The 288,358-nt window shown below is 41.7% G+C and overlaps 2 protein-coding genes and 1 pseudogene across 3 annotated transcripts; 2 read left to right on the top strand and 1 right to left on the bottom strand.

Moving 5' to 3' along the window:
- Nucleotides 1-187: 187 nt before the first annotated feature.
- Nucleotides 188-12,592, top strand: Akap4 (A-kinase anchoring protein 4). Its single transcript, XM_052744476.1, has 6 exons — nucleotides 188-214; nucleotides 3,219-3,314; nucleotides 8,360-8,410; nucleotides 8,910-9,011; nucleotides 9,798-11,903; nucleotides 12,437-12,592. Exons 1-6 carry the CDS (start codon nucleotides 188-190, stop codon nucleotides 12,590-12,592), a joined length of 2,538 nt encoding a protein of 845 aa, XP_052600436.1.
- Nucleotides 12,593-97,150: 84,558 nt separating this feature from the next.
- Clcn5 (chloride voltage-gated channel 5) lies at nucleotides 97,151-263,444 on the bottom strand. Of its 2 annotated transcripts, XM_052750304.1 has the most exons (14): nucleotides 263,252-263,444; nucleotides 260,889-261,048; nucleotides 156,778-156,924; nucleotides 130,014-130,165; nucleotides 126,997-127,096; nucleotides 122,553-122,740; nucleotides 115,203-115,325; nucleotides 114,331-114,537; nucleotides 110,350-110,430; nucleotides 109,577-110,119; nucleotides 106,991-107,177; nucleotides 105,162-105,560; nucleotides 104,802-105,018; nucleotides 97,151-103,108 (listed from the first exon to the last, which is right to left on the bottom strand). In XM_052750304.1, exons 2-14 carry the CDS (start codon nucleotides 260,902-260,904, stop codon nucleotides 103,018-103,020), a joined length of 2,451 nt encoding a protein of 816 aa, XP_052606264.1. In that variant the 5' UTR covers nucleotides 260,905-261,048; nucleotides 263,252-263,444; the 3' UTR covers nucleotides 97,151-103,017. The 2 variants fall into 2 exon arrangements, with proteins under 2 accessions (XP_052606264.1, XP_052606351.1); XM_052750391.1 differs by lacking the exons at nucleotides 156,778-156,924; nucleotides 260,889-261,048; nucleotides 263,252-263,444 and adding an exon at nucleotides 132,409-132,547.
- A 5,884-nt stretch (nucleotides 263,445-269,328) lies between these two features.
- LOC128114452 (protein unc-50 homolog) lies at nucleotides 269,329-270,199 on the top strand (annotated as a pseudogene).
- The last annotated feature ends 18,159 nt before the right edge of the window (nucleotides 270,200-288,358 follow it).

Raw genomic sequence — 288,358 nt, 5'->3', positions numbered from 1 at the left:
CCAGTTTGTGCTGTCACTGTTCTCTATGGAAACAGTGATGTCATGAGTTTTAAGTTCTAGTGCCAGCTGTCAGGTAAGGCTTTAGGAGAGTATGGAGGGTTGAGAAAAGACATACCATCTTGAGGCAGACTGGAAGAGTCATCGCAGCATCCCAATTCTCCAGAAAAGAACCATCCAACGGTCCCAAATGATTGCCTACTGTGGTACTGCAAAGGTAAAAGTATCTTCTACTTCTTTTGGCTAGTATGGGAGGTATCTTGGTATCTTGTTAGTGGCTAAGGCAGCCCCCGGTCTTTACTTTTCATTTCATTTGGGATAACTAAGAATGACTTGGGTCAAAATTTCTCTCTTTCAACATAAATCTAAAGATCTTTTGCTACATAACTCTGGTTCTGTAGTGGGAAATTCAAAGAGAGGCAAACTAAACTGGGAAAACAATTTCAGTTTACAGAGACTGGAAGTAATTCTGTAGGTGAAGGCTACGTACGATCCTCCAGCAAACTGGTAATGAGAGGGATTAGCTTATTCTCAAAGTCTAGTAGGAAAAAGGAACGGGATGCTTGATACTGAGAGGTTGTGAACTGTGTAAAACGTTGTGAAATACATGTGACCCACAAGACATAATGAAAAGTTGTCCTTCAGCAGGTAGCTTAGCATACTCTGGATATGAAAAGGTTACTGAGTTTTCCAGGAGCGCCATGCCCTTGCTCAGGTTGCCATAGCACTGGGTATTGTGACCCAACAAAGCCCCTCATCACACCCCAGGGCAAGAGCCAGCAGGGAACAGCTTGGGCCCATCAGTCTGGTCCAACAGCTGACCGGGGTAGCAGCAGCTGCAAGTGCCTAAGAACTTGGCACTGCCCACTTCCATCTAAAGGGGCACATCTCCCTTCTGGGTGGCACACATTCAGTCCAAGGTCCAAAAGAACTCCATCATCAAGGTAATGAGTTTACACATTTTATTTTTTTACCACGTTTTTAAGATCCAAATCTCACAAGGGATCTCTTAGGCTTTGACTTTTTTGAAGCTAATAGTTGTTCACTAGATCTTCAGAAAAGAAACCCTCTCATCTGAGGGTGTAGGAAGCCCTTTTCTACAAGCCTTTCAAAGTTTTTTTGTAGCGTTTCCTAATTGGAAACATCCCCAAATATCTAGCAAAGTGATCAAGGTAAGTACTGTGTACGAAGATAGTCACTAGATAACATTTTTTAAAAAGTGAGGCCAAGAGAACACAGGGAGAAAGAGGGAGGAAGGAAAGATGGGGAAAGAAGAGAAGGAAGAGGGAAGAAGGGATGGAAAGAGAGGGAGGGAGAGAGAAGAGGCATGGAAGTGAGAGAGTTGTAGGCCAAAAGAGGTAGATAGGGGAGAGCAGGGGAAAGAGGTTAGAGAGAGGACGGCAGACAGCGGAGGGAGGGGTTAGAGGACGGAGCTAGATGGAGAAGGGAGGGGTAGAGAACAGAAGAGGGGGAAGGGACGGAAGAGGGATGAAGAGAGGGAGAGGGAGGGAAGGAAGGGAGGAAAGTTGAAGAGGGAAGGAGAGGATGGAGAACAAACAGAGGGAGGTGGGGGGAGGAAGATGGAAGGAGGAGTAAAGAGGGGGAGGAGGGGGATGGAGGGGAAGAGGGAGGGGAGGGAGGGGAGGGAGGGGAGGTGGGAGGGGACAGGGGAGGGATGAAGAGAGGGAGGAGGGGGGGAGGAGGGAGAATAAAGGGAAGGAGGAGGGAGGGGAGGGGAGGGAGGGAGGATGGAGATTAAAGGGAGGGAGGAGGAGGGGAGGAGGGATGAAGAGAGGGAGGATGGAGGATAAAGGGAGGAAGGAGGAGGGGAGGAGGGAGGGGAGGGAGGAGGGATGAAGAGAGGGAGGAGGGAGGGAGGAAGGAGGGATGGAGGGAAGGAGGAGGGAGAATAAAGGGAGAGAGGAAGAGAGGAGTAGGGGAAGGGAGGGAGGAGGGATGAAGAGAAGGAGGAGGGAGGGAGGAGGGAGAGTAAAGGGAGGAAGGAGGGAGAGTAAATGGAGGGAGGAGGGAGAGTAAAGGGAGGGAGGAGGGAGAGAGTAAAGGGAGGGAGGAGAGAGAGTAAAGGGAGGGAGGAGGGAGAGGAGTAAAGGGAGGGAGGAGGGAGAGTGTAAAGGGAGGGAGGAGGGAGAGGAGTAAAGGGAGGGAGGAGGGAGAGGAGTAAAGGGAGGGAGGAGGGAGAGGAGTAAAGGGAGGGAGGAGGGAGAGGAGTAAAGGGAGGGAGGAGGGAGAGGAGTAAAGGGAGGGAGGAGGGAGAGGAGTAAAGGGAGGGAGGAGGGAGAGGAGTAAAGGGAGGGAGGAGGGAGAGGAGTAAAGGGAGGGAGGAGGGAGAGGAGTAAAGGGAGGGAGGAGGGAGAGGAGTAAAGGGAGGGAGGAGGGAGAGGAGTAAATGGAGGGAGGAGGGAGAGTAAATGGAGGGAGGAGGGAGAGTAAATGGAGGGAGGAGGGAGAGTAAATGGAGGGAGGAGGGAGAGTAAATGGAGGGAGGAGGGAGAGTAAATGGAGGGAGGAGGGAGAGTACAAAGGGGAGGGAGGATGGAGAATAAAGGGAGGGTGAAGGGAACACAGGAAGAAGGGGAGGGAGGAAGGATAGAAAGGGAGGAGGGAGAATGGAAGGAAGGAGGATGAAGAGGGAAGGGAGGAAGGGGAGAAAGTACAGAGACTATTCAGAGGAGGAAGAATGGAGGGAGGGGAGAATGAGAAGGAGGAGGGAGGGAGAGAGATAGCAGGTGGAGAAGGGAAAGGAGGAGGGAGAAGAGAGGGAGGGAAGAGGGAAGATCTAATAATCTGGTGAAAGTAAAGAAGAAAAAATATACTTTTATATGTGTGTAAAAATGAATCCCACAGCCATCTAATACTTAAGAGAAGAAATTTATGTCACTAAATTCTGGAGAAAATACAATTCAAGCCCCAGACACCAAAACACAAGTCTATTGAGTTGTTGACTGGTCTTACACAGCAAAACGCTATCATTAACTTCTTCAGTTGTCTTTGGACATTTGGCTTGAGGCTGGCTTGGGAAAGGACAACTGCAGGAGCTGACAGCCACTTGCTTCTTTCTAAAACAAGTTGCTTCTTTCAGAACCTGCTGTCCCCTCTCTCAGACATTTAGTTGGGTAGACACAAATCACTACATAGAATTCCTAGTCTCTAGACTTGAATTTGCTTCCTCATGCACTCCTTTTTTTTGCTTCTTCCTGAAGATGTCTGACGATATTGACTGGTTACACAGCCGCAGGGGTGTGTGCAAGGTAGATCTTTACAGCCCAAAAGGACAACAAGATCAGGACCGAAAAGTGGTAAGATACAACCTGACTCAAAGGAGTCGAAACATTTTCCATATGGGTACAGACATGCTGGAAGCCAACATAAACTCATGGAAGCTGATATGTGGCTTCTCCAAGCATCCAAGCAGAGTAAGGGTTTTCAGATGCCAGAACACATGGACATCACACGGGTGAATCAGAGGAGGGGCAGAGTGAGGAGTGATGTAAGTCAACTGGACAGGGGAACAGGAGCCTGTAGGGAGGGAAGAGCCTAAGAGGAGGGAGGGGCCTAAGAGGGAGGGGCCTGAGAGGGGAGGAGCCTAAGGGGAGGAGCCTAAAGGGGAGGGACCTAAGGGGAGGAGTCTAAGGGAGGGAGGGGCCTGAGAGGGGAGGAGCCTAAGAGGGAGGGGCTATGAGGGGAGTGGCTAGTGAGGGGTGCCTAGTGGAGGGAGGGGCCTAAGAGGGAGGGGCCTAAGAGGGAAGGGCATAAAGGGGAGGGGCCTAAGGGAGGAGGAACCTAAGGGGGAGGAGCCTAAGGGGAGGGGCCTGTGAGGGGAGGGGCCTACAAGGAGGAGGCCTAAGAGGGGAGGGGCCTAAGGGAAGGGAGGGGCCTGAGAGAAGTAGCCTAAGAGCGAGGGGCCTATGAGGGGAGGGGCTAGTGAGAGGTGGTGCCTAGTGGAGGGAGAGGCCTAAGAGGGAGGGATCTGAGAGGGGAGAAGCCTCAGAGGGAGGGCCAACAAGGGGAGAGGACTGAGGGGAGAAGCCTGGGGAGGGAGGGGCCTGAAATAGGTAGGACCTAAGAGGGGAGAAGCCCAAGGGATGGGAGGGGCCTGAGAGAAGAGAGACCTAAGGGGGAGGAGTCTAAGGGGAGGGGCCTATGATAGGAGGGGCCAATGAGAGGAGGAGCCTAGGAGAGGGAGGGGCCTAAGAGGCAAGGGGCCTAAGGGAAATGAGGGGCCTGAGAGCTGAGAGGGGGGAGGATAAGAGGGAGGGGCCTAAAAGAGGAGGGACCTAAGGGGGAGAACCCTAATGGGAGGGTCCTAAGAGGAGAGGGGTCTATGAGGGGAGGGGCCAATGAGAGGAGGAGCCTAGGGGAGGGAGGGGCCTAAGAGGAGAGGGGTCTGAGAGGGGAGAAGTCTGAGAGGGAGGGTCTACAAGAGGAGGGGCCTATGAGGGGAGAAGCCTGGGGAGGGAGGAACCTGAAATGGTGTGGGACCTAAGAGGAAAGAGGCCTAAGGGAAGGAGGGGCCTGAGAGGGGGAGGAGACTAAGAGGGAGGGGCCAATGAGAGAAACCTAGGGGAAGGAGGGGCCTAAGAAGGGAGGGGAAAATGAGAGAAGCCTAGGGGAGGGGTCTGAGATGGGAGGAGCCTAAGAGGGAGGGGCCTGTGGGGGGGAGGGTCCAGTGAGAGGAGGAGCCTAGGGAAGGGAGGGGCCTAAGAGTGAGGGGAAGGGGAGGGGAGGAGCCTAAGAGGGAGGAGCCTATGAGGGGAGGGGTCAATGAGAGGAGGAGACTAGGGAAAGGAGGGGCCTTAGATTGAGAGTACTGAGAGGGGAGGAGACTAAGAGGGAGAAGCCTATGAGGGGAGGGGCCAATGAGAGATACCTAGGGGAAGGAGGGGCCTAAGAAGGGAGGGGACAATGAGAGAAGAAGCCTAGGGGAGGGGTCTGAAAGGGGAGGAGCCTAAGAGGGAGGGGCCAATGAGAGACACCTAGGGAAAGGAGGGGCCTAAGAAGGGAGGGGACAATGAGAGGAGAAGCCTAGGGGAGGGGCCTGAAAGGGGAGGAGCCTAAGAGGGAGGGGCCTATGAGGGGAGGGGCCAATGAGAGGAGGAGCCTAGGGGATGAAGGGGCCTAAGATCCTAAGAGGGGAGGGGCCAATGAGAGGAGCCAGGGGAGGGAGGGGCCTAAGAGTGAGGTGTCTGAGATGGGCAGAGCCTAAGAGGGCAGGCCCTATGAGGGGAGGGGACTATGAGGGAAGAAGCCTGGGAAGAGAGGGGCCTGAAATGGGGAGAGGCCTAAGAGGGAAGAGACCTAAGGGAAGGGAGGGATCTGAGAGGGGAGGAGCCTAAGAGGGAGGGGCCTATGAGGGGATAAGCCTGCGGAGGGAGGGGCTTGAAATGGGGAGGGGGCCTAAGAGGGAGGGGCCTAAGGGAAGGAAGGGCCTGAGAGGGGGAGGAGCCTAAGAGGGAGGGGTCATTTGAGGGGAAGGGCCAATGAGAGGAGGAGGCTAGTGGAGGGAGGGGTATAAGAGTGAGGGGTCTGAGAGGGGAGGAACCTCAGAAGGAGGGTCTTACAGGGGGAGGAGCCTATGAAGGGAGAAGCTGGGGAAGGAGGGGCCTGAAATGGGGAGGGGCTTTAGAAGGGAGGGGCCTGAGAGAGGAGTAATCTCCGAGGAGCCTAAGGGGAGGAGCCTATAAGGGGAGGGGCCAATAAGAGGAGGAGCCCAGGGGAGGGAGGGGCCTAAGAGGGGAGGAGCCTAAGGGGGAGAGCCTACAAGGGGAGGGGCCTATGAGGGGATAAGCCTGTGGAGGGAGGGGCCTGAAATGGTGAAGGGCTTAAGAGGGAAAGGGCCTAAGGGAAGGAAGGGCCTGAGAGTGGGGAGGAGCCGAAAAGGGAGGGGCCTATGAGGAGAGGGTCCAATGAGAGGAGGACCCTAGGAGAGGGAGGGGCCTAAGAGGAAGGGACCTGAGAAGAGAGGGCCTACAAGGGGAGGGGCCAATGAGGGGAGAAGCCTGGGAGAGGTCTAAGAGGGGAAGAACCTAAGAGGGAGAGGCCTAAGAGAGGAGGAGCCTAAGAGGGGAGGGTCCTAAGAGGAGAGGGGCCTAACGGAAGGGAGGGGTCTGAAAGGGGAGGAGCCTAAGAGGGAGGGTTCTATGAGGGGAGGAGATAATGAAAGGAGGAGCCTAAGGGAGGGAGGGGCCTAAGAGTGAGGGGTCTGGGAGGGGAGGAGCCTAAGAGGGAGAGTCTTACAAGGGGAGGGGCCTACGAGGGGAGGGGCCTTAGAAGGGAGGGGTCTGAGAGAGGAGGAATCTCAGGGGGAGGAGTCTAAGGGGAGGGGCCTCTGAGGGGAGGGGCCTTAGAAGGGAGGGGTCTGAGAGAGAAGGAATCTCAGGGGGAGGAGTCTAAGGGGAGGGGGCCTATGAGGAGAGGGGCCAATAAGAGGAGGCCCCCAGGGAAGGAGAGGGGGTCTACAAGGGAGGGACCTAAAAGAGGAGGGACCTAAGGGGGAGGAGCCTAAGGGAAGGGGCCTATGAGGAGAGGAGCCTACAAAGGAGAGGCCTAAGAGGGGAGGGGCATAGGAGGAGAGGGCCTAAGGGAAGGGAGGGACCTGAGAGGGGGAGGAGCCTAAAATGAGGGGGACTATGAGGGGAGGGGCCAATGAGAGGAGGAGCTGAGGGGAAGGAGGGGCCTAAGAGTGAGGGAAGGCCTACAAGGGGAGGGACCTAAGGGAAGGGAGGGACCTGAGAGGGGGTAGGAGCCTAAGAGGGAGGGGCCTATAATAGGAGGGGCCAATGAGAGGAGGAGCCTAGGGAAGGGAGGGGCCTAGGAGGAAGGGGCCTGAGAAGGGAGGGCCTATGAGGGGAAGGATCTATGAGGGGAGAAGCCTAGGAGAGGACTAAGAGGGGAAGAACCTAAGGGGGAGAGGCACCTAAGGGGGAGGAGCCTAAGGGGAGGGGCCTACAAAGGGAGAGCCTAGGAGGGAGAGGCCTAAGAGGGGAGGGGCCTATGAAGAGAGGGGCCTAAGGGAAGGGAGGGGCCTGAGAGGGGGAAGAGCCTAAGAGGGAGGGTCCTAAGAGAGAGGGCTCTGAGAGGGGAGGAGCCTGAGAGGGAGTGGCCTATGAGGGAAGGGGTCTAAGAGGGGTGGAGCCTAAGGGGAGGGGTCTATGAGGGGAGGGGTATATCGAGAGTCTGCAAGGGAGGGGCCTAAGAGAGAGGGCTCTGAGAGGGGAGGAGCCTAAGGGGAGGGACCTAAGAGGGGAGGGGCCTAGGGGGAGGGAGGGGCCTGAGAGGATGAGGAACTTAAGAGGGAGGAATCTATGAGGGGAGGGACCAATGAAAAAGAAGCCTAGGAGGGGAGGGAGGGGCCTGAGAGGGGGAGGAGCCTATGAGAGGGGGCCTACAAGGGGAGGGGCCAATGAAGGAGGAGCCTAAGAGGGGAGGGGCCTACAAGAGGGAGTGGCCTGAGAAGGGGAGGAGCCTGAGGGAAGGGGGCCGCAAATGGGGAGAAGCCTAAGAGGGGGGGCCTAAAAAGGGAGGGGCCTACAAGAGGAGGGAGGGGCCTAAGGGGGAGGAACATAGTAGGAGGAGGGGCTGGAAGGGGAGGAGCCTAAGAGGGAGGGGCCTAAGAGAGGAGGAGCCTAAGAGGGGAGGGTCCTAAGAGGAGAGGGGCCTAATAGGAAGGGAGGAGTTATGGTTGCCTAGTAACCAGCTTCTATTACCTAATACTACTTAAGTCATAATGTTGAGCTACCAATAAGCTGCACTGGGTCCACCTCAGGAGGGCAAATTACTTCAACTATTTCATACTTTTTCCCAAATTTTGAACTATTTAGATAGTACTTGTTTTCATCTTGATCAAGTACCATTCATTTTATTAATTGTACTTGATGTACAATTTTGTAGCATTAAAAAATGATTTATAGTTAAACATGACTATCACCCTAAGCAATATTATTTGTAACACCACAAGCTGCATATTCTACTATAATGTACATTTTAAACACAGAAATGTTTACCCGTGTACTACTAAAAGTTTTGATATTATCGACAGTAAAATAGCACATCTTGAGAAAAACTGATGTAATAGAAAATGCCCTAAATTTGAAGTTAGGGGAATCCAAATTCTGGCACAAAAATCAGCCATGACATCTCAGGTTTTTTCCAATCAATGTTTATGGATATTTTCTTTTGGGCTACACTGTTTTCTTTTGTGCCACATTCTGCTTAGAAATTTAGATACACTATCAATTAATTTGCCCAAGAATTGCATGAGGTAAGTGTGATTATCATTTCCAAGAGAGAAATTGTAACCTTTTCTCCAGAGCTTATCTAAATTTGCCCTCCTAATTTTGTACAGATATGCTTCGTGGATGTGTCCACCTTGAATGTGGAAGATAAAGATTCCAAGGTGGGTATTACCTGCTCAAAGTTGAAGAGGGTGAAAACAAATGAGTGGGAAGGGTTTTCTGTGAAGTATGGGGAAAGGGAAAGGGTGAGGCAGAGGGAGGAAAGGTGGAAGGGACTCAGGGGGAAGGCCCAGGGTATTTGGTTCTGAATTTATTGTCACTCTTGATAACAAATTTCATTTTCAAAGTCACTTACATCAGTGGTTGGGCCAAATAAAAGCATGGATACACACAATCTTTCCAAAATGGTGTGAAGTAACAGAATAGCTCTTGAGACTGAGAGTCTTGAGTGTCATCAGAGGGCAAATTAGCAATTTGGGGAAATAATCTTGTCTCATTCTTCAAAATTTGTAGCATTGAAACCCTACCTCTTCTGGAGAAATAAAAAATGATGGGAGACATGACCTTCATGCTGTGAAGTTATACCCTAAGAGGTGGAGCAGGTTGCAAAAATCTCAAAAGTCAACTTTTCAATAAAAATCTCACCCTTTAATTCCACAGGGTGCTGCTGGTTCCAGGTCTGAAGGCGAATTAAATCTGGAGAATCTGGAAGAAAAAGAGATTATTGTGATCAAGGACACTGAAAAGCAAGACCAGTCTAAGGTGACTTAGCCTCTAAGGTTCTATCACTCCTAATTTCTAGGGCTCAATATTAAGTCTGAAGACCCTGGGTAAGAGACAGTAAGGAAATGGTTGTCCAATAGGTTCACTAACCTGGAACACATGACATTCTAGAAAACAGAGGACTAAGTTTAGGGTCATGGTAAGTTCCACATGAGGTATTTTTAAATGGTGTTCATTAATCACAAAGGTTCAGAATACCCCCTTTGACTTGGAAGTATCTACTCCAAACAGAACCTTGCTATCCTTGTTCTAAGAAAGATGTACACTTAGTATCAACCTTGCTTGCTTATACTGTGCTCATGTGTTTCATATTGCCCACCACTCAGTACAGAATAAAGATATGGAACAGAGAAAACACATAACAATCAAGAATTTGAGTACCTAAGAGATTACATACACAAGCTGTTGAAAAAGGTTCTCTATCCATATATCCATATGCATATATATATATGCATTTAAAGTAATTTATATAAGCAAAGACACACACATGACTAGCTACATGTCACACTTATAAACATGTACATGCATTGATAAATATACTGACTGACCTTTACATATAGAGTTAACACATACAAAGACATGCAGTTGTACTAATGTACCCACATGTGGAAAACAAATTGACAGTGACTTCTTTACATATTCAGACATACTGACACATACAAGTGTATTTTTCCATTCACTAGTATGTACAAATGCAAATAAGAAAATAAAAGGGCCTACCCAAACTCTTCAAACACTTATGGAGAGGTATTCTTCTTTTTCTAGACGGAGGGATCTGTATGTCTTTTCAAACAAGCTCCCTCCGATCCCATAAGTGTCCTCAATTGGCTACTCAACGATCTCCAGAAGTATGCCTTGGGTTTCCAACATGCCTTAAGCCCCTCAGCCTCTAGTTGTAAACATAAAGTGGGAGACCTAGAGGGTGACTATCACAAAATACCTTCCGAAAACTGCTACAGTGTGTACGCTGATCAACTAAACATGGATTATTTGAACAAAGGACCTCAAAGCCTACGCCTAGAAATGGCAGCATCCAAAAACACCAACAATAACCAAAGTCCCTCAAATGCTGCAGCCAAATCTCCCAGCAATCAGAGGTCAGTTGCCACCCCGGATGGAGAATGCTCTATGGATGATCTTTCCTTCTATGTCAACCGATTGTCTTCTCTGGTAATTCAAATGGCCCGAAAAGAAATCAAGGACAAATTGGAAGGTGGAAGCAAATGCCTCCATCATTCAATGTATACATCCACAGGAGAAAAGGGGAAAACCAGCCCCCGAAGCGCTGTCAGCAAGATTGCTTCTGAGATGGCCCATGAAGCTGTAGAACTGACCTCAGCAGAAATGCGCGGCAATGGAGAAGAATGCAGGGATGGCAGGAAAACCTTTCTGTATAGTGAATTATCTAACAAGAACAAGTGTGGAGAGAAGCAGATGTGCCCAAAAGATAGCAAAGAATTTGCAGATTCCATCAGCAAGGGGCTAATGGTTTATGCAAATCAGGTGGCATCTGACATGATGGTCTCGGTTATGAAAACTTTGAAAGTGCACAGCTGTGGCAAGCCAATTCCAGCTTGTGTGGTCCTGAAGAGAGTACTATTAAAGCACACCAAAGAAATTGTGTCTGATCTGATTGATTCCTGCATGAAGAACTTGCATAACATAACAGGAGTCCTGATGACAGACTCAGACTTCGTTTCTGCTGTCAAGAGGAATCTTTTCAATCACGGAAAACAAAATGCAGCGGACATCATGGAAGCCATGTTAAAACGTCTGGTCAGTGCTCTTCTTGGTGAGAAGAAAGAGACTAAGTCTCAGAGTCTAGCATATGCAACTTTGAAAGCCGGAACTCATGATCCGAAGTGCAAGAATCAGAGCCTTGAATTCTCAGCTATGAAAGCTGAGATGAAAGGAAAAGATAAATGCAAAGGGAAAACAGATCCAAGTGGCAAGTCACTGACAAGTGCTGAGAAAGTCAGCGAACATATCCTCAAAGAGAGCCTCACTATGTGGAACCAGAAGCAAGGAAACCAAGGCAGGGTGCCTAACAAAGTATGTACCAGTAAAGATGAGAAGAGAGAAAAGATCAGTCCTTCCACAGATTCACTGGCCAAAGATCTGATTGTCTCTGCCCTTATGCTGATTCAATACCATCTGACCCAACAAGCGAAGGGCAAAGATGTATGTGAAGAGGAGTGCCCTGGTTCCTCCATGGGATATATGTCCCAAAGTACACAATACGAGAAGTGTGGAGGTGGCCAAAGTACTAAGTCACTCTCAATGAAGCATTTTGAAAGCTGTGGAGCTCCTGGACCATCCACATGTTCGAAGGAAAGTCAACTGGATTCCCAGAAGCTGGATATGTCAAACATGGTTCTGTCACTGATTCAGAAACTTCTTAGCGAGAGCTCTTTCAGCTGTGATGAGCTATCTGAAGGTGAGAATAAGCGTTGTGATCCTAGATCAAACAAAGCAGTTTCCATGCCCAAGAGACTTGAAGAGCAATGCCCAGACAATCCAGAGATGGACTTCATCAGTGGGATGAAGCAAATGAACCGCCAGTTTATAGACCAACTGGTAGAATCCGTGATGAAACTGTGCCTGATCATGGCTAAGTACAGCAACAACGGAGCAGCCCTGGCCGAGCTGGAAGAACAAGCAGCCCTGGCAGCTGGTGGCCCTAGATGTGGCCGTGAAGGTGCAATGTCACAGTATCACGATGCTCCTGGCCCTGAAGTTATCGTCAATAATCAGTGCTCTACAAGCAACTTGCAGAAGCAGCTGCAGGCTGTTCTGCAATGGATTGCAGCCTCTCAGTTTAACGTGCCCATGCTCTACTTCATGGGAGACGATGACGGACAACTAGAGAAGGTAAGAAATGTCATATGGGTGGATGTGAGCAGGAGAGCATTCGTATATAGTCACGTTCTCTATCTCCACACACAAGCACACACACACACACACACACACACACACACACACACACACACACACACACACACACAATTGCAGTCCCCACATTAGAGTCAAGCGAAATCACACAGTTAAATCATTTTCAGTATAGGAGCTGAAACGAAACCATGCAATTTTCCTTAAACCCATGTCATAGGTGTTTTTTTTTTTTTAAGGGATGGAGAGTAGTAGGAACTCCAGACTTTGACCTAGAATTCTGCACAGATTAACTTGAGGGTCTGTGACCTGGTGAGAAGTACTTAATAAACACAACTGATTTTCAGAAGGCTTAAGGAAAAAAGGATAGGCATGTCAGCAGCCTCCAGTTCTGGATCTGTGACATGACTTGAACCCAGCAGACGGGCACATGGAGATGTTAGTTCACTTTGCCCAGTGGGTCCTCTTTCTAAAAAGTATCAGACTAACTCAAGCTAGCTCTGCTCTCTCCACAGCTCCCTGAAGTTTCAGCCAAGGCAGCAGAGAAAGGGTACAGTGTCGGAGATCTTCTTCAGGAAGTCATGAAGTTCGCCAAGGAGCGCCAACTGGATGAAGCCGTGGGCAACATGGCTAGAAAGCAACTGCTAGACTGGCTTCTCGTTAACCTGTAAGCTGAGAACTCCTTAGACTCCCCTCCATCGTCCTCTCCCCGGCAGCAATTCCACCCCAGCTGGAGCCACCCTCGCCGTCAGGCTGCTGAACTGCACAACTGTGATCGCATTTACCAATACATCTGAGCAGTTGCACTGTGAAAATACTGGGTGCCCTCCCTGGGCAACATGAATAAAAAAAAAATTCAAAAACGTGTCATTTTCTTGATTGGAGGGAAGAGAAGGGAAATGGGTTCCTTTTCCGTGGCTGCTGATAGTGTTGGATTTGTGTCCAGATATCACTCTGGGCTATTTTCTGAGTACCCAAGACACAATGTCCCTAAGTGGTCTGTTTCGCCAAAACCTCCATTTACAGTTTATTTAGAGTTCTGTCATCTATGACCTTGTTTCTGTTAAAATAGCAAGCGCAACTATATAATCCCTTTTCTAATCCCAGACATACATCTTAGAGTGTAAAGATACACTTGTTTAAGATGAATGCACATACATATGCACACATGCACATACACACACAGACACAAAGACATACATAGACACAGATACATATAGACATACACAGACAGACACACACAGAGACACATAAAGACACACACAGACACAAACACACACACAGAGACACACCCCCACACACACACAGACACACACACACACACACACACACACACACACACACACACACACACACACACAGGTTTACTACACATGGCTCAATACTGAAATCTGATTCTCCACTCTTGGAGTTGATCAGACTTTCTCATCATTCACTACTCTGAAAGGAAAATATTCCAAAAATATGAAGTTAAAAGATGGTAAATTGCCCTTCTATCACAATATGATGGTGTTTCAAAGTCTTCTTAGGGCCTAGGCACTAAGATCCTACAAATTCTACACTTCCCAGGAATCAATCAGATTATGGAACTGATTACAGACCAGATCAAGACAGCGGTCTCAACTCTGTGGCCTCTGTCAACCTCATTACTATATACTTGTGGCATGATTTGTCACTCTGAAGGTGTTATGTGTGGCATAGGATGTGGTCTTGGAGCCTTCATCTGTAAAATGTAGCTGAAAACCACACTCACTCTTTAGAGGCTAATCTGGAGGAATGGATGTGGTAGTGTTTCACACCTGGTAGATTTGTTACAAATGTAAAGACATGAAGAAATCCACACTTCCCAAAGCCTACCCCAACCAAGTTGGGAGTGTTCTCTTACTTTCAGAACTGAACGCAAGAACCATCAACATGGGAGTCAGGTAAGAGGCAGGTAAGAAGCAAGAGACGTGGGTCAAGACTGCCTTTCCTCCACACTATCTGGGGCCAGTCAGAAGGAAAGACAGGCCTCCTTAAATTGGGTCCTTTCAAACCCCAAGACCTGCCAGGATGAAACTGAACCAAACATTTTCCAGCCTTACCCAACCCGGTGTAAAGCTCTGGAGTTGAGTCAGCACAGATCTCTTTTTGTCCTTGAAGAAATTCCTTGATAAACAACTCCTGAGGCCAAGGCTGCCTTTAAAATGACTCGGTCCTTCGCAAGCACAGCTGGGTCCCATGATAGCTTACTTTCTTGATTAACTTGGCTCTTACCTTGCTCCTGATTTGTGTTATAAAGCAGCCTTGGGGATTCCTTGAAATGTGGAAATAGAGCAAAGGAAGTTACATGTTCTGTTAAATGAGGCGGGTTGGGGCAAGATGCTCTCTAAGGGACCTTCAGTTATGACATTTCAGGATTATGAGACCAAGTCTTCTCTCCAAACTTTCTCCAGGAACCATATGTGGGTAATAGGTAAATTTGGGGTGAGGAAATTTGATCTTTTCCAGAACCAACTGACAGATCCCAGCAGAGAAAGGAATGCTTTGGGCTATGAGAGCCCTGACAGGGGTCTGGAGGATCTCAATAGTCCTCAGGGTTTATTCTTGGAGAGCGAGGCCCTGACCTTTGACCTCTGTAAATGAGAAGTGGTCCTAGGCATCCCAATAGCAATGTAGCCATACTCAGTAGAAGCAGCTGGAAAAGCTCAGGGCTTATGCTGAATGAGAGCCCTGCATTAGTGGGAAAGGAAGCAAGGCAGGGAAACGCGATCCTCTCCTGGCAGGAAGTACAATCTTCTTGATAGCTCCTAACAATTTCAGCCTCTTTAAAATAAGGCCTCCATTTCCAAAGAAAGTCAGGAGTGAAATTTGTCTAGGAGGTTATCACAGGACCAAAGCAGCACTGCGCTAAGACAAAAGAGGTGCTTGTCTGTGTCCCCCCCCCCCCAAAAAAAACAAAACAAAACTGAGCTATCAAATTCCATACATGTACATAACATATCTTGGTCATATTCATCCCCATCCCTCCATCCACCACCCCCAGGCACTCCCTACAACACATCTCCTGCTCAGCTTTATGTTCACTTTTTATAACCCACTGAGTCCAATTCAGACTGCCCACATGAACGTATGAGGTCATCCACTGGGGCATGAGCAACCTAACAATGATCACTCCCCCAAGAAAAGTGACTCTCCCTTCCTCAGCAGCTGTCAACTGCCAATCCTCAGGAGTAGGGCATGCAGGTCTTATGCAGGTAACCACAGCTGTTCTGAGTTCATGTGTGCAGCAGCCGTGAGAACAGTATCCACAGCACTCCTCCCCATCCTCCAGTTCTTTCTACCTCCCCTTTCATCCTTCCATGCTTGTCCCTGAGTCTTCGGTGAGAGGGTTGATATAGATATTCCACTTACAACTGAGCCCTCCTAGTTGCTTATTCTCAGTACTGTTATGAGTCTCTGTATTAACCACTACCCACAGCAATAAGTTTCACTGACCAAGGTTGACAGTAGCTCAAATCTACAAATATACACATAAGTATTTAGAAAGCAGTTTGACAACATGGGCATTTAGAAAAACAATGCCAATATGTTCTTTTCTAGGGTCTATGTCTTCCTTAGCCTTGATTTTTTTTTTACCATGTTTACAGGAGCAGGCCTCAAATCCAACCAAAATAGTGGCTAATACTCCCAATAAGCAATCTTGCCACTATTGCCTTGCAAGGCAGTACTGGAGTATGCAAACTCCAGTATTGGGTAAGATCACTGATGTCTCTCTGCCCCCAGCATCCCTGTGTAGCAACTTGCAGAGCCAAGAAAGCTAGACAGCAAGGAGAGATCTTCCCGGTCATTTCAAGATAGTTATCCTCAGTTGCAGGACAAAGATAAATAAAACTTAATGACATTTTAAAATAATGCCAAAACCCACAACATGAACAAAATGCCAAAAGTGTAATACAAAAGATCAGCCACACCATAACAAACAGGAAACACTGGCAAAAATTCATTTGTGAGAATAACACTTTATAGGAGTTGACCAAGACATTTTATTAGGAACTGTGTTGCCCTAAAAACCTGTATCAGGCCGGGCAGTGGTGGCGCACGCCTTTAATCCCAGCACTCGGGAGGCAGAGCTAGGCGGATCTCTGTGAGTTTGAGGCCAGCCTGGGCTACCAAGTGAGTTCCAGGAAAGGCGCAAAGCTACACAGAGAAACCCTGTCTCGAAAAACCAAAAAAAAAAAAAAAACAACCTGTATCAGTACAAATAGACGCTAAAGCATCTGCCTAAATAACTTAGAAAGGAAACAAAAATCCACACCAGACAAGTTTAATAAGGAGAAATAAAATATGAAGCAAGGCAGAAAACTTGTGAAACAAAAAAAAGGTGAAACTTATTTCACTTAAACCTTAAAAAGCCAAGGAGTGGTGAGGCGGCACTTGTTCTCTGGCTTGACAGGAGCACAGACTTTCCTAACCAAAGCTCAAACCAGAAATCTGGGCCAGTGAGGTGGTTCAGCAGGTAAAATTGTTTGTTACCAATCCCAGAACCCACATGGTGGAAAGGGAGACTTGACCTCTCTAAGTTGTTCACATACAGCACACACACACACACACACACACACACACACACACACACACACACACACTATCTCTCTCTCTCTCTCTCTCTCTCTCTCTCTCTCTCTCTCTCACACACACACACACACACACACACACAGAGAGAGAGAGAGAGAGAGAGAGAGAGAGAGAGAGAGAGAGAGAGAGAGAGAGAGAGAGAGAAATCCATTGCTCTTGTTGCAATTCTCCCTTAACATAGTTCCAGTAATGACAGAAGAAAAAACAAGTAAAAGAAAAGGTTCAGTTACACTGCTACTATTGCAAATGACATTTTGGTGTATCCATGAAAGAAAACCCCCAAAAGGTTTGCAAATGGACAGGATAGAAGACATTGGCAAACTGCAAGAATTTACCACCCACTGAAACAATCCCAGCCACTTTCTCCACAGTTACTAAAACATGTAAAAATACGAAGCAGTTCCGCTGCAGTACGCTGAGGTGTCAGAGCACCAAATAAATCTAAAATAATCTAGTCACTCAGCTAGAGAAAAAAAATCAAAGTCATCTATAATAGTAAGAAAGAGACACTTGGTTTTCAAAGAGGAGTTCCAGGCACCAGGTGCTTCACTGCATTTTTATGGATGAGAATTCATAGTTGTGGATTCAGTTGTCTTTCTCAAGGTCTGCCAGTAAGTGGAAGTGAGAAGTCTATGCTTATTAAAGAACAAAAACCTGTAGGGCTGTGGTTCTCAACCTTCCCATTGCTGCGACCCTTTAATACAGGTCCTCTTGTTGTGGTGACCCCCAACCACAAAATTATTTTGTTGCTATTCATAACTGTAATTTTGCTACTGATATGAATCATAGTGTCAATATTTTTGGAGATAGAGTTTGGCCAAGGGGGTCGAAACCCACAGGTTGAGAACCACTGCTATAAAACATGAATGAGAAAAATCAAAAGTAAAGTAAAAACTAATGAGTAAAAATAAACCATGCTCCTGATTGGTTAAGAAGCACTCTCTAATAGACCTTATATGCTGTCAATTTGACACACTCTAATTCAACACAGACTTTGTATAACACAAGCTTAATACTCTCTAATTCAAACATACAGATTTTATGTGATGCCAATTTAAATTTATAGGATAATCTTATGTAGCCCAAGGTATTTACTAATAGTAACTTTACACTGGAGAAACTCGTTAGTCCCTTGTTTGTTTGTTGAGACAGGGTCTCATTATGTAGCCCGTGCTGGTCTTGAAATCACAACCCTCCTGGTTCCAGACTCTGGGTGATAGAATTATAGGTATGTGCCACCACACCAGGCTTCAGTGGAGATAAGCTGCTATCACATGTGTCTCCTGATATGTTCTTCTGGCCAAAACACCATACTTGCAATCTAAGTATGAAATACCATCAGACAGATACAAATTGAGTCATATTCTGTACTACATTTGACCAGAACTGACTTCAAAAACCACAAAGGAATATTTTGGGGTGATAGAAATATTCTAGTTACCTTTATAGGGGAAATGCCCAACAGAGGTATAGATAGATAGATAGATAGATAGATAGATAGATAGATAGATAGATAGATAGATATAGCTATACTTCTTAGGACTCAGCAAACCTGTACCCTTAAATTTGCTGAATTTTAGTCTAACATCCCAAAAGGTTGGTTTAAAGTGTGTATAGGGCTAGGAGCTTAGTTTGGTGGCAGAGCATATGTTTAGGATGCACAAGGTTTAGCTTCAATTCAAGCACATGCACAAACATATTGAAACTTATAGGGAAAGCAATTGCCATCCCTGTTCCCTGAAAGAGAGACACTTTTTCAGAAAGTCTTGACTTTCACATCTCTCTGATTGGGCTCTGAGCCAACTTTAATGTGGAGACCTCTGCCTTATTTTTTTCTTTTTGTCTCTGGTGGACCAGACTAGGATCTTGAATGCTCCTCTTTATCAAAACTTCCCTCCCATAGCTTATCTATAAACCTAAGGTAAGGAGGTATCCAGATCAACTCCTTCTTGTCGTGAAAGTTCTCACCTCTGGAAAGTCTTCCTTTACTGCCGTGATGTCATCTTCCCTACAGCACCCTGCTTTATTTGTAATCCCACAAAATGATATATTCTGTTCGTCATTATTTAGTTGTTTATTGACTGTCTCTTCACACTAGTATGCTGACTTGGGGAGCAAAAGAACTTGTATTTCTTGCCCACTACTGCACTCTGAGTAGCCAGTACAGTGTCTAGCATATAGTAGCAATTCAATACATGTTTATTGAGTAGTGAATGATCTACGTATTTCAACATTCTCTGGTGGGGAAAAACAGCTCTGGGTTGTGAATCAGAAAAAATGATATTAGCCTTAGCTACCTCACTTATATAGCTGGGTGTTAACTTCTCTACTTCAGAAAGTGAGATGCTAATCAATATATTTCATATATACCTCTCTGGAAATGTTAGCAAGATCAACAGAGACAATCACAGTGAAAAGGGTTGAAAATACTGCCTATATGGCCCATTAAATCTTCAATACAAAATGGTAATAATAATAATAATATTTATAGATTTTACTATGGGCCAGACATGAAGTCTGGTATGACATCATTTCATCTCTCCAGCAACCCTGTGAAGTAGGAACTGTCATTATCTCATCTTAGAGGTGGAACGATTGAGTTCCAGAGAGGCTGAGTAATCTGCAGAATGAGATGAGTAGTTTGGCTGAAAGAACCCAGCCTAGTGGATAGGCATGAATTTTTGAAAGGCTTTTGCAGGCAAGAAAGCTGAAAGCTGCCACGAGGCACTGGGACACAGCCTCTAATGTTCACCGCATAGGTGATCTCTGCCCCCCTCCCCAAGTACAAGTGGAGGTTACGTTAAAAATGCAGCACAGGAAAGATTTGCTCACAAGCTTCTTGACTTCTTACTGTGTGGTAAAGAGCAACTAGAGCTAGGTTAACACATGAAGAACACACTGATGACAGACAAGGACAGTGTGCTCAAGAGTCAGAATGTTGGACACAGGTATTTCAACACTTTAACAGCCAGTAGTGTGGTGTGTATGCATACAAATTGAGTGGCAGCCCTAGGTTGGAAACTCTTTACTGCCTCCTTTCTTCTTCAGTTCTAGGGAATTCAGGATTACACCTGAACTAAGTCTGACTGAGGACCAGGTAGAAGGCAGACAACTCACAAGTTGCCTTCTGTCTTACTCAGCTCTATACTTGCGTAATTTTGCTAATATTAAAGTCCTGGTTTTGTGTCTGTCTTTCCAGTAGACTATAAATAGATGGTATTAAGTGGATGTAAAGGGCCTTCCACCTACTAGGCAGCCAGGTAATGAATGTTTGTTGAGCCAAGCATGACCTATATGCTGATTTGAGGTATAATCCTGTGTTAGAATGTTTTCACAAATTCTCTCATTATATCTCCACCCTGGCTTTGTTGGAGCCATGTTTTGCGACTGAAGAAATGAAAAAGGAGATTAGATGGCTCACTTTTATCTAGAATTATTCTGAAGTATGTACCTTTAATTCCCATGCTAGACTTGAGTAGTTGGTGGGGGACATACATGTGCAAAAAGTCAGCGGTAAATCAAGTATGGCTTGTTTAGGAACATAGATGTAGGAGTTGCTGGAATAGTGGCGAAAGAAAAATTAGGGATGACAAAGTTAGGTCAGGTGGTAGCAGGCTGCATATCATGTTCTAAAATGTAGTCTGTCTCCTAAGATCAAGAAGACTCTTGAAGGATTTGAACCTTGACATTTCAGATGAGGTTTATACTGTGATGTGCTGACTTGCTTTGCTGTGAAAAGGATACATTATTTTTTTCTTCTTTTTCCCTTAAAAAATTGAGTACAGGTGATTGATGAAGCCAGAGGCATCAGTCCCACCCAGAGCTGCAGTTTCAAATGGTTGTGAACCACCCAGCATGGGTACTGGGTACTGAACTCAGGACCTCTACAAGAGTTACACACACCCTTAACCTCTGAGCAATCTTTCCACCCCTTTATTTTTTTCTTCTTAAAAATCAATGCTGATCTTGATGAACTTTACTGATGGTGGAGAGCGTTTCTCAAAACCTGGGGCAATACTGCTTATGAGGCAGGTAAGGAAGGGGAAGGAAATGGGCCCCTCATGTCTTCTGGGAAACTGCAAGATGTGACAGACACATTAGTCAACAGGATATCAGGGTTTTCTTTTCCTTCCCTGATGCTGTACTTTGCCTCCTAGACTACATTTGCTATTCTCACTCGTACTAGATGCCAGGAGCAATAGTCTACAGATTCCATACTCTTCCCAAGTCCAGACAACAAGTGGATGTATTTTCTCCGACCCTAGGGTGGTTTCACACAGCACTTCCTTGAATATATAAATCCTGCCCCTGAAACCAACAAGAATAAAACAAAAGCAAACACCTTGACATACTGGAGGGTTGAGAGCACCCAGAGCTACCTTGCTTTTGGAAAAGGAAACTCGCCTGTCAGAGGTTGCATGCGTCTTTGTCATCCAGTCCTGTGGTGTAAACCATCCGACAGAGGGAAGGTGTCCAGGAAAAAAAAAAGTCTAGAGCAGCAGTTCTCAACCTGTGGGTCACAACCCCTTTAGGGGTCACATTTCAGATATCTTGCATATCAGATAATTACATTGTGATTCATAACTGGTAAAATTGCAGTTATGAAGTAGCAACAAAAAATAATTGTAATGTTGGGGGTCGCCACCCCATGAGGAACTGTATTAAAGGGTCGAAGCACTAAGAAGGTTGAGAAGCACTGCTCTAGAGAGAAATGGTCCATGTCTAAACTAACAGAGCAGCATGGTTCTAGTCCTCCCTCAGCATCCTCCAATCAGGTAGCCCTGGGAAGATTTATTGTGTCGTCTTTCCATCCTCCTCTAAGCATGCTCTTGAGGATTCATTCCTACTCCTCTGGCTTTTCCTTTCTTCTCAGTCTCTTTTGTACAACTGTCTTTCTCTGTCCATCTGGTCTACTCCATGATCTGGTCTCATCAATGCTCTTCTTGACGCCCCCCCTACTCCATAGCTGAGTGGACCCAACTGCGACATTGCCAGAGAGAACCAGTGACAGAGTTTGGGTCCTAAAAGATAGCAAGATTTGGAGGAAACGAAGGAGAGTGTAAGACAAAGTTCTCCCAGCTGGGTTCTTCCCTGTGGTCCTGGAACAATTAAATGCATCCTCACAGCCATCCCACTCCAAGAAAACTCTATTCAGGCTGCAACAGGGATGGGGGGATTTTGAAAGTTCTTTTGCAAGTAATATTTCATTACTCCTTTTTATTTTGAAGAAATTAAATCCTACAGAAAGTTTAAGACTATTACAATGAGTACCCATACCATCCATGCCCTTCATCCAGCTTCAACTGCTAATATTTTGCATCCTGTTTTATCTAGCACACAAATGGCATACTGTATATCAATAAAAATTATTACATAGAAAATTAATTTTGCTGACCTCTTTTAAGATTTGAGCAGACATCATGATGATCACCAATGTGATGTGTATTTTCTAGGAATAAGGACATACAATTTATATGTAATCCTCTTAAATATCTCAATAATAGCTTCCATAGCTGTTATCCTCCATGCTATCCAAAATCACTGTATTGCATTTATCATGTCCCTTTAGTCTCCCTTAAACTAGAATATTCTCTTTTTTTTTTTTTTATAAATGATACTGGCATACACACACCTTTTTTTTTTTTTTTTTTTTTTTTTTGGCTTGTCAACACAGGGTTTCTCTGTATCGCCCTGGCTATCCTGGAACTCACTTTGTAGATCAGGCTGGTCTCACACTCATATAGAGGTCCTCCTGCCTCTGCCTCCCTAGTGCTCAGATTAGAGTCATGCCCCACTGCCCATGCACGATACGGGGACATTTAAAACAAGTTTCGTAGATGGAGAGATTATGAGCTACAGCCAAGATTGATTAAAAAAAAAAACTTCACCAGTGTTTTGGAGAGTCCATGAATATCAAATGAATGAGCAGGAAGTCAGAATGGAGACCTAGAAACTGTGAAGGTGAGGCGTGAAGTGAGGAAGGATGGGAGCTGGAGATATCGTGTGTCTTGAACCTGTAAGATCAGCACATTTAACCGTCTTTCTTCCATTTTCAGATAAACAGTTCATTGCTAACTATTTGTACCCTAGTGTCCTTTAGCTAGAAGTACAGTGCTCTGAGTCTTAGGTCTGTGTAAATGGGTTTAACTAGGTTATCAATCTTGACTTCACTAGTACTCTTTAGCCTGGATCATAGTCTTTTTTATGTCATTTGAGACAGTAGATTACGCGCTGGGAATGTAGCCTAGGGGCAGAGTTCTGGGTTCCGGGGTAGAAGACCTTAGGTTCGATTCCCAGTGTTTGACTTCTTCTACTTTTTCATAAGTTGTTTTTGAGCTTTTTTTTTTGTTTCCGAATCCAATGAATCTTATGTATCATTAGCCAATGAACCAAAATACGTCCCTCATCCCATATATATGCAAATATGTCAACCAAAAATAAGATTAATAAAGGATGCATAAGATTACAGCAGCTCGGGCTGGAGAGATGACTCAGTGGTTAAGAGCACCGACAGCTCTTCCCAGAGGACCTCAATTCTCAGAACCCACAGGACAACTCACAGCTGTCTGTAACTCCAGTTCCAGGGAATCCGACACCCTCACACAGACATGCATGCAGGCAAAAATACTAATGCACATAAAATAAAAATAAATAAATCACTTTTAAAGTACTACAGCAGCTATTCTTCCTATGGCTACAAATACCCAAAACTCCAGTAGTGATTGACCCGGTGATTTCTTCAATCTTCTCACCTATCTCCCACACAGGACCTTACACAGAACATCTACAGAATGCAGACATTTATTGAGGAGGTGATATGTGTCAGGTACTGGACCTAAGCATTACACAGCTTTGCAGAGATGATTGACGTTCCTCACGTGATCAACACCACCAACGGTCAGTTGGGTCACAAGGAGGATTTTTTAGTGGAGTTCTCAAAGTGTTGGGTCCCTTAAAGGGCAGTTTACTGTGGTTTTGAGAACTGTGGGTTCACGCAAGGAGGGCGGTTTAAACCGGTTGCGAGAGTCTTGGGTCTGTGGAAGTGGATCTAGCTACCTTGTAAGTCCTGACTTCCGGAGTCGTTAACATACGTCACAGCAGCTTCATAAGCCCGTTTAGGCAGACTCTCTAACGCCTAAGTGTGGTCTGAAGGCAAAGTACTGGGATACAGTGCCTACAACCTCCGGTTCAATTCCCCCTTCCCCTTTCCCTTTTTCCATGATTCCCGCTCTCTCCTGATCTTTTGTTTCCCTCACACATTTCACTCCTCTGGCCTCCTGTATTTGGTCTCTGAGCCACGTGAGAGGGATGGGAGGAAACTCAGGACAAAAAGCCATACTTTTAGTCCTTACAAGTTTTATCTCATGTCACCCTTTTTGTGTTTTTGTTTGGTTTTTCTGAGTTTTCAAGACAAGGTTTCTCTGTATATCTTAGCCATCCTGGAATTTGCTTTGTAGATCAGGCTGGTCTCAAACTCATAGAGATTCTCCTGCCTCTGCCTCGCTAGTGCTCAGATTAGAATCATGCCCCACCACTGCCCCTGCACGATATTGGCACTTTTAAAACAAGTTTCGTAGATGGAGAGATTGTGAACTACAGCCAAGATTGATTTAAAAAAAACTTCACCAGTGGTTGGGAGAGTCCATGAATATCCAATAAATGAGCGGGAAGTCCGAATGGAGACCTAGAAACTGTGAAGGTGAGGCGTGAAGTGAGGAAGGATGGGGGCTGGAGATACTGTGTGTCTTGAATCTGTAAGATCAGCACATTTAAGTCTCTTTCTTCCATTTTAGATAAACTGTTCATTGCTAACTATTTGTACCCTAGTGTCCTTTAGCTAGAAGTACAGGGTTCTGAGTCTTAGGTCTGTGGAAATGGGTTTAACTAGGTTATCAGCCTGGACTTCACTAGTACTCTTTAGCCTGGGTCATAGTCTTTTTTATGCCTTTTGAGAGGCTGCAAAGCCCCCTGGGAATGTAGCCTAGGGGCAGAGTTCTGGGTTCTGGAGTAGAAGACCTTAGGTTCGATTCCCCGTGTTCGAATCCCTTTACCTCCTGATTTCCCTGCTTTTCTTAAGTTGTTTTTGAGGTTTTTTGTTCTCAAACCCAATGAATGTTATCTATCATTAGGTAAGGAACCAAACAACATCCCTCATCCCATATAAATGCAAATATGTCAACCAAAAATTAAATGAATAAAGGATGCGTAAGATTACAGCAGCTCGGGCTGGAGAGATGACTCAGTGGTAAAGAGCACAGGCTGCTCTTCCCAGAGGACCTCAATTCTCAGCACCCACAAGACAACTCACAGTTGTCTGTAACTCCAGTTCCGGAGGATCTTACATGCTCACACAGACATGCATGCAGCCAAAAATACCACTGCACATAAAATAAAAATAAATAAATCATTTTTAAAAAATTACAGCAGCTATTGTTCCTATGGCTACAAATACCCAAAAATCCAGTAGTGATGGACCCGGTGATTTCTTCAATCTTCTCACCTATCTCCCACACAGGACCTTACACAGAACACAGGCATTTATTGGGTGTGATTTGTGCCAGGTACTGGGCCTAAGCATTACATGGCTTTGCAGAAATGACTGATATTCGTCATGTGATTAACACAAGCAACGGCCAGTTGGGTCACAAGAAGGATTTTTTAGGGGAGTTCTCAAAGTGTTGGGTCCCTTAAAGGGCAGTTTACTGTGGTTTTAAGAACTGTCGGTTCAGGCAAGGAGGGCGGTTTAAACCAGTTGCGAGAGTCTTGGGTCTGCGGAAGAGGATCTAACTATATTGTTAATCCTGACTTTAGTAGTTAACATACGTCACAGCAGCTTCATAAGCTCGTTTAGGCAGATCCTGTCAACACCTGAGAGTAGTCTTAAGGCACAGTATTGGACTACTGTGCTTGAGTCCTCGGGTTCGATTCCCTCTTCCCCTTTCCCTTTTTCATGAGCCCGGCTTTCTCTGAGCCGCGTGAGAGGGATGGGAGGAAACTCAGGAGAAAAAGCCATGCTTTTAGTCCTTACACGTTTTATCTCATGTCACCTTGTTTTGTTTTGTTTTGTTTTTTTTCAGTTTTTGGTTTTTCAAGACAGGGTTTCTCTGTGTAGCCCTGGCTGTCCTGGAACTCACTTTGTAGATCAGGCTGGCCTTGAATTCACAGAGATACCCCTGCCTCTGTCTCCTGAGTGCTGGAATTAAAGGCATGTGTCACCGCCACCCGGCCTCCTGTCACTTTTATAAATAAAATTTTATATTAGGTCTTTTCTAATGATTTTTTTGTGTGTCATGTGTCTGTGTGTATAGGCATGGGCATGTGGGTCCTGGTGCAAGTCAGCGGAGAGATTCGGAGCCTTCCTCCAGAGCTGGAATTACTGGTGGTTGTCAGCCACCAGAGAGGGGTGTTGGGAACCAAACTCTGTTTCTCTCAAGAGCAGCAAGCATTCTTACCTCAGTTTCAAACCCTGTATCATTGTGCCTCTCCAAATATGTGTCTTTTTGGCACTATGCACTCATTCTGTGTTATGTAAGTCAGGATTCTCCAGGGAAAGGCTGAATTTTCAATCATCTTACAGGATTGGAGGCTGTAGTCCAACAACTGCTGGAGATCGATCCAAACCATTAGTTGCTCAGTCTAAGTAAGTGACCCCCTCGGAATCCGAGACGCCAGTAATGCAGGGTCAGCCTGATGGCCTAGAGAAGCAGTCGTGTGAGTTTCCATCGGAAGGAACGACAGTAGGAATAGATGCCCGTTCAGGAGAAAGGAGTTTGCATGAGCTGGCCAACTTCTTGTTCCATTTTTCCGGCCCCAGTCCTGCAATGATGGCACCTACATTCAAAGTGGTCTTTCTCCCTCAGTTCCTCAGACATATATCAGTCCTTCTCTGGAATCATTTTCCCAGACACACTGGAGGTGGTGCATTGTTACTAAGGATCTCCCATTCAAGTTGGCGATTGAGATTCAATTTGGCAATCGAGATTGTCCACCGTGTGTCTCTAGGATTCACTACCTATTCACCTAGTCTTACCTCTTCCCATGTCACATCTCTTAATCAGTCCCCATCATTTACCATGCTGTCCAATTTGGAAGCACAGTACTAAATTACTCTTTGTAATGGCTACACCTTAGTCAGTGAGTGAGTCCTTGTCCTTCCTTCTACCAGCTAAAACTAGTCAGCCCCTTATTCTTTCTCACCTGTGTTATTGCTTTATTTTCTTTCTTCTGATTTTTGTTGGCTGTTTTCAGAAATGAGCAACATTACAGATTTTAGTATCACAAACTGAACCCACCCCTTGCCAAGAAACAGAACATTCCCAGTCTCCAAAGATCCTTGTGTACTTCCTCTCAAACATTACCTCTTCCATTCTCCTTATAGGTGACCATAGCTGGAATTTACCATTAAAAACCTTCAGAGAGAGAGAGACTCATGCTAAGTGATTTTACGTGTCTGCTTTCCTTAGCTCAACATCATCCTTGTGAAATTCAATCACTGTTGCGTACTGTGTTATTCTCAATGCTCTATAACATTTCAATGTATTTCCTATCATCCATTTTAGACATTTGAGTTGTTTCAAGATTGGACTCCTATACATGTCTTTTAGTGCTCATAAATATTCATGTGTACTGAATGTCTAGCTGAAAACATTTCTAATATATACATGTTCAGCATTAATCAACATTGCCAGACTCTATCGAAGTGTTGGCACTAGTAGTAAGTGATGACACATCTATGTCCTTTTTCTGTCTGTGTGTTTCTCCTTCCCTTCTGGCCCTCTTGACTCCCACAGTATTTCTAGCACATCAGAGAGCTGACATTTCCAACAACACATAATGAGTTTTACTAACAGCCATCTTGAGCCCCAGAGAAATAAAAGTGAAGTTGGCAAGTAAAGGAAGGAAATTCTTAGAAGAAACATGCAGGGCAAAGAATTTTCTCATCTTCAAGAAGGTATTTCCTCAGCAACAGGGGAGAAAAACAATCCCAGAGAGGCAGGTCCTAGCTATCCTGGTTCTGGCAAGTTTGCAGTCAGCAAAAACTCAGGATGCTGAGGAAGAGAAATGTAAGGAGTTGTTAAAAACAAAAACCAAACAAACAAACAAACAGAAAAAAAACTGTGTTGCCGGCCCTGCAGCCCTGCACAGGGCCCTATGAAGTTCCCAGGAGCTGTCAGTGTGAGCAGATGACTTGATTAGAGTAATGGGCAGATTTTCACAGGACAATAATCCGGCGCATATACAGCCTCAGAACTTTGGCACATAACTCTGAGTGAGGGGTCCCAAGAATAACTGAAGGGAATTTTCCCTCAGGACTGAAGGAATTCAGAGTTAGAAGTGGAATTTGTTCAAAATTTCTAAAGAGATGTGCCATTTCTCAGACCCTGGTCTGTTATTCCTGGGGAGTACTACTAGAACCCAATCTAGTGAAAAAGATCAAACTGTAGGCTAGCCTCTGTTCCCCCTGTGCTGGAAGGAAGTATTGTGTCACGGTGGAATTGTGAGCTGAATTACAGCCCCTGTGCCACACATAACCCAAACACCTACACATAGCAATCCTCAGTGGTGGGCTTTGGTCTCAATGCACCCTTCCTGTCCTAAACAGACAGAGCCTACTAGTTCTGCCGTGACACAAATGCACCCTCAGCCACGGGTGCTTCTGAATCATTGTGAATGTGGCTATTTCAAATTCAAGTATGTTGTCACTGTAAATACATAATGACCTAATATCCAGAAAAACATTTGAGTGTCACTGATAATTGCTGATACTTATTACTTGTTAAAATTAGAATATTTTAGCTATGACTTTCTTCTTTTATGGATTGATTTGGTGCTGGGAATGGAACTCAGGACCTCTCTCGCACCAAACATGTGCTCCACTCCTGAGCCGGCCTCCTCCTTTTTCTTTTATTAGTGTAACTTCCATGAAATTTGAAATTCCATGCATGGCTCATATTATTGTCTTCATGGACAATGATAGCCTCGGTAAACTCCAAACTCCTGACTTTAGCACTAAAGCACATTATATCCTGGTATTTGCCTCTTCTGTAGCCTTGCTGCTCCTCTTATCTGCCTCCTTCCTCCCCACACTTCCAAACTGCATGTGCACACCCCTCACATGACATTGCCGATGCTCTAGTCCCTTCACGCATTGCCTCTCACGCTGCTGATTTTATAAAAAGCTTTTTCTTTTCCTCCAAATGTACTCGTCTCCCTCGGGTCTTAATTTCTTCATGCATCAAATTAAGGACGGCCAGCAGATTGCTAACGGTTCTTCCAGCTGAGTCATTCTATAATTCCACCTCAAAGAAGTACACAGTGGCCTGCACAATCCAAAATCCATTTGTATTTTCAGTCAGTGGAAGAAAATAAGGATAGAGAATGTGCACTGTTGGCCCTAGTGTATGCCAAACTTGGTTCCTATTGCTTTCCACATTTCATAATCTCATCAGTAATCCTATGAGGCAGATACAATCACTGTTCTTTGTATTCCAGGTGGGAAAACCCAGGCTCAAAGAGCCAAGGTGATTCGGTAAGGTTATCAAAACCTCACAACTTATCCCTTACCATTATACCATGTCCAAAAGTCTCAGAACTGATAGCACTTTCTATTGAAGGAAGCCAAGCACACAGTCAAAGGACAATTAAGGAGAAAGTGTCAAACTACCCAGACTGTTCTGTCCGGTTTTTCAATATCCACTGGTAGACAGGTTTCTCTCCCACTATCCCTGCCTGATGTTCCAAGGTTCCTTTCTCAGAAAAGATAAGTCCCAGAGGCTTGGCCCACATTGCCTGTAAGACACCTTTGGATGCTTACCTCCTCACCTTGCTCAGCAGTCTCCAGTGTCCAAAGGGTTTGGCCACAGGGGATTCTCAGTATCATTCAAGCTAGATATTTACCTGTGTTTGGAATTTGGTTACATAATTACCAGAAAATGCATTGGTCTTGGGGCTGGAGGGATGGCTCAACAGTTCATACTGCTCTTTCAGAAGACCTAAGTTCAGTTCCTAGCACCCACATCTAGAAGCATACAGTTGCCTGTAACCCCAGCTTCAAAGTAATCCAATGTCTCTGGCCTCCGTGGGCACCAGCACTCATATGCTCAAACATACATGTACACATACACACACTGCATCACATAATTTAAAATAATAAAAATAAATATTAAAAATACATATATGAGCCAGGAGGTGGCGGCAGCGCACGCCTTTAATCCCAGCACTTGGGAGGCAGAGCCAGGCGGATCTCTGTGAGTTCGAGGCCAGCCTGGACTACAGAGTGAGATCCAGGACAGGCACCAAAACTACACAGAGAAACCCTGTCTCGAAAAACCAAAAAGCCAATATATATATATATATATGCATATAACAACACTTAAAAAGGAGACTATGAATTTTACAAACAGCAAGCAGGGGTATATGGGAGGGTTTGGAGGGAAGAAAGGGAAAGGAGAAATGATATAATTATAATCTCAAAATGAAAATGAAAATTCTAAGAAGAAGTATGTTGATCTAGTAACTCTACCAACTCAGTCGTATATATGGGGGAATATGCACAGGAAAACAGATGCAATTGAAGATTGTCATATTAAGCAAATTAAGGTAGAGTCCGCGTCTTAGTTACTTTTCTATTGCTGAAATAAAATACAGTGACAGAAAGCAACTTGGGGAGGAAAGGGTTTTGTGTCATTCTACAACTTGTAGTCCATCATCCAGGGAAGTCAGAGCACCAACTCTAGACAGAAACCTGGAGTTATGAACTGATGCAGAGGCCATGGACGTGTGCTTTTTACTGGCTTGCTCTTCATGGCTTGCTCATCCTGCTTTCTTATACCATTCAGGACCACCAGCCCAGGGGTGCCACTCCCCACTGTGGTCTGGGCCCTCCCACATCAATCATCAATCAAGAACCACAAGGCAATTTGGTGAGGGTATTTTCTCAGTTAAGTTTCCCTCTTCCCAAAAGACTCTAGTTTGTGTAAAGTTGACAGAAAACTAGCCAGTATATGTAGAATGACAAATATTTTATGTTTTCTCTCATTTGTAAGACCTAAGTTCAGTTTTTATAGATTTTATATAGATATGTGTGTGTATGTGTGTGTGTGTGTGTGTGTGTGTGTGTGTGTGTGTGTGTGTGTGTGTACAATAATGTTGGAGTGATTGCCATTCCAGACTTCAAGATTTATTACAGAGCTATAGTAATAAAAACAGCATTGCACTGTACAAATGTAGACATGTAGGTAAATGGAACAAAATAGGAAACATGAAATTGCAGTCATCTGATATTTGACCAAGTTACCAGAAATACACACTGGAGAAAAGTCTACATCTTCAACAAATGGTGCTGGGAAAACTGGATGCCCCCATGTAGAAAAATGAAATTATATGCATGGACATGGAAATAGAAGTGAAACTGTCTAGGAGAATTGAGGGGAATAATGGGAAGAGAAAAGTAGGGAGGGTAGAGAGGTATGTAATTGAGCATGATTGTGTGTGTGTGTGTGTGTGTGTGTGTGTGTGTGTGTGTGTGTGTGTGTGTGAAAATGCACTCATGAGACTCAGTGTACAAAAGTTATATGCCAAACTATGTACAAAAGTTATATGACGATAAAATTATTCTGCAAACAACAGAATAGTATCAAAGATTTGTGTAGAAAATCATTTTAGGTGATTGTGAACAGAAAATGTCCCCCACAGGTTCATGCATGAAAGGCTTGGTCTCCAGCAGGTGGCACTATTTTGAGAACGTGGTGAAAAGATTAGTGGGTAGGGCCCAACTAGAGGAAGTAGGTCACTGTGGGTGTGGTTCTGAAGTGTGTCTTACTCTGCTGTGCCCTCTCTACCATTATGCTATGCCTCACCAGAGGCTGAGAGTGATGGGGACAAGGGACCACAGACTGAAACCTCTAAAACCATGAACCAAAAGAGACCTTTCTGTTGAAATGTTTTCTCGGGTACTTGTCAGAGCAATGAAAGGTCTGGTTAAAGATGTGATTTGGTAGAAGGAAGAACCTGTCAGATGGTTCCATTCCTGGTTTTGCTCCTTCTAACTATGTGATCTGAAGGAAGATATAGCTCTAAGCCATGTTCCAAGGAACCCAATAAAGAGCGCTCCATCCCTTCAGTTCCCACCATGTCTCCAGACACTTAGATCCCCTGTTGGGAGGGAGGGAAGAGGGAGAGGGGAAGAGGGAGGGGGGAGGGAGGGCGGAAGGGAGGGAGAGGAGGAGAGAAGGAGAGGAGAGAGGGAGAGAGGAAGAGAGAGGGGGGAGGGAGAGGGAGAAATCTTGTTAAAGGCCACCTAGAAACCCCACAAGCCTTCCGTTCAAATTTGTGCCTCTGGATAAAAGCATAGAGCTCATTCTCCCCTCTTTTGTCACCAAGCATGTATGTAGTCTAAAGCAGGACATTTAACCTGCAATTCGATGGTCATAATGTCGCCTCCCTCCTGTTTCCTCCCATCACTTGGAACACTGTCTCCAGTTCCCACCACAAGTCCTTGCACTTTCAACCCAGTCTTTCCGTATCAATTTCAATCTCCCCTTCTCAGAGTAGCCACACCCATGAGCCAAGTCCAAGTATGAAGTAAAGCTTTAACCTCTAAAATGCTTTCTGTTTTCTCCCTAGCAGTTATCAAATCTGAGATGATGTATTTAGCCATAGTCTCACCAATTATTAGCAACTCACTCACCACTAGGTCCCTTTATGTAGATGACAGTCAGTCACGTCAAGCCTTGGTGAAAAAACACAAATAACTCAATAACAATTCATCTTTCATTCACACAAAAAATAATAATTGTAGGTACAGGACCAAAGAAATGGCTCACTGGGTAAAAAGCATTTCTCGTGCAAGTCTGGTGACCTGAGTCCAATCCCTGAAGCCATATAAAGGTGAAAGGAGAGAATAAACTCCACAGTTGTCCTTTGGCCCCTCCACACTACTTCCACACTGTTTTATGCATTATCCTTCTCATCACACACACACACACACACACACACACACACACACACACACACACACACACTAATATAAAACGGAGGTGGAGAGTATAATCTACTGATATGGTAGGACGTGAAAAAAGATAAATCCCTCCCCTTTGTTCCTTACTATTTCTCCCCCCAGACCTATATTCTAATGTTCCCAAATCTCTCCTTCCCCATGCCCATCTCTCCTTTCTTTTTTCTTCTCTCTCCTCCTTTTCCTTTCTCCCTTCCCTTCTCTCTTCTTCCTCTCTCAACTCCCTCCTTGTCCATCAGAATAACCCCAACCCTCACCTTTGCCTCCACATTGTGTCCTCTGAGGAGTTTTTCTTTTTATCCAGATGATTAAATTATATGTAAAAGAACATTATTGCTAAAGTCAAACAGAGTTTCATTTGTTCCATTCTCCTGTCTTATTTTTCTCATTTCTCACCAACAACCATCAATGAATAGTTAAATCATGGCCCCTTAAACCCTTTTAAATGAATCTTGAGTGAGTGTATTCCTTTTTTGAATAAACTTCTTATTTTGAAGTAATTTTATATTAATATGGAGGTTACAAAGATATTGCTGAGAGTTCTCTGTTTCACCTTATGTTAACCTGCTACATAACAATGATCTTTTGATCAAAACTAGGGATTCTAGTTAAAACTCCTAGCAATAACGGAGAGGGTGCATGAACTTACCCTCCCCTACAATCAGATTAGTGACTACCCTCATTGTCATCATAGAACCTACATCCAGTAACTGATGGAAGCAGATGCAGTGATCCACAACCAAGCACTGGTCTGAGCTCCTAGACTACAGTTGAAGAGAGGGAGGAGGGATCACAGAAGCAAGTGAGGACAAGATCATGATGGGGAAACCCACAGAGACAGCTGACCCAAGCTGGTGGGAACTCATGGACTCTGGCCTGTCAGCTGGGGAACCTGCATGGGACCGAACTAGGCCCTCTAAATGTGGGTGGCAGCAATGTGGCTAGATCTGTTTGGGGAGCCCCTGGCAGTGGGACCAGGACTTATCCAGGTGCATGAAATGGCTTTTTGGAACCCATTCCCTAGGGTGGGATACCTTGCTCAACCTTGACACGGGGGGGAGGGGCCTGGTCCTGCCTCAACTTAGTGTGCCGGACTTTGTTGACTCCCCAAGGGAGGCCTTCCCCTCTCTGAGGATGGATGGGGGTGGGATGGGGATGAGGAGAAAGGGGAGGGAGGGGGAACTAGGATTGGTTTGCAACATGAAAACCAACTCTGTTTTAAACTAGGGATTCTCCATTGGGGCATTACTACTGAAGTACAGAGCATTCCTCTTTCATCTGTTTTGTTTGTTTGTTTGTTACTATTGTTCTTTTCTGTTCTGGGACTCGGTTGAGGACACTACACTGCCATTCCTGTCACCATTCCTCCTTAGCTTCCTCTGCTCTATTGGTTCCTCAGGTTTTCTTTCATTCTTAGGACCTTCACAGTTCAAAAATACTAGCCAGTTACTTTTCAGAACTCGGAAGTTTGGGTTGATCTGATATTTTCCTTAATGGTTTTGGTTTGGGAGAGAACACCACAGAGGTGAAACGCACATCTCATTGAACGGCTTCAAGGGATGCGAGGCACACACATGACTAAAGACTCTGGGCGATGCCATATTCCCATTGTTTTCTCCAGTCTCTTTCATTATAACCATCCTAGCGGGTGTCACTAATGATAATAGCTTCCATCGTTGAAGCAAGGTACTGTTTGTTTGTTTCTCTGCCATAAAATTACTGTTAATACTTCCACACCCCTTTCTATTCTATACATATATTGGTCTGAAGCAATCAACAGGAAGTGATATAGCCCTACCTCCTGGAGGAAGGGAATGTGTACACATATTTTTGAATGATTTTGTAAGGAAGATTTGTAAATCTCACTCATTTATTAATTTGTTTAATCATTTATACAGCATGGACTGTACAGGACTGTGTTGTTAATTACCTTTGAAAGGTTGTTGCCAGGAAATGTAGACTTCCTTAGAATGGGTTTCTTTAAAATGTGAGCTGCCCAGGCCAGGCAGGTGACTCGCAGCACAATCCTGACGACTTGAGTTTGAATCTCCTCTGACCTCTACCCACATGCTCGCCTTCACACCCCTAAATGTGCATACATGTCTACAAAAGTAAATACATGCATTAAAAATGTGTGTCTTAAAATATAGGCTATCTGAATTAAGTTCTGAGCACCTAAGGAGGGACTGACACCCCAAAGAGTTAATTTTCTCATTCTTGGAGCTGATTAACCTCAGTCACAATTCATTCCCTCTGTACTTTTCTCCACATGGACCTTGGTTTCTGAATTCCTTCCTGTTGAGAGGTGATGGGCCTCCAACTTAACTGCCTGGGAGATGGGCAGAAGAGGTGGGATTAATCTTATTTTGTAAGCCCAGAAAGAACCAATAGAGTGGGGCCTTCAAGCAGTCCATGTATTCCCTCTCCTGAGGTAGGCTATGACACACTGTCGCTCCTAGGAATTAACTCTGCACATATAAGGAATACCTAGTAGTGCATTGAGCTCGGAGAACAAACTCTACAACCAGACTAGTGGAGTGTGAACAGCTATCCACCATTTCCTAGTTATGTGGCCCCAGGAGGTTTACTTCTGTCTGTGTCTCAGGTTCCACATTAGAGGTCCCTCCCTGGAACTGGGATAGTACTCAGTAACTCATAAAACTGTTGAGAGGACTAAAATCTGTTCATATGTGTAAAGGGGTGAGTGCTAACTGCCGTGCTTATGAGTACAAAGAAGGACAAAGATTTTAGAGTTAGGGTAGGACCTAGTAGCTGATGATTCCCATATAGGCACCGGGCATCTGCCCTAGTTGCACTATGCATGTGCTCACAGCTAATCCCCTGGACAATCCAGACAGGGCAAAGGGGAGGGTGGAGAGTGAATGGGAAGTGGGTGAAAGACAAGCTCAGGCTCCCGGCTTTCTTTCTACCAGTGCCCTCTGGATTTCAGTCTGCCACAGAGAGCTGAAGAAACCCTCAGGATCAGGTCCTCGAGAAAGAATCCCTTGCTAAGGAGTGCAAATGTGCAGCTTGGAGGGACGAGCTGCTGGCTGGGAGGGACTTTCTGGTTGACCCCAAGGCCATTGCTGGCTTCTTGTTGTAAAGCATTGTAGGCTTTCTCTGAAGTTGAAATGTACTTTTCCTCCTTTACTCAGAACCCAGGAAACGAAGCTATGTTCTCATTTTAGCCACCTGAGTCCTCTTGGCAGGGAAGAACTAGACCTTGGTTAATTACTGACCGACTAGAGTCACCCTGTTCCTCCCACTCTCGCAGGCAACACTACACAGCCACAAACAATGGGGACTTTGATTTCTCAGGAGTAAAACTCTCTTATCCTGTGCCAGAGTTGTCAAATCACAAGTCTCTTTATCCCAAAGCAGATTTGTATATGGGACCTTTCCAAGACTTGCTTCTTGGGATTATCAGATGGACAAATTTCAATGTATTCTTCACCGTCCACTCTCACATCCTGGATCAAAAGGAATCAAAACCATGTATGTATTAAGGTTATATTGCAGAGGGCTAGCTGGTGAGATAGCATCGGGAATAAAGGAGTAAAAGCCTGACAATCCGAGTTCCAGTCACAGGCTCCACAAGGTGGGAGAGAACTGACTCCCACAAGTTGTTCTCCGACCGCCATACACGTGCTGGGTCACACATGCATCCACACATACACACAAGTAAGTGAAAAAAATAAGATTATATTGCAAAGGTAGTGGTAGCAGTTGCTTGGATGACCAATGATTTACAGAGTTAACCTGAACACAGTCACACCAAACAAATAAAAAAAAAAACCTCCATTATGATATAGCATGCAATAAATGATCATACATGTGGTATTTATTATCTTAACAAAAAAGAGATGTTCATTATTAGAGAGAGTCAGTTTTGTTTAAGGTGTGGCCCCTGGTAGATCAACCATGCTCCAGGGGATAGCCCCACATCTGGGAGGATACAGACAGCACAAATTGAACTTAATGAGTTATTTTTAAAAAGACACAAAAATTAGAAGATTAGAGAGTTGGGGTGGATTTTAGAAGAGTTGGGCAGAGGAGTATGGGGTAAATGTGAACAAAATACATTGTGTGAATTTCCCAAAGAATTAATAAAATATTACAAAATAAAAATACAAATTCTTTTCATTTGTCTATATAGTATTATTTAAATGAAGCCATGGTTTCCATTATTCCAGTCTTGTTTTTGTAGTCATTCCTGGCATTTCAGGATTTTCCAATCTTTCCACCTCTGCTTCCTTGATGTTCAGTGAGCCATAGATGCAGGAGCTGTGATGAGGGTGTATTCACTGGGGATGGGCTCCCCATAATCTGTTGATCTCTGCATTGTGTCTGGTTGTGGTTTGCTGTGATGGTCTCCATTTGCTGTAAGACAGGTTTCTTTGGTGAGAGATGGTAGCCACACTTATCTGTGGGTCTAAGGATAAGATTTAGAATGTAGTAAGCATCTTTCTGTCCTTTTGATGAAGCTACCCATTTTAATATCCTTGCTGTATATTTAAATTTTGTAACCTATATTAGTCTGTGATTTTTTAATCCATTAGTTTGGTGTTTTTATTTTTTTAAATAATTATTCTTTGAGAATTTTGTAGGGTATGTAATAAGTATATGATATAGTTTGACCGTATCCACCCCCTTCCCCCGTCCAACTTCTTCGAGATCTCCCCCATCTTCACGTCCTCTTTCAAACGTATTTCTTTTTTCTGTAACTCACTGTGTCTAATTCATGGTGCTCATACGTACATGGGTGTGAGCTATCCACTAAAGCATGACCAACCTACAAGGATCCACAACCTTAAAGAAAAATAACCCTGCCACCTCTAGTAGCCATCAACCTTCAGTAGCTCCTCAGCTAAGGGCCAGGGCTTGTGCATTCCCTCTGGATCCATACTGAATGCTGTCTGGCTTGATCTTGTACAGGAAGCTACAGTTGCTATGAGTTCAAGTTCAATAGTCCTGTCATGTCCAGAAAACACCTTTTCACCCTGATCCTCCCCATCTTCTGACTCTTACGATCTTGCTGCCTTCCTTTTGCAATGCTCCCTGAGCTTTGGGGCAGGAGGTGTGATACAGGTATCTCACTTAGATGCTTATTCTCTGCACTTCAGCCAGTTGTGAGTGTCTGTAGTAACTGTCATTTGCTGCATAGAAAGGCTTCTCTGATGAGGTGAAAATTGCACTAGTCTGTGGGTATAAGGATAAGTACCTAGAAGACAGTTTGATACTCTGTCTCTTTAGCATACTAATAGTAGTAAGTTTTCCCTTCAGTTATCTGATGCTCCTGCTCCCAGGTTTGGGTCAGATTTGTAGTACCAGGCATGAGTACTTAGTACCACTCCTGTGAAGTGAGCCTTAAATCCAATCAGAAAGCAATTGGTTAGGCCCATAACATTTATGACACTATGTACCCATGATATTTCTTGCCAGGCCAGTTACTATTGTAGCTAACAAAGTTCACTGCTGGGTAAAACTGTTGATGTCTTTCTCCCTCAACACACTGCATAGCACCTTCCACTACTATGAAAGATAGCCAGGAGAGAAGAAGTTTCCAAGTTAATATTAGCTCAACTTCTCCATGCCCTATGAACAAAGTGTGTGGTGTCTTCAGCAAGCTCTTAATATCCCGTTCTGGTGGGCAACTAAAAGCAATGACAATGACTTGTATTGTTTGGGGGCCTCTGTGACTTACCCATCAACAATCTGAGGGGAGATACCATGCATCTGACACTGGGGTTTTACTCTGTGTCCTTTTGCTTGCCTTCTTTTTCTTTCTTTCTTTCTTTCTTTCTTTCTTTCTTTCTTTCTTTCTTTCTTTCTTTCTTTCTTTCTTTCTTTCTTTCTTTCCTTCTGTCTGTCTGTCTGTCTGTCTGTCTTTCTTTCTTTTGACAGTGTCTTACTAAGTACCCCTGGCAAGCCTCAGACTCACAATTATCCTCCTGCCTCAGCCTCCAGAGTGCTGAATTTACACGAATGCACTACCACACCTGGCACTTCTTTCCAATAATGCTTTGACCTGCATGTAGTTTTTTCCACAATGGCAAATTTTCATGCAATAAAATGGCCTAGGAGTTCATATCTGCAATCCCGACATTTAGGACACCGAAAGAGCATGACAGTAAGTTTGAGAGCACTCTGGCCTGATTAGAACATTACAGTTCACCTTGAGTTTCATAATGGGCCCCAAAATGTATACAGTAAAATTCATTTTGTCCTATAGATCTGCTCTCAATAAGCCCACATTTTACTGACTCAGGCTGCTAGTCTAGGACACCAAGCTGACTGACATGTCAACAACAAAAATGTTGAATTCTAAGGACTCTACTTACTAGCAACAGCAGATTTTTAGCTTTCTAAGGATGTCCAGGCACTTTGTGTTTACTGAATTGTTTTAATAGACCAGATGTTTTCAATCAGGCCTAGTACATCTATAAATTTTTCATATATATTATCAATGTTGTTAGATGATTTTTAAATACTACAAAGAAAATTGGGTATTACCACAAGTTAAATCCCTTTTAGAAAAAAATGATTCAAAAAAACAGAGATTTGGACATATAAATCTGACATTGGATTCCAAACACATTAGTCTCTTTGTAAAAACTTGGAAAGTCCTGTCTGATGTTGCTGAATTTTACTGGTTGACCTTTAGTTCTAAAGCAGTCTTATTTTCCAAATAGTGAGTCATGTTTTGCCAAATGATGTTTTTTGTTGTGACTTGCGTACAATATGGAACAGTACAGAAATAGTCAGGCCCCCTCTTTCCAGCTGTACATGGCCTCTTTGAAGGTCTTCCATTTTAGGAACATCTGATAAATTTCTGTTTTACTATAATCCTTTATACCCCTTTCATTCTCAATGTCTTTCCAAGTTAGAGAAAGGCATACTTCTCATTCAACACATTAAAATTATGCTTTAATCACTAGATAATATATTCCCATTTTTCTTTACTGGTGACATTTTAAAACCTTATGGGCTTCTGCGTGTTTTCAAAAACTGAAAAAAAAAAATGATCCCAAACTTTCATTTTGAAAGCTTTGATTTTAAAGGTAAAGCAAACACATTTGTTTTATCAGAGTTGTACACCAAGTGTGTGTGTGTGTGTGTGTGTGTGTGTGTGTGTGTGTGTGTGTGTGTATGTGTGTAAGCACATTCGCTCACACACACATGCATGTGTAGCATTTAACAGATTCTACTTCGTCGTCTCAAAATGAATAAACAGTGCATTCCCAACAATAAAGAAGCTTATAGACTGAATAGGACTATCCAGAATTTATATTTGTGCTGTCTGTTGAGTACACAGATAAGAAGAGCCTACTTTGTATTATTTCATGTTTTCTGTGGTTTTATTAATACCATTGTGGAAATTTTTTGAAAGTTAATGTCAAACTCTGTTTCCTAAAGATCAAAGTATCTAATAGCTAGAAGTAACATTTTTCTTGCTGTAATGTACTACATTCATTGATGAAATGTGGAAGTATGATTGCTGGTAAGATCTGACAGAATCCTCTGTACAGTGTAAGGGACCAACATAAACGTTGTCAAGATTTCCCCCTACAGGACATCTCAGTGATAACCTCTAACTCAGGAAATACAGCTTTAGGCTTTAATCCATTTCATAGAGCCATCAAGGGGACAACCCAGTGATACTGGTTTAGGTGGTATGCTCAAGCCAATTCAGCAGTCACCAGTTTCAGTTAAGCGTTGTCATCTTGGGGAAGGGAAGCTTTAGGTTGATGCTGAATGTCTGCACATCTCACCCTGGACTTGTGAGGTTCAGAGTCGACATATGCCTTCACATAGCCTTCTCTACCATGCCTAATACCCAGTGTTTTTCCCAAATTGGGTAGTATGTTCTGTTTGGTTATTTGTCTCTCTAATGCACTTGCAAATGTACTCTGTCATCAAGATATCACCATTGTTTATCATTTTTTCAGTAATTTTTGATTATTTTTACAGTCTTCATTTCTATTGCCTGAATGTTTACAGAACACGGTGCTATGGTCTACATTGTGTCCCCTCAATGTTTATATGTTGAAACTTGAACTGTATTTCAGAAGTATTGAAGATAGTATAAAGAAGTATTTAGGATGAAGTTGTTGAGATGTTCCCTAACCCACTTGGTTTAATTGTTCTTATAAAAAAAGAAATTTGGGCATGTAAAGGGGTATCACAGGTGCAGGGAAAATTATGTGAGGATATAGCAAGAAGAAAACTATCTACAAGGCAAGAAAACAGGCCTCAGGAGAAATCAAACCTGAGAAATTCCTTGATCTTGGACTTCCAGCCTCCAGAACTGTGAGGAAAGAAATTTCTGGGCTTTGGGGTTTTTTGTTTGCTTGTCACACAGTCTGTGGCATTGTTATGACAGCCCTTGCAAACTAATGTACATGTTCACAATATTCATGACGTTCGAAGTGAAGTTAGCATTAATCCAAACCAAATCACAGTTGATCCATATGTGTGGTTGTTTGAATGAGTAATGCCCCACATGGGAGCACTCAATTCCCAGCTGATGGCACTGTTTGAGACGATTTGTGTGGTGCAGCCTTGCTGGGGGAAGTACATCACTGGAGGCGGACTTTGAGATTAAAAGCCTCAAGCCACTTACAGTTCTCTCTGCTTTGTGCTTATGGTTGAAATGTGAGCTCTCAGTTTCCTGCTCCTGCTTCCATTCCTGTTACTTGCTGACACGCCTTCCTATCATGGTGGACTCTAACCTTCAGGAACTGTAAGCCCAAATAAACTGGTCCTTCTATAAGCTGCTTTGGTCACGATGTTTTAATACAGCAACAGGAATGTAACTAATATAACAGGCAGAGTCAAAACTGGACTGCTAATGCTCACAATTTGTAAACCAGAAACCATGGTTGTCAAGATCATCAGTCAGGAAGGGAAAGAGAGCAGTCAAAGAAATAAAGAAGGTGTATAATCCACATGATGTCTGTTTCACACGAAGAGCTGTGTAATTGTCAATCTCTGTTTAGGGCTACCATGTGGGGTTTGGTTTCCCCTTCCTCAATCTTTTGTGCCCATCACAGAAAATTGAGACAGATTTCCTAGGGGTTAAGACCTTTTATGCTTATAACAGACCAAGGCAAACCAAGACATTTGGCCATCCAAGAGGTTGTTCTTGGGATGCTGGACAAAAAGGGGTAGTTGCATGATGTTAACTTTGTAATGACTGTTAGTTGTTCATATGTTCTCTGTATTCTTATCTAAGTATATTAGTTTTCAAAATGCATGTATTTTGGGAAAAAATGTGTCCTCTAATTTATACCCCCTACATAATTCAAGATAAAATGATTCTAAGCTACAAAATAAATGGTAAAAAAGAATCTAACCAATCTCAGATTTTCTGATGTTTTATGTATAAAATTGATTTCCCTTTAGAATAATGGGGAGGTTAGAGGAGGGAGTCGTGGGGAGGGCTAACTAACATTAAGGGTGTTTGGTAAGGTCATATGGAAACCTAATATTATTATAAGCGTCCTAAAAAAAATTTAAAGTGTTTATATGGCTGCCTGTGCAAAAGTTGCATAAAACTAAGATAGTCAATATTCCAGCAGAGACGAGGCTGGGCTCATGAGGCCCCACCCCTTAGTTGAAGAGCTACTGGCAGTTGACAGCTGCGAGGGGATAGAAAGTCACTTTTATTCAGGGGTCTGGCCCCTGTTGGATGCCTATGCTTCAGTGGATGACTCTACATCCATAAGCATATGGGCAGCACTAATTGGACTCAGTTGATTAAAAACATAGAGTTGGGAAAGGGCATTGTAGGGGGGTGTCTAGAAAGAGTTCAAGGGGGACTGAGGGTTGGATGTGATAAAATACATTGTATATATTTATGAAATTCTCAAAGAATAAATGAATAATTTTAAATTATTTTGGTTTTCATGGTGCCCCCATCTTTCTAATGCCTTAGACATTTATGCAGGCAATCCAATATTGCCTAGGTGAATGACATTCCATTACCAGGCTTTACATTGCCTGTTTTTTTAAATCTGAACTCCATATGTCCTATTGCTTTATATGATTCTTGTAGGTAGAATTATTAGTTTTGTTAAAGGAAGTTTAATGTACTTGTAAGATAGAGTAAGGTAGATTTTATTCAGGACCATCCCTATAGGTATAAGGATAACCAACTGAGATTTTGCACTAAGAGAAATTCAACTGTGTTCAATGTGAATAGAGCACAGACAAGTAGGACTATATCGCTCAGGGATAATGTAGGGTCAGAGCACAGAAAATTTACAAAGACAGGGGGTGGTGAGGTTGCTCAGTGGGTAAAGGTGGCTACCGCCAAGCCTCATGACCTGAATTTGATCCCCAGGACCCACATGGCAGAAGAGAACTGACTCCCATAGGTTGTCCTCTGGACTCCATAGAGGCAGGTGTGGACACACACACACACACACACACACACACACACACACAGAGAGAGAGAGAGAGAGAGAGAGAGAGAGAGAGAGAGAGAGAGAGAGAGAGAGAGAGAGAGAAGTGAAAACAGATCACTAACAGACATTAGAGGTAAGAAGAGGTTCTGGGTAATTGTTGAGAACAGGCCATCTGAGGATGGTGGAGGATGACAGACCTCAGCAGATATTGAAGGGAATCAGAGAGTGAGAATGGGGACTTTCTGCTAAGTTGAGTTAGCAGGATTCTTTCCCAAAACTGACTTTTATAAGGTAATATTATAAGTGAGCCTACCAGAAGATTCAGAGCCTAAATAAAGTTTGGCTAGTCAATTAATTATTTTGAGGTGTGGGGATAGTTGAAACAGCATCTCACTTTGTAGCTCTGGCTGGCCTGAAACTCTCTTTGCAGCCCAGGATGGCCTCACACTTGCAGACCATTTCCCTGTTCCAGCCTCCTGAGTGCTAGGATTGCAGGCTTGAACCATTATGCCTGGCTTAAGCAATGAACCTGTCATTTCCTTCCCACTGCATTTTGTAATTCCAATTGCTGATTACAATAAATTAGAATTCAATGTGTACTACGTGCATGCCAACGCTGAACTAAACTTGTAAGAAGAATTACGCCTTGTTCATTTCTGCATCATCAGCACTTTGTAGCTGTCATTTGGTAAATGTTTGCTAAATGAATAATGAGCTTTTATTGGGACTATCTATCAAAATTCCCCATTTCTCATAGCCTCTTTCTTGCAATTGCATTTAAAGCCTGGATATGTTGGCTGATCCTGGGCTTGGCTCTGTCTAGCTCATACATTTGTTTTCTGAGCGTAACCGTCATCCTGCAATACACGGCTGGTAGGAAATTCATTTCTTTAGGCTATATTTATTGACTGTCCACTGCATGTCCTGACCTGTGCCTGCAGTACCAAGAAGCAAAAGCTAAATTGAAAGTATAATCAAATGTTGGATCTCTGGCAGGGAAAAATTGGTCTGTGTGACTCATTTACTGAGGTTTCTGCATTGATGGTTTCTGGAAATTACTGTTTGGTATCATCTTTCTAGTCAAACAGAGCTGAAATTTGTGATTCTGATCAATGCTTGGAAATGTTCAAATTTCTGAGGCATCATACTGACTCCTCTGACCTCCATAATTCTCTTTGCTGGTAACAATAATGGATGTGCCTCAATCAAGAAGCCTATTATTGGGGATGGAGTTGAAGGGAAATGTCAGCAAGAGAATAATGACATTAAACTGTACAAAAACTATTCATAGGCTACCAGACTAGATTAGGACTTGTCTAGACAGCTCAGAAAAAAAGCAGTCTTCTTTTTAGGTGGTGGGGGTTAGAAATAATTATGAACACCTAGAAATAAACACACTTTTAAGCTTCTGCTTTATTTCTGCCACATAATCTGATGCTCGTGAGCCTGAGCACAGTGTGAAAGGCTTGGAGACTCATCTATGATCAGAGTTTACTTCAAGAACAGAATTATCTGTAGCTAATTTCAGCATAAAAGGATTTGTGGTATTGAAATGGATTATAGAGTCATCAGTAGGGATAGAGAGAGGGGGTCTAGATATTGCTTCTACGAATACTCCCACATTCACACCATGGAAAGAGGCCACCAAACAGCTACTACCCCTGCCAAACACGGCAGCTGCCACCCTAGCAGCCTATTCACAGACTGCACCATCCCCCCCCATGACCTGCACTACAAAATGGACTTGAGACCTGCTTCTATCCCAGTTACTTCACATCCAAAGTCAAGTCCCAAGGTAGCACTGGTTCCAAGTTCAGACACACTTAGGACTCAAGCTGCTGAGAAAGTGGAAAGTAGAGGTTTGAACCCTTTCCCCTCTAAAATATAAGAAAGAAGGCACATAATAGAGGTTAAAATTCATAGTGAATGAGTCAATCCAGAGGATCTGTCACAACCCCTGATCACCAATATTAGTAAAAGGTTGTTTTCAAGATGCTTACAATTAGCCAGGTGTAGTAAGTAGCACCTACCCACAATGCCAACACTCAGGAAGCTGAGGCAGGAGGATCACAAATTTGAGGACAGTGTGGGCAACATAAGGCTATATCTGGGGGAACACAAACTGTTTCCAGCTGGAAAGAACAGGAAACTGGTTGAAACAAAAACGGAACTTTAGTGGCTCATGTAACTAACAAGAATAGAAGCAAGGCTGGCCTGAGCCAGGGCATCCACCATGGCTCCCTTGATACGGGTTTCATTCACAGGCAGCCTGTCTCCTAGTGGTTCTAGAATAGTAATCAGCAGCTTCCAAGTATGCTTCCTTCCTCGTGGGAAGAAGAGATAACTGTGTCCCACTTGGTGTTCTCAGCAAATGTTTTGAGATCACATCACTTGACCCACAGAGTCCTGAATCAACCACTGTGGCCAAAGAGCAGTTAGGCCCTCACTAACTTAGGCCTAGAATAAGATAATGTTACTGAGCCTGTCGTTGTCCTCACGGGACATGGTTGAAGGAAGAAAGAACAAACTCCTTATTTTAAAAGTTTATTCCACATGTGATGTATAATATTCTCACAAATTATAGTACTTCTGCTAAGTGCTTCTGCCTTCAGAATGTCTCCAGTTTATATACCACCAGCAATGCACAACAATATCTACTTCCTTTTACCCTTAGTAATCCTTTACATTAGCAGACTGATTGAAATTTTAATGGGGAACATTATTATTTTGTTTGCTTTTGTTGATAAGTTTTGAGATTGATTTTTTTCATATTCTTTTTGATCATTTGTTATTTTCTGCTTGTTAAATTTCCTATTCCTATCCCTCGTTCATTTTCCATTGGATGTTATAGATTTGTATGAGTTTTGGGTTTTGTTTCTGTAGCACTGGAGATCATTGCGTTTAGGGACTGTACGCGCTAAGCAAGCCTTATGCCATTGAACTATGTCACTAGCCCCCTTTTCACTGTTTTGTTTGCATTTTTTTTATTTTGCAATACAGTTCAGTTCTACATATCAGTCATGGATTCCCTTGTTCTCCCCCCTCCCGCCCCCCTCACCTTCCCCCCCAGCCCACGCCCCATTCCCACCTCCTCCAGGGCAAAGCCTTCCCCGAGGACTGAGATCAACCTGGTAGACTCAGTCCAGGCAGGTCCAGTCCCCTCCTCCCAGGCCGATGCATTTTTTTATCTTTTTTTTACAAAAAGCCTCATCTTTCCCAGGCTGGCTTCAAACTGGCTTTGTAACTGGTAATTATAAGCCCCTCAAGGCACTCATGAAGTATTTCAACAAACTCTAAACCTCGGAAGTTCTGAAACTGAATGCACACCCAGTTCTGTTTGAAGCCATATGCGCACATGTATGCAGACATTCAATACATTTACATTTTGATTTCCTGAAAGACTCCCATACAGCTACACTCCCAATTCCTGTGCTAAGTTGAATTCATGTGAGTCATTTTAATTAAATTTGAACATAAATTTTTTAAAAGTACAAATAAAAGCCCAGGTTGTCACAATTGGCACTATGTATGCCTCCTTCGAAAAGGTGCTTTATATTTCATGTCAAATCTACCAGTTTCAAAAATGTATTGACATTCATTGTTTGCACTGCATTCTCTCTACAGAGTCTTCCTTCCTACTGGCCCCTGAGCTTGCTTTTCCCCTCATGTCTCACAGTAGAAAAGAAAACAATGAAACATGCTGCTGCTTTTGCCTTATACCCCTCAAAAACCCAAAGAATATTTTCACCAATGAAAGCATTCACTAATAAGAAACTCAGTGAAATAATGGGGTTTTCGGTCTCTACCAAACTGATTCTATAAGCCCTTTTCTTGTTGTTTTCATTCTTTTTAGTGACATCATCCTCTGAGTCCTTTCTCCTCTGAGGGAACTGGGGGTTGACACAGATTGCTTTCCTCTACCTCGGATTTCAAACATCACTCACCACTGCAAAACCCAGAAGAATTACGATAGCAAAGGAAATCTCAGAAAAAGCTTTTCAAAGCACTTTCTCCTTTTTGCTCTATTTGAAAGTTTAACTCGTTTTTCTCCTCTCGTGACAAAACACTAACAACTTCGGCTTGGGGTAGGTATTTGCTCCCAAATTAGTCAACATCCTGTCTTCTTCCCTCCCTCTTCCTCCCCACTGCCGTGTGTGTTGTCTGAACCTGGGTCTTCTGCAAGAGCAACTCTTAACCACTGGGCCATCTCTCCAGCCCCCCAGCCCCACCCCAAGGTATTTGGATATTTAAAATATCTGTGCTGGTCCTATGACATCAAAAGCTTGCATCTTTCTTCTCTTCATGAGATCTTAGCAGATGTATTCTTATATTATTATGAGGTTTACAAGTTACATACTAATAAGATATTTTCAAATATGTCTGCACAGACTTCTGGAGGAACACAAGACATTCCAAGAGGTTTCATGATAGTATTGTTTTCGTGTGTGTGTGTGTGTGTGTGTGTGTGTGTGTGTGTGTGTGTGTGTGCAGGCCAGAGATCAACCCCCAGTGTCATTTCTCAGAAGCCTTGATTTTATAAATAGGGCCTTTTATTGGCCTCAGTCCCACCAATTAGGCTAAGATGGCTGCCCAGGGAGCCCTAGGGATCTGTCTTGTCTCTGCTTCCCCAGGGCTGTAATTACAAGTACACACAACTATATCCTGCTTCTTATGTGGGTACTGGGTATCTAACGCAGGTCCTCTTCTTTGCACCTCTCCAGACCTCACAATGGTATGTTGGGCCAAAAAGTTGAAAAATAGTGAATTAACAAAATGAAGTCATTCTGAAGCCCTAGTATTAGGCAGGAAACTGACCCAGGCGGTCGGTGTTTTATTTAAATTGATCAGTGTGCATGCTCTAAAGTCCTTTACCTACCTTCCCTATTGTAAAAATATTTTTTACAAAAGTACATATCCCATCCACCCCAAACCTGGCTCAGATTTGGTCCCATGGTAGAATCCACAGCTGCTGTGAGTTCATGACTGCAGCAGCCCTTCTGTGTCCAGAAGACATTTCACAGAGTCCTCTCAGATCTCTGGCTCTTAAAATGCTTCTGGCTTCCTTTCCATAGTAGTCCCCAAGCCTTTAGTGGAAGGGGTTCCATTTGGGGATGAGCATTCGACAGTCAGTTCTTTTCTCTATTTTGATGAGTTGTCTCTGTGTTAACCACCACTAGTCTGATGAGGGTGAGAGCTATACCAATCCATGCATATAAAAACAAGTTTTTAAAAAGCAGTTTGATGCTTTGTTCAATTAGCAAAACTAATAACAGTAGGTTCTCCCCCGGGGTGCATGACCTTCCCAGCCATGGCTCCTTGTTCAAGTTTGCAGAATGAATTCCTTCCTGTGGAGTGGGCCTTAAATCCAAGCATAAAGTGATGTGTTACCTCTATAATATTTGTGCCACTATCGCACTAGTGGGCATATCTTGCCATGTTAGTTGTTATTGTAGCTCACAGGGGTCACAGGTAAGACTGCTGATGACTTTTCTCCCCCAGAAGCCTGCGTTGTACCTTCTGGCTGAATGGGAAGTTTGCTGATGTTTAAATGTTAGCAGTTAGTAACAATGCCTTGGACTATTTCCTGAGCTAAACAAAATTGGACCATAATTCTTTGTAGCACATGAACAATTAATAAACTTCACTGTTAAGTATAGTAAGAAGGATCTGGGGGTAGATGGGGAGGGGGAAACCATGATCAGAATATATTGAACTCAAACAAAATATTTTTTAATTTATTTAATTCAAAAAAGTTTTTTTTTCATTTTACATACCAATCCTACTTCCCCCTCCCTCCCCTTCTCCCTCCCTCCCCTTCTCCCACCTCCCACAATCCCAACCCCCATCTATTCCTCAACTGGGAAAAAAGAATTAAGATTTGACATAAGAAAGTCCTAAGTTCTAGGCTGTATTAGTTTTCTGTTACTGCATAACATATTACCACAAAGTTAGCAATTCATAAAAAAAACCCACTTATGATTTCAGTTTCTACAGTAAAAACTCTACTTAATTGGGTATGTCATTCTGGTCAGGCTTCTGCAATAGATTATCACAGAGTGGAGGTAAGATACACAGTAGAAAGATATTGCTCACAGTTCTGGAGACTGAAATTAGGCATATTCTGGTTCTGTTCATGAACCTCTTCCAGGGTGTTGATATATAATTTCTTACTATGTCTTCACATGGCAGAAAAATGTTAAGAGACTTCTGTCAGGTCCCTATCATACACTTGAGCTTGGCCAAAAGACCAAGAAGAGATAGGGTGATTGTAGTTAGTTTTTATTTTTACTCTTTGCTTTTGGGGGCCTGCCATCCAGCTGCCAAATAAATACAGAGACTTGTTCTTACTTAGCTTGGCTTACTTCTAGCTTCTAGACAGTTTTCCTTTTTTTTTCCAAGACAGAGTTTCTCTGTGTAGCTTTGCGCCTTTCCTGGAACTCACTCTGTAGCCCAGGTTGGCCTCTAACTCACAGAGATCCACCTGCCTCTGCCTCCTGAATACTGGGATTGAAGGTGTGCACCACCACCGCCCAGCTAGACAGTTTTTCTTAAATTATCCCAACTACCTTTTGTCTTTGGGCTTTTACCTTTCTCTATTCTATATACCTCTTTCCTTCTTACTCTATGGCTGGCTGTGTGGCTGGGTAGCTGGCACCTAGTGACCTCCTCTCCTTCTCCTTCCCCCCCTTTTTTTTGGTTTTTCAAGACAAGGTTTCTCTGAGTAGCTTTGCACTTTTCCTGGAACTCACTCTGTAGCCCAGGCTGGCCTCAAACTCAACAGAGATCCGCCTGTCTCTGCCTCCCAAGTGCTGGGATTAAAGGTGTGTGCCACCACTTCCCGGCTTCCTTCTCCTTTTCTTGCTCCTCCCTCTCTTCTACATTTTATTCTCTCTGCCTGCCAGCCCTGCCTATCCTTTCTCCTGCCTGGCTATTGGCCAATTAGCTCTTCATTAGACCAATCAGGTGTTTTAGGCAGGCACAGTAACACAGCTTCACAGAGTTAAACAAAGGGCAATATAAAAGAATGTAATACATCTTTGCATCGTTAAACAAATATTCTACAGCATAAACAAATGTAACACATCTTAAACTAATATTCCACAACAGATGATCCCTATCACAAGAGTGCCAGTCTTAGGGTCTAATCACCTCCCAAATGACCCACATTCTTTTTTTTTTTTTTTTTTTTTTTTTTTTTTTTTGGTTTTTTTTTTTTTCGAGACAGGGTTTCTCTGTGTAGCTTTGCGCCTTTCCTGGGACTCACTTGGTAGCCCGGGCTGGCCTCGAACTCACAGAGATCCGCCTGCCTCTGCCTCCCGAGTGCTGGGATTAAAGGCGTGCGCCACCACCGCCCGGCTATGACCCACATTCTAATGTCATCACATCAGGATTAAGGTTTGCAACACAAAAATCTGGTGGGAGGTTACACACATTCAGTCTATTGACCTGAGTCACTGCTCAGGGTCTCATTTGGCTAAAATCAAAGCATTGGCTAGGGTTGTTGTCTCATCTGAGGCTCAAGGTTTCTTCTGACCTCACTAGACATAAATTAAGCTTGCCATATTTCAGTTCAAGATCTGATGTCATGATTACTTCCCATCTCCAAGGACCACATTCAGCTCTTAAGAGTCCATCCTATACTAGACATGAAACAAGGATGACTTGTCTGCTACTCACATCACAGGGAGGCTACCTGGAAAACAGGACCCCAAGAAAGACACAGGGATCACCCAATGACAGAGAAATGGAATGAGATCTACATGAACAGCCTGGACATGAGTGGGGGTAATGAAAGGCGAGGGTTGAGGGAAAGAGAGCTTGGGGGAGCGGGAGATCCCAGCTGGATCAACAACAGAGAGGGAGAACAAGGAATAGGAGACCATGGTAAATGAAGACCACATGAGAATAGGAAGAAGCAAAGTGCTAGAGAGGCCCACAGAAATCCACAAAGATACCCACACAACAGATTGCTGGCAATGGTCGAGAGACAGCCCGAACTGACCTACTCTGGTGATGGGATGGCCAAACACCCTAATTGTTGTGCTAGAAACCTCATCCAACGACTGAGGGATCTGGATGCAGAGATCCATGACTAGGCCCTGGGTGGATCTCTGGGAGTCCAATTAGCGAGAATGAGGAGGGTTTATATGAGCGAGAATTGTTGAGACCAAGGTTGGATAAAGCACAGGGACAAATAGCCAAATGAATGGAAACACATGAACTATGAACCAATGGCTGAGGGGTCCCCACTGGATCAGGCCCTCTGAATGGGTGAGACAGTTGATTGGCTTGATCTGTTTGGGAGGCATCCAGGCAGTGGGACCAGATCTTGTGCTCATTGCATGAGTTGGCTGTTTGAAACCTGGGGCCTATGCAGGATTGTTTGGCTCGGCCTGGGAGGAGGGGACTAGACCTACCTGGACTGAGTCTACCAGGTTGACCTCAGTCTGTGGGGAAGGCTTTGCCCTGGAGGAGATGGGAATGGGGGGGGGGGGTTGGGGGGAAGGTGAGGGGGACGGGAGGGGGGAGAACAAGGGAATCCGTGGCTGATATGTAGAACTGAATTGTATTGCAAAATAAATAAAAAAAAAAAAAGGAAAAAAAAAAAAAGAGTCCATCCTAAACAAGCCTTTATACCATGTGGCTCCCTCCATGTTCTGGCTCTCACAATATGATATCCTATTTCTTACAAGGCCAATGGACTTTAAAAGACTGCCCTAGTTAGGTCGGGCTCACCAAGGGTAATTCCCTTTTAATTAACTCAGTCATCTATGATTAGTCCCTTTATAGTGATAAATTTCTTTCATTTTTGCCACATAGAGTAACCTAATTATGACAGTGAAAGCCCCTTGTGTTCATAGGTTTTCCTTGCACACAGAGGAGGGATGCATACTAGGGATGGGAATATTGAAGCTATCTTAAGATTTCTGGAGCACTACAAAGGCTTGTATCTGCCATTGATTTCAACTTCATACAATTGTTGAAGTGTATACTTACATCTGCCATGAGGCTGTTTGTTTTTAATATCTAGTGTCTTCTTCATTCTTCTGCTCTTCCATTACTATCTTCTTTCTTGCAAAACCTGTATTTCACAGTTTTCCATTTTGTTATTTTTATGTGTGTGTGTTGAGGGGGGAGTAACCCATGGCCTCAAACATCCTAACCAAGTGCACTATCACTGAGATATACTTCTAAACCTGTTGTTTGGGAAGGTTTTCCACTGTAGTTATTGCTCAGTGTGGGGGGTGGGTTGTAATAGGCATTTTAAGTCAGATTAATACCAACTTATTTCAAGTGAAACACAGAGATTTTGCATCAACATAGTACCATTACCTCACTATTGAAGATTTGAGTTACATGTGTGTATCTTTGCAGTTCAACTTGAAGGCAGATCTGCTAGAGAGTAGTTTTGTGTTGTTGTTGTTTTTAATCTTTGTTTATCTGGTGATGTCTTTATTTCTCCTTCATTTTTGAAGGACATTTTTCTGCATATAGAATTCCAAATTGACAGGTTTAGATTTGCTTTTGATGCTTTAAATATGTCATCCCACTGTCATTGTTTGTGATTTCTGGTGTCTATGAGTCATTTCTCACTTGCTACTTTCTAGATTCATTCTGTGACATTATCTCTTGACAATTTTATTGTGATGTATTCATATATAGATATGTTTTGTATTTATTTGGAGTTCATTAAGCATCTTAGATGTATGGTGTTTTCTCATCAAATTTGGCAATTTTGGGGGTTTTGAAATTTTTTATGCTATCATTACTTTCTTTATGAAACTCGTATTATGTATGTATTATATTTAATGATGTCCCATGTTTTCCTAAGACTTTACTCATGTTTTTTTCAATTATTTTACTCTCCTATTTTCAGGTTGCATGTTCTCTATGGGTCTCTACTGAAGTTCATGGACTATTCCTCCTGCCAACTCATATCTACTGTTGAACCCCTTTAGTGAACTCTTCATTTCAAGTATCTTACTTTTCAAGCCCCACTGTTCCTTTTTAAAAATAATTTATTTACTCATGTATTAATTTTTATAAGACAGGGTCTCAATGTAGTCAAAGATGGCCTCTAAATCACTATATAGCCAAAGTCCAAACCCCAAATAAGGAAATCACAAACATGTGCTACTATACCCCAGCTTTGTTGATATTTTCTATTTGGTAAGACTATTTGTCTTTGATATTGCTATTTGATGACACATTCTTATCATACATTCTGCTTATTCTTTTTTCACTTTATTTTTTAATACTGTATCATGATGGATATTCTTGGTCATCAACTTGACACACTTGAGAAGTAGGAACTTGAACTAAGAAATTGCCTCCTTAAAGTTTTCCTAGGAGCATGTCTGTGGGATATTTTCTTGGCTGCAGATTGATGTAGGAGAACCCATTTCACTGTGGGTGGTGCCCAATCTGGACAGGTAGTTCTTGATTGCATAAGAAAGATGGCTGAGCCGGGCGGTGGTGGCGCACGCCTTTAATCCCAGCACTCGGGAGGCAGAGGCAGGCGGATCTCTGTGAGTTCGAGGCCAGCCTGTTCTACAGCGCGAGATCCAGGAAAGGCGCAAAGCTACACAGAGAAACCCTGTCTCGAAAAAACAAAAAAAAAAAAAAGAAAGAAAGAAAGATGGCTGAACACTAACGTGGGAGCAAGCCATTAAGCTGCACTCCTACATGGCCTCTGCTTGAGTTCCTGCCCCCATGTTCCTGCTTGAGTTCCTGCCCTTACTTCCCTGGATGATGGACCGTGATGTGGAAGTGTAAATGAAATAAATCCTCTCCTCCCACAAGTTACTTTTGGTCATGGTGTCTATCACTCCAACAGAAAGCAAACTAAAATGATGTATATTCATTATACAAAATGTGGGGTTTCATTATAGCACCTTCATATATGTACACCACATACTTTGGTCGTACTTACCCCTCTATGATCCTTTTATCATTTTCCCCTAGTCCCCTCCTGTTGGACACCCTTCTTTTCCCAAGCAGTCCCCCTTATACTTTTGTGGTTTTGATGATGCTGTTGTTGTTCTGAGACAGGTTCTAGCTATGCCCCTCCCAGACTGGCCTGATGTTCATCACATAGCCCAGACTGCTCTTGAGCTTTCAGTCATCTTTTCAAGTGCTAAGATTAGACACATGCACCAAGGTTGTTCTTGTTGCTGTTGCCATTGTTAATCTAGCTTGTGTATATGAGAGAAAATATACAATATTTGTTTTCTGGATCTGAATTATTTTATTTAATATATGTAATGTGAACTGTAGTTTCATCCATTTTCCTGAAAATTACAGAATATCATTCTTATTTACTGCCAAATAAAATCCAAGTGTATATGCATACCATATTCCCTTTTTCCACTTATCTGATGAATAGGTACTTTAACAGACTTTATAACTTACCTATTGTGAACAGTGCCACAATAAATGTGCCTGTGCATGTATCTATGCTACAAACTGATTCCTTTGGATATATACCTGGGAATGATATTTTGAACTAATTTTGATTTTTTCAGGTAAATATACATAAGTAGTATAGCCAATTCTTAAATAGTTACACTTTATTTTTTACTTTAACTGGTTTTTTTGGTTTGTTTGTTTTTTGTTTTTTGTTTTTTTGAGACAGAGTTTCTCTGTGTAGCTTTGGAGCCTGTCCTGGAACTCACTCTGTAGCCCAGGCTGGCTTTGAACTCACAGAGATCTGCCTGTCTCTGCCTCCCGAGTGCTGGGATTAAAGGCGTGTGCCACCACTGCCCAGCAAGGTTTATTTGTTTATTTTATGTGTATGAGTGCTTTATCTGCATGTATACCTTTATCTCAGAAGAGGGCATCAGACCCAACTATAGATGGTTGTGAGCCACCATGTGGTTGCTGGGAATTGAACTCAGGACCTCTGGAAGAACAGCCAGAGAGCTCTTACCTACTGAACCATCTCTCTGGGCCCCTGGTTTTTTTTATACCTTTTAGGAACCTCCATACTGATTTCCATAGTGGCTACACTAATTCACATTCATACCTACAGTATACCATGGGTCCTTTAAACATGATTTCTACCAACTCTTTGAACATATTAAAAATAGATATTTTCCCCGGTACCAGATGTGGGACACTGCCCTTTGAGTTGTTGGTCAGGGGATCCCATAGATTCTCAAAACAAAACAGACTATTACCATTACAGCTGATTGCCTACCTGAAGTAGGTGATAAAACTCTATTGCTGAAGACACCAAACACTTGGGTCACAGGACATAGCAAATTCAAACTATGACTGACCTGGATGTTTCCTCCACACTTGTTAGCTTTCAGAGTGCCAGAAGTTGCTACGTAGAGTGCTGAGGGAGAAAAGTCATCAACAGTTTTACCCAGTTGTGAACAATGCAAGCTGCAATAACAACCAGCCTGGCAAGATATGCCCATTGGTGCAACATTGGCATGAATATTATGGGGGTGTATTAGTCAGGGTTCTCTAGAATAACAGAACTTACAAAATGAATCTCTCTAATATATAGAAAGGGGATTTATTAGAATGACTTACAGGCTGCGGTTCAGCTAATCCAACAATGGTTGGTTGTGAAGAGAAAGTCCAAGAATCCAGTAGTTACTCAGTCCACAAGGCTGGATGTCTCATTTGGTCTTCAGTATATGCTGGAATCCAGAAGAAGTAGGCTCTGATCCCAGTGAAGGAATGGACTTGATGGCAAGACAAGGGCAAACAGGTAAAGAGCAAAGGCTTCCTTCTTGTATGTCCTTATATAGAAGTGGTTCTCAACCTGTGGGTCAAGACTCCTTTGGGGCATCAGACAACCCTTCCACAGGGATCACATATCAGATATACTTCATACCAGATATTTACATTACAATTCATAACTGTAGCATGAATCTTAAAAGGTCTCGCCAATTCCTCAGCTGATCTTGTTTCCTCAGACTGAAAGCCTCTGAGTCCTCATCCAAATGGATCTCGGCTGAACTGCTGCTCAAAAGCCTAAAAGCTTAGCCAGGATCTAGTTCCTGGTCCTCACACCTTATATACCTTTCTGCTTCCTGCCATCACTTCCTGGGATTAAAGGCTTGTGTCACCATGCCTGGCTGTTTCTAGTGTGGCTTTGAACTCACAGAGATCCGGATGGATCTCTGCCTCCAAAATGCTAGGATGTGTGCCACCATTTTCTGGCCCCTATATCTAGTGGCTGTTCTGTTTTCTGACCCCAGATAAGTTTATTAGGGTACAATATATTGGGGAACACAATATCGCCACACATAAACAGTAGCAAAATTATAGTTACAAAATAGCAACAAAAATAATTTTATGGTTGGGAGTCACTACAACATGAAGAACTGTATTAAAGGGTCGCAGCATTAGGAAGGTTGAGAACCACTGCCATTGAATTATATTTTTATATTATTTATTTTTGGTAAGGGGCTTTCTTTCCAGTGAAGCAGGAAATTTGAAGGACTGTCCTGCCTTGTATTGGCAAAGTTAGTCAGTCACTTTCCTCTATGCCCTGCAGAATATATGGCAGACTCTTCTGTGAAGCAGAAATTTGGAAGAACAGTCCTGCCCTGTTTTGGGAAAGTTCAACAGTCTTTCTCCTGTGTGTCCTACATGTCTAGTCTGCAGAGTACATTGTCAGCAGTCAAAGGCGAGAGCACATTTTTTGCCCAGTGGCTAACCTTGCCACAGTGAAAGCAAACTTCAATGCCCATCATCTCTGAAGTAAAATGGCACTGCCAGGAGCAGATGTCTCATTGTCATGAAAAACCTTAGGTTAACAAAACATTTTAAATGCCATATTCTGTACGTCTTTGAAAAGTTTAAAGACCATCTATCTATCTGAAATATATCTCTATATGATCTGAAAAGCATACCTAACATATCTACAAATTTGGTTGTTATAAATGACTAACTACTAACCTATGTTTCTTGATTATCCTATATAGTTTATAATAATAGCTTTCAAAAACTAGAACTTTACCTTACATTTTTAAATGAACTGCATAAGTATAATAACTTAAACAAGAGTAGAAACATATATACAATATGCTGTAACAAAAATAACATTAAATTTGTATCAATATACAAAATCCTTTAAACAAGGGTAGAAACATATATATATATATAATATATTATAACAAAAATAACTTTAAATTTGTATCAATATACTGTATTCCTCTAAATGTTAACAAACATCCATAACTCAACAAATAACCAAAGACCACCCACACCCTTCAACTCTTGGGAATGTGAGCATCATTTTCTCTAGACTGTTTCCTGTTGTCTGTGGATGAAGCATCTTTAAGGTCCCTGAGAATATTTGAGATAACAGCCAAGTTCTGGGAAGACTAGCTATAACCTTTGTTGACAGATATCACCTGTCAAGGTTCAGGAGTTCTCTGTTGATCCAATCTGATCCATCTCATTCCTGAAAGAATCCATAGCTTCTCATCTCCTGTGGAAACAAAGCAAAAACTCTTCTCCAAAGCATTTTTGATTTCCATTTGACAAATGTATTTTTTACTTTAATTTTAAAGTTAAGATAGCCCTAAAGTATCTAGGTTGGCTCAATCCTGCAGTCCTGCTCACAATCTAATGTCTCCCAGCAGTTATCTCTTGCCTATCAGCCATCAAAAAATTCAAAATCAACACAATAACATACAGGATGCGGACTCCCTGTGTATTTCCCATCTTACATAGCTTTTTTCTTTTATATTACTTTTACTCTTTTTAAAGACTTTATTTCTAAACTATTTCTTTCTTTCTATGACTGTCTATACACATTTTTTCTTTCCTAAGCCCATGCCATTGTTAAACACACTAGAACCTGTTTAGAGTTTTTTCCCATCTGAACCTCTTTTCCTACATATCTGTAGTCTTTTTTTTTACCACATGAGCAAACTTTAGACTGCTAAATTACACCTGGATCCTCCAGGCAACTTTCTTGACTGGCGCTGCCTGCTTCTCAGGTTGTGAAAGCAAAGCCTAAAGCTTGGGCTGGTCAGAGATGCATGACCAGGAACTGCATTCAACCTTCCTAGAGTTCTAGAATACTGATGCTTGTGCTGTGACAGGGATTTTTACTTAATTCTTTGTTCCTAATTAACATATTGATTGCTCAAGGGTTTGCCAGCAGGCAGAAACTCTTAAAGGCGCCTTATTCTCTTTTTTTCCAGCTTTCTCAGGCCCTACATGGAAATTCTGGGAGCCTCATGTTGGTATGCCAAACTGTTGTTGTTTGGTTTTGCTCTTTTGGGGGGCCTGCCACAAAGCTCCCAAATAAATCACACACAGAGGTTTATTCTTAATTATAAATGCCTGGCCTTAGCTTGGCTTGTTTCTTGCCAGCTTTTCTTAACTTTAAATTATCACATCTACTTTTTGCTTCTGGGCTTATACCTTCCTCTTACTTATTTCTCCATGTCTTGCTGTGTGACTGGGTGACTGGCCTCTGAAGTCCTCCTCCTTCCTCTCTTGTTCCTTCTTCTCTTTTTCTGTCCCTGATTTCTCCTTCTATTTATTCTCTCTGCCTGCCAGCCCTGCCTATCCTTTCTCCTGCTTCACTATTGGCCATTCAGTTCTTTATTAGATCATCAGGTGTTTTACACAGGCAAAGTAACACATCTTCACAGAGTTAAACAAATGCAACATAAAAGAATTCAACACATCTTTGCATCATTAAAAAAATGTTCCACAGCATAAACAAACATAGCACATCTTAAAATAATATTTTACAACAAACAACAAACCAAATAATCCAATTAAAAATGGGGTACAGATCTAAACAGAGAATTCTCAACAGAGGAATCTCAAATGGCTAAGGAAACTTAAAGAAATGTTCAACATCCCTAGCCATCAGGGAAATGCAAATCAAAATGACCCTGAGATTCCACCTTACACCTGTCAAAATAGTTATGATCAAAAACACAAATGACAGCTAATGCTGGAGAAGATGTAGAGCAAAAGGAACACTCCTCCATTGCTGATGGGAGTGCAAACTTGTGCAGCTACTTTGGAAATCAATATGGCCATTCCTCAGAAAATTGGAAATTGATCTACCTCAAGACCCAGCTATACCATTCTTGAGCATATACCCAAAGGATGCATCATCTTACCATAAGGACACTTGATCAACTATGTTCATAGCTGCTTTATTTGTAATAGCCAGAACCTGGAAACCACCTAGATGTCCCTCAACCAAAGAATGGATAAAGAAAATGTGGTACATTTACACAATGGAGTATTACTCAGCTGTTAAAAACAATGACATCAGGAAATTTGCAGGCAAATAGATGGATCTAGGAAAAATCATCCTGAGTAAGGTAACCCAGACCCAGAAAGACAAACATGGTATGTACTCACTTATAAGTCAACATAAACTGTTAAGTAAATGATAATCATGATACAATCCACAGTCCCAGAGAGGCTAGGTAACAAGGAGGGCTCCAGGGGGAATATATAGATCTCCCCAGGAAGGGGAAATATAATATATTTTGGAGGTGAGTGAGGATAGAGACAAGAGGGTTTGTGGTGGGTTGGAGGGAGAGAGTACTGGAAGAGATGACTAACTGGAATTAGGGGGTGATGTAGAAACCAAGTGCAGTGGAAACTCCCTGGAATCTATGAGAGTGACCCTAGCAAAGTCTCATAGTAATGGGGGATACAGAGTCTGAACCAGCCATCTTCAATAATCAGACAAGGCTTTCCAGCAGTAGGACTGGGACATCAAACCAACCACAAAACCTTCAACCCACAGTCTGTCCTGCGTGCAAGATGTGCTGGTGTAATTGTGGTGCAGAACTTGTACGAGTGGCCAACCAATGACTGGTCCAACTTGAAGCCCATGCCATGAGACCAAGCCCATGCCTGACACTGCCTTGATAATCAGACACCAGAGGCTTGTCATCCCAGAGACCCAGGATAGAACCAAATACAACTGGCAAAAAAAGTCAATGAAATGATTCCTAATGATATTCTGCTATACTCACAGATCTGTGCCTAGCCCAGTTGTCATCGGAGAGGCATTGTCTAGCAGCCAATAGGAGCAGATGCAGAGACCCATAGGTGAAGCCAGGGAAACCCCAAAGAAGAATGGGAGGAGGACTGTAGGAGCCAGAGAGGCTAAGGATATCTCAAGAACATGGCCCACAGAATCAACTAACCCTGGCTCATAGGGGCTCACAGAGACTGAAGTGACAATCACAGACCCTGTATGGGTCTGAGCTAGGTCCTCTGCATATATGCTATGGTTGTGTATAGCCTGGTATTCTTATAGGACTCCTAACAGCAGGAGTGGGTATCTTTGACTCATTTTGCTCCTGCTTAGTTGCCTCATTCAGCCTTTATATGAGGGTCGTTCCTAGTCTTTATTATAATTTGTTATGCCATGTTGGTTGATAACCCTGGGAGGCCTGCTCTTTTGTTTTTGAAGGAAAATGGAGGAGGAGTGGATCTAGGGGAGAGAGGAGTGGTGGGGGTAGGGGAGCTGGGAGGAGTGGAGGTAGGGGAAACTGCCATCAGGATGTAATGTATGTAAAAAATAGCCGGGCAGTGGTGGCACATGCCTTTAATCCCAGCACTTGGGAGGCAGAGCCAGGCGGATCTTTGTGAGTTCTAGGGCAGCCTGGTCTACAGAGTAAGATCCAGGAAAGGCGCAAAGCTACACAGAGAAACCCTGTCTCGAAAAACCAATAATAATAATAATAATAATAATAATAATAATAATAATAATAATAATAATTAAAGTTAAAAAAGCATGATGCCATGTATGTGATACCTCCCCTCTAGTTATTGGTCAGAGGTGTTGAAGAGGCCCACAAAATAATACAGTCTACTGCCATTGCTCTTAGCTACCTGCCAGAATTTGATGGTAAGACCTTATTGCTTAAGACACCACAAGCTTTGGTCACAAGGCATAGAGAAATAAATTTGGTGCTGAGCAGGAAACTTCCTCCCTGCTGTCTTGCTTACATGTGCTAGAAGATGCTATAAAGGCTGCTGGTGGAAAATATCTTGTTCCATCCTTTCACCCTAAAGTAATAGCTGTCTTTTTTGTAAGTTGCTTTTCTCAGAAATAAAAAAAAAATGGTTCTTGCTTTTTGATCCAATATAATAATCTTTGTCCTCTGATTGGAGAATTGAGACTAATACTACTCAATGTCTTCTTCTTCCTCTCCTCCTCCTCCTCCTCCTCCTCCTCCTCCTCTTCCTCCTCCTCCTCCTCTTTCCTGCCTTGCTTAACTACTGCGGTTAATTCTTTCTTATGGCCTCATAGGTGGATTTCTTCCTTCAGTCTAAAGGATTCCTAATAGTATGTTCTGTAAAACTGGTGTAGTGCTCATATATTCCTTCAGTCTATTTTTATCATGGAAAGTTTTTAAGTTTCCTTCAGTTATGACAAATAGTTTTGCTGGGTGTAGTAGTCTGGGTTATCTTTCAGAACTTGAAATTCATCATTCCAAGCATTTCTGGCTTTTAAACTATAACAGGGCCCCAAACTTTAGTAGGCCCCCATACCTTAGCACAAACTGACTCCATGATGGAAGTACTATTCAGGCTGTAAAACTCAGTATGTTGACAGAACTATCCACCAAAACTGAAAACAAAGACCTAATCCATCAAAGTCCATGGTTCTGGGGAAGTCTCTAAATGTACTAACCTTGCTTTTGGCTTCTGTAGTTCTGCCTCTGGCTAATTGTTCTTGCTAACTGAAGTATGTCATCCCAGAACATGGTTTTTGTGCTTAAAAGCTCACCCTGAGAAAGGCCCAGGGCTACACTGAGATCCCAAACACCTAGTGTAGTTGCCGGCTGGCTAATGAAGACTTTCTATTGGTTTAAACCTATGTCCAAGCAGTCTTCTCTGATGGATACCCCACAACAAAATGATCTGTTATTCTGATGAGCCTGCCTTTATATGTGACTTGCTGTTTCTCTCTTACTGTCTTCAATATAGTTTCTTTGTTTTAATTATAATATGATTAAGGGATGTTCTTTTCTGATTCTTCTTCTATGCCTATAACCTGTAGATTTCATCTTTTTAGAGTGGCGCATGTACTGTGGTATTGTATTCCCCCAAATATTGTGCATACTAATAAACTTATCTGGGGTCAGAGACAGAACAGTCACAATGTTAAACATAAAGGATAGGCAGTGGTAGCACACGCCTTTAATCCTAGCATTCCAGAGGCAGAAATCCATGTGTTCAAGGATACAGACAGGCATGGTGACTCATCACGCCTTTAATCCCAGAAAGTGAGCCTTTAATCCCAGGGAGTGGTGGTAGAAAGCAAAAAGGTATATAAGGCATGAGGACCAGAAACTAGAAGCATTTGGCTGGTTAAGCATTCAGGCTTTTGAGCAGCAATTCACTGACCCATTCAGAGGCCTCCAGTCTGAGGAGACAAGACCAGCTGAGGATCTGGCGAGGTGAGATAGCTGTGACTTGTTCTGTCTCTCTGATCTACCAGCATTGACCCCAATAACTGGCCTCGGGTTTGATTTTATTAATAAGAACTCTTTAAGATTCATGCTACAATGTACCTTGGAATCCTTTGTCTTTATTGAATCATTCCAGTTCCTCTTCCTTATCTCAAGCTCAAATATCCTGTTCTCTCCTTCATGCAGTCTATTGCTAAAACTTCATGCAGACTTTTTTACTTGGCTTACTGTTTCTTTTCCAGAATTTCAGATTGTTTTTTGTTCAGTAGTTCTAGCCCCTTGTTGAATTCCTCTTTCCTATCATCTGCCGTCTTCCTTATTTTGCTCAGTTATTTGTGTCTTTGAACATACTTCTTTTGAGTTGTCGGTCTGGAATTTCATCTAACTCACTCTGACTAAATGCTGTTACTGTAGGGTTAATAATTTTTGGATTAACTTTCATGTTTCTTATGTTACTGCATTGGGATTTATGCATCTGTTTTGATTTTGTTGCTTGGTTTGTTGCTATCAACTGTATTCTTTCAGCTGAAGTATTTGCAATGTTCAATTGGGACTTGGATTCAGTAGAATACAGGGTGTAGTTTGGAAAATAATTCCTCAGCCCAGGATCTCAGTGTCCCTGGTGTACGCTCTATATCATTCCCTGAGTCGAATATTAACTTCGAGAGCAACTACAGCTGTTCTCTATTATCACTATGCAATTGTCATGCCAGTCAATTAATAACAGTGACCTATTTAAAAGCAGAGGACCTGAGTTCAGTTCCAAGAACTCATGTCTGGCAGCTAACAATTGACTGTAACTCCAGCTCCAGAGAATTCAATGCCTCTGGCCTCCGAGGACACCTGCCCTCATGTGAACATACCCACATGAATACACATAATTTAAAATAAAATAAGTATTTAAAAAGGGATTAGGAGTGGAAGGGAAGAAGGGTGGGTAAAGATAAGAATTAAGTATTAGATGCACTTTCAAAAGAAAAAAGTGTGTAAAGTAGCTAGAAAAGGAAGGCTTGGATACTCTTATAGTCTATAGGTTTAGAGACTGTTAAAACTATGGAGGATTATAATCAAGTAAACAAAAGAGGGGATAAGAATAGAAGAAAAAAGAAAATATGTAAGAATAAGAGAGATATCCACTAATTAAAAGAAACACATTTTGACCTCAATTAGCCTTGGGGTTGACTTTTAATTGGGGCACATTACTTGAATGGTCTGCTATTAAGCATTCTTCTGATCCTTCTATGTGTCTTCTTCTTTATTTTTCTGGCATTATTTGGACACTCATATATTATACTATTTATGTCCATCAGGACAAAACAATCTCCACTCTGATTTGTCTGAAGTTTGTGGCACTGCTGTTCAGAGAGAACACCAAGCAGTATCTCAGTGGCTTTGTGGTCACCATGCTGGGCGTGCTGAACCTGGTGGTAGCCAACAGTGGTCACATAACCCCCTACTACAGTTCTGTGGCTGTGATTGGGAACTAGCTGGTTCACCAGACTTATATTCTAGACATCCACAGACCAGAGGACTGTTGGGATAAATTCACCTCCAACCATGTAATTCATGGTTTTTAGGGATTGTCTTTGGGAATTAGTGGAAAGAAAAGAAGATGGAAGAAACAAGCAAACCAACCTGGAAGATGGTAGAGTAGACAATTAGCAGATAACTGAGCTTGACATTGTACTCAGAAAGCAGAGGCAGGAGAATTGTGAGTTCAAGCCTAGACTGAAAGACATAGTAGGACCCTGTCTCAAAAAGGCAAAATGGCTAGGGTTGTAGCTCAGAAGTAGAGCGGATATCAGCCACTTAGTGAGTTGTAGGCCAGCCTGGAATACATAGCAAGACTCTGTATTGAAAAAATATAGGGCTCAAGATGACCATTGCGCTTTTGCTAAAGCCACTTAGCATTTTAGAGACTACTTCATACTTTTATTTCTTTTGCTTCCATGACCCTTAAACTCCTAATGTTCCTAACAGGCTGTCTACTGCTGTAAGACATGTTTCCATATGAGGACACCAGGGCCCGAAGAGAGATGGGACATCTTGCAGAAGGACTCCACAGCAGATTAATGGCTGAGCTGGGGCTAGAACAAGGATCTTTCCATTGCAGTACTATTACTCCTATAAGCAAACGACTCCTGGCTAGAACATGTCACAGGTGCATAGGCCTTTTCTTTCTCTTCAGGATTATTTGATGCAAGTCCAGGGGCTGATAGCACTCTTCCAATCCAGGCTTGCTTTTCTACCACCTGGAAGGTTATGTCACGGTGCTTTGAACTTTTTACGTGTGGAAATGTATAGATGTAGATATGGATATGAAGATAGATGATACATACATACTGCTATTGTTTTGCTTTGTTTTAGTTAAAGAGCCAAGCACTTAAAAGTCCTGAAAAGTTTAAATGTTAATAGCTACTCAGAACTCTGCCTGAAGAGTCCCAACGCCTGACCAGATGTTCCTCAAGATTTCTGGCAGTACTGAGAGCTATGCATCTTCTGGGAATGAGTGACCTGAGGATATTGGCAAGCTGTCTGGTAAAAACAGTCTCCTCTTCTTTCCATCCCATGTCCTCTGACTGGTGGGGGTGGACATGGGAGTGTGCTAGCTAGAAGAAAGTAGTCTCTGAGTTGTCTTGCTTTCCTTAAAGGAACGAGTAAATTCTCCACTGGGGAATTCAGAAAAATGAGTTGCTTCTCCGGGCACCTGGGCCAGGGTTCTGAGAAAGATGGATTATTTCCTGAGTGCTCCAATTACCGACATCTGTATTGTTTAAATCTACATAAGAACTGAGCAGTTTAAAACAGAATCTTGCCACTCCTTTCATGGAAGCAGGCTGACTGCAGATCCTCACCTCTCTTCCAGATCCAATTCCCCAGTCTCACCCCCAGCTCTGTAGCAGAACACCTGCTATGGACTCAATTTCCTCTCTGACCCATCCCCAAGGGATCGCAAAGACCTTCTCTAACCTTCCTCCCCCCAACTCATTCACAAAGATCTCCCCCAGCATTCCTTTTCCCAATTCATCCCATTATCCCAGCCTCCAACACCAGCAGGCATTCCCTGGGAACACACCAGCTGAGCAGGCCACGGAAACAGCTAAGCTAACTGAAGACCCTCTCCATTCCCTCCTCTCGTCCAAATCCAATCCCCCAGTCACATCCCTAGCTCTGCAACAGAGCATCTACTGCAGCCCTCCTTCCCTCATCACATCTGTGAATCCCACAGCCCTTTCTCTCCTAACCTCCCTTCCCCAATTTGTTGCTTTATCCCAGCTCCCAATTCCAGCAGGCACCTCTTGCTGATCCATAGGCCACTCCTGCCAGGGAAGCAGGTAGGCTAACCATAGATCTTCCCCTCTCCTTCTGCTTCTCCAGATCCAATCCCCCAGTCTCATCTCCAGTGCTATAGCAGACCCTCTGGGATGACCTCTCTTTACTGTCTACCCTCATTTCAATGAGACCAAAAATCAGCAGGTCCTGGTTGAACACTCTGCTCTCCTCCCTCCTGTGGGGCCCTCCAGACCCCTAGCCCTTCTCCATTCCTAAGTGTCAGCTCCCAATATTCAGAAATACATTTTACCTGGAACCCCCAGTGGCCACACCTACCAGGTCCACAGAAAATTTCCTAATAAGCATCACAAAGCCATCATTACAGCCATCACAAAGACGCTGTGTTAAGTATGTAGTCAAATTTGGAGAAAGTTCCATGAGGTGCTGAGAAGAAGGTATATTCTTTTGTGTCTGGGTGAAATGTTCTGTAAATGTGTTAGGTTCATTTGGTTTAAAGCATCTGTTAGCTCCAGCATTTCTCTGTTTAGTTTTTGTTTGGATGACCTGTATATAGGTGAGAGTGGGGTGTTGAAGTCTCCCACTCTCACTGTGTGAAGGTCAGTGTGTGCTCTAGGCTGTAGTAGTGTTTCTTTTACAAACTTGGGTGTCCTCGTGTTTGGGGCATAAATGCTAAGAATTGAAATTACATCTTGGTGCATTTTTCTTTGATGAGTATGAGGTGTCCTTCCCTATCTCTTCTGATTAACTTTGGTTTGAAGTCTCTTTTGTCAGATATTAAAATGGCTCCACCAGCTTGCATTTATTCATTCAAGAATTATTTATTAACTGTGGACTATGTATATTTTTCTAGTCATAGAACATGATAGTGAGAGATAAAGCAAGCAAGTGTTCCTGCACTTGTGAATCTTGTGCCTTCAGGGGAAAATAGCAAGCACAATGAAGAAGTAAAGATATAGTTCACTTATTTGTTTATCATTTACTTATCGCTATGGTAAACACAAACGTTACCATTAAAAAGAATGTTAGAGTTAAAATGGAGATGTCAAGAACATTTGGGAATTTGAGTAAGGACTTACAGCTGGGTATTGATACAGGATAGGCAAGGAGGTGGGTAGGTATGGAAGAACAGAGCAAGCATGCAGCTGTATCTTGCTAGCTGTGTCTGAGGGTCAGAATGACCAATTGTAGTTAAATATCCTTGAAGCTGCAGTTAGATGGTCCCTACCATATCAGCCATGCATATAAAATCAAAAGGGACCTGCAACCTCAAAATATCTGACATCACTATATCACTTGCATTGTTGTTTTGAAGGCCCTCCCTGTTTGTGGGGACCATGGGAGGAAATATTCTAAAAGGAAGATCTGGTCCACCATATTTAGAATAAAAAAAAGGGCACCTTGCCCCCTGTATATGCCGCCACCGCATAAATATTCAAATATTACTGTCATAAATATTAATAAACAACTTTAAAATCCATAATTTAGAGCCAATCTTAGGCTGCTCCCTGCCTTGGGTCAGCCCACTCTAATCTCTCTTTGGAGTGATTGTTTGCTTAGCTTTGCTAAATAAACTTCTGCTGAAATTGCCTATGTCTCTTGACTTGATTGTTTTTTTCGAGGAGACAAGAACTGAGAGACACACACACAAACACCATAACATTGCTAGATTATTTCAAATTTTTAGGAGTGAAATAAATAGGGGTGTAGCAAAAGATGTTGGAATGGAGATGTAAAATATTAGATACTGTGGCTAAAGAAAGTTTCAGTGAGAAAATAAATTGTGGTTAAAGATATGAGGAAATGAAGAGAATAGTCATTTATACATCCAAGGGTCATTTGCATACATTTATACAAAAAGTCGTTTATGCATCATCTTCCGGAAAGAAGAAACAGAAAATGTTTAGGGCTCTTCTAATGAGCAAAATAGGATGCCTTTGGAGATTTGGGGTAGATATTATATGACATATTTATTTGTTGTGGTTCTGAGGACTGAATCCAGAGCCTACTGTATACCAGATAAGTGCTCTACTATGGAGCTCTGTCTCCAGTTCTGTGGTGTTTTATTTTTACTCTTTTAACTTTATATTTATTGGGGGCATGGCATGGCATCTATGTGAAGTCAGAAGACAACCTACAGTCGTCAAAAGCCGCACAGCTTTACCGGTGACCTGACTAGGGTGACAGGAAATAAACAACAGAGACACATACAGAAAAGATGGGATTGGGTGCTCTGATGGGCATGAACTAGCAGCTCGGAAGCTCAATGCGTTTATTACACACGGCTGAACAAGAGGGCAGGTTAGCTGATGCTGGTAGGGGGACTCTGGAGAGGAGCAGTCTTAGGCTGAAGTCTTCCTGGAGAAGGAAGCTGAAGGTTGAAGCTTTCTGCACCCACCATCAACATCTATGCTCAGACTTTGCCATTAACTTGAACATGACTTAGGGAAGGCCTTGCCATTCCCATGGGTCTGAGTCAGTGGTGTCCTTGACATGGCTGTGCTCATGTTATGAATGATCATTCATACAGGCTTGCATTGTTCCCCACACAGGGGAGTCATTTCTTTCTTTCTACCTTGTAGACTCTGGGGATGAAATGCAAACCATCAGGCTTGACAACAAGTGCTTTGATCTGCTGAGCCATCTTGACAGCCCTGTGATGGCTATTTCCAAAGGAACAGTTTGGCTGTTCCATGGAGAAAAAGAAAGACTAAAGAAAACCAAGGGCAGGTGCTGGAGAGATGGATCAACAGTTAAGAGAATCTGATGCTCTTCTATAGAAGAGGACCAGAGTTCACTTCCCAGATGTTGTGTGACAGACTTTTCCTGAGGAAACATTGCGCGCGCGCGCGCGCGCACACACACACACACACACACACACACACACACACACACTCACCTACTCACTCCAGAGAGATTCAGAGAAGACTAACAACTGGAGCAAACTCCAACTTTGTGAACTGGTGAGTTTTTACAGGGATTACTAACAGCAGTGTGGGTAAGTGGTTACTTGTAGGAGAGAAGGTGACTCAGAAGCAACAGCCTCACTGAAAAGCCCACCCCAACACTGGCAAGAACTCTTAAAAGTTCTCTGCACAACTTTCAGGCAGCTCCATAGGTCCATAGGTCTGAAAAAAAAATCCCTCTTTTCCACAACTCAGCTAGTCAGTCTCCTCTACCAGCAGTGGTTTACTCCTTTTATAAAGCTGGGAGGAACCAAGAATCTTGCAAGTTTCCACTTTCTGGGATATTTGGTGTATTGTTCATTTCAGGGGTTTCATGAGCCTCCCCTCCTTCTTAGAGGGAAAGTTTCAGTTAGGAGGAAACTGCCGTAGAATACTAGCACCTAAACCTAAATCTGCATTCACAAAACAGGCTGCAACTCCAGCTCTAGGGGATCCCATGCTCTCTTCTGGCCTCTATGGGCACACAGGGATGGATGGACACACACACACAAGTGCACATACACACACATGCACACATACCACAGACACATAAGTAAAAATAAAAATAAAGAAAATGAAGAATCCAGTTGGCAGGTTCTTGCAAAATTATTCAGTCAAAAGTGAATTGTAGTGGCTTGTAGCAAAGTAATATCCATTGATTAGCATCGGGAAAATGGTCGAATTCTGGATAAACTCTTCAAAGGCAGAACTGTCAGGACTTGCCAACAAACCAAAAGTATAGGCTCAGAATCACCTAGGAGACAAGTCTCTGGCTGATGAGGGAAAAATCTATATTATGTTAGCCTATGTGAATGTTTGTACAGAATTATCTAAATTAGGTTGATTGAAATGGAAAGACCTACCCTGAATGTTGGCAGCACCATTCTTTTGGCTTGAGTTCCAGACTACGAGAGAGAGAGAGAGAGAGAGAGAGAGAGAGAGAGAGAGAGAGAGAGAGAGAGAGAGAGAGCGAGCTTGCTGAGCATGAGCATCCATCACTCTCTGTTTCCTAGCTGGTGAACACCATGTGACCCCATCCTCCTGTTCCTACCACTATATTCCCTGTTCCATGATGAACTGTATCTCCTGGAACTGTTAGTTCAAATAAACCTTGTCTCCTCTAAGTTACTTTGGTTAGAATACTTTATCACAGCACAAGGGAAAGTAGTTAATACAGGTACCCTGATAACATTTTGTGTGTGATGTATTTTAGTGGAAAGATTCAAGCAAAAATTCTGTAGCAAGCCTCTGAATAGCCTATAAAAAGCATCCCACAAGATAATTAGCTACTGGACTGGCTAGATTCTTGAGCCCATGCAGGTAAACATTGAAATGCCTGTATAATAATTTTATCCAGTTCACAGGTTTTGAACATCATCATTTGAACATCATTTCACCAAAGGTGAAAAAGCACTTCTGGTTCTCATTATGCTATTTCACAATCTCTCTGATATATATATATATATATATATATATATATATATATATATATATATATATATATATAAACTTAAGTGGAGTATGAGATTCTTCAAATAACTCACTCACAGAACGTAAATCCCTAATTAAAACACCAGATGTTAACCAACGTTCTTAGGATTTGGAATGTTGATTAACACTAACCAGATACATTTATATGCTATATACATAAAACAGTCTCCATGTATGCATATCCTGCTGCATTCTCTTTGCTAAAATATTTAAATACAAAATTGACTTGGGCTGATGTTCTAGTTAGCTTTCTCTTGCTATGATAAACACCATGACCAAAAGCAAGTTGGGGGAGAAAAGTTTTATTTGACTTACACATCCCAATGGCCATCATTGAGGGAAGTCAAGACAGGAACATGAGGCACTTAACTGGAATAGAAGCCATGGAAGGACATTGCTCATTGGTTTGCTCCCGTGGCTCACTTAGTTTGCTTTCTCATACAATGCAGGATCACCTGCCCAGGGATGGCACCGCCCACAGTGGTATGAGCTCTGGTCCATCAATCATTAATCAAGAAAAAGACCCCAAAGACCTGCTCACAGGCCAACGTGATAGAAGCACTTTCTCAATTGAGGTTCCCTCTTCCCAGATGCCCCTAGTTTGTATCAAATTGATAAAAACAACGACAAAAAAAGTGGGCTTCAGCTCTGGAGACATAAGCTGTGAACTTTTAGAGATTTCCTAAGGGCTTAGATTCTCATTGGAAGAGCATGATCTCATTAGCTGGACAGGCCTAAATTCTCTTCTTTGTAAGTCAATCTAAGGTCACAGAGATCTTGGGGTGGATGTTCAAATGCTCTTTTTCTTTTCTTTGTTTTTCTTATTGGTCTTTTTGAGACAGAGTCTCACTGTGTAGCATAGACTGGCCTAGAACTTGTAATTCTCCTGCCTCAGCCTCCTGAGTGCTGGGATTACAGGCATGAGCTATCATGCCTGGCCCAAATGCCCTTCCTTGCACCACTGTTTCACCTCGACCCTGTGCCCATCAGCATCAGGGATTGGTTTACTGTTTTGTTCACAAGATCTAGCACGACCACCACCAGATTGAGTTGTGTTTCCATACCAGGGATGAGGATTTCCCTAGGAAGCAGCTGCCATGTAGTGAATGAATAGCTGCCCTAATTACTGTCATTCTATTCTGCTACTCAAAGAGTGGCCTATCAGATGTTAGTTAAGTAACGACAGCCTATGTTTTCTGTTGTAGTTGGATGTCTTTGAGCTCAGGACTGAGGAGTAGTTCTTTATGTTTGTCTTATATCCCTCCTCCTCCCCATTTACTTCTCCCTTCCCCTCTCTTTCTCCATTTCCTACATCGACAGGACACTCAAACTAGTTGGAGGCTTTTCCATTTGGCTATTTGAGCAAGTTCTGCCAAGTATGGAGGCAGAGACCAGCTAGTCAGGATCAAACACATTTCAGCCATTGGGAACTTGAGCATGATGACTCAAAGCTATCTAGTGTCTTTCAGAGAGGCAGTTTAGGAGGACCTCGAGGGTCTGATATCCCCTCTGCCTACATAGAGCCTGAGGACCAGAGGGAACAACCCAAGGAATGAGGCAAAGATGAAGAGAGTAATTGTCACCATCTTACCAATCACAAGGCAAGAGAGCATAGTTCATGAGCAAGAACTGCGCTCTCTGTGAGTGGCTAGGCCCAGTTTTATGCCTATCAGTCCACTTAATATTCAAGCAGTTTTCGGAGAGTAGGGGCCCTCCAGCCTGAGTTGGGACCTAATCCTCTGACAGGTTTTCACTGAATTCTTCTGCTGTGGAAAAGATCTTGCTCCTATTTTCCCAGTTCTCTTCTATAAATGGACCAACAATTCAAGCCTCCCAAGCCTATCACTTTCTCCAAACTTGCTCTGCAGAGTAGGCCATCATGTCATCAAGATCTCCTGTCTGAGAACTTGCTGCCCTATTCCTGCATATTCAAAAGCTTAGTCACTAAGAGCACAGTTCCCTCTTGCCTGACTAAATTGAAGGCTTCTCTCATTATCAGGAATCTCTCCATCCATCCATGCTTTCAGTTTCGCAAACTATGTTCCCATTCATCATGTCATTACTTTGGCCCAGAACTTCTATGAAATGTCAACCCAGGCTTGCTCCTACAGAAGTGGAGTCTAAGGAGTAGAGTGAGCTGTCCATTCTGTAGTCGTACTGACAAAAAGGATCCAACATGTCCCCATTGAATACTCTTCTTCAGTTTCATGATGATACTGAAGAGGAATATGCATTTCAGTTAAGAAAATGTCTGGTGTTAGGGGTGGGCAAGATGGTTCAACAGGTTGCCATCAGACCTGACAACCTGAGTTTAATCCCCAGGACCCACATGGTGCAGAGAGAGAGAGCCAACTCTGGCAAGTGGTCCTCTGACCTCCACACATCCACTGTTGTAGACCCCTGTCCCACATAAATAAATACTAAATTTTTAAAAACTAAAAATGTATAGTGTTATATTCTGATTCCCAGAGCAACGCTTTTTTAAATCTTTCTTCATTTTCACTAGTTCTTTGAAAATTTTATGAAATGTGTTTTGATCATAGTGACTCCCATCTCCTTTTAGATCCACCTCTCTTTCCCTCCCCACCTATCTTTTTTAATCAATCAAGTTCAATTTGTGCCGCCCATAAACTCTTGGATGTGTGGCCTTTCACTGGACTGTGCTCAATCTACCAGGGGCCAGATCCTTAAAGAAAGTTCTCGTGTTCTCTCTCTCTCTCTCTCTCTCTCTCTCTCTCTCTCTCTCTCTCTCTCTCTCTCTCTCAGCATCTATGTTGAGACTTTGTCCGGCTTGAGCTAACACAGGTTTTTCCGTGCACTATCACAACTGCTGTGAGTGCATATGTACAAATGCCCTGCTGTGTCTGAAAAACACTCTTTCCCTCTGTAGTCATCCACTGCCTCTGGCTCTTACATTCACTCTGCTTCTGCAAAGATTTCTGATCCTTAGAAGGAGGGGGTGTGACAAAGTTGTCCCATTTAGGGCTGCTAATCCCAGTCTCTCATTCTCTGCAACCTTGACCTGTTTCAGGTCTCTGTGTTAATTGCTATCTACTGCAGAAAGCAACTTCTCAGATGAGTGTTGAGAGATGGACTAACCAAAGGATATAATGATAAGCCATCAGGAATCTGTTTAATATTATGCCAATTTAGATGAATAATAGCAGTAGCATGCTTAAGGTAGGATATTTGAAATGTATAGACTGTCTCTTAGTGATGGGAAGGCCTCAAAGATCTGCCTTGTCCAAGGACAGCAGATCACATTGACGTCTTCAGCCATTCCCCCAAGCCTCTGAATAACCTGGTTTGATTCCAAAAATAAGAAAAAAGAAAATGCAGGACAACACAAGGAAGAAAACAATTTAATTCTCTGAAATCTATTATTTAGCATAACCATCATTTCCTTCCTTTTCTAATAGTATACATAACAGCTACAGTAATAACTGATAATATTTAATGATACTTACTGTGAAGCACTGCACTGAGGAGTTTGTATTTATTATCTAATTTCAGTATTAGCCAAACCCCTAGGTGGCACATAGCAGCATTATTCTCCTTATTAAAACTGATGAACTGAGGTAGAGAGCAGTGAAGTTGTTTAACAAAATTTAGCACAGCTGACATTAGAATCTGATCACAGGAAACCTATCTCTTGAGCCCTTCTCCTGCCATGTGCTATGGAAACGTTTACTTCCTATTTCTACTGCAATAAGGTAAGCAGATGATGTCAAAATTTGTCTTGAAAATACTCACTTATCCTTCTTTGCCACACACATTCCTGCTCAACATAGCTACAGAACCTTAGACATGTTTCTCCTTTAGGGAGTAGGGTAGAATCTGCAAATCAGCCTCATATTATACAAAAGGGAACAGGTCAACAGGTCAAGGAAGGAAATTAGGGAGCAGATGAGAATGTATGCAAGTTGAAGAAAGCTAGCTGAGTAAACCACAGGAGGCCTGCATCTTCCTCAACCTGTTGACAGTTTGGACAGGGATTCTTCCAGCTCACGTGACTAGAACTCCAACATTGATCAAGTGAGCAGATTAACTAGCACTGAAAGACTATGATTAGCTTACAGCAAGGACAATGGTGCTCTTCTCCTTCTCCAATGACCAGCCCCAGTTCTGTCTAGGGAAGTATAAATGAAAGTCATCTAGAGGACTTTTGGGAAAGATTTACATCCCCACCTGGTGACCCAGATGGCTGTATGTCTCATTGGGGATATGATATTCAGCATCAACAGAGAATAGGAAACCCTTGTGGCTGGGTGGAACAGGTTAAAATCACTACTAACACCATATTTAAGCCTAAAAATATGGGAAGAGTTAGATGGACAAATTAAAGATAGAGAGAAGGATTCCATAAAGATGCAGAAGTAAATGAACTTGGCTAGGGTATGAAATACCGTGATCACTCTAACAAAGATCATGTGCTCATCAATAACAAGTTTGGAACAGAATCTATTACTGCCAGAAAAAGAGAGAAAGGACACTAGGTGGGTAGAAAAAGTAGGTATCTATTTTTAGGATCATACACTATTCATAGTTTTCATTCCCTCCCCATACACTGTTTGTTTTGAGGGATGTATCAAATACCCACACTCACTTCCTCCAAGAACAACATCACTTCTAGCCATAGAGGAAGGATCCTGACAGTCATGTTGTACAGCATCCATGCTGTAACCCTCACCTTGGACCAAACTGTCTAAATCCTATTAAATCCCTAGTTCAAGCCAGGAACAGCAGATTCCATCCTGACAACTTGCAATCAGAAAATCGAGAGCCTAATCAGTCTCGATTACTTTCGGAAATCTAATAGCAGTGGGAAAGCTATATTTTTTTTTCAAATTAATGGGAAAGGAAAGAAATCAGGACTGCAAAGAGAAGATGAGTGGCTGTGGAGATATAAACGACCACATGGAGCAAGGTGACTATAAGCAACAGACCTGCCTTGGTTCCTGACGACTTTCTAGTTTGGGGCTTTCATCCCTCCCAAAGCATGGTTTTTCTTACTGACCTTGCATTTCATGAAGCTCCCTGAACCTTAAAACTTTTTGTTGTTGTTTGTTTTTTTGTTTTTTGAGACAGGGTTTCTCTGTGTAGTTTTGGTGCCTGTCCTGGATCTTGCTCTGTAGACCAGGCTGGCCTCGAACTCACAGAGATCTGCCTGCCTCTGCCTCCCGAGTGCTGGGATTAAAGGCTGTACCACCACCACCTGGCTCATAACCTTTTAACTAAATTAGCTCAAATAGGTCTCTGCTAACAACCACAGGAAGCACCAATTCTACACTGTTTAGTCATCAGAGCAAATGAAGTCACTGTGCTTGTTTGACAGGGGAGGCCTCTGGAGGGGTTTTCTGGTCAAGTGTGCCTAATGCGTTCTGCTATCTTGGGAACTCACAGATCTTTATTGGACCCAAGTCTGAAAAAATATCTTGGTGTAATCTCTGTATTTCTTGGAATCATTGAATTAAAAACCCATTTAAAACCCCAGGAATGGGCACTTTGTTTTTCTTCCTAATAGAAAGCATTCCATGACAATAGGTAGGTTCAGTGGGGTCCTTCTCTGTACTCACACAGCTCACCTGGGACTCTGTACTCTTCTAACATGACAGCATTTCTATTAGGTTGAAGTTTCCATATGCTTTCACACATTGTGGGAAGTGACCTGCCCACATCAAGTGTGTAATAAATACACACTGAATGAAAGCAGGAGTGGTGATACAGACTTGCAATCACAGCACTTGGAAGACTGAGACAGGAGGATCACCACAAGTTCAAATCCAACCTTGCTATGTATCAAGATGGAAGGAAGGTAGAAAGGAAGGAAAGAAGGAGGTGTGTGTGTGTGTGTGTGTGTGTGTGTGTGTGTATGTATGTATATGTGTGTATATATACATGTATGGATGAATAGCATTATAAATAGGTATAACCCTGTCACTCCAGAAGTCAGGAGGCTGAAACAGAAGGACTGGGAATGTAAGACCAGTGAAGGATGCACAGTGGGTTCGAGGCTGGACTCCATGATAAGACCTTGTTTCAAAAATGAATTTTTAAAAAAGGTTTGATGTTTTTTCCTGACTATGTCCTGTGTGAAAGGTCACATGGAACTGTTAGAGCCATGAAGAACAATGAATGCCTATTGATTCACAGTACTGAATTCACACATGGTGTCTAGGATTGCCTCTGTCACTAATGACAGAGCTGTGTAATAGTAGGAAAGTTATTCCCTATCTGAAAAAAAACAAGTTGGATTATATTGCTTCTGTGGTGGAAATGTATCGCTTTATGGCATCCTTGACCACATCTTTACTTAAGTTTACATTTTCTTAAAGCAGAAACCAGAAATCTGCACTGTCAGCCTTCTGTGTTGCTAGAACACAGGCTTAGAGTCTGCCAAACATATGAACTCAATTATGATTTGGAAAACTATTCTTACCACGGTCTCCCAAGTGTTTGCAGGGCTCATATGCAAATGCAATGGCATTTAATATAAAGATCTCGAGTAGCTGCAAGCTGTGGTGTCTGTGGACTCCCAGAACCATCGTCCTGTGTGTACTAAGGGAGGAATGTACTAGGAAACATACTTAAAGGAGTGGGGAGGCACTTTTTCAAAACGTACCATCAGCTCTGCCGCCTGTTCTACCACAACTTGAGTTCAACCCAGACGCCCCACCAAAGCACCATCTGACCAGACACTGCTAACTGGCGTTCACACTTAATTCAGCAGAAACTTAGCAGAAAGACTGTTGGTAAAAATCTTTTCAGTGTACTTGCTCATGTTAGAGAATCAAAAGCAATGAAAGCCAGTGTGGTTTCATCATAAAACACTGACTAGATTCTTGTAACATGTTTATCATTGCTCTAGGCACTCTCTTGTACATTATCTTTAATCACTTACCTTGACCTTTGGACCATCTGTGCCGTAGCTGCTGGTAACACACAGGGAGAACAGCATGTTCTCCTGCAAAGATGCAGGAAGGAGATGGATGCTCACTTCATATTTGTTGACCTTATCTTCCACTCAGACTTATTAAAGTTACCTTTCACGAACAAGATATATGAGATCAGTCATCTGCCGAAACAGACCTTTTGTGTGTAGTATTAGACAGGATATCATTGCAGTGTCTATTAAAAAAAGAAAAAAGATCTGAAATAATGGCGACTTGAACAAGATGGGGGTTGATTTTTCTACAAACAATAGTCTAAGTGGCGATGGTAGCTCCATTCTCTGAAGTTGTCTGGGAGCCAGGCAGCTTCTGCCTTATTGTTCTGTGAGTCTGTAAAGTAGTCTTACCTTTGTGGTAGATCAGCGCCTGCTTATCTTCACTTCAGTCAATTAGACAGATGAAAGGGGACGGAGTGGCTTTGTCCATCCTTTAAAAACACATCTTGTGGCCTTTTCACGCATCCTTAGTGATATTTCCCCATCCCTCCCTCTCCTGTATTGAGTTCTCTCTTTCCCCAATACATGCCCCCCTCCCCGTGCACTTTCCTGCATCCACTTTTGTATCATTTGCATCCCACCATTCCCCTCTCTTGCACCCCCCTACTGTGGTCCCTTTTTATTTTCCTGAACCAGAGTTCCTAGATCCATCCTAAAAACTTATCCCTATATCCATAGATAAGTGGAGCTCCCGACCCTCACCAAAGAAACAGACAGAGACCATTACTAAAATTCACACTTGGTCAAAATGCACACAGCAAGTGATCATGGGATGGTCAGCCCCAGTGGCTACATCTACACCACCACTCCTGCACCTCAAGCTCAGGCAACATCTCAGGAAAGGCCAAGATTCTCACAGCCAGAGAAACAGCAAATCTGCTGAGCTTGGTTCTCCTAGAAATGACAGGGAAAGCTCAACCATGATACCTCAACAATGTCACTGTCGAAACAAGACCCAGAAGATAACAACACCAATGACATGCTAACACGGGAGGGAGAAATATCCCCCTCAAAAAAGAATTACAGGCAACTAAGGGATGTTGTGAGAGGGAGAAGTAGCCCTCCTCCAGGGAGGAGCTCCCTGGTTGAATATCCACTATCATGTGTTCAGTACCAAAATCATGTACCTTTTCCAACTCTTCTATAATCTCACCACAAACCTATGAGATAGATACTGTTGTCATCCCATTAAACAAGGAGGAAAGTTGAGGCGTGGACCATTTCATTGACATAGCTCGTGAGTGTTGGAAGCATGTTTTCAATTCACAATGTTTGTGCTGCTAGTTTTTGTCAACTTGACACAAATTAGAGTCCCCTGGAAAGAGAAAACCACAACTGAGGAATTACCTCCATCAAATTAGCCCATAGGCAAGTCTGTGGGGGAAATGGTCTTGATTAATGGTTGATGTCAGGGTCCAGGGGTTGCCTGGGTTGTATAAGAAAGCAGGCTGAGGTAACCATGAGAAGCAAACCAGTAAGCAGCGCTCTTCCCTGGTTCCTGTCTCTGCCCCTGCTTGACTTACCTGCCCTGACTGTACTCAGTAATGGACTTTGATTGGGATGTATAAGCCAAATAAACCTTTCCCTCCTCAAGTTGCTTTTGGCCATGGTGTTTCATCACAGCAATAGCAAACAAACTAGACGTGATGGGGAAACCCACAGAGACAGCTGAGCTCACAGTGAGCTCACAGACTCTACACCAACATGTAGGGAGCCTGCAAGGGACCGACCTAAGCCCTCTGCTTGAGGGTGATAGCTGTGTAGCTTGGTCTGTTTGTGAAGCCCCTAGCAGTGGGACCAGGACCTGTCCCTGGCACATGAGCTGGCATTTTTGGAACCTATTCCCTATGGTGGAATGCCTGGGTCAGCCTTGCTGCAGGGGAAAGGAGCTTGGTCCTGCCTCAACTTGATATGCCATGCTTTGTTGACTCCCATGGGAGGCGTTACACTCTCTGAGAAGTGGATGAGGGGATAGAAAGGAGGTGGGAGGAGGGAACGGTAGGAGAAGAGAGAGGGGAAACGGGTAGAAATGTAAAATAATTTTTAAAAATTAATAATAAAAAGTGAATTAAGAAAAAAGGAAAACAAACTACAGCATGGCTGATGTCAAAAGTTCATTTTTGGAAACTATCATATTGCAGCTGAGATCTTTTCTGTCTCTGGAGGTGTTGGTAACCTCAAGCATCCGCTGAAGAAATGCCATTTTTTTTTTAAGCCTCAGGAGTTTCTGCAACATCTCAGGACTTCAATTCTCTATGTTCTCTACAGCTGGTTTTTAACTCTTCTCCCTAAAACCCCATCTAAGTCCAGAGTCTTCATATTAACCTCATTTTATCCTCACCTTCAAATCTCACCTCAGCCCACAGTCTCATCCTCACCATCTCATTCCCACTCCCAACACATCCCCTCTCCCTTCTCATCCCATCTCCTCCACCCCCTCCATTCTGTACCCACATTCTTTCCTATTTCCCCTGGCCTCTCATTCCCCCTCCAATCTCATCCCCTCTCCAATCTCATCCCCTCTCCATTCTCATTCCCCATCCCTTCTCTTTCCCCCTCCCTTCCCTTTTCCCCTCCCTTCTTATCCCCCTCCCTTCTTATCCCCCTCCCTTCTCATCCCACCTCCCTTCTCATCCCACCTCCCTTCTCATTCTCCCTCCCTTTTCATCCACCCACCCTTCTGATCCCCTCTCCATTCTAATCCACCCTCCCTTCTCATCAGCTCCCCCATCTCATCCCCCTCCCTTTTTGAACCTCATCCCTTCTCATCCTCCCTCCATTATCATCTCGCCTCGTGTGTCATTGCCACTCACTTCTCATTCCCCCTACCTTCTTATCACCACTCCATTGTCATCCCCTTCCCTTCTAATCCCCACTCCCTTTCTCAATGAGAAGGGATCTTAGATGAGAAAGGAGAGGGAATCAGAAGAGAGGGGAGATGAGAAGGGAGGGAAATGAGAAGGGAGGGATATTAGAATGGAGAAGGGATGAGAAAGGAGAGGAGATGTGAAGGGAGGGGGGATGAGAACGGGAGGAGTATGAGAAGGGAGGGGGATGAGAAGGGCGGGGGGGGGGGGGGGGGGGGATGAGGATGGAGAGGGGATCAGAAGGGAGGGGGGATGAGAAGGGAGGGGGAATGAGAAGGGAGGGGGAATGAGAAGGGAGGGGGAATGAGAAGGGAGGGGAAATGAGAAAGGAGGGGGGATGAGAAGGGAGGGGGAATGAGAAGGGAGGGGGAGGGATGAAAAGGAAGGAGGGCTGAGAAGGGAGGGGGAATTGGAATGGACAGGGTATGAGAAGGGAGGGGTGGAAGAGGGAATGAGAATTGAGAGGAGATATGAAGACAGAGGGCATGAGAAGGGAGGGGAATTGTGAAAGGAGGGGGAATGGGAAGGGAGGCAGATTAAGAAGGGAGGGGAATGAGAAGGAGGGGGCATGAGAAGGGAATGGAATCAGAAGGGAGGGGAATAAGAAGGTTGGGAATGTGATTTCCACAGTCTTTTCCTCTCCATTCCAGCTCAGCACCACAACTGAGTCCAGTGTCTTCTCCTCACCCATCCACCTCATACCACAGTCTCATCCTCACCACCCCATCTGAGCTCACAGTTACATTCTCTCAACCCCATCTCAGTCCTGCAGTCTTCTCCCCACCCCCACCTCAGCCCACAGTCTCCACCTCACCACCTCACCTCAGCCCACAGTCTCCACCTCACCACCTCACCTCAGCCCACAGTCTCCACCTCACCTCCCCAAGTCAGGGCACAGTCTCATCCTCACCTCCCCAAGTCAGGGCACTGTCTTCTCACTACCTCACTCCAGGCCACAGTCATCTCCTCACTATCCAACCTCAGGCCAAAATCTTCTCCTCACCACCCCACCTCAGAATACAGTCTCATCCTCACCACCCCACCTCAGCCCACACTCTTCTCACTATTTCACCTCAGTTCACTCTCTTCTCACCAGTCCACCTCACACCACAGTCTCATCCTCACCACCACACCTCAGCCCACAGTCTTCTCCTCACTATTTTACCTCAGTCCAAAGTCATCTTCTCACCAACCCAAATCAGCCCATAATCTTCTCCTCACTACTCCACCTCAGTTCACACTCTTCTCCTCATCAACCCACCTCAAACTACAGTCGTCTCCTCACTACCCCACCTCAGCCCAGAGTCTCATCCTCACCACTCCATCTCAGACCACAGTCCTCTCCTCCCAAGCCCAACTCAGCACATAGTCTTCTCCTCACCTCGACCTCAGCCCACAGTCTCATCCTCACCTCGACCTCATCCTTACCTCCCCAACTCAGGTCACAGTCTTTCCCTCACCAGTAGATCTCAGTCCACAGCCTTCTCCTCAAGCACTCCACCTCAGCCCACAGTGTCATCCTCATCATCCCACCTTAGCCCACGGTCTCCTCCTTTGCATCCCTTCCCTCTCAACTTCTCTCTGCTCCTTCTACCCTCTTGGAAGAAAAACTAACTCTTTTTTGTCTCACAAACATGTATTTCATAAGGGGAAATCAGAAGTGCAGAGAAAGACATATTTATCACTTTTTATAGTCCTTATTTTAATAATTTTTGTCTTATTTGATCTTTTTTAATGAGTAATTACAAAACAATACATGCTTACTTTATTTTTTCTGAAAATATAAAATAATAAGTGAAAATATTCCTCTCATCATGGTCTTTAATCCTAATTTCTAGAGGTAAATTCAATCAATCCATTGAGTATGTGTTTCTCTGAATGTCGCGGGACGGATTTCCCTTACTCCAGACCCGAAAAGCTTGGTTTTCCTACCCAAGGTGTCTATAGGCTCCTCAGGGTCACTTGGTCTTTCTTGAGTTGAACAACTCACTGTTCTGGTAAACTGCTCTGTTTATTTCATACTTCCTAAGGCCAATGTTTTCTCATTTCATGGAAACAACTTAATTTCTACCCAAATCATGTCCAAAAGACACTTTTTGTGACATTACTGAAAGTTTCGGAAAAGGGGGGGGGAGCATTACCATGGAGATACCAACAATATCTCCTTTTGGGATTTAAATTCTTTTCTCCTTAAAATAGTTCATCACTTCCCTAGTGGGAATTTTTCACTTTTTACGATGATGCCCAACTTCCCAGGGCCTCAATTTCTACATCACAAGAATCTTAATAAGGTATTTTCCTTTAAAAATGGATTCTTCCGCCTAATGGTATGCCATGATTAAATACAAATGTTCAACCTACTATGTACAGAGAGACTTTTGCTTCGTTTTCATTTTAGAAAATGGAATTATAATGCACTCAGTTTTCTGCAAATTACTTCTTTCATTAAGCCATCATCATTGATTATCTATACCAATTCACACCCTTGTCTTCTTTTAAAAGCACAGTTAAGCCATAATGCTCCAATACCTCCTATGGTGATGGGTATTTCGGTTATAACCATTCTTCCGCATTACAGACAATACTACAATAAATAGTGTTTTATATAAAGTTTTGCACAATTACTTGGTTATTTTGACAGAAATATTTCCTAAAACGGGCATAACTGTGACAAAGAAGGTATGCAGATCACACATGCCTGACGGCTCCCCGTAAAGACTGCATTACTCTCCATTTCTGTCAACACTATCTGGGGGTGTCTCTTTTGTTCTGCTCTTTCCAACATTAGACAAACAGTTTTCAATATTACTTTGTATGGCTTTTTATGTTGCTAGCAACTTGTGTTAATTATGGGTGAGTTACCTTTAAGGTTTTCCCACTATTTCTTTGCCATTCACATTCCAAACATTCTGTTCCCTCCTGTAGCTCAGACCTCAAACCAGGCTCAACACTCAACTTCACCACTTGAGGTTTCAATTCACCTGAGATGTTCTATGTTACTTAATATGTTTTCTAACATTGTTATTATGAAAAAGGTTAGCCTGGCAAAAATAGTTCATGAAAAGGAAAACCCAGAGGAATGTTAAAATAGCCATTTCTCAAGAATTTAGAAAACGTGAGCAACCTCTTCGTGTGGCTCAGGCATGTTTTGCTGAAGTTGAAATCACAGCATTGGGGACTGGGAGCTGAGGGTACACTGTAATGGTGAAGGGCCTGCCTATCATGCGTGAGCTCCTCAATTCTAGCACCTCCAGCACCAAAAGAAAAGAGGAGTCACACCTGGAGTATAACGTACAACTGGATTATAGTGTTATCATTTGATCCTTATTGACCTCCGGCATCTCTCATCAGCCAGGGGCCCACCTGCATTGCCTTACTCCCTGGACACAAATTGCAGCCTGTGGTTTGGGTTCCATTAGCATGCTTTAGTAAAGGAAGACTGGAGTCTATGACTTCAGGGGGGTCACAGGTGCTGGTTTGCTCCTTTGACCTGTCCCAAGAGCCACCTTTTCCTTTCCCCTTCCCCAAGGAGGTCATAGGGGACAACATAATTACTAAGAAATCACATGGGCTGAGACAGGACTGCAAAAGGAAAGAGCCCTTTAGCTCAGAGTCAGGGCCTTAAACAAGCTGGAGCTGGCCCAGAACCAGCTGGAGACCAGGAAGTCAAAAACCCAGGAGAGGAATCAGTATGAAGGAAAAGACATCTGCAGAAAGCTCTCTGCTGCAATAAACATTAAACAAGAAAGGAGAAAAAAGTGTTGAAGTTGCGGCATCATTCCAGCTGTTTCTGAAAACGATCTCTGATTTAAGAAATTGTTATTGTTTTACTTTTGTAAATCTTTACTGTGGTTCTCCGGTTTCTTAAAAATTCCCCCACATTTTCTAGTTCTTGAACAATAAATATATATTTATTTTATAATCACAGAGAAATGGACCTTGTTTTGAGACAGAGTTTCGGTATGTAGCCCAGGCTGCTCTTGAACTCAGATCCTTAGCTTCCTATGTGCTGGGATTACAGAATGGTGTCACAATGCCCAACTCAACACTATTGTTTTAAGAAGCTTTTTTTTTCCAGGCCAGCCAGGGATACAGAGTAAGCTTGTGTATCAAAAAGAAAACTAACCAAACAACAAAATCGTAGGCCTTTGCTTTCCATGTTACTGTTGTCTCCTGCTACATAGTTGGATATTCAGAGGAGAGGGATTTGATCTTTAGATTCTAATAGCTTCAAATGAGAAAGGTATATTAGTCAAGTAAGGTCACCACAGCAAAATACCATACATCAGGAGGAGTTAAATAACAGAAATGGATTTTCTCACGGATCCAGAGATTAGAAGTGTAAGGTCAAAGTCCCTACGACGAAGGGACTATCTTCCTGATTAGTAAATGGTCACATTCTCACTATAGCCTCACTTGGCAGACACAGGCTGGAGAGACTTTTGTTATGTGACAGAAAAAAGCCTAGTGAAATTGTTCACTTCAGTTATGTAGAAATCAGAATGTGCAATTTGATGAGCAAGGTAATTTCATTAAGATTTCTAAGCAAAGTGTGAGCGGTGTGGACTGTTTTCCTTTCCTTAATGCTTAGTGTAAAATATACAGAGACACAAAATTGAGAGAAAAACTTAAACCAGAAACAGACCAGCGCTTCATCATTTGTTACTTCTTCAGATGTCAGAGAGCTAAAATTTAAGAAAAATGGCCTCCAAGCACTGTTACAGAACACGTGACGTAGAGACAAAGATAAAGATGTGATTTTGCAGCAGTTAATGTGAAGCCCCAGAGGGAAAGAAGGACATGAGTGGTAGTCAGTCAGTTACAGGACTCTTTCAAGAGATTAGCCTTGAAGATGCTTCAGGAAGCAAAGGCCTCTGTCCCTCATCCATCTCCAAGACCAAGATAGAAAGGGGGTCATCTCTAACAGATCTGTGGGCAAGAATTTTCTTTACGGGAGTGAACCCCAGGTAAATCTAACCGAAGATTCCAGAAGGGCTGGGAAAAGTGATTCAAACAGAAACACAGGTTGGACTAAGATAGTGCCACATTGCAGTAGGCCACTGGATGGCTGAGTCTCACAGCAGCAGGTCAATGGAGTAATTCAGCTGCAAGCACACACTTGCTTCTTGAAAAAGAAAGGTGAAGTCAGAGGGCAAAGGACAGAACCAAGAGACCAGAGAAACCTTCAAAACTAATCAAGAAGAAGCCAGGAGAGTGGTGATGCTCCCTGGTAATCCCAGGACTCTGGAGAAATGAGAGTTTGGAGGCCAGCCTGGGCTACAAACAAAGTTCCAGACTAGTGTGAGGTACTTGTTTCAAGAAGCTGGAAACAAACGAACAAACAAAGCAGATCAAAGAACACTCAGTATTTGCTCAGTTTGATTTCAAAATCACCACAGATCAGTCACTCTTTAGTGTTTCTCGTGTTTGAAAAGGAATACCTACATCAGTTATGCTAAGCCTCCTCACCATGATGGTTATATATGAGCAGATCACTTGTGTCCTTTTTCCGTTTCATTGTGGTTAAAAATGTGTATTTCAAATTAGCCAGCTAGACTCAGTTTAGAACAGTGGTTCTCAACCTTCCTGATGCTGTAATCCTTGAATATAGTTGCTCATGTTGTGGTGACCCCCCAACCATAAAATTATTTTCATTGCCACTTCATAACTGCAATTTTGCTACTGTTAGGAAATGTAATGTAAATATCTGTGCCCTCAGATGGTCTTAGGCGACCCCTGTGAAAGGGTTATTTGACACTCAAGGGGTCACAACAACCCAGAGGTTGAGAATCACTGGGTTAGACAATCCTAATATGTTTGACAACAACCAACGCATCATAACCAGGAGCCAGCAAAATAATGCCGTCCTCTCCCCATCGGGCCTGAGTAGGATGTTGACTTTGGCTACATCACTGTCTCCCCAGCCTGTTTGATCTGATGCTCATTGGCCTTGACAGCCACACTGAAGTCTTCTATCTTCATCTGATAGATGGTCTGACTCGGTGGTCAGGGTGAATTTGAAGCTGGCACAGCTTGTTTCTCTTGAGCATGCGCCTACCAGGATATTTGGTCTGCCTCTCAAGCCCCAGGGCTTGGGTCACTAAAAGGTAGGTGACATGTGGATGTATTCCTTTTGTGGCTATGGACACCTTTCAGCACTGCCTTCTTGGCTCTCAATGCCTTGGCTTTGGCTTTGGGTGTGATATGAGTTTCCTTCTTCACTTTAGGTGCTGCTGCAAGCCGCAACAATATACAAAGTAGGATTTCAGCTGATTATGACAAAGCTAATACCTGGATGAAGCCAAGGGCCTTCCAGAGGTCAAGCTGAGGCTCAAGGAGTCTTGGTGATATTTAGCTTTTGATTATCAGCCCTTTCCTGCTATGAGTTTCTTGTGTGCTGTTGTAGCTTTTCCATCATTCATTGGGCACCATTTCCCCTCTACTGAAGGAATATTTAGATAACCATCTGCGGTGACAGCTGTGCTCAGCCGGAACCCCAGTTCAAGCCTCCCTGTAATTATCGTCATTGGCAGCATCCGGCCAGGTCCATCCCCAGAGGGAGGAAAGTACCTTATCAGAGATACCTTTGTACTCTCTAAGACCAGACTTATGTGTCCAGACTACCTGTGTGAGAAGGCCTGGCGGATGTGCCAATTAAGCTTAACTTCCTCCTTTCCCAAATCTTACCTCTAGCTCCTGATCTCCCTTTAAATATCACCAGAGGCATCTAGCTGTACACAGGTTGCCTAATGACAGAGCACACTTTCCCCGACCCTGCAGAAAAACTGCAGATAGCTTGGACAGATAGGAGCCACAGGAATAAAGAATGCAGTTTTATTTTCTCCCATTGACCTAGCAACTTACAGATTCTTTTTTTTTTTTTTTTTTTTTTTTTTTTTTTTTTTTTTTTTTTGGTTTTTCGAGACAGGGTTTCTCTGTGTAGCTTTGCGCCTTTCCTGGGACTCACTTGGTAGCCCAGGCTGGCCTCGAACTCACAGAGATCCGCCTGCCTCTGCCTCCCGAGTGCTGGGATTAAAAGCGTGCGCCACCACCGCCCGGCAACTTACAGATTCTTAACATTTTCTACCAATCACATTTAAGACTATAGTGGAGTACATAAGATCCCTCTTCTCAGATATTACCCAAAAAAACTAGCCTTTAGTTAATTCATTAGTCACTTCCCTTTTGGGTTGCAAATGATACCGTTTGACCCTGGAAGCCTGGTGTTCACTGCCAAGGGATTACTGCTTGTATGTGTATGTATACCAGGACTTCCAGGGCACAGGGGGATGGAGAAGAGAAAACAGAATGGAAGAACTAGTTGGGTAAGAAATTGAGAGGAACGAACTAGATGGGGAGGAACTAGATTGAAGGGCTAGAAGAGAGGACTAGAGGAACGAGATGGAAGATGAGGAAGAGCCAGATGGGGAAGAACAAGATGAGGAAGAACAAGATGAGAGAGAAGGAGACGGGAGAGGAGCTGATATGGGAAAGAACAAGATGGATGAGAACCTAGAAGGGGCAGAACTAGACGAAGGAATTAAGATAGAACCTAAAGGGGACAATGGATAAATGTAAGGAGAAACTGGGCAAGAAAGGAGCTAAAAGTGAGAGCAGAGTATAAGCTTGTAGAGAGAGAACTGACAGAATAATAAAGTGTATGGACTAAGGAGTTTCATGTACATAGACTCATTTCTTTTCTTCAAAGATTATCAGCTGGTTGTAGATTCTTCCTGGACCCTGGAAGGGGACTGTTGAGGGGCTGGACCCCCATAGTCCCCAATAAGATGCCACTTTGGTGAAAAGCTATTTCACTATACAACACTGGCTTGCCTGGAACTCTCTATACAGACCTGCCTGGGTCCAAATTTGCAGAGACCTGCCTGTTTCTGCCTCCTGGTGGATTTCTAATTTGATATTTGCATTCTATTTATGATGATGATGATGATGATGATGATGATGATAATGTGTGTGTGTGTGTGTGTGTGTGTGTGTGTGTGTGTGTGTGTGTGTGTGTGTGTGTGTGGTGTGTGATAGACATGTGGGCCACAGAATCCAGAAGAGAGTGTCAGATCCTGTGGAGCTGGAGTTCTAGGCAATTGAAAGCTGTTTAACATGGATGCTGGAATTTGAACTTGGGGCCTCTGGAAGCACAGCAGATGCTCTTAACCAACTGAGCATTTCTCCCGTCTACTTATAGTGTTTTCTTTGTGTAAACAACCTAAGAAGAATTTTACCGCACGGACCACAGCTACATCTGGATCTGATTTAGAGGCTGAGATTGGAGACTTTAAGCAGATTCTGTGATTGATGAGATTTTAGGACATGTCGGGGGGAAATTAATGCATCTGGCATGTGTGAGGGACATGAAGTCAAGAGGTAGATGGTGGTGGAAATGCTTACATGCCCCCCCATGATTCCTACCTCCTGGAATTCATGCTCTAGTGTAGTATTTCTCCTGTTGAGTGTGGGTGGGACCTGTGACTCCATTTAAACCCACAGAATACAGCAGGGTGACAGGATGTCAGTTCTTGGATTGTGTTATATAATCTTGTGAGGTGTTTCAGTTGGAGACTTTCTTCTTAGCAAGCCTTGATAAACTGAGTGATCATGTGGCCCCATAACAATAAGTATGATAGTTAATTTTGTCAACTTAACTGTTCTCTGGTCCCAGATATTTGGTCCAATATTACTCTGGATGTTTCTGTGACAGTGTTTTAGATGATATTAACATCTAAATCAATAGAATGTGAGCCAAGAAGAATGTGCTTTTTTGTGGGAGTCCACAGAGGTTTCCTTGTGAAATCTGAGCTTGCTTTATCAGCAGGGCTGCATAAGAGGATAATTGGACCATGGGTCTGGGTACCAGGTGTGTGGAAGGGTCTACACTTGGTTGTATCTAGCAGAGGGAGGAGGTCTTTTTGCCTCACCCCTTGGCATTGTTACAAAAAGCCCTTTTGAATAAAGTTCTGGGATGGTGGATAAGGATCCAGGCCCTTCGGAGGCTATCCTGTGTTTCTATCTGTTTCTCTCCCTTCTGTATTTCTATCTAAATCTCTTATCCCTCACTCCTCAAGAGTACCCTGGGGGGAAAAGGTGGGGGTGTGTCCCCCACACTTTTTATGGGTAGGCTGTATCTGATCAGTTGAAGGCCTTCCCTGAGCAAGAGTGGATTCTTCCAGAAGATGACCTTTGAACATGAACAGCAATATCAGCTTTTTCCTGAGTCTCCAAGTGTCAACCCACCCTGCAGATTTTGAACTTGCCAAGTTCACAGTCATATGACCCAGTTTCTTAAACTCAAATTCTCAGTTCAAAGATCCCTATGACAAACTATTGGCTATTTGTTTCTGGAGAACGCTACATGGCAAAGAACAGAGCGAGGCCACTGCTGAGCAGCAGCCGAGCCTTTTGGTCTAGCTGCCTTCAAGAAATTGAATGCTACTGACAATTGTGTGAGCAACCTTGGAAGTGTTTTCTTACCCACTTGAGCCTTAAATGAGAGTCTGGCCCTGGCCAACACCTTGATTTCAGCCTTGTAGAGAACCCACCTAAGCCATTATTAATGCATGCTATTTTAAGCTTCTATGTTTGTGACAATAATATTGAGGTGTTCTGGGAATTGAACCCAGGGCATTGGCATACTAGGAAAATACTCTGACACTGAGCTGTGTAAGCAGCCCTTGTGACAATAGTAATACACAGTAGATGGCTAATACAAGAGGGTATTGGGGATTCTTGACTATGTGCATGTGGTTGATGCTCATCTAAAGGGCTCTTCTAACTTCTGGTAGTTCAGGCCTGTGTAATGCTTCCTTAGCAGAAACATGCTATGTTGACAGACATGGAAGCGGTGCACTATTACAGAAAGACGCTCATCAGGCCTAGAGTTGCAGGCATGAAATCACGGTTATTTCAGTGACTGAGACAAGAAGATGGTCCAAAGCCGTCCTGGGCTACAGAGTGAGTTCAAGGACTCTTGTGGCAACTTAGTGAGACCCTGTCTCAAACAAATGAAAACAAACTGAACGACAAGGATCCAGTCATGTGAGGGGAAGTACCTTTGAGAAACATGACACAGTGATCCCGTGGGAGTTGAACTGATGTGTTTGAGGAGCTAACCCAAAGAAGAGAGTATGCTGGGAATAACTGAGGGAAGGGGGTGAGTGGGAAGACGGGGTGTATTCCTTTGCTCTAGCTACCCTGACCAAGTACCACAAACTGTGGGCTTCCAAAAGCTCCAAATATGACCAAGAAGAACAAAGGGCTGGTTCCTTCTGAGGGATATGAGGAATCATCTTGCGACAAACCTTGACTCAAGCTCCTGCTGGCCTGATAACGTGGTTCTTTGTCTTTATTTTCATGTGACTCTGTGTGTGTGTGTGTGTGTGTGTGTGTGTGTGTGTGTGTGTGCGCGCGCATGCCTGTGTCCAAATGTCTACTTCTTACACCTGGGAACCTACTTTCCACAGTCTGGCCTGTCTACCTTAATTATATCAGCAACAACCACTTTTCCAAATAAGGTCACTTGATGAGGCACCAAGAGTTAAGATTTGAACATGAAGTTTTGGAGGACACAATTTAATGCCTAAAGCAAGGCTAGTGTGCCACGTCTGATGAAGGTCACAGAAGGCCCCCACGACCAGGGGAGGGGTTGGATGTTCTCTGAATGTAATGAGAAATCATCAAAGGGCTTCAAATCAGACAAGGGACATGATCTGATTTGTTTGAAAAGGGTCATGCTGGCTGCTGGGTTAGATTATGAGAGAAAACAGTACTGTATGCCTCATGACTCATATAGCTGCCCTGCTAGAGATGGGAATTCTTGTCATAACAACCATTTACTGGATGTGAGGGCTCAGGTTTCATTGTTTATCATTAGTTCACAGGAAAAACAACTTTAGCTGTCAAATGACAAGATGAACACATCCTTCTGACCAAATATAAAATATTGTCCTTTTTGGATGTCTACTTTAAAAATATGAAAGTAATGTAAGCTCTTGGTAAAGGACTTCAAATGACACCAAGGGAATAAACATAAAACACTAGGACCTGTGGTCCCAACCCTGCTCCATGTAACTGTTTTCACTCATTGGAGAGCCCCTATCCATCTTTATCATATTTATTAGATTAGTACCCACAGTAATATGCTATCACCGTGCTAACTGTCTGAATTCATCAAGACAGACTCTTGCTTCTTCTTTCTACGGTATGGAAACACTTAGGAGGAAGAGCACTGAACTGCAAGATTAATAGAAGAAATACTGCTGAGGGCTGGAGTGCAGCTTAGCAGTAGAGGCCTCACCTACGATACCCATCTATCCCAGAAGTGTACAAAAAAAAAGTCGTTAGACTTCAGACCAAAAATACATGTTCTAATTTCTGTTAGTTCCTACCTCTGAGATGTTGAGAAAATCACAGTCAGGGAAGTCTCATTCCCTCATATTTTTCCTATTCCATTGGGTTGTAGTATAATTCAAGGCTGTGGGTGTAGTAGAACATTAGTATATATAATATATATATATATATATATATATAATATACTAATATATACATATATATCCCTCTGCTCACAACATACACACAACCATATGTGCTGAAATCCACTCATATCCAGAGAATTTTTGTTTTGTGATTAGAACTAGAGAGAGGAGTGCTGCTGAATGACAGGCAAGTAGCTGGAGTACAGCTGACTTTGACAGGCTGGGGATATCCGGGGTCAATCTTGAAGGGCTTTGAAGCTTTGGCTGTGGTCCAGTGGAAGATGAAACAGGAGAGGATAACGTTAGTGCATCCCTCTAAATAACCATGAGACATACTGCTTCAGATGCTCTAGTTTAGTGGTATATTCAGAGTCTCAGAAACAGAAACCATCAGAAAGCATGCTTATGGGAGAGGGATGTCTAGCAAACAGCTAGTGGAAGCTTCCAAGCCCACACAGTTTGGGGAAGCAGAATTTTCTCTACTATAAATAACTTGTTTATGTCATTTGAAGTTGTCTAAAGTTTAGATTGTCACCAGGATATGGGTCTAATTTTTTTCTTTCATTGCATTCCATAGTCCCTACTGTAATATGGCTCTAAGTAGGTACTTAATAAATGTTGATTAAGTGAACCAATTATTCCCCACATATTATCATTTTTTAGGGTAGTAAATTTCAGTGATCATTTTTATCTCTTGTGGTAGTTCGAATGAAAATGACCACGATTTTTCAGTACTTTGTCCTCAGGTTGATGAAACTGTTTGGGAAGGATTAGGAGGTGTGGCCTCATTGGAGGAGGTGTGTCACATGGTGGGGGGGTGGCCTTTCAAGTTTCAGAAGCCCACACCATTCAGTCGGCTCTCTCTGCCTCTGCTTGTGGAATCAAGATGTAAGTTTTTCCGCTTGCTTCAGTGCCCTGCCTGCCAGCATGCTGCCATGTTCCCTGCCATAATGGTTATGGAATCACCCTCAGAAATTATGAGCCCTAATAAACTCCTTCTTCTATAAGTTGCCTTGGTTGTGGTGTCTTTTCACAGCAACAGAAAAGTAACTAAGACAGCCCTGAACACACATGATGTTTGGATATGAATATTTTTTATTATGCCCTAGAACACACATGCTGTTTGGATATGAATATTTTTTATTATGCCCTAGAACACACATGCTGTTCAGATCTTGAATGTCTCTAGAAGAACATGTGCTGAAGGCCTAGTTCCCACATTATTGGGAGATACAGTACTGTTCCGACTGTCTAGTTTGGAAGTCTTTAGGTCACCGAGAGTGTGCTTTTGAAGGGAACTGTGGACTTGAATGCCAGCTTTCTCTCTTCTTACTGTTGCTCCTCTGTTCATTGTGTAAGCACCACTGTTCTGCCATATGATGGCCATCATTACCATCCGGCACCCCAACCAAAGGCCCAAAAGTAATAGAGTTACCTGATTGCAGACTGGAACCTCCAGAACTGTAGCCAATTTTCTAATTTAATTGTCTCAGATACTTTATTATAGCGATAGAATGCTGACATATATGTACATGCCCACACACTATCTTTTTAGCCTTCACAACCAAATAAGTAATACGATGCTTATATAGGCAATTTTCAAAGTCAAGTTTTCATATACAGTTTTGACTTATCATGTCAATGCCCCAATGAGGCAAGGTTTTCTTTTGGAAGATTTAAAAGTATTTATTTCTGTGTGTGTGTTTATATGAAGATATGTGCATGTGAGTGCAAGTGCCCTACCAACTCAAAGAGGTGTCAGACCTCCTGAAGCTCAAGTTAGAGGTGCTTGGGAGCTGTCCAGTGTGGGCGCTGGGAAACAAACTGGTGTCATGCTCTAACCTCTAAACCATCTCTCCAGCCCCTCACCTACTTTATAGGTAGTGAGGTTCAGAGAGATCAAAGTTCATAATCAAAATCAAGAGCAAAACATATTCTTCATCACAAAGATTGTGCTAAGATGGTAACAATCGGGTTGTGCTTTGTTCTGTTTTACTACGAGATAGGGCCCTGCTATGTAGCCAAGGCTAGCCTGGAACCCTTGGTGCTCCTGCCTCATTTAGCCTCCCAAGTAGCTGGAAATACAGGAATGCACCACCACATCCAGCGAGGCTTTAATTTTTGAGAATAAACTCAATGCCTCAATACTTCTTTTATCTCACACCCAGTGGCAACTGGGGATGTTTAGTGTGAGGGAGGAGAGTCCAGAAGATCCATAGGCATTCAAGGGAAGGGCAGAGCCTAAGACCCTAGGGAAGGAGTTTGGGTGACCTGGAGCTAGAGTGGAAATAGTGGAATAGAGGAGAGCCTGGGAAATAGTGAACATGCTTCTGTTTGCCTGGAATAGTTTCAGTCTATATCTCTTGCCCACTGACAGTTATCGTCAAAAGGGGCTGGAGAGATGGCTTAGTGGTTAAGTTTGGTTCCCAGTAACCATGGCAGGCAGCTCACAACTGCATTTAACTCCAGTCTCGGGGATCCAGCACACTCTTCTGGCCTGTGCATGCCTTTGCTTACACTTGCACACAATGCATATGCACACACAAGCACACACTTAAAAACAATACTTTTTTAATTGTCTGGGTCATAACAGAAGTGATATAGGCAACCAGATAAGACAGAATCTTGTTATATAGGCCAGGCTAGGCTTAAACTCAAGATCCTCTGCTAGAATTACAGGCATGTTTCACCGCTCCTGACTCTTAAGTCTTTTCACAAGAAAAGCATATTTTATTATGTACATTAAACAAAATGTCTAATAAACCAAGATTACGGTTGAACTTAGTATTCCCATAGCTCAGCTATAGATATGAACTGCTTCTTGATCTACCTGCCTTCCTTCGGCACATCAGTACTTTCATGATAGCACTGACATCTGGTGGCCATTCTCAGGTTTTTCTCTGGGCTCACCTGGACCAGACAATCTATCGTCTGTCCTTCGTACTCCATCCGTGTTTATCCGAGGCCTACAGTAACAGCCCCACAGGCTCCTTACTTTCTTTTCTTGGGAAGAAGCAGGGACAGTGACAGTACAGAAAGTGCGACTGCGAAGTTAATAAATAATACCAGGAGCCAAACTATTGGTTGGGTGTAGTGCTATACACCTGTAATTCCATCACCAAGGAAGGAGAGGATCAGTTCAATGTCACACTTGCCTAAGTGACAAGTTTGAAGCCAGCCTGGGCTATGTGGAAGCCTGTCTCATAAAACAAACAAAAAAACGTGAGACTTCAAGTTCTTAAAAATAGCTTGTGCATGCACGTGTGTGTGTGTGCGCGCGTGTGCGTGTGCGTGTGCGTGTGTGTGTGTGTGTGTGTGTGTGTATGTGCATGTGCACACGCACGCACACACGCACATACCACAGCACCACATATGTATGCCAGGACAACTTGTCAGAATCAGTTCACCATGTGAGTCCTAAAGGATTGAACCCAGGTCTTCAAGCTTGGTGGCAAATGCTTTTACTCAATGAGCCATTTCACCAGCCCAGGATTTCTGGCCTATAAGGCTTATTTTGATACATAGAAGTGCTTCCCCAAATGGCACTAAGTAAAGACAAGGGTAACAATGTTCGTGGTAGCAGCAAGATGTCAACACCAGTACAGATATGTTCACATATCAACATAAACCTTTACAAATGAATTTTTATATTTTGCTTGTGTGTGGAAGTGGCACATCAGTGCAGTGTGGTGATTTGAACAAGAAGGGCCCCGTAGGCTCAATATTTGAATACTTGCTCACCAGGGATTGGCACTATTTGAAAGGATTAGGAGGTGTAGCCTTGTTGGAGCAAGTGTGCCACGAGGGGTGGCCGTTGAGGTTTTTAAAAGCTCAAGATAGGTCAGTGGCTCTGTCTTCTTCCTGCTGCCTGTGGAGCTGGATGCAGAACTCTCAGCTCCTTCTCTAGCACCATGTCAACCTGTGTGCCGCCATGCTCCCCACCATGATGGTAACTAAACCTCTTCAGAGGACTAAACCTCTGAAACTGGAAGCAAGTTCCTATCAAATGCTTTCTTTTATAAGAGTTGCCATGGCCGTGGTATCTCTTCATAGAAATAGAACACTGACTAAGACAGTACATGTACCTGCAGTGGCCAGAGAGCATCAGGATCCCCTGAAACCGGAGTAATAGGAGGTTGTGAGCCATTGACATTGGTGGTGTGGATCAAATTTATGTCTTTTGCAAGGGCAATGAATGTTCTTAACCACTGAGCCTTCTCTCCAGCCTCATCATAGAGAAACTCTCAGAATAAAACTGGGATCCATGTAAACTGCCTTACAGGTAGTATCTGGCTGAAAGAGGGAAGGAGTAGGGCCTAAGGAGTCAGCTACAGGAAAAAGAGGAGAGAAACCATAGTTCAAAGAATAGCCTTCTTTTCTTTTCTAGGTTTCAGAGGCGTGGCAGTAAGTGTTGCATATCTAATCACTTTTCCATGCTCCACCCCTCTTTAATTTACATGGCCACTCTGAAGGGTTCCTCATCAAAGGCATTTTATTGTCAACATACTGTAAACAGGCTACTGAGAAGGGTGGGTGGTATTCACAGGTGAACACTGCTCAACACTAAAAATATTTCTTAAACTTGTTTGTGTGTTGGAGTTTCTGCATGAGTGCTGGTGCTCAGGGAGACCAGAGGCATGGGATCTCCCTGGAGCTGGAGTTACAGCTGGCTGTGAGCTGCCAGATGTGGGTGCTGGGAACAGAATCAGAATCAAGTCCAGGTCCTTTGCAAGAGCAGCACATGCTCTTAAATACTAAGTTATCTTCCCAACCCCGGGGAAACATTTTAATCACCCATCCTACTCCTCATCTGAAGCAACTGTATTAGTCTGCCAAAGTCTACCATCTACATGATTGAGAATTCAGAGAGAAAAAATGCAGCTCCAAGCTCACTCTCATGTCATCACAAGATAACAGCATGTAATCGGCCAGAATAAATGGGGTATCCAGGTATCAGCAGTGCCTCATAAACACCAGGTGCTCCTCATTTGTTTCCTTCTAGTAAAAACCAGGGACTGGAGAGATGGCTCAGCAGTTAAGAGCACTAAATGCTCTTCCAGAGGACTGAGTTCAATTCCAAGTACCCACATGGCAGCTAACAGCTTTTTGTAACTTCAAGATCTGACACCCTCACATAGACATACACAGGTAAAACAACAATGTACATAAAATAAAAATAAATAAATTATATTAAAAAATTTTTAAAAATCAGTACTGAGGCTGAGGCTGGGGATACAGCTCAATAGTAGAAATTTTGCTAAGAGTATTCAAGGTCTTAGAGTCCATCCCCAGAACTGGGGGGAGGGGAGCATACCACTAAATCTGTAAGTGTAATAATTAGTATTTCACCAACATTTTAAAGATGTGAGTCTGATAGTAGTGGTTTTCAGTTGCTTTAAAATTTAAAAATTTTTTAGACTTATTTTGTTTTGCCTGCATGTATGTATGTGCACCATGTGTACACCTAGTGTCTGTGGAGGCCAGAAGAGATCATCAGATCCCCTGGAACTGGAGTTACAGATGGTTGTGAGCCATCATGTGAGTGCTGGGAATTGAACCTGGGTCTGCTGCAAGAGCAACAAGTGCTCTAAACCACCGAGCCATCTCTCCAACCCCACAGTTGCTTTTTAAACCATTCCACAGACCCCACACCATGTCCTCATGTTTTCTTTTATGATAAAGAAAAGTCAACACTTTTGAAGTTCAGGGTCTTCAAAAACATACTAGAATCAAGTTGAATAAGGCTGTGCTTTATTACATGCATAATTACAAATCTGTGCTAAGTGAAAATGTATAAAGCAATGGCAACCTAGGTATAAGCCACACAGAGAAAGGGCTGGACAATCCCATTAACCTTTCTGCTAATGTCCGTTCCATTGCCTTGAACGTGATTGTTTCCATTTTCTTACAATTTGCATAGCACTTACTTGTCAAAGTGCTTTCCATTCATTGTCTCAGTTTATCCTCACAACAACCCTGTGAGGTAGGTAGGGCAATTTACACTATCCCCATTTTGCAGATGGGAACACTGAGGCACAGAGCGGTTAAGATCTTGAGGCTAATTAGTAGAAGCATAGGGAATACAAACCAGGTCACCTAACTCCCCAATCCATGTTTTCCTTTTTACACTATGTCACTATACATGACCAGGGAGCAGAACAAAGTGAGCAGTAAGCCACAGCTTTGGATCCGGCTGGGTATATAAGCAGGTGAGGATAAAGCTACAAAAGCATGGCTGAAGGGTTGGCAACACTCTGGTAAATGACTGATCTGAACAGCTCAGCACCAAGCTTCCTGTGGAAACTTGGGCTTTATTAGCTTTGGTTGAAGCTCATGTCTGGATGCCAAGCTACTACAGATATCTATGCATTAGCTTCAGCTGAACTTTGACCAACTCTTAGCAATTAAAATGTCCAGTCAGACAGATTTTCTTTGGCTACTGCGACTGAAGCCAGCCCTACAAATGAGCTTCCTACAGAGAAATTCCCGTGGTGCTCATGGGCTGGATCCTGGCCCTTCTGGTCCTCCTGGCTTCAATGGCTCACCCAATAGCTGGTATATTTCCCATGGCCAGAAATGAATGGGCAGAGGTATAAACAGGAGGCTGGCCTTGGTCAAATAAAGAAGAGTCATCATCATGACATTATAGTCACCCTTTGGTGACATGACCAAGATGCTATCAGGCCCATTTCCTTTCTGACCTGTACCTGGATAGCAGCATAGCTTCAAAAGACAATTTTAGAGAATAAAATATTAAACATATAATTTTATCTTGAATGGTACAATTTAATCATCACACAGTCCCAAAGGACCAAATATATAGTAAAAAAAAGTAAATACTTATATAAAAGGCTGAATACTAAAAAGGCAGGACAATGGAGAAGAAAGGAAAGGCAAGAAAGTGAGTGGAGGGAAGAAGAATCATATATTCTGAGGTACCCTCTACTTGACAGCAAGGTGAACACTCCCACTTTAATTAAAAAAAACCATCACAGGTCCTGCCTTCTTCCCCATTTCACTAAATGACATTTTTCTCATGGAATCCTACACTACCCCAAATTCCAGCACATTTGGACTAATATCTAACACAGCTAAAGCTCTCGACACTCCCAGTAAGGATTGCTGGCTTTGGCCCCTACTGTGGAGTAAGCAATCTGTCAATGGCCTCATCAACAGAGGAGTTGCCCTTCTCCGTTCTCAGGGTCAACTTCTCCCTACCCACCAAAGTCCATATTCAGACAACATGCTCATAAACATGGGGAGAGATTTGAATTTGGGAGCAAAAGAAATGAGGCAGAGAAAGATTGCGGGTTTTGCCTTGTATGTACCATCACTGTTTCTCCTCAAAAGGCCAAACTTTAGCCAGGGCATTCATTTGACAAGTGTGCACATGCAGGCCAAAGACCCTTTGGTAGCAACTTAGAGGTAGGAATTTTTGACCGTAAGGTTGGGCTGGGCAACCTGATAGGCCCCATGCAAAAAAAAAGAAAAAAAAAAAGAAGAAGAAGAAAAGAAAAAAAGAAAAAGAAGGAAAACTCCACATCACATCCTTCTTGGAGGATTTGGCAAAATCATACTAACATCATGGAAAAATTCATTTTGTACCCTTCATCTCTTCATAACTTTGCCCAGATGCAGATGCTTAGCAATGAGAATGTGGCCAGCATATGTACAGGGAGTTGCTTAAAGTTGCTAACACACGTTTTTCCAAGAACCTCTCTCCTTGGAACAAATGGCTGAAACTGAAGCAAAGCTCAGCAATTGCCCAGCTCTGCTGTGCCCACTTATCTCCAAACCTACACAGCTTCTGAGCTGCAATGAGAAAAGAGCTATATTTCCAATATAGAATAAGGTCATAGTAGGGCGGCTTAAAACAAAAACGGTAGAACATCATCATCTAGACCCTCAGATAGTATGTTCCTCCTTAAGTAAATGTCTTATGTTGACCCTTTCCACAAAACTAGACTGTCCTGAAGCCAAATGGTGCTTTGAGGTGCTAGTTTGGGAATCCTGGACTTGAGGATGATTTGTCTTTTTCTCCCTTTGAGGCACATAATTAAACTTTTTCTGTCCACCTTATGCCAAGATACATGGACTGGGACTCGGGATGGCTTTCTTCATACCTGGCATGATGCACATTTTGTTAAGCAGGCCTGTCATCATTTTCAGTGCCTCCCCGTCCCCCTAAAGGGAACCCAGACAGGTGGTTGTAAAGATTAACATTTTAGAACAGTAAAGTCGAGCCCACACATTTAGAGACTGATCTTTTTACAAAGGCTCCTGCTCTTCCTGTAATGAGTTTAGAGCTAGACTTTAGTGCCAGAACAACTGGCCTGCTTTGCAGTTAAACCAGCAAATTAATTGTTTGCTCTGCCAGCTGGCCAATTCCAAGTCTCATCAATTCCAGCTAATCCACCAGAGGAGCTCTGTTCTGTAGACTCCATCAACTCTACTCTGCAGCTTGGCTGCTCCAGGACACTGGGGCCAGAGAGAGGAGGCTGCTGCAAATAGAAGTACACATGCTCCGGAACAGCTTTTTTCACATTGCCAGTCCCATTTGCTATCTCTAATTGAGCTCACTGCGCACGCTCTCGCAACTACATTAAGTTCTTTCCATTGAAGGTGTGAAGGTATAAAATTTAGCAGTTTAGACTTTTACAGGTCCATGAACTCCCTTCATGGCTAGATTTCCTCCAGATATATTTCCTTGGAAAATTCACACTCTTGAGGCATTTATTGGTGTTCTTCTGTAAACGCTTTCCTTATATCAGGCTATTTTCTTTTCCAGTACCAAAATAAACTTGTCTCAATTCATTTTAAAATCTTAAATTATCCAGTTTTTTACCATTGAGGTATGTAGTCATTTGAGGCTACTGACAGACTGCCCTATATTCAATTTGTTTTTTTATTTTTGTTTTGTTTTGTTTTTAGGATTATCTAAGTGATGAAATGGAATGGCGATGACAGAAAGAACTTCCCTTTACCTCAAGACAAGAACCACTGTGTGTCCAGGTGCTAGGCTAGCAATCCTGTAGAGTACTCCAGTAAGAACCAGGCAACCATTGAGCTAAACCCTAAGACTGGACATACAATGGACACCATACCCTACAGCTATTTCTAGCATACCAGCTACAAGGATTCCTGAGAAACTGAGGTTAATGAATGATATTTCTAAGGAGTGAGGTATCAAAGGGACAATGTCAATTATCTGGAGGGCCCATAGGTGCTTAGCCTCTGGACAGCATCCATTCGCACAGTGTTATCTGATTTCTTAGATTTAGTCTCTGAAGTAGCACCTTAACACTGGCTCGTCTGTGTATAATGAAGACAACAACTGGAAGGCAAACAAGATCCATGCCACTGCTGCTCTAGGAGATCTGACCAAACCTTCCTTCCCTTGCCATCAAATACCAGGCACAGTGACCTGGCCTGTGCTGCCAACTTTAGTGAGGAAGCATCACTAATCAAAAAGGTACTGACTGACCCTGAAGTATACAGACAAGAACTCTGATCTGCACACAATACACTGGGTGGCCAGGCAGGATCTCATCTGATACAAAGAATGCAGTGGCACAGAAGGAACAAGACACCAAGTCACAGAGCCATGATTATGATACCATGTACCCCAAAGCATTCTTTTTTCATTAAAATGCCAGAGCCATATATTTAAAAGGAGAAAACTCTGGTGACTACCTTGATATATATAGTAAAGATAAAAATCAAAATATGCTTTGGCGACTCAGTCCTGGATAATAAAAGAATTTCTGATTTTGGAACGATAAGAACAGGGGGTTAAAAAAAAAGTCCTTGACTCGGGGATCAACAACGTTTAAAATGAGGTACACTGAGTTGCTTGGGAGGGGTGGGTTACACACAGGAATGTGCCAAGTGCCGCTGATTCTGAGCTAGAAGGACAGGACAGTAGGAAGAATTAGGGACAGACGTGTAAGATGAACAAGGCTGAACTCTTACCCAACAATGTGGCCTCACTGCTATGGGCAGCTGACACTGAAATGGAGGCATGGCAGCAGCAACAGGGCCACATGGCAAACAAAAAAATGTCACCTCTAGTCCGAGTGCTGCGAGACTGCTAAGCCTTGGCTTACAATTCAACTAGCCCTAGTAGGGCTCTTTTGTCATTAGGAATGATTAACTAAGCAGACTGCTCCATCCTACAGAGGAGTCCGTGCTGAGAAGAAAGGCAAACAGAATGGAGGGAGAGGAATTGCACATGGATAAAATGATAGAAAATGAGAGTGGCTGGAATGCTGGTGGTGGCTCTTGAATTCCACCAGGTGTTTCTAGAATGTGATTTTGTTTAAACTGCCACAGCTGTGGTAGGAAATTGAGACAGGCACCTTTTTAACTGGGTACAAGCACCTTTGGTGTCATCAGGCCTCATCCATACACCTAGGTTTTAGGATAGCTCTGCATTTCAGTTGGATCTAAGGATGGTACCTCAAGGCAGCTGCAGTCGCCTATCCTGTTCCAGTTCCTTCAAGACATGTAGAAGTATCTCAAGCCTCCTTCATGCTCACAGGAACAACGGCTTGTTCTGCATACTCCACACTGGGAGGAGCACAGGTGTCCAGTTATTTTAGTACTGGTGGTCTTTTTAAAGGGATCTCCCCTGCTTTACCAGTATTCAGCCTAGGCTCGGTTCCATATACTGTTCTCACTTATTCCAGAAGCCTAAAGCACCATCATCCATGGAGGTGGCATCTGGGTAAGACATTTGGTTAGGACTTCACAAAAATGTGAAATTCCTAGTCACCGACTTTGCTCAGAACTTTATCATTTCAAGAAAACCAGAAGAAAGAATTCCTAGCTAGTAACAAATTGCTAACAAAGTCCTTGTCTACCAGCTAGCATTGCCATTGGAGAATTAGCCTTTCTGCAGCCAAGGAGAAAGCTCTGTAACTTAATTTTGTGCACTTCAAAAGACCAGGACAAGCAGGCTCTAAAGGTCAAGTCCTCTACTTCACTTGGAGGAGATTAACCAGAGCAGCACTGTCTTCTAATGAAAAGGTAAACGTAACAAACTAATAACGCTAAATACTGTAACAGGAATAAGAATTTAACTGAATCTTCACAGTCTGAAAAATGCCATTGCTATTTCCTTCTGGCTTTCCTTTCTGTAGCTTGAAAGGCAAAGCCCCTTAGTTCACACTTCATCTTCCACCAATGACAGTTAGAGTCCTCCCCACATATAACGCATTCATGAGTTTCCTGCAGGCTATATGTCAGAATAGTTGGAATTTTTCTTGCATAGTTTTCAGTGATTGCATATTGGCTAACAATTATTTTTAAATTAAAAAAAAATTTTAAAGAAGAAACATAATTAAACCATAGCAATCTCGTTTCTCTTTCGTGAACCCTTCCTAATGCAGTATCACATAAGCCTAACTGTACTTTCTCCTAGAGAGATTCATTTCCAGAAATTACGTAGTGCAACTGGTTAACTTGTAGGAAACAGACAACACACTAATATGACTTCACCATCCAAATATGGGAAATGTGTTTTGGGTACCCAGTTAACAAAATATATCCATGGTCCGCAATGTCCTTGTTTCATATCCCAAACAACCCCATGATTCTAGTTGAAGAGAATGGAATCAGGATCTTGGTTTGCCATCTGTGCTATGTGCTTTAACACATCCTTTTTGGTAATGATGCCAAGTAAGCGCCTGAAAGACAAAAACATAAAACAAAACCCAAATAAGCGTACAGTGAAAAAACAGTGTTCTTAACTAAAAGTGATGCTTGTTCTCCTCAATCCTTCTCAACTTTGTCTTTCATCACTATCTGTGCTTAGAGAATGATGAACTAACAGTAAGATGTATATATACTCCAGACAAATGGAGCAATGCATATGTCCCTGAAAACACTGACACTTCTACATCAGGTCTCAGGTCCCACATTTTCTCCTGATTTAAATGTTACTCTCCAAACCTATGAATCTTATCTACTTCCTGCAGCCCAGTTCAAATGCTGCCCCACCCCCAAACATCCCTGGTCCTGTGAAGCAGCTGAGACGACTCTGCCCTGCCCCCAGCAATGGCATGCTCTGTGCAGGCTCTTCCACAGTCATTATTATTATTATTATTATTATAATTATTATTATTATTATTTTGCTGTTGCCCTATGATCACTTGTGTGTTCCTGACGTCCCTATAACTATACACACTACTCAAGGACAGAGAAAGGCTTGTTCACTTTCATGTCTCCCAGAATCTCATGGAGAATCTTCTTACATGAGTTAGGGTTTCAGTAAGTGCTGAACAGACACCTACCTACTAGAGAAAGTCTATTTACTGACTTAGCTCTTGTAAGTTATTTATTATGCCACTTCCAAATTTTAGAAGCAGGAGGAGTTCTTATAGAGTTGTTAGGTTAAGATAAAGTGCTAAAAACAAGAAAACCCTCCAACCCTCTCCTTAGCCTGCACTCTTTTCCAATAACAACAGCAGGGCTTCTTTACTGGACAAGATGTATTCCAGGAAGAAGAGAGAGAGCCTTGGGCTTGGAAGTTCAAAGACTTGTGATTTACAGCCTACCCTACCATCTATCTGACCAGGGGCCCTTTCTGTAGACAGACCTCACTGAAACTTGGAAATTTGTTCTTTGTCTTCAAAGACTAACAAGGGGTTATAAGTGTCAAGTACAATAGTCTTCCTTTCCTTTGGAGACAGAGTCTCATCTAGACCAGGGGGACCTAAACTCGCTACATAGCTGAGGCTGGCCTTGAACTGCTTCTCCTGCTTCTACTACCCAAGTGCTGGGATTACTAATAAGTGCCACCACCCCGGTCAGCAGTCCCCTGTAACCATGGTTTTGGTTACTCAAGGGCAATCATAGTCTAAAACAATATAGTAAGGTATTTTAAAAGGAGGGGACACTCTGCATTCACAAAACATTTATGGCAGTGTATTATAATTGTTCTAATTCATATTTATTATTTTTGCTCTCTGACTGCATCTGACTTATAAATTAAGCTTCCTTATAGGTTTGGGATATATACAGTAACAAACACAGTATATATGAAGGTCACTACTAGCCACAGATTCAGGCTTCTGGTGGTGATCTGTGAAGGTATGTTCCAAGGGCTGGAGGCACCACTGTACATCTCTGATACCATTCCAATCTCAGTGATGCCTGTGCACAATAGCACAGTTCCTTTCTTGGTAGAGGAGAAACTGAGTTACTGATAATGTTCAACTAATAGTTTGCATCTGTCAAACAAGGCCCTTTCATCACATCTACCTTCTTCTTGGAGCTTCAAAAAGGCCTAAAAGTGTTTATTTAAATTCAGGTTCTCCCTCTTATCTCTCTATTCAGTTTCTCCCACAATCCAAACTGCCTTTTTTCAAGGGTGCTCACCCATTGTGTGTAACCAGGCACTGGCGCAGTCCCAGCTTGCGGAAGATATCTACTACGATCTCCATTGGCGTAAGGTCTGTCACAGTGAAGGGGCTGAGATCCAGGATGTTCCGAAGCTTCAGGGTAGGTGGAGTGTATGGTGGCATTGGAGGTGAGTGCTCAGTGAAATAAATGATGGAAGTGCTCACAACCCCATCCTGCTTCTTCCGAGCATTTTCTATGTGAAGAGAAGGAAATGAAAAGTTGAAAGCTGAAGTGCTAGCTCTACATCCTGTCCCTTAACCAGGCCCCTCTTCCCTTTGTCTCCCCGATTTCACACACACTTAGAAAGTGCCTTTATTCCCTTTCTGAAATCCTTACCAATTGAAATAATGAGATCTCTTCGAAGAACAAAGCCCACGAGTCTTTGTGACTCTCGGGAGACTACCACTGGAAAGCCACTGTAAGTGGTTTCACTGATTATGGTCTCTACATCTTCCACAGTCATACTGTCCTGAGTAAGGACAGTCAGCAAAGGGTCATTTCTCCGGGGCTTCATCACATCCATTGCCAGAGTCTTATGAGCGAATTCTTCTTTGGCTTCAAGAAAGGGGTATCCATTGAGACGAATGTGGGCATCATAAATGCCCTCTCGCCCAAGAGCATCTGCCACCCACTTGCTTGTCATAGCTGCAGCCATCAGAGGCACAATATATTCCAGGCCACCAGTCAGTTCAAACATTATGACAACAAGAGAAACGGTCATCCGAGTTACCCCACCTGCAAAGAAAACAGACATAGGAAACAAAGCACAGGAGTCATTACAATTGCGTGACTGCTCTGGGTCTCACTGAAAAAGCACTAGAAATAATGCTAGAACAGGGTCTCCCCAACAATTGTGCAGATTCCAGATTGCATTATAGCGAGGCTGTATGGCAGACAAAGCTTAGAGTACTTAAAATAACAAAGTAGAGACAACCTTCTAGTTTTTAAAAACTCATCTTTTTCCTAATTGTAAATGCAATATATGCTCATCATAGAAAATTTAGCTGTCTATAAGCAGAATAAAATTTTCGTTTTTTTCAACTCAAAACTGCATATATTTATATACAAGCAGAGTAAAATTTTCAAGTTTTTCTGATACAAAAACATGTATTTTTACATACGTGAGCTCATATTATATTTAGTTCCTTATCATACTTTTCTCCCATTATTTGTTTGGAATATTCGACATTATTACCAATTTAAAATTATATTAACAAAAAAATTTAAAGGGTTGGGATAACTAGATGGCTACGTGTGGCCAAGTCTGATGAACTAAGTTTGACCGCCTAGAACCCACATGGTGGAAGGAGAGACGTGAATCTGGCAAGTTGTCCTCTGACCTCCACACACACGCTGGGACACAGGCTTCCCCTCTCCCACCACAAAACAAACGTAAGAAAAAAGATTTAAATATCCCATTGAAAGATGCTAAACATAACAGAGGGGCCTTGTGGTCCAGGCCTGTAATTCTGTTACTCAGGTGGTGGAGGCAAGAGGATCGCAAGTGCGGGAAGAACTTAGTGAGAGTCTGTCTTGAAATAAAAAGGGAAAGGAGCCTCGAAATACAGCTCAGTGGTGTTTATATAGCACTGGAATATAGCTCAGAGCTTGCCTAGCAAGTAGCACACCTTGGGTTCAATCCCTAGCATCCTACACTTGCGCACACACACAAATATGTTAAACGTAACAGCATCATGTTTAAGGGCTGTATAATGTAATATATGGCTGGAGCACAATTTATTTCACAAGTTCCTTAATGTTCAAATTTAGGTGGCTTTTCATTGGCGGGGGCAGAGGTTGGGCTGGTCTTCAGACAAGGTCTTACTATGTGGGTTAGGCAGGCCCGGAACTTGAGATCCTCCCTGCTTAGCCTCCCAAGGGCTGATTACAGGCATGTGCCACCACACCTGCCTGATTTTTGTTCTTATAAATAATACTGTGATACACATTCTTAAGCAGCTCGCTATGTCCAGATTTCTGATGACTTCCCTATGTGAGAAATTAGAATTATCTTTCTTAAAATGTTTGAGAAATAGTAAACTCAACAAGAAATGGATAATCGTGAAAAAACCCACGTTGCAGTCCATGGCATTTCTTATTACTCTTCATTTGTATGTCACTGGCAGGGTGACTTCTTTGAAGCCAACGCAAACACTACTACTCACCTAAACAGGCCGCAGCCCCAACCATAGCGTAAAGGCCAGGTGTGATGCAATCAGCTCCCTGACTACACCAGCTGTTGAAGATGCCCCAGTCATGGTGGTAGTAAGCCAGCTGCTCCATTCCTACTCCTAAAAGACGGCCTGCTATAGCGCCGACAGCCATGCTGGGGATAAAGAGACCAGAAGGGATCTGCAAAGAGAAAGCAAGAGGTACTCAGTAAGAGATGCTGTGCTTCTTGGCATATGGAAGGGCTTGAGGACTGACCCTCTGCGAAGCAAACAGGCCAACGACAATTTAACTATGCACTATGCTACCACGTGGCTGCAGAGATTTGTGTAACACTACAGGGACTAGAGGTTCTCTGAGACGTGCAGGCAAGGGTGACGTCGAAGAAGCTTACCCTGATTCGGGGGTCCATCAGGCAAGAGCCTGACCTCTCCAGACCAACACAAAACTGGAGGCAGAAATTAGGCCTTTCCCAAAGAAAAAGGAAAATAGATGGAATTTCTTATATATGCAGACATTTCCCCCAATTCTGAATTTTTATCAGTAACAATCTACCCTTTGTTGACTATTGTGTTTTATGCTGGATGGTCTACATGTAAGATTTTTATAGATGCTCAATAATCACCCCAGGGATTAGACATTATTATTCCCAAATGATAGACCCCAAGGTTCAGAAGTTAAGTCATTTACCCAAGGTCAAGAGTTAGTGAATATTAGTGTCGGGATTTAAATAAAATGCTCCTAATGACACTTATATATTGTGTCCTAACCCATCACCCAAATCAAAAAGATGGCATAGGAAGTTTCCATCTACCTTATAACAACACAACAGATGATTAAACATAAATTTTCAATGAGATAATGGTGATAGCTGCATGCTTAACCAAACAAAGGGAACATTCATCCACCTTCCTGTTCTGTTTCTTGTCTTGTATGAACTATCACTATTAAAGGAAGGAAATGATAGCAAACATAATCAGAACAGCTTATGGTTCAATAGTATTTGATATTGGAATGCAACTGAAGTTGCTGTTCTGTGGCTACAGATTCCCTTTAAATAAAACAATGAAACGACAATGTTGAAATTAACCCAAGAAGCACCCAGAAACTTTTCAGGCTCTCCATCATATCCTTGGTTCAATGCCTTTCCATGGAGAAGAGAGGGAACAATTTGGTAGTAGGGTATGGAAGAGAAGAAACAAAAGAGAAGAAAAACCTAGAATGGAGGAAACAAATGCTTTGACCAATTTTCTGTTTTTGTTGCTTCTAAAACTTGAAGATTGTAACTGATATTAAAGGTAAAGAATGGCACATCCTAAGATCTGCTTTTAAAGTTGGACACAATGATTGTACATATTTATTGAGTACAGTGTGATATTTGGATCTATGTATACAACATGTAATGATCAAATCAGGATAACCACCATATCTATCATTTAAGCATTTATGTCTTTGTCTTAGGAACATTCAAAGTCCTCTTTTGAAACACACAATAAATGATCAGTACTGTCACTTTACTTTGTTATAGAGCACTAGACTTACTCCTTGAGTGTACGACATCAACCTCTGTAGCTTCTTTAACGACCTCTGTAAAAATGTGCTTAGATTATTTTCTACATTTATTGTGGTGTGTGAGTGTGTCTGTGAGTGAGTGTGTGTGTGTGTGTGTGTGTGTGTGTGTGTGTGTGTGTGTGTGTGTGTGAACTTTCAGGAGTTGGTTCTTGCTTTTGACCATGTAGGTTCTAGGAAATGAACTCAAGTGGCAAGCACTGTTATCAACAGAGCCATCTTACTGGTCTGTGTTATCTATTTTTGATAGCTGAAATATTTTAATATTTTAATCGTAACCTCTGAAGCAGATGAATTCTACTTGTTACCAAGTAAGCAAGGCTACTGATGGTAAAAATGTCATTTAGCTGTGTGTTGGGTTGGACTCCATGAAGTTGCTAAACATTAAAATGTGTTTAAGATGGTGGAACATTGGTAAGCTCATGGAGTTCAGGCTAAAACCATGCTTCTCTAATGAAGTCTAACATGTACCCTATAAAGCAGTGGTTTTCAACCTTCCTAACTGTATGACCCTTTAATACAGTTCCTCATGTTGTGGTGACCCCAACCATACAATTATTTTCGTTGCTTTATCATAACTGTAATTTTGCTACAGTTCTCAATTGTAATGTAAATATCTGATACGTAACTCCCATGGGGTTCTGACCCACAGGTTGAGAACCACTGCTATAAAGATTAACAGTGCATTAGTCAGACATTGTACTCTGATAGAAAATGTTCTAGTACAAACTATCCTTTTTTGTGGGGAAAATGTTTTTACACAGAAAAAGAAAATGTTTCTATTCAAAACTCATTAGTGAGGTTTGCATTTGACTAAGCATAGGTATCAGCAACTTGAGACAGAGTTATCATTGTCCACCAAGTCATGAAAACACTGGGAGGCACAGAGGCTTCTGGGAAAGCTGATAGCACATGAACTATCTATCAAAGACTGTAGAATACTTTGGCTTTGCCCTCCAAAGCCCACATCCACACAGAACATTCACACAGACGTCACCAGAAGAACTCCTCACCTTCATGCCAAAGGTGAATATAGTGATGACTATTTTCAGTATGAGGGTCAAAGCCAGCTGCCACATAGCACTGTAGACGCCTTGGCCAGCAGGTCTGTCGGGCAGCTCACCGCCTTTGCTTGTGTTGAAATGGTTTTCATAATCACAGAGCTTGGAGGAGTCCAGAAGGCCACAGTCATTGAATAGCTCAGAAATGAGCTCACTTGTACTCATCCGGGTGTATTCATTAGGGAAAGCCAAGATGGCAGTGATGGCTGTTACAATGAGTACCTCGACGACAGGATACTTGCCCAATTGTGTGGTTTTACGCTTCCGACACCAGGCAATGTTTGTGCGGATAAACAGAGCTCCCCAAAGGCCACCGAATATGCCCAGCACAATGAATGGCACAAGCTCAAAAAGATGCCATGGGGTGTGAAACTCCACATAAAATAGAACTAAGCGGCTGTTTCCAAATGGATTGATGGACCGGAGTGTAAAAGCTGCCACTAGGGCAGCAAAGAATGAACGCCATAGTGTTTTCAGGGGAAAATAGTAGCTGACCTACAAGGCAGAAGGGGAGAAAGCAAACTTGGTCAGGGTGCAAAAACTGTTTCAGATGAAATGCTGGGGCTGCTGACATTATAGTCAAGGACAAAAACTTTCCAGAAATTTCTGGTTACATGCCAAAGGACCAAGTTGAGCAGAACACTCAGAGATCGCAACATACATAGATACTGGCTAAGATTTCTAATACAAAGGCATATACATGCTTTACAGACAGAAGTCATTACCTCTTCCAGGCTGAATAATACTCCACCGATAGGTGCCCCAAAGGCTACAGATACACCAGCAGCTGCTGCAGCTGATAAGACCTACAATCCAAAATGCAAAATCAGCAATTGAATAATATGGCTCTCTTACATTCAATCACATTTTTAAAGGAATGTTCATAGTCACTAAGAATTTTTAAAAAATAATAACTTTACACAGCTGACCACTTTCATACAAGCAACATTTAACAGATTCTGCAGATTATATTTAAATATTTGTGTGTGTATTTATAACAACAATAATCAAAGAAAAATATACCATCAATTTGAGGAGTGAGTAGGTCATATGGGAGAAGTTGGAGGAAGGAAAGGGAAGGGGAGAAGTGATGTAATTACATTATAATTAAAATCTTAAAAAGAGGGTAAAACTAATTTTACATGTTCTATATCATAAAAAGTAAGGTTCAATTTCTGTTTACTTGGAGAGCAAATACTGTATGCTAGATGTTGAATACATATATGGTTCATATGCTTGAACAAAAAAGGCCTTTACTTTGTGATTGAGGCATGTGCTTAATTCTAAATTGGGCTCCGACTGTCAGCCCTCCTGGTGCAGCAACTGAACTTGAGTTTGGAAACCCAGATAATGTACTTTGCAGTGCGGTGTTTCACCTGCATACTTTTTTGTTTCTTTTATTTTTTGAAATTATAATTACATCATTTCCTCCTTCTATTTCCTTTCTCCAAACTCTCCCATATACTCTTCCTTGCTCTCCTTCAAAATTATGGCCTCTTTTTTCACTAATTCTTATTACATGCATATATGATATACATATATGTATTCCTAAGCATAGCCTGCTCAGTCTGTATAATGTTACTTGTATGTATGTTCTCAGAGCTGCCTATTTGATATTGAACAAATAATGGGTGTGCTCTTCCCTAGGAAAGCCTATTTCTCCCACTCTCAGCATTCCTGATTTGCATGTAGTTCTTTGTGCAGGGTTGAGGCCTCATGGGCTTTCTCCCTAGCACATGTTAGGAAACATTTTAATGAGACATTACGGAAGGCTCTAATGATATAAAAGTGAAGTTACAGTTTAGAATTGCCTGCACCCTCTAGTCTGTTACAGTCTCAACGGCCTCTAGAAATACAAACAGAGAGACTAGATTTTTAAAGGTCAAGAAGACAGACAGCAAGGAAAGGGAAGAGAATAAAGCATCACCAGGAAAGAGAGTTTGCAGTGGTGTTTGCAGAGGACTGCCTTGTGTGGGAAGTGTAGGCATGTAAACTGTGCAGAAAACATACTTGTGGCAAACAGACTAGAATTCATAGGAACACGTCATTTCCTTGCATACTAGTAGCTGCAGCAAGAGATGATTTAGAGGCATATAGTAAAAAAAAAATTAAACAAAGGGAAGAATTTTGAAGAATGAAATATTTCTTGGCAAAATATGTGGGCAGGTTTCTTCAGGACTGGTAGATTATCTGGGGAAATTAAGGAGGGGAAAGAGAAAAATCTCTGGTGCTAACCGTGAGGGCTTGGGAAAGTCAGAGCTCAAAAGGCTGTCATTTGAGAAGGACAGGGAAGCCAAAAATTCAACCCATAAAAGGGGATTTCACTGGGGATGTTTAGGATGAAATCGGAGGGGGGAAACTCGAGTTTTATATTTGAGAATGGAATCTCCACACCCCTCCCACGCAGCAGCTCTGCTTTACTTCTACCCATCTGCTCACTGTGATAAGGCCACTGGTCACAAACATGCTGTGCTGCTACTGAGAACAAGATAAGTTTTACAAGGCCCTGGGGCTAAGCCCCAGCAGACAGAAGAAAGAGTGGGCTATCTAAGTTATAGAAAACAGACTGACATCCAGATGGTCAGAAGAGTCCAAGCAGACACATGTCTGGCAAGTTCAGACAAACATTTCAACTGTTATAAGGAATCTAGTTTCAAACTCAACTCCATCCATAGAAAGGCAGCAACAACAACACTTATTCTTGCCCTTCAGATTATTCCTGTATTTCACACAGCTTCTGTGTCCTTCCACCACATGACAAGCTACTCGCATGCCCCTCTGTCCCTCCAGCTTATTTTCCTCTCCTTTCTGACTGTCCCAGGAACTTTTCCCCACTTAATGGTCATTATTTTCCCCATTTAATGGAAACTTTATTCCACACTTAAAACCTCAGCATTTTCAGTTTCCAGAGTCTCTGCCTAATCTTTTTGCTGTTGTTGTTCTTTTCAGGAGACACCACTAGATTCCAGTTCTATAAGAGGTCCTTTTTAATGAAATGATCTGGGCCTTGACCTATTCCGTCTGTGACTTTTAGGCCACTCAAAGAAAAGAAAACAAGAACCACTGCTTCCTTAGGTCCTTAATTATAGCAAGATGAAAGTAACCAATGACTTAGGACAATTTTTAAAAATATTCCTCCTCCTCAGTGGATAGGGGGGTAGAAGGGAGGTGGGGGAGAGAACAGGAAGAGAGGAGGGAGGGGAAACTGTAGTCAGTATGTAAAATAAATGAACAAAAAATTAGTTAAAATTTTTTTTAACAAAAAAATTAAAAAGAAAAAAATATTCTTCCTCCTTAAAATAGTAAACATTAACAACTGGATGTATTTGAGTATGCTCACAGTGTGGTGCCAAAGGGAGTGGCACTATTAGGAGGTGTGGCTTTGTTGGAGTAGGTGTGGCCTTGTTAGAGGAAGTGTGCCACTGCGGGAGCAGGCTTTGAGGGCTCTTTGCTCAAGGTTCACTCAGTTTGACACTCATTTCACTTCCTGTTGCCTGCAAGATGTAGAACTCTCAGATCCTTCTCCAGCACCACGTCTGCCTGCATGCCTCCATGCTTCCTGCTATGAGGCTAATGGACTGTACGCCTGAAACTGTAAGCCAGCCCCAATTAAATGTTTTCCTTTATAAGAGTTGCTGGGGTCATAGTGTTTTTTCATGGCAATAGCAACCCTAACTAAAACATACAGTGATGCTACACTGGAAATCATTTAGATGTGTTGAAGCAAGAGGCAGGCAGAGAGAGGTCTAACACAGGGAGGAACTAATTCAAGTGTGGCATTTAATAGCAACAAAAGATGGAGAATCTGTTTATATTTACTCTTCCACAGCAAGTCCCTCAAAGTCTAGTATTTTCTATGCCTTCTTTTTAAGAAGTAACACATAAAATATAATAAGAATTCAAGTCCTTACTTCTCCTTTCCTACTGCCTTATTCTCCCACCCAACATAAGTGCATGCGTTTTTACAGTTTAGAATAAAATTCTTTTCAGCTATTTTGGGATTTTGTGTGTTCACTTTCATATATGCAGACATACAAGTGTAGGTAGAGATGCAAGTATGTGCAAGGGAGGCCAGAGGTCAACCTCAAGCGTTGTTCCTCAGGCACTGTCCACTTTGGTTTTTGAGACAGTGTCTCTCTCATTGGCCTGGTACCAGCCAAGCAGACAAGGCTGGCTGGCCAATGAGACCCAAAGATCTGCCTGTCCCTCCCTAGCACTGGGATTATAAGTATGTACCACTTTTTTAAAAATGGGCTCTTGGGGACCAAAGGTTTGCAGGGTAAGCCCTAGATATTTTCTTCATAAGTGCATAGACATACTTTTTTTAAAAAATGTATTCAAGTTATCCCACAAACAGCAGTCACAAACTAGCATGCAGTCCATGTCATTGTATTTAGGGTCATCTCATTCTTTTAAATGGTTGTACAGTTTTCTATTATACAGCAGAATACGTTTTTTTAAAAAAAAATTGAGCCCCTATTTGATGGACATTTTGCTAATTTTACTTTTTACAATAACTTTTTACAATTTAACTTTTACAATATTCATGTCTGTGTTGGCTATCCCTAGAGACCTGTGCATATACCCATGCTAGGATGGCTGTAAGACAGACTCCTAGAACTGAACTTGCTGAACCAAAAGCTACTTGAATTCACAGTAGTTCTGCTCACGAGTGAAAACAAACCAGTAAGGCCACGTGGCATTACCTCTCTGCGTTTGGCTTCATTCTTCCTGTATTTGTTGAAGCAATGGCACAGGATGTTCCCACAGCAGCAGGCCACGTGCACTAGAGGGCCCTCTTTGCCCAGGCTCAAGCCAGATGACACTGCCAGCACCAGAGTGATAGTTTTGATGACCAGGGTCCACTTACCCAAATAACCCCTAATAATGAAACCACTCAGGATAGTTTTTATCTGCAGGCCAAACACAGAGAGATTGAATACAGATTAAGTAAATAAACAAAGCCAAACAGCTAAAATCTACACCCCCTTACAAGAACTATATAACTCCTCAACAAGGGACACACACACATACACACACACACACACACACACACACACACACACACACACACACGTCTCAAGAGAGATCTCAATATAGGAGATACCTAGGAAAGCCAGACGTATTCTGCCAACTTCCATGGACTTTGGGGGAGTAAAGGGCCCTGTGGCAGCTAAAAAGAGTCTATTGTAAGGATGAGTGTGTGTGGATGGAGAAGCAGGAACAGCTGAGGAGGAACAGGTATTTCTTCTGGTAATAAAATGTTCTGAGAATAAGGTCAATGTTCAAGAAAGAGCTTGAAAGAATAGGTACAGCCTGGAGTGCCTGCCAAAGAACATCGTGACTATTACTTGTAGTTGCTCGAGTAAAACAATCTAAGCCCCAAATAGGTAGGAACGGGCCTCCATCTCCCCACTTCGAGCCCAAATCCTGTGACCCATGCTGAAAGGAGACTTAAAGGAAAATCTAGATGGAGTTTAGAGATTCTCTGCCTCTGACCCTGATTGATAGTCACCAAGCTGTAGTATATGCAGGAATACAGAACATTTGGGCAAAAATTGGTTCATACTGTACTTACCTCAGGGATTCCAGAGCCACAGGCATAAGGTGCAAACGCTTTGACAAGAGACACGGCAAGGAAAGCAAACAGGAGAGCCCAGAGGACATACATGAAATAATTGACTATGTAGGCAAAGGCTCCCTGGAACAGAACAAAAGGACAGACGCTGTTTGAGTGTAGACAGCCGGGTGGGGAATGGAGCTCTTTTCAGTGACATTGTGCTAGGAGAGTAGATTGGGAAGAAAAAGGACAACAGTAAATTGCTTAATTATCTCTTTGCAGGCCATTCATGAGAGAAACGACTGAAACACCATTAGGCACTCTTGGTACTGAAAATCACATGCCTTGCTGCAATCAGAGGAAACTCTCAAAGGATTCTAAGAGTCGACATGCTGGAAAGGAAAACTGAAAAACATAGTGAGAGAATATCTCACTATGTAGCTATGGTTGGCCTGGAACTTGCTATGTAAACCAGGCTGGCCTCAAGCTCGCAGAGATCCAGCTGCCAGAGGCATAGACCAGGAGGCCAAATTCTTGGCAAGAGAAGGCTCATTTAGCTTTTGTTTTGTTTTGTTTTTTTGTTTTTTTTCAAGACAGGGTTTCTCTGTGTAGCTTTGTGCTCATTTAGCTTTTGATGCAGGCTCTTGATATACAGCCCTGTCTGGACTCCAACTTGCAGCAATCCTCATACCTCTGCCTCCCAAGTACTGGGATTACACGCTGAAACCATACCTGGTTACAATTTACCTTTTGTTAGTGTTTTTGTCAGTTTTGCCATCAAATACATATGATGCTATGTCAAGTTTTTAACAAGAGTTACAATGGCCTTCCCAGTTTCTGGGTTGGGTGAACCTTGACTACATATGTGAAGTAATGACAAGCTTCAACATTCCTATCCCTTACCTAACTTGGTGTTAAATTCTCACAGATTGTGGTAACTAAAATTCCTAAGCATTGTTTCATTTCTTTATAATTGCTTACTGTGTATGTTTAGGGCAAGTAGCATGATATTTGGGGGGAGGTTCATTTTGTTTCAGTTTTTTATTCTGGAGATTTAATCCTGGGTCTCATGCATGCTAAAACACATGCTCTACCACTGAGCTATACTCCAAGCCTTGGTGTTTTTTATTTATTTGAGTTGTTATTGTTGCTTTGAGACATCTTATATAGCCCATGTTAGTCTTGAACACATTAGGTAGCAGAGGGCACCTAATGGACTGTTAATTCTCCAGCCTCCACTTCCCAAGTGCTAGAATTCTAGGTATGAGCTAACATGTCCAGCTCTAGTCTTCATGTTTTATTTTATTTTTAAAAACTGTGTGTGTGTGTGTGTGTGTGTGTGTGTGTGTGTGTGCTCACAGACCATGTTAGATTCCCTGGTGCTAGAGTTACAGACAGTTGTGAGCTACTGGCTGCGGGTGATGAGAATCAAACTTTAGTCCTCTAGAAGAGCACCAAGCACTCTTAACAACTGAGCCATCTCTTGAGCCCCAGGCCTTGATGTTTATTTATATATATAAATTTTATATATATATATATATATATATATATATATATATATAATGTCATAGAGATTTATAAAACATTCATCCTCCATAATTATGTTTCTTTGTATGAATGGTACATTTTCAGTGTTAACTACAGTTCTCATGTGGTACATTAGATCTCTAAATTTATCCATCCTACCTAATTGCCAATTTATACCTTTGGCTGCCTTCTCATTTCCTACTCCTCCCTGCCCTAGTAACCATCACTATAGACTAATATTCTACATTTAATGATTACATCTTAGAGAAAATTGTTACAACAGACACAGAAAAACGTATGTGAGTAGAAACTATCTGACCCTGATAATTCCAGATTCTCCAAAGAATAAAAAAGGGAATAATTATCTTCATACAGACAGAATATACTTTTGATATGTATGTATGTATGATAATGAACTGTGACATCTAGAAAATTTAGTTCTGAGCACTAAAAATGATTAATTGTTGTGGGATATTAGTTTAAGATATGTTAAGATTTGTTTATGCTGTGGAATACTTGTTTAATAATGCAAAGATGTGTTGCATTCTTTTATGTTACATTTGTTTAACTCCATGAAGCTGTGTTACTTTGCCTCTCTAAACCACCTGATTGGTCTAATAAGGAGTTAAACAGCCAATAGCTAGGCAGGAGAAAGGATAGGCGGGGCTGTCAGACAAAGAGAATAAAGAGAAGGGAAAATATAGGCAAGAGAGAAGAAAAGCAAGGAGTGAGAAAAGGAGGAGAGGAGGATGCCAGGGGCCAGCTACCCAGCTACACAGCCAGCCATGGAGTAAGAAGGAAAGAAAGATATATAGAATAAAGAAAGGTAAAAAGCCCAGAGGCAAAACCTAGTTAAAGAGAAATGGGATAATTTAAGTTAGAAAAGCTGGCCAGAAACAAGCCAAGCTAAGGCCGGGCTTTCATAAGTAAGAATAAGTTTCCATGTATTTATTTGGGCGCTGGGTAGAAGGACCTCAAAAGAGTTAAAAAAAAAAAAAACCCTACATTTTGGCACCCAACATGGGGTTCGAAACCATGATCCTGAGATTAAGCATCTCATGTTCTACCAACTGAGCTAGCCAGGCCTAGATTTTTCCTCTTATTTATTCTGCCTGTCAGCCTGCCTGTCCCTCTCTCCTGCCTAGCTATTGGCTGTTCAACTCTTTATTAGAACAATCAAGTGTTTTAAACAGGCAAAGTAACACAGCTTTACAGAGTTAAACAAATGCAACATAAAAGTATGCAACATATCTTTCCATCATTAAACAAACATTCCACAGCATAAATGAATGTAACACATCTTAAACTAATACCGCACAACAATTCACATTAAAGGGCTGGAAAATAGTGATGCTTTACCAGAAAGGAATACTAAACACCAGGGGTTATACATCAGATGACACAGATACAAAGCTTAATGGACTTCTGACTTTGCAAAACATAAAACACTATGAGAATTTAAAGGCCTAGGCAAGAAGAATCAGGAGTCTATAGTTTTTAGTTGTGAATTTGATCTTAAGTCCTCAGAAAACAATTATTTCTTTGTCCTTTAAGAGTAGTTTGTAAGCAAGTGGACTCCAGAGGTAGGAAACAAAGTGAAAGGGAAAGCAACAGAAACTGGCCAGAGATCAAGAGGCCAAACTGTTGGCAAGAGAAGGCTTCTGAAAGCTTCACAGACTATTGCCCCAGGCAATGATTTCATTCATAAAAAGAGCCAGACTAATCTGTTGTGTGAGCAAATCTCAAGCTCTGCTTTACAAGGAACTGCTGGAACAGACCCATAATAAAGGGCTAGTTGTACAGGGGCAGCATGAGGGAGCCATCTTACATCATCATAAAACTACAGAGCTCTCTCCCTCCTGCCTTGGGCTATCATTTTATATACAGCTAGAAAAATGCAATGGGCTGGTGATGTTGGTCATGGGTAGAGAGTTCATCTAGCATATTCAAGGCCCTAGGCTCAACCTTCAGTACCACAAAAGCAAAAACACATCAACCAAAACAGGGAAATAAGTTCTATGGACTTCAGATACATCAATTTCCTGTACTATTGTTATGCAAAGTGTTAACCATACGGGGAGGTGGGATGAAGAATATAACATTTTGATTATGTAACTGCCTTAAAAATATGTGGCTGGCAGGATGGCTCAGTGGTTAAAGGTACGTACTATCAAGCCTGAAAACCTGAGTTCAAATTCCAGAACAGGTGATAAAACGAAAGAACCAGCTCCTGCAAACTGTCCTCTGACCTCCACACAAGTGCCATGGCAAACATATTCCCACATACATACACATATACACAGTTAAGTATATACATTTATTTTTAAGTGCTTCCTAGAACTGGAGAGATGGCTCAGTGGTTAGTACTTGGTGCTCATGCAGAGGGCCTGGGTTCAACTCCCAGTCCTCTCAGTCATCTGTAACTCCAAGGTCAGGGGATCCGATGTCTTCTTCTGTCCTCTGTGGGTACCAAGCACACACCTGCTGCACATACACACATGTAGACAAAACACTCATACACAAAATATAAAAATAATTAAAATGGCTAAAAAACTAAAGTCAAGTCCTTCTTCTAAAGCAAGGAAAACATACACATTCATATTCATTCTCTCTCTCTCTCTCTCTCTCTCTCTCTCTCTCTCTCTCTCTCACACACACACACACACACACACACACACACACACACACACACACACACACATCTCTTGAGAATGGACGTAAAACAGAAACATTGTTTCTTTCTTAAAACAAAACAAAATACAGAGAAGGGTATGACAGCTCAAACTTCTAAAGCCAGTATTTGGGAGGCTAAGATAGAATTCCTGGGAGTTCTAGACTAGACTAGGCAAGACAGTGAGACTTTGTTTCAAGCAAATTAAAATCCACGGAGCTCCCCCGGAAGCTGAGGAAGAAAATCACAAATCTGAGGCCAGCAAGGCAACTTAACTTATTAAGCTCCTATCTCAAAATAATTTTAATTGTTTGTTTATGTATTTATTATTTTCTTGAGACAAGTCTTACTATGTACGTACCCTTAACTGGCCTGGAACTCAACATATAAGACTAAGCTAGCCTTGAATTTGCAGTGACCCTCCTGCCACTAACTTCCAAATACTAGGATTATAGGCACGAGCCACCATACCCAGCTCAAAAAAACTGTAACGGTGTTTCAGGGTCAGCAAGATGGCTCAGTCAGTAAAGACTGACAGCATAGGTTCAATCCCTGGGATCTACATGGTAGAAGAAAAGAATTGACTCCTAAAATCTGGCCTCTGATCTCCGCGTATGTGCTGGGGCATGCACACATGCATACGTGTGAGCTCAAACACACACACACACACACACACACACACACACACACACACACACACACAGAGAGAGAGAGAGAGAGAGAGAGAGAGAGAGAGAGAGAGAGAGAGAGATACACACACACTGATTAAATGTAATCTTAAATTTTTAAAAATTTTTTTGAGACAAGGTCTCATATAGCCCAGGCTGCTCAAAAATGTACCCAAGAATGACTCTGCACTCCTGATCCTTCTGCCTGTACTTTCCAAGTACTGGGGTTACCAGTGTGTGCCACCAAGCCTGGCTTTTACAATAAAAATATGTAAAATACAGGAGATGTAACTCAGTTGTAGAGTACTTGTCTAGCATATTCAAGGCCCAGAGTTTAATCTTGAATTACACAAGGAAAAGAAGAAAAATTTACACTCCATTTTAAAATCATTGTTTATGGAGCTATAAAGATGGTTCAGTGGTTACAAGCACTTGTTGTTCTTTTAGAGGACCAAGGTTTTATTCCCAGGACCTACATGGTACCTTACAACCATCTGTAATTCCAGTTCCAAGGAATCCAAAGCACTCTGATGACCTCTGTGAGCACCTGGCACACACATGGTACACATACACACATGCAGGCAAAACACTCACACACCTAAAATAAATAAATAAATAAAAATTTTAAATCATTGTTTATATTTAAAAATATTCCAAATATTCAGAAAAAGTAAGTGTTCTAGGAAGGTCTGTAACATTCATCCTGTAATTGAACTACACTGCAGTTTGAGAAACATACATGTCTTAGCTAGGGTTACTACTGTGCTGATGAAACACCATGACCAAAGAGCAAATTTGGGAGGAAAGGGTTTATTTAGCTTACACTTTCACAGAATTGTTCATCACTGAAGGAAGTCAGGACAGGAACTCAAAACAGGGCAGCAACCTGGAGGCAGGAGCTGATGCAGAGGCCATGGAGGGGAGCTGCTTACTGGATTGCTCCACATCGATTGCTCAGCCTGCTTTCTTATAGAACCCAGGAAGCAGCCCAGGGATGGCACCACCCACAATGGGCTGGGCCCTCCCCCATCGATCACTACTTAAGAAAATGCCCTATAGCTGGATCGTTTTTTTTTTTTAATTTTCTATAGCTGGATCTCATGGAGGCATTTTCTCAACTGAAGCTCCCTCCTCTCTGCTGACTTTAGCTTGTATCAACTTGACATAAAACTAGCCAGTACAATACACATAAAACCCCGTTCCCCAAGCCAATGTATATAGTTATATATAGATGTAAAATCTCTTATTTCTGACTTTATTTTCCTATCCTTTTTCAATTGACTTGTGTGTGTCTGTGTGTGTGTGCTACCTCAAATTTTTGTGAACAAAGTAAATAATAAAATTTTAAAATGTTTTAATTCATTTTTCATGATTATACATGCTTATAAGGTAGTATGTTACTTTGATACATGTATATATAATGTATAGTGATCAAATCAGAATAATTAACAGTTCTACTTACTTAAATATTTCATATATCTTTGTTTGAAGTCTTCTAACTTCCTCTACTGCTTTATAAAATATGTAAGAAGGGATGTACTTCACTCACATTTATGGGGCCCAATACTCAGCACCTCAATCAGTTGTTGAAAAGTACAGTTACAGTAAGGTTGCTGTTTGAATGCAGAATTTCTTCCTCCTTTCTATTTACTGTTTATTACACAACTTCTCTCTGTCCCCTTCCCTTCTCAGCTTCTAGTGACCTCCACTCTACTCTTTACCTCTGTGCAATCAGATGAAAGATAAACTTTAAGAGTACAATCATGTATTCTGGTCTTATTTCTACTTCACCAACAGAATCGACGCATAGGGAGGGAGTTCAAGGTGTACCCATTTCTACTGGTGAGCCGAGTAGCTAAAACACTTCTGTTTTGTGTGTGCTTTTTCAGTGGGAGAGATCTGATATATAACAAAGTACTGAAAGATAGGAAAAGAGTTGAAACACAAAATTATTATGTATTGAAAAATACTTGCTTAGACAACAAGGAAAATACTGATACAACTGCAGGAGAGACTGGGCAGTTTTACTCCTAGACCTCTGTTATTTTGACACAAAACATCACACCTTTGATTGTTTTAATTCAGTGCTTAGTCAGGGACAAACTGCTTTGTGTTTCTATATGATAAACATATTTTAAATCATTTCAAAATCTTTTGTTAGAAATTACATCTTACCTGTTGTCTGCCTCTGACATTTCTATTGAAATCATTAGAGAATGGTTATTTTAGCTATACTATGTACTAACAGCTAAGAAGTAGAAGAAATATAAGACTTCTTTAAAACAAACCAAGCTTTTAAATATAAGCAGAAAATGCTTCCAACATGTCATAAGAGCTATAAATAGTACTTTAACCACAAAATAAGAAGCTGGCTCCACTTTCTTTTCCATGAAAGAAAATAGGGGATGATTTCATAATTTCTAGGAGTACAGTACAAAAATGAAATAAATCAATAAATAAAGGATAAGAATCAGAGGTACCGAAATTAGTACTACACATTACCTGATCTGTACTGATGATAAGCTGGGACCAGCTATTCCACTCTGGACACTTGTCTCTGTCTTCAAACGTGACATGCTCAGAATTCCAACAACAGTGCTCATGGTTAAACCAGAATCCCCCTGTGCATATCCCTTCTTTTAAGTCTGTCATCCAGTGAGCAGAGATATCTATCAGGCCTGCTAGGGAACCTGATTTAGTGGGGAAGAAATAGAAAGCCAAAGTTAAATTCCACTTCTGAAACTCTGTCTTTGGTAATTAGAACAAGCCTTATCAGCCAAAGTGAGAGGAAAGGAATTGAAACGACAGGTAAATACATACTTCCTATTCCTAGTCTATATCTCCTATTCCTAGTCTACCTGGAACGTCTGATTGGTGACTTGCTTGATATCCCACTTACTATCTCTACATTAACACCAGTGTTGGGCTGAAGAGATGCTTAAGAGCACATACTATTCTTGCAGAGGATCTGAGTTCAATTCCCAGCACCCACATTGGGTAGCTCACAACTGCTTATAACTCCAGTTCTAGAAATGCTTCTGGCCTCCAAGGGCACCTGCACTCACACACAGACACAAACACATACACAGGATTAAAAGTAAAAATAAACATCAGTATCTGTGAAATATGTATACTGGTAGGAACTATGGAGAAAGCAAAATATTTGGAGGAGAGAGAGGAGTTTGGTTTTAAAACTCACTTGACACAATGAAGGGACTGCTTTGGTGTGGTTTAGGAATAACACTCTACAAAGGAAGTAATTTGTTTAAGATTATGTGACTTGCTAGGTACAGTGCCACAGGCTTTTAATCCCAGTACTGATAGTTCAAGGCCAGCCTGGTCTACTTAGCATGCCAGCTAGGAATAAACAATGAGACTCCATCTCAAACCAAAAATAACAGCTAAAACAAAAAGATTGTGTGACTCTCCCTATATACATCAGGTTTAGTGAATAGAAATTGCACACACTGAAGAATCTTCCATACTATTTATTTGCAAAGGCTCTGGAGAAAAGCTGATGAAGATTATGGGTGATGGGCTAATCCTGGACAGTAGGGTTTTGCGCCATGGACAGGAAGAACTTGCACAATGGCTGGAAGACATTGTTGGCTAAGGACATTAAATGGATAGCAGTAGAGAGTGTTGTGTGCAAAGAAGGCTGGACAGAACTCGAGGAACTTTGGATGCCTACTGAACCTAGGATATGAAGCCACTGCAATGGTTCAGTAAAAAGGAGTGACCCCATATAGAACATCCACCAAAGAAAATGAGAAAATAAACAAAGCAAATATTGGGACCATAAATAGTAAGACTGCTAAACTGGTAAGAGATAAGACAGTTAAAGTACTTTACTTCTGGCTGTCACGTGTCAGTCAAATGAAGAAACTCTGGAAAAGAGAAATTAAATGGCCCAGAATTATGCCTTAGAAAAACGGTAAAGGTGTTCTAAAATAGCCCCTGAATTCCCAGACTGTTCCATTCAGACACACTGTTTCTGTTATGGCTCTCCAATGTTTAAAAACAAAATACCTCGTGTGTATAAGAGGGAAAAAAAACAGCCACTGACCACCTAAAGACAAGAAACACATTAAAGAGTTGAGGCTATTGCCCCTACATTCAGTCAGGTGAGAAAGGCCATGTTATGTGTATGTTTTGGTAAGTGTGGAAAGTGTTACCACCTACTTGAATGCCCTAGTCAAATCCAGCATTTTCTGACAGCTATTTTTGGCAACTCCAGTCCCTCGACTTGTGATCCAACTTTTATTGCATTTACTGCCTGGGTTCACAAAATTAACAAGGCCTTCCTTATACTTCTTTTGCTCTATGTTCTGGTTGTTGCATTTTATATTTGACATAGCAGCTATCTCCAGTCCTGTCTTCCCTTATACTTCTACATCTCCCCCTTCCCACAAATGCTGCTTTCTTCTCTGGCTACAAGTTTGGTTTTTTTGTGTGTTTTTTTTTTTCTGAGACAGGGTTTCTCTGTGTACCTTTGCGCCTTTCCTGGGACTCACTCTGTAGACCAGGCTGGCCTCGAACTCACAGAGATCCGCCTGGCTCTGCCTCCCGAGTGCTGGGATTAAAGGTGTGCGCCATGGCTGCAAGTTTTATTAAGCTTCCCTATCCAGAAGAAGAGAGTGTTGTCTCTTATCCTTGCCTACCATTTCAAGGGTTTGTTCTTCCTTTCTTTCCAGTGACTATCAAAACTTGAAATCTGGCTCCCAACATACAACTGAAGTTTCTTTGAAAACACTAACATGTTCCTAATCACCAGATTTTTGACCTTTTCTCCTCTATATCCCTTCCTTTGATTTGCTACAATATTTGGCATTACAGACTACCCAATCTATTATTAACCAGCTCCAAACTGTGTTCTCTCTCCTGGAAGAGCCAGAAGGCACAGTTGAATACTCTCAACTAAGGGCTGGCAAACCACAACATGAGGGCCAAATCTTGCTCACCTGCTATGTCTGTTACTAAAGATGTCTCAATTTGCAGCCAGACGCAGTTCTTTCCCTGTGGTGCACAGCTGCTTTTGTGCCACAGCAACAGCAGCAGAGTGGAGTGGGCACTACGGAGATCATTTAATGCATGACTCCTAAAATAGTTAGGATTATCTGACTCCTTTAATGAAAAAGACAAGACTGCCAACCTTTTAGTGTGAGTAATTCCTTAAAAAAATTAGTTTAGGTATTATTTATGTGAGCGCACACATGTAAGTGCATGCAGACTCACACATGGAGGTCAAAGGGTGACTTGGGAGATGGCTCTCTCCTTCCACCATGGGTTTCAGGGATCAAACTAAGATTGTCAGGCTTGTAGAGCAACACCCCGCCCCCAGAACTTCCTAGGCACCGTCTTTAATGCTACAAGGGCACATTCTTTGACCTCTCCGCCTGGTGTCCCTGGCTCTCTGCTTCCCACATAGGAGGGGAACTTGGCATTGGAACTTGCTGTAAGCTGTATTTGCAGAGCAAGTATACATTCATATATGGTATATAAGTTGAGCATCCCTAACCTAAAATGTTCTATGGTCCTTAACTTTGTAAGCATTGTCATGTGTAGACAATTCTACAGCTGGCCTCATGTGATAGGACTTTAGTCAAAATACAGATGGAAAGGTGTGCAGTGACTAAAGCCTACTATCTGGACCTAGGAGGCCGAGACAGGAGTGAGTTTGAGGCCAGCCTGGGTCTCATTAAGTCAAATGAGACACTCTTTGAAAATAGCAAAACTCCAAGTGAACTTAAAATATATAAAACTACCTTCAAGCTATGTATATATATGTATGCATGTATGTATACACACATATACATGGTGCTTATAGATGTACTTGATATATGTATTATATACATATATATGTATATATAAAACAAGCAAATTTTGTGTTTAGATTTGGGTCCTTTTCCCCAAATATTTCATTATGTAACATGCTAATATTTCAAATATTTCTGGCTTCAATCATTTTTTTAACAATTTTTTCAATCGTTATTTATTCAGTGTAAGTGTACATGTGCCCCCTGTGTGTGTGTGTGTGTGTGTGTGTGTGTGTGTGTGTGTGTGTGTGTGTTTAACCATGGTGAGTACATATGAAGCTCAGAGGATAATCTGTGTGATGGTCAGAGGATAATTTGTTGATGATTTGGTTTTCTCCCTCCATCACGTAGTCCTGGGAATCAAACTGGGGCTGTCAAGCTTGGTGGCAAGCACCTTTACCCACTGAGTTCTTTCACCAGCACTTTCGATAAGGGATACTCAACCTACAGTGTTTGGAGTGGCTAGACAAAGTTGATGGCGCTTATAGGAAAATGTGCCACCGTAATGCCCCTCAGAAACCAGGAAAGAGTGTGATAAGTTCCTGAAAGGAGGGGCTACATCTTATACCACTGAAGAGAGTGAGGCAACGGATCACAGTTCCTTCCAGCCTGGATTATATATTGAGTTCAAAACCAGCCTGGGCTAAATAATGAGACCCTGTTTTAAAAAGAACAAGGGCTGGGGGAGTGACTCAAAGTGGTTGAAAGCTTGACTAGCACGTACATTACTCTTGGGTCTTATTCCCAGAGCTGCAAAAAAGAACAAAAACTGCTACAAAATGTCTCAGGAAGTTATCGCTGCATCTTGTAAACCCCACAGAGAATGGGCCGAAAACCTGTGCCTCCAATGAAAGTGCTTTCCCAGTAGAGCAGGGAGCCACTGTGCTGGCTTCCACCTTAGAATGGTCATGATGTCTTACAGCACACAAACTGGGCTTAGATGTATTTCTTCTTTGATTTAAGGAAAGGGATACAGGTATTAGAACTCATTTACAGAGGGGACATTGCACTTCCAAAAGATTCACCAGCAATCCATTTCAGATGGGAGAACACAGCATTTGACTCAATTCAGGAGGGGTACATCACAGTTCTAGGAGATTAATTTTCAAAACTACTGTTGATTACCATACCTGATAAAAGCCCAATAAGGAGCATCAACAACCAGCCAGAAAACGCATCGCTCACACTGTGAATCAAGGCCCATGTTGACTCCTTGCTTTTATTGGTAATCTGGGGAAAAAAAATAATATTGGTATACTCTATACATATCTTCCCTCCATCTAAAAACCATTCAGCAGAAAGATACAAATTATCTGGGAATAGATTACAATTGAGAATTATTTAATTGAACCAATTTACCAAGAATGCTGTGATTTATTGAACTCTACCAACTTACTGTAATGTCCAAGATACACCCACACTTAGTCACTGATTTCTTAATACCATCAACCTGGCTTGTGCATTGCAGGGGTCTTTTTCTGCCCTGGATAATAGCTGTCTCAAGGAGAGCTGATTCACAGCAAATAGCTTGACTGTTTTGCAAAGAATAAATAAACGACAGCAGATCTCACTGACAACTTGAGGTCTACTATCTGTGGTTGTGATTCAGTCAGGAAATGCCCAAACCTTGATGGCACAAAACCTTGATGGTACCGTGATTACAGGTACTAAGTGATACTGGTGATGTGTCTCCTTCAATTTCAGAAACCAGCAACTGTATCTGATGGCATCAGGATAAACACAAAGTTTGACTGTTTAGGTATTAGCCTTGTCAACTGAAATCCACGGTGTTCATATGTTTATTTTGTTTCACTTGAGCTTTATTTTTTATAGTGTGTGTGTGTGTGTGTGTGTGTGTGTGTGTGTGTGTGTGTGAAGGTCAGAAGACAACTTGCTGAAGTCTGTTCTCTCCTTCTGCTGTGTGGGTTCCAGAGATCAGACTCAGACCATCAGACTTGGCAACAGGTACTTGTGTGCACTTAACCAACTGACTGGCCCATGTCCATATTTTCAAAACCGTTATCTTGCCAGCGTTGCTACTGCTACTTCCCCTTCTTTTTACCACTATTTATTATACTCAAAATTGATTTATTCCCCTTTCAATTATAGAAACATCACAAACAACAACAAATTTTAAAATTTCAAAAGGAACTTTAAAATGTATTTTGAAGGTCAACAAGATGGCCCAGTGGCCTGTGTGTGTGCATGTGTGTGTGCGTGTGTGTACACACAGAGAGACAGAGACTATACTAATTACAAGATTTAAAAAAAAAAAAAAGAAAGAAAGAAAGAAAGAAAACTGAGCCTAGTGTGGTGGTGCACACCTTCAATCCCAGCACTCGGGAGGTAGAGGCAGGTGGATCTCTGTGAGTTCAAGGCCAGCCTGGTCTAGAGAGTGAGTTCCAAGACAGGCAGTGCTGTTCTACTGAGAAACCCTGTCTTGAAACACACCCCCCTCAAAAAAAAAAGAAAGAAAAGGAAGGAAGGAAGAAAACTAATGAAATAAGCTGGGAGGCTTAGGCTAAGCCTGTGCACAAGTAAGTTCAAGGTCAACTTGGGTAAGAGTGCAAGTCTGTTGCCAAATAAAAAGTGAAGTCAAACCTTGCTGACAGAATACTTCCTAGCATCTGCAAAGCCCTGTATTCAATCACTAGTACTGCCTCCCAAACAAACGGAATTTTTCAAAACCTCTACCTAGGACAACCTGACTCTGGGGTTCATGTGGTTGTGAGGATACTTGGCAGAATCTGGAAAAGGCTTAAAAATGAAAAAAAAATTGTTTGTCTCTGACAGGAAGAATCATTAACTCAGTAGAGAATGGGGTCTTGTTAATAATACATTTTAAATATGGAGTCAAGCAGAACTTTAAGAAGTGACTTGCCAGAGGGTCACTTGCTGAGAGTATATGGGCTTCAACATTTTCACTGTTGGTGAGTTAAGTTCTCCACTGCTGTTCCCACATAAACTAGGAACAGTTTATTGCTAAATTTGAATGATAAAGGACAAGTTCAAAGCAAAGGCTCTGAGCATGGTAGAAAACACCTGTAATTTCAGCACTTGGGATTATGGGAGGAAGAGCTCTACAAGCTTGTGGCTAGCCTGGGCTATATAGGGAGAACCTGTCTCATTGAAGAAAAAAGAAAAATAGCAAAGGACCCTTGGCATGTGTGATGGTACATGCCTATAATCTCAGCACTCAGGAGTCTGAGGCAGGAGGATTAAGAGTCCTAGCCAGACTATCTACCCAGTGAGTTCCAGGCTAGTCTGAATAAGTATCAATAAAAATAACAAATAATAACACCAATAAAAGAATTAAAGGACCTTGGCAGACAGCTCTGAGAAAATTAATCAGTACTTAGAGAAGAGAGGTGGGGAAATTCTTTTGTCAAGCTTGTATAACCTACACCATGGCCCTAAATACCTATCACATTAAATTAATGTCTTGGATATGAATTTGATCAGTCTTGTGGTTTCATTGGTGCTGAATGCGTAAGTTTACTTCTGTTTTATGGTTTTACAAGAGCTATAATCTTATGGAGCTGAACCCATATTCTTTAGTACACTAATTTGGGTTTTTTATTCCTTTGAAAAAAGCCCATTTACTTTCCTTGGTTTTAGAGACCCCACTTTAAGAGAAAAGAACTTAAAAAGGAGATGAGATGGGAGAAGAAAATCTTGCACATTTCTTTTCACCTCTGCAGAGGCCTAGGTGAAGCCCATTTCAGAGCTGTGAATGTCCCTTCTAACAGTATTCTACAGGAAAATAAATCATTAGACACAAGTTTTAAAACCAAGGCTGAAAATTATATATAAAACGTCTTCAAAAATAGAAATACATTACAAAATGAAGCCACATATGGTAGCTCTCATCTGTTAATCCAAGAGTTTGAAGTCAGTGTGGACTACATAAGTAAGTTCCAGGCCAGCCTAAGCTACAGAGGAATACTTATCTCAAAAAAAAAAAAAAATTAAAAAGAAAAATGGAAGAAAGAAAAAGAATAAGAAAGAAAGAAACCCTATGTTGCCAATAGAAGCTAGACTGCCAGCAGTTCTGGGGCTGAAAAAGGGAAGCACAGACCAAATTTAGCTCTTTACCTTTCCTCCCCCATGTTTCCTATCAGTTCCTCAAATGCCAGCACTGCCTTACCTCTCGGTGCCGATCTCGGTCTCGAGACTTCTCTCTCACCCAATCAATTGTGTTGAAATCATCATAGGTCCCTACACCGGGGATTGGCTCCTCCAAGAAGTCCATGATTCTATTTGAAGAGCTTATTCCACCACCATTGTATGACTTGTTCCCTGTATGGAATAGCAAACAGACATTAGTACATCAGGCAGTCAAAAACTGTAATGGCCCCCTAAACTATCCAATGACTACAGTTGAGGTGTGGTGATGAAGCAATACAATCCCCTACTGGGAATGTCCATCATATTCAGTTTCTGTGGTCTAGGCTCAAATGAGAAGTAGCTAAAGGCACTGTGAGTGGACAGGGACTCAGGACAGTGACAGTATAAAGAGAGAAATGACAGAAGCCGGTGTGTAATAGAAAAAAGTATCTACAGAACAAAGAACAGGAAGGAGCTTGGAGCAGTTTAGGTATTTCAGTTCATGGAAGGGAGATGAAAGGCTCCAAGGTCTTTGCAAATGTGTTCCATCAAGAGCCGTCTTATACTTTGTAAGGCAGTAATTCAATCCTAGGAGGTAGCTTTTGCCTGGCTGAAGACTTGAAAGAAAGAATGCTGGCCTCTTCAAGAGTTAAGCTGGTTGGAATGTACAAATTTTCCTTCAATAGATAGAATGCTTTGATCTCCAATATAATGGGCTGGTAGGAACTTTTCCACAGTATGTTGGAAAGTCAAATATTTGCAAGTAGAGATTTGAACAACAATGCTTAACTTAGCAATGAACTGTCCTTCCTTAATCCTTCAACTAAGCAACATCTGAGTGCACTCACTAATTATGGTTCTTAGTCTGCTTGGCATTTAGTTTTTCCATTACAGTTCCTTATGTGTGCATATGCTTTATCTTCCTTTTCCAGACTAGCCAGTCTCCAATAGTTACTCTACAATGAATTCACCATAGCCTTCTCCACCACGTCCTTTTCCCCTTTGAGTCAAGTCTCGCTACATTACCCAGGCAGGCCTAGAACTCGTGATCATCCTATCTTAGCCTCCTGAGAAACTGGTATTACAAGAATGTGTCACCATTTCTTGCTCTTAGCACATATGTGATAGTCAGTAAACATCAGATGAACCAAAATGCATTCAACAAATGGCAAGGATGAAGGAATATTTAAACTAAGCAGTTGTACTGACACATGGTAAGTATTGCTTATAAACTTGTTCAAAATATTTTGGCAACATCATCTGATGGAACAATATTTTGCTAGTAAACTAAAAATGTAAAAAGAGCATTGAGAAATCTATATAAATGCACATAGGGAGAATGCAGAGTAATTCCATCATTTAACTCACACAGCCAAATCTCACATTTGCAGCACCAATCTCAGCAGGGCCAAGGCTTCACCCAGTCTCTTAGGTAATGAACCCCTCTTCAGTACATGCCCAAGTTGGCCTCTGCTGACTTTCTCCACCATCCCCTTGCCCAACTCAGCTAGACAACTTTAGCATTCTCATGACGTAAGTTTGAATGAACGAGATAAATTGAACCTGGTGTATCAACTGTGCAAGTCCATTGAATGCCTAATTCAGCACACTTTGTACAAGCAATCCCCAGATTTGAAAGGAAAAACTCAGCAGAGGCCTCACCGTCCGTGGGTGGGTGAGTCACTGAAGTGGTGTGGAGGAGGTGAACAAGTTAATCTTAAAACCTCAAGCCAAAGTCCTTTTCCTATCTTCACTTGTACCTGGCCATAAAATGGATGTCTGCTGAATCACCACCCAGCATTTCCTATCATGTCAGTGTCATACTGATAAAGATGAAAGCTGTTATGTTGGAGAGCTTGGCAGGGGAAAGCCAGCTAGGAAACAAGCAGAAAGAAAAGAAAGTATGTGGGAAGGAGGGAGCTGAATCAAGCTGTTTCCATTCCTAAGTTAAATGCTGACATGAACGCAGGACACCAAACCACCAGAAACTGGCTCCTCAAAGCAGGTTAATGCTTCCATTGAATTTGCTCTACTTTCAGAGTTCTCCTTTCAGGAAGGAAAAAAAAAAAAAAAAAACCACACACACACACACAAAAAAAAAAAAACACAGCATTTTGTGAATTCTGCAAAGCATCACATAGCTTTCTGATGTTACATTATATATCAAATGAGCTCCTCCACCACCCCCAGCTTTAAGGCAAAATGAAGATCTGCAACAGCATCCTGGCAGGAAAAAGCGAATCCTATTACATCACTAGGTAACATGAGCACCACCGCATCCTCCTTTGTAGTCTGTCTCCGGCTAGAGACGCAATTATCAGGCCCCTAACACAGGGCAGGCAGTGATTAGAATCCTACTACAGACTGCTTGCAATTCTCCAGATCCCCTGCTCCCGGAGCATGCTTCAGTCCCAGGCTGGGCTCAGTCTGCTTACCTTGGATCACAGTTTTCTTTTTTTCTGCCTCAAGGAAGAAACAGCCTTGGCAGTCTGCATTTGCTCATTTGGGTTGAGGCGCTTTTACAGAAGGAGGCCTGTTCTGGGGTGCTTTACAAGGGCACTTGCTGCTTTCTCTGCTTTTCACAGCAACAAACGCCACCTAAAGAGCCACCAGTGCTCCTGGTTGGTCAGAGTGTGATGTCACCGCTGAGATCACATGACCAGACCCTTGGACCGGCCTTGGAGAAAGGAAGATTTTCTAACCTAGCACAGAAGCCTTAAAGATGTAGCCTCATCTAAACAAATGCCATCAAACTGGTAAGTGGGCGGCTCAGAAAATTAGAGTCCAGACAAGTTTTATACTTCATACCTCATTTAGCATTAAGAACCAGAAATCAAAGTAGAAATGTCCAAAAACTTTAGAATTACTAGGATCCTAATTTAAAAGGGGACGAAGGCAAATGCAGAAAAGTCTTTTACTGTGCCACTAACTTGGGCTTGGTGACATCTGCTTGTAATTTTAGCACTTAGGAGGCTTAGCCACTTTGCAATCAGCCTGGTGACATAGCAAGACCCTCTCTCAAAAATCAAAATAAATAAAATAAAAATGAATTAAAACTCACCGCCATAACATGCATAAAACCTCATAATCACAATGCTGAGAGATCCCAGATATAAAAGAGCTCCTAACATCATGTCGCTATTCCCGAACCCAGTCACAGGCAAGGCTCAATTTTGGAACACAAATGATGGCATTACAAGCAGAAGGAAGAAAATGACAGAAATAAAGGCAGGGTCGACGTGAGACAGCTGGAGCCTGTGAAGAACATGTGGCAAAAGTAAGGCCCTTTTTCTCGACCTGAGGACAAGTGACCATCTTTCAATTATTCTTTAAAGCACACACATATGTATTATGTGTCTTTTTTATGCGCATATTAGAATTAAAGAAAAACACAAGGACAGGTGCACTGGAACACACCTAAAGTCCCAGTTACTTGGTGAGGCTGATGTAGAAGCCTGAGCCTGGGATTCTAGGTAGGCTAGGAAGCCGGAGCAAGACCCTGTTTCAAAAATAACATTGTTTCGGGATATGGGGAGATAACTCAGTGGGTAAGAGCATATGCTTCACGAGCATGAGGACCTGATTTTAAATCCCCAGCATTCATGAAAAAAGCTGAACGCAGCTGTGCATGCTTTCAGATTTAACTTTGGGGGGTCCAGAGGAGGGTACTTGCTAGCCTTCTGACATTCATGTGTGTGTGTGTGTGTGTGTGTGTGTGTGTGCGCGCATAGGTGAGCAGCCCCTTCATGAGTATACATACACACCACACACACACACACACACACACACACACACACACACACACACACACACATATACAGAGTTGTCTGGGGGCTGGAAGTGTAGTTCTGAAGTAGAACACATGTTTGGCATGCCCAAGGCCCTGGGTTAAATCCTCAGTACCACACTTCAAAAAAAAGAAAAATGCAATAAAAACTAAATTGTGTATTAAATGACAATGAAAGCCATTTTTTAAAAAGATAGGCTTTCATGTGGCCCAAGGCTGGACTTCAAACTTCCTATGTAACTAAGAATGACCTTGAACTTGCTTCTACTTCCTGAGTACTGAAATTATAGCATGTTGGGATTACAGACATATGCTACTGCATCCAATTTTATGTTGCACTTGGGATTAAACCCAGAGCTTCATGCATGCTAGGTAAGCAATCTTATGACACCCCCAGCCCCAAAGTAAGTTCTTTAATAATAGCACCTGACCACTTTGAAACCCTTGAATACAACCAAGAAGATATAGAGAGATGTGTGTGTGTGTGTGTGTGTGTGTGTGTGTGTGTGTGTGTGTGTGTGTGTGTGTGTAAAGTTGGTAGACTACTTGCCTGACAGGCCTTGGATTCAATCTTTATAACTGAAAAAAATGCAGGGATAGCAACACATAACTGTAATTCTTAGCCTCAGGAATGTGAGGCAGGAGGATTGCTGCAAATCTGAGGACAGCCTGAGCTACATGGTGAGGTCTTGCACAGAGAGAGAGAGGGGGGGAGGAGGGAGGGATGGAGAAGGAGGAGAAGGGAAGACAGGGCGGTAAAGAAGGAGGTAGGAGAGGTCTCTTAGCAGTGTTTTAAAAAAAAAGCAATGTGGTCTGTACTATTCACTAATCCAACCTGGTTGTGTAGCTGCTGCAGCCCTGACAATAAATTTACTATTATGGTTCCATTATCTTACAGGCTTTCCCTTCTCTGGCCCTATTCTGAAGGCTATTTTTAAGCAGGTCTTAATTAATTGTGCAGTAAGGCCAGCCCAGGAAAGAAGAATAAAACTGTCATCTCCCAACTCCCTAAGTGAATCAGCAGGACAGCCACTGTTTAACATTAACCCAGTTACAGTGTGCTCCAATAATCAGACCCTACATGGAGGGCTTGGAAATGTTATTAATCTCATCAGTTCCTAAGGCCTAATACATTCTAAAATGTTAATGCAACAAAACTTTATGAAGTGTAAGGCACTGAATGAGGTTTATATTCTGTTAGTTCATCATAATTGTATCTTGATGAACTAATACAGCATTAATGAACAGAATTCAAATGGAGTGGAAATGACTATTAAGTGGCAGGGAGTTAAAACATTGCAAAAAGCAACAATCATTTGTAAGCCTAGTGTGATCCTCTTACACAAGTAAATGTTCAGTTTACCAGATTAGAAGAAAATTATATGCCCAGTCTCAAAGGCCGCCTGCAAGTTAATCTTTATTAATCATAATTTTACCTATAGTATCTGGAGACCACTGCCAATCACCTCCATTATCAAACAGGACTGACATTTTTCTAGAATTACACATTTCAGCAGACATCAAGTAGCGCAGAGAAGTTAGCGAAGATGGCATATTTTAGGCACTTTTAGTTTATATTTCTATATAGTTTTCATAGGTGAACCCATGTCAACAACTTTGCATTAAAAATTTGCACAAAGCTCACAGGGTTTACAAAGGCCTACCCAGCACTTCTAGAGTGGGAATTTTTCCTATTCCAAATAAAGCTTTCTTTTGAGTACTAGAGGGTTAGTAGGTAGGCACAGTGCAGCTTCCGTGCTTAAAGGAGGTTTCATTACAATGTAGATTAAGAAATGAGTCACCAGGTTCCGGCTGACATGCTGAGTCTTTAAACCTTCTTTTCTGGCCTCTACTCCCTTCTCTGCCAGATTTGTGTTCTCTAACATATGTTCATTATACAGACTGCTCGGTGCAGATCAGTTGACAGGATGGTAATAACACAAAATGCTTCCCAGTTCTGATGTATCATACGATAAAAACACAATCAAGTCAATATTTAGAGCCAGGCAGAGTTACCTTTTGGAAACACATCTAGCCAGATTATTTGGTAGCTTCCAAGTTTTGACTCCTTACTATGATGTGTTGAAAACTTTCAGCAGGGACACCCTTTCAAGGAGCATTCAGGGCAAGTGTGGACAAGTGATTTAAAAATATTCACCACAAGCTTCAGACTAGGAAATACAACGTATTGCAGGTGTGGCGGTGCCGGTGATTGGCGCTGCCACTCTGAGGCTTCTTCTAGGAGCTAGCTGGGTTAAGTAGCTTGCTCTCGTCTTCCACCAGGTGTCTGGGGCTGACAATTAACTGAAGCTGCTGCTCCTGCTGGCTGACTTCTCTACCTAGCACTTTTAATCTACAACACAGAGGAAACGCATAAAACTTGGTGGCCAAAAGAGGCAGCAGGGGCAACTATCAAGATATAATTAAAGGAACAGAATGCAAACCCCTTTTCAAAAAACAGCGTGTTATGAGTTAATTTAGTGTATACATACACTGACAAGAAAGCGGAGTAAAATTAAATAGAGTCTACATTCCAAATTAGGGTAGTTAGGTGAGCCTAGATTTTTGCCTCAAATAAGTGAAAACCAACAAAATTTATCTCAAGCTTTGATGGCATGGTGAATGTTACATACAGAAAGTAAATTGATGTTCTTACGGGAAAATGATTTAAAAGTCTAGTTAAATTATAAAAAGAAAAATCCCTCAAAGACTGATTTGCATTGCCTGAGTCAGAAGTAAACATACAGTAAAACAGGCAGGAAAGGGGGAGTCCAGTCTGAAACAGCCTTCTCTGCAAGTTATATATAGTTAGGTCTTTAGAAAAACACTGCCTGAAAAAGGACGCATACAAATGAAATCATGAGCCCGCTTTTTGCTCTAGAAGGCCTTTCCTAGGCTTCCCCCACCCCACAAAATATCACCTTATGTTTAAAACTAGAAACGCCCTTTAAAATGCAAGAATATAAATTCTAAGTTGGGAATGATGTTTATTTCAATCCCTAACCAACAAGCCATTAGAAATTTCCCTAGGGGTCTGATTAAGTGATTACCTAGTAACTGATTAAGTGAACTAGTTAAATAATAACAAAAACACAAGAAGAAAGGAGAGAGAAAAAAAACCTCATGTGTAGACCTTGAAGGGTTGTTTTAGGAACATCACAAGCTGTGGGAGGGTCACTTGTTCCAACATCAAATAAGCTCTCAAAGAAAGGGACTAGGTTATTGGTATGTATCAAAGAACTTGGAAACAGTCCTTTTAAAATGAGATTTTTGGGTTTACTGGGATATGTTATATTTTTGCGAAGGGATAACTCTATCTACAACTACAAATTCAGCATGATGCCTAGCACACGATACTCATCCTGTGGCCATTTAAAGGTAAAATGAGGAACGTATTATGGGCCACTTCTCACTTCCACACCTACTTTCCCTTTTCCATTCTTCTACCGGTTCTTCCATGCAAGATTCCCAACAACATATATTCTATCACACCCCCTTCAACTACATGCTTAAGAATACATTACAGGTAAATCCCTAATAATTAGTCAACATTTATGGTACCTTTTCATCTACAACATGTTTTGCTTTCTATTTTGTTTTCCCACTTACCCAAATGCAGTGGCCAAAATTGGGCCTCACATCTAAACTCTGGAAAGAATACATAATACTCTGAATACAAAATGCTCTGTGTGGTGATATATTTGTAATCTAAGAAATAAAGCTTACCTGAAGATCAGAGGACACAGCCAGCCACAGAGGTCAGGCAGTGGTGGCACATACCTTTAATCCTAGCACTTGGGAGGCAGAGGCAGAGATCCCTCTGGATTTCTGTGATTTCAAGGCCACACTTGGCTACATGAGAGTAATCCAGTCTAAAAGAGAAACAGTGGGGCAGTGGTGGCACACACCTTTAATTCCAGCACTAGGATGGCTGAGACAGTAAGTGATAGAGCTGGACAGAGAAAGGAATGTAAGTCAGGAGGAGACAGGAATTCACACTCTTGGAGAGGCTCTTTCAGACTGAGGAGTTGGTGAGGTAAGAGATGGTGGCTGTGGCTTGCTCTGTTTCTCTGATCTTTCAGCTTTCACCCTGATACCTGGGATTTTATTATAACACCATTTAGGATTCATGCAACACTGTGAAATACTTAGCTGGACCCTGAAATATTTATTCATGGTAATTATTCTGTTGCGGTGCATCTATATGCTATCCCAGTTGTTAAATACTAAAATACCTCTAAATGCCTCCTTTCCCAAAGAGTCCCCTTCACCATCCCTTGGAAACCCCTGAGCTTTCCCAGAGCCCAGCAGCTGTCGTCCCTAGACAGCACACCAATGCAATATCCAACGAGCATTCTGACTGATTTTGATTTGACTTCACCCCTGTACTCCCTTCCCTTAGGAATCCTCAGCGCAGCCTACAACTGACAAGTATTTAAGATGCAGGGAAGACAAGGAAGATGCAACTCTTTACCCTAACTCTGAAGACAGACAGACAGACAATAAAAAGAGTGACGGGGAACTACATAATGGAACTGTAACACTATTAAAAGGATCTTTAAGAATTATGAGAAGAAAATGAGAATGTAAAGCATAAAAGAAAGGGATAGGGAAGCCTGGAGACAAGCATGAATATCAATTCTGGTACTACTACCCTCATTCTACTAGATATATCCCTACTCCCCAAAGCCATAGACATTTGTTAGGAGTCACATCTTCGGTATCTCCTGCCCCTAATATCTGTTCCAATCTGGAAGTTCCTGACACAACAAGGTTTCACTAAGAGTAGAGCCAGGGTGTTTATTGACAAAGTTAGGACAAACATGCAGATTGCTATCTTCATGTTTCCACTAATTGGAGTGCCACACAAACTAATGCAGAACTGGAAATAAAGGCGCTTGACTACTAACCTAGGCATCATACCATCATACGTGGGAGGCAAGTCATCCACCCAATGAGCCCTGTTTTTACTTATTTTGAGGCCATATCTCATTAAGCTGTCTGGGGTGACTCTGAACTCCTTTTGTTCTGAGTCAAAAAAAAAGAACTGCACCAGCAGTTCTTTTTTTTATTATTTATTTATTTATTTGGTTTTTCGAGACAGGGTTCTCTGTGTAGTTTTGGGCACCAGCAGTGCTTGAACTTGCAATAGCCCTGCCTCAGCTTCCTCGTTGCTTCACTAGGCCTATTACAAACAGTACCCTGTTCCACTACTTGTCTTTCATTCCTTCATTCCCAAAGTTACATATGTATGGGGCTGACATAAGGATGGTAATGTAATGGAGAGGGAGAGATTGCCCTACAAACCACATGCTACTCCTCTGGGTAGCATGACTCTGTCTTTTTAACTTTTTACTAAGTCTATACTGGGTTTTCCCGATCAATATTCAAAGAAATTAAAACGGTAGGGATAAGAGATTGCCAACGAAGCCGGGCGGTGGTGGCGCACGCCTTTAATCCCAGCACTCGGGAGGCAGAGCCAGGCGGATCTCTGTGAGTTCGAGGCCAGCCTGGTCTCCAAAGCGAGTTCCAGGAAAGGCGCAAAGCTACACAGAGAAACCCTGTCTCGAAAACCAAAAAAAAAAAAAAAAAAAAAAAAAAAAAGAGATTGCCAACGAATTCTATGCTGAGGAGAAAAACCTCAAGAGAGAGAATACCAGTCAGGAGACCCTTCCTAGATCCACAGGAAGAATGTGATGTCATGTATAGAATTTGGTCTCTATTACCACAGGAGAAAAATAAGAAATAAAGAGCCCAGCATGATGGTGCATGCCTGTAATCCCAGCACTTGGGAGGCTGAGGCAGGAGGATTGCCACAAGTTTAAGCTTAAGACCCTGTCTTAAACATCAGAGAGATAGAGACAATCAGTCATTCTATGGGACTAGACCCCGAAATAACTGAACTGAAAGGGTCATATCTGATCCCTGTTAGCAGCTGTATCTGGAGTAGGAAGAAGATATTGATATTGAAATAGATTTTATTTTCACTGATTGTATCATATGAATTTATGTATTTAAGTGCTGGGAGTGAAACCCATGGCTTTGTACACACTAGACAAGTGCTCTACCTACAACTAAGCTGCTTCTCCAGAGCCCACAGGAATGATTTTTAAAAGAAAAATAGCAGCCAGGCAGTGGTAGTGCACACCTTTAAGCCCAGCACCCAGGAGGCAGAGGCAGGCGGATCTCTGTGAGTTCAAGGCCAACCCAGTGTACAGATCGAATTCCAGGACAGCCAGGACTAAGAGAAACACTGTCTCAAAAAAACAATGACCGCCGGGCGGTGGTGGCGCACGCCTTTAATCCCAGCACTCGGGAGGCAGAGCCAGGCGGATCTCTGTGAGTTCGAGGCCAGCCTGGGCTACCAAGTGAGTCCCAGGAAAGGCGCAAAACTACACAGAGAAACCCTGTCTCGAAAAACAAAACAAACAAACAAAAAAAAAAAAACCAATGACAAAACAAAGAAAAGAGTAACAGCAGAATGGAGAGACAGGGCATGCAAAGACGCAAAGAGCAGACTCATCATCCGGGAGGCAGACCACTGGAGTATTTAGAGACAGATGAGGACATAGTTTCTTGTGAACACTAGAAGGATAGCCTTCACAGGAAGGAGGCTTAATCCATGAGAAGGTCTTTGTGATGGAGGGACATATTGACCAGCACTGAGGAGGTATAAATTATAATTGTAGCTCTACACTGCATTAGCTGTATAACCTTGGCAACTGCCTTAATCTTGGTGACTTACAGATCTGCCATCTCTGAAACAAAGCAGGTATTCATATTATTTTTACAACATACACACACACACACACACACACACACACACACACACACACACACACACATACTCACACACACTGTTCCTTAAGAGTTTCCTACATCTTTTAATCATATTCACTACCCCCAACTTTTCCAAGATGTACCCACCCAACTCTGTATCCTTCCTGTATTTTTTAAGATGATAATTGCATCCTTTCTCCCTTCCTTTTCCCTTCACCCCCACCCCACAATATACCCTGCCTCGCGCTATTCAAATACTCTTGGATGTGTAGTCTTCCACTGGAGTGTGGCCAACTTACCAGGGGCTGTACTCTTAGAGAAAACTGTTTGTCCCTCTTCTAGCAGTTGACAAGTGACAGCAGTCCCATGACTAAGGGTGAGATTTCATGGCCAGCTCCCAGCATGCTGGGCTTTGCTCTGACTAGGTCTTATGTATGCTGTCAGAAGCACTGTGTGTTCATCTGTGCAGCTTCCCTGCTATGGCCAAGAAACACTGTTTCACTGTAGTCATCCACTGCCTCCGCCTCTGCCTCTGCCAATTTTACTTTTAGGTGCCTTAGAGCTTCATGTTCTATTATTTTAGGCATGTTTTTCATTTGGTCATTCATACTATACTGAGAAATATTTGACAGCACCTTATCTTTGAGGAATTCAAAATAGTATTTTGATTGAATAGCTATCTGAAGGTACTCCTCTGGCAAATTCATAAAATGATACTACCAATCCTTGGAAAAGAAAAGCTTATTGATGAAGATTAGAACAACCTAGCCCCTCACTGGGAAGCAGCATTTCTAGGACATGGTTAACTAGAGCTACAGCTACATGCTAACATGGCTACAGTATACATTTTGAGGACCTACTGACCAGCAATGATCTGTTCCCAGAAATATACAGTCCATGCCCCTGAGACATTATAATACCCTTATCCTTTACCACTTAACATAAATTCAACAAGTTAAGGTAGAAAATAATCTTCTCACAAATGTCAGTACTATCAAAGGATTGCTATAGTAGATTCACTGTTTATAAATAAATGGGAGGCTGGGGGTTAATACAAATGGTAGAGAGTCTGCCTGGCATGCAAAAAGTCCCAGCTTCAATCCCTTGAACTAAAAAAGAAGATCAGATAGGAGTAATGTCTTGTGCCTATATTTCAAGTACCCAGACAGTAAGGCATGAGGATTGCATGAGTTCAAAGGCAGCCTGAGCTGTACATAGTGAGTTTGTGGCTAACCTGAGCTATAGAGTGAGAACTGGTCTCCAAAACCCCCTAAATTTAATAAAAATAACAATAAATATGAAACTTTCAAATTCAGTTTTTCCATCGTAAACAGTTTAGAAATTCTTATTCTTACCCTCAGAATAAGAAAAGGCTAGACAATAGGAAAAATGGATAATTTTTTTCCTGGAGCCATCAGAGAACTGAGGCTACAGAAGAGACTGAAGAGACAGCTTTTCCAAAGACCCCCACCTGAGAATTTCTTACCTGGAAGAAATCGGGTTAGAGCCATAGGAACAACAACAACAACAGGCAACGAGAATGAACTGCATAAATCGGAGAAACCCACACCAAAGCTCTACTTCCAGAAACCTCACCAAGATCTCACACTGAAAATCCTAGAAGACTCTCCTGACTTTGACGAGGGAGGGGACAGGATGAGTAATCCTTGTGAAATATGCCCGGAGATTTCTTCACAGCAATCAAACATGCTCCAAGGGAAAATACTTTGCCTGAGCCTTATTCCCGGTTGGGGGAAGGGATTCCTCCCATTCCAGCCCCCATCTGGCTTTCCAATTTCACCTGAGGGGGAATACATACTCAGCAGGGCCAGGGCTTCAAGGAAGCAGATTGTGAATGCTAAAGGGCACAGAGAAGGCAGGGAGAATAACTTGGAGAACTTGTGAAGGTCATAGCCACAAGACACAGTCCCAGTAAAAGTAAGAATTAGTCTGATTGTGATGTACTTGGTCCCTCATACTTTAGCATCACACCTACAGGGCTCGGGTACCCTAAGAGTAAATTATATCTGAAAGAGTGGCAAGACACATCATTTCTAAAGGAACTAGATGGAGGCAAACCCAGAATCAAGAAGAAAGGAAACACAAAGTCACCATAGGAATTTGACTCCTGTGATGTCTAGTTATCACAAATAGTAAACACAACTTAATGCCCAGCTACTTTTCCATAAATCCTAACACAATTAAAGTATGTAATTATGTATTAGTGTGTGTGTGTGTGTGTGTGTGTGTGTGTGTGTGTGTGTGTGTGTGTGTAAAACAATCAATAGTTAACATGGCATCGCACGAGACAATAAAAAGTAAAACACTGCAAGGAAAACCTCAACACTGTACTCCAGCCAAAGAAGCAGGCAGGCTAACTGCAGACCTTCACAGCTCCTTCTGCTCTTCCAGATCCAATTCCCCAGTCTTATCCTCAGCTCTGCAACACAACACCTGCTGAAGACTCCCTTTTGCCCAGCCCCCACCTCCTGTGGATCCCTCAGATCTTCTGCTCCTAGCCTCCCTCCCCCCCCCAAACCATTGCTTTATTCTAGCCCCCAACACCAGCAGGCACTCCCAGCTAAACCACAGGCTACTCCAGCCTGGGAAGCAGGAAGGCTGACTGCAGATCTTCACCTCTCCCTCCCTCCGTTCCTCCAGATCCAATCCCCCAGTCTCATCCCCAACACCTGCAGCAGTCTCTTCTAATATCTAGTGGATCCCACAGATCTTCCCCTTAGCCTCCCTCCTCCCACCTACTGCTTGGTCCTCATTGCTCCCCACCCCAACTCTAGCAGGCACTCCCTGGGGACCCACAGACCAGGCTGGGCAGGGAAGCTAAAGAGACATGCAAAAGGTCCCAGCTTCAATCCCTTGGACTGAAAAAAAAAAATCAGTTAGGAATAATGTCCGTGCGTAAATTTCAAGTATCCCAGACAGTAAGGCATGAGGACTGCCATGAGTTCAAAGGCAGCCTGAGCTATACATAGTGCATGATTTGCAAGATTGTGTGTTCTGGTGGAAGCTCAACCTCAGCCCCTGGCACCCTGGCATCCCTATACCCAAAGAGTCTGGAATATTCTGGTGGAAAATCCACCTCAACTCCCCACCCATTAAACCAGGGCTTTTTCTAATTCGGTCTGATTTGGATTGCTGCGTCAGCGGAGAGGCTTATCAGGGTGCAGAAACCTTTCATGTAGATCTTCACCTCTCCCTCTGCTCCTCCAAATTAATCCCCAAGTCTCATCTTGTGAGAGCAACCAACCAAAATCTAATTAGGCTTAAGGCCCATTCCAGAAGATGCAAGCCACACCAATAATGTTTAGGTGACCAAGAACCTGAGACTAGATAGACAGGGACCTAGGGTAAAACCAAGTATTACTGATCAAATAAATAAATGAATGAATGAATGAATGAATGAATGAATAAATAAATAAATAAATAATGTAGTGATAAATGACTCCTAATGATATTCTGCTATACACATAGATCAATGCCTTTCTCAGCCATCATCAGAGAGGCTTCCTCCTGCAGCAGATGGGAACAAATACAGAGACCCACAGCCAGACATCATGCAGAGTCCTACACAGGTTGTCTTCATAAACTCCCTCCCCTTAAGACTCAGGGACCTTTGTGAAAGAGGAGGCAAAAAGAATGTAAGAGCCAGAGGGGATGGAGGACACCAAGAAAACAAGAACCTCTGAATAAACGTAAGCAAACAAGCCGGGCGGTGGTGGCGCACGCCTTTAATCCCAGCACTCGGGAGGCAGAGGCAGGGGGATCTCTGTGAGTTCGAGGCCAGCTTGGTCTCCAAAGCGAGTTCCAGGAAAGGCGCAAAGCTACACAGAGAAACCCTGTCTCGAAAAACCAAAAAAAAAAAAAAACAAAAAAAAAACGTAAGCAAACAGAGACTGAAGCAGCATGCACAGGGCATTGGGTCTGCACCAGGTCCTCGGTGTATATATTATGGTTTCCAATAAAGTGTGCGAAATAGTGGGTCTCTGTTTCTTGTGTCTTCTCTTGGGCTCTTTCCCCAGTTTGTTTTGTCCAATTTTAATGTGTTAGTTTTCGCTTTATCTTATTATATTTTATTGTATTTTTTAAAAATGATGGAGCTGTAAGCAGGCCTGTAAGACATTTTCTTAATTAGTGATTTATGGGGAGGATCCAGCCCATTATTGGTGGTGCTACACCTGGGATGCTGGGCCTGGCTTCTCTATAAGAAAGTAGACGGAGCAATTCATGAGGAGCAAGCCCGTACTTGTTCGTGGACTCTGCATCAGCTCTTTCCTCCAGGTCCCTTCCCTATTTAAGTTCCTGCTCTAGCTGTTTTTGATGATGAACTGTTATATAGAAGTGTGACTGAAATAAACCCTTACCTTCCCCCCACAAAAGAGAACATCTACACAGAGATGTTCACAGCACCTGTTTTCTTACTGGAAACAAAACAAAACAACCTGGAAGCAATCAAAATGTTCATCAGTAGGTGAATGGATTAAAAAAAAGTGATATATCTAGAGAATGGATTATTATTCATTAAAAGAAAGGAATGAGCTATCCACACAAAGATGTTAAAGAATCTTTTTTAAAAACACATTCTTCATTTTGTGTGTGTATATGTGCATTTGTGTACATGTACATGTCAGAGGAAAACCAGTTCTTTCCCTCTACCACATGTGACCTGGAGATGGAACTCAAGTCTTCAAGCCTGTGGAACAAGCACCCTTATCCACTGAGATATCTCACCAGCTCTATCGAATCTTTTTGCTTCTTTTTTTAAAAAATACAGGGTCTTGTCATGTAGCCCTGGCTGGCCTTGATCCTCATGACTTAGCCCTCTTGAGTGCTGGGATATCAGACATACACCAGCATACCCAGAGCCATTGGTGAATCTTAAATGCATATTGATGAGTCAAAGAAGACAGTCAACAAAGACTACATGGTATATATGATTCTGATTACATGACATTAAAAAAAGAAATTTATGGAGCCAATAAACAGATGGGTAGTTTCTAGAGACTTAGGGTGTAAGGGGCAGAATAGGCAAAGCATAAAAGATGTTTTAGGGTAGTGAAACTATTTTTCATGGCAGCATAATAGTGAATAAATACCAATGTGCATTTTTCCAGCTCACAGAACTTCAGCTCAAAGAATTATGTATGCAGCTTAGTATGTACAAATTTTAAGGATCATTTCAATGTGTGAAGACCCCATGATGGAATGAAGTAAGTAACAAAAGACTCTATCTGTATCACAAGTTTTATGAAATAGCATCACTGAGGGCGATAAGGGAAGAAGGTTCTGCCCTAAGTAATTATAGAAATGAACAGAACCTCTAGGAGCAAAGACAAAAAAGGATTGGTGCATACATCCTGCTAGTCGTTAAAGTTACCTCTCATGGTGAGTCCTTGTTAACAACTCTGAAACCACTATACATGTATACTGGGAAAGAAGAGTTAAATAGTAGATGACAGATAATGCAGGGTAGGTTTCTCACTGTCAGAGTAGAAGGTTATAGGCAAGCAAAGGAGGAAAGCTAAAATGGTCCTGATGGTAATGGATTATAAAAGAGAGAGACACCAATCAGTATGATCTTATGTTCAGCTTAATGTAGATAAAGGTGACCACACGCGCGTGCGCGCACACACACATTTTATGCTAGCAGACACATCATCTATTCAGTTGACCTCGGCAGAATGCTAGGTACAGTGGTACACGCCTATAATCTGTTTTTAGAAGGAGGATCAGTAGCTCAAGGCCATCTACAGCTACATAGTGAGCATGTGGCCAGCATACATAAAATCCTGTCTCAAAAAAAAAAAAGCATTGCCTTTGTAGAAGTGGGCATAGCTAGTGCCCTATCTTCATTTCTAAATCAGTTCTAGACTGAAGGAAAGCAGGACTCCTTGAACGATGGCTAACATACATTTCCTGCCTTGGTACTCGAACAGCAAAGTTGATTAGGGTCAAAAAGTAAGGGAGTACTAAAAACAAACCCACAATGGCAGGGGAAACACTCAACTCAATGGCAAAACTGGAACAACTTAAGCAACAAAATAGAGTAGGAGTAGATTAGAACCCAAAGTACAAAACAATACAGATGATAGAATCAATGAATGAATGGGAGAGCGTAGACAAAATTCCCATGTCAGCAGTCTCAAGGAGGTGGGACACAATTTCTTTGACCTTAAGTAAGGGCCTCTCACTCCTTCCTGAAGAGTACAATGTGGAAAGGAAGGAAAACAATAATAGTGTAAGTGGAGAAACCTGAGGAAAAATAAATCAGTCAGGTGATCAAAGTTATCACCAACAATATGTCACATTGATGGGTCACTTGACCTCCCTGGTCTTCATCTCCAAATGCTCCAAACACAGCCTAATCATGAGAAAACATCAGATAAATTTCAACTGAGGGGCATTATATAAAATACCTGACTACTGCTCAGAATTGGTAAGGTCACTAGAAACATCAGAAATCTAAGCATGCGTCACAACTAAGAGGAGCCTAAAGAAGACATGACGCCTCTGTGTGATGTGATAACCTGGGTGAGACATAGGGAAGAACTAAGTAAATTTAAAATAAATTAAAAATAAACTTCAATAAAGTTTATATGGGTGAAACCTTAACAGATATGAATTCTGAAATCTGCCCATTTTCCTATGAAGAAAAGTAAAGGATGCTTTTAAGCCTGTGGATATCATTAGCCTCGTAGCTAATACCTATAATCCAGCACTTGGGAAGTTAAGGTAAGAGGGATGCCCTGAGTTTGAGAGCAGCCTACACCACATAACAAGTACTGGGTGAGCCTGGGCTACAAAGTGAGATCCTGTATCAAAACTACCAAACTTCATAGCAGCATTATTCGTAATAGCCAGAACCTGGAAACAACCTAGATGCCCTTCAACTGAAGAATGGATAAAGAAAATGTGGTACATTTACACAATGGAGTATTACGCAGTGGTAATAAACAATGTCATCATGAAATTTGCAGGCAAGTGGATGGAAATAGAAAATATCATCCTGAGTGAGGTAACCCAGACTCAGAAAGACAAACACGGTATGTACTCACTCATAAGTGGATACTAGACACAAAGCAAAGGATAACCAGGCTACTGTCCACAACCCTGGAGAAACTAGGTAAAGAGAAGGACACTAAGAGGGACACACATGGATTGCCCCAGGGAAGGGAAAGGGTTAAGATCTCCTGGTTAAACTGGGAGTGGGGGCTAGAGGAGAGGGGATGGGAGGTGGGAAAATGAGGGCTCGAGATGGCCGAGTTGGGGGAAAGACGGGGAGGAAGAGCAATGAAAGAGGTATCTTGACAGAGAGAGCTAGCTATTAAGGGGGTGGGGAGAAATCTGCAGCTAGGGAAAACCCCAGGAACTCACGATTGTCCTCCAGCTGAGACTCATAGCAATGGTGGAGAGGGTGCTTGAACTAGCCTTCCCCTGCACTCAGAATGGTGTCTACCCTAATTGTCATCATAGAACCTACATCCAGTGACTGATGGAAGCAGATGCAGAGACCCACGGCCAAGCACTTGGCCAAGATCCTGGAGTTCAGTTGAAGAGAGGAAGGAAGGATTATAAGAGCAAGGGAAGGGGGGTGGTCAGAATCATGATGGGAAACCCCAGAAATAGCTGACCCAAACCATGAGTGGAAGCTCATGGACTCTGAACTGACAGCTGGGGAGCCTGCATGGGACCCAACTAGGCCCTCTGAACGTAGGTGAAAGTTGCATGGCTTGATGTGTTTGTGGGTCCCCTGGCAATGGGACCAGGATTTATCCCGGGTACACGAACTAACTTTTTAGAGTCCATTCCCTATGGTGCGATGCCCTACTCAGCCTTGATGCAAGGAGGAGGGGCTAGGTCCGGCCCCAACTTGGTATGCCAGCCTGTGTTGACTACCCAAGGGAGGCTTTACCCTCTATGAGGAGGGGATGGGGTGAGATAGGGGTAGGTAGGGGGGAGCGGGAGAAGGGGAGGGAGGGGGAACAGGGATTGGTATGTAAAAGGAAAGAAATATTTTTAAATAAAAAAACTAACAAACCAAAAAACAACAACAAAGCAAAAAAGATTATTTAAAGTTGATGTGGTTTGTGGCCCCACGGTACTTTTAATTCAGGCCCTGTTTTTTTCCCTCTAGCTCACAAAAGCTGTAAAACCCACCCACTTTCTCAGACTAAGTGTTTAGGCTAGTTCCACACATTTGCTCATGTCAGATCGCTTGCGGAGAAGCCTAACTGGGGGTGACTTTATCAGACAGTCTTCCCATGAGGCATAGGCTATCCTAGAATCCGCTATTCTCCTGTCTGCCTCAAGTGCTGGGATTCTGGGCATAGATTCTGAGCTTATGATGGTGGGTTTTATCAGGAGCTAGAGTCCAAGGTTTGTTCCAGTTCTCCTTGAAGGGCAACCATGAGTTCTTCGTAGTTTGGCAGAACAAACAGAACTGCTTTATAGTCTACTTGGTGGGTTTCAAGTCTTGTTATGTATTTCATTCTATCACATTTGATTATTACGATTCTTTTCTGCGCTGACACATTAGGAAGTTACAAGACACAGGTGGTATTAGAGAACACTGTCTACTCCATAACCAGTCTAGGCTTTGAAGTTACCCCTGAGTCTTTCTGTGTTATCCCTAGTACCAACTTGTTCCTTTCCATTTCCCTCCTTCAATTTCTCCAGAACCTGATATCCCTTTCTCCTGGTTCCTCTTGTCTTTTTCAAGCCATCTGATCTCTTGCCTAGAATTTTAAGGCACTAAAATGTCACCATCCCCATATTTGCCCTTCATTTGCCCTCTGCACTATCAATTTTCCAAAACTTGAACCTGATCATATCATTCCTCTGCTTTGAAATCACTTGTTGGTGCTTTGGCTCCAAGATAAGATCATGAAGTGTACACAGTGTTATGCCATCTAGACTTCTAGCTAGATATCCTGCCTTATACCTGCTGTGCCCCCTGTGGCTCGAACTGCCACCACCCCACCCACATACCTCATCCTGGGAGGCTTAGACCTCCAAAAGGCAGACTCTGTTTCTGTAATTCAGAAGCATTATCAGACAGTACAGTGCTAAGCTCCTATATGGATGAGTACTCCATAAATACTGATGGGTGAATGAATGAAGGAAGGAAGGAAAGAATAAATGAATGCAGTGCTGGCCTTGCCCAGGCAAGTGAGAATGGTTGGATGACAAGAACAGCTCTGAATGTTTGCCTGTAATTCAAATTCATTTTCTACTTCCCTCCCCCGCCACATGTTTATGGTTTTTTTCTAATTTACAGACTATCTCAATACATTTAGCTTTGCCATGCATAACTGATTTATTCATTCTTCATAAATCAATTCCAGTATAGCCATGTAGAAAACAAGAACCACTTTTAATAACGTTTACATTCCACAGAACTTATGTTGGTTTTAGTACATGTTATCATGCCCAGTATACAGAATTTTATGCATAGTTTCACCATCACGTTTCAATGACTTTCTGGCCTTTTCTTCTATCAATGGCTTCTTCACTAGGAAATCCTATGTAAAGACACTAAATAAGGAAAGAAAACTTTGAAAGCAAAGGAAGAAAAATGCATTGCTATGGTAAGTGAACTAATTTTTACATGTGGCTCATAAAAAGAAGCCTCTTTATTTTGTGGACAGATTTTAATAAACTATAAGAAGTAACACTTCTAAGAATCTACTGAAAAGTGGTGGAGGACCACTCGTCTAAAAACACATTCCACAATCATAGGCAATGTCAAAAATCTTAGTTGGCTTCATTTTTCTAGCCCATGAAATGGGAATGAGCAATTACTTACCCTGATTCTGTATTGCCAACAAAATGAACACACAAGAGGACTTGGTGAGAATGCCAAATGTGACCCCCCCTTTTTTTTTACTAGCAGTGATGATTTTGGTTTGGCCAGAAGGTTTATATAAAGGTCTCAGTTTAGTGATAGCCTAGCACACTAGTTATTCAAGCCAGTTACTGCTACACTATGCTTGTAGATGCATGCACATATAAGTGAAATACTGCCTTTTTAGAGGTGTACTAATAAGAAGAACCACAAAATATAAAAGCACAAATACTTCTGTGGTGATATATTGTGTACCCTAATACACTTGCCTGAGGATCAGAGGACAGAGCCAGCCACTAGATTAGACATAGAGGCCAGACAGTGGTGGCACACAGCCTTAATCCTATCACTCGAGAGGCAGAGTTCAAGGCCACACTGGAAACAGATCCAGGCAGTGGTGGCACACATGTTTAATCGCAGTACTGTGAAGCACACATGCCTTTAATCCCAGAAAGTGATGTCTGGGCAGAGAAAGGTATATAAGGCATGAGGAAGCAGGAACTCACTCTCTTTAGACTGAGGATTTCACAGAGGTAAGAACTAGTGGCTGGCTGTTCTGCTTCTCTGATCTTTCAGCTTTCACCCTGATATCTGGCTCTGGGTTTTTTATTAAAAGACCATCGAAGATTTGAACAACATACCTCTCTTTTATAAACTTTAAATTCAGAGGCTATCTCTTGAGATACCTTTCCTACTCATATTTCTTGTCATCCTTGCTTTTGACTTCATTTTGATTTTTAAGACAAGGTCTTCCTATATAGCTCGAATTAATTCTGTAGTCCATGTTGGTTTCAAACTCTCCATCTTCCTACCTCAGTCTCTCAAGTGCTAGGATGATCAGTGTGTAGCAACACATCCTGCCTGTTATCCTTTTGAATCTATGATATTATCTTTTTTTTTTTACTTTTCTTTCCTTTTTGGAGCAGGGGACATTGGCTATTTTAGACAAGATCTCATTTGTGGGTCTTAGTGGGCCTAGAACTCACTATGTAGACTAGGCTAGCCTTAAATTTGTGGTAATCCTCCTGTCTCTGTCCCTGGAGTGCTGGGATTACAGACATGCATCACCATGCCTGAAAACCTTTTTTATATTGCTATGTTCACTCTAACTTTGTCATGTCCTCAAGGGCCTTCCCTGGCATTCCTTAAAAAGATGTTGCTGTTCTTTTGGTTTTTTTTGTTTTGTTTTGTTTTGTTTTGTTGCTGTGTCTGGTGCCAACAGAGGCCATAAGAGGGCATCAGAATGCCCAGAACTGGAGTTAGAGAGAGTTGTGAGCCTCCATGTGGGTGCTGAGAATTGAACCCGGATCCTCTGCAAGAGCAGCAAGTGCTTGTGACCATTATGCCATTCCTCTATCCTTGATGTGTTTTATTTTGTGTTTCTTTCGCTGTTGGTGGTATTTTGAAACAGGGTCTTCCTGTGTAGCTCATTCTGACACTGAACTAATGGTGATCCTCCTGGCTCCACTTCCTGAGTGCTGAGATTACAGTTATGTGCACCCGTCTGCCTATCTGACTAAAGTGGAAAGTGAACTCTTGATCATCCAGCTTTGCAGACTCCAGAGTGGTAGGACTCCAGGTATACATTATTGCATCAAAATAGAAAGGAAAAGAGGGGCTGGGCGTGTAGCCTGGTGGTAACAGGTTTGTTCAGCATGTGTGAGACCCTGAGTTCAATCCTCAGGACTACAAACAGACAGAGTGTTGTTCTCCAGTTACCATCTATTGTTTGGCTTATTTCCATCCATCCCAGTACCTATGATAATGGGAAATTAACCATGTAATAGGTATTCTATGGGATTTCTACATCCACACATTCTATAGCTGTGGATTCTATTAGTGAAATGAAGATTGAAATATCTTTAAAATGTCAGGCACATGCCTCAGCAACATGGTGAACTCAAGACCAGTCTTGACTATATGAGACTCTTTCTCAACAAAATAAAACAAAACAACACATTTTTTAAAACTACCTGTGTCTGTGGAGGTGTCTCAGTGGTTAAGAATACTTGTTCTTGCAGAAGACCCAGGTTCGATTCCTAGCCACCCAGATGGTGGCTAATAACCATACATAACTCAAGTTCCAGGGGATCCAATGCCCTCTTCTGATCTCCTCCTTCTCCCTCTCCTTTCTCCCTCTCCCCCTCTCTCTCCCTCTCTGTCAGCTAGCTTTCTTATATTGGGATAGTACCACCCACAGTGGGCTAGGCACTCTCCCATCAATCATTAATCTAGAGAATTCTTCACAGGCATGGCCACAGGCCATCTGATCAGGCAATGCTTCAATTGATGTTTTCTCTTCCCAAGTGGCTGAGATTATGTCAAGTTGGCACTAAAAATTAACCAGAACAACACCCAAGGACGTGACTTACCTATTCTGGTTCATATCTGTCTTATCATCTCTCTGTACAGGATGCCTGTTGACACCTACCTCTACAAAAGTATTCCTTCTGTTTATAATTTTTTTCTTCCTACCAAATAATTAATTCTTCAAGGCTCACTGTTGTGTAGCAGGTTTTTTCCTCCAAGATTAAAACCTTCTGTTTTGGAGGGTCGCTTGTTAAGACACAAGAGATTTAGGAGGAGGTGAAACAACAGATGTTCTAAGGCAGTGGTTCTCAATCTTCCTAATGCTACGACCATTTAGTACATACAGGTCTTCATGTTGTCGTGACCCCCAACCATAAAAAATGTTTTCATTGTTCCTTCATAGCTGTAATTTTGCTACTGTTATGAACCATAATGTAAATGTCTGATATGCAGGCTATCTGATCTTGAAACCCCTGTGAAAGGGTTGTTCAACTCCCAGAGGGGTCGACCCACAGATTGAAGACCACTGTTCTAAAGGGAGCAGAGGAAGGAGAACCATTCTATCCTGCGGGGAAGCTCCTGAAGCTCAGGAAGAAATAACTCAAGAGCTTCAAGGATGCCCCCCAACTGAACAGATATACTAGGGCTCTCCCTCCCCAAACACACAGAAGATGTAAGGACTCCCGAGAGATACTCTCAGGCAAGCTGATCTACCTAGAAGAGGATCAGACCAGTCAAGATGCCTTGGCAGAAGAAGCAGAAAAACATTCAAACCACCTAGAAGAGGCAGAGACCAGCCACGTTACTTAGAAGAAGCAAAGAGCAGTCAAACCACCTAGAAGAGGTGGAGACCAGCTAAGCTGCCTGAAGGAAGCTCAGACCAACTGAGCTGCCTGAAAAGACCACTCCCAATCTGTTGCGCTGCCTGTAAGTTGTACAGTGAGCTCCAGTGTTCATAAGCTGCCCTGTGCTGGGTGGGCTTTAGTGCCACAGTTGTCACTGAGTGATTCTACTCCTATAAGTAACCCCTCACCCATATTCTTGTAAACCAATAAAACTCACTGGTTCACCAAGGTAGACTTCGGTGATATCTATCATGAGCTTCCTATCTGGGGTAAGTAGACGTCTGTTCAAGTCTCTCCAGAAATAGTGTCACACAATACCTGCTCAAATATATGTTTTTGTGTAATCTAATCCTTTACACAGACACATGGACATGAAGGGATTCTTCTTGTAAGAGCTTACAAATAATCATATAATAGTAATGATACCTACAGAATTTCTTTTAAAACAGGGCATCACTATGTTATCAAGGTTAGCATCACACTAGTAGGCTCTGGCTCCTTCTAAGTACAACAAGAAGCAGATAAAATTCTTGCAGATTAAAAAAAAAAAGTCAAGGTGGATCTGGTAGCACACACCTATAACCCTAGGACTCCAGATATGAAAACAGGAAGATCACCAACTCAAGGTCATTCTTAGCTACATTATACATTAACAGCCAATCTGTAAAATATAGAGGTTTGAAAAGACAAACTAGCTGGACACAGTGGCTCACCGCTGTGATAAACACTGGGGAGCCTGTGGTAAGATGATTGCCACAAGTGAAGGGTTAGCCTGGGTTACATGGTAAGTTCCAGGCCTCCCTGGGCTAAAGGGTGAGACTCTGTCCTAAACATTTCGAAGGGAGGAAGTAGGAGGGAGGGAGGAAAAGGGAAGAAGTCGGGAGGGAAGGGAAAGGAAAGAAAGAAGGCAGAAATGGAACACTATATTCAAACAACATCACACCAAAAAAAATTAGTAATATTGAAGGACTCAAATGAATGAGATCATCAGCTCATTAGAGAAACAAAAACCCATGAACAGGAAACCTTCACGAAAAGAAATTATACTGTTTAGCAAATGCAAGAAACTATGTTCAAATCCATTAATTAAAACTGAAATTTGAGAGGCAGAGGCAGGCAGATCTCTGTGAGTTCAAGGCCAGCCTGGTCTACAGAGTGAGTTCCAGGACAGCCAGGGCTACATAGAGAAACCTTGTCTCAAAAAACAAAACCGGGAGGCAGAGCCAGGCGGATCTCTGTGAGTTCGAGGCCAGCCTGGGCTACAGAGTGAGATCCCAGGAAAGGCGCAAAGCTACACAGAGAAACCCTGTCTCGAAAAACCAAAAAAAAAAAAAAAAAAAAAAAAAAAACCAAAACCAAACAAAAGAAAAAAGGATAGAAAGAAAAGAAAAAAATCCTGAAATTTGAAATAACAGATGCCAGAGGTGGTGGTGAACACCTTTAATTCTAGCACCCAGAAGGCAGATTTCTGTGAGTTCAAGGTCAACCTGGTATACATAGTGAGTTCCAGGTCAACCAGAGCACCATAGTGAGACCCTGTCTCAAATAATAAGAGTTAAAAAAAGAGAAGTATTAATAGAAATTATTCAGCCTATCACATTGAAGATGAAAATTATGGTATTCTACACCATAGTGGTGAAAGAAATTAACACTGGCATACAGTCATGAAATAAAAATGCTCTCATATGCTTAAAAGATACACATATACACTGTGGTGGTCTGAATGGCCGTCAAAGACTCATGTGTTTGAATGCTTGGCCCCTAATTTGTGGAGCTTATTGGGAAGGATTAGTAGGTATGGCCTTGTTGGAGGAGGTGTGTCACAGGAGGTGGGCTTTGAGGTTTCCAAAACACTCCCAATTTTCTGTCTGTCTCCCTGTCTCTGTGCATGTGTCTCTCTGTGTGTGTCTCTGTTTCTCTGTCTCTCTCTGCACCACCCCCTCTCTCTGCCTCCTACTTGTGGATCAAGATGAGAGTTCTCAGCTGTTGCTAACACTATGTCTTTGCTCCACCATAATGGACTCTAACCTTCTGAAACTGTAGGCTGATTAAACATTTCTTTTGTAAGTTGAATTGATCATGGTGTTTTGTCATAGCAACAGATAAGTAACTAACACACACACACACACACACAGAGACAGAGACAGACAGACAGAAAGACTATATAGTGGTTCATTGTGGCATTACTTGGAATAACAAAAGAGGAGAATAACTAAAATGTGTATCAATAGAAGCTTGGTTACATGAACTTAAAGCACAGCCATACCATGCACTGTACGCAGCCATAGAAATGATAATGCAAGGAGGTAATCAAATAATCACTGGGATATCACTTAACTTTCCAGATGATTTCCTGCTAATGAAAATACAGTTTTAAAAAGTGGGTAAGATCTGAGCACCTACTTCACCAAAGAGGATATATAAGCCTGGCAAATAAGCACATGATATGATATTAAACCACCTCATTAGCCATTAAGGAAATAAAACTCAAATCATGAGATAATGGTACATACTTTTTAGGAAAGCTAAAATAAAAATTACTGATAACAACATCTTTGATACTGCCAAAGATGTAGAACACACAGAACACTCATATAGAGCTAGTTAAGATGCAAAATTTTGCAGGCACTTTGAACAGTGTTTTGGCATTTTCTTTTAAAGTCAAATACACATTTACCCCGAGATTCAAGGCTCCCACCCCTGGGTATGCATGCAGCAAGAAAATGATAAATTTCCAAGTCACTGAGCTGAGCAAAAGAATTCAGTCTCAAAAGAGGACACAGGACAGGGGGCTAGTAAGATGTCTGAGTGGGGAAGGACACTTGCTGCTAAGCTTGACAACCTAAGTTCTATCCATAGAACCTACATGGTGTAAGAACTGATTTGTTAAGTTATCCTCTGTCCTCTACATGCACACCATGGCCCATGCATGTCCCACCCTCTCCATACCCCCCACACAAAGTAAAATAATATAAATTCCAGTAATGTGATATCCTCAAAGGAAAACAAAAAATGACTAGGACAGAGTAAAGATCAGTGATATCAAGGACTAGAGGGGACAGAGGTCTAAAATCAAAGGAATAGCAAGAAGGAATTTTTCTATGGGTCAAGACAATTCAATATCCTGCCAGTGTGTTGGTAAGAAGAATGTATTAAAAGTTGCAAGGCTGTGTGCCTACTGTACACAAGTTACAAATATTTGGAAAACTAGCAATAATGGTACCTTCTATTTCTCGATCTAAAGGAGGCACATCATCTCTCATGGAGAAATCCATAGCAGTCCCTGGGATGTCCATCAAGTCTTCATCGCTAGAGCTGCTCTGGAAGCTACTAAAACTTCCCTGATGGAAGCCTCTGTTATCCATGGCTCCTGTGTAGAAAAACAAATACCAGGCTCATCACAATGAACAATTAGCCCCTAACAGATTTTTTCCCATTGTGCCAACTTCAGGGCTTATTTCACTTTCACAGCTTATTATTTCTCAAAGCACTCACACTATGCATTATAAACTTACTACTATTTACTTAGCAGCAGACAGGCCCATAGGTATGCACATACAATATACAACAGTTGGGGCTGGACAGATGGCTAAGTGGTTAGGAACACTTGTGCTTGCAGAGGACCTCAGTTAGGTTCCCAGTACCCACATGGTAGTTCACAGCCATCTACTACTCTAGTTTCAGGGGAACCAATACCTTCTTCTCACCTGTGTGGGAACCAAGCATGATGTGGTACATGTACATACATGCAAACAAAGCACTCATACAGATAAAATAAGATGTAAAAATCTAAAAAGAAATTTAAAAAACAAAAATATATTCCACAGCTACAATCAAGGGTGACGGCTTAAACCCTGACTTTCACTCTTATAAACCACATTCTCTGTCATCATATCATTAACCATCGTTCATCTTGGTTGTCAATTTGATCTGGAACTGGAATCAACTAAAAGGTAAGCCTCTGGGCATTTCTGTGAGGAATTTTCTTGATCAGATTATTTGAAGTGAGAAGACCCACCCTAAATGTGGGTGGCACCCACATGGAAGAAGGAAACTTGGCTTTTTGCCTGTTTGCCTTCACTGTGGCTGGCAAGTTCATCTATTCTGATGCTACAACTGCTGCATTCCTTCGCTGATAGTGGACCCAGATTCCTCGGATATCTAACATAGACTGAAGACCGGTAGCTCTCCAGGAATCCTCCAGACCTTCAATGCCAGACTGGGACTGCTGAGATATCCAGCTTAGCCTCCCGGACTGAGTAAATACCAGATTGTCAGCCTGTCAGATGTAAAACAGCCATTTTTGGACTATCCAGACTTTACCCTGTAAGCCAATCTAATAAATCCCATTTAAATACATATTATTCATTCTATTGGTTCTGTTCCTCTAGAACACACCCCCTTTCTGGAAATACGGTATTGAATCTTTAATTCCATCAGTATTGGTGGGGGGGAATGTAATGCTAAGGGTGGAATTCAGGACCTCAAACATGCTATGACTGAGCTACAACACCTAACTATGGGTTTTCTCTGATAGCTGTGTTTTTCTGTATTTGCTCTGAATTTTACGTCAGTGGATTTATTCAAACAAATATCTCTTTATTGATTGCTAGCTCTTTCCCATTTCTGTAATTTTCAACTAATCTTAGAGGGTTTCAAAATTAGGAAAAATAACGATTGCATGATTTCCAGGCAAGCCTTGATTAAAGATTGTCTCCAAATGTTCAAAAAACTATAAACTTACTAAAAAGTGAAAGGTACCCATGTGTGATGGTTTCTTGGGCCCTTTTTTGAAGTTCATGATCTTGACAGTTTTGAAGATTATAAGTCACAATTATTTTGTAGGCAATCTCCCACTTTTTAGGATATAAGTTCTTAATTCAGGCTAGCCTCAAACTTACTATGTAGCTGAAGATAGCCTTGAACTCTTGATCTCCCTGCTTCTACTTTGTAAGTACTGGGATTAGGCCTCTACTAAGAGGTACAACAACAGAATGTCAGTTTGTAACAGTGATTAGTTTCTGATGTGATATTTTGGTATAAAATATTTAATTTAACCATTATGTATTTGCATGTAAGCAGAATACTTGTTGTTGTTTAATCAGTGTCTCAAAACCCATTGCTGTCATTTTCATGTTCAAATTTCCCAAAATTTGTTCAGTAGGAACTTCTTCATGCTGGCTCCACCTTGCTTTCCTTCAAATTCATGGCCTCTTTTTTCATTAATTGTTGTTACATGCATATGTGTATAAACTTCAACACCCCAAGCCACATACCTTCTCACACCACTTGGGCATGATTCCCTAACCTAGGTCAGCTACATTCACAGGTTTTCTACAGAAATAATGAACTTTCAAAACAGGAAATAAATAACCCCTGTACTTTAAACTTGATCCCAGCTCCCATCTGTCTGAGACAAAAGATTCATTTACTTTAGTTCATCCTTTAAGGAAGCCTACTGTACATTGACTAATACTGATTCAAAAATTTTACATGCTTCAAAATGTTCAACATTTTGAGTTCCCACAAGATTCCAGAAATGGAAATCCCACATCAGGTCTCCTCTGATAGGTTGCAGTCAATCTGAAGTGTATTAAAATAGTGTATAAAATGACCTCTGAACTATGCAAAATCTACATATAATACAAATTAGTATCATATTTAGACTTGAGTCTTATCTCAAAGACATCTTACTATATATGCAAATATTTCAAAATCTGAAACTTCCAGTCCCAAGCATTTCTGGCTTTGTGTTGTAGATTTTGAGACAGAGTTCTCACTATGTAGCCCAGGCTGGTTTTGAACCTGTAATTATCCTTCCTCAGTCTTCTTAGTGAAAATACAGGAATGTACCACCATGCTCTATTACTCTCCAGCATTTTTGACAAAGGGTATTAAATGTGTATCCACAGACCCTGCTTACCTCTTCCTAACTCCCTAAGAATGCCACCTGACACTTTTGTTGTTGCCACTTCAAAGTCAACAAGAATGAAAAAACAGCAGGAAAACCATTCATCTACACACAAATCATAAAATCCCAAGAAGGCATGATCCTTGCCCTCCCCCCGACACACACACACACACACACACACACACACACACACACACACACACACGCCAATGTTCCCTTTAAATGCAAGTGTCATCAGTATTTATACTTAGTAGCTGTTTGATCGTAGAATTTGATATTTTCAATGAATCTACAAAAACATCCTCAATCTCAATTAGTGAGGTTTTCTAGATTTCTAAAACTCTCAACTGGAAACAAAGCCTGTTTTAGCTGATGAGAAAAAAAAATGCTAACAAAGTAGCTAACGAAGTAACTCAATTTAAATTTATTAAATAAAGCTAGGCATAGTAGCACAGGTCATAAATTCTAGCACTTAGGAAAACCAGGCAGGAGGATCCAGAGTTCGAGACCAGTATGAGATACATGAGACTTAGCCAGGAGGAGGAAGAGGAGGAGGAGGAGGAGGAGGAGGAGGAGGAGGAGGAGGAGGAGGAGGAGGAGGAGGAGGAGAAAACATTAAATGCCTGGGGGACCCATATGGTGGATACCTCTGAAAGAAAGCCAAAGAATTTGTAAGGTGACAGAATCCTTTCCTTCTTTCTTTCCCTGTGGTTATATGTTTCATTCCAAATGTGATTTAAAATCCCCAGTTCCAGTAACTCTACTAACCATACAAATCATGGAAAGACAGTACAAGCAGTCCAAAACTAATTTATGTTTGGCTTTGGAATGCATCCTGTATTCATAGTTTCAGATGTGTGCAGCTAGTGTGCTGAGAAGTCATCAGAACAAAATAATAACACCAGAGAAGACCCAAGAAAGGAGTAACTGGAAAACTTCTCAGTTTCCCCACAGGGACCTTACAAAGTCTTTCCTGTAAGCCACTGACATGGAAGAACCCAGTTAAACTGAGCTAGCTCATATTAATGCGCTCCTGAAGCAGCCATTTGGTTCAATGTTTGTATTATAGAATGTTGCCTTAGTAAATGCACAGAAAGACAGTGAACCAAGCAAAACGGATGAGTGAGTGGGAGTGCAACAAAGGAAATAATACCAGCCAGAAAGGTGAATGTGGATAATTTCTTTGGATACAGCACTTATTTTGCAGATATAAAGATGTTCAAAAGAAAAACAAATAAAGCATCAGAACGAATAAACAAAATCCTTTCAAGCTGACACTTGAGTTGAGCCAAGTGGTTGAAGCCTGTAATCCTAGCTACCTCAGACAGCAGGAGGATTGCAAATTCAAAGCCTGTATAAACTACAGAGTAAGTTCAAAGCCAGACTGGAAAACTTAGTGAGGTGTGTCTCAAAAGAAAAAGTATTAGAAGGGATGAGAACATATCTCACTGGTACAGCACTTGCATAGCGTAAGTGAGGTTCTAGATTCAAGCCCTTGCACCACAAAACTACTAATTAATTTTCGCTTATCTTTTAACATATTTTAATTAAAATGCAATAACATCACCTCCCCCTTCTCTTTCCTCCTCTCAACCCCTCCCATGTGCCCCTCACTCTCAAACTGGTTACATATGTGCACAATTATATAAAAACAACCTTCTGGGTCTGTTGGTTATCCAATACAAACTGGTCAGCCCTAAAATCATATACACACAAACAACAAATCATATTTTTAAAGCTGATATTTGAACTCATGTGTAGTAGAACTCCAAGCCCAAGGATCTTTCTATAATACCTTGTGACTCCACTATGATGGTTCAGTCCAAAGAATGGTATATCTGGAATAAATCAAAGCTGTAGATGGCTACAATCGAGAAGACAGGCAGAATTTGGGGCATGCCAGGAATAACCTAACGGGGGTTGATTTGTTGATTTTCCCATCTAGTTCTGCTGTTGCAGGTAGACCTTGTCAGGCAATAGAAGGCTAAGGAGAGGTAAAGTGGGGAGAGTGTTATGTGGTTGGTATTTGGGTAGCAGAACTGACATATGCCCACTGTTACTCCCACAAATTGGTTATACCTCAAAGAGCGCACACCAGTTTGGCTCTCTGTATCTATGAGTGTTGTGTCTGCCAATTCAACCAACTACAGATCAAAAATGTTTTAAAAATATCAGTTCTATGGTGATGAAATAGTAGAATTCTACTTCTTGTTATTATTACCTAAACAATATAATGTAACAAATAATTTCATAGCATTTACATTGTATTAAATATCACAAACAATCTAGAGAAGATTGAAAGTGGATTAAGAAAGATGTATATAGGTTGCATGCAAATACTATATGTCATTTTATATAAAGAACTTGATATCTTGGGGAGGGGCTCTGAACCAATTCTCCATACAGATGGAGGAATGACTGTACATTTTTGCCTCTGTTTCTCTACAAAAGCCAGCTTCTTTATGTGGAATCCTGCCTATCCCCAACCCTATTCCTTTTCAGTCTGGTGAAATGATATTGAATCCATCTAAGACCAGCTCAAACAGGCTTTTCCTTCAATGCTCCCTTTGTTCAGACTCCCATGTTGACTGCATAATCTCTTCTACTTGAGTCTTGTGATTATACTGTGTCCCCATTTATGTTGTCTCAGCAATTTCATGTTGTCTCAGCATAGGTGTTCAATAAACGTTTACAGCAGTTGAGGGGGGAGGGGGAACAGCTCATCAGCACATGTATATGGCTGACACTTAACAAATCTTTACCTTGCACTAACAAGGAAGGGAGCTGTGCATACACAAAGAGTTTATGACTCTGTCGATAACTCTTCAGGAATTTATGATCTAGGCAGGGAGAGCCTTAAATGACACAACAGCTGTGCTGGACTGTTAGAGCAAGATACAGTTGGTATTTGGAGAATGGAGGGAAGCTCAGAAGCTTAAAAAAAAGCCTTTTTTGTTTCTTGATTCATTGAGTCAGACCGTCTTTTGATTGGAGAATTGAAGCCACTGACATTAAAACTTACCATTGAATTTATGTATTTAGGAATATGTATGTATATGTAACAACAACTAATGAAAAGAGAGGACATATTTTTGAAAAGAGAGCAGAGATATATGTAGAAGGATTTAAAGGGAGGAAGGGGAAGGGGAAAATGATATGATTACATTATAATCATAAAAAAAAGAAAGAATTAATTTTTTAAAAGAGGAAGAGGGAAAAAGAAAGAAGGAGTATATCTTCCCAGAATTTGTACTAAGACCAACACAAGAGCCAGCTGGTGGGTGTGGACTGGGTGGTGTTAGTCTGTGGTATAACTTACTGTCATCCTGTTTTACTATGAGTACTGATACATGCTGATTCAAATAAGTTAATATTCCCATATCAACTAAGTTATTGTCTTAGGGTTTCTATTGCTGTGATGAAACACCATGAACAAAAAGCAAGTTGGGGAGGAAAGGGTTTATTTGGCTTACACTTCCACATCACTGTTCATCACTGAAGGAAGTCAGGACAGGAACTCAAACAGGACAGGATCCTGGAGGCAGGAGCTGATGAAGAGGCCATGGAGGGATGCTGCTTACTGGCTTGCTCAGCCTGCTTTCTTATAGAACCCAGGACCACCAGCCCTGGGATGTGGCCCCATCCACCATGGGCTGGCTCCTCCCCCATTGATCACTGGAGGCATTTTCTCAGCTGAGGCTCCTTCCTCTGATGACTCTAGCTTGTGTCAAGTTGACACACAAAACCAGCCATTACACTTATTTAGCAAAAACAAATATATAAGCCAACACGTGAGTGAGCTAACAGCACAAATGACCCCTTAAATAAAAGGACTGAGTATAGCATAGATTTCAGCACTAACATGCAAAGAGAAGCAATAGATTTTTCCAGTTCTCATTTTTGTTCCACTAAAATATTTCTTGGCCTGCGAATGACATTCTGGGTAAGTACAGGTGCCAAATATTGTAAATATGAAAAATGGAGAATGTGGTTAGAGGAAGCAGGGTGTGGTGGTTTCAATATTTCAATGTTTGGTTTCCAGTTGGTGGAAATGTTTGGAAGGATTAGAAGGTGTGGCCTTGTTGGAGGAGGTGTGTCACTAGGGGCTGGCTTTGAGGTTTCAAAAGCCCACACCACTGACAGTTATCTCTCTGCCTCCTGCTTGTGGATCAAGGATGTAAGCTCTCAGCCACAGATCCAGAGCCATGCCTGCCTGCCTGCTGCCATGCTCCCTTATCATAATGTTCATGAACTCAACCTCTGAAACTGTATGCCTCAATAAACTCCTTCTTCTATAAGTGGTCTTGGCCATGGTGTCTCTTCACAGCAACAGAAAAGCAACTAAGACACAGGAGAAGGGGCATTACATGTATTTTGAATAAAGCAGCAAGAATATTATTGTTTACAATGAAATCTTAAGACTTCCTAACTGTGATTGTGAAAGCAGTGGCAGCACAGACTGAAAACGATCTGCTATATGCCGACTCTACTCAAAGCCAGGGTTGAGGAAGGAGAAAGGGCCAGAGAGAGGGAAGTTTCACAGGTATCAAGCTTAGGACATGAAAGTAACCAATGACACAGGGGAAAAAACAACCAGAAACCCCTCTACATCAAGCCCAACTTGTAACAGAACATATGTGGAAAAAAGTGTGTGCTATGCAAATGACCCAAAAGCCTCTGGTACAGGGATTAAAATTTTTAACCCTTTGCATAGCAGTCACCATTAGACTTTCTCCAGCTCTGGCCCACCTATACTCTCTGAAGGCCCTTTTCGCTCAGTAAACTGTCTTCTGCTGCTATTATCCAGGTATCTCTGTCCAAATCTTTGTTCAAGAACACAAGAACATAAAAACCCAGGAAGTGCCCTCTAGGCGCCAATATCATTCTATTATAAGGTTACATAAAACCTGTGTTCTCCAGTGCCTGCCACAAACAGAGGGCTCAAAAACACTCTAGTTTATACTCCAATTGCTGTTTTAATTATCATATTTTGAGAAGCAGAAATGAACTGTGGATATCTGATGTTAATCTCTGAGATGACATAAAGATGTTTATTTCAGAGGTCTAGGATCATCTTTAATCCAAAAGATTGCATTAACCTATCAGAATTGCAAATATAAATCCCCAGGAGAAAATCACTGTGCTTCTCCTCACAATATGGTCTTCATTGGAGGGCCATCCTCACAAGTGAGCAGGGGCTTGAGAAATGATGGGAAGTCTAACCAGGCAGTACCAGAGCAGCAGTTCTCAAATGTCTTGATCTCAAGATCCCTTTAGTATTCAAAAATATTGAGGACTCTAAATAGCTTTTACTTATGTGGATTATATCTATAGATAATTACTGTATAAAGTGAAAACTAATAAATGTTTAAAATACATATTTATTCACTTATTTAAATGAAATACGCTGAGTGCAATAGTTCAAATCTCTTATCCTAGCAATCAGGAGGATAAAGCAGGAATATTGCTATGATTCTGAAGCCATCCTGGGATACATAGTGAATTACATGCCATTCTTGGAATCCCTGCCTAAATAAATAAATGATTAATTAATAAGCAAATAAAATACACTAATACTCAACTCAATACATTAACATTAATATATTTTGAAAGATAACTGCATTTTCCCCATACACAGACTAGCCTCTAGAATATTCCAATGTATGCTTGAGTTGAAAACACAAGTAATGTCTAAACACTACCATGAAAATACTTTTGACCTTGTAGCCACCCCCACAAAGGTCTCGGGAACCCACATACCACACTGTACAAACTGCTGATGTAGAGAAAGAGCTAAGCTGGGAGAAGCTGTACTTGCACAACAATTGATAAGAAGGAGGAAGAAGTCACATCAGCCAGAGACAGTTGTGAAATGTAGCAAATGACAAGCTAATCTTTTCTGTGAATACTTTTCAAAGAATTGACAACCTAGATCTATAGTGTTTGGATCATTCCCAACAGATGAATAAGCAGGATATACTCTAGATGATTTCCTGAAAATGGCTTTAAAACTTCAGATAAATCAAAACAATATGCTATCTTCTCTTAGAAGACTAGTTTTTCTTTAGTTTTATCTCAAAGTTCTTTGGATATAATAATATATGTTCTGTTACACAGATTTTCAAAAGTGTGATAAATGAGCTGACGATAGTCTAATGTGGCAGTAAAACCAGAGCTGAGGCTAAGGAAGGAGGATACTGAGTTGGAGGCAAATGTGGTGAGATCCATGGTAAGAAATGATCTCAGGCCGGGCGGTGGTGGCGCACGCCTTTAATCCCAGCACTCGGGAGGCAGAGCCAGGCGGATCTCTGTGAGTTCAAGGCCAGCCTGGGCTACCAAGTGAGTTCCAGGAAAGGCGCAAAGCTACACAGAGAAACCCTGTCTCGAAAAACCAAAAAAAAAAAAAAAAGAAAAAAAGAAATGATCTCAGAAAGCAGAAATAAAGTAAATGTGGCAGTGAGGTATCTAGAAAAGTACCCTAGAAGGTCAAGAATATCAGGCATGACAAAGACAACACTATGTTTATAAATCCTTTCCACTTTGAAAACTACATATAAAATTCATAAATCAACTTTAAGAAACCACATATCAAATCTCATTGAAAGATTTTCCTGCTCTATCTAAGAGGGAATTAGTTCAGGAATGCAAGCCTGGAATCACAGGAAAGAATGTCAGCATCAGTTATTTGACAGATACAGTGTGAACAGCTGGTGGATTCCTCTGCTGCCATGCCTTCCTGACCAAGATGAAATGATCTCTTCAGAACATAGACCAGAATAAATCCTTCCGCCCTTATAAAGAAGAATGCCAACATGACCAACAAAAGATCTTAAAACAGATCAAAGGGTCAAATTCATCCGAGTGTGGTAGGCTATGCCTGTAATCTCAGGACTTGGGAGACTGGGGCAGAAGGATCCCTCCAAGTTTGAGACTCATTTGGGTTATACAACAAGACCCAGTTTCAAAAAGGAAAAATGAAAAAGAACCTCAAAACCAGAAAAAAAATAAATTCATGATTAGCTCAAGCAGATATCAAGAACAGATTTTTAATTTACTTTCATCCTGGATTAAAACATTGAAAATAGTCCATGTAGAGGATTTTTTAAAACATGATGTAGAATACTGGAATTTAATACAATAATCAAAATATCATTCCTCTTAAAACAAGAAGGCAAGCCTGTAATTACATGCCTGGAAACCCAGCACTGCGAGAGAGTAAGGTAGAAGGGTCATTTGCCAGTTATGCATTCAACGGGAAGGTTAATATCTAGAATATACAAAGAACTCAAAAAACTAAACATCAAGAAGACAAACAACCCAATAAAAAATGGGCCAGAAATCTGTACAGATAATTCTTAAAAGAAGAAATACAAGTAACTAATAACATTTTTTAAATCATTCAACATCATTAGCCATAATGGAAATACACATTAAAATTTCCTTGAGGTCGCATTTCATAACCAATTAGAATGGCTATCCGAAAGAAATCAAATAACAACAAATGCTGGAGAGGATGTGAGAAAATACAAACCCTTATTCACTGCTAAGAGTGCAAACTATTGCAGCCACTATAGAAATCAGTATGGAGGTTCCTCAAAAAGCTAACAACCATTCTATCAAATGAGCCAAAGGACTCTAGAACCTCCTAAAGAGATACCCCCTCAACAATGTTCATTGCTGTTCTAGTCACAACAGCTAAGTAATGGAGACTGTCTGGCCATCAACAGATGAATGGAAAATGAAAATGTGGTACTTACACACACAACGAAATTTTACACAGCTGTAAGGAAAAATGAAATTATGAAACTTGCAAGTCAATGGATGGAACTGAAACAATTATACTGAGTGAGGTAACCCAGACCCAGAAAGACAAACATGACATATTCTCCCTCATATTCAGATCCTAGCTTCTAGTCTTTCGATGTGTTTAACTTAGGATAGCTGCAAAAGCCAGAAGACTAGAAAAGGGTCGTTGAGGTAGAACATGTTGCAAGAGAGAAGACATAATAGAACACAGATTATATAAAAACTGAGACGAAATTTAAGAAGGGGGGAGCAGGGGATGGAAGAGACAAAGATGGGAAGAGAGGGCTAACCAAAATGAATGGTATGTATCTATTTATATGAAAACATACTACTTAGAAAGCCAACTAAAAATATAAAGGGTGATACCCTGCATAGCTGACTAATGCTATCTCTAATAAACAGTCCGAGGTGTGGAGTACCTCCTCATAAGCTGTTGGTCAAGGAAGTCATAGAGGCTCCCAAAACAATACAGGCTATTGCCATACCTTTTGGTTGCCCACCAGAACTAGTTGATAAAACCCATTGCTGAAGACCTGTGTGTAATACAGAGAAATCAAACTATAACTGAGCTGGAAGCTTCCTCCATGCTGGCCAGCTCTCAACATGAAAGACACTTCAATGTAGACTGTTGGGGCATGGAGGAGACATGATGGTCTTACCCAGGTGAGGACCCTAGGAACTACAATACAACCTACCAGGCAAGATGTGTCCATTTGCCCAATAGTGGCATGACTGTTAAAGGGACAACAAAGCACTCTCTGCTTGGTTCTGAGGCCTGCTCCCCCAAAAGGAATTCATGCCTGGTTAAATAATACACTTAATAGCTGTATTTTTTTACATATAGCCATAGCTTAGGCAGTCTCGTGCCTTATGGGGGAACTTACTACCACTATTTAGCTAAATTAACATATCATCAAGCTGCCTTCTAAATATATATCTCTATATCCACAAACAAATGCTACTCTGTCTTAATTAGAGAAACTTTCTCTTCACAACAAATAAATGGTAATGAATATGGAGATACATAACTGCCCAAAGTGCTTGTAAATAAGTTTTCATCTCCCAAGGAACATTTATACCAGTCTCTAAGGAACAAAATGAAGGAGGGAGTGGAAAGAATGTAAGAGTCAGAAGATAAGAAGAAGGGCTGTGAAATGCTGTCTTCTGGTTATGACACAGCCAATACATTAGAAAACCTGCCGGGCGGTGGTGGTGCATGCCTTTGATCCCAGCACTTGGGAGGCAGAGGCAGGCAGATCTCTGTGAGTTCGAGGCTAGCCTGGTCTACAGAGTGAGATCCAGGAAAGGTGCAAAGCTACACAGAGAAACCCTGTCTCGAAAAACCAAAAAAACAAACAAAAAAAAAACCTAAAAAAAAACCCTAAATATATCAAGAATAAAAGCATCTCATTTGAATTATTTTATATCTATATATGATAACTTTGTTTTGCTTGAGTTAGGGCTTTCTTTGTAGCCCAGATTGACCCAGAACTCATTATATAGACCAGGCTTGCCTGGAACTCATGGTCCTCCTGCTTCAGCATCCTAAGTAGCTAATATTACAAGTGTGTGCCATTGTGACTGGCTTAGATTTATATTCTAAACTAAAGTCTCCATGGCAACCTTTATATAACTTGATATCATGCTATTGAAAATCATCTAAGTGATCAAGTAGGCAAAGATATTAATATATGTACTTTCTTCAATAAAATATGACAGGCTTAGTTTTATAGATTTTAATCTTCTATAAAGAAATGATAATCTGCCAGACAGTGGTGGCACATGTCTTCCTTTAATCCCAGAACTTGGGAGGCAGAAGCAAATGGATCTCTGTGAGTTCAAGGCCATCATGGCCTACAGAGCAAGTTCTAGGACAGCCAGGGCTAAACAAAGAAACCTGTCTTGAAAAAAAAAGGAAGAAAGAGAGAGAGAGAGAGAGAGAGAGAGAGAGAGAGAGAGAGAGAGAGAGAGAGAGAGAGAGAGAAAGAGAGAAAGAAAGAAAGAAAGAAAGAAAGAAAGAAAGAAAGAAAGAAAGAAAGAAAGAAAGAAAGAAAGAAAGACAGAACGGAAGGAAGGAACGAATGAAGGGAGAGAGGAAGGAAGAAAGAAAAATGATAATCATTTTACTGGCATTGGATTAAGAAAAGATTATAGCCAGACAGTGGTGGTGCACGCCTTTAATCCCAGCACTCAGGAGACAGAGCCAGGTGGATCTCTGTGAGTTCGAGGCCAGCCTGGTCTACAGAGTGAGATCCAGGATAGGCACCAAAACTACACAGAGAAACCCTGTCTCGAAAAAAAAGAAAAAGAAAGATTATAACAATGGATCAAAAATATCAGAAAAAAATATTTATAAACCAGAAGTAAAACAAATATAAGAATCACTTTTAACTTGGTAATTGAGGAAATGCCAGACATCACAATGGAAAACATGGCATTAGAACATATACTATACTACAAAAATGCCAGACTTTTAAAAAGATCATAAAAAGAACACAAATCCAGGTGTGATAACACATCCAGCACTCTGGCTAAGGCAGGAGGATTGCCAAGAATTCAAGACCAGCCTGGGGTACATATCAAGGCCCTGTCTCACAAAACCAAAGAGAAAGACGCATGAGGGTCAACACAAGTTCAAGGCCAGTCTGGGCTACATGGTGAGTTCTAGTGTGCCTTGGGCTACAGAGTAGTAAGACCATGTCAAAAAAAGTAAATAAGTAAAATACAATAAATTTTAAAAGAACACAGAATAACATATTTATCCCATACATGAAGAAAATATAACTCACAGAGAGGCATCCCATGCCTTGCACTTAATAACAATGTAGTCTGAGAGCAGCGTTGTCCATCCACAGAGTAATTCCATTTGAACTGTTGTTTTTTAAGTCAAATGTTGAAATTAGCTTAGTGGGCTTCCACAAGGCTTTTTCAATGCATCCTTAGTTTTAGTTAACCTACCCGGCTACTCCTTTATCTCCTTCACCTTCCCCATCCCTGTTTAATCCTTTACTCTCAGCATGCTCCCATTTCTTTCATTTCACGTGTATTCTACAATCTTTCAAGTAATTTTTTAATTGAGTTGTGAGACAGTCGGCTTCCATACAGTGCTTTATACACCATTCCTTTGGGTGAGCTCTCTACTCCACTCCCTACGACCCTCCATAGTCCTTCACCTCTCCCTGCTTAAGCCTTTACATCCCCACTATTCCACCTCCCTGGTTTCATTTTACCTATAATCTACTATCCTCCCTCTCTTAACCTGCCCCAGCCTCTAAAGGGCTCCTCTAGTTTCCAGGCTTCTACTTGTTTTCCAAGTTAAACATGCAAAAGGTTTGAAGCTAGATCTATATATGAGAGTGAACATACAAGGTTTGTCTTTCTGGGACAGTTATCTCACTCAGGATAATCTTTTCCAGTTCCATTCATTTACCTTCAAATCTCATGATCTCATTTTTTCACAGCAGACTAATATTCCGTTGTGTATATGTACCACATTTTTCTTATGCATTCATCTGTTGATGGACATCTGGGTTGCTTCCATTCCCTAGCTATTATGAATAGAGCTGCAATGAACATACTAAATGGTCAAGCAAGTTTCCACGGGAGGGAAGAAACGAACAGTTCTAACTAGCTAGGACACCTATGAACCACAACAATGATCAGAATGGTACAATAAATAGCCTTATGAGTGTAGCAGTAGCTTACATATCTTTGTGGTAATCAACAGCTCTCTACTTTGACTTAAGACCCTCTCCACAAGAGGGAAACCATGTCTGTTACTGGAAACCTAGCCAATGACCCAGGGCTAATCAAGTCATGGATCGTGGAGGGGAACCTACAACCACCACTTTACCAAACCAGTAAAGTGGTAAACCACCACTTTACCATATAATCCCTAACTATACTCTAAAATTTGTTCTTATACCCACAGATATGAGGGATTTGGAGGAAGGAAAAGTAAGAGAAATGATGTAATTATATTATAATTTCAAAAAATAAATAAATATTAAAACATCCTCTCTTACAACCCAGAACTCATTATCCAGTATGAATTTTTGATACATAAGAAAGAATATGATATAGAAGACAATTCAAAAGAATGATAGTGTTGGAAATGAAGCCTGTTTCCAGCATGAAGTCAGGAGCTGAAGATGTCTGCCTTACTGTGAATGAATGCTTGTTTCAATGTAGCATTGCCATATTCTACCCACAGATCCACAGTATTCTGAGTGTGATATGAGTATGATCTGAACTCAATTATTAAGAGATATATGGGATGTCAGAAAGTGAGAGACAAATCCATCTTAAAAATAACTCTGAAAGTAAATTGTTTGAAGGAATTGACACAAAAATATTTCCAACAGAGAACCTGAAGTTGTCATCAATATGTCTTTAATTTATAGACAGATAAAGAATGAAAGAATTGAAGGCTGATATTACAACTGGATTAAGCATCAGTTCCTTGAAAGGAGGCTGCCTTGAGAAATCTTGAACTTCAGTGACCTCAACAGAAGGCAAAGGAATTACATGTGAAATCCCTTAAATAAAAATTTATTGACTTTTCGCCGGGTGGTGGAGGCTCATGCCTTTAATCCCAGCACTCGGGACGCAGAGGCAGGCGGATCTCTGTGAGTTCGAGGCCAGCCTGGTCTACAGAGTGAGATCCAGGACATGCACCAAAATAACACAGAGAAACCCTGTCTCAAAAAAACAAAAAAAAAATTTTTTTAATTTTTTTGACTTTTCAAGAAAAGGAAATGCTAGACATCAAAAACATTGCAACAGAAATGAAAATCTCCTTAAACGGGTTCATGAATAGATTGGACACAGCAAAGGGAATAATGGGAAGCTTTACAAAATCACTACAGAAACTTCCCAAACTGAAATGCAAAGAGGAAAAACATTTGAAACATCAGACTGTCCAAGTACTGTGGTAGAAAGAGAATAGAAATTGGGTAGACATGGGTAGAAACAGATGCAGCACGTGCACAGCAGGCCTACTGGAAGAAAAATAAAGAGCAGAAGAAATGTGTGCTATAATAATGACTCGAACTGGGGAGAGGGCTCAGGAGGAAAAAGTGCTTGCAGCAAGCAGAGAGACTTGAATTCAAATCTCCACCATCCATGTGAAAGAGCTGGATATGGCTGTGCACGGCTAGAGCCCCAGCATTGGGAGACAGAGATGGGCAGATCCTGGGAGCATGCTGACCAGCCTCCTTAGCCAAAACAGCAAGCTTCAGGTTTCAGTGTCTGAAAGGAATAAGGTGGAGAGTGAAAGAATATGACTCTATGTCCTCCTGTGGCCTCTACATGTGTGCATAGGCATGTACACACACACACACACACACACACACACACACACACACACACACACAGAGAGAGAGAGAGAGAGAAATAATAATAATGACCAAGAATTTCCTAAATTTAATGATCAACACCAAACGTAAGTCCAGAAAGCTCAAAATACACTGAAAAGGATAAATGTTTCCCCCCACAAAAAAAGCCTATATCTAGATATATACACCAAACTACAAAAAAACAAAATGAAAAGAGGGAGAGATGAGAAAAAAATTGTAGGACGTGGTAAAACTGAATTTTTCATACTGGATAGATAAGTCAAATCAAAGCAGAAATACATAAAAATCAATCACATTTCTACTTTAGGAAACTAGAACAAACTATAAGTAGAGTAAAATTAGAACAAACTGAGTTTTTGCATTTGAAATGCTCCCCCAAGCTTATTGTTGAAAGCCTGAGTCCCAAAGAAGGAGTATTCAGAGGTGGAGCTTTTGCAAGGTGGTTGGATTCGGAAACTCCGACCTTACAAACAGATTAAGTTGTCAATGAATTTATACTTGATGGCATTACTGGGAGGTAATGGAAACTGTAGGAGGTGGGCCTACTTCACTACACGTCCTGGAAGAATACATCGTTTCTTTTCAGTTCTGGGGGTTGAACCCAGGCCATCTTGCATGCGAAGCAAGCACTCTACGAACCGAGCCCACCCCTTGGAAGCGTACACCCTGATCCTGTCCCTTCCTCGCTTTCTCTGTTTCCCAGCCATCGTGAAAGGAGCAGTTTTGTTCTACCATGTGTTACATGCCATGATGTAACATGTCCTTACCTTGGGCTCAAAAGTAATGGAGCTAGCCTACTATGGACTGAAATCTTTGAACTATAAACCAAAGTAAACACTTCTCCCTTCCAGTTGATTCCTCCCTACATATTGTCCCAGTGATGGAAAGCTGACTAATAAATCAACAGAAAAAGTCAACAAAATAAAAACTTTGTTCTTTGAAAAGATTATTAAACTCCTAATCAGATCAACCAATTAAAAAGATACAAATCACTAATATCAAAGCCAAAATAAAAGCTTGGTATGGTGGTACATGCCTGAAATCCCAGAACTTGGAGGGCTGAAGCAAGGGAGTCATTGAGATAAAGGCCAACCTGGATTACATAGGAAGTTCAAGACTAGTCTAAGCTATATAGCAAGACTATATCTCAAAAATAAAGTAAAAAAAGACCATCACCATTGGTACATGGACACTTAAAACATAGTAAAAGACATATTACTAACAGTTCTGTGTCTACATACTTTATTATAGCCTAGATAAAATAAACTAATAATCCTTCAAAATTACAATCCACTGAAATTCATACAAGAAAAACTAGATCATTAAACAGGCCTACATGGTTTACATAAACTGCATCAGTAATAAAATTCCAAACCAGAATACACAAATGAGTTCACCAGTGTATTCTCCTATACTACACATTTAAGCCAAAATCATGTTAGCTCTCTACAATTTTTTCATTCTATGAAGCCAGCATTAACCACCAAAATTACACCTACCATCAAAATTACAGAAAAGAAATTCTAAGAAAACTATAAACCAGTGTCGCTTATTTGACATGGATGTGAAAAGATTGGAGAAATCCTTAGCAAATCAAATACAACACTTCATAAAAAGGAGCCATGCACCATGAAAAGACACGAAGGAGCCTGAAATGCATAAAAATAAGTAAAGAAGACCTTGTGAAAAGATGACACTGTGATTCCAATGATGTATGTTCTAAAAAAAAGGCAAAACTGTGGAGACAATAAAATGAGCGTGGCTTCAAGGGATTTAGAGTAGGAGAGGAGAATACAATGGACGGGCAGGGCACAGAGGATACTATAATGGTAGGTGGTGGATATATTTTATTATATATTTGTCTAGACCCATAGGATATACAGCATGGAAGGAAACCCTGCCAAGCATACGTGTGCCTTCCTACGTGTCCAAATACTTAAGAAGGCTAGCTCAAGCCCAAAAGCTCCGGTCTACACTAGACAACCTAGTGAGAACCTACCTCAAAAAAGGGGGGGGGGCGCTGGAGAGATGGCTCAGAGGTTAAGAAAGAGCCCTGACTGCTCTTCCAGAGGTCCCGAGTTCAATTCCCAGCAACCACATGGTGGTTCACAACCACTTGTAATGAGATCTGGTGCCCTCTTCTGGCCTGCAGGGACACATGCAGAATACCGTATACTAAATAAATAAATAAATAAATCTAAAAAAAAAAAAAGATGGCATGTGTAATGGTGCAGGCCTTTAAACGCAGGCAGCTAACACAGGAAGATCTTGAGGTCCAAGCCAGCTAGGCTCTATAGCAAGACAATATCTCAAACAAATAAGCAAAAAAAAAAAAAACCTCTAATATAAACTATGGACTTTTGCAACATATTACAATGTATTAACATTAGTTCATCATTAGTAACAAGTATGCAACACTAACACAAGAACAGGGAACGCTGGTGCGGGAAGCATATGGGAACTTTGATTTCCCCTCAGCTGTTCTGGTAAACCTAAAACTACTCCCCAAAATTAACTCTGTTAAAAAAAAGACTTAAGTAGACCAAAGAGAGGTTTACTCATAAGGAAATACTGATTTTAAAAAGCACCCTGTAAGGGGGCTGGAGAGATGGCCCAGCCATTAAAAGAACTTGCTGCTCTCCCAGCAGAACCTGTGTTCAGTTCCTAGCATCCACATGGTGGTGCACAACCATCTGTAACTCCAGTTCAGGAGAGCCACCACCTCTTCTGGCCTCTGCAGGCACCAGCCATGTACATGGTGCACAGACATGCTCATAAGATAAAAATAAATCAATGTAGTTTTTAAAGTACCCTGTGAGGGTAGGGCTAGGGGTGAGAGCCAGGAGGACTGAGAGATCCTTGCCTACACAGGGGACTTAAAGCCAGTAGCCTAGGCTACTAGACATTGGGAAGGAAAGAAGGCAGATCTAATAGTTGCCCGTCCTGCTAGTGAATTCTTAGCTGGAGACCATATGTGAGACAATGCTCACCTCTAGGCTGAAAGGAAGTAGGGAAACGGATCTGAAGGTTTTATAATGGTATTCTTTAGTCTATAAAGAAGACCACCAGAGTGCCTGGGATTTCTTAAATATTGTTAGGAGCTTCCCTGACATACATGAGTCATGCAAACAACTATTTACACGAGGGAGGGAGAAGTGGGGTAGAGGCTGACACACAGGGTCTCTGTCCTTCTTGATGCAGATAAGCTCACCTTCTCTGAACCCTTGCCCAGGTGCATTGCATTGAGATAGCACTAGCACCCAGATAGCAAGGATTAGAGAGGGGGAGCAGGGGAGAAGGATCAGGACCTTGAGTGTTCAGTATGGAAAAGATATGCTGTACTATAAACCTATATGAGATCAAGAATGAGAAGTCTTACACTTCGTATGTTTCAGTAGATAAAAAGTCACATCTTGCGACTCACCACCAACTTCAAACTGGAAATTCCATTCCCCTACCCATCTCTTTTGAGGGTAGGAGAAAGCCTATCTTGGGGACTACCACCTGCTCAGCACCATGTCAGCAGATCCTAAGTGCTCAATCTGTACTTGAGGAGGTAGAATGGAGGAAGCATTGATTCACAGGTAACTGCTCTTCTATAAGAAGTAAAAAGCCCCTCTTACTGTCCTAGAGTAGGTGCTTCACCAAGACAACACTCATATTTAGATGACAAGGACAACACACACAGAGAGAGAGAGAGAGAGAGAGAGAGAGAGAGAGAGAGAGAGAGAGAGAGAGAGAGAGAGAAGCAAAAGGCTCTGTCTGGATGTATATATCACATGTGTGTGCACAGGTACACACTATATGTGTATGTGTGGACAGATGAAAAATAGTTTCCATTTTCATAGCCTGAGCTCATTTACCCACAGGAATCTGGTGTCTTGAGGGAGTTTAAGCTCCATAGGCCCAATACACAGCAAAGGGGACATCGCAGGCAGCTTAGCTCATTGTAGCACTAAAAACAGCAGGAATTCAATAAATATGTTAGAGGAATGGATGGCCAGAACAAAATACAAATACAAGTGACCCATTAAAGGAACAAGAAGTGGTGCATGGGCTTTTCCTATACATAGGCAGGGCTCAGGGTTTGTATCTTTGCATAAGCCCAATGCACTGAGAAGATCATTCATGCAAAGCAAAATGGTACAGGCCTCTACTAGCAGCACACAGGAGACCAAAACAGGAAAATTAGGGAATTGTAGCCAGCCAGACTATATTGCAAGATTTTGTCTCAAAAGCCAAACAAATTTTTAAGAAAAGACAATATTCATGCCAGGGCTTTAAGAACAGGCAAGGGTGAATAAAACCTGGGATTTAGACACCTGAGTAACAGATATGAATTTTATTGTGTAGGAGGAAAGTTCACACTCCTGCAGATAAGCATAGGTAATGATATGTCTCCTCTCCTGCCTTTTAAGTTTTCAGAGAAACACATCTACACTTCTATATACCACACATGTGCATGCACAAGGGACACGTATATGTAGGAGAGAATGGGAAAGCTTAGTTCCTAGCTCCCTGAATGACTAGTCTCTCAGTAGGAAACCACCTTTCACCATACATCTCTCCTCTGGAGAGAAGTTCTGGAGAAAGCTACTTTCCTCAGCAGAACACCCGCAGCACAATGCATGGTACAGCAAGAGTGAGCAATAGACACATGCTAATTGAATTATTTGGTAGAAGACTCATGATGACAAGGCTCACTCTCCTGTAATCCATGCACATAGGAGGTGTTTTGAGAATTCACAACTCCAATATGCAATGGGTAGGGGAGAAGGAGCTAGTTCATTGTACACTGTGGGAGCCCACAGAGGTTTCCTAGTGAGATCTGAGCTTGCTTTACCAGCAGGGCTGCATAAGAAAATGATTGGACCACAGGCCTGGGTACCAGGTGTTTGGAATGGTCTACACTTGGCTGTGCTAGGGGGAGGTCTTTTGCTCCAGCCCTTGGCATTGTTATAAATAGCCCTTTTGAATAAAATTCTGGGCCAGTGGATAAGGATCCAGGCCCTCCCGAGGCTATCCTGTGTTTCAATCTGTTTCTCTCCCCTCTATATTTCTATCTAAATCTCTTACCCCTCACTCCTCAAGAGTACCCAAGTAAAGGTGGGGGCTGGTCCCCCACAGTACACCAAGTATGTGTGTGTTTACAGTACCTAGGCACATGCCTACAGAAAGTGTGCTAAGGCTTTTCTCTTCTCTTTGTTATATACTCATTTACCTCCATGTCCTCATCAAGTGTGGGAGTGAGAAGGTAGTGGGGATGAGATGAGGCTCTCCTTGACAGCCTGCATGAACATATGTGAGAAAGAGGGGAGTGCTTTTTTTTCACTCCCTCACCTGACTTGATTCAGTGATTCTAAAACTTGAATGATCACCAGAATCAACTGGAAGGCTTAAAATGAATAGAAACTATGTTTTATGACTTGATAGGTCAGGAGTGGAATTCCATATTCTGAACCATTTCCCATGTGATCCTGATGCTGCTGGTTCAGGGATCACACTTTCAGAATCACCAATGTAAATGGTCATTCAACACATGAAGCATCTGGATACAGCGCCACACATCTGTAATCCCAGTGCTCAGAGTCTGAGGCAGGTGGATCAATCATGAAATCAAGGCCAGTCTGGAATATAAAACAAGTTCCAAGCCAGTCTAGACTACTTAGCAATATCTCATCGGAATAAAAATGTGATATAAAACTACCCTTTTTAACATGGATGAGTGAATGAAATTCACTTTTCTTTTGGGGTCTCATGTTGCCCAGGCCAGCCTGCAACTCTGTGGAGTAAAAGATGACCTAGGGAGGTAGACATGCGAGAGTTAGTTCGAGGGACAGAGGCACACAGTAAGATCTTGTCTCCAAATGGGAGTGGTGGTGGTAGGAGACAGGAAGTCCCTCAGTCTACTGGTCTGCATGCTGAGAGCAGGAGAGGGATAGCACAATAGGTTCCATATCCCCGCTTCCTGTGAGTGGATGAGTTCTCTTCACACAGGCCCACGTGTTTAGGTATACCTGGGCGCATGGGAGGGGGACAGTTTGAGAAATCTCATCTATCAGACCCTGCACAAAGTCATTCACACAGAATGGAAAACAAGGAATATATAGATCTCAGTCATTCTTTTAGACAGCAGCCTCTGAGTCCATAACATTCAAGGATCTTGGTATGTTAATTAGTCTCCTAGAGGAAAATAGAGTAGTACCTCTGTCCATTTTGATTCTTGCTACATCCTCTGTGACCAACAGAGCTCCTACCATCCAGTAGATACCTGAATATTTGTGAAAAGAAGGAAAAGGAACAGGAGTGTGGGCACATACGAGCTCTGTCCCTTAAAGTGCAGTTAAGGTGCCATTCCTTTGGATTCATTGGACAGGACTTACCACTTAAAACAGCATTTGTGCTGAGGATTAATGTAGCTGATGAACCAGGTCAGATGATCCACACAGTGGGCGTAAGTTTGTGAATCTTTTCCTCTGCCTACAGTGCATTTATATGGGATTGTGCTAAAATACGGAAGAATCCATGCGAACAGTGCGCACGAAGTCCCAGGCTGTGGTCCACCCATGCAAGCATGGTGAGTGCGAAGCAGCTTACTCTTCCTGAAGCATTTGCTCCCTAGAGGAAGGAACCATCTGTGTCTCGTTCTCCTGCAGACCACTTCCCAGCCGAGTACCTGCCATACCCAACAAATAGACGAAGAAACGGTGGAAAGAGGCTGTAGGTGTGTTCTGTCCTATGTCAAGATGACTCTCACTGGCTGAACCCGTGCCCAGGTACACTGCATTCACAAAGCACACTCACCCAAGTAGCAAGTACTAGAAAGGTTAGAACCCTCATCTATGCTCCTGGCATGTGGGTTCAACAAGAAGGCTTACTCTTCTTGTCTAGTGCATCCACCCAGAGTTGAACTAAAGAAGAGTTCCCCTTACAGGTATCACTGTGAGAGCTAGAATGAAAAGCCTTGCACTTACGTGCAATGTACAGAGTGTTGATACAGAGTTTACTATGTGCCCATTTGTTCCCAATACCCGTTGGGGTCATAGGTGGTGACAAAGTTCTACCTTTAAAATCCAGGTGAGGAGAGGCCAAATTTGTCACATTCGTTCTTCCATGTACCATGCCCATTGTATTTGTAGAAGGAAAGGGAGAAAAGATGTAAAGGAAGCATCAATCAAACAGATGAGACACGACGCACAGATCTCCTGTCCTTCTCCATGAAGATCAGGCTCACCTTCTCCAAATCCTTGCCCGGGTGCATTGCATACAAATAGCATTTTCACCCAGGGACAAAGGATTAGAGATGATGAGCAGAGCAGAGGACCCTGTTTGTGTGGTTCTGTACATAATATTTAACTTTCTTTGTCCTTGTCCAGCAAAGCATCACCACCTCTACCCAAGACTGACACCCCATCTGAGATTTATGTATGCATCTGCCCCCATGAAAAGTTTAGATGGACATATTCCCTCAGACAAAATTTCTATGTATGCAAAATAGTATCCTTCCCAAATCATACTTGAGAGTCTTGTGGGCCTGATGCATGTTTGGAAGGTAGCAAGAAGGCTGGCATGCACACACATGTTGAAAGAGGGTACAGTGGATGGGGACACTCCATTTCTTTCCAATGCCTTTGTTAAATTCAAACGTTGTGGAACAGGGGTTATCACCAAAGGTAACAAACCTAATGTGTGCTCCTCATTACATGATCTGACACATAGCAAGCTGGGAATCGAGAAAGCTCATGCCCCAACAGAAGTCTACAGGACATGATGAAGTTCATTATCCCATCAGAGAATGTGCAGAAGTCTGGCACCTAAAAACAAAATCAAATGGTGGAAAGGAGAAGGAAATGTGGCAGGTGTGATGGACAGGTACGGGCCTTTCACACGCAGAGAAGGCTCAGCCTCTTTGAATCCTTGAACAGGTGTGTTGCACTAAAGCAGCACTCACACCTAGGTTCCAAGGATTCGAGAGGGGGAGCAGGCAAGAAGGCTCAGGTACCTGCCCTTCATGTGTGTATGTGTGTGCACACACATGCATGTGTGTAACAATACGAAAGAGACTTGTTCTGTGTAGTGTCACTTATGACTATCCAGACAAAGAGAGAATGTTCTCTCCTTCATAACTCCATGTGTGACTGCAAAATAGCAGTGGAAATAAGAAGTCCATACTGTGACCCACGCACTTTTTTTTCAGAGCTGAGGACCGAACCCAGGGCTTTGGGCTTGCTAGGCAATCGCTCTACCACTGAGCTAAATCCCCAACCCACCCATGCACTCTTAAATCATGTAAATGCAATAGCTGGTAAAGAATTCCATTCTTCTACCTCAACTGTAAGCTCCACAAGGGCAAGGCCAGAGTATGTCTTGTTTACAACTCTACAATTGTTGCCAAGCTCAGAATCCCAGATAGAAGTGGTGGCCCACATGCTTTTGTAGAATACACAGAAGGAGAATATAGAGGTGCTCTGTTCTTTACAAACGCAAAGCTCTGGCTCTCAGAATCCTTGCCCAGGTTCAGATAGCGCCCTCACCCAGGTAGCAAGGAGCAGAGAACTGAAGCAGGGCAAAAGGCGAGAAGTAAATGAATGCACGCTCCTCATTTATGATGAGAAAGAAGACAATGAGCTTCACGTTAAAGATGTCTAGGGGAGGAAGGACTAGGGAGATGGCTCAGGTCACTCTCTGAGTATGCTTAGTGCACAGGCGTGAGGACTTGAGTTCAATTCCCAAGCCAGGCATGGCAGTGCACTTGTAATCATAGCATTGGAAGGCAGAGAAAGGTGGATCCCCCCGGCCTAACTGGTGAGCTCCAGGTCCCAATGAGAGACTGTTTCAAAAACCAGGGTAGATGTCTCCTAAGGGAAAACACCTGAGGTTGACCCCTGCACGCCCCCCACCACACACACACAGCGACAAAGAGACAGAGACAGAGAAACAAGATGTCTAAATAAACACATATTTTGTTCCTAGAAAAACAACAAAAAATATTAAGCCAGAGATACAAAATACTTTTTTAAAAAGGTGCAAGAGGGAGGCAGGGCAGAGGGCATTAGCTCATAACAAGGCAGCAATATGTATAGATTAGCATCCTTACCTTTAACACACATCCGAATCTTGTTAAAGTCACTCCAGTTAACCTGGAGGACTTGATAATCAGACAGCTTACAGAGGTTCTGATTTGTCTGGGAAAGGGTTGGGGCGATGCTGGTGTTTATACTCTGGGGACCTCACCAGTATCATGGATATGGTGGGGAAATTATGGACTTTGGTATCTACAAACCCTAGTTCAAATCTATACTTCACCATCTATTGGATTAAAGAATCAACCTGCTTTTCCCACGGTCATGGACTACCTCCTTTAAACAGGACCAAGAAAATGAAATAAAATGCAAACCTAGCGTGGAGTACAGTACCTGGTACATGGCTATTACTATTTTTACTACTTATGCTCCCATTTTTGCCTATATGTGTCTGAATGAATATGCTTTTTAAGATAGCTGTCATACCCAGACATGCAGAAGCCATGTGAAAGAGGTATAACTATCTGTGACTGGGAGCAGCTGCAGAGGGCAGTGTAATGACTGACTCTGGGAATTCTCCTTCAATCTTCCTAAATCAATGAAGTTCACATCCCTTCACATGAGGGATATGAAAGACAACGTCAGAAGTTTCACTCTCCTACTCTGTGTTACAGAGAGGGTGGCAGGGAGGGAGGGAGGGAGGGAATATAAATTAATGATAGAGAATAAGCCATTTGCCCTATGAATATCAAATAAACAACAAAAGAAGCCTTACATGCTCACAAGCCTGTACATGCTGTACGCCTAGCTAAATGTGGTTCTCTTTCATATTTATTCTCCTATCTATCCAGCTTATGCATAAGCATATACATGAGTGTCTATGTATGTATAAAAGTAACAGACAGTATTAGCAAACAAGTATACCTTCCTCCAATAGCTACATCAGAGATGGAGACAAAGATAGCCTACTGCCCTTCCTGGGAGGTGTGAGAAAAAAAAGTTAGGGTAGCATGACTTTGTTCCTGCTTACCTGTCATTGGAACTCTGCATATACATGTCCACACCCCCAGGTGCCTACATGTGTTGAGGGATGGGGTTTGATGCTTGCGGGGGGTGGGTGGGTGGGTGGAGGCTAGAGTACATAAATCCATTCTGCAACATCCCAAGCTTGTATGTGAACCTACACAGTGAGAATGATTTTCATCCTCCTGTATGCACCTGCTAGTCAGTATGCTCAAGGGATTGGGCTGCCCAACTCACCACTGGCTCCATACATCAGCAAACTGGCATATAATAGGAACTATAGTCATATACCACATGATGCTTTGGTAAACCACAAACTACATATACAACGGTAGTTTCATAAGATTACATCACCTAGTGATACCACATCCCTATTCATTTAAATGTACACTCCTGTGGTGGTTTGAATGAAATTGACCCTCACAGGCTCATATATTTGAGCATTTAGTCCCTAGTAGGTAGAACTGTTCGGGGAAGCATTAGGAGGTGTAGCTTTGTTGGAGGAGCTGTGCCACTAGGGGGTGGACTTTAAGCTTTAAAAACCCCATTCCAGGCCCAGGCTCTCTCTTGCTCTCTCCCTCTGCCTGCAATTTGCAGATAAGATGTAAGCTCTCACCTCCTACCCCTGGCGCCATGACTGCCTGTCTCCTGCCATGTTCCCCACAATGATGGTCATGGACTTGCCCTCTGAAATGTTAATAAGCCCTCAATTAAATGCTCTCCTTTATATGTTGCCTTGGTTATGGTGTCTCTTCACAGCAATAGAACAGTAACTAAGACAACTTCATAACATTCACACAATGACAAATCACCTAACAACCATATTTCTCAGAAATTCCCATTGTTAAGCAATGCATAACTATAAATACACAGCCAGGCAAGAGAGGGAGGTAATTGCCTGCCATCTTTAAATGAGACCCATTTTTTCTAAATCCCAGCTCCATGTACTGCACATAGAAAGCCCTAGCAGCAGGTATCACAAGGAAGGAGCAAACAAAAAGGCTGGATCCCAAGGGTTGCATGGAGAAATTAAGACAAAATTCATTTTTTACAGCCCCCAAACACATGAAAGGAGGCTTTATGAGAATAAGAAATTTTATTCTTAGATACAAGCTTACTACACACAATACATTCATAAACCCTCATGCTTTGCCTACTTTTGGATATGCAAATCCAAAGGATGCTCAAAAACCTCTGTGGAAGTAACTAGGTGAGGTGATAAATGCATGCTTTCTTCTCTGTGCAGAAGATGCTTGCTCTCTGTGAATCCTCTATCAAGGTGTTAAGGGTTAGAGAGGAAGTACCCAGACCTGCATACAATTCATTCATGAGAAAGAAGAAAGGGAACTCTATCTTGACTCCTTCTCTCATACTCCATATCCAATATCAGAAAATCCAAACACGCAACCACTTTTAACAACCTTCACCATTACCACCTTGCTCCAAGCCTCCATAAGACCTCACACCTATGTTATTTCAGTGGCTTCCTACTCAGTCTCTGGATTTTTTGCCCTTATTCTCCTTATTTGCCACAGAACAGTGAGAATGAATGTTGTGAAACAAAAGGCATACATACAACCCCCAATAACTCTAACTTTGAATTGTAAAGAAGAACTTGAGCTGAATAATGTTTTTTATCTATTATTAATAGTATCAAGACAAAGCAACTGTATTAGTTAGGGTTTCTATTGCTGTGAAGAGACAGAATGACCATGTCAACTCTTATAAAGGAAAAACATTTAATTGGGGTGGCTTACATTTTCAGAGGTTTAGTCTATTATCATCATGGCAGGAAGAAAGGCAGCATGCAGGCAGATATGGTGCTGGAGAAGGAGCTGAGAGTCCTACATCTTGACTCACAGGCAACAGAAAGTAGTCTGAGATACTGGGTGTGGCTTGAGCACATATGAGACTTCAAAGCCTGCCTCCATAGTGGCACACTTCCTCCAACAAGGCCATATCTATTCCAACAAAGCCACACCTAAGAGTGCCACTCCCTATGAGCTTATGGGGGCCAATTACGTTCAAACTACCACAGCAACTACAAAACATTTTGTTGCTGTTGTTGCTCTGATCATGAAGACGCCTAAAAACAACTACAAATCCAGATGCAATGAACACCCTGATGCCCATATAATCTATGGCCTCTGCGTATGTTGTCTGACTTAGAGAAACAAATGCTTCTTGAAGACATATCAGATGTCAGGGGTGGAAGAAGAGATGATGACGATGAGTAGAAAGCGTTTTTTGCATCCCCAAAGGCAGAGAAGTTATCAAATAACCACTAGGGCCAAAGAATGAAGGCCAATTATGTTTGCCTTTCTGAGATAGGGTCTCATGTAGCCGATAGTGGCTTGGTACTCACTATGTAGCCCATGGTGGCCTCAAACTTGCAACGATATTCCTGCCTCACACCCAGTACAGGATTACTGACACATGACACCATATTTGAAGAAACTCACACTGGCAGAAGATGGAACATTTGGGCTTCCCTGGGGAGAAAAACTACAATGAATGAAAAACTAAATAAATTTAAATCCATGTGTTTATTAAAATAGTTTTTTGAAAAATCTGTCTTTGCAATATGCTATTGAACAAACTCATTATTTATAGTTCTGATGAAGAGAATCAAGCATTTGCACTGTCTTTCTTATAAAAACTGTACTAGTAGGAAATCAAATAGTAAATGAGGGAACGTTTTACTTTACAGATGTAACCCAGCTATTAAAGGGAGAGTGAATAATGGAACGAGAATGCCATCATTTTACAACTGCTAACAAAATAATGGCTTTAGGATTTGAGCATCAATGGCAAACTAACACACAGAAAGACCCAGTGTCTCTTAATGGAGGCAATTCTTCCCTTCCAACAAATTAAGCCCAAATCTAATCAGGCTTTTAGATACAACTCTCAATTAACAGGAAATACAAAGAAAAGGAGCCTGGAAACCACATCAGAGGAATGTGCTCAAAAAAATCCCATACTGTAGAAAACCATGCAGATATGTGGCCTATTTTCTTCCAACAAATAATTATAAGGAAAGAAAAATATGGGGGGACCTTAGAATTCAAAGGCACTTAAAATACCTGTCAACAAATCAATGCAAGGGCCTTATTTAGATCCTAATGTATGGTATCTTTGAAAGAAACGGAAATTCGAACAATGGATATGTGATGTCAAAGAACTGTTGGTAATTTTCTTTAAACATGATAATGGCACAATGTTTTTTTGTTAAGAACAACTCTTACCTTGTACAGATTCACACTAATCATCAGTTCTCTTTCCTCCATCTATGACTGAACCCTCCAACACACTTCTGCTGCTTCAATGGCTTTATTGTTCTCAGAACACAGTAGGCCTTTCCTGAAGACCCTACTGAAACTGAAACTCCATCACATTCCCTACTAATATTGTTCCATTCATTCTACATCCCTTTTCTTGCTTTTTCATTCTCCAGGGCACTTATCAGCAAACGACACACTTTGTGGTTCACTCATTTTGTCCACTGCTTTCCTCTCCCTACCAGGGCAGAGATTGTCTTGGTTAGTGGGGTATGCATGGTGTATAAAGAAGGAGCCAAATAAAGTGGATAGCTCAGCAAGTAGTCACTGGATAGCCCGACACACAAATCAGCTGGGAAGCCTAGGTCTGGAACGAAACGAGAAAATGCTCAAACTTTCAAGAGAAAAAGTTTTAGTATTAAACAAAAAAAAAATACCCAAATAAATTTCTAAAAGCCATCATACACTTCCCTGTGCAAATAAGTGTACATGTGGGAAGGCATGGCATAGTGAAGGAAATCCACTTCCTGAAACCTAATGTATATGTGAATGAATGTATCAAAAGAAGCAGGTGCAAAGTCCCTCACAGTTGAGGTTTGAGCATATTAGCTAGACAGCTTTCTTTCCATCATAACCTATGTGTAAAGAGTCCTGAGAAGGCTCTCTCTACTCTCCTATATAAAGGAGAGGCAAGACCAGGTCAAAAGATTTCCCTTCTTTCTAGGCTATAACTATCCCTGAAGGTGAGGGTCCATATTCTGTACAAAAAAAAGTAAAATAAAATAAGGGTAAGAGGGCTGGAAATGTAACTCAGTTGATAAAGAGTATTTGCCTAGAATGCACTGAGCCCTGGGTTTGATCCTCAACATCACAGAAACCAGGTGTAGCGGTGCATACCTAACAATCCTAGCATTCAGGGGGGTGGAGGTATGAAGATAAGAAGTGAAAGGTCAAGCCAGGCATAGCTACTCAAGCCTTTAATCCCAGCACTTGAGAGGCAGAGGCAAATAGATCTCTGTGAGTTGGAGGCCAGCCTGGTCTACAAAGTGAGTTCCAGGACAGCCAAGTCTACACAGAGAAACCCTGTCTCAAAAAAAAAAGGAAGGAAGGAAGGAAGGAGTGAGGGATGGAAAGAAGGGAGGGAGAGAGGGAGGGAGGGAGGGAAGGAGGAAAGGAAGGAGGGAAGGAGGAAAGGAAGGAGGGAAGGAGGAAAGGAAGGAGGGAAGGAGGAAAGGAAGGAAGGAAGGAGGGAGGGAGGGAGGGAGAGAGGAGAGGGAGGGAGGAGAGGGAGGGAGGGAGGAAATAAAAACAGAAACAGAAGTGTAAGGTCATCATCCTTGCTATGCAGGAATTTCAAGGGCAGCATGGGACACATATGGCCCAGCCTCAAGAAAGAAAAAAGTGAGAGCAGTCTTCCTCTCTGGCAAGATATATACATGCCTGAAGTGGGGAAAAAAGACAGAGGGCTGTTCTGTTGGGTGTGTGTTTTACGTTTGTGAAGTTGTGTCTATGCATATGTGCGCCATGCACAAGAGAGCAAGGAAAGCTGAAGCTCACCATCCTGCAAACCCTGCATGTGGGAGGGGTTTTCAGAGAGCTCACCCTCCACCATGCAAGGGATGTGAGAGAGGGAGCAGGGGAGGGCTCACTCTCTTGGCACAACATGTGGGTACTTTCTATGGAACAAGCAATAGAAAGCAGCCCAGGGATTGCACATAAGCAACAAACCAGCTACATGAAAACCGATGGTGGGTAAGGCAGGAGGGACACGCACATGCTGACCAAGAGGGGCACACACAGAGGCAGGAAAGTCACCTGGAAGAGATGGCAAGCAGCAATGGTGTAGGCGCATATGTCCCACACAGGGAGCACATGTCCTTGGTGCAGATAGATGTATATGCACTCATGCCTGTGCACAGGAGAGAGAAGAGAGGCTTGCTCTCCTGCAAGCCTTGGGTGTGGGAGGGTAATTAAGATGTTAACAGTCCTACACTCAAGGCATGAAAGAGAAAAAGCAAATCTGTAGGCTTGCTCTCCTGTGTACATATGTGTTGTATGTGGGTCCTGAAAGGTGTGATGATTGCCCTAGACACAGTACAATGAGAAGACGCATTTGTGTACATTCACATACATACCTTTAGGAATGCTCACTTTTTCTATGGACTATGTGTTTTTATATTCTTTTTATTTCTTTTCTTTTTTATTCCTAATGTCAGTCAAGTATTCACACTTAGCAGAGTATTAAGTACTTTTTATATATAACTAATTTGTTCTCACAAATATCTATGTCCCCTGTTCTACAGATGAAACAATACCAGGCCACACAAAAAGGACCAATAGCGGCCGGGCGGTGGTGGCGCACGCCTTTAATCCCAGCACTTGGGAGGCAGAGACAGGCGGATCTCTGTGAGTTCGAGGCCAGCCTGGTCTCCAAAGCGAGTCCCAGGAAAGGCACAAAGCTACACAGAGAAACCTTGTCTCGAAAAACCAAAAAAAAAAAAATAAATAAATAAAATAAAAAACCAAAAAAAAAAAGACAAATAGCAATAACAGTTAGGATCTGGATGTGGTAGTACACCCCCCTAATCTCAGCACTAGGAGGCTGAGGCAGGTGGATGGCAAGTTGGATGCCAGTCTGCTTTATATTGTGTGATCCTGACTCAAAACAAAATAAATATCAATAAACAAACAAACGAAAAAAAGAAATCTGAGAATCTGTAATGTAAGTCATTAGAAAGAGAAACTGAAAAGTAGGCTATATCGCCTGATCACATTTGTGTGTTCACACAAGAGTTAAGAGCACAAGGTCTTACTTACACTGTTGAACCCAGGGAAGAAGTAATGGAGGTGGAAGTAATGGAGGCAGTGAGGAGTGCCTATGTGGGATACAATCACCTTAGACATACGTTTCAAAAGTACAGCCAACTACATTTTATAAATGCCTTGGCCTTGAAGAGTAAACAGTAAGTAAATGTCAAAAATAAGTCCAGAGACTTTAGCCTATTCAAATCTTCTGCAGCCTTGCCTTGAGCAACTGGGGAATGCAATATGAGTTATACAACACTGGAGGAGAAGCTGGTCTTTTTGAAAGACAAAGGAAGAAAACGAGGACTTCAGCTTTGGATGTATTAATTTTTTACATGCTTATTAGACATCTGGGGCAGATGTCCAGTATACAAAAACACATGGAATTCAGCAACATAAATATGAAAGCTGTCTATGCAGGAGGTATTTACAGCTGCAAGCCCAGAATAGCTGAAGCTTGATGAGAACTGGAAAGAAGTCCAAAAGTATGGTAGATAATCTTCATTATCTTATCAACTTGATCGGATTCAGAATCACCTAGGAGACACATCTCTAGGCACATGAGTGAGAGTGTTTCTAGAGAGGCTTAACTGAGGAGAGGAGATTCAACCTGAATGTGAGTTGGACCATCCTATGGGCTGGGGTCCTGAACTAAATAAAAAAAAAAAGAAAGAAAGAAAGAAAGAAAGCTGAGCCCCGGCTTTGTTTCCTGAATGTAGATGCAATGTGATCAGCTGACTGATGCCCCTGCCACCATGTCTTCCCTGCCGTGATTGACCATATCCCCTCAAACCATGAAGCAAAGTGAATCCTTTCTTCTTTAAGTTGCTGTGTCACAACAACGAGAAAACTCACTAATCTACCCCTAATCTACCCTATCTCACTAATGTTCAGAAGTCAAGATAAAGGAGAGGAGCCACTAACACAGACTGAAAAGCTTGGGAAATAATAGGATAACCAAGATGGTAGAGTGCTGTCAGGCAGGTATGGTAGTTGGGAGAGCTGTCCGTTTACAAGATCACTAAAGGAAGACTCGCAGGTTTCAGAGAATCACGCCATTCCCAGTTAGCTCTCTAGGTTTGCACTTGACGTTCAAGATCTAAGGTCCCAGCTAGGTCTTTCAGTTGCCACACCTGCTGCCTCTCTCCTCCATAGGCTCTCACCCTCCAGAAACGTTAAGCCCAAATAAACTCTTCCATAAGTTGCCTTGGGCATGGTGTTCTCTAACAGCAATAGAAGAATAACTTACAGTGCAGGTAAGAAATTTCAAAGCAGAGGGAATGATCAGTTAGTTATCTGATGATCTATCGACTAAGATGCCAAAATGGTCGGATGAACTGAGAGATGTGAAAAGCACTGAACCTTGATATGGGTAATTTTAGTAATATCTGAAGGTTAAAACTTTGCATAGGAGGTGTTTAATAAAGAATCGGCAGGGCTGGGGATCGTGAGCGAACATTCATGAGGTTGCCTGGCATGCTTGAAGCCCTAGGCTAAGTGGGGACATGAGGCTGAAGGAAAGGCTGCGGGAAAGGGAGAAGGGAAGAGAATGAAGAAGAGGGAGGCATGAAGAAAAAGGGAAGGGGGAGATGTAAAAAGTAGAAATGGATGCCAGGCCTGGTGGTGTACACCTTTAATCCTAGCACTCAGTAGGCAGAAACAAGTGGATCTCTGTGAGTGTGAGGCCAGCCTGATCTACATAGAGAGTTACAGGACAGCCAGGGCTACACAGTGAGTCCCAAATCAAAAACAAAAACAGAAAAGTAGAAATGGAGGCAGGGAAGGATTTCTATAAGGAGGATAAAGGAATGTGTAGAAACTAGAAGGTTTGGGGTTTCTCATAGAGAAGGAAGTGCTTTTTTAACTTGCATTTTTCAGCAATGCTTGATTAATTCTTTGAGAATTTCATACAGTGTATTTTGAACATATTCACCCCAGCTCCTCCATTACTACCTTCCAAACCCTCCTACCACTTCCCACCCAACTTGAAACTTTTTTCTCTCCTTTCCACAAGTATTTTTTTAACTTAATAACTTCTTTTCAGATGGACAACTTGTCAGTACAGTTAAATACAAACACTCAAACACACCAAGAGGTGCAGATGCAGGAAAAAGAGGGACTCGGTTGCTGAAGCAACACATTGAGTAGGGATAGGGGCTGGGATCTACCACACAAGTGGAGGATCTGACTGTGGCTACATATGTTCACAGTGGAGGGGCTAGCTTTGGCTACTGCTGACAGGATTATCAGAAAGCAGAGCTCACATTCAGGCACATCTGTATAGCGACTAGAAGACACTGTAAGAGCATTGGAAGACCTCTACTGATCTACCTTCTTCAGGGAAAGGGAAGGCAGGGTCAGCAGCTATGAGAGAGGATGAAGGAAAGGGCGTGACACTGGAGGTTGGAGGAGAAAGGGGAATTGTGAAATAGACACCCAGGAAAGCATTTCTTAAACATTTCCAGATACTGAGACAAGGCAGGTATGATACATTTGTTCTGAGCTAAAATTGGTTGCTTCAAAGCATACGGAGTAAGGAATTTCAGTATGTGTTAATCTCATTTCGTGTTTCAATTTTTACAACCCTACAAGGTTAGTACTAGTTACCCCATTTACATACTGTGAAAACTGAGACACAAGGTAAATTGCTAATCCAGATCACAATCTAGTAATAAAACAAGACAGAATATTCCCACATCTCACTGTCAAGACAATGGGCCTATCCATCAAACTCCAAAGCTTTGGATACTCACAGGAATATGAGAACCAAAGGTGATGTGGATCTACTTTCTAGAACACTGTGAGTGGAGGGACAAAATGGAAGAGAAAAAAAAAACAGTAGGAAATCTGGAGGGAGTATTGGGCGTATAGTTCAGTGGTAGAGCATATGCCTAAGATGTGCAGGGCCATGAGTTCAATACCCTGTAACCACCACCAAAAAACCAAAACAACACAATAAAAGAAAGCTCAAGGAACTGTCATAAATTGTGTGTGTCAGTCAGTGTTCTGTTGCTATGAAGAGACACCATGACTAGGGCAACTTAGAAAAGAAAGCATTTCATTCAAGGCTTGCTTATAGTTTCAGAGGGTTAGTCCATTATCATCATGGCAAGGAGCATGGCAGTACACAGGAAGGCATGGTGCTGGAGAAAGAGCTGAGAGCTTACATCCGATCTGCAAATCACAGGCTGACAAAGTCAGGCTGGATCTGGTGAGGGCTTTTGAAATGTCAATGCCCACATGCAGTGATGCAACTCCTCCAACAAGGCCACACCTACTCCAACAAGGCCACACCCACTCCAACAAGGCCACGCCTCCTAATCTTCTGCAAACAGTTCTACTCCCTGGTAACTAAGCATTCAAATATATGGGGCCATTCTCATTCAAACAACCACAGTGTATATGCACGTGTGCCAAATGTATGGGGGGCGTGCACAGAGACAGAGAGAATGCATATGTGTTTGTTTCAGAACGAATTTCGTTTTTTAAGTTCATTATCCCATAAAGCATGTTTGTAGGTAAAGCACTCCGAAAGTGCACTAGGCTAAGAAGACAGGAGCCCAGCTCAGGAAACTAAAACATCTGTAGACCCCATATGTGGGAGACAATCAAGACAGCTCACGCATCAGCATGTGAGGCATGGAAGACAAACAGGTAGGATCTCTTCTTGTCTCCCTCACTGACAGAAGATACACATGGACAACGGAGTGAGGAGGCATGGGACATCGGAGTGAGAAGGCCTTATTCTCACAACTTTGGGTGTATCACCTGTGTGTGCGTGCACCTGAGGCTGAGGATGGTATCATAATAACCAAGTCTACAAGAAAGACACTAAAAATTCTTGTCATGATTGCTTCTAGGTAACAGAAAAGGGGTATGGGCTCTGTTCTGTTGGTTTTTTTTGGTGTGTGTGTGTATGTGTGTATGTGTTTGTGTACACTAGAAAGTTCACTCTCCTATAAGTTCCATATACATGAGGGAGACTAAAAAACATACATTTATTTCACTACTCAAGGCATATAAGAGAATGACTGAGTCAGATGCCTTAGACTGTATGTATCTGTGGTCCTACACACACACACACACACACACACACACACACACACACACACAGGCTCAAGCCCAGCAAATCCCATGCTATGGCAGGAATATGGGAATAAGTAAGAAAAGTAACAAAAAAGGTTTGCGGCAGCTGGGCTGGATGGGGGTAGTAGTGCATGCTCTAACCCTACCACTACAGAAGTCAAGGCAGGAGGACTGCCGGGAGCGGAACCACCCTGGGCTAAGGGGAGAGTGCCAGGACAGTCAGGGCTGTCTATAGCAAGGCCCCATCTCACAAAAAACAGACAGACAAACAGAAAGATATTGCTCTCCTGCAAACTGCACAGGTGGAAAGAGGATGTGTAACATTCCCTTTCCTAGAGTTAAAGGCCTAGGAAAAGGATGGGAGGAGTTCTCTGCTCAAGTAGAAAAGCACTACAAGCTGCTTTGGAATTCCTTGTTCTGCCACTAACAGCCATATCTCCTCTCTCTATACCTGCATTTGTCACCAACAAAATGGACATAGCAATAGTCCTGGACTCTTAGGGCCACTATAAGAACTAACCAGAACACCATGGCCAGCGTCAGTATCTAGAACACTATAAATACTAAATGTGACCCATCACCATTGGCATTGGTAGCAGCAAAATAGGCCTCTCTAGAGATCTGTCACTAAAAAATATTCAGAACTGCCTTATACCCCAAAAGTTCACCTTTGTCCTTATCTGGGATCACAAGAGCAGCTTGTAGTTCTATCCACACTTTACATTCAACAAATGTAATTAAGAGATACAGAAAGAAAACTAAGAAGGAGACAGGCACAGATGTGGAATCTTCAATTAAAATGCTCACTTTTGAGGAAAACTATGGTAAAAATAGATCAGAGACTGAAAAAGCCATATGCATGTGCTGGGGAGCTAAGGTACTTGGTATATTGTGAAGATGGAACTATACAACAGCAACACATGCCAGACAAAATACTAAAAGTGGGTCTTTGACACCTGTAGTAGGGACATATCCCCAGAATAAACCAGAAAACTAGCTCTTAAAAACTCTTGAGATAATGGTGCACCCAGAATCGGGAATACTCTAAAAGACAGATATACATTTTAAAGTGTGTTGCATTTTTTTCTTACTGCTTTTATTAACAATGCAAAGATGTGTTTGATTAAATAAAATTAACCTGCAAGCAGAAGGCTGAGTCAGCAAGTAGCTGACAGGAAGTGGTAGGGAGGAACCACGCGTAGCAAGGGTTTTTTAAGAAGGATGCTGGGTTTTTGGAAGACGCCAGCAGAGGGAGAAGGTTAGTACTTGCTATCCAGTCTCTCTGAGAGAGCAGAATTCCACCTCAACCTTTGAATCCTGAGTTCTTTTTTTTTTCTTTATTAAGAAATTTTCTACTCACTCCTCATGCTATCCACAGATTCCCCCCTCCCTCCTCCCTCCTCCCATCCTCCCAGCCCTCTTTCCCAAGCCACCCCGCATCCCCACATCCCCCAAATCAAGGTCTCCCATGGGGAGTCAGCAGAGCCCAGCACACTGAGCCTAGGCAGGTCCAAGCCCCTCCCCACTGCACCAAGGCTGTGCAAGGCACCACACCACAGGCACCGGATTCCCAGAAGCCTGCCCATGTACCAGGGACAGATCCCGATCCCCCTGCCTGGGTGCCCCCCCAAATAGTTGGAGCCAAACAACCGTCTTCTGTATCCAGAGGGCCTAGTCCAGTCCCATGGGGCTCCACAGCCACCAGTCCACAGTTCATGGGCTTCCACTAGTGTGGCCAGTCATCTCTGCACATCCTCCCATCATGATCTCGACATCCCTCGCCTGCAGTATCTCTCCTCTCTCTCATCAGTTGGATTCCCGGAGCTCAGCCTGGTGCCTGGCCGTGGAATCCTGAGTTCTTTAGAGGGATAGAGATCAAGATAAAGTTTCCCTTAGTAGCTCTGAAAGAGTCGGTACCTGAGGGAACAGAATCCCCTCAGGCCACGGGCCCTTGCAGCCTGGCCAAACTGCTGCTACAGCAGTGGAGTTGCAATCTCTGATTAGGACAGCTATTGCTTAAGGGGCAGCCACTGTAAATAAAAAACAGTTAACAACACTTTCTAATAGCAGGACAGAATTAGCCCAGATAAAAGGATATGCTGAACTAGAACTACTCACACAAAGCAGCAGGTAAAAAAATACAAGAATACAGAACTGCCTGCTATAAATCAAATGGGTTTGGAATAAAGAACAACCAAGAGCATGGGAAAGACCATATGTCAAGAGGAGGAGATAGAATGCTAGAGGGTAAGGCAGGGCATATAGCGAATGCAAAGGCACTAAAAAAACTAGTTTGGCAACAGTAGAATGTTCTGCCAGGGAGAAGGTGAATAATGTCAAGGCCATGTTGCAGTCCTGAGGTGCTATAATGGGGGTGAGGAGCTGGACTATCACTATGATGAACAACCACTTAAGAGAAAGAATTTTAGGTGGTTTGATATTTCTCTTAATGGATGAGTCCATTTGAATGTGAAGAGAAATACAATAAAACTAAGTTCCATTCACATATCTACGGAGTTTACTTCTTGGATAAGACTAAAATCAATAGTATAATTTTTAAATGACTGACTTAAAATCAGTTATTCAAGCAAGGCTCCTAGTCCAGATGGGCACAAGGGTTCTGAGGACAGTATGCAAATGACAAGGCTGGGTGTGAGAGAGCTATAGGCAATGGGCAGTCCCCAAGTTTCTGAAGCTGCAGAATACATTGCTCCTTCAGGAAGTTTAACCTAGCAGCCAGTGGAAATACAAACATGCACTAGGAAAACAGTCCTCACAATCTACTGATAAGAGAGTTCAGGAATGATTCAGAAGATTTCAGAAACCCATTCCTGAACTGGCAACTCATTCTGCCCAGTTTTATGAAGAGGAATTTTGCAAACAGTCTTTGGAATAAGTCCTGAATAAATATGATAGTCAAGCCAAAATAACTGAGATGAGTGTGAAGAATATCTTCAATGAGCTACAGACCTTGAATGATCAAGCTTGAGCTTGATTACAGAAGAAAATGCCAAAGACAGGGCTGAAGAGATGGCTCAGTAGTAAAGAGCACTTACTGCACAAACACGAAGACCAAAGTTTGGGTCCAAGATCCATATAAATGGATGCTCCCACATAGACCTGTAACCCAAGCACCGAAGGGAACAGAAACAGAAGGAATTCTGGGGCTTGCTGGCTGCCAGCCTAGGTGCATTATGCAACATCCCTATTCAGTGAGAGATCCTGCCTCAAAATAACAGGTGGAGAGTAACAGAGGATGGTGATCTCCTCTAACCTTCTTACATGTATAGGTGCAAGCACTTGCACACACAAGTGCACACAGAACGCACACACACAAAAGAAAATACAAAAAAGAGTAAATGCCATGGACTCTAGCATTAACACAGGAAATGAATCAAGCCAAGAATTAGATCATCAGCAAGGGCTGGGGGTGGTCTTAGTACCCTTCACTAAACTGGCTATGCTACACTGTGATGAATAAACAACAGAAAACTGTATGCTGCACATACACCAATGTATTTTGCTGCCCTTGGTCCTGGGCAGACTATCTATACTGTGCTGGTAATCCTCCAAAAAAGTATATGAAACACTAATATTTCCCTAATTTCCCAATCCCAGTAATTCTAAAGCCAAGACATAACACATGATAAAAATGGCAGCTGAATGAATTTCATTTTTATTGCTCAAGGGAAATTTAAACAAAAAATCCTGACAACTTGGAAGGAGCTTACTCATGAGCTCAAGTCTCCTCTAAAAATAGAGACAGTTACACCATTCATTTGGTACATAAACTTATTACATCTTGCCACTTGGCTGAGGGGCAGAATGAGTAGATTCATTATCTCTTTGCTTAGGCTTTTCTTGGGAGCGATCAGCCCTCTGCCCCCTCCATTTCCTCCAAAATCCTGATCTGAGTATGTCTCTGTTACAAAGTTCTCATATACCTTTTACACACATCCTGCTCTGCATCCAAGTTATTTGCACTGTGTCTTAATTCTCCCCAAGGGAAGAGACTGACTGACTACCTTTGTTCCAGGCCTCAGATACAGGTAGGGTCTCCCTAACTAGTTATAAAATAAATCTATTCGATTCCCATTTTGTTCTAAGTATTGATTGCCATTTCAAGGGCCCCAAAACATCTTCTCAACAGCTATTCAACTCACTTCTCCTTATCCATATTGCACAATATGGATAAAGTGGTTTACTAACTCAAGAGGGTTTCAGGGTGTGTCATGATGAATGACACAAACTCCATCCTTCAGTCTCAGTTCTAGCCACCCACCCAAGGTGTGGTGGCTACAAGCATGACAAATACCGCCTACATCTTACTCTGTAATGCTAAGTTTATGAATAAGTCTTGATCTGAAATCAGGTCCAACAGATAAAATACACTGAGATAAAGGTTAGTCTTTATTCTCTCTTTTACCTAGAGAAGAAAAAAAATAATTTGGAGAACTAGATTCTCCTTCTAACCCTGTCTGATTGGAGCTGATCCTTAAGAGCAAATGGCTGACACTTCTACCTCTTAATTCCTTCCTACCAATGTTGACATTAGAGACTAGGGGTGTGGCTCAGTACCCACAAAGCACTTACCTAGCATGTGTGAGGTCCAGGTTCCATCCCCAGCACTCTCGTAAAAAGTTATTAGAAATTAATATGTTCAGTAGGGGGAGGAAAGCTGCTGAATTTTCCTTAACTTTTGTGACTTAGTGTTGTTAGACATTTTGAGAGAACAGGTACAGGCTTCTGTCATTTACTGTTTGTCCCACAGCAGACTCAAGATACCACCTTCTATAAATGACAGGGAAACTATACCCAGGAAATCTCAAAAATATGGTTCCCTAAACAAGACCTAAAAAAAAAAAAAGACAACACCAATTGACGTGCCGATGTGGATAGAGGAATTCTCACAAGCGTTCATCCCTACATGAAGAGCTACAGGCGATTAATGCTTGCTGAGAGAATGAGTCTTCTCCAGGGATAAGTCCAATACTTTATTTAGTCAATCCCAAGAGGTCACCCTTAAACACATACGAGCAGCACTAAATGATCTCAGCAGAATCATTACACACACACACACACACACACACACACACACACACACACACACACGCACACACACACTATATATATATGTGTGTGTGTGTGTGTGTGTGTGTATATATATATATATATATATATATAAAATCATATAAGAGGCAGTGAATTTGTGAAGACATGGGAGGACACGGGAGGAATTGAATGGAGAGAATAATGTAAATACAGTACTCATAAAATTCTCAAAACATAAAATCTAAAAGAATAAAAAAATTAAAGGGGATATATGTTGTTTTCAGAGATTCTGCAACAGAAATAATCATGGATAGACTATTTCTAGGAATATCTACCCTCTCGGAATGAAATTTGAGACTGACTGGGACTGTATCAAATGCTATACTACTATAAGGTATGTTATAATAAGATTATAATTTTACAAAGAGGGCTTAATAAAGCACTAAAATTAATAAGCTACAAGGATTTAAAAAACCTTGCCGCTCTCCTTAATTTCTTCTTTTGACTCTGACATAAGGTGACTCCCTGATTCTTGAAATGCTCTCATCTTCACTTTTGTAACCCTGCAAGGGATTCTGGGTTTCCTCTGACTGCCTTTCCTTCCGTCTTTGCTGCCATTCCCCCTCAAGGTTGTTAATCTGCCCAGTCTGTGCTAAGAATACATCTCTCTAATCAACTCCAAATTCTGTTAGGAGTTTCAGACATCATTATTCTCTAGCGCATTCCAAATTCTAAATATCTAATTCCTGCTCTCTCATTCATGCCACAGCATATTTCAAACCATTTATCACCAAATAACAAGGCTGAGAGCTGAAGCACATATCCAAATCGAAGTCATTACACTTCCTTTTCTCTCAAAGTTCCCTGCAATCGCTATTGCTAATTTTGTTGTATTACTTAGAAGGTCGGTCTTCTCTTGCTCCCTTCTCTAAAAGAGCTAAAAAGCTAAGATCCCCACAACCTTAATTTGTCACTAAGTCTTGTGTCCCGTAGTTTCTACTTATCCTTTTCCTTTCTTTTTAAAAATGTAGTTATTTTATGTGTGTTAGTATTTAGCCTGTAGTAGATCTATGCACCATATGCATGTCTGGTGCCTACAGAGGCCAGAAGAGGTGTGGGATTTCATGAGACTGCAGTTACATATGATTGTGGGCTGCCATTTGGTGTCGGAAATTGAACCCAGGTCCTCTGGAGTAACAGCCAGTGCTCTTAACCACTGATTCATCTCACCAGCCTCTATCACTTTACTTTCCATTCCCACTCTCCCCTCAGATGCTGAGGACCTGATTGCTTTCCACCTTTTTCTCAGTTAGTCCTCCACAAGGTCACTCCCTGTTGTTAGCTGAATTCCTTACCTGCCTGGCAGCTCTCCACAGCCTTTTTCTCTAGTCAAACCCACTTCCTTAATCACCCTCACCATCAATCTCCAACCAGACTTGTATTTCTCAGCACAGTGGATTCCCACCTGCTCCTTCCGCGTGTCTAAATATTAAGTGTTAATTAAAGGTTAGCCCGAGCCTCATTCATCCCTTGATATTCTTCTCTGCCTTTCCTAACCTCCCTTTGGACCACAGCAGTCACTACATTATATTTACATCAGCAACCATCTACTACTTTCTTGAACAACAGCAGAATTCAAGGCATAGTTTTCTGGTGTCCTCCACAATGCTTTACACAATGGGTGCTCAAGAAAAGCTTTTGGATCATATGATAATGACTGTTCAAACTATATTAATTTTTTAGACAAAGTCTTGCTATAATACATACCCTGGGCTGGCCTAGAACTCTCAATCCTGCCTCAGCCTGGAAAGTGCTTGGATTACATACATAAGTCACTACATCCATCTACGCTACTGAATTAAAACAAACCACGCATACACAAACTTCTGCCCTTATTTCAATGATCATACACTGAATCTTTTTAAAAGAGCCCGGGAGAGTTATCACACTCATCCTCCTCCCACTTCTCCTGTTGCCATGGGATTTAACACATGAAAAATCCACACCACATAATGCTAAACATGGACAACTGTAGAACTTCTGTAACAAAAGGCCACAAAGAGCAACTAGATACTCCCCTTACATGCGGAAAGACTGCTTCTCCCCCACCCCGTCCTGGTTTAAACAAAGCCCTTAAATTAAATGCAAGGAAAACCGGAAACTCTTCCTTCTCCCGATCTCTGGAGAACACTGTTCTAAAACTGACCCTGATAGTAGAGAGGTGGGGGTGGGGAAGAAACCTTAAATTCGAGAGCTCAAATCAAGGGAGAAAGAGACCCAAGCACATCTCTCTCAAAGGCCAGAAGTTCACAGCAGTCTCGTTTTCTAACTTGTCTTGCTGGATTCTTGAGTCTGTTTAAACTATCCTATTGCTTAATACCACTCAGCCACCAAATAACAAGTCCTCCGTAGTTAGCTCAAGGTAAAAAAACAGCAGAGCAGCCACACACCCTGACTGTACTCCATTTCATGCAACTTCATGAGCTGGCCTTTCCACTGGCCAGCAGAACGTAATTAATTACTTAGGAAAACTTATAGCCTCCGCAAATGCAAACATTTGTGATTAGAATCTATTCCTTCATAAATCATATAGGCAGCCAACCTCAGAAGCTGCGAGTGTTTACCTCAAGGTTAATGTAACGTTTAGTTAAATTATTGCTGGGGGGTGATGAAGAAAATAACAGGCGAAATACTCAGCAAACTGGCCTAGCAGTGTTCAAACTATGTCAGGCTAACTATGTCAGGCTATCAGGAAAAAAAGTTTTTCTCCGTGAGTCAAATGCTGAGAACGACATTTAGGTATATCTTCCTTATTCCTAAACAGAGATCTTAGTTTTCTACCAGTGATGCACTCACATCATCGCCAGAATTTTTTTCTTTTTTAAGATTTAATATAATCTAAATCCTTATCTCAGGAAGCTTTTAAATTTTATTTTGGTTTGTTTTGTTCTGAGACAGGGTCTCAAGTAACTCAGGCTAGCCAAGGATGCTATTCAACTCCTGATCGTGCTGGGGTTCTGGGCATATGCAGCCAGATGACCACCAGGAATTTTACTGTGTGCTTATTAAAATGCCAACCCTATAAGCCACGTAGGGTCTTTCAAAAGAAAACAGGCCGCTTTCCTAGCCACAGGCACCTTATGAGGCTTGTGTCTAATTCTAGGATAGGACACAAATAGCATGTGAAAGTTCACCATTTCACAGTTCCAAGACAGCAGTAATAGTTGGAAAATGGGAACAATTCTGCTATTTTCTTTTCATACTGAAATTTGAGAAGCAAAAATATTTTGCATAAGTATATTATTTATTATTAGGTGTAAATAGTAATCCATGTGCAGAGGTCCTGCCTATCTGAATATTTCATGCCTGTGTATATAGATGTGAGAGAGAAAAAAGAAGAAAGACACATTGAGACCCTTTTGTAGAGTCTATGGCACAAGTCAAGATGGAGCCAGCCAGCTCATAAATTTGCTGCTAACCACAACTAAACATAATTCAAAACACCTGGAAGTCTTTTTTTTAAAAAAATAAATGAACTGAAAAGACTCTACAGAGCTGGGTCGTTGTTGGAATCTGTGCCGCCAGACAGACGGCATCCATGCTCTGAGGACAAAGAAACAAGTCCAAGGCTCAATTCCTCCAACTGAGCAGCACCTTGATTATTTACAGTTCATAATCTATATCCTCCCTCATGCCACAGGGGTGTGTTTAAGAAACCACCCCTGGGGCTGGGGAATAAAGTCAACAAAGTTCCCAAGCAAAGGCTCCCCACTTTTGGTTACACACCTGTGTTCACTTTGTGGTAAATCACTGAGATGTAACTTTGGATTTGTCCACCACTCTGTATGTGTGTTATAGTTTAATTTACAAGTTTAAGAAATTTCTCAGTATCCTTTGCTGAAAGTGGTAGCATCGTGAAATGCCTGGATACACAAATGTTTAAGTGGTATAGTAGAATTCCTTGATTGAGATGGACCAGTGGGACACCAACAATAAATCCTGACTTTACGACTGATGCACAAAGAATAAACTATTGGCCAGGCAACAGGTGTGGAGGTTAGATCTAACCTGAAACAGGCTAATTTAGCACTCTCTAGAGCAATACTCTCTTGGTTTACTGTAGCCTCTAAAATAATTGTGTTCACATACACAGGTAGAAACTGGACAAATAAAAAATATTTGAAGTTTCAACTTTCCTAATACATGACATTCTATAAAACTGGGGCAAAGAATAACTGGTGTAAATCAGGATAAAATGTCTAAGAAAGGTACCAGACCTGAACGAAACGTTACACCACAGTGAACTCTACAGAATGACTGAAAGGTACCATAAGAGGTAATGTTGTAAAATGCTTTATATGTGCCTAGACTATAATCTATTAGTTTAATATACTTTAAACCTACATGTTTTAACTAAGTATCTATTTATATACTATGGAAGACACATTTTAGAGGAGATGAAGTAAGATATTTTCATTTGCAACAAAGACTGCTTCATTCCTTTGGCCCATATGTATTGAAAGACACATATGGCCAGCTGCCAGGATACAGTAGAGAGGTTTCTGGAAGGAAGATGCGTTTCATAAAATGTAGGCGCTCAGGCTCCTTGCAAATGCATTAGGTAGGGGAGTCTAACAGAGAAAGACCTGTGTAGAAGAATAAAATGCATGTGACAGTGCTGAGCACTATAGTATTAAAGGGATTCATTAAACAGATACTATAGTATTAAACAGATTCATTCAATATAGCTTCGTGGAGTTACAAGATGACTCCAGCCTGGACCTGTAGCCCAGGCAGATAAGGCAGCTGACAGTGAGACAGGGCATCATGGGGCAGACCATGTCAGAGAGGGAGACTCAGTTTGAGCACAGCAATGTGAGAAGGCAGAAGGCAGCGCGATGCTACTCACACCATGGCTATCCCAGTCCCAAACCCCTTATTATCATGTCCATAGAGACTATTACAGGCATCAACAAGCACTTAGGAAGTTCTATAGCAATTTGACAGGGTGAGTTTATGTCTTATAAATCTAATAATAATGAAGTTTATCTTTTATATGGCTTTGTAAGTTTTACAGAGATTTTATGATGTTTTGCAAAAGTGTCTATCTGTAATGGTTTAAAGAAGATAGTATTTTAAAAACAGGTCTTTCAGCACAGCTACTTCAAGAAGGACTAGTGGTAGACTGTGATACCACCTACAGCTGGAAGGACTGAGGTATTTTGGAGTGCTGAGTGACTTAAGGAAAGATCACTTAGGGGAGGGAGATGACAAAAGAGTGAAGGTTAAGGAAATTACAATAATTTCTAGTTCAAACAATAAATTCTTATGAATAAGGAAGTGACACGGGAAAAAAAACACTTATTTGTAGACAGGTTTGTTGGGCTTGATTGAAAGAGAAGGGGGAATAACCAGGCACTAGAGGCAGATGGATCTCTGTGAGTTCAAGGCCAGCCTGGTCTACAAAGTGAGTTCCAGGACAGCCAGGACTGTTATACAGAGAAACCCTGGAGGGGGGGGGGAGGGAGGGAGGGAGGGGAGAGAGGAGGGAGGGAGAAAGAGAGAATCTCATGGGCCTTGATGGGATTCAAGTAATTTGGAAATGTGAGGAGCAATCTGAACCTGAAACACTTCTGAACCAGGGTGACAGACAATAGCATTAGAAGAGTAATGCTTAGATTCGATGGCTATATGACGATTTAAAAGCATAACAGGGACCCAAGGTTTCTTGCTGAACCAAAAAGGACCCTGCTTCTCTAAAAGCAAAAGCTAAGTCCTAACAAAGGATAACAAGCAGAGACAGGCTAGCAAAAAAAAATGTAGATCAAAAAGGCTGGCTTGCAAAATGGAAATAATTTTCTGCAAGGCAAGGTGCAATGGGATTGTAAACACCGAAACCAAAAAGAGTTAGAATAACAACACTTTAAATGTGAAATCTAAGTAATCTATAAATTAGTCTGCATAATTCCTTCCCTGAAATCCTTTCACACTAGAGTTAAAATAGCTATGTGCCCTGTCTCCCTGGTCCTCCTTCTCAGACATAGGCAATAGAATGGTATCTGAGACTTTTAACAGAGCATAATTAAGAATGCCCCTTTGCATAAGGACTTCTGCCAGCTGCCAGGATACAGTATAGAGGAAGAGTATTTGAAGACTCCTTGGAAACACTGTCACAGAAAGCAACAGCAGTGCTCTGGAAGCATTCAATCTGTGCCATGTAGAACTTGCCAAAGGTATCATACATGAAGGCAGTGATTTTTCCCCTTGCAAAACTTGTATCTGGCAGGGCTAGATTTAATAAACAGCATTTAATAGCTTGCTTTTTAAACTTTTATTGAGTTTGTTCTGACACTTTTACACATGTATATTCTCATTATCATAGATTTCTTTGAACAGTGCTTTGTTGTTAGTAACTCACAGCCAAACTCCTTGGATCTAGTTAAGAGATGGTCTTACTAGATAAGCTACTGTCTATCTTATATAAGAACCACACTGTCTAATCCCCAAAGGATATGGCTGCAGAAGATAAGAATGGGCCTACATATAAGCTTAGACTCTGAGCAGCTGTTGACAAATGTAGCAGAAACAATGATGTGGCATCAGTTTCTAACAGGTTACCTTCTGGAAATTGCAATAAGCAGATGATAGCAACAGATTTTGGCCAATGAAATATTTTAGGTACTTAGGGCAGGGACATATGATAGTATATCATTTCCAAAGTGTGTTGGCAATATCAGCTGGTTCCCTCATCAGTATTCAGGCTTCAACTCCTTCTGTGTCTGTGTTAACTTTTTGGGATCCTGCCTCCAACTTTTCCTTATTGTGCAATCTTCTGTTTTGGAAGATTACCAAGTCTATCAATCTTGGCTGATAACTTTAAACGTGTATTCTTTAGGCCAGCTTTTTTAAATTAAGTTATGGAACACTTAGTTCTAAGACACATTTCTACATATTTGCATCTTTTCCCCCTTAAAAACGTGATTGTTGGGAGAATAAACCCTGTTGGAGGAGGGGATGAGGGGGGGAAAGGTGGGGGAGGGGAGTAGACAGATGAGAGGGGGATCTGTGGTTGTTATGTAAAACAAATAAAAAAAATGTGATTGTTCCATAGTCAAAAGAAGGGGGGAGGACATACTATGATAATTAATCTTGGTTGTCAACTTGACTGGCCTTGAGATCACTAGGAGATATACCTCTGGGGGTGCTTTCACAGGAGTTCTTTCTAGAGGAGTTCAAATGAGGAAGGGAAGATCTATCTGAAAAAGGACCAGTATCAACCCTTGGAATGGTGTTACAGACTGAAAATAAAAAGGAGGAACAGGAGGAAGAAGCAGAGCACCAGCATGCATCTTTCTCTGCGTCTTGACTTCAGATGCACTGTGAGCAGCTGCCTTATGCTCCCTCCACCCATCATGATGGGCTATGGTCCCTCAAATCCTAAGTCAAAAGAAGCCCTTCCTTAAGTTGCTTTTGTCAGAGCAAGAAGAAAAGTAAGTCCCACGCACAGTAATGTATCAAAAACTCAGAAATCTAGCAGTAAAGGAACATATTTAGACAGGAGCGGTGGCTTACGCCTTTAATTTCAGCACTCAGAAAGTACAGGGAGGTGGATTTTTGTGAGTTCAAGGCCAGCCTTATCTATATAGCAAGTTTCAGTACAGCCTGATTAAGAGATGTGACATGGGAAGAGGTAAGACTAGGTGAATAGGTAGTGAATCCTAGAGACACACGGTGGACAATCTCGATTGCCAAATTGAATCTCAATCGCCAACTTGAATGGGAGATCCTTAGTAACAATGCACCACCTCCAGTGTGTCTGGGAAAATGATTCCAGAGAAGGACTGATATATGTCTGAGGAACTGAGGGAGAAAGACCACTTTGAATGTAGGTGCCATCATTGCAGGACTGGGGCCGGAAAAATGGAACAAGAAGTTGGCCAGCTCATGCAAACTCCTTTCTCCTGAACGGGCATCTATTCCTACTGTCGTTCCTTCCGATGGAAACTCACACGACTGCTTCTCTAGGCCATCAGGCTGACCCTGCATTACTGGCGTCTCGGACTCCGAGGGGGTCACTTACTTAGACTGAGCAACTAATGGTTTGGATCGATCTCCAGCAGTTGTTGGACTACAGCCTCCAATCCTGTAAGATGATTGAAAATTCAGCCTTTCCCTGGAGAATCCTGACTTACATAACACAGAATGAGTGCATAGTGCCAAAAAGACACATATTTGGAGAGGCACAATGATACAGGGTTTGAAACTGAGGTAAGAATGCTTGCTGCTCTTGAGAGAAACAGAGTTTGGTTCCCAACACCCCTCTCTGGTGGCTGACAACCACCAGTAATTCCAGCTCTGGAGGAAGGCTCCGAATCTCTCCGCTGACTTGCACCAGGACCCACATGCCCATGCCTATACACACAGACACATGACACACAAAAAAATCATTAGAAAAGACCTAATATAAAATTTTATTTATAAAAGTGACAGGAGGCCGGGTGGCGGTGACACATGCCTTTAATTCCAGCACTCAGGAGGCAGAGGTAGGGGTATCTCTGTGAATTCAAGGCCAGCCTGATCTACAAAGTGAGTTCCAGGACAGCCAGGGCTACACAGAGAAACCCTGTCTTGAAAAACCAAAAACTGAAAAAAAACAAAACAAAACAAAACAAGGTGACATGAGATAAAACGTGTAAGGACTAAAAGCATGGCTTTTTCTCCTGAGTTTCCTCCCATCCCTCTCACGCGGCTCAGAGAAAGCCGGGCTCATGAAAAAGGGAAAGGGGAAGAGGGAATCGAACCCGAGGACTCAAGCACAGTAGTCCAATACTGTGCCTTAAGACTACTCTCAGGTGTTGACAGGATCTGCCTAAACGAGCTTATGAAGCTGCTGTGACGTACGTTAACTACTAAAGTCAGGATTAACAATATAGTTAGATCCTCTTCCGCAGACCCAAGACTCTCGCAACCGGTTTAAACCGCCCTCCTTGCCTGAACCGACAGTTCTTAAAACCACAGTAAACTGCCCTTTAAGGGACCCAACACTTTGAGAACTCCCCTAAAAAATCCTTCTTGTGACCCAACTGGCCGTTGCTTGTGTTAATCACATGACGAATATCAGTCATTTCTGCAAAGCCATGTAATGCTTAGGCCCAGTACCTGGCACAAATCACACCCAATAAATGCCTGTGTTCTGTGTAAGGTCCTGTGCGGGAGATAGGTGAGAAGATTGAAGAAATCACCGGGTCCATCACTACTGGATTTTTGGGTATTTGTAGCCATAGGAACAATAGCTGCTGTAATTTTTTAAAAATGATTTATTTATTTTTATTTTATGTGCATTAGTATTTTTCCCTGCATGTATGTCTGTGTGAGAGTGTGGGATCCTCCGGAACTGGAGTTACAGACAGCTGTGAGTTGTCCTGTGGGTGCTGAGAATTGAGGTCCTCTGGGAAGAGCAGCCTGTGCTCTTAACCACCAAGTCATCTCTCCAGCCCGAGCTGCTGTAATCACACACATCCTTTATTCATTTTATTTTTGGTTGACATATTTGCATTTGTATGGGATGAGGGACGTATTTTAGTTCATTGGCTAATGATACATAAGATTTATTGGGTTTGAGAACAAAAAACCTCAAAAACAACTTAAGAAAAGCAGGGAAAACAGGAGGTAAAGGGATTCGAACACGGGGAATCGAACCTAAGGTCTTCTACTCCAGAACCCAGAACTCTGCCCCTAGGCTACATTCCCAGCGGGCATTGCGGCCTCTCAAAAGGCATAAAAAAGATTATGACCCAGGCTAAAGCGTACTAGTGAAGTCCAGGCTGATAACTTAGTTAAACCCATTTACACAGACCTAAGACTCAGAACCCTGTACTTCTAGCTAAAGGACACTAGGGTACAAATAGTTAGCAATGAACTGTTTATCTAAAAATGGAAGAAAGAGACTTAAATGTGCTGATCTTACAGATTCAAGACACACAGTATCTCCAGCCTCCATCCTTCCTCACTTCATGCCTCACCTTCACACTTTCTAGGTCTCCATTCGGACTTCCCGCTCATTCATTGGATATTCATGGCCTCTCCAAACCACTGGTTAAGTTTTTTTTAATCAATTTGGGTGTAGTTCATAATCTCTCCATCTATGAAACGTGTTTTAAAAGTGCCAGTATTGTGCAGGGGCAGTGGTGGGGCACGATTCTAATCTGAGCACTAGGGAGGCAGAGGCAGGAGGACCTCTATATGAGTGTGAGACCAGCCTGATCTACAGAGTGAATTCCAGGATAGCCAGGGCTACACAGTGAAACCCTGTCTTGAAAAACAAGAAACAACAACAACAAAAAAAAAAAGGAAAAACCAAAAGAAAAAAAAAGTGACATGAAATAAAACTTGTAAGGACTAAAAGTATGGCTTTTTCTCCTGAGTTTCCTCCCATCCCTCTCAAGTGGCTCAGAGAGCCAAATACCGAAGACCAGGAGAGAGCGGGGCTCACAAAAAAGGGAAAGGGGAAGTGGGAGTTGAACCCGGGCACCTCGGCATAGTAGTCCAGTACTTTGCCGTAAGACCACTCAGGCTTGGCAAAAATCTGCCTAAACGGGCTTATGAAGCTGCTGTGACGTACGTTAACTACTAAAGTCAGGATTAACAATATAGTTAGATCCTCTTCCGCAGACCCAAGACTCTCGCAACCGGTTTAAACCGCCCTCCTTGCCTGAACCGACAGTTCTTAAAACCACAGTAAACTGCCCTTTAAGGGACCCAACACTTTGAGAACTCCCCTAAAAAATCCTTCTTGTGACCCAACTGGCCGTTGCTTGTGTTAATCACATGACGAATATCAGTCATTTCTGCAAAGCCATGTAATGCTTAGGCCCAGTACCTGGCACAAATCACACCCAATAAATGCCTGTGTTCTGTGTAAGGTCCTGTGCGGGAGATAGGTGAGAAGATTGAAGAAATCACCGGGTCCATCACTACTGGATTTTTGGGTATTTGTAGCCATAGGAACAATAGCTGCTGTAATTTTTTAAAAATGATTTATTTATTTTTATTTTATGTGCAGTGGTATTTTTGGCTGCATGCATGTCTGTGTGAGCATGTAAGATCCTCCGGAACTGGAGTTACAGACAACTGTGAGTTGTCTTGTGGGTGCTGAGAATTGAGATCCTCTGGGAAGAGCAGCCCGTGCTCTTTACCACTGAGTCATCTCTCCAGCCCGAGCTGCTGTAATCTTACGCATCCTTTATTCATTTAATTTTTGGTTGACATATTTGCATTTATATGGGATGAGGGATGTTGTTTGGTTCCTTACCTAATGATAGATAACATTCATTGGGTTTGAGAACAAAAAACCTCAAAAACAACTTAAGAAAAGCAGGGAAATCAGGAGGTAAAGGGATTCGAACACGGGGAATCGAACCTAAGGTCTTCTACTCCAGAACCCAGAACTCTGCCCCTAGGCTACATTCCCAGCGGGCATTGCAGCCTCTCAAAAGGCATAGAAAAAGACTATGACCCAGGCTAAAGCGTACTAGTGAAGTCCAGGCTGATAACCTAGTTAAACCCATTTCCACAGACCTAAGACTCAGAACCCTGTACTTCTAGCTAAAGGTCACTAGGGTACAAATAGTTAGCAATGAACTGTTTATCTAAAAATGGAAGAAAGAGGCTTAAATGTGCTGATCTTACAGATTCAAGACACACAGTATCTCCAGCCCCCATCCTTCCTCACTTCACGCCTCACCTTCACACTTTCTAGGTCTCCATTCGGACTTCCCGCTCATTTATTTGATATTCATGGACTCTCCAAACCACTGGTTAACTTTTTTTTTAATCAATCATGGCTGTAGTTCACAATCTCTGCATCTATGAAACTCGTTTTAAAAGTGCCAGTATCGTGCATGGGCAGTGGTGGGTCGTGACTGTAATCTGAGCACTAGGGAATCAGAGGCAGGAGGATCTCTATGAGTGTGAGGCCAGCCTGATCTACAGAGTGAGTTCCAGGACAGCCAGGGCTACACAGAGAAACCCTGTCTTGAAAAATCAAAAAAAAACCAAACAAACCAATTTCTCCTCAGTTTCCTCCCATCCCTCTCACGTGGCTCAGAGAACCAAATACTGAGGTCAGAGGAGTGAAATGTATGAGGGAAAGAAAAGATCAGGAGAGAGCGGAGAGCGGGGCTCATGAAAAAGGGAAAGGGGAACTGAACCCGTGGAGTCAGGCATAGTATCCCAGTACTTTGCCTCGAGACCACACCTTCAGGCAGAATAACGCGTCCCTAAACGGGCTTATGAAGCTGCTGTGACGTATGCTAACGACTCTGGAAGTCAGAGTTTACAATGTAGCTAAATCCACTTGCAGGGACCCAAGACTCTCCCAACCGGTTTAAACCGCCCTCCTTGCGTGAACCTACAGTTCTCAAAACCACAGTAAACTGCCTTTTAAGGGGCCCAACACTTTGAGAACTCCACTAAAAAATCCTCCTTGTGACCCAACTGACCGTTGGTGGTGTTGATCACGTGAGGAACGTCAATCATCTCTGCAAAGCCGTGTAACGCTTAGGCCCAGTACCTGACACATATCACCTCCTCAATAAATGTCTGCATTCCTTAGATGTTCTGTGTAAGGTCCTGTGTGGGAGATAGGTGAGAAGATTGAAGAAATCACCGGGTCCATCACTACTGGATATTTGGGTATTTGTAGCCATAGGAAGAATAGCTGCTGTAATTTTTTTAAAAATGATTTATCACGCATCCTTTATTAATCTTATTTTTGGTTGACATATTTCCATATATAATGGATGAGGTTCATTGGCTAATAATGATACATAATAAGAGCCTGTCTAAAAAATATATCAAAATATATCAAAGAGAAAACACTAAATTTTTCATTAACCCATTTTGGAAATGATGTATTATTAGAGACAAGAAGGTAAATTCCTATTTCATCTGATAACTAACCTGTTTTTATGAATTAAAAATGGAAAATATGGAATCAAACTATAGCTACAAAATGAAACTTTTTCCTTCACGATTTGCCACCTGTAGCCAGTGGTGAGCAGGTTAAGGAATTGCTGACAAGCCTGGCAACTGAGTTCAATGTCAGGAAGCCACATTGTGGAAGGAGAGAATCCTGTCCTGTGGGTTCCCTCTGAGCCCAATGTTAGTGCTGTGTTACTCATGGCCTCCTCCTCCTCCTCCTCCTCCTCCTACACACACACACACACACACACACACACACACACACACACACACACAAACACACGTAAAAATATTAAAGATTTACTAAATATAAAAAAGTGAAATACCTTATCTGCTAACATAGTGAAAGACCCAAAAGACTTTTAAAATTTTAAACAAATACTCAAATCCCTACATACGTTTAGCTAAGAAAAAAAGCAATTTATTTTCATATCTTCAAAATTAAATTCCATATAGTTGTTTTTAAACACTGCCAATTGCTAATAATTAGAGGGGAAGACTAACTAAGGCAGTGCAAGAAGCTAGACATCCTGGGCAGAAAGAGACAGCAAAGCAATAGGTCCTTTGGAATTAAACACATGCTTTTTCTTGACCAAGAAGAATAACAAGTATTATCAATTTAAAAATAACCAAGATAGGACACCATGGCAATGTCTGTTTACAAAGTTTTCTCAGTTTCAAAGCAGGGGAGTGAAGTCACAACAATCAAGACAATATCAATACTTTTCTATCTAGGAATGTCAATACAAATTTGTTTGAGTTTTTAAAAATGAAATCTTATTCCCAAGAGTGAGACAATCACAACAGTTTTAAGAGAAGTCCGCAAATGTTAAATACATAAAAGCTTTGCATCGGGCAGGATTCAACACAGAGTTTAGGTAATTATTTGTGAAAGCCAGACCATTAACTGAAGGAGGTAACGGGGCCAACCTCTACACATGCCAGGACAATTCAGTCTTATGTCTACTGTTTCAGAGTAATTACTAATGGCTTCTTATTCTGTGCTAAGAAACCTCTAGAATGGTCACCCTTCCCAGAAATAGCTTATTGAACTTGGTGGTATTTTATAAATGACCATCAAACACTTGTACTAGAGAAAATGTAAAGTTGGATTTGGAGGAGTTCGCTATTGCTTGTCGACATAAAATATCACTACCCTAAAGAATTTTTAAAAGATCACATGACTCAGTGGATAAAGGTCACTGTAGTCAAGTCTGCTGACATGAGTTTAATACCTCAGGCCCACACGGTGGCAGGGAAATCAAACTCCTAAGTTTTCGTTTGACCTCCTCCAGCACGGGTACATGTACACACACACACACACACACACACACACACACACACACACACACACACCCTAAATATAATTTTAAACTTTTTTTCAAAGATGATACAAAGTCCCAGGGCTGGAGAGTGGCTTAGTGGATAAGAGTGCATGCTGAGAAAGCATGAAGCCTTGAGTTTGGGGTGACCATGAGCAAATTTGTAGGGAGTGCAGACAGGAGGCTGACTGGGGCTTACTGGTCACCAGTCTAACTTTAGATTCAGTGACAGAGGTTTTCTAAAAGAATAAAGTAGAGTGTGATAGAGTAGGGCATCTAATGTCCCCCTCTGATGTCTGCACACATATGCATGGTGGTGTATCCCACATACATATACATACATGTACATACATAAAACACACATGCACCACACACAAAAAAGATACTATACAATAACACAAGAAACCCCAATCGAGTAAGATAATAACAAGTATGTGGCACTGCACTTCTACAGCACATAACCATTATATCACAGCCTGAGCACCTATCTTTAATTTCCAAATCTGAAATCTACAATGCTTCAAAATTGAAAGGTTTTTTTAAAAAAATTCTATACCATGAAGCTTCATGTCATGCAAAAAATTATTAAAAACATTACACAAAAATTTCTTCAGACTATGTGTCTAAGGTTATTTATACAAAGCATAAATGAATTTTATTTTAGTCTTTAATCCCATCCCTAAGGTACCTTTATTATACGTATGTAACTACCCTCAAATTTTAAATCCCAAACACTTCTGGTGCCAGGCATACTCAGCCTATATTACAAATAAAAAAAAAATCACTACACACAATAGCAAAAAGTGACATAACACAATAAATTAAGAGATTGAAGCTATCTTTTCACGTATTCAACTACCTCTGAAATCAACTGAAACAACAAATTTAAACAAAAAGTTCATTGCCAAGTGAAAATTAAAAATGTAAATGTTAATTTTCAGATATTGATCATTATAAGATAATTATAAATAAACTGTAAACCAGGGAATAAAAACACTCTAAAATGACAGACACTAGAAAATGATTTTTAAATAACCAGTAAATAACAAAATCTAATTATTTCTACAAAATAATAAAGTGGTTAATTCAACAAAACAAAAACAAATAAGCATATTTGGATAATTATTGCATTGTCTGAAGATGTAAAATCACATTAGCAACAAAAATGATGAAAGAATTCATCCACTTAAATAATTCAATCAAAACAATATAATCATCTGACTTAACATAAAATTCAAGTGGAAAACTTTGGGGAAATGGACTTTTTCATAAGAATTAAATTACTTAGACTGAAGATATAAAGACATTCATAGTAAATATGATATGGTCAGGTTTTTACACAGAAAGAGACTATGATAAGAGAGAAAAGAATATAGTTATAGCACGTAGAAGTCATAAAAATGTCTATTTCTTAAATTACAACTGAAGGAAGAAATAGACTGTTTAAAATACAGTTAATCAACATATCCTATAAGCCTATCTTATGAAAGCAGCATTTTGAAAAATTAATAAAATTTTCAAGTGCTAGTACAATTAAACAAAGGAGAAAAGCAAACAAATGATTGACTTTAAAGATTTATTTTAATCACTGGGTTTTAAGTTACAGTTAGGTAGGAGCAAGAAGCTGCTGTGTGCTATTTCAATTTCTGAAAACAAGAAGAAACTATTTTTAAGTTTTTTACCATAAAGAAATGATAAAAAGTTTGTCTTAGTTTCTTTTCTATTGGTGTGATAATATACTCTTGACAAAAGTAACTTAGGGGAAGATCTGAAGAGCTAGTTTACAGGTTAAGAACAGATACTACTCTTGCCAAGAACCCAAATCAGCACTTAGTACCACATCCAGGTGCTCACAACCATCTATAACTCCAACTTCAGGGAATCTGATGCCCTCTTTGGATTCCACAGGCACTTGCATTCATGTGCACATACCCATACACAGATACACACAGAAACATAATTAAAAATAAAATCAATATATTTTCAAGATTTATTTTTAAGTATATGTATGTGTCTGAGTATGTAATGGGTGCCCACAGAAGCCAGAGGTGTCAGAACCTGGAGTTGGGGTTACAGACCATCATGAGTTGCCTGACATGGGTGCTAAACATCAAATGTGGGTCCTCTTATGAGGGCAGTATGTGCTCTTTACATCTGAACCATCTTTCCAGCCCTAAAAAAGTAATCTTTAAAAAAAAAAAAAAGCTTCAGGGAGAAAGGGTTCATTTTAGCCCACAGTTCCAAGTTACAGTCCATCATGATAGGGAGCTTGAAGCAGCTGGTCACATTATGTCTCCAGTCAAAAGACAAGGTCAGTGAATGCATGCATGCTAGTGCTCAGCTAGCTTATTCCACGAAAAATTCAGTCCAGGATCCTCTGCCTAGGGAATGATATTACACAGTGAAGAGATTTCCTACCACAACTAATTCCCCACAGATATGCACAGATCCTTCTCCTCAGTGATTCCACATTGAATCAAGTTGGCAGATAAAACTAAGCATCACAATGTTTGAGGAGACAAATTAGTTTAACCTGATTTCAAGTTCATAGAATGTATACATGTATATAACACTACTTGGTACCCTATTACTATATATACTTTTATGCTTTTATTAATATGTTTTGTTAAAATTGGTAAAAATATATTGAGTGAAAAAAAATGTGTTCCTTACAAACTAAATAAAAGGTACTTAAATTAGAGCACCCTATATGCAAATATGCTAAAACCATAAAAATAACTTTCTCAAAAGAAAAACGGGTATACAAAGAGGGAAAAAAGAATATAATAGAACAGGAAATAAGTGATATCAACAAATTTCAAAAGAAAATAAAAGCTACTTAAGTATTTCAAAAGAAAATGAAGTGAACAATAAACTCATAATACAAATGGTTCTAGCAAGTTAATTTTCATGAGATGTATGTCAGCTTCATTATTAAACCCAAAGTGTGGCTAAAACCTCAAAAGGAAAACTACAGATTTATTTTCTTTGTGAACATAGGTGCAAAATTCTAACCAAAATCTTAGCAAATTATATACTAAACTTTAAAAGGATTGTTCACTCATCTTGTCTAGTTAGATTTTAGCCTGAAGCTGAAAAGTTGATTTAAAATAAACAGAAGTAGTCAAAAATAATAGCTGAATAAATACAATTTTTAAAACCTGGAAGTTCAGCATTCAATTCTCATTTTTTTTAAATAGAAGCTGTTTTTAGCTGGTCTTGGTTGCATAGGCCTATAATACCAGCATTTAGGAGGCTGAGGCAGGTCATCATCAGATACATACTGAATATAAAACCCACTTGGGCTACATGAAGTCCTTCCTCAAAAAGAACAAAAGTGTAGAAGTATTTTCTTGTAATATTATAAAGGAAAATAGAACTAAAGGAAGTCCATATTCTTTTGAAGACAGACATTAAAGGTATTCATCGCCAACAAAAAGAAAAATATTTAGTCACAATTCCTAATTAACCATGATAGAAAATTTGATCACTATAATCAAGTATGAAAAATAATAAGTAGTATAAGAAGCTGTAAAGAGCATTATTCTCACACTATAGAATTATATAACCTAAAAGGCTGAGATATTTGAGAACCAAAATTAAAAATAATGTGTTCAAAGAGTGAAGCAAATTACAAAAATAAATTACATTTCTGTTCCTATAATAGCCACCTGCCAAATACTGAAAAGGGGCAGAAATCTCGTTTACCCCATCAACACACACACTCACAATTATTCTATATGAGCACATATATATTGTGAGGACTAAATATGGCAAAGATGACAATAAATTTAGGCCTTGAGATTTACCTTGATAGTTTTCAAATCCTGTCACTACACCATGACAACAGTATGATACCCCAAAAGCTTGGCTTCTAAATATAAAGAACAAAAGGTTACAGACAGATATTTTTAATGAAGAACTAATGGAATAAAGCCCAAGTAAACGGTAAGGAAGTATCACTGACACCTACAGTGCTAGGTAGGACAAAAGGCAAATCAAATGAACATAACATATGCCAACTGCTTTGACGCAGCATTACCAGTTCAGAGACTATGCCCGCCTAAAGACAGACCTTTTCCTTTATTAAATATACTTTGTACCAAACATGTTGCTCATGACTACATTTACATTTTTCATCTTCAATATGATTAAATAATTACCTCCATTTATTTTACTCATTGATGCCTCAATTTGAGGTATTTGCACATGAACCAAGCATACAAATCTGTATCTCAAATTATCTATGATAGCTATAGATTTTTTTCTGTTCCAATTATACCTCAATAAAGATAGGGGAATGTGCAGACTCTATCTTTTAAGATAAAAGAACTTATGCAATCTTTTAATTCAGCCATCAAAATAAATATTTGTGTCCTACTGATGCATGGAAATTAATAAATGAAATGTTAATTGAAAAAGTCTTCCCATAATGATGGCTTTCATTTATAATCATAGCACTCTGGAGGATGAGATAAAAGGATCACTTGGGGTTCAAGGCCAGCCTAAGCTACATAGTGAATTCCAGGTCAATGTAGTAAGGCCCTCAAAAAAAAAAAAAGCCACCAACAAAGAAAAAAAAAGTCTAGGTGGTATATACCTGTAATTCCAGCATTTGGAAAATAAGGTCAGGAGAATCAGGAGTTCAAACTCATTCTTAACTACATAGCAAGTTCAATGCCAGTCTAGGTTATGATATCCTGTTTCAAAAAAAAACATGGGAAAGAATGCTAATAATAAAAGAAAAAAACACATAATGAGAGATAAAAAGCAACAAGATTTCCTCATTTGGCACACATACAAGGGAAAACAAAGGAAGAATTTGTAACAGTGGACATAATAATATAACTAGCTGGGATTTCAAACGTGTCAAATAGTCTTCTATATGTGCACACACGCTTGCATTACAACTTTGAGAATGCTTTGATGAGCAAGCGTTGGTACTCTTTAGCTGCATGCATTCTAAATCTGTACTTTTTTAGGGGAGAGCAGTCTTTATGTAAGTCATTCAGTATGTTGCTGTTTTCCTCTCCTCTCTTATAATTGCCAGTAGCATAAAAATGAAGTACTTCTTGCAAATTACTTGCTGTACTTATTGAAAAGGGGGCTTTATGTTCTCTTTTGCTAATGTAAGAAACAGATGAATGAAACACATTCTATGCCTTTACTTTCTAAAGATTGCTCCCTGCCGCTCCTCCCCATGACCCTTCATTGAATTCTTTCAGTGGTCAGCAGCCCTGGATAGGAAAAAATACTTCTCCTACCCTGTTTCTTATGATTGTATTTGTTAAAATTCAAAAAGAAATCCTGAAAGCAGACACCGAAGTCTCCCATTAAGCCCGCTCCTTCACATCTATGCTCCCCGTGGCCCTTTAAGACATTCAAAGGGATTTTTAAATGTTTATTCTGAAAATTTTCATTATTCCCCTAAAGACCATCTGTATTAAAGGCAGTTTTTCATCACATCACTCTGAAAAAAAAATCTTAACTTAGAAGAGCAAAACAGAAAGCCATGAGCATGGGTGATTATGGCAGATGAAAGAAAAGAGGAATGGCCACTGAAACCAGAACGAGTATCCCAATTCCCACCAATACATGGCCCACTGGGTCCAAGCATCACAAAGCCATGAGATTGGAAGTCAAAGTCTCCTGGGCCCAAGGACTTAGACTCATTTCCTTAATGATGCCACCAAAAACTTGGTGAATTGGAAATTGAGAATATTCATGCTACTGAGGCTCCATGTTTAGCTTTAATACAAGTAACTACAGCACAAAGCATTCCTCTCAGGACCCTTCAGTTATTCTGCTCAAAGGTCAGCTGCTGCTATTTTCAGGGTACTAGTTAAGAAAAAGGAACAAGTCCATGAATATTTGGATTTCAATCGTGATTCTTAAAAGACACAATTTTCAATTAACAAGTAAGTAAATAGAACAAAAACCTGGTAAGACTAAAGCATTAACACTGAGCATGGAAAAATTGAATACCATGGTGGCTTTTAATGGAGTTTCAACACCAGTTTGGGAGTTGTTCATTTGATCACTACTTTTTTTTGGGTGGGATGTAGTATAAGGATTCAGCTTCCAGAATAAAAAAAAATGAGCAAGATGTGCATAAGGCCCAGAGACAGAGCAATTCATTAACAATGAAGGTGGAAAGTAGAATGGGATACAAGTAACTTCAACTATATGGGAGACTGGATAGTAAAAACCAACTTCATACCACGTCTTTGAATCACACTTTGAGAAATAACGGTTCCCCATGGAAAGGAATTTTTAATAATTGCTATTGGAAACATGATTAAAGTTCATTGATTTAAATTAATCAAGGATTCAAATTTATAATGATGAAAGCCTATCAAAGAGGAATAAGGGGCTAGAGAGATAAACTTAGTGGTTAAGAGCACTTGCTGTTCTTACAGAGAACCCAGGTTTACTTCCCAGAACCCACATGATAGCTCACAACCTTCTTTAACTTCAATCCGAGGAGGTCCAACACTGTGTTTTGGCCTCTGAGGGCATCAGGCACATATGTGGTGCACAAACATACATGCAAGCAAACTCTCATACAAATAAAATAAAAATAAATAAGATTTTTCTTAAATGGAACGATGTATTTATATTCAATGTGTGAAAGAATTTTGTCAGGTCCTAGACAAAAGAATAAATGACAACCCATACATGATCAATATGACCAAATAAAATCAAAATACATCAGCCAGGCATAGAGTGGTACATGCCTACAACCTAGCTACTTAGGAACCTGGGGCAGGAGGATTGTGATTCCAAGGTCAGTATGGATTATATTATGAGACCTTACCTTGAAAATTAAAATTAAACGAAAAAATACAAGGTGTGTATTAATTTAAAAAGAAAATGCAATTTAAAATAAAGGACAGTAAAATTAAAATGTTCAAACAAAACCTGGGGCCTATGCAGGATTGTTTGGCTTGGCCTGGGAGGAGGGGACTAGACCTACCTGGACTGAGTCTACCAGGTTGACCTCAGTCTGTGGGGAAGGCTTTGCCCTGGAGGAGATGGGAATGGGGGGGGGGGGGGTTGGGGGGAAGGTGAGGGGGACGGGAGGGGGGAGAACAAGGGAATCCGTGACCGATATGTAGAACTGAATTGTATTGCAAAATAAATTAAAATAAATTAAAAAAAAAAAGAAAAAAAAATGTTCAAACAAAATAATACACATAAAAGTAGCCAAGAGTATGATAAAAATTAATCTGATACACAAGATAAAAAAGTTCTCATACAGTCTCATAACTGATAAGCTGATAATTTCCTCTAAAACACATCTTTAAATTATTTCTTTATTTTGTGTATATGTATATGTGTGTGTTCCATGTGAAAGTCAGAGGACTACTTGCAGGAGTTGGTTCTCTCTTTCCATCCTGTTGGTTCTGGAGATCCAACTCAGATTGTCAAACTTGGTAAACAAATGTCTTTACCCACTGAGCCATCTCATTGATGTCCAAATCATATTTTATAAAAAGTCTTTTAGACTTTGAAAATTGAAATTTGTTTCATGGCTGGGAATGTGGCTCAGTTTGTAGAGTGCTTGCTTAGCATTTAAGTCCCAGCACTGCATAAACCGAGTATGGCACATACCTATAATCCCAGCATTTGGGAGGTGGGGGTAAAAGAAGCAGAAGTTACATAATAAACTCCGATACATAATGAGTTGAAGACCAGCTGGGGATACATGGAACCCTGTCTGGGTAAAAAGTGAATGTTCATGGTTGGGTGCTGCAAGAGATGGGTTGCAGAAACTTTTTTATTACAATAAGGTAGGAGATACACTTCTTTTTAAGCTGTGTTTTGTTTTCTTCCTCTTGTTTGAAAAGTTTAGTCAGTGTTCTATTGCTATGAAGAGACACCATGACCAAGGCAACTCTTTTTTGTTTTGTTTTTCGAGACAGAGTTTCTCTGTGTAGTTTTGATGCCTTCCCTGGAGCTCACTCTGTAGACCAGGCTGGCCTTGAACTCACAGAGATCCGCCTGGTTCTGCCTCCCAAGTACTGGGATTAAAGGCATGTGTCACCACCGCCCGGCCCAAGGCAACTCTTATAGAATTAAACACTCATTGGAGCTTGCTTATAGTTTCAGAGGTTTAGTCCATTATCATCATGGTGGAGAGCATGACAGCACACAGGCAGACATGGTGCTGGAGAAGTAGCTGAGAGTCCTACATCCAGATCTACAGGCAGCAGGAAGAAGAGACAGCCACTGGACCTGGCTTGGGCTTCTGAGACCTCAGAGCCCACTCTCTGTGACATACTTCCCCTAACAAGGCCACACCTACCCCAATAAGGCCACAGCTCCTAATCCTAAGTAGTGCCATTCCCAATGACTAAGCATTCAAATACCAGCCTATGCGGGCCATTCTTACTCAAAACACCACAGAAGCTTATGTTCCAATTGTTCCCAATAGACTTCTATGACTCCAGCAATATACTCTAATCATTCTATCCTCTCTGGAAATCCACTACCTTCCCACATACATTTTGCTCTTGTCTTGACTGTCCATATTGGCTTTAAAAATATCTAGGTTTGGGAGTTGGAGAAATGCCTCAGAGCTTAAGAGTGCATACTGATCTTGCAAAGACTCTCAAGTCTGATTTCTAGAACACACATTGGGCAGCTCACAGCTGCCTGTAAGTCCAGCTCTGGGGGATGCAATATTTTCTTCTGGCCCCCATGGACACCTACATTCACACACACACACACACACACACACAGAGGGAAGGAGAAAGGGAAAGAGAGAAGGAGAGAGAGCGAGAGCGAGAGAGCGAGAGAGCGAGAGAGCGAGAGAGCGAGAGAGCGAGAGAGCGAGAGAGAGAGAGAGAGAGAGAGAGAGAGAGAGAGAGAGAGAGAGAGTTAAACATTTAAGAAAAACATGTAGGCCTGGTGTGGCAGAACACAACTATGATCTCAACATTCAGGAAGGTGAAGTAGGAAGAATGCGTGTTTAAGTTAGCTGGGCTACACAGAAAGATGCTCTCTCCCAAGAGAGAGGGAGAGGTCTGCCATTTGGAAGGAGTCAACAGGCCAAATCTCTCTTTTCAACATATGACAGTACCTAAGCAAAAAGTACACTTACAGTAAATAGGGGTTAAAATTTTTATGTAAGAATTTTCAAGGGGGATTTCAAGATAGGCAGATAAGAGTCTATAAGCAGAAGCAATTAATGTGGGCATGTTTTTTAAAAGTCAAGACTGGCCCCAGGTTCAATCCCCAACACCAAAATTAATTAACACTGGAAAGAACGGAAACGAGCACTTACATTTAAAGAGCAGGGCTACAGTGTAGTTCATCAGTAGAGCACTTAGGTTGAATGTGAAGTCCCTGGATGCCACCCCAGCTCCACAAACACAAGAAGACAAAGAACAGCCATTATGGTTTTCAAACTAGTTAGCATTCAAGAAAAACTATAAGTAGATTATATTTGTAAAGAAAATCTTAGACCTGGGCTAATCTAGCACTCATTTTGCAGACGTAGGCATTGAAGGCCAAGACCTTCTATTAGCAATAGCTAATAGCCACACCTTATACCAAGCAAATACTTTACATGTCTCCTCTTATCAAAAGCATTAAAAAAAAAAAGAAGGAAAAGCTGAGTCTGGTGACATAGTCCTGTAATCCCAGCAACTCAAAGCTGTGGCACTAGGATTGCAAGCTCAACACCTACCTAAGCTATAACGTGAGTTCAAGGCCAGCCAGGCAACTTAGTGAGACCCTGTCTCAAATGTTTTGAAAGACAAACAAGAGTAGGTTGTAGATCATTGGTAGAGTATTTGCGTAGCGTGTACTCAACCCAAAGCTAATTACAAAAAAAAATCTAAAACAAGGAAGTGTCATATTGATGGCCAACATGAACAATCATACCTGAAAACACTCAAGTTAACATGAGCTCAGGAAAGGCATGGATATCCATCTGTAAAGGGATTGCACAAACCTTTTATAATCCCAAGAAGAAAGTAGGTAATCGGGTAGGCAACCTATAAAAAGGTGAGGAAGGGCATTGATGTAGGTCAATAGTAAAGCACTTGAATAGCATGCACAAGGCCCTGGGTTTGATCCCCAACACAAAAGGAAGGATGGGAGGGAGGGAGGGAGGAAGGGAGGGAGGGAAGGAACGAGGGAGGGACGGAAGGGAACCCTTTCACAAGATTCGATGCCTTCCCATCCTCATAATTACATAAAAATGCTAAACTATATGCAAGGACAGATGATAACTGGCTATCTATCAAAGGGACCTAACTGACCCTAACAACTTAGGTGTCTTAATTTATAATACTTCACCTCTCCACGAGGCAACAGTGCTCTAATCAATGAAATTAAAGCATCTACAAGCTAAAAATGTTGCCCTTTTGAAGGCACTTCAGTTTTCACTCTCATATATGCTTCGACACAATCTTCATTTAACAGTTGAAAGACTGAGAATAGTTAAGCACTTTCTAAAAATTTGCACACGACATGCTACATAATTTAAGGAACCCAATGTAAAATAAATCTATAAGGTCTCTTGTTCCAATTTTATTCAGAATTTTGAATTAAAAACAGAAGAGCTTCAAACCATACAGGCCTTCCTGAGTGACCAGCCTGTGGCTGCAGCACAGGTCAAATGCCTGAAAAGTGAACACTGGGTATACAGTTACTAAGAACTATATGGCTGCAAATTAACCCACTTCCCTCAGATCACAAAGATCTTATGAGTATACCTACTACATGTTCTGTCTCATTGGAGAACTTAAGGGACCAACTTACCCAAGGCCACACCGTTGGTTTGCAGCAGAGATAAAATCTGAATGTAAGAAGCTTAACTCCAGTTGCTGGTGGACACAAAGAAACCTTGTACACTCTGTCCTTCCTCCAAGTGACTAAGATCAGTTGGTTGTGGGCAACTGGAGAGGAGCAGCTGTCACCATCACAGCTGAATTGGCTCACTGCTGCTGGCCCAGTCCTGCCCACCACCTGCTCTACAACTTTAGAATTAGCCTTCTAGCATCCTAGACTTCTGGGAAAGAGAAGAGGCATGGGAGGGGTGTCCTCCTCCCTCTCCCTCACTCCATCCATCCATCCATCCATCCACCCATCCATCCACCTACCTATCTACCGTCTCTTCCTCTCCTTCCCTCCATTTCTGGATCCCTCATAGATGCAGTGAGTCAGTGAGGACACGGGATAACTTGAAAAGGTTCTCTTGTTGTCCTGACACACAGTCTCACACAAGGACCACTGATTTAGTCTAGTAAGTGAAAAATGGTGATGCCACATATCCTCTAGGAATGGTACCACAGGACACTGCATAACTGTGGAATTTACACTAGGTTGGGGAGAAACCTGCACAGTTTAAAATTCCAGCACTGGCAATTACTTGATGTCACACTCTGGCCACACCATTTCACTTCAGTGAACATCCATTCCCCACATCGATACACGGGGTAGGTGTTGTCAGTTTCCCTGGGTTCTGAGGGGCACTTACATTCCCTGCAGTGTTGCCAGATTCAGAGCTTTAAAGGAGAGAAAAGATCCTCTGAGCACAGCTAGTACTTTCCTTCAAGTCTGTATTCAATATTAGGGTTAAAAGTCCCTCATGTCTGGGCCTCCCTCACACACACACACACACACACACACACACACACACACACACACACACACACACACACACACACAAATACATTCTAAAATCCTTCCCTGTGCCCCTGGTTTCCCCTCTCCACAGACAGACATGCTCTAAACTCCTTCCCTATTCCCTAGTCCCCACTCAATTAAAAACTTCAGAAAGTGATCCAAATGGATAATCTTAATGAAGTATATATAGGTGTATGATGTGAGTTTCCTTCCCTAAAGGAGACTTATTGATGCACAAACTTATCTATGTCCTCAGCCTCCTTAATAGGGCTTAAAAAAATTAAAAAATTTATTTTGGTTTTTCGAGACAGGGTTTTTCTGTGTAGTTTTGGCACCTGTCCTGGATCTTGCTCTGTAGCCCAGGCTGGCCTCGAACTCACAGAGATCCGCCTGCCTCTGCCTCTCGAGTGCTGGGATTAAAAGCATGCGCCACCACCGCCTAGCCAATTTTTTTTATTTTAGAGTTTTTCCTACTTTTCTCTCAGATGACAAAATTAACCAAAGTGTACTAGTTTTGCTCCACCCTAGTACACTAAATTAAAAAAAAAAAACTATTACCATGCAGAACAAACTGAGAATGAAGTCAAGTATACCCTTACTGCCACAGCAAAATACTGCCTATTGCTCTGTCCTAACCTTTGAGAATACCTTCATATGTATTATCTAGAAATACTTATACAGAGAGACAAAGCCTGGAAGAAAACACAAAAATATTAACACCAGCTGTCTTGGAGGGATAATCATACTGGCAAGTTACTTCCACATGACTAATATGAAATATAAATTTTAAAGTAAGTTTTCTGGCATATATGACTGCAAACTAAAAGCTTTCAGGGCCCCTCCCTGCTCAATCCTATTGCTTCATAATGCCATCCTTCTTGTCTCCCTCCATTTCAGCAGTCTCAACTAGGACCATTTCCCCTCCTTTGCTCTTCCCCAGTTCAGCAAATTTCCAGGAACATTTAATAACAATGACCACCACTTCAACCTGCAAGCCACTGCTTCCTGTGGATTTTCCTAACATACCACCTTTGACTTTCTGATGCTGGCTAGCTTCCCTAAGGTTCTGTTACCAAGGGCATTATTTCTCACTTTCGGCATGGCCCTAACCCTCTATACCACTAAGGCAAGAATCACGGCAATTGTGTTCTTCAATGTACTGCCAGCATCCTGTACCATCCCTGGCACAAAGAAATGCCTTGAACATCAATTAAATGAATGGTGCTCTCAAGTTCCATATGTATCAAACTGAATACTCATCAACTCATTCCTTCTCTCAATTAAATTCTGTGTTCAACATCACAAATCTGCTTCCTACTTACTACCCTTCCACCTCCTGCATACTCCATTCCCATGTGCTCCTCAGAACCTTGGGGTCCAGTGACTGTTTTTCTTCCTTCATACAACCATTTTTGTTGTCTCAAGTAAGAGCTGTCTTTTGAACACTTCATAAACATCTCATTTGAGACACAGTCTACATAAATAATATTAGCTATGGAATCAGGCAGATGTCAGCTAATCTCACATCTGCCCTTTAATTTGTAGATGACTTTAAACAAGTTACTTGTTCTCTCAAAGCCTTAATTTCTCCATCCTGAAATGTATTTAATAAGAACAATTGTATTAGATTGTTATAGAGTTATACATGTAGCACTTAGCACTTCTTATTCACAAATGTTTCTTTTCCTCGAAGTATCTCTCACAAGGGTAAGAAGTGAACAGAAAAACAGAAAGACCAAGTCAAAGACAATCAATAAAATGGGGCAGATTGAGAAAAATATGGAAAAACAAAGAATTTAAAAATTTCACACCCTCCCATAGTTATACTTACTTTTCCATTGCTATTTCTTTCAAAACATAACATGGTATTAGTCACTCAAGGAACAAAGTACTACATAAGAAAAATAAAATTGCATACAAATATTCATAGAAGATAATTGCTTTTTAATGAAAACAAAACACATTATGAACAAAATACAGTCTAGCCATAAAATGGAATATTAAGCAATAAAAAGAATGAAGCACATGATACATATTACAGCACAGATGTACCTTGAAGACATTATGTTAAATGAAAAAAGCCAGCTATGAAAGGCCACGTATTGCATTATTCATTTATGTGAACCATCCAGTGTAGGTAAATTTGTAGAAACTGAAAGTGGTTGGCTGTGGCTAGAAACTGACTGCTAACAGACAGAGTTAGGGTTTTTTTTTTCCTTTTCTTTTTTGTTTTGTTTTTGCCTTAAAATTCAACAAAATAAAGAAAAAGTCACATATAGACAGCTGAGAGCTTATTCAGCAAGAACTGTGCCTGGAAAAGTTTAGACTTGGGGATTAGAAATCCTTGGGTTGAGGCCCAGATGTATTTCCTAAGCTTTTTATCTTTAGTAAATTCCTCAGTGTTTCTTCATATTGGATATGAGTGGGGGAAATGTATTTTGCCTTTGTCACAAGATGACATTGGCAGGATCTGCTGAGCTGATATGGTGACAGCATTTTTGTTAACCTTTGGGTTGATTGACTCATAACATTTTTACTGCACATGTTTATCAGCAGAAAAACATTTGAGTATGTGCACCATGTGTGTGTCACTATGCTTACAGTATGGACAAAATAAAACATAAAAACAAAGGAGCAAACAGCATGAGTACATGAAATTTTCAAACAAAAACTTTCTAGCTACATTTTTATGATAAATGAAATGAGTCAATACTGATTTATTGAAAACCATAATTTTACTATGGTTGTATAAGAAAGGGGCTTCTATTCCTAAGAAATATACAGTTATGCAATTATTTGAAGGTAAATTAGCCATAAACTGTGTACCTTTATCTTCAGTGGCTCAAGTATTATGTATATATAACAGAAAAACATGTAAACCAGGTCGTAGAGATCATAAAGCAAATGAGCAAAATAAATAGATGAATGTGGGTAAAGGCTGTAAAGCTGTTCTTTGTACATTTTGACCCGATTTTTAGTTAATTTCTGATTTTAAAATTCTGAGCTCAAAGCCTTGCCTGGACCTTTGAGCTCGACAGACTATCTGCTAGAAGGGCAGCAGTTTAACTGGTTAAAAAAGAGGAGATTTTCCTAAGGGTATTCAGGCAATAGCAAAGCACACATTCCAGGAAATCTAGTAAATCTCAACATGAACAGTGAACATGGCTGGAATCTGATGTTAGCCTACTTTTGGTTTTTACTATCTCCCCTCATTTCTGGGTTACAAAGATGCCAACCTGAGCAGCCAAGAAGATCATAATGCTTCTTTCTCCCAGCTCCCAATCAGGGGCCATAGCTAAAGCACAAGAGGAATGGGTTGCTATTGTTTCTGGTCTTTCCCCACACCCCAGAGCAACAGAGCTGCATTGTGAGCAAGGAGTAAAAAAAAGACGAGATCTCCCTTCATCCTTCCAGCTTCCACTTGTAGGGTAGAAGCTCTACACAGTTGCCACAGGCTAAGAACACTGAGCCCTGATCACACTCACTCAGCTCCCTCTTAAGGCAGAGGATGCAACACCCTTTCACAACACAAAACCACTCAAAGTGTGTCTCTGGAAAGCCTGGAGCTAGCATCAATCAATGGTAAAGAACCAAATGCTAGCATCGGAAATAAGGCAGTATGTACAATCACACAGCTATTCAATACAGTGCTATGAGTTCTAGCCAGGCCAGTTAGGTAGGAGAAATAGTGAGAGTATCTCTAACTATAGTTGCCATGATCTTTTTTGTTGTTTCTTTAGAAACAGGGTCTAACTAGGTAACCCAGACAGACCTCAAACTTGCTATGCAGCTAAGGATGACACTGAACTCCTCAACTTCTTGCTTCCACATCCCAAGTGCTGGAATTACAAATGGGAGCCACCATACTGAAGCAGGCATGATCCTAAGATACAGAAATCCTCAGAAATTCACTTTTTAAAAAACCTATTTGAACAGCTAAACGAGTTCATTAGGATTGCAAGCTACTAGGTCAGTAGGTCAGGGGCGGGGGGGGGGGGGGGGGGGATCTATACAATTTTATATACTAGCAATGGATAATCTGAAAGGGTATGAAGAAAACAACTGTATTTAAGAATTTCACGAAAATGAATAAAATAAGTAGCAGTAATAATTCTATCACTAAGTAGTAATAAATGTAATAGAAAAAGTAGAAAGTTTGTATTGGGAAAGCTCCAAATCATTGTTAAAAGGAATTAAAGAATGCCTACTCAAATGGAACAATAGCATGACAGACAGTAACAAGTGTGAGCAAGGAGGAGAAATTGGAGCCCTTATCCAAGGCTGCCGGAGACACAAAGTGTGCAGCTGCTCTAGCAAACAGTCTGCTAATCCCTCAGAAATACTAAACATAGTTACCACATGACCTAGAAATTCCTCTCCTAGATGTACAGCCAAGAAAAATGAAAACCTATGTTCACCCAAAACTTTATAGGAGAATGTTCATAGTAACATCATTCATAACAGCCAAAAAAAATGAGGCAAATCAAACATCCATCAAGTGATGAATGGATAACCAAAGCGTGGTACTGCTGCTCAATGGGGTATTTATTCTTCGGCCATAAAATGAAGTACTTTGCCTGCTGCAGCATGGATAAACCTTGAAAATAAATATGCTCAGGAAAAGAAGCTAGTCACAAATGACCATGTATTATTATATGGTTCCATTTATAGGAAATTCCTAGAACAGACAGGTCTTTAGACAAGAAGTAGATTAGTGGTTGAGGAAGTAGAAATGCACTGCTAATCAGTACAAATTTCTTTCAAAATAAAGAAAATATTCTTGACTTATATTTTGTGGTTGTTTTTCAACTATGAATGTATTTTTAACAATTAAATTGTACACATTTATTTGGGCATGGTGGCATATAACTATCATCCTAGAATTTAGAGAGGCAAGAAAACTGCTTTGCTTGAGCCCAGCCTGAGCTACCTTGGCCACATAAAAAGGTCTTGTCTCAAATAAATCAATTGTATACTTTAAATAGGTAAATCCTATAATGTGTAAATTACATCTAAATAAAGTTATTTCAAAATGTAAATGTTCCAAACAAAGAAATTAAAGGTAGAAATCTGAAGACTGGATTTTAAAAGCAAGAATATACTGACTACATACTGTCTACAAAAAATGGATTTGAAATGTAGTGACACAAATAATTTAAAGTAAAAGTCTGAGAAAGGATGCAGCAGATGAACACTAATCAAAAGAATGCTGAAAAGTAGATTTTTGGAATGAACACTACCAGCAGGCATAAAAGTGATAATTTCATTAGATTAAATGAAACAATCAATTGACACAATAATCCTAAATTTGTAGGTATGTAATAGCTGAGCTTCAAATAGTTGAAGCTAGAACTATGAACATAGATGAATAACTTCATAACATAATTACAGTTGGAGATTTCAACCCTACTTTTTCAACAATTGATAGAACAAATAGAAAAATTGGAAAAGTTACAAAAAACTTGAAAATTTCTAGCAAACAATTGGATCCTACGGATATTTACAGAACACTCTACCCAATAACAGGATAATACATATTCCCTTAAAATGTACATGGAAAACTTACCAAAAAGCAAGTAGAAATTAGCTTTTTTTTCTGAATGGGTTTGAAAGAATCCAAAGCATACATAGTATATTCTCAGTCCAACATAGCATTAAACATGAAATCAAAAACATAAAAGACAAGTGCTAAACCTCTGAATATTTAGAAACCACTAACAAGCTACTGTCATAAGAGTTCACGTTGTTAATCTCAGCATTTGGGAAGCTGAGGCAGGAGAACTGCCTCAAGTTTGAAATCAACCTCAGGCCAATGTGAGCTACAGCTCTCAAAAAAATAAATAAATAAACACTGGGAAAATTAAGTTAGGGGATACAACTTAGATAGTACCTGAAGGGACATTTATACCACTAAGCTCTGACTTCGATGTCGCCACACTAAAGAAACTAACAGTGACGCAGACCTGTCACCAACCAACTCTTGGGAAGTGGAGGCTTGAGGATCACAAATTGGGTCCTCCTCAACTACATATTGAATTGGAGGCCAACTTGGGCTACACGAAACTCTATCAAAGAAGGGAAGGGGAGGGTAGGGGAGGAGAGGGGGGAAAACAAAACTAACAGAGAAAGTGAAATCCAAGTTTAACAGCAAGTGAAACCCAAGATAAAATGAAAAGCTAAAACCTTAGAATCGCATAGTGGAAACCAATGAGAAGGAAACCATAAAAACAAAGAAAAGCAAGGAAATGATAAGGTGATTCTCTGAGAATATCAACTAAATGTATCATCTTCTAACCTTAGACAGGACATGGAAAAAGTAAGAGAAGGCAAGATACTACTACCAGGAATGAGAAAGGAAAAATCATTACAGATTCCACAAAATTTTTAAATGTAGGAAAATACTATGAAAATACTATAGCAATAGATCTGAAATGGACAAATTCCATTAAAGACACAAATTACAAAATCAGAATAAATAAGAAATAGATTATATGATTACAATATGCCTATTAAAGAACTTGGGTCTAGAGTTAAAATATACCCCTTTCCACCACACTCGAAATCCAGCTGGCCTCACTAGGGAATTCTCCTAAATAATTACAACAGAGAAAAACACCAACTAAACTAACTTTCACAAAATTGAAGATGACAGAGAGTTTTTTTCCTACCCACTCTATGAGACCAGTATTAATCTGATATCTATACCTGGGAAACATGTTTTAAGAAAAGAAAACTGAATACCAATAACATTTTTCATAAACATACATGTGGAAATTCCTAATAGAATTCTTTTACATACAACAATATATAAAACTGATAATCAAGACCCAGTAGGGGTCACCTCGGGAATGTAAGATTGATAACACTTGAAAAAAATCAATTTAATTCACCAGATTAAAATTTTTTTTAATAAAGTGTATGATCATAGAAACAGATACAGAAAATCCACTTGAAAATCTAACATGTGTTTCTCATACTTAAACAAAAGCCCTCTACAAACTCGGAACAGATGAAAACCTTTACCTGGCAGATGGAACTTCTCCAACCTGAGAAAGAACAAAGGACAAAAAATCTCCTTCTTTAGAGGGATCAGAAACAAAGCCCGGATGAATACACACTTTCACCACTTCTCAACATTGTACTGGCAGTTCCAGCCAGGACAATCAGGTAAGACAAAGAAATAAAAGCATGCAGACGAGAAAGAAAGAAAAAAATTCTTATTTGCAGGAGGCACGATTATTTCTATGAAGAATCTATAAAACAGCTACAAAACGAGCAAGCTCAGTAATGTTGCAGGATACAAGGTGAACGACTGTCTTAATTATGGTTTCTATTGCTGGGATAAAAATATCATAAACAAAAGCATCTTGGGGAGGAAAGGGTTTATTTCAACTTACAACTCTGGGGTCACACTCCATTGCTGAGGGAAGGGGGAGGAACTGAAGGTTGGAGCTGATGCAGAGGCCATGGAGAACTGCTGCTTACTGGCTTGTTCCCCACGGTTTGCTCAGCCTGCTGCCCTATATCATCCAGGCCCACTCTCTCAGGAATGGCACAGCCCACTCTGGGATAGTCCCACCCACATCAATCATTAACTGAGAAAATGTCCCACAGGCTTGTCTACAACCCAATTTGGCGGGAGCACTTTCTCAAAGGAGGTACCCTCATTCCAAACGACTCTAGCCTGTGTCAAGTTGACATTAAAAACTAGCTAGCACAGTGTCTACAAATTAATTCTATTTTAACATACTATAAATAAACCATAAAATCTGAAATAAAAATACCATTTTAAATAGCACCAAACCCATAAATACTTAGTGATAAACCTGAAAAGAGATATTTAACACCCATCCATACACTGAAAACTACAAAATATTACTGGGAAATGAAGTACAACCTACATGGAGATACCTAGGTTTATTGTATGCTATCATGTATCAGTACAGCTGATAAGAGCAGATAAAACTCACATATTATCAAGAGCAAACTCTCAGAAATCAACAAACCAACACTAGAAAGATCCTCTAGTTTGTGACTTCATTGTGCCTGGTCTTGGACAGGATGAGTATGACATGATGTGTTTACCTTCCAAGTGAAACAAGATGATTGACTAATCTAGTTCAATCTTGCTGAACACCTTAGGAGCACAGACACTTGCAGGTGACATATTATTCAGTCACTGGGCATATCTGATCAAGCTGAACTTTGGAGATTCAGTCACCTCAAGACTGGGGCAGGATAAGGTAAGATCTGTGGGAGTATGCTGTTGCAAGAGCCATGGAAAAGACAGGGCTTGGGCAGGTGACTAATGCGTTGGTCTGGAAAGAAGCAGCCTTGGACACATTTACCTAGCACATAGTAAGTGTACCTTTCCCAAAAAAAACTAGCTTAAATAATAAAATAATCTAATTTAAACATAGCATTAATCAAGAATTTGTCATAATCTAAATTAGAGTTGAGTGCAAAAATAATCTTTATACAGGAATAAAGGAGTCTGATAAATTCATCAATAGTAGAAGCAAGATTTCAAGGGACAAAATAAATCTCTTTAAGCAAATTAACCTTGCAGGCCCCTCAGGAAGGAACTTACTGCAGTTTACTCCAAGCAGGAGAGATTATGGAAACAGCCTGCACTTAAATCCCAGCGTCAAAACTAAATAGCCATATAAACCTCAGCAAGATACTGAGTGTCTATGTGACTCAGTAACTTCTCATACAGAAATGGACGGCAGGAGTGACCTGAGCATGGTGGCACATGCCTGTAATCCCAGATACTCAGGATGCTGTGAGGTAGCAGGATCATAAGTTCAAGACCTACCTGGAAAATACAAATGAGAGTCTGTCTCCGAATAAGTAAAAATTAAAAAGTTCTGGAGAGACAGCACAGCAGTAGAACACTTGCCTAACATGTATAAGGCCCTGGATTTAGTCCCTAGCATCACGGAAAAAGGAAAGGAGTGAGGGCAAAATAGTACATTTCATAAAGCTGTCATGAAGATTAATGACTTAATATTTATATGGTGCTTGGAAGCCTAGAACATAGTTCATCAGATTGAAGCAAAATGAGAATAAACATATTGCTACTTGTTCAGTGCAGCATTTATCCAAGCTATGCTTTTCACTCAAATACATTGTTTACTTAAAACCAGATTGGACTAATGAGGTTTCCAGTCAAAAGCTAACCTCTTACCTACTTCTTGTATGGTGATTCTTCCTAAAGAACATTATCCAGGAAGTAGTTTGCTGCTCTGTTTGGAACTGATAACAATTCACTCCCTCATCCCACCCCCCACCAAGCTAAGACCAAGCTCAAGGCCTGGTGCTTAGAAAGCAATTCATTTTAAAGAAACAATTGGTTGACATTTTCTGACACATACTTGGAGCTCAATAAATGACTGTTCATCGAACATTTTCCCAAAGCCAAGTAAACCGTAACATACTTATTTCTGTCAGTTCTACAGTCAGCTAAAACTTCAAATAGGGAATAAAAGCTTCGCAGGAGGTAGTTAGCACTTAACCAGTTAACCAACTTGAGTGCTTAACTGCAGGCTTAGAGCTTTCATTTCTGTCAACATGGTAGTGAATGCAGCTAACCCTTAGCAGCTAAAGACAAACATAAAGAACGTACAATATTCTAAATATGCCTCAGTAGAAAAATGTAACAGGGCCGGGCGGTGGTGGCACACACCTTTTTTTTTTTTTTTTTTTTTTTTTTTGGTTTTTCGAGACAGGGTTTCTCTGTGTAGCTTTGCGCCTTTCCTGGAACTCACTTGGTAGCCCAGGCTGGCCTCGAACTCACAGAGATCCGCCTGGCTCTGCCTCCCGAGTGCTGGGATTAAAGGCGTGCGCCACCACCGCCCGGCCTGGCACACACCTTTAATCCCAGCACTCCGGAGGCAGAGGCAGGTAGATCTCTGTGAGTTCAAGGCCAGCCTGGGCTACAGAGTGAGTTCCAGGAAAGGCTCCAAAAGCTACACAGAGAAACTCTGTCTCAAAAAAAAAAAAAAATGTAACAGGGCTTCGGGATAATTCTGACAGGAATTCAGTCAGGCCTCTTTGTGGGGAAGAATACTAAGATCATTGTGTTAAGCAAAATAAGCAAGATTCAGAGTGACAAATGTCCCACTTCCTGCTGAGACAGGAAGAATGCTATGAGTTTGTGACTACCCTAAGCTACTAATGAGTTTGAAGCCAGCCTGATCTAGATAGCAAGACGGTTTTTTAAAAAAAAGCTGACTCATCCATCCAAAGATCAGCAAGGACAGACCTGCAGTCTGACAGAGTCAGATTTGTTTGCTCTTCATAAAGGACCACACCCAAGGAGTGCCATTTAACGAGAGAGTAAGGCACTTCTGTGGTTTCCTGTTGAAGGACTATATGGAGGGCCTAACTAAGGAAAGTGGACTCCATTCTGGATTGGCCACTGGTTGAAGATTAGAAAAAGCTGCCATACACTGGAGACTGGGTCCGTTATGAGCCGAGAGCAACCCAGGAATTGGGAGTCCCTACAACAAATAGAAAAGCAAGTGAGATCTGGAGACATCATAAAGAAAGAAAGGAATAGTTCCTGAAAGAGAGGGATCCTTTTGGCATCCTACAGCTGCTGCATGCCTTTGAGAGAAATGAAATTTCTGTTAACTTTGCACTGTCAGCTCAATCCACAGAACAACTGCTTTTCCTTTCTTGGCCTCAGCTAATTCTCTTAGCTCAGACATTTCTTTTCATTCTTTCAGTGGCATAGGCATGGACACTGAGAATCTTCTAGTTTCTCTTTGGGCATGTAGATGTTAAGATCTGAGACAAAGTTACATTAAGTAAATATTTCAACTTCATTTCTACTAACTTGGAAATCTTAGGTAGGAGACTAAAGACTTCAGGGACATGTGGAAGATTTTCACTTCTTTTAGTTAGTTAGTTAGCTAGCTAGCTGTTCTTTGATAATTTCATAAATATATTTGGTTATATTTTTTCCCTTTTCCCATCTCCTCCCAGCTCCTCCCCTAACTCCCTACCCACCCAACTCTATGTTCTGTCCCTCTTTAAAAAACCAAACACCATGGAGTTTAACTTGTGCTGGCTAACTATGACTACTTCTAAGCATGAGGCTTGCCCTGGAAGGTGGTTAATAAACCTAGAGTGTCACTTCACTGAAGAAAACTGATTTTCCGAAGATTTTCTCTTTTTGATGCTGAAAGTCATAACTTGTGACCAGAAGAGAAGATAGGGGAAATAAACATCTTGCTACTTTGATGATGCTGAAGAACAAGATGTGATTTTCTGGATGATGACTAAGATCTTATAATTATGAATTTCTGGTAAGGAGTGGAAGAAATTTCACAAACACCAGGAATAAATCATTATGCTATAAATTTGCATTTTAATGGTGAAAATATGGACTTAAATGAAAATGTAGAGGGAAAAAAACCACCAAATGTGAATAGAAACAAAACCCACAGTAGAAGACTATCCATGGTTTCTCAAGAGCACACAAGCCTAGGAGTGGAGAAGTCTATCTATTGACTTCAGTGTCCTGGTACCAAGGTCACTAGAGTGCCTGCCTGGATTACAAGAAGGCAAAAGTGGGATGGAGAGATGATGGCTCCTCAGTAAAGACTCTTGCAGAAAACCTGTGTTCGGTTCTCAACGCCCAGACTCAGTGGCTCACAATGGCCTGTAACTCTAGCTCCAGGTGCCTCCACAGGCACCTGCACTCGTATGTACATACCCGCACACAGATATACATATAAACATAATTAAAAATACATCTTTTTCCAAAAGAAAGCAAAGGTGACCTCACAGTTCTCAAGAATTGCTGAGATAGCATCTAGCATTTGGTTATGGAAGGAACTAGAACACTGATTAAAGGACTGGTGCTTTGGAGAAACACTGACCAGGAGTCAACTCCTGTCACCTTCATAATTGTCATGTAATCTTAGTCAAGACATCTGCCTTCTCTGAACCTTCACTGGCACATCTGTAATTTGTGTATTAGAGTACTTGCTTTACTAAACTGTTCATGAAAAGTAAAGGTCATACAATCATTCAAACATCCACTGCAGTCAGTAAGCATTCAAAACAGGCCTTATGAAAGCTCAGGCCAGACAAAAATCTCGGCATGGGGAGAGAAGATGGGCATAAAATCTAAAGAGCTCTTAGTAATGCATCCATGTTGTGAGAGGGAAAGTCAGTTTTCTTTCAAGGCATGGCCCCCCGGTAGGTTGACCATACTCCAGTAGAAGGCCACACATCCAAGAGTACTCGGACAGCACAAATCAGACTTGATGGCCTTCAAAACAAAAGGACAACCACAAAGTTGGGTGGTCAGGAAGGGTGAATGAGTCTGGGAGGAGTGGGAGGGAATGAATATAATCAATATACACTGTACACAATTCTCAAAGATCCAATAAAAAAAAGATCCAAAAAAAAGGACACTATCGCCGGGCAGTGGTGGTGCACACCTTTAATCCCAGCACTCGGGAGGCAGAGACAGGCGGATCTCTGTGAGTTCGAGGCCAGCCTGGTCTACAGCGCGAGATCCAGGAAAGGCGCAAAGCTACACAAAGAAACCCTGTCTCGAAAACCAAAAAAAAAAAAAAAAAAAAAAAAGGACACTATCATCATCATCACTACCAACCACAGCATCATCTGCAGTAAAAAGGTAGTTTTATGGGATTCAACAAACCAAAGGGTGGAACCGTGAAAAGCAAAGAGAAAGAAGTACTGTGAGTATTGAAGCACATTATGAACATCAACATCGTTGAAACAGAAGAAAAGGATAGTAGTGAAATCCACCCCTCCCCTACTTCTCTTCCTTCCTAAACAGGAAAGGCAACCACATGTACGTTCGCGCGCGTGTGCATGCACATGGGCGCGCGCGCACACACACACACACACACACACACACACACAAAATCTCCCACCTGTGCTCTCTGTATCCTGTGACACCTACTCTAAATCTGTGAGCCACGATAACCCGTGGAAGATTAATTCTTAGAGCGGCTAATGGAGAACCCTACTGCATGATTCTTCAGTGAGGTGAAGTGAAGTCTTACAGGTGAGGAAACATAGATGATTCTTTCAACATATTTTAAGATAAAGCAAAGGGAACAAATACCCCATTTGTCCCTGACATTAGTAAAAACCAAAACGATTTGGAGGGAGTGCAAGAGAGATTCTTTGATGTTTGCAATCAAAAGATAATGCGCCGTTTTAAAAAAAATACAGCAGATACAAGAAAGAAGGAAGATTATCAGTGGAACAGAATATCTTAGAAGTGGCATCAGAGGACAGGTCAAATGAAAAGCAATGTCAGTCCTGGAAAAGATAACACAAAAACAAGGCAGCCATGGATGTATATGTTTGAAAGAAAAGAGCATCTGTGACCAATAAGCTCTCTCTTTGCAAGGAGGTATATAACTAGATTATGTACTGATTGGAGTTGAGGGAAGAGAGGGCTAAATTAAAGGGTGGGAAGGTATGGTAAGAAAATGGAACAGCTGCTATGGAAGTTGAAAAAGAAACCAACTAGGAATGTGTAAAAGGATTAGTAAGCGGCTGTTCAGGATCCAGCTGTGGTTAGAAATCATAGTTTGGTCATGGATATAATGAGCATGGTGAGGCAATTTTCCCTAGTATTTACTCAGAAGCCTGGGAACCGGACAGAAGAAAACAGATGCTAAAATCCATTTAGGTTTGGGGATTGGCAGGGCAGGTGCAGCGGAACAAGAGGAACGTGAGGGAATTGAGGATACTGTGGGAAATAGTATCAAATGGCCGGGGTAGCCAAGTGAGAGTAGAAATGCTTGTTGGGTGGGAAAGGACATGGGACTGGGCAGCTGGAAGTCAAGGAGAAGGGAAAATGGACCAGAAGTGTTTAAGTGCTCGAAGAAATTCTGAGAAAGGGAACAACAGATGTGGAACAGTTCCACATGGTGACATGATTAATCAGTGTGACCAAATGAAGAGGATGCTCGGGCAAAGTAAAAATGAAGGTCATATGACTGGAAGTCAAGAAGAGTTATGTGGGGCATCTGAGAACTCATCAGTGTAGCCACTAAAGTGATGCCAGGAGTCAGTGTGGTATAGAAAACTAATTTAAGTACCGGGGCATCAAAGAAAAAGGGCAAACAAGTAACCCAGAATTTGCTCTGTGCCTGCACAATACCTAGTAACATGCATGGCAAAGACAAAAGGGGAAAGGAAAAGTGTTGAACAACACTCTGGCTCCGGAAGCTTGCTTGAGAATGAGGAATTAGTAGAGACGAAGCAGCTTCCATCTGAAAGGGCTGTGAGGCAGGGTGGGGAACAGTATCAGCAAGGGAAAGAGTTTCAGAGAGCTGGTTGTAAACACGTGGTTTTTGGTTTGTTTTAACCACATAACACAGACTTGGGAAGGCACAGAAGATCAGAGGAGGTCAAAAAAGAGTGCCATCCAGGAAACTCTATGGTTATGAAATGAGGAGGGCTATGCTGAATTTATAACAGAGCCATCTTATCCTTTAGGATGCTGGGGAAGCAATAGAGGAACTAGAAACTCTTAAGTGTGACCAAGAAAGAAGAAGTGATTAGATAAAAAAGTAGAAGTGAAATAAACTTTAGGAAACGTGGCCAGATCATCTTAAACACTTCTCAGTAACAACTACAGATGCAACAACCAAAATATAGGTATGAACATAGCCCGCACATACTAGGAATAAGGATTTCTACAAACGATCACAGTGACCCTTTAAGTAGATTAATATTTAAGAGGGATAAAAATTAGAGGAACAATTTCACCATGTTAGTACCCCCCACAAACTGTAAAGATAAAAAAAGCAGATACCACCAAAGACCACGATGTGACTAATAAGAAAACACACTAGTATGCAACGGGAACTAATGTCGCTGTAACAGGTGCACATTTCTCAATGTAAGATAGTCTGCCCCGAGTAGAAAATACATGGGAACAGGCGGTGGAGAGACAGCAAGTGTGCAAGCCAGTGCAATGATTCACTTCCTATTTCTATTCCATCTTTCTCACACTGGGAATGGCAGGCCAAAGATGAAAAGGATACTAAAATATGGGAAATAATGGGCCGTTTCAAATAAACGTGGCTCTGTGGGCCCAAATGAAGAGTGCTCTTAAGGTAACCTGCACACCTGATTAAGAAGTTTCTGCTGGTGATCTCTGTAAAAAAAAAATCATGGTGGGCTGAAGAGGTAGCTTGCTGATAGAGCACTTGTCTAGCACATGTGAGGCTCTGAATCTGATGCCAAGTATCACAAAAAATATATCATTACAGACTAGAAAGATGAAGGAGGGCTATAGTTTGATAACTAGCAGCCCAGTTTTCCAAAGCTGTAACATTTCCAAAACACCTTAAAAACTAAAAAGTAGCTGGTTGTGGTGTTACACACCTTTAATCCCAGCACTCTGGAGCCAGAGGTAGGTGGATCTCTGTAAGGTGGAGGCCAGCCTGGTCTACATAGTGAGGTGCAGGCAAGTCAAGTCTACAGAGAAGTATACTGTCTCGAAAAATAAAACTAAACAAAAATTACAAAAGTGATTATCATAATGCACGCAAAGTTCATAATAGACTATTAAACAGATTGCTATGGGCAATGTTCATGAGAATTGTAGATTGTGGTAATGTCATTGGCTCAGTGTTTTGACTTTCAGTATGTCATTTAAGACAATTTTTCTTTATAGAATACATTCACAACAGACAGCACAAGAGTATTAAACAAGTAGGTTGATTACTCAAAGAGAATGCTAATGGAACAAACTATCACTAAATTCAAGAACTTAGGTGGAACTCCAAGGAAACTATGCTAAATGGGAAAAAGCCAGCTTAAAAGGATATATTGTGTATGGTTCTGTTTATGTGGCATTCCTAAAAATAATGTAATTTTAGAGATGGAAACCAGAGTAGTGGTTACCAGGATTGCTTATGGGGAATGGGGAAGGGACGTGGCTATAAAAGGAATAGCACAAAGGAGTCCTATATTGGTGCTAGTTCAGCATCCTGACAGTGGTGGTGCTTATGCAAACCTACATGTGACAAACTGCATCCCGCAAATGCACACACTAAAGTGTGCTTTTGCTTGTGTCTCATCCCCCTATAACCTCTGTAGATCGTGCCAATGTCAGTCTCCTGGTTTGATGTTATACTGGAGTCATATATGATGTTGTTACTATTGAAGACAGCTACAGGAAGTAGAAGAACATGAGACTCTCCTATGTACTTCTTTGTACTAACCATAATTATCTGAATGTATAATTATCTTAAAATAAAAAAGGTGGGTTTTTGGGGGGTTTTTTTGGGGGGTGGTTGTTTAAGGAAAAATTCTTGCTATATAGCCCTTGCTGTCCTGGAACTCAGTATGTAGACCAAGCTGGCCTCAAACTCACAGAGCTCTGCCTGCCTCTGCTTTTTGAGTATTGGGATTAAAGGCACATTCACCATACCAGCTTAAAAAGATTTTTTCAATGGTAACTAATAGATCAATGTTTACCTCATAGGAGTTCTGCTTGTAGGCCTCAGATCTCTATACTTAGCACTATTAAAATACCATTTTCAACCAAGTTAGGAGAAAAAATTACAAAGCATATATAAAAGAGGGAGACATGGCTAATCTGTTTACAACTAGAACTAGAATCCAAAAGCTTTGCCAGGCTAGATTAAGTGCTGCAAAGTAAAGGAAAGAAAAGTAGAACCCACTTTTTATCCCCTACCTATGGCGGTGTCTGACACAAGGAAGAGGGCCAAAAATATGAAAAAGAAATGAATGGAGATGTGTGTCTCAAGCATAAAAATGTGCATGTGAATGTGAGCTGCATGGTGTGGCTCGGTTGACAGAGTGCTTGCATAGGACGCAAGAAGCTCTGGGCTCAATCCCCAGCACTGCAGAAACCAGGTGCACCTGTACCAACCTCTAACCCCAATACTCGGGAAGTGGAGACAGGAGGATCAAAATCATTTTGGGATTACGGAGACCTTATCTTTAAAAAAAAAAAAAAAAAGGAAGTGAGACGGGCGGGGGTGGCGCACCCCTTTAATGTCAGCACTCGGGAGGCAGCAGCAGGCGGATCTCTGTGAGTTTGAGGCCAGCCTGGGCTACAGAGCAAGTTCCAGGACAGCCAGGACTACACAGAGAAACCCTGTCTAGAATAAAAACAGTAAGTGAATGAAACTTTTTAAAATATTTGAAGATGCCAGGTGTGACAGCACTTACCTTTAATCCTAGTACTCAGGAGACAGAGGCAGATGGATTGCTGTGAGGTCAAGGCTAGCCTAGTCTACACATGAGACTGTCTCAAAAAAAATTCAAGGAGATCATTGGAAGTGCATTTTAAAAGATTCTGTAGTCAACAGAATGATATTAGTCCTCAAACTACTGGAACACTCAATTTCATTAATAAACTAAGTGTTCTTTTTCTAGAAGGGCCTTACTTAATTGTTCAGGCTGGCCTCAAACTCAAAATCCTCTTTGCCTCAGGCTTTCAAGTAGCTAGGATTATAGTCATGGGCCACCATGCCCAGCAATAAAGGATGTAATTTGTAAAGAAAGTGGAGTCAACATCACTGTGCTCTGCATATATACAATAATAAATTAGGTCTTGGAGAAAAGCATCACAAATAAGTGTCTAAAGATCCTATTATAGGAAAAACATGATAGCCAAGCATGGTGACACATGCCTACAATTCTAGCACATGGGAGGTGCAGACAGGAAGATCAGGAGTTTATGGCAACCCTTGGCTACACAGCAAGTTTGAAGTCAGAGTGGTCTACAAAAGATCCTTGGTTCAAACAAAAATTAATGGGGGAAAATGAACACTAAACGTAATGCAAGATATTGAGCCTGGTAAAGAGTAAATGTAAGCAACAGAGAAGAAAAGTTAGTAATTATGTATGCCATACAATAATGGTAGTATTATTATACCTCATTGTAGATAACATAAATGTTTTACCATTTACCACATACTTTTTTCCCTTTTTCTTTTGTAAGGGGGTAAGTTTGAAACAGGGTCTCAAACTATAGCTTAGGTTGGCCGAGAACTCACTTTGTAACCAGGCTGACCTCCAACTCACCTCAGTCTTTCTGTCTCAGCCTCTGAGTGATGGGATTATAGGTGTGAGCCATTACACCCAGCTATCACACTCACCTCCTTACCTGTGCAATGTTGGAAAGGAAGAAAGTGGGGAAGTTTTCTTCTGCTCAGCACTAGAGACTAGAGGTCAGAAACAGACTTGAGCTGTCTGACATAAAGAAGGGCTTTCCAACATTTCAATCTTCATCAGACTGGAATAACCATTATAAAAGCACCTAGGACATGCTAGTAGACTGCCTGGGTACTGTACATTTCATTATCTGATGTAACCATCATAAAAATCCTGTGAAGTGAACACTATTATCCTGTTACAGATGAGAGAGCTTAGAACATTGAGGACTTAACTGATCTGCCTGAGGCTAAAACCACAGCAAGCCAAGTGTCAAGAGCTAGAACTCACATTCAGGCAGCCGCACTCCAAATCCACTGCCTCTGTGTAACTAGAACAATCACCACAATCACTGGCTAAGGCCATTGCAGGGTCTACTTGTCTTAGCCAAAGACTGCATGCACTAGACCAAGATAGTGACAGGTAAGAGGGTTCTAGGAATCTTGGATGGTAGGCCAGTTTGGACTCAAAATCTATCATGGTTCCTGTCTAGGGCTAATATTAGCTCTAAAGCTCTAACTCATATTGTTTGAAAGTATATACAAGAGCATCAAGCATGTTAAGACAGACCTTTGGAATAATGGTAGACAGGTAGATAGACAGGCAGGCAGACAGGCAGGCAGGTGTTTCGTTTTGTCAAATTGACACAATCTAGAATCATATGTGCATCTCCATGAGGGATCATCTATAGTAAATTAGCCTGTAGTCATGTCTGTTGGGAATTATATTGATTAGTGAGTAGATCTGCCCACTGTGGGTGGCAGCATTCCCTGGGCAGGAGATCCTAGATTGTATAAGAGTGAAGAACTAGCACACAAGTATTAATTCACTGTTCTCTGCTCTTGCTGTAGATGTAGCTGCTTCTAGTACCTGTTGTCTAGACTTCCCTGTAATGATCCACTATAGTCTGTAATTGGGAGCCAAATAAACTCTCTTCTAAATTGCTATTGTCGGGGTGTTTTACCTTAGCAACAGGATATGAAACTAAGACCAACAGATATTTTTTAAAAAAGAAAAAGATTGACTTCGGCTATGCCACAATTTGCAACTTGGAAGTTCATTAGTTGTAAAACAATGGACTTCATGAAAACCACGGTTACGGCTGAAAAATTTTCTATGTACTATTTCCTATTCCAATCCTTATTCCCACCAAATGATGCAACATATATTAAAAATCACAAACTAAGGCCGGGGCGGTGGTGGCGCACGCCTTTAATCCCAGCACTCAGGAGGCAGAGCCAGGCAGATCTTTGTGAGTTTGAGGCCAGACTGGTCTACAGAGCGAGATCCAGGAAAGGCACAAAGCTACACAGAGAAACTCTGTCTCAAAAAACCAAAAAAAAAAATCACAAACTAATATAAGCTACGAAGGCAAAGGATAATGCGTTTGACAACATAAAATGAAAAATTTGTTGGGTACAGTGGTGCACTGTTGTATTCCCAGTACCTGGGGTGGGGGAGGGCAAGCAGGGGGATCAGGTGTTCGTGTTCATCCTCAACTGTATAGCAAGTTAAAGGCCAGCCTGGGCTATATGACACTCGGTCTAAAATACCTGATTTTTAACAAGAATAGATTGAATTAATTTTTAAAAGAAAAGAAAGCCGGGCGGTGGTGGCGCACGCCTTTAATCCCAGCACTCGGGAGGCAGAGCCAGGTGGATCTCTGTGAGTTCAAGGCCAGCCTGGGCTACCAAGTGAGTTCCAGGAAAAGGCACAAAGCTACACAGAGAAACCCTGTCTCGAAAAACCAAAAAAAAAAAAAAAAAAAAGAAAAAAGAAAAGAAATACACTATCATTTCTCACTGAGACAGCTACTGTAATGTCTCACAAGACAACTCCTTTGTAGCTTTAACATTTTAGGATTCTATAAAAGGAAAAGGCAGGTGGCTACTATCCTCTGGAGAGCAGGAGGGAATCAATGTAGCATATTCTATATTAATGAGGCAAAACTCTATCAGCATAAAACCAACTAGCCAAAAAGATTAATAAAAATACATCTACAAAACAATGGCAACCTGCTTGCAGCTACGGACTCAAGAACCCCTGCTACTTAGTTACATAGTTCTTTTCTTTGCAAATTTCATCTTGAAAACAATATTCTTTTGTTTTCAAAGTTTTAAAATTTTATTTATTTTATGTGTATGTGTATATGTTACTGAGTGTATGTAAGTATACCATATGCATGTATGAGCAGGAGAACATCAGAAGAGGGTACTTAAATCCCCTGGAATTGGAGTTACAGGCAACTGTGAGCCACCATTGAAGTGCTGGGAACAGAAACCAGGTATGCTCGTGGGTCCTCTGCAAGAGCAGTCAGGGCTCTGAACCACTAAGACATTTCTCTAGCCCCTCAAAGCTAGTTTTTAAATGGTGAATATCTTCCACACAAAACCAAAGCAATCGGCCAGGCATGGTAGTATATGCCAGTAATCCTAGTACTTGGGAATGGAGGAAGATCAGCGGTTCAAAGTCATCCTCAGCACCATAGTGAATGCTAGGCTAGCCTAGTCACATGAGACCATGTTTCAAAACAAAACAAGAACAACAAAGCAGCCAATTTGTTATCTACCTGGTGGCTGGCAAGAATTGAACAAAGTAATATTAGTGGGGTAAGAGGAATATTTTTCATCCTTCCCACTTCAAAGTAAAGAAGTTTCTGTTAGAGTGGCCTCCTGGCCTCTTTCCACCTTACTACCTGCTCCTCCCTGTGGAAGGAGATACAATTACTTGCCTGAGATATTAGACAAGAAAAAAATTTAAAATCTAATTTAAAGATGGGGCCATTTTAACTAGTTTTACAACAAACAATTCATCCGCCAGGGATGATAGCGAATACCTTTAATCCCAGTATTCAGGAGGCAGAGGTAGGCCAATTTCCATGAGTTCAAGGACACGCTGGTCTACACAGAGAACTCCAGGCCTGCCAGGGTTACACGGTGAGACCCTATCTCAAAAAAATGGCAACAAGAAATTATCTGATCACCTGCCCATCTCTATTCTCCAACAGCGTAAGTGAGGCCATGAGCTCTGTGTCTAATCAACCCTTGCAGGCTGCCTGATCTGGGAGCTCAGAAATCAAAAGAGTTCAGATATGTAATCTGTTCTATGAAAAGAAGATCCTGTGTGTGTGTGCGAGAAAGCAGTGAGATGAGGAAGGTATAGCAAGCAACACAAATAGATCACCCCAAATCCATATTGCAAGCTATCTGACTTCTCTCCAACATGTGCCACACCAAACCTCCATTTGGTGAGCAGGCAACCATCTGAACTCAGGGACCGGTCCCCAATAGCTGCATTTCCCTTTGAGTACGGATCTACCTATCTTTCCTCAACCAGGTCAAAAGTCACCTCCTTACTAACCTTTCCTCCTTAACCTAGCTGCAAATTACTACTGTTCAGTGAGGATTCTGAGTTCGTTGTTCCTACTGCTCATTACATATGTGTAATCCTTCTACTAGATTCTAAGTTCTTAATGGCAAGATTCAAGTCAATAATTTTATATGAGCCACAGTATCAATACAATGCTTTACACGGTTGTTCAAGAGTTAGGAGTACAACACTAATATGTTCCTAAGTTTAAACGCGCCCTTGCTCCTCAACCCTTGATAACACAGTCATTACACAGTAGGTATAACATCCTCTTTCAGGAATGGCTGCAGCAGCTCCCTTCAGTCCAGTAGTGTATTTAACCGTTTTTTGACTTCTTCTGCTTTCAATCTCATGTATGTAATACAAAGGTGGGACAGTCCACATTTCTTGATAAAACACTCTATGGTAATACTCTCTAACAGAAATAAAAGCCACACAGGCAATTTTAAATGTTCTAAATGCTTGAATTAAAAAAAGTAAAAAAAAAAACAAGTGAAATGATATATAACACTGTATTTTATTGACTCAAATACATACAAAATGGTATCATTTCTATAGGTAACCAATGAAAATGTTATTATGGTATTTTAGATTCTTCTACACAAGGAGTCTTTGAAATCCAGTGTACATTTTATACTTATAGCATATATACATTCATACCAGAAATTACTTACCTGAGATATTAGACAAGAAAAAAATTTATTTACTTCATTTCTCTTTGGCCCACCTTCTTCAGTTTCAAAAGAGGAATATCACTACTAACCTTATACAGCTGGATTGCAGTGGAAAATGTGTATAAAAGATTGAAAACAGTATCTGGTAGCTGGTAAGATGATTTGGGGGTAAAGGCACCTGCTGCCAAGTCTGGCCACCTGATTTCATTCCTGGACCCAAAATGGTGGAAGGAGAAAATCCGAGTGCTGCAAGTTTTGTACACACGTGTACACACACACACACACACACACACACACACACACACACACACACAACTACCATGATAATTATCCATTTATTTAAAAAAAAAACTAAGAAACAATATGTCCTCAAAGTTCATAAAGTAAATCAATGTCACCTCTAGTTCTCTGTCTTCTAAGTAGTTATCTATTAAGCAAATCAGGGCAGCTGAGAGCAATGGAAAAATCTTATTCTTACACATTCAGAAATCTAAAGTTTGGGAGTCAGTCTAACAGGCAACATTCTTCAAAATGGTAGTTTGGAGCAACGCCATCGAGCTGTGTTACACTAACTGTTCCTTTACCTTACAACTTCCTCTAAGGTCCATCCATCCGTAGCTGCTATAATATTTCTTTAAAAAAAAAAGACTTATTTATAATTTATGCATTTTATGTATATGAGTGCTCTGTCTTTATGCACAACAGAAGAGGGCATCCATTATAGGTGGTTGTGAACCACTGTGTGGGAATTGAACTCAGAACCTCTGGAAGAGCAACCATTGCTCTTAAGTGCTAAGCCATCTCTCCAGCTCCTGCTGTAATATATCATCTGTGTCAATAGGTGAATAATGTAACTTATGTCCACTATGAAATACTTCAGGTTGTTTTCATGCTTTCTAAAACAGAACAGGTTAAATATTCTTGGCTATATTTACACAATGCCCAAACCCAAGAATAACCAGTCTTTGGCCAAACATTTGATTGTGCTCTTCAGGAGACAGGAAAAAAAAAAGATGAAATACAGAAGCCAAGACCAAATTGAAGGAACAATGGCTTTGGCATCAAAGAATTTGATTTCTGCCTTCAGTCTTGAGTAAATCACTATATGGCCCAGGGCACTCCAGAGCTGCTGTATCTCACTTTTAAGATAAGTTCTATTAAGATACAAAACCACTCAAGATAACATTTCACCAAGTCTTAGCTCTTGTTTAGCTAGCTCTAAGTGTTCTGAAAGTTAGGTTTCCCTGGAGTGAAAGTGAATATTTATAAAGCATAGAGATGAGTTAATGGTAAATAACCATTATATAACCAGAATACTTAGAAAAGCAAATAAATGGTTCATCTATCTGAGATTGATACTGCTACTACTGAAATCTAAACAGTCATCATATCATAGCCCCCAGCTTTCAACTCGGTAGCAAAGTTTAGAATTACAGGACATTGACAAAAACACTAAGGACATCAAGGATCACATCCAAGAGCTCTCGACCTGCTCCAAATTCCCTGGATCTGGGTTCCTCAGCTCTAGCCAATACTGACACTAATATCTACAAAGAATTCTTTGTCGCAGGGGGCTGGCTGGTACAGTATAGACTATTTAAGTCGCTTCCTGGTCTTCTATCTGCCAGTAACACCTCTTCACTATTTTGAGAACCAAAGTGCTTCCAGATGTTGCCAAATGCCCCTAGAGATCCTTGGTTAAAAACCACGCCCATGGATAGTCTACTATAGCTCTCCTCGGTTCCTCTGAAACTAAGTCAATCCAAGCCTCAAGTCTCAATGTGTCACTATTCATGACACAGACTCATTAACACAATACGCAACTTTCACAGGCAATCTGGGTTGTCACAAGGCATAGCTTTTTAAGTTGATTTGCAATTACTACACATACAAAAAAATTAATATTTTCACACAAATGGTGACTTTTGTAGCTAATATTTGAGAGTAAGATACTTAACTTTTAGAACTCATAACGTATTTTTTAATGTGAGTACACTGGCTTTAATTGATGTAACAAAGTTTCCAATATACACTACTCATCTCCCACACCATTCTCCCCATGCTTCCTGGTTCCCACTAAATTACTCACATGTTTTCGATCCCAATGGCTAGGCCCTATACTCAGTTACTACTTCATTTCTGTAAGTTCTAGAAGAAAGCTTACACAGTGGGGTGCAAATGCCACCTCTACACAGCTGTCAAACTCCTATGGCATTTGTGTTAACTACCTACCTATTACCAGAACGAACACCTGAGAAGAACCACCTGACATTTTAGTCTGGTTCATACTTAGTGGAGGTTTCGGCCAATGTATGGTTGGCCACTGTTTTCAGGCCTGTGGTAGCACAGTATGCACATGGCAGGAGCATGTGACAACAAGAAAGTGACAGAGAGGAAAACAAGAGGCAAAGACCCCCAAACTCCCTTCAAGGGCATGTCTTCAGATTACCTAACTTCCATTCTGACTACCACCGCCCTATAGCACCACAGGCTGAGAACCAAGTCTTGAACAGATGGGCCTTTGGTGGGCATTCCAAATCCAAAAAAAAAAAAAAGCAATGTTTCAAAGTGTTTCTGAATGTATCTCTATCATTATTTTTGTTACAGTTATTTGTGCAGGTGTTTTAACTTCCTCAGACTAGTTTTTTGGAGGAGGGGCATTGTCTATTTCTGAATCTTCCTAGTCCTACATATACCATAGAGTAATGTCTTACAAATACAAGATAGTCACAAAATTACTTAAATTTGGAAAGAATAAAGAATTTTGCCACAGAAGTACAGTCTTCTATTCACAAACTATTTGTTCAAGATCTCTAGCGTTTCTTACACCCTTGAAGCCACGTCCTTTGCTGTTAAGATCACAACATGGGCTGTAGAGATGGCTCAGCTGTTAAAGGTGTTCTTATATTTCTGCTCACACCCAGAAATAAAAGAACACAACAAGAGGACTATATAGGAAGTTTACTTCTGCCATAACTAGCCATCACACACTATTTGGGAGAAGCTGTAGAAACAGGATTTTTGGCACTGTACTTCTAGAACACAGGTTCTATAAAGAGGGTGCCATGGACCCATGCTCCACCAGGTCCAATTTCAAAATAAAACTCAACCACTCTATGCTCTACTTCCTGACCCTTAATAGTTATTGTGACGATAAATGATAATCCACATGAAGCACTTTAACTTACACACAGTAAGTACTCAATAAATGGTAGTTGTTTATGATTACTACTACTCCTCTCTCTTGACTCCCATATTACGATGATGATCATCATCATGACTACTCTTTATTGACTCCCATCAAATCAAAATATTTTACTGTGGAGTGGGAAATCTAAGCAACATCTATTACCCAGGACTGCCAAGTACAGGTTTTTAGCCCACATAAAGTCCAGCCTACGTGCAGCTCAGGTTTTCCCTTATATCCTTCTAACATGTCTGTTTTCTCCCAAGTCCTCCCTCCTTCACACCTGGTCTAAGCTGGGGACGAAAGCTTCTGTAATCACTGGGAAAGGCGAGAATCTTCCTAACCTTGTTCACTATGCATAACCTCTAGGTCCAGTTTCAAGTTCAACCCCAAAGCACTTCTAGAAAGCTCTTCATGCTCTCTTATTCCCCTAGAAAATTCCCTCAAAAGTTACACACTTGTTTTATTGGTATTTTGAGACAGGCTGTCATGACATCCAGGCTGCTTGAATCATGATCCCCCTACCTCCCAAGGGCTAGGATTACAAGATGTACCACCACACCTAGCAAACGTTGCACTCTGTGTTTCTGGGCCTTCTATTCCCACCTACAGCCTCAAGTTACTTCATTACCTTTTTATTTTTTAAAAAAAAATTTATATAATTTTATTTTATGTGCATTGGTGTGAAGGTGTCCGATCTCCTGGAACTGGAATTATAGACAGTTGTGAGCTGCAATGTGGGTGCTGGGAATTGAACCTGGGTCCATCTAGAATAGCAGCCAGTGCTCTTAACCACTGAGCCATCTCTCCAGCCCTTTCATTACCTTTTCAACAACTATTAAACTCATCACTGGAGTATCTAACACTTGCCTATTGCACAGCAGCTTCCTCAATATACTGGCGCGTGTCTTGCTTCTTAATCAGTCCATTAAAGTTGTCTTTTTATTGTTCATCTCTTCGTTAATATTACAGATAGAGATTTAGGGGCAGTTAGCACAAGATAATCATTCCTGTCTCTGACTGCCCATAACTCAGGGTGTTTTAATATGTAAATAGCATAGTAAATGTATTCCAGATAAAAGATAAAAGTTGAACTGTTTCTTCTGCAACATTCTACACATTTTCTAAGCACATGTCTTTACACATATATACAAACTAAAGGGACTGGAGGTGTGCATAGCGTAGTGGTAGAGTGTTTACCTAGCATGTGCAAAGTCCCGGGTTCCATTCCCAAGCACAAGAGATGGGAGGAAGGGAGTGAAAGGAATGAGAGAGGAGACACACAAATTGATGTCTACCTGTCTTATAATACCCCCTTCTTTTAGCTGTACAAATAGGATCCTATAATTTGTAGTATCTGCATCTTTTTCCCTACTTAAAATGTATCATAAGCCAGGCATGGTGTCCCACACTTGAAATCCCAGCACTTGGGAGGCTGAAGTAGGAAAATTCTGAGTTCTAGGCCAGCCTTGGCTACAAAGTGAATTCAAGGTCAGCCTGGACTACTTGAAGTCCTCTCTCTGCAGTTTTGTTTTGTTGTTGATGTTGTTTTGTTTGTTTTTCAAGACAAAGTTTCTCTGTGTAGCCCTGGCTGTCCTGGAACTCACTCTGTAGACCAAGCTGGCCTCGAACTCACAGAGATCCACCCGGCTCTGCCCCCTGCCTCCCCCCGTGCTGGGATTAAAGAGTGCTCCACCACTGTCAGCACAGTCCTTTTTTAAAACAGATTCACTGAGCCAAAAGGTACTCACATTTTACATTTTCAGAATGACTTCCAAGCCAATGGACTCTAACAATTTATACTGCCCCCAACTGTGCACAGGGGGGGGGCTTTTAAGTCAACCCTCAGGTCTGAACTTCCTGAAGTACCCTCTACATTTGCATTTGAATGGGGCGGGGGCAAGGCAAATCACAGCAGGGTGTACCTGCCACAGGGTAAAACCCTTGGTTTGTAAACTGTTAAAAGAACTGTTAAATGATGTGACCAATGGTCTGTACTTTTCTATTATTGTGTGAATATCTAGTTCCCTATTTCTGCTTCAGGAAGTAATAGCTGCTTGGCCTTTCTACCAGAGTGCCATCATAATTAAATGAGATAAGTTATTCATTTTAAAACATGAAATAGTAAACAAGGTTTTTCCCTCATGTAATTCATTACATTCTATACAGTGATACCTATAGACATTTACCAATACGGAAACCTTATTCTCTGTAACACTAGCAAAATCTCTCAATTAGATCATCTCGTGCCATAAGTACACTGATGTGTTAACTTCTTACATATTCGAAATGTGTCTCCTTTGCTAATGCCTTTAAACTAATTATGGGTGAGTGGGAAATACACTGTATCACACCATTATGTGGCATTCCTGGTGTTAGCGATAATGATGGGTGGTGTTGCCAAGGCCTTATGAGTTTTCATCTAGTCTGAATCGACTGTCTAAATCTTAGGATCTAAAAAAGATCCATCATTTCAGAGCTGGCTTAGCACAGCTATTACTCATTAAAGGAAGATTCAGTGAGCACTACCTTCAGTGGACGCTGTCTGTCCTAAATGCTCTCTGTCTTGGTAACAGAAGTACTAGATAAGTCCAGCCAGTGCCTTTTAGGGCGACACACTAGAGCACAGAAAACACAGCTGGCTTCACCAAGGGACGGGTATGTTTGGAAGGCTGATAGCTGAAAGAAGTCAGTGTCCAAAGTACCTCACATACCTATAGTAACTATTTCAGTTGTACGGCATGGTCCCTACCTTGGATTACTTTCTGCTTACACTGTGATTTCTGTGTTGCTCTACTTCTCATGGTAGCAGTCAGGACAGAAATCCTGAACAAATACAATAAAATGCCACGTAATGTCAGACAATTCTGAGTTGAAAAGCATCAAAATATGACATGTCAAAGAGAATTACCTCACACCATTAACTACTCAATAGATCCTTTAGTCTTACCACGGGTCTATAAATATCTGGGGTACTAACAGAAGGTTGGAAGAAGAACGTGCCATTTGCTGCTACCAATAGCGAAATTCTCAAGTCCTGCCTCCCCCTACCCATGACACAGAAAGGCATTACATGAAACAGGAAGTTCTGAATCATAATTCTGGTTAAAACCTAAGAACCTCAACTTATCTCAAAAATGCTAGCACAGTGACAAAAAAAATGGTGAAAGGGTTTTTTTTTTAACTAGAGGGACACTCTTCACAGTACCAATATGGCACAGTAAGGAAAGATAAACATTGAGCGGCTAGCCCAGCATGGTGGTGGGTGCAGGCCTGCAATCCCAACTACTCAACTACTCAGGAAGCCCAGGAAGGAAAACCAAAAGTTCAAGGCCTGCCTGGGCAACTTAATGAGATCCTGCCTCAAGATTAAAATAAAAAGTAAAGGAAAATCTGGAGATATAGCTCAGTAGTAGAATGCTAGAGTGCTTGCATAGCATGTCTAAGGCCCCAGATTCAATCCCCAGGACCCCACCACCACACACCACAAAATTAGCAGAGCTCCAAAGGCAGACAACACGAAACAATAGGGATAAGTAGACAGGTAGACAAAAAAAAAAAAAAAAAAAAAAAAGAGCCATTATCAGGAGCCCCGGGGTCCTGGCTCTAAGTACCACGTGACAGCTGTGTGGCCTAGACGGTCTCATTATGTCTCAGTTTCTTCCTTTGCAAGATTAAACATTTGAAATGAATCACACTTACGGTCACTTCCCAGATTAAGAATGCCTCTTCAATAACTTACTTTATTTTTTATGCCACAGCTACCAATGATTCCGTGGTTAGCTCAATCACACCTAGATTCGTATAAAGTAAACATTATCATATGTATCTTTGGCATACTCTAATAGTAAAGGCTAGCATTTGTGAATTCTGAACAATTTGCAGGCAGTGGTGAGAGGGGCTATAAATGTAAATGAACTCATTCAATTCTTCCAGTGACCCCCAACGACTGCCACCCCAATACACTAGTGAGCTCTTTTACCGACCCCATTTGACAGGGAAGCAGGTGAGACAGCCAGCAGTGACAGAGGCAGTGACAGAGGCAGTGACAGAGGCCGGATATAAGCTCAGCAACTGTCTCCGAAGACTGTATTTGAGCCATGGTGAGGCAACTTAGTCTTTGGGAGTTGAGGTAATTTTAGTTACCAAATAGCAAAGCTGGGTTCAAATCCTAGTCCCACAAGATACCAGGTCCTGGGTTTCCTCCACAGATGCATGCTTGAGAAAGAACAGTTAGAGTAACAAAATTTCCTTTATTTCAATACTTGCCATAAAATTCATTTTCCATTCATTTCAAACTCTCTGGGGAGTTGTAGAAAACTGATAAAGAGAAACAAAACTTATTTTATTGATTTTTATTATATTTATACCTTCTTCGTATTTTGTAATTGACAACTCAATTCTTGAGCACCTGCCACAGGCAGGCACTGTACCAGACCAGGGGGAAGTAGGGTGGATTCTGCTTCCTTGCTACTGCTATAAAACCTGATTCTCACTGGAGAGTCAAAAGGATGCTAACATTTTGGTCAAGAGTCAGGAGCAGATGGATTTTTCTAGGTAATAATGATCCAATTAGCAAGCCAGACTATCCAGACTTCACACCAAACCTCTGTAATGAACTCATCAACTGCTCTGTAACACTCCATCTTGGCCTACCATGTGTCAGTCAAATCACTGGGGCTTTTGAGTGTTTCCAAATACACTGTGATGAGAAAGAAAAAAGAACCTACAAGGTCTAAACTACTAGTTTCTTTGCATTTCAAAGCCAGCAGACTCGTTTATCATTGCAAGGATGCATTATATTATAATCTTCCTCCACTTTCTTTTCACATATTCAGTGACATATTATGTTTCTTTTCATCAGATGCAATGTAATTTCCCATTTTGTTTAGCACAATCACTTTGTCTCCATTTTCATGCCTCAAAGCGTTTTTGTTTTTGTTTTTGTTGTTGTTGTTGTTGTTTTGGTTTTTTTGGGGTTTTTGTTTGTTTGTTTGCTTGTTTGTTTTTAGAATCAATTGTAGAGACAGCCAAAAATTAAGAGTACTTGTTGGGAGTATTAATAGCAGAACGCCTGCTCTAACCAAACTCTCAGAGACCTGATTTCTTTTCTCTTCTTATTCAAAGGTTTGAGGGGACATAAAAAGTGAAACACTTGTCCAGACACCCCAATTCTGTACCACTTGTTAGAGGCATTCTGTGGAAGTCCAGACTTTTCTATCTCATTTCCAAATCACTTCTTTGCTGCTTTTCAAAAGAATACACATTGGTTGTATACAATTTGAAAAATAAAATAATGTATAAAAAGGGAGAAAAATGTAAGCATATCCTACCTCTTGGAGAAAGCTACTTTAAATACTTTGGAGCATTTCTTATAGTGTGAGTTTCTCTCAAAAACATTTACCAGAGCATTAGTCTTGATTTTTTTTAGACAATTCTTACTTTGTAGCCTAGGATGGCCAGACTCTTCTTCCTGCTTCAACCAGCCAAGTACTAAAATCACAGGAATGTCTCACAATACTCAGCCATTAGTCTTCATTCTTAATGGCCAGAAACTATATTATATAGACCTGCCATAATTTATTTTCATTCCCCCTGTATTGAAATGATATCTAGTGTTTGTACTATAAATGTGTAAAGGTAAAAGGTGTATAGATGTGTGTATACTTCCTTCAGAAATTACGTTTTTTAATTAACAAGTAACCATGTAAAGTAAAGTAAAATAAAGTAAATTTATCATTTGTTTTGTTTTGTTTTGGGTTTGAGATAGGGTTTCACACTGTAGCCCAGGCTAACCTCAAACTCAGTGATCCTCTAGCCTCCTGAGTGCTGGGATTGCAGGCATGTGCATCTCAATATCTTTTATTTAATACTGTTTTGCAGTGCTGGGGATAGAATCTACTTGCATATGCTAAACATACATTCTTCTAATGAACTACACACATTAAATAATTTTATATATATCCTTTCAGACAATTCTTGTTTTGATTTTGTTGTTTTGAAATAGTGTTTCACACTCTAGCCCAGTCTAGTTGGAACTATGTAGCTCAAGCTGTCTTCAAAATAATGACAATCCTTCTGCCTCAACCTCCCAAGTGCTGGGATTATAGAAGTGTACCACCATGCCTAGCTTTCCTTTCAGATTTGTATTGGTATTATGCATACATGGACACAAACACATACATTAAAATGGGACTACACTATGAATAATCCCAAATCACAACAATAATAGTTATTATGCATTGAATTCACATATGAAAGCTATTTTTCCCATGTAATCCTTTCAGCCACTACTTAATGATTCCCAAACTTGGTTGTACATTGAAATCACAGGGAAGGGGGTGCTTTAAAAATACTAATTAAGTTGGGTGGTGGTGGCGCACATCTTTAATCCCAGCACTCAGGAGGCAGAGGCAGGCGGATCTCTGAATTCAAGGCCAGCCAGTCTACAAAGAGAGTTGCAGGGCTGTTTGTTACATAGAGAAACCTATTTCAAAAAACCAAAAATTATATATGTATATATATATTTTTTAATTAATCCACACATTCCCAAAGAATCAGACTGATTTTTTTTTTCTGAGACACCGTCTCACTATGTAGCCTTGGCTGGCCTTGAAGGAACTTTGGTAGGCTAGGGTGCCCTTGAACTCATAGAGATCTGCCTGTGTGTGCCTCTGAAATCCTGGGATTGAGAATGTTTTTTTTTAATATGTATTTTATTTTACGTGTATGGGTATTTCACTTGCATTTATATCTGTGCACCATTCATACAGTGCCCCCAGAAGCCAGAAGAAGGTGTCAGATCCCCTGGGGCTGGAGTTACAGATGATTGTGAGCCACCACATGGGTGCTGGGAATCAAGTGCAGGCCCTCTGGAAGACTAGCCAGTGCTCTTAATTGTTGTACCATCTCTCAGTTTGAAAGGTTTTTTAAAGAAATCCAAGATGAGGGAGTTGGGAACTATTAGGTTAGTACTTATCTCTTCAATACTTCATTGATGGTGAAGTTGAGAAATACTAAGAAGCACAACAGGACAGACTTTTAACTACTAATCATTTGAAATCTGCTTTTCTCCCCCATGAAACATTGTATCATAAATATATTTCTAAGTTAATAAATCAAAACACAGTATCACTTTTAGGACCTACAGTAAATATTCCACTGTATGACTGCACCAGAAGGCAAATGTCATCAATTTTCCCAACACAGAAAACACTACAGTTAGTATCTTTATTCATATATCCTTGGAGCACCATCCTTCTTTCCTTAGGATAAACTCAAAGAAAATTAACTACTGGCCGGGCGTTGGTGATACAGTCAGGCAGTGGTGGCACACGCCTTTAGTCCCAGTACTTGGGAGATAGAGGCAGGCGGATCTCTGAGTTCGAGGCCAACCTGGTCTACAGAGCGAGTTCCAGGACAGCCAGGACTGTTACACAGAGAAACTCCGTCTCAGGGGAAAAAAAAAAAAAAGGAAAAAAATTAACTACCCGTAAACATTCTTAAAGCATTTCTACATTGACATTCTCACTAGATGTGTGTGAGAACAGCTGCTTCTTCATGTTCTTACCAACTCTGAGTTCTGCCATTCCTTTTAAATCTTTGCAAAATTATACTAGAGAAAACTGCATGCCATTCTAATTCCCCTTTCTTTTACAACTACTGAGATAGTACATTTTTTTCATGTTTACTGGCTATTTGAATTTCTCCTTTTATGTATTTTTCTTTGTGTATTTCCCCCATCCATTGCATGATTTTCTAGAAAAATATTTACATTTTTCTTCTTTCTATGCTAAATACAATGAACCTTACGGCAATTTTTCCTAATTTTCTCATTAAATTTATTTATGGCTTGCACAGAAGTTTTAAATTGTTACATAATTAATGATATGAATCTTTTTCTTTATTAAATCTACCTTCGCTATTATGAATATAAATATCGACCTCGAGATTATGTCATTCCCTATTTTTTAGTTCTTTTATCATTTTGCTCTCTTTAACTTGTAATTCTTTAGTACAGCAGTTCTCAAACAAGATTAGACACTGAACTGCTCACAAGGCTCCTTTAAATGCTGGGTCTTAGGACTGAATTCCAATGGTGGGAGGGGGTGAGACCTAAGCAGAAATATGCTTTAAAGCACAGAAAACTTTGATAGCCTCCCTCCTCTCGTACTAAAAACTATTTTAATCCTCCTAAATTAATGTGGATGTAATTCTTCCTCAAATTACTTTAGCACATTTGTTAGATAAACTATCTTATTAATTTGAGTTGTTACCTTTTAAATTCCAGGAGGCCAAGGCCTATAGCTGTTTTTCTAGACCTAGACCATCTACAGCTGTTTTATTAAACCACTGCATCTGTGGGGCCCAGGATACATCTTGAGTTCAGTAAACACTAGTTAGAAATAACTAACACAAGCCTCCTTATAACTTTAAACCAGCTAGTCTCCTCTCCGGTGTTTCCCTAAATCATTAGACCAAAACCCCTTCAGCTATGAAAAATATGAACACACACTCTGTTTAAGGTAGCCAGAGCGTGTATTCGAGGGCTCCATTGAGGTGAGGTAGATCACAATAACAATGTTGGCCACGTTGAAGAGGTATTACAAATTCTGATCAGATGCTCTAGAAGCACTACACCAGTGGCCCAAGGAACCAAAAAGATCTGAGAGTTTCAGCTCTTAAAATTTCCCAGCTAGCTGCCTCCAGAAACTAATGCAAAAGCTTCCCTGAGCTGAGGACAGACCCACGGAGTCATTCCCTCTTTCGTGAACCCACAAACAAGAACAACAGAGACTGGGTTTTAGTCCTGTCCCCAGGACTTGTCACTATCTGACCTTGGGCACCCTGGACTCTAGGACTCTAGGACAGAGTTACATGTTTCCTAAGAGTCTCTTCTGATCAAAACCTCTACTTGAAGAGCCCAACAGACTATTACATGGCAGGGCTTCCAGAGACAACCTGAAATTACCTCTACAGAATGGGGCTCCTGTCCCATCCAAACTAAAGTAAAACAATAGTGACGGGAGTGATCGTAGGAGTAGTAGCTATTACTAAATTATGACTACTTTTACACACTAAACGGTATTCTAAGTGTCTCATGATTATAACATAGGCACACATTTCTACAGTACTAGGTTTAGGTGTTTTGCATAACTCAATTCATCTTCACAACCTTATATAGTAGCTCTATTCTCATTCTCCTTTTACAAAGGAGGACACTGAGTCACAGAGGGTTTAAATAAATTGCCCAAAGCCTCACAGCTATCAAGTAACAAAGCCAGGAGTTCAATCTAGACGCACATGGCTAACCCGTAACTATCATTTTTCCTTCAAAAGTTGCCAAACTAGCCAATAAACTGCGGTGATCCTGAATGCTAAATTCTGTAGACCCCTTCCCTCTTAACAAAATGAGTGTTCAGTCGATGTAAAGTTAAGCAGATCACATGTCAGAGCCAAGCTCGTAAGATATGGTACTAAGAAAATACGGCATTTGATTTATTTATTAATAATTGTTAGTCATTAAACATTACAATATTTTATGGTCAAATAATACATCATTAACAACTAAAGACATCTGCACAAATGTAGAGGAAAACTACAAACTTTATATGTATCCCGGAGAACAAAAGTAGATGCCCTCCCGCACATACTCCAGGCTCTATACTTTTTCAAAAATGCCTTTGAACCATCAACCCGACAGCCCAAAGGAATCAAAAGGAAGGCGGCAGGTCAAAAGTTTAGGACACTAGCTTCCATCACCCCCTTCAGCCACCTCTCCTGTGTCTCATCTCACAGAACGACGGCACGACTGACTCCCATGCCCAAGCTGGCTGTTTGTCCAGGCTCAGTTCTTGCTAAGTCCAGCCGCGAAACATTCTGGAACTCGCGGTACTCTTTCCAGCCTTCCTTGCTTCTCTCAGAGCTCACTATCTTTCTCCTAAACCACTCTTGTGGAAAACTCCTCCTCAAGGAGTCCAGGCTTTTCACTATCTCCGGCAACACCTCATCTCAGCGCTGCTGCCAAGGTAATCTTTCTACAACAAAATCTGCTTGTGTTCCTTCCCTGTTCAGAATCTCTGTCTCCAGGATCAAGTGCAAAAGCCTTCCGAGAACATATAAGGTTCTTTCTTGTCTGGCCTCCAACCACCTTCCTTGCTTCATCTCATAGCAGGCAAACAAAGCAAGCTGAAGTTCCTGAACAGTGCCGCTCTGTCTGGCTAGAACGCAGTTCTCTCATGCAGCCATATGGCCGACTCCTACTCAGTTTTAGAGCAGCTCAATCCTCAAAGTTCACCATGCTTTTTCTCTAGGCTTGCATCTCATTTTACACCTCTCCCTGTGGTAATATTTACTTAATGTGGCACAGTTTATTCATAAGTCTGTCTTTCCCAGATCCTGAGGAATGCTCCAAGCTTCTGCACTTTACTCCTCGCTCTCTTCTGCTTGTTGAATGAAAAGAATTTCTCAGATTTAACTGCATGCATACACACACAGGCACAAGCATGCAAGCACACACACATACAACACATGACACACATGTGGAGGTCAGAGGGCAGTTTATGAGAGTCTGTTCTCTCCTTCCATCACGTGGATCTCAGGCATAGAACTCAAGTTGTCTGGCTTGGTGGCAATCACCTCTACTCACTGAGCCATGTCATTGGCCCTAAACTGTTTGTGATAAACACCCATCAAAGCCAGCATACAAGGCAAATCACATTTCAAAAGTATTTTTAAATTGACAATCTGTGTATATCAAAACTGTTACATTCATGTATGGACATGTTTTTAATCATAAAACACAACAGAACATTTTTTTAAATTCATTAAACCACAGACAAATCTAGCTTTTGAATATTCATAGATATTGAAGCAGTTTTACTCTATTCCATGTAAGTGGCCCTGAACCTTTGGTGGGTCACAGACACAGTTCAGTAGTTTTTGTCAATCATTTCTTAAACCCACATTTCTTCTGTGGTGATTATAAGATTCCGATGAAAATTCTGATACCATCCTGAAGATCGATGCCCAACCTCACTAAAAATAACAACTTTGCATGTGATAGAAATTCACAACAAGAGATGTAATTTACCAACCAAAATATTGTTGAGCTTGGCTCTCGGGTTCATAATATTAAAATGAGCATATTCTTTCTAGCACCCAAATCTAAATGTAACATTCAATGAGTCTTTTCAACTGCCAAAACCCCAAGAAAGTCTTCATTGAGAACAGGAAGCTTGAGAGGCAGCAAAGTGTGTCTCCCCTCCTTTCGAGAATCTTACAATCCAAATTTGCTTGAAACAAATGAAAAGCACAAATAGGAAAAAAAAATTCATCTCCTCACATATAATCCCCGGGAACACATGTGTAAGGGAAGGAAGGTCTTTTAAATGTTTCTGGCACAACATTTGTCTAATTCCTCATTCACATCCACTTGAAAATCATTTGAACTTCTAGCTGACAACAGCTTCTCTTAAATGAATGTGCATTGTCCTCGCAAAGAAAGGGTTAAATTAAAGAAACAGCTGGCTGCCAGCCACTGGCTCTGGGGGTTGGGTGGGGGTGGAAGACAGCAGGAGGAAAAACCAGTTAGAGGAATAAGTGCTAATTTCTTACCATGCCACATGGCCATCTTGTACCTATCTTCTCCCAGGCTGGGGTCACAGGCTCAGAGCTTTCCAGAGGCCCCCAGTTTTGAAGGGGGACTTAGAAGAGGGCGTAGATGGAAATGCAACTGTGTGCTTCTGCGTTCTGCAAGATTCTTAAGGCCCCAAACCTGAAAATGTAAAGAGAAAAATGAAAATCTGAAAAGAAAACAAAGCATTTCAAATTCTTAAAGATGACCTCCTGCCCCTCTCGGAACCTCTCTTTCAGAGATAGCATACACAAGCAGTGTCGAGTTTCCCCTCTGCAGCAGCGGGGTACTGTGCTGCAAGAGTGGAGCTAGACCATCAGTTAAGACTGCCACTCACTGCTGCAGGATTCTGTATGAATCACTGGGGCTTCAGTAAATGGGGATGAGTAGTGCTTGATTGAGATAGCCATTGTGTGTTTCCTATCTTAAAGTTCCACACTCTGGTGAATGAATTCTTCCTCTGCCCCTAAAGTATTCCGTGTTACATGAAGAAATCCATAGAAAAGAGAGCAGATTCTGTGAATAAAGTTTAAAATAGATGCAGCAGAGGAAAGAAACGGAGCAGAATAGATAGAGAGTAAGAAATGATGACACCCTTTGGGATGTGGGTCTTCCTGTCCAGGTTATTTTGTTCTTTCGCACTTTGCAAAGCTCCTCTAGTGAACACATTATACAGCCTGTATCATGAGGGGATGAATCAAAGACAAAATATACAAGCAGAACATGAATTTAAGTACAATCACATTAATTTAGCTGCCGCTCAGTGTTCAGTTTTCAAATCCAGGGCTGATGAGAAGGCTCATCAGGGATAAAAGAGCTTGCCGTCCAAGCCTGAGTTCGATCCCTGGAACGCGAGGAAAGATGGAAAGAACTAACTACAGAAAGCTGCGCCCACCCCACCCCGCTACTCACACACACACAAAACAGTACGACGAAAATTTTAATCTTCAAATTCAGTCTTAAGACAATACTGTTTCCAAGTACATGAAAGGAACTAGGAATCGAAGGAAAAACTAAAGGGTGTGATCGCTGCTCTTAGTTTGGTTTGGAAGTTTAATATATAAAACTTTGTCCATTTAAACAAGTTTTAATAATTTATTTTCCCCATTGAGCATAAAAGCTAATCTGCATTTTTTCAAAAAAAAAAAACCCTCACTCTTTTGGCCTGGTGTGCATGGAGGCGAATTTCTATTTCCATCGCTTTTACACAAGCAACACGTGCAACTCTGAAGTGGAAAAGCTAAAGGCTAATACTAGTTTGAGAAGCATGTTGGCCCTCTTTAATGACCTCTTTTTCTGTAAAGAACAAAAAGGTTCGTGTGTGCGCCAGTCCTCAAAACGCCAACAAAGACCGGGCTTTGGATGAGGAAAGGCTCCTGAAGTCCAAGAAAAAGAGAGCTTAAGAAACTTCGACTCCAAGGATGAATTCACCAGGAAAAAGCGCTCCCATGACTTATCTGGAACATGGCTGAGTTTAAGTTTGTTTTTTCTCCCCTTCTCCTATTTTGCTCACAGTTAAGAAGTACTGATCAGCGCCTTGTGGGACAAGGGGAAATGGAACAGCTCTGAAATTCAACCCGAGAAATTACTAATACATTTATGAAGTATGTGTAAAGCACAGTCTCACTGGTTTTTAATGCTTCAACTTCTGGGTTTCCCTCATTTACTCGGTGCAGCTTCCACTGACGTTATCACACAGACTCACGTCCAACTCCAGGCAACAGATTGGTTCTGAAACGTTCATAAAGGTAAAAAGTGCGTCAAAGTTTCAAACTAAAGCTTTCTTTCCATTACTGGTAAAGGCACTGGAGCGCAGGGCTCCAACGCCTGGGAAGCAGCAGCTATGCGCGTTGGGCGGCAAAAGGGAAAATGCACACCAACTTCTTTGCCCAGACCGTCTGGATTGGACTTCACTAAGACCCACGCGAAACCCGTGGCGGATCCAAAGCAGGAGCGAGCAGAACCCGGCCTCGGCTGCACGCTTTCCCAGTGAACGCCGCCCTAGCCCTGTCCTCTGGAGAGGCGACGTGGGCAGTCAAGCTCCCCGATTTCAAAGCTGGGCGGGCTTGGCGCCCTTTGGCAAGGAAACTTCGGGCAGCCTGGGGGACCCTGCTCCGAGAACAGGGTTGGGCTCCCATAGAGATGCCGCCCCACACTGGCTGGAACCAGCCCGTCCACCTCCTTCAGTGGCAGCCAGACAGGGGACGCCAGCTCCGGAGATCGTGGTGGCAGGCGAGCGCTCTCCCTGGCTCGCTGTAGCAGGGGGCTCATCGGGTGGGCTGGCGGCTGGCGGCCGGCGGCCGGGGAAGGACCTGTTGGGAAAGGGAAGCCCATTTGCCTTTACCTGTCACCGAGGTCCGGCGCGGCGGAGCCCGTGTCCACAGGCGGTGGGCAGCGCGCTCAGTCGGCTCTGGCGTTCCACACAGCGAGTAGAGCTAGCGCCCCACGTAGCCAGCAGAGCTTCATTCACACAGCCCAGCCGGGAGGAGGGGGAGCGGAGCGGGAGTGCAGCTCATGTGACAGGCGCCTCGGAGTATCAGCTCTGCCCAGACGGCGTCTGCGCATGCGCGCCACGAAGTCCCCTCTCCAAGCACCTCGGCCCAGCCCGGGGAAAACCGCGGCCAAGCAGCTGCTGCTGGGAGGAGTTTCAATATGCGCAACCGCAATAGGGTAGGCAGGCTTGCAGCCATATTTAATGAGGACTGGGAGGATCCAACCCAAGTGCTGGGCGTGTCGGTTGCGTTCGGAAAAAGCAATGCTCCACTCGGTTTCATTGTTTGCAGATTGCCTATCTTGGTTTTGCTTTTGTCTTTAGAACAAACTGTTTATCCTGAGCGTCTTGCCCACGGCATAATAGTAGAAATATAATACTAATAACATCAGACCACATATTTAAGCCTCCTATAGGCCAGGCATTGTTCTAACTCCTACACTTTATTCATTGCATTTAATGTTCACGAGAACCCTAGAGGCGTGTATCATTATTTATCCATTTTCACTCGTAAAAATACAGAGGCACAGAAAGGTTATATAGCCTTTCCAATCTCACACTGTAGTAGCAATAAGAATAGTGATCAAATATAGTGATGCTTCCAGCAGTCAATTTAAGCCAATACAGTAAAGTCTATATTGCAGTTAGTCATCGGTATTATCTCCAATTTAATCATTACCAAGCTAAATCTCAAAGTGACACATACTTGTAATCCCAGCACTCAGAGATTTGAAGGCAGGAGAATAGGAAGTTCAAAATGATCCTAGGCTACATATTAAGTTTGAAGGCAGCCTGTGCTACAAGACACTGTCTCAAAAACAAACAAAACACAAAATGAAATCTCAGATTCTAACTAAGATCTCTCTGTCTCCAAAGCCATTCCAAACAATTAGAAGAAATATAATATTCTCATTTTTTTTGTTTTTTTTTATTATTTTTTTCCCGTTTTTCGAGACGGATTTCTCTGGTTGTTCCTGCTTGTCCTGGAACTCACTCTGTAGACCAGAATGGCCTTGAACTCACAAAGATCCACCTGCCTCTGCCTCCTGAGTGCTGGGATTAAAGGCGTGTGCCACCATCGCCCATCTTATTCTCATTTTTTAAAAGAATGAACAGGCCAGACAAATACAGTGCAGCTAATTAATTTATTGGAAGAACTAAGACTGGAATCCATATCATCAACACAAGTAATCTACCTGGAACCCAAGTACTCAAATTCAGAATCCAATACAGTAAGCAATAATTTTTTTTCAATTTTCTTGCAACAGTACCTTACTCTTTAGTCTTGGCTAGCCTGAAACTCTCTATGTAGACTAGACTGACCTTGAGATCACAGATTTGCCTGCTTCTGCCTCCCAAGTGCTGTGATTGTAGACCTGTGCCACCACACCAGGCCTTTTCATTTTTTTTCCTTTTAGAAGTTCATACATGAATACAATAAACTATAATCCTATACACTCCCATTTGCCACTCCAACTCTTCCCATATTTTTCTCAACACCTTCCCTCCTAATTTTGTATCTTCTTTTTTATTAACCCAATAAATCCAATTAGTGTTGCCCATATGAGCATCAGTGTGGGGCCATCCACCAAACCAGGAGAAATCTGCCAGAGACCATACCCTCAAAGAAGAGTGATTCTCTCTCCATGGAAGCTACAGCTACCAACAGCATCCCCGGCATCTCAGTAAGGTGTAGAGTCTGGGGATCATCTCTCCCATCTATGTGGGATCTTTGGCGGCTTGATCTTGTTCATGAGTACAATTGCCTTGTGGACAGAAGACAGTACTTCACAACACTCCTCTCCATCCTCTAGCTCCTACATTTTTGGCCCTAGTTAGGGGTGGGAGTTGAGGATTATGTCATTTAGTTTTAAGGCTGAGCACTCAGTCTCTTCCTAGACCTTTGACCAGTTATGAGTCTCTGTATTGACAACTGCCCACTGCAAAAAGAAGTTCCTCTGACCAAGGTTGAGAGCAGCCCAGATCTATAACTGTAAACACTAATATTTGGAAGGCAATCATTTAGTCAAATAAAAATAACGGGTTCTATCCAAGGACCTATGGCCTCCCCAGACACGGCATTATGAGCAGGGTTTCGATATCGGGCATAAAATCCCTCCTGCGGTGCAGACTTCCAATTCAATCAGAAAGTGGTCAGTTGGCCAATCCCATGAGTGCCACTACTGCACCAGTAGGCACATGTTGCCTGGCAGGTCATGCCATGCAGGGTCCAGTGCTGGGTAAGACCGTTTATGTGCAGTGAATTTTGAATGCCTACTGTGGACAAGCTAAGGAATTGGACATATAAAACCTGTATCTGAGCCATGCAAAGCCTCCAAAGATGAACCCATACTCTACCACAGTCAACTTTTGACTAATTTTAATAAGAACACCACACAGAGGAAAAACCATGGCATGGTCATCTCACCAGTAAAAAAGAGGAGATCATGAGAAGATTTGGGAGAAGAGTGAACTCTAGGGGAATTGCAAAAGAAACCATGTTTTGATGAGCTCAAAACAAGGTAGGACTGTCACAAGATCATCATTGGGTGTGGATCTGGACTGTGAAGTGAACCCGGAGTTCTGCATCCTTGGGAACCACGGAGTAGATATGAAATGTTGTGTCCGGATAGGCTTTGTGTGAAGCTCTGTACTTGATCAGAAAGCCCCTCCCCTGAGAACTGTGAGTTAAAGGAGCAAAAAAAAAAAAAAAAAATCCAGGGAATTATTCTGGCAGAGGTAGGAGGTCCAAAATACAGACAACTTTGTCAAAAAAGTTTCCTCTGATTAAGGTATGAAAAAGGGCAGGCTAATGGAAGCAAATTTATTTCTCAAAGCCAAGAACTCAAATCTGCCTCTGCAGAATGAGTATACTGACTTTGCTTGAAATGTAGGATTATTTGAGATGGAGATCTATTAAAAAAAAAAAAAAAAAATTATGAAGGGGCTGTAATACATAAAGATGACCACTTGGTGTCACCACTGACCGCCAACAGCTTGGAGGCTCCAACCTTTAAACACCACACACACACACACACACACACACACACACACACACACACACACACACACACACACATGCACACATACACACACACGCTTCATCTTTTCTGAATTGAAAAAAGAAAAACAGCCATGACAGCGGGCCCTGAAGTCAGAACACGTGGGCTCCAAACCAACCGGGCCTTAGACACCTATAAACTGCTGTCCCTTTGTTTTTGAGTTACCAGGTTTCACTACTCAGGTTTCTTAATGGTAAAATGGTATGTTATGTTTAATTGTATTAATAATGTGGAACATTTATAATACATTAAGCACTCAATAAATGTTACCTAGTACTAATTGATGAAAATAATGATGATGGTGGTGGTGGCAGTTATGATTAAGATTCCTTGATTAAGGTTCCCAGATTTAAGAGGAACTAATTGTGGGGGAATAGAAATGTCTATCTTTCCAAGCAAAGAAATTAAAATATGGTGCTAATGAAGCAAAGTTAACAGTTTCCTCAAAAGATATAGATTCTGAGCGGGATGTGGTGATTCATTCCTGTAATCCCACTCCTTTGCAGACTAAATCAGGAAGATCGTGAGTTCCAGACCAGCCTGGAGTACATAGTAAACCTACTACTTTTATTCTGATAAATGGACACAGTATCTAACTGCCTACAAAAAGCATCTCTCTGCCCATAGAGTAGCACAGCTCTCACTGTTCATCAGGGAATTTCTTTGTGCAGTGGACAGTGTTTATACAGAAACTCACAACTAGTTCAAGTGCAGAAAATAAACGGCAGGGAGTGGAAGGCTCAGACACAAAGGAGACGTCTATCACACACACACACACACACACACACACACACACACACACACACACATCCTTCACACACGTCAAGGCTCAGGAATCATGTAGAAAAAGGGGGCAGAAAGATTGTAAGAGCCAGAAAGAGGTTGGGGAAGGCCAGAGTAAAGCAGTGTGCTCTGGACAGGCCCACTGCACTCCAGAACTCATGGTCGCTGTGGCTGTCCGCATAATCAAGCCCTTCAACATTCCAGCAGGGAACAGGAAGGGCTTCCAAAGGCCCCACCCCTAGCTGAGGTGCTAGGGTCAATTGATGGTTTCTGAGGAAGGGACAGTCAATTTTCTTTAAGGACATAGCTCCTGGTAGGTCAACTCCAGGACCACTCCACATCTGTGAGTGTATGGGCAGAACACATTGGACTCAATGGGTTAATACTTTTTTTAAAGGCACAAAGTTGGGGAGGTATGGAGGTGGGGTGGGTCAGGAAGGAGTTAGGGGGAGGAGGAGTAGAGGTGGATATGATCAAAATATACGGTATGAAGTTCTGAAAGAATTAAAATATTTTAAAAGTTAATTGTAAAGAAATAATACAACGAAATTGTCTATATAGTGAAAAGGTAGCACTAGAGTGTTCACATTACAAAAAAAATGCATTACTGTGTCTTCTGAACCGTCGTCATGACAACATGGACTTCTTTCACCTTCAAATTAGCACTGGAAGTGAAGGCTGATGTAGGTGGGTGACTATGTGGCCGCGTAAAGCAAAGCCTGAAGGCGTCTTGTACCGTTTTTATTTGTCATATAGTTTCCTCTCATTCACCAAGTGTGCTATCCCCCAACAACATTTTCGTCTTTATTTTGTGGGGCTAGAGGTTGAACCCAGAGTCTTGCACATGCTAATTATGCACTGGACCAGCTGGGATATTAGTTTTAAAGCAAAATATCTAGAACGCTCAAGAAATGTCAAGGTGAGTTCTAGAAAAATGGGACAGAATAAAAGACAATGAGTAAATGTCTCAAGCTCCCAGCTTCTTAAACCGTTGCTCACAACTTTATGTGGGCTCACATAACTGAATGTGAAGATAACAAAAACTTTGGCAATAGCGGGTTGCTGAATGTGCAACAAACAAAATTTAATTAATTAATTGAAATCAAACAAAGAATGGGTCAGGGGTCTTTCTAGCGGTACTAACTTGTGTTGTACTACATGCTCTCACAGTAGCCTCGGTTCCGAGTGCACAACCTGCTCATTTTGCACTGCACATGCCATCAAGCTATGCAATGCCAAAAGATACCTGGGCTCGGATTTGGAGTATTTTAGGTTATAAATTTCAGTGTTCTTTTTTCTTTCTTTTTTTCTTTTTTTTTTTTTTTTTTTTACTGTTTGCTGCTCTTACACACAAAAAAAGTAATTTGATTACAGAAAACAAAGACTTTTAGGGCCATGGATGTAGTTTAGTTGGTAGCACACACAAAGACCTGGGTTTGATCCCTAGCACTCCATAAACTGGGTATGATGACTCATGCCTGTGTGCCAGCATTCCAGGGGTGGAGGCAGGACAATAAGAATCAAGGTCATCCTTGACTACACAGAAACTTCAAAATGAGCCTGGGCTACATAAGGCTCTATCCAAAAAAAAAAAAAATTGGACTTTTAATACTTTTCTACAACAATTTCTTAGCATGTAAGATGTCCTGTGTTGGAATGCTTGATTTTCAAAGTGGCTGTTGGAGTTGCTGACTTGAGTTGCATAAAAATTGTTAAATAAATCTTGGCTTTCGATTAAGACAAAATTTCCAATAAGTTCTAAAATGACCCTACACATACTTCTGCCATTTTGTACTACAAATTTATATGCAACCATTTGACTTACATAAATCAAAATATCTACAAACCCTGAAAAATGTTGAAGATGCTCTCCATCTTGCAGTGTCAAATATTCATCCAATGGTAGGTGAAATGTTTCAGCGGGTAAAGCATCAAACCTGACAGCCTGAGTCCCATCCCCAGACCCACACTGTGGAAGGAAAGATCCAACTCCAGCAATTTGTTCAACAACCTCCACACTCCCACTGTGGCCCACGAATGCCTGCACTTATACACATAAAAATAAACGAATGAGAAGTAGCCCGGCGAAGGTGGCGGTAATCCTGGGCCCAGGGCGAGGCAGCACGGGCCTTCAGGAAGATGCTACCAAGTACTTCAGTGGGTTCTTCAATGCAAGAGAATGGAGTCTTGAATTCCAGGGATGCAGCGAGACACACAGCTGGAGCAAAACGCTACAAGTACTTCAGAAGGCTTTTTCGATTTCGGCAGATGGACTTTGAGTTTGCCTCATGGCAGATGTTCTACCTATTCACTTCCCCACAGAGGGTTTATAGAAACATTGCTATTGGAAGCAAGCAAAGGATCAGTGGGCCAGAGATGACCCTGCTTTCTTGGCCCTCTTAAGTGTCTGGCTCTGTGTGTCCACCATAGGATTTGGCTTTATGCTTGGCATGGAATTTTTGAGACAATAAAGCTGCTCCTGTGGGTTGTAGTCATAAATTGTGTAGGGGTTGGCCTTCTGATATCAAGTTTAATGTGGTTCATCTCCAACAAGTATCTAGTGAAACGCCAGAGCAGAGACTACAATGTGGAGTGGGGGTACACCTTTGATGTACATCTGAATGCTCTCAGTCATTTTTGCATTTTATCCAGCTCTTTTTCATCAACCATGTTACCTCACAGATACGTTTATTGGGTATTTAGTTGGAAATACCTTATGGTTGATTGTAGTTGGCTATTATATCTATGTAGCCTTCCTGGGATACAGTGCACTGCCATTTTTGAAAAACACAGTAATCCTGCTCTATCCATTTGCACCTCTAGTTGTGCTGTATGGACTGTTGCTGGCCCTGGCCTGGAACTTTACCCACATGCTGTGTTCCTTCTACAAGTACAGCGTGAAATGAAAAGTGACCGCAGCAGTGGAGCTCAGCTGTCAGGTGTTGGGGAAGGGACAAGTTCTTATAAAGTCTGCAAATTATCTTTGTAGATACCAAGTTTACATATTTGATGTGATACTAACACTATTGTCTAGACCATTCCTTAAAACTAATTAAATATACCTTTCTAATAAATATTTTTAAACTAAAGCAAAAAAATGAATGAATGAATGAATAAAATGCAGTTTTTCATTTATAATTTCATTACTGTGGTGGCCAGATCACCATGGGGATTCAGTAAATCCCAAGGCTAAATGTCGGCTTTAACATTACTCTCATGGCGTTTTCACATCTCTTTCCTCCTATCCTCACTCCACCTTCAGAGGTAAGAAGAGACATTTTTTCATTCTGATTTGTCGGAAGAAGAAGTCAGGGGACACAAATAAGTGATTTCTCTGGTTAGATATAACTGCTGAGTGTCAAAATGTAGTTCTCAGCTACTGCTCCAGCCTGTGTGCCGCCATGCTCCCCGCCATGCTGATAATGGACTGAGCCTCGGAAGCTGTATGTCAGCCCCAATCAAATGCTTTCTCTTATAAGAGTTGCCGTGGTCATGGTGTCTCTTCACAGCAGTAGAACACTGACTAAGACACCTCTCCTCTAGTTCCATTTAGTTTTTATGTCTGTATTTTTCCTTGTCCTGATTATCTCATTTTAACATATTTTTGCAGTAATTTTAAGTAGCTCGAGAATACACAGAATGGTGATTCAGTAAATCATTACCTTATCTAGTTTTCCTAAGCTCAATAATAATTTAATAAGAATGTGTTCTGATTTTTGTTATTGTTAGTCCATTACTGTTAACCTCTAGAATCTGCCTACACAGGAATAGACAAATGCGCTTTAAAATATATTGGAGGTTGGAAGAACGAAAATTTAAAGTGAAACTTCAAGCCCTCAAGCCCACAAAGGTTAAAATAATTGCTGCACAGAAGGACTGGAACACTACATCCGTCTTAAGGTGGTACAGTCAGTTATTTATAAAACGAGTGCACTGAGTACTTATAGTATGCCATATGATATACATCAGAAGAGGGATGGACGTGAAGACAAATGATGGGGAGATAAATAAGAACTGTATTGCTATACAGGGAAGGCAAGTGCTGTGGAAGAAATAGCTCTCTAGAGGTATAAAGAGGAATCAGGAAGGTTGCAACCTAAAATAGAGTAACAAGAGCAGATCTTGAGAGGAGACAGTTGAGAAAGAATTTGAAAGAAGTGAGAGAGGGCCATGGATGGCAGTGCCTGGAGGAAGGGTGCTAATAGTTCAGGTAACAGAAGAGCAAGTGGGAAGGTGGTCAGATGGCCGCCTGCCTGGCAGGAACCGGAACCAAAGATATGATGGAAACAGTGAGCAGGTGAGACAGGTTGGTATTGAGGTCAGAGAACTAACAGTGGCCCAGCCCCTGTCAGCCAAGTTAAGATTTTGACTACTGTTCCTTCCTATTCCGTTCATGGCTTCGGAGGCATGGGGGAGCCCGGTAGAAAAAGCAACAACAGGGTTTGCGCTCGCTCTCTCTCGCTCTCTCTCTCTCTCTCTCTCTCTCTCTCTCTCTCTCTCTCTCTCGCTACTAAGTTACAACAGAGGGCAAAGGTGGAAGAAGAAACACACATCAGGAGGTGATTTGAGCAACCCGGGCAAGAGATAACGGAAGCTTGGATCAAGGTGATTGCAACGAGGTGATAAGAGGTGGCCAGAGTGTGCATTTTTGTCCAAGGTTGCACGATCGGGATTTGCTGATAATTTAGACAAGAAAGCAAGAATGTCCAGAGTTTGCGGCCCGAGAAACTGGGGATTGTGCAAGAAGTGGACGTGGTCAGAATGTAGTGTTCTTTAACCATTTGTTTGACAGTAGATGCCATTTAAATCATAAGACAAGATAAAACGGGCAAAGGAACAAGGAGAGGGAGGAAAGAGCTGAGCCCTAAGACATTCCAGGAGAATCTAAAAAACAACAACAACAAAAAAAAAAACCACTCACCAAACACTAAGGTCCATGTGGCACAGATGTTGAAACAACATTTAAGAGGATTTTGAAGAGCTCAATAAAAAAAAAATGCTTCAAACTGTAATCGTAAACAGATTCAAAATGAATAAAAAAGTAGAATTTTTAGCGAAGGAATAAATTATGTAAAGGAGAAGAACAAAATGGAAATTTTAGAAACAAAATATACAATATTGCAAAGTTTCCAATCCCATTGAATTGGCTCAAGGGCACAATGGAGAATCTGGAGGAAACATGGGCTGAATTAGAAGACAGAGCAGTAGAAGCAATGCAACTTGAATAACAAGTAAACAGACTGAAAAACTGAACAGAGACTCCGCAACTCATGAAATGCTGTCAAGAGATCTAGCATTCTTATGCTAGACATACAAGGAGAGGAGCAAAGAATACAAGAAGTTGAAAAAATATATTTGATCAACAACAGGGCATCACTCAGACCTCATCAAAGACACTTCTCCTTACAAACGATGGCACTTAACACAGACACCCATAACTGATCAATGTGCAGAAACAGACTTCAAAATGCTCAGCCTTAAATGGGATCTCTATATTACACCCCTCTCCTCGAGGTTCAGGGATATATTAGGGAAGAGTCTAAGATCCAGAGGTGGTAAATGAGCTCAAGGAAATAGGGTTTTCCAAGACCTGCATAAGCTCTACTGAGACAAACCCAGCATGAAGGAAGGTAGATAGACATGAAGCCCACCCCATTGGCATTTTATTACTGTTGAGAGAGGGATGGTTTTCTCTAGGTGGACCCTGGTAGATAGACCACACTCCAGGGCAAGTCACATACCCACGAGTAGCCAGCCAACACAAACTAGATTTCATGGGTTTAAGAGTGAGGATGAGAGAGAAAGACTGAGTAAGAGAGCAAGTGACAGAGAGACAGACAGACAAAGACAGAGACAGAGACAAAGAGAGAGAGAGTTGGGTAGGGAGGGAGGTGGAGGAGGATCTGGGAGGAGTTAGGATAGAGGGGATGAATATAATCAAAATACATTGAATGAAAATTTAAGAGCATTTTATACAGTATCCAGTCCCAGCACCTACATGACAGCTAGCAACCGTCTGTAACTCCAGTTCAGAGGATGTGCTGCCTTCTTCTGGCCTCCATGGGCACTGCACAGATGTGATATACATGTAGGAAAAACATTCAAATGCATAAAATGTTTTTTCTTCTTTTAGAGTTTTTTCTTGCTTTGACAAGTTAACATGTTTATATAATGATTTTTTATTCATCTATTTATTTTACATCCCAGCCATAGCCTCCCCCCCTCCACATCCTCTTCTCCCAGTCCCTCTCCCCCATTCCCCTCCCTACCACCCGCCCCCAATCCTCTCCTCTTCCATCTCCTATGAGTATCAACAAAACATGGCATATCAAGTTGCTGTAAAACTAAGCACCTCCCAATGTGTTAAGGCTGGGCAAGGTGACCCAGTCTGAAGAGCAGGGTCCCAAAAGCCAGTAAAAGAGTCGCAGACAACCCCTGTTCCTGCTGTTAGGAGTCCCACAAGAGGACCAAGCTACACAACTGTAACATATAGGCAGGGTGTCTAGGTCAGTCTCATGCAGGCTCCCTGATTGTCGGTTCAGTCTTTGTGTGCCCCTATGAGCTCAGTTGATTGTGTGAACCTTCCTGTGGTGTCCTTGACCCCTCTGGCTCCTACACTCCTTTCTCCTCCTCCTCCTCCTCCTCCTCCTCCTCCTCCTCCTCCTCCTCCTCCTCCTCCTCCTCCTCTTCCTCCTCCTCCTCCTCCTCCTCTTCCTCCTCCTCCTCCTCCTCCTCCTCCTCCTCTTCCTCCTCCTCCTCTTCCTCCTCCTCCTCCTCCTCCTCCTCCTCCTCTTTCTCTTCCTCTTCCACAGGATTCCCAAACACTGCCTAATGTTTGGTTGTGCGTCTCTGCATCTGTTTCCATCAGTTGCTGAGTGATGATTCTCTGATGACAGTTGGGCCAGGCACAAATCTGCTTACAGGAGAGGGCCAGTTCAGGCTGCTTATCAGCTATTGCTAGGAGTCTTAGCTGGGGTCCTCTCCCATAGACTTCTGGGAAATTACCCTGCTCCAGGCTTCTGCCCAACTGTGAAATGCGCCCCCGCCCCCGCCAGCAGTCCCCCTCAGAGTCTCCCTGCCCCCACAGCCTGATTGCTCATGTTCTCATGCCCACCTGCTCTCAATCCGCTCACGAAAATCCCTTCTATTTCCCCTCCCGGGGAGATCTGGGTGTGTCCCCCATGATCTCTCCTTGTTACCTAGTCTGGGCTTGTGGATTGTCTAACTTTTATTTCATTAACTTTTTATGTACATTGGTGTTTTCCCTACATGTATGAGAGTGTCCGAACTGGAGTTAGAGAGTTGTGAGTTATCATCATGTGGGTCCTGGGAATTGAACCCTGCTCAACTGAGCTTCTTTGGAAGAACTGCTGGTGCTCTTAACCACTGAGCCATCTCTCCAGCGCCAGCATAAAATAAAATTTAAAATATAATTTAACTAGGTTACTTTATTGTAGTATTTCATTTGTAGAGCATTTTTAAATGTATAGTTTTCTTTTTATTTATTTTTAGCGTCTATGTGTGTGTGTACACTATGTGTGAGCACATACCATAGCAAGAATGTGCTGTCAGAGGAGTCGGTGTTTGTTTGTTTGTTTGTTTGTCTCTGTGTAACCCTGCCTGTCCTGGAACACACTCTGTAGACCAGGCTGGCCTCGAACTCACAGAGATTCACCTGCCTCTGCCTCCCGAGTGCTGGGATCAAAGGCATGCACCACCGCCAGGCGCCCTCCTTCTACCTTTACATGGATTCCAGGGAACAAACTCAGGAGATCAGGCTTTCTTGGTAGCCAGCTTAACCATCTCACTGGTCCTATGCAACATTCTTTACAGCAGAAAATCACAGAAATGGAGAACAGATTAGTTGTTCCCGGAGGTTAGGAGTGGTGTACAGTGGGAGAGGAAGAACATGGCTTTAAGTGGATCGAGAAAGATGGTGGTTTTGGCACAGAAACAGTTGTGCTTTAGCTGTCATCAGCTTACACACATCTCCATAGGTGATACAATGACATGTAACTATGAATATGAATTATTACCAATGTTGATTTCTCAGATTTGACATCGCAGTATATCACAGTATATCCAGGAATGGGTAACTGCTGGCAGGGCCTGAGTGAAATTTACAAAAGGTTTCTCTGTATTATTTCTGCAACTTTCTGTGGGTTTATAATAATTCAAAATAAATAGGTAAGAAAAAATAAGAAGATAGGAGTTATGGATATTGAATATAGATAATTATAGCAAGAAATCTCACTGTAATGGGGGGGCAAAAATGTGGGGCAAGTGGGAAAGAAGGCATAATGACTCAAAAGATTTAAAAAACGTTTTTAATGGAAGAGACAATAACATAATTGAAGCTAATGGAGAAGAACCTGAAGAGAGATAGATTTTCTCTTCTTAGTAGAAAATTGCCAGAAGGAAATGTCACGAACAAGCGGAAGGGCGGGCTCCCTCGAAGCAGCACTGTGAGAAAGGGGAGAGTATATGGACGGAGTTCGGTGTGTGAGTAGATGTGGGGACCCAAATTTGTGGCCTTTGTTTTCTGATTGCCTCTATTTTCTCTCTGAAACCAGAAGAAAGGTCATGGGCTGCAAATGAGGATGTATGCGGAGGTGTTAGGGGTTTGAAGAGAGAGGAGAAGGTATGAAATAGTTGTCTAGGAAACCAGCAGCACAAATGGACCAGGATAATACTATGTGATTTCCTGGCAACATTAAGTGCCCACTTGAGCTTTATGGTCTCGAATTTAAAGTGAGAGTGTACTTTTTTCTAGTTTTTGGTTTTTTCCAGCAATCTTCAATTCAAAGGATGTAAGAAAGGGGTAAGAGCTATTGGCAAGGACAAGAGCTGCAAATGGGTTGAGAAATGACTTGAAGAGAGATATCAAGGAACTGAGAGAGTGCTGTGGAAGGATCAGTATGCTTTGCTGAAATCAGAACAGGTGAAGACAGAATTAATTAGAGACAGAAGCTAAAATATTTTTGTTTGTTTAGTGGGTTTCTGTTGTTATTTTTTGTTTGTTTAGAGATTGAGTTTCACATTGTAGCTCAGCTAGCTGGCCTCAAACTCATAATGTTCCTGCCTCAATCTTTCCAGCATCAGGATTGTAAGTGTGCACTAAAATATTTGAGACACAAGAAGGGTACCTGAGGGTCAATTGATAATAATAGGAATGTAAAAGAGTTGATATATTCTGTGGCAACAAAAAGCAGGTGGAGGGTTTAAGGAATAAAAATGGGGGAAGAAGTGTCTGGAAGCAGCAGTGAAGGATTCAGGCTCCATGGCTCTTGATAAATCCTGATTTGAATTGGACGAAGAAGATAAGCAAACAAGGAAAGGATATGAGTAGGTTCTATTGATGGTTTTGAGCTTTCTTTCCATCTGAGACGTCTTTCAGAATGTGATGTCTGGCACACACACACAAATTGAAGAGCATAAAGAAAGAATTCTGGTGCTCTCAAGAGGATAGCTATGAGAGTTCAGTGTTGTTAACAACAGCCAGTTGCAAATTCACAATAGCTGGAAGAGGGGATTTTGAATGCATTCAACATAAAGAAATAAATGGTGAGGTTAAAGTCATGCTAATTACTGTGACTGATCATTATGTATTGCACACATGTATAAAAGCCACACAGTACCACATAAATATGTACAACTACGTGTCAATTTTAGGTTAAAAAAAATTTAAGTAGGAAATAACTACCCTGAACAAGAGTCGACCTCTTGGACACAAAAACGCGAAAAATACAGTGATTAAAGATATGCATAAGGCCGGGCGGTGGTGGCGCACGCCCTTAATCCGAGCACTCGGGAGGCAGAGCCAGGCGGATCTCTGTGAGTTCAAGGCCAGCCTGGGCTACCAAGTGAGTTTCAGGAAAGGCGCAAAGCTACACAGAGAAACCCTGTCTCGAAAAAAAAAAAAAAAAAGATATGCATAAGTACTCAAGGGCTCAGTCTACACTCCTTTTAATTTTAATTTCTCTTTTTAAAACAATTTAGTATGATTGTCTGTGTGTGTAATATGTGGGTACCCATGTGTTAGAGTGCATGTGTGGAGATCAGAAAACAACCTGGGGAGTCGGTTGCTCCTCCCACCTTTACATGAGCTCCAGGTCCGGACCTCAGGTCCTCAGGCTTGTGTTGCAAGCTCTTTACCCGCTGAGCCATCGCTCACAGTCTGTTTACTTTTCTATGCACATTCTTCAGTTGAGTTCATCGAGTCTCAGAGACTGATTTGCTATCAATCAACAAATTACAACACAGGTCACTCCAGCAGCCAGCGGAGCAGAGCTTCACCTCTCTTTCTGATTCTGCAGATCCAATCCCCTTGTCACATCCCCAGCTCTGCAGCAGAACACTGCTGCAGCCTCTCTCCCTCCCCACCCCCATTACCAGTGGATCACACAGACGTTCCCCCTAACCTCACTCCTGCCACCCATTGCTTTATCCCAGCCCTCAACTCCAGCAGGCACTCCCTAGGAACCCACAGGCCACTCTGACCAGGAAGCAAGAAGGCTAGCTGCAGATCTTGGTCTATCTCTCCATTCATCCAAATCCAATCACCTGGTCTCATTCCTAGCTCTGTAGCAGACCTTCTGCTATAGCCTTTCCTCACTCTCTGCCTCCATTCCCAGGAGACTAACTTAGCAGATCCCAGTGGAATACCCTGCTTTCCTCCCTTTTATGAACTCCTCAGTACCCTGAGCCAATCCCCATTCCTCAGTGCTAGCTCCCAATACCTAGAAACACATTTTCCCTGGAACCTCCAGTGGTCATACCTATCAGGACCCTAGAAGATTTACCTACCAGGCACACAGCCACCACACTCTCCTAAGAACCAGAGAGGGCAACAGAAACCAAAGAACCCACCCAACAAAGATAATACCAGATATCAGCATCTAGAATTATGATCTTCCCATCCCAGATGCCTAGATATCAGCATAAAAACACAATAAACAACAGCTAAGACAATATATACAGCTAGGGCTGTGCTAGAGCCCAGCAATCCAGGATATTATAACATAGCTGAAGCATAAGAAAAAGACCTTAAAACAGCCTTTATGAATATGATAGAGGTCCTTAAAAAGGAAATGAATAAATTCCTTAAAGAAATATATGGAAACACAAAGAAATGTTGGAAGGAATAAGACCATTCAAGACCTGAAAGTGGAAATGGAATCAATAAAGAAATCCCAAACTGAGGGAACTCTAGAAATGAAAAATTCAGGAACTTGAACAGGAAACTCAGAGGCAAATGTCACCATCAGAATACAACAGAAGGAAGAGGGAATCTCAGACATTGAAGACACGATAGAAGAAATGGATACTTCAGTCAAAGAAAATATTAAATCTAAAATCTCCTGGCACAAAACATCCAGGACACGATGAAAAGATCAAATCTAAGAATAATAGGAATAGAGGAAGGAGAAGAAACCCAGGACAAAGGCCCAGAAAATATTTCAACCAAATCGTAGAAGAAAATTTCCCTAACCTAAAGAAGATGTCTATCAAAGGAAAGAAGCATACAGATCTGGGCAGTGGCAGCACACACCTTTAATCCCAGCACACAGGAGGCAGAGGCAGGCAGATCTCTGTGAGTTTGAGGCCAGCCTCACTAAAGAGTGAATTCCAGGACAGCCAGGGCTACACAGAGAAACTCTGTCTCAAAACAAAAACAAAACAAAAAAGAAGTGGAGGAGGAGAAGAAGAAGTATATAGAAAATCAAATAGACTGGACCAGGAAAAAAAGTCCTCTCAATATATGATAAAACACTAAAAGTACAGAATAAAGAAAGAATATTAAAGGCTGCAAAAGAAAAAGACAAAGTAACATATAAAGGTAGACCTACTAGAATTACACTTGACTTCCCAATGGAGATCCTAAAAAGCAGAAGGACTTGGACAGATGTGCTACAGACTCTAAAAGACCACAGATGCCAGCCCAGGCTACTATACCCAGTAAAACTTCCAATCACCATAGATGGAGAAAATAAGACATGCCATGATAAAAACCAGATTTAAGCCATAACTATCTACAAACCCAGCCCTACAGAAGGTGCTAGGAGGTAAGCGAACACCAACCTGAGGAGGTTAGCTAAATCCAAGGAAACACCAGGATTAAAGAATCCCAGACTAGCAAAACCAAAAGAGGGAAAGCACACACACACACACACACACACACACACACACACACACACACACACACACCAACAACAACAACAACAACAACAACAAAACAGGAATCAACAATCACTGGCCGTTTACATCTCTCAACACCAATGGTCTCAGTTCCACAATAAAAAGTCACAGACTAAAAGATTGGATATGAAAATAGGATCCATCCCTCTGCTGCATTTAAGAAACATACCTCAACATCAAGGTTATACATCACCTCAGGGTAAAGAGTTAGAAAAAGATACTCCAAGCAAATGGATCTAAGAGGCAAGCTGGTGTAGCCATTTTAATATCTGACAAAATAGACTTCAAACAAAAACTAATCCAAAGAGATAGAGAAGAACACTACATACTCATCAAAGAAAAATCCACCAAGAGGACATTGTAATTCTTAACACCTATGCCCCAAACATAAGGGCACCCAAGTTTGTAAAAGACACAACTACAACAGCTGAAGTCACATATTGACCCTCATACACTGAGAGTGGGAGACCTCAGTACCCCACTCTTGCCAATAGATAGGCCATCCAGACAAGAACTAAACAGAAATGCTGGAGCTAACTGATGTTATAAACCAAATGGACCTAACAGATGTTTATACAACATTTTACCCAAACAAAAAGAATATACCTTCTTCTCTGCACCTCATGGAACTTTTTCCAAAATTGACCACATACTTGGAAACAAAGCAAATTCTCAAAAGATACAAGAAAATTGAAATAACATCCTGAATCCTTTCAGACCACCATGGATTAAAGCTGGATGTCAACAACAACAGAAAGCTTACAAACTCATGAAAACTGAACAATTCTTTACTAAATGAAAAATAGGTCAAGTCGGGAATTAAGAAAGAAATTAAAGACTTTCTAGAATTGAATGAAAATGAATACACACCATATGCAAACTCATGGGACACAATGGCGGCGGCTCTAAGAGGCAAGTTCATAACACTAAGTGCCTACATGAAAAACTGGAGAGATCGAGTACTAGCAACTTAACAGCACACCTGAAAGCTCTGGAACAAAAAAAAAATAACCACACCCCAAAGGAGTAGAAGGCAAGAAATAATCAAACTCAGGGCTGAAATCAATAAACTAGAAACAGCAACTACAACAAAAACAAAACGAAGAATCCATGAAACAAAGAGCTGGTTCTCTGAGAAAATCAGTAAGAGTAACAAACCCTCATCCAGATGAACTAAAAAGCAGAGAGTGAATATTCAAAAGAACAAAATTAGAAATAAAGAGGGGGATTTAACAACAGACATCAAGGAAATCCCGGGAATCATAAGGACATACTTTAAGAACCTGTATGCCACCTAATTGGAATATCTAAAAGAAATGGGTAATTTTCTCAATACGTAACACTTACCAAATAAATCAAGATCAGATAAGCAATTTAAAAAGATCTAACCCCTAGTGGAAAAGAAGTAGTCATTAAAAGTCTCTCAACCAAAAAAAGCCCAGGGTCAGATGGTTTTAGCACAAAATTCTACCAGACTTTCAAAGAAGAGCTAGTGCAGATACTCCTCAAATTATCCCACAAAATAGAAACAGAAGGAACATTGCTCAATTCATTTTATGAGGCCACAGTGACCTATACTCAAACCACATAAAGACCTAACAATAAAAAAGAGAGAATTGCAGACCAATTTCCCTTATGAAGATAGATGCAAAATTCTCAATAAAATATTTGCAAATTGAATCCAAGAACACATCAAAAAGATCAACCACTATCAAGTAGGCTTCATCCCAGAGATTTAGGGATGGTCCAACATATGAAAATCCATAAATGTAATTCACCATAAAAAACAGACTTAAAGACAAAAACCACATGATCATCTCATTAGATTCAGAAAAGGACAAAAACAATCTACAGATTCAATGTAGTCCCCATCAAAATTCGAACACAATTCTTTTTTTTTTTTTTTTTTTTGGTTTTTTGAGACAAGGTTTCTCTGTGTAGTTTTGGTACCTTTCCTGGATCTCGCTCTGTAGACCAGGCTGACCTTGAACTCACAGAGATCCGCCTGCCTCTGCCTCCCTAGTCCTGGGATTAAAAACGTGCGCCGCCACCACCACCCAGCCTCGAACACAATTCTTTACAGACTTTGAAAAGACAATTTTCAGCTTCATATGGAAAAACACACACACACACACACACACACACACACACACACACACACACACACACACACAAAACCAGGATAGCTTAAACAATCCTGAATAATAAAAGCGGTTTTTTTAGGTATTACCATCCTCGATTTCAAGCTGTACTACAAAACTATAGTAATAAAAACAGCATCGTATTGGCACAAAAACAGACATGTTCATCAATGGAATTGACTTGAAGACTCAGACATAAATCCACACATCTATGTACACCTGAATTTTTTATAAAGAGGCCAGAAATCCACACTGGAGAAAAGACAGCATCTTCAACAAATGGCACTGGTCAAACTGGGTGTCTGCATGTAGAAGAATGCAAATAGATCCATACTTATCACCCTGCACAAAACTCAGTTCCAAAAAAATCAAAGACCTCAACATAAAACCAGATACACTGAACCTGATAGAAGAGAAAGTGGGGAATAGCCTTGAATGCATTGGCACAAGAGGAGACTTCCTGAACAGAACAACTTTACACAGGCACTATGATCAATAATCAATAGATGAGACTCATGAAACTGAGAATCTTCTCCATGACAAAGGACACTCTCATTCAGACAAAGCAGCAGCCTACAGAATGGGAAAGCATTTTTACTGACTCCATATCCAATAGAAAGATAATATCCAGCCGGGCGGTGGTGGCACACGCCTTTAATCCCAGCACTCGGGAGGCAGAGCCAGGCAGATCTCTGTGAGTTCGAGGCCAGCCTGGTCTACCAAGTGAGTTCCAGGAAAAGGCGCAAAGCTACACAGAGAAACCCTGTCTCGAAAAACCAAAAAAAAAAAAAAAAAAAAAAAAGAAAGGTAATATCCAAAATACATAAAGAACTCAAGAAACTAGACATTAACAAACCAAATAATCCATTTAAAAATGGGTTGCAGATCTAAACAGAATTCTCAACAGAGGAATCTCAAATGGCTGAGAAACACTTAAAGGAATGTTCAATATCCTTAGCCATCAGGGAAATACAAATAAAAATTACTTTGAGATTCCGTCTTACACCTCTTAGAATGGCTAAGATTAGTAACACAAGTGACAGCTCATCCTAGTGAGGATGTGGAATAAGGGGAACACTCACCTATTGTTGGTGGGAAAGATGGGAATAGATCCTGAGTGATGTATCTCAGATTCAGAAAGACAAATATGGTATATATTCTCTTATATGTGGATATTAGCTTGTAAGTCAATGATAACCAAGCTACAATACATAGAACCACAGAGGATAGGTATAGATTAAGGGACTAGAGGGTACAGATAGATCTTGTGAAGAAAAGGAAATAGAACATATTTATGGATGGATGATGAAGATGGAACAGGAGGATCAAGTAGGGGGAAAGGAGGTTGTGGGAGGTAACACAAGGAGAAACAATTAAAATTAAGGCGCATTTGAAGGGGTAGTATTGAAGCCTAATACAGTAGAAACTTCCTAAAATACATGCACACATGAAGGCAATCTACAATCTAAAGGAAATCAACAAATAATGGAGAAGACGGAATCCCAACTGGCTGTCTCTTGTCACCAAATGAAGCTTCCAGTACCAGTACCGGGATTGTGTTATATCTAATTGAGTTGTTGGCCAAAGGGGCCCCATGAGAATCCCCAAACAACCCAGGCTGTTGTCAGGACAGTAGGTTGCTCTCCACAAACTGGCAAGGCCACATTACTGAAGACAACACCTACACAACTCATGGAACACGGAGAAGTCAAGCTGGTGTCTACATAGAACCTTCACCCTTATATTCTAGCATCTTTGGTAGAGGGAGGTACTCTGAACATGGCCAAAAAAGAGAAGCATGAACACAAAGTCAGCTTCAAATTCTTTGATCTACAATGATGTCTTGCCTGCAAGACATGCTAGGGCAATGGTGGCACAAAGCTTGTGGGAGTAACCAATCAGTATTTGATTTCACTGAAGGCCTACTCCACAAGCCAGAGCCCATACCCAACACTGCTTGGGTAACCGAGAACCAGAGACCAGATAGCCCAGGAACCTAGGGTAGAACCAAATAATACTGGTCTAAGAAAAGGGGGTAGTGTGTGTAGTGATGATGTGAGTCCTAATGACATTTTGCTATACCCATAGATGAGTGTCTTGTTCAGCCATCATCAGAGAACCTTCTTTTTGCAGTAGATGGAAATAAATATAGAGACCCACAGCCACACATTACATAGAGAGTGAGAGACCTTGGAACACTCTGCCCTAAATGGGATGTCTCCATCAAATCCCTCACCTCAGAGCTCAGGGAACCCACACAGAAGAGGAGGCAGAAAGAGTGTGAGAGCCAGAAGGGATAGAGGACACCAGAAGAGCAAGGCCCTCTAAATCAACTGAACAAAACTCATATGAACTTACAGAGACTGAAAGAGTAATCACAGCGTCTGCACAGGTCTGCACCAGGTCCTCTGTGTATATATCATGGCTTCCAGTTTAGTGTTTTTATGGGACTCCTGAATGTGTGATGGCTATTCATTGTTGTCAACTTTACTACATCTGGAATTAACCACAACCTGAAAATGGAGGGGCACACCTGTGGAAGATTTTTGCTTAATTTGAAGTCAGAGATCTACTTCTTTTTTTATTGAAAATAGATTCTTTGCTCATACAATACATCCCAACCACATTTTCCCCTCCCTCCACTCCTCCTAGCCCATCCCACCTCCCCTCTCTCCATTCCTACTCTGTTTCCTCTTCAGAAAAGAGCAGGCCCCTAAGAGATGACAGCCATAGCCGGGCGGTGGTGGCGCACGCCTTTAATCCCAGCACTCGGGAGGCAGAGCCAGGTGGATCTCTGTGAGTTCGAGGCCAGCCTGGGCTACCAAGTGAGTTCCAGGAAAGGCACCAAAACTACACAGAGAAATCCTGTCTCGAAAAATCAAAAAAAAAAAAAAAAAAAGAGATGACAGCCAAACAGGAAAAAACAAGATCCAATCAGACAAGGCAAAACTTCCCATACTGAGGCTGAACAAGGTAACCCAATAGTTGGAAAAGAGTCCCACGAGCCAGAGACACACTGGCTCTCACTCTTAGGAGTCTGACAAAACATCAAGCTAACAGCCATAACAAATACACAGAGGACCTGGTGCAGACCCATGCAGGCCCTGTGCTTGCTGCTTCAGTCTCTGTGAGCCCTGCATAGTTGATTCAGTGGGCCATATTCTTCTGGTGTCCTCCATCCCCTCTGACTCCTACAGTCTTTTCTCCCCTCTTCCACAGGGTTTGCCAATCTCTGAGAGAAGGGTCTGGATGGAGAACTCCAATTAGACTTTCCACATAATGTCTGGCTGTGGAAGATCTACTTCTAATCTGGGTCTTTGAGGTAGAAAGACACACCTTTAATCTAGATCTTTTCAGCTGGGAAACTCCACCTCTAATCTGGGCCACACCTTCTGCTGGGAGCCTGTGTAAGCACATGGAAGAAGGAGGCTTTTGCTCTTAGCCTGCTTGCTCTCCTAGCATATCCATTTCTTCACTGGTGCTAGAGCCTACTTCTTAGGGATTCCAGAATATACTGAAGACCAGCTGAGACATCCAGCTTTGTGGACTGAACAACTACTAGATTTTTGAACTTTTCATTCATAGCAAGCCATTGTTGGAGTAGCTGGACCATATAAGTCATTCTAATTCCTCATTTTATATAGATTCATTTTTTTAAGTTCTGTTCCTCTAGAGCAGTAGTTCTCAACATATTGGTCACAGCCCTTTGGGGGTCAAACGACTCAGATGGTGGCCTAAAACCATCGGAAGACACAGATAGCAAGGGCCATGCTGCCACTGGGGCCATGCTGATGGTGCTCATAGTGCCCTGCGCTGTCACCTGGGCCCATGGTGTCATCTGGGCCAGGACTGTTGCTGAGGGCCACGTCTGGGAGGCCCTACTGCAGCCAGGGTCTGTGTTGATGTCAGTGGCTCCTGATACTATTGAAGGCCATGCAAATGTCAGAGGTCTGGGCCATCACCTGGGGCCATGTTGGTGTCTGAGGGCCACGCTGCTGCCATGGCCATGCCACACTTATTGGCCTGCACTGCCACCTGAGGCCATGGTGACTTCTGAGCCCAGGCTGCTACTGAGGACCATGTCTGGGTCTGTGGTCCTACCACAGCCCACTTCTGTGTTGATGTTGGTGGCCCATGGTACCACCAAAGGCTACATGGATGCCCGGGGTCTGCACCACAACCTGTGGCCATGTTGGTGTCTGAGGGCAGTACAACCACGGGGACCATGCTGATCAGGATGTCCTGCTCTGCCACACAGATCCTTGGTGTTGTCTAGGCCCAGGCTGCTGCTGTGGGCCATGTCTGGGTCTGTGGCTTAGCAGCAATCAGGATCTGGGTTGAACTCTGTGACTCCTGTTGCCACCATGGGCTATGTAGATGCCTGGGATCTGGACAGCCATCTGAGACCATGATGGTGTCCAAGGCCCTTGCTGAAACCAGGGCCATACTGATCTGGGTGACCTGTGCTGCCACTGGGGCTGTGGTGATATCCAGGCCCGAGTTGTTGCCAAGGGTCATGTCTGGGTCTGTGTTCCTGCTGCAGTGGGGGTCTGTGATGATGTCCATGGCCCATGTTACCACAGGAGGTCGTAGGAACCATGCGTGTTGAAATCCTAGGGCCATGGCTGACCTGGCCCGTCCCTCACTGGCCCTGGGATAGCTGGTCCTGTCCCTCACTGAACACTGCAGCAGGAGAGTTGGTCCTGTCCCCCACGGAAGAGCTGCCCCCCCTCACTAAGGAGAGATGGCCCCACCTCTCACCACAAGCCTAGGTGAGCTGTCTCTGCCCCTTGCTTGAGGGGGGAGGTCCCAGTGGCCTGGAACGACCAATCAGCTACCACCCAGGCCCACATTCTGGGCCTTGGGTTGGCCCACCCTAACATCTACGCCATCTATGACTTTCTGGAATGCTTGAAGAGACTGGTCCTATGGAACAATAATCGCAGGATTCCCATGAATTGGGGCAACAGGAGGATATCTGAGAGGAGTTTTGGTGAGGGTCCAGTGATAATGGTGTGCCAGAGACCTTGTTTTTAGTTAGTTTGCCGGGGGGGGGGGGGGGGGGTTGTTGGGGGATATGCTGCAACAGTGAGGGCCAGGTGTGGAGGGACTGGGAGGTGAGCAGAATTGGGGTAGGTGCAGGTTGTGAAATTCCCAAAGAATCAGTAAAGATCTATGCTTAGAAAAACACAGATACTTATATTACAATTCACTAACAGTAGTAAAATTACAGTTATGAAGTTGCAATGAAAATAATTTTATGGTTGGGGGGTCACCACAACATGAGGAACTGTATCAAAGGGTCGCAGCATTAGGAAGAGTGAGAACCCCTGCTCTAGAGAACAATGACTAAAACAGATTTGGGTATCAGGAGTGTTTCTAGAGCAACAGAAACATAAGGGTGAATCTTTGACATATCTGAAATAGGTTTTCCAATTTGCCCACACCTATAGCTACCAAAACCTCTCCAGCGCTCCTTCTCCTGGGAGATCAGAGAATACTAAAAGCCCTGGGTGTGAACTCCTTTACAAACTGAAGGAGACCAATGCCCTTGATGATCCTGATTCACCAATTGTGAGAGGCAATGGATTTGGCGACTCTATAAAACTTTTGACAGTTTATGAAAAAATAAGAAAAATGATGATGCCAGTTGGTTGCTCTTAGCATCCCTGGATAAATTGACAATGGACTGAAATGAGCTCCATGATAAAATTCACCAACTTCCAGCATCTCAGAATATGGAAGGACAACAAAGAAGTCAGTGATAAAATCAACTGACCAGCTCCAGATTCGCGGAAACAGTCTAAAGGTTTCTAAGTGTGCCCTGGAAGAGGATCTTCTCTCCAGCAGCCAGAGCTCAAGTTGTGGAAAATCAAACCAAAGCCCTCAGTATAAGGTTGTCTGAATTACAGCGAAAATTCAAGCCCCAGTCTTGGAGGGTGTCGGCAATTAAAGTAAGGGCATTAATTGGTAAAGAATGGGACCCTGCAACTTGAGATGGGGGTGTGTGGGAGGACCCAACTGAAGCTGAGAACTTGGAACCCTCAGATTCCCAAGGGTTTATCTCAGAAGATGATGTACCCTCACCCCTACCCCCTGGATTTGATTGAAGAAATTAATCCTTCATTGTCTATTAAAACAGTAGTGACTTTTTCTGAAGGAAATGCCAGACAATACAATACTGATGTCCCTCAGGGTCACCAATAGTTGCCTCTAGACCTATAACCAGACTCAAGACAAAGCGGCTCCTAGAGGAGGTGGAAAGTGTAGACCTTGAGGAGGTGCACTACACTACTAAAGAGCTTAATGAGTTTGCTCACTCATTCAAGCAGAAGTCTGGGAATACATGTGGGAATGGATTGGTGTGGGATAATGGTGGCAGGAACATAAAATTGGATCAGACTGAGTTTATTGATAAGTGGCTACTGAGTGGAGATTCTAGGTCTAATACGGAGACTCACTCAGTTAAAAGGTGTCAAAAGTTTGTTTGAATGGTTGGCTGAAGCATTTGTCAAAAGCAGGCCTACTGGAAAGGAGCTGGAGATGCCTGACATCCCTTGGCTTAGTGTTGATGAAGGAATTTCAAGGCTCAGGGAAATTGCAGTGTTAGAGTGGGCACACTGTGTGAGACCTAATCCTCCTCATTGGGAAGGCCCAGAAGACACGCCCTTCACTAACCCTACATGACACAAAATGGTGAGAGGGGCACCCGCACATTTGACAAGTTTCATTGTCGCCCTTTTCCTTGTGCCAGACCTTAGGGTTGGAGATGCTGC

The sequence above is a fragment of the Peromyscus californicus genome, unplaced genomic scaffold (assembly GCF_007827085.1).
Source record: "Peromyscus californicus insignis strain IS unplaced genomic scaffold, ASM782708v3 Scaffold_10__1_contigs__length_136768540, whole genome shotgun sequence".
NCBI classification, from domain to species: domain Eukaryota; kingdom Metazoa; phylum Chordata; class Mammalia; order Rodentia; family Cricetidae; genus Peromyscus; species Peromyscus californicus.
The sequence above is the reverse complement of the archived record's forward strand: the minus strand, read 5'-3'. Positions and strand labels throughout refer to the sequence as shown.

Excerpts from the sequence above, each read along its gene's own strand:
- Akap4 (XM_052744476.1), top strand. The coding sequence starts at position 188 with ATGATTGCCTACTGTGGTACTGCAAAG. Across the intron at positions 215-3,218 it reads CCTACTGTGGTACTGCAAAG|ATGTCTGACGATATTGACTG; the intron begins GTAAAAGTATCT and ends TTCTTCCTGAAG. Across the intron at positions 9,012-9,797 it reads AAAAGCAAGACCAGTCTAAG|ACGGAGGGATCTGTATGTCT; the intron begins GTGACTTAGCCT and ends TTCTTTTTCTAG.
- Clcn5 (XM_052750304.1), bottom strand. Across the intron at positions 122,741-126,996 it reads CCTTATTGGGCTTTTATCAG|GTTCCCTAGCAGGCCTGATA; the intron begins GTATGGTAATCA and ends CCACTAAATCAG. Across the intron at positions 105,561-106,990 it reads TGGGGCTGCGGCCTGTTTAG|GTGGGGTAACTCGGATGACC; the intron begins GTGAGTAGTAGT and ends TTTTCTTTGCAG.